The 279323-nt window shown below is 43.7% G+C and overlaps 3 protein-coding genes and 1 long non-coding RNA gene across 17 annotated transcripts; all 4 read right to left on the minus strand.

The window, feature by feature from the left end:
- Positions 1-46717: 46717 nt before the first annotated feature.
- LOC105190545 (uncharacterized) lies at positions 46718-47693 on the minus strand. The gene is made up of 2 exons (XR_003113628.1): positions 47074-47693; positions 46718-46800 (listed from the first exon to the last, which is right to left on the minus strand). It is a non-coding gene; the product is annotated as an uncharacterized LOC105190545 (long non-coding RNA).
- Positions 47694-66805: 19112 nt separating this feature from the next.
- shaker (potassium voltage-gated channel protein Shaker) lies at positions 66806-243329 on the minus strand. 13 transcript variants are annotated; one of them, XM_025303357.1, is made up of 10 exons: positions 243123-243329; positions 239732-239988; positions 235814-236683; positions 93275-93398; positions 89651-89916; positions 88588-89231; positions 80024-80153; positions 67798-67988; positions 67482-67649; positions 66806-67385 (listed from the first exon to the last, which is right to left on the minus strand). In XM_025303357.1, exons 3-9 carry the CDS (start codon positions 235987-235989, stop codon positions 67489-67491), a joined length of 1692 nt encoding a protein of 563 aa, XP_025159142.1. In that variant the 5' UTR covers positions 235990-236683; positions 239732-239988; positions 243123-243329; the 3' UTR covers positions 66806-67385; positions 67482-67488. The 13 variants fall into 13 exon arrangements, with proteins under 13 accessions (XP_025159142.1, XP_025159146.1, XP_025159145.1 ...); XM_025303361.1 differs by lacking the exons at positions 80024-80153; positions 243123-243329 and adding exons at positions 80214-80343; positions 242875-243012; XM_025303360.1 differs by lacking the exon at positions 243123-243329 and having other exon boundaries at positions 235814-236654.
- LOC105190543 (uncharacterized protein DDB_G0285189) lies at positions 171955-175218 on the minus strand. 2 transcript variants are annotated; one of them, XM_025303368.1, is made up of 3 exons: positions 174215-175218; positions 173844-174032; positions 173072-173167 (listed from the first exon to the last, which is right to left on the minus strand). In XM_025303368.1, exons 1-2 carry the CDS (start codon positions 174634-174636, stop codon positions 174020-174022), a joined length of 435 nt encoding a protein of 144 aa, XP_025159153.1. In that variant the 5' UTR covers positions 174637-175218; the 3' UTR covers positions 173072-173167; positions 173844-174019. The 2 variants fall into 2 exon arrangements, with proteins under 2 accessions (XP_025159152.1, XP_025159153.1); XM_025303367.1 differs by lacking the exon at positions 173844-174032 and having other exon boundaries at positions 171955-173167; positions 174215-175215.
- Positions 243330-255858: 12529 nt separating the features above from the next.
- snRNP-U1-70K (small ribonucleoprotein particle U1 subunit 70K) lies at positions 255859-274441 on the minus strand. The gene is given in 9 exon segments (XM_011153320.3): positions 255859-256569; positions 256687-257039; positions 268621-268864; positions 272511-272537; positions 272540-272584; positions 272945-273026; positions 273240-273302; positions 273668-273850; positions 274166-274441. Coding segments are annotated over 9 exon segments (1305 nt in total). The 5' UTR covers positions 274310-274441; the 3' UTR covers positions 255859-256405.
- Between the last annotated feature and the right edge of the window lie 4882 nt (positions 274442-279323).

A 279323-nucleotide genomic window follows, 5' to 3' on the forward strand; every position in this document is an offset into this window, starting at 1 on the left:
TTAGGTGTACAACTTTGCCTCCGCCGTTTTCCTATAAATCTTTTTTTTTTTTAGTCACGGAGGGGAAATCCATCATGGATACCCCCGACACTTGGGAAGTTCGGGGGTTATGTCGGACTCTTACCGATTAAAATCCCTGCGGGATGTCTACCTGTCGGCCCGGTGAGAGGGGAGTTAGGGGAACTATTCCCGTATTGCCTCTCTAACCCCCCGGCCCCAGGACTCTCCGGGAGTCCCGCGCCATCAATGCACCGCGCCCTGTTCCATAAAGGTAATCCAAGGCGAGGTCCCCGGTCGGTTGCGCGACCGGTTGGCCTTCTGGTGTCACCTGAGGAGAGAGGGGACGTCCACCCTCCCTCCTTACTCTTCTCCCTGTTAGTCAGGGTGGAGGGGTTTTAGGGGCGTGGGCTCATCCCCAAATGGGTTGCCACTCCCCTCCTATCCCAACCTATCCGTCGCGCAGAGAAAACCAGGGTTCCAACTCATGTGGAATCCCCGGATCCCCCCTGCGGACGGAGACGGGCCCGAGGCGGCCGAGGAGAAAGACTTGTCCCCCGGTTATCCAGGGGTTCTTCCCCCCTCTCGGCCGACGCCATTTCTGGCCCGCTACCCTCCCCCGGGGGACGACGACCACCACGCCGCCTCCTGCGGCGGGTTCCCGGTCGTCGCTCCCACTCGGCTGCATCCTTCTTGGACAGAACGTCCTTGCAGAAGGAGGCCGCCGCTTCCCATACCTCCTCGCTCCTGCACATGGCCCGGACCAATAGCGGGAGCGACATATCCCCTTCTCAACACCTCACTGCCCCGGCTAGGACACGGCGCTCCCCCCTCCAGGCTGGACATGCAGCCAGAGTATGGTGCGTCGCGTCCAACAGCACGGGGCAGTGGTGGCACCGGGTGGTGAGCTCCTTACCTATCCGGTGCAGATACTTTCCGAAGCAACCGTGCCCCGTCAGCACCTGCACCAGATGGAAGCCGTTTTCCTATAGACGGCTGTAGCGGCAAGTAGTGGTCGAAATAAATAGATTATAGACGTTTTGCAATAAACTTGGGCATCTGTCAACATAACCCCATAGAAACATTAATCGATTTGTGTCTGCATCATAAAGTTATTCTCGATTGAAAATGTCAGCTTACGAGCCAAATTCTCATCATTCGCGGGAGGTTTTAATTTTCTGCTTCAATATGAAAAAGTCTGCGGCTGAAGCTTATCGAATGCTTTCAAATACTTATGGTGAGGCCGCTATTAGTGAAAGAACGTGTCGTGAGTGGTTTCAACGCTTCAAGAACGGTGATTTTCACGTCGAAGACCGGCAGTGGCAGAGAGAAGGTTTTCGAAAATGCAGAATTGGAGGCATTACTTAATGAAGACTCATGTCAAAGTCAAGAAGAATTGGCAGGATCATTGGGAGTGACTCAACAAGCAATTTTAAAACGCCTCAAAGACATGGGAATTATTCAGAAGCAAGGAAATTGGGTGCCGTACGATTTGAAGCCGAGAGATGTTGAACGGCGTTTGTTTGCTTGTGAACAGTTGCTTGAAAGGCAAAGACGGAAGAGATTTCTGCATCGCATTGTGACTGGGGACGAAAAATGGGTTCATTACGATAATCCCAAGCGCAGAAAGTCATGGGCATATCCCGGCCATGCTTCCACGTCGACGGCCAAACCGAAAATTCACGGCTCCCAGCCATGCTTTGTATTTGGTGAGACCAGCTCGACGTAGTGTATTATAAGCTGTTAAAACCAACTGATACAATCACAGGCGACCGTTATCGAACGCAATTAATGCGTTTGAGCCGAGCATTGGAAGACAAATGGAAGCAATACAACGAGAGACACGATAAAATGATTTTGCAGCATGACAATGCTCGACCTCATGTTGCGAAAGTGGTCAAGACATACTTGGAAACGTTGAAATGGGAAGTCCTACCCAACCTGCCGTATTCTCCAGACGTTGCTCCCTCTGACTATCACTTGTTTCGATCAATGGCACACGACCTGGTTGACCAGCACTTCCGGTCTTATGAAGAAGTAAGAAGTAGGATCGATTGGTGGATCGCTTCAAAAGATGATTAGTTTTTTCAACGCGGGATTCGTACGCTGCCCGAAAGATAGGAGAAAGTAATGGCTAGCGATGGACAATACTTTGAGTCATAAATGTATAACCAGTTTTTTACAATAAAGCCTTGAATTTCGGAAAAAAACGGCGGAAACAAAGTTGTACACCTAATAGTATGATTAAGTTTTTAACTTTATGCTTAATAATTTACCGAAAAGGCATTAAAATTTCACATAATACGCTAATATAATATTTTTCACATAATTTTTGGATTTTGCTTTTATCTGAGATTGTGCAACTAGCTTACTATTATGATATATTATAATAGTATATTATAATACTAATAGTATACTATTTCTATGTCCAAATTGCTTTCGCTTAATCCTCATCTATGTTTTGTCTTATCATAGTTGCAATTAATGCGATTATAGTTATGTTGATAATTGAGATTTCATTCATGTTTGTAAACAGATGCACTGATAACAAACAATAAACTCGAATTTCACGAAGCGTACTGTTGTACGTTCCGATTTATAACGTTGCAACATCTCGACAGTTCTCGAAGTTAAAACGTATCGCTACTAACAGTACATTTTCATGACGTCACAGCGTCAGTACTTGCAATATATAAATAAAGGAAAACACCCAATATGTGCAGCAAAGTTTACGCGGTTTTTGCTGGAAGTTACTCAGCAGGAAGGCAGCAGATTTTGGCGCCCAAATACGAGCTGAATGCGGATTAGAGGCGTGCAATTGCTGTTCTGCTCCAGGTTTTATTCAGGGTCTGGAGGGTCTCATTCGTGGGGCCCAAAGGACCCTACAGCGCGGGCAGAGCGGGCTCGTTAGCCTCGGCAGGCAACCGGTCTAGGGGAAGGAAAACCCCGAAATCACACCCGTGTTGCAGGAGCACGTAAAACCCTTGCTATTAATGGTAGAATGTCGACTTGGGAAAAAAACGCCCCGGTACTCGAAGCCGGGGCACGGCGGGAGGGGGCGTACGGTCCCGGCACCCCCCCCCCCCGTCGTCATCATGCGACGGGCCAGGCGGCGCGTGCCAAGCGGGCGCGCCGCCCGAATTGGTTACAGCCCGAAGGGAGGCGCTCTTGGACCGGCTGAGGCCGAGTGTGGGTCGGACGGACCCACCCTCGGTCTTCGCCGGTCCAAAAAGCGCCAAGAAAAGGAGGCGCGAAGCGGATGAATCCGCCTCACCACCGTGGCAGGAGGAGGGGACGCACTTCCCTCCCCTCGGGGGCGTTAGTTCCCACCGAGGGGACGGAGGTGCAACCCCCCGTACGAGTGGGGGTAGGGAGGTATTATCTACCTCACAGAAATGGGATGAGCTCTTCCCAGGGGAGGTGTTTCCCCCACTCGAGGGCGAAGAGCCCTCGGCCTGGGGGGCACCTCTCCGAAACGCGCGGGAGGGGGGAGCTCTGGGGGTAGGACGTTACGCACGCCAACAGTGGGGTATTCCACCCGTGCGGAGACCCGCACTGGAGGCAGCAAGTGGGAGGGATCTGCTCGAGGAGACCTTGCATGGGATCGACTATGTAAGGACTCTCCGGGTAGATCCTTCTATAAGGGCAGCCAAGGGCTACGGGAGACCCGTGGAAGCCCTTAATGAGGGGTTCAGAGAGAGCATCCTTAATATACAGGATGCTCTCTCTGACTATAAAAGGTTGGTAGAGGAGGGCGGCCCCGATGGAAGACTTGGGGCCCTGGAAGTTCAGGTCCGGGGCCTCAAGTCTGAAATCGCCCGCATTGGGCGGCTGCTGGAGAGGCTTTTGCCCACTCCAGCAGCAGCAGCTGCGGGCAGCAGGACCGCCCCCCTCCAGCCACCCGGGGGACAACCGGTTGTCACTGGGGAGGGAAGGGAGGGCGAGTGGACGGTCGTGTCCACTTGCAAGGGGAAAGCGAAAGGGAAGGGGGAACGGGGAAGGTTGAACCCCCAAGTCGGTGGGAGGGGGTGCCACAAAGAAGTTGGCACCCCCTCCTACCAAAGTAGGAAAGGTTGCTGGGAAGGGGGCTCCAAAGAAGGGACCCCCTCCCCCGACAAAAAGACCGCAGTTGAGGAACCCCCCGCGTAACCCTGTAGTAACGGTTACAGCGTTGCCGGGGATTCCTCCATTAACGAAGTAATGGCAAAGGCCAGGCTCCGGGTCGATCTCCAGGAGATCGGCCTGGAGCCTGGTGCGTTTAAAATAAAACGTGCCAGCAACGGGGGGGTGTTGTTGGAGATATCTGGTCAGGACGGACGTGACAAGGCCGATCGCCTGGCCAGAGATCTGCAGGACGCATTGCACGGGGAGGCTGTGGTCTCCAGGCCGACGAGAAAGGCGGAGCTCCGCATCGTCGGCCTGGAGGACTCAGTCACCCCTATACTACTGAGGGCCGCGGTACTGAAAATTCGGGATGCCCTCCAAACGATCTCCAGATCGGGGAGATTAGGAGATTGTCTGGAGGGCTAGGGGTGGCTTGGGTTCGGTGCCCGCTGGCACCGGCCCAAAAGCTGTTGACAGCGGGGGGGATAGTCGTGGGGTGGGCACGGGCAAGCGTGAGAGTACTGGAGGACCGGCTCCTCCAGTGTTACCGATGCCTACGCTACGGGCAATGGCGGTGACCTGCCAGACCGATTACGGTCTGGCAGGTCACTGCTTTAGATGTAGAGGGGCCGGTCACGTGGCAAAGGGGTGCACCGAGGCTGTTCGGTGCCCCCTTTGCCACCATGAGAGGTAAAAGGCGGACCACTGGATGGGGGATATCGCGTGTAAGGCGGTCCCTAGGGCTGCCCCGAGAGGAGGGGCTCCTCCCCGCAGGAAGAGGAGAAGGAAGAAGGCGGCGCGTGGGGGGGGCTGCGGCTGGTACTCGGCCGCAGCCTCCCGGCGGTGCCGCAGCAAAGGATAGAAACGGGGAACCGTTGGCCGGCCCAAGTAAGGCCGGTGAGGCAGGGGTGAGGGTGACGGAGGCTGAAAGTATTCAGCCTCCGCCACCAATTGATCTGGTAGGGCTAGGGGCGGGAGGAGCGACGGCCGCTCCTACTGCGCCGGACCCTCCCTCAGCGGAGGGGGGTCTCCGAGGCGGACGACATGGAGGTCGAGGCCTCTACATCCCTCCTGGCGGAGGTGGGGTGGGAGGAGTGGGGGGCAATGAGCAGGAGTAGCTCTCCTCACCCACTCCCTCACCCCAGGCCCATGGGATCTGCCGGTGCGGTAGTGGCCTCGAAGTGCTAGAAGCTCCCGCACTGGGACTCATGGGTCAGGTAGGAGCGGTCGGGGGTGGGCCGACCCCTTGTGGGAACACTCCTGACCGCGCCAGGAGGGATAGCCTCCCCCAGGGTGAGACCCCCGAATCCGCTTTTGTTGCGGAGGAGGAGGGAGCCCTGGGGGGAAGACACCCCGGGGGTAGTTTCCCCCTCGGTTCTCACTGAGGGGGGGTTGGGGGGTCCCGTTGGGACCCCCACACACCTTTCCCCCCGTGGGCGCCACCTTGACGTGGTGGGGGGGTTTGTGTACCTTGATGATGTACAGAGCTGTGCCGGCGGGGGTTTCGACCCCTGGCAGGTTCTACCATGCCGGAGAGACCTGTACTGAGAGGCCAGATTAAGAGCGTCCTTATTCACTCTCGGAGGGGCAGCTGCCTCCGAGTTTCATACAGGGACCGGAGGACCGTACTTGTACGATCCAAAGGACCCTACGGCGCGGGCAGAATGGGCTCGTGAGCCGGGTGAAGGCAACCGTTCTAGGGGAAGGAAAACCCTGATTGCAAACCCGTACTTGTCAGGACGTACAACCCAACACAATTGCGAGGGGCCAGGGTGCTTAGGCACTCTGGTACAGGGGACTCAGGCAACCCCGGCAGACCCTAGCCTAATACACCGTAACCCTAGGTCATGTCTCTGGGGCCAGGGGTCTTGCCTTAATTGGCCGGACCGCGAGGCGGGTCCTCTATAAAACACCACGTAATCCTACCGTTGAGGCATGCCACGCTTATGGGATGAATGGCAGGTGCGTGACCTGTCGCTAGTGGTTCCTCACCCTGGGCACTTGGCAAACCCAGGGTAATAATGGTAATAATGGTAATAATAATTACCCCGGGTAATACAGGGGCTCTACCCGGGGTCGACGCCCACTTCCCGCCAATTCGTGGGATCAAAAATGGATTCTCGAACAATTAAAACAAAGAACTACGATCTTTCGGGCTCAGAGCCTTCGGGCTCGACAGTCCTAACGGACGGGCGTAGCAGCCCATCCATGGACCGACCACCCATTCCGGGTGATTTTTCAGAAGGGACGGGGGTTTTAGTAGAGGTGGAGGGAATCCGCCAGGCGGACGCCTCCTCCCCTCCCCCTGGGGAGGTTGTGCCAGCGGACTCCAGAGGGCTAGCCCCTGGAGGGTCGCTCATACCCGAGGACCGACCACCGTCCTCTGAGCAGCGCCTCTCTGACCGCGGGGATGGCGCAATGAGCCCGCCGGGTAGGCTGGCGCGGGCAGCCACCCAACGCGGGATATCCAAGTCCCTGGTGTAAAATCACGGCACCGGGGACTAACAGACCAGGTCCCCTCTGCTCAAAGCAGAGGAAAAGGAAACCTTCCCCTACAAACAAGGGGATCAAGGAGGGGACCAATGGGGCAGTGGAAACGTTGGGGCGGATCACCGGTCCGGTGATACGCTCCGACACTATTCTTTCGCAGGGCAGCAGAGTCCATCTACCAGGCCTTGGGAGGACCGCTACGAAACCAGGAGCGGGACCGGGTAGAAGCGGAAACACCGGCGGAGAGAGGAAGAGGATGCGAGAGGCCACTAATTCTAGTGGCTCCTCCTCCTGCGGTATGGAGTCTCCTGCCCTGGAGCCAGCAAGGAAGGGGCCTGGCAAGCCGCCCACTACGGGTGAAAGGATGGGGGCAAAAAAGGAAAAAGAAACAGAGATGGAAAGGAAGAAGGAGGAGGAAAACAAAAAGTTGGAGCAAGACATCAGAATCCTCCTCGACACGGGCATGCTATTTTCGCTAGAGGACAAGCGCCCGGTCGAGGAGGTATTCAGAGATAATACAACGATTAACCTCCTCAGAGAGGCCAGGATGGCGGAACTGGCCTCGGAGGTGGGCCGAGCCTTGGGCGCGGTTCGGCTGGTCTCACGGAGGTCCCGCACTTTGAAAGGGACCTTCGTGGGACTGCTGAACCGCGCGGTGGCCACCTCCGAGACGGTGATGGCTACCCTGCTCGCGCGAACAGCGGAACTGGACAGCCGGGGGGAGGAAGCCTCGGAGACACAAAGGGAGGCGAAGGAGCTCCGAGTCGAGCTCAAAAAACTCAGAGTGGAAAATAGGAGGCTGGGTGAGGAGCTGGAGGCCATAAAGGCCTCCACCTCCTCGGCCCCCGTCCTTCTTCCCTCGTTTCTCCCCAGGGGAAAGGAAACTGTCGTACGCGGAGGCGGCGGGGGGATCGACGTCAACGACTACGTCGGCGGAGGAAGAAGAAGAGAAGGCCAGGAGGGAGGACAGGAGGAGGAAGAAGAAGAAGATAAGGAAGGAAACCAACCCTCCCTCCCCTCCTCCTCCTTCGAAAGGGAAAGAAGTAAAGGTGGGGGTGTTCGTGGACATTCCGTCTTATGACGACAACCCCCCGGAGCACCCCTCCCCCAACGTGGAGGACAGAAAAGGCGAAAAAGGAACTAGACGCTGCCATGACCGTCTCGGCCCATGCTTGCGGCCATGGGAAGGAGCTCCGCCGCATGAGGGCAGAGTTCGACTCCCTAATGGTGGCAAGCGGAAGGGGCCGGGCGGCTATGGCGGTGGCGACACTAATGACGACCACTACGGCTCAGGCGGACACCCAGGCCCCGCGGACACCAGCGGAGTCGAAGGGGACCAAGGAGGGAAGCAAAAAGGAAAAGAGGAAAAGGCAGAAGAAGAGGAGGAAAGAGAGGGCCAGGAAGATGAAGGAGGAGGAAGAGAGAAGGGCCCGGGAGAAGGGAAAGGAAACGCCGGCGAGTTGCTGGAGGCGATCCGGCGGCCAACCGGGCCCCAGCGGGAGCCAGTGGGGACGAATGAGCCTAAGTAGTCCCAAGTGGTGGGGAGGAAAGCGAGGCAGGGGGGAAGAACGGGACCCCCACCTCCTCTGCCGCCCCCCACCAAAACAGAAGGAATCTGGGAGGGGGAAGTCGGCGACGGTGTCGGGCAGGCCAAAGCCGCCTCGCTCAGCGGCCGTCACCGTTATGTGCCCCGACAGGAAGTATGAGGAATTCATGCTAGAGGCCAGGCGCCGGATCAGACCGACGGACCTTGGGATCAATGCGTCCCTGAGGGTCCGCCGGGCCCTGAATGGGGCCATGCTGATAGAGGTGCCTGGCCTCAACGTCGGGGCGTCCGCCGACCGGCTTGCGGAGGAGCTCCGCAAGCTGGCAGCGGAAAAAGGCCCCGGTTACCGCGTCCAGAGACTGGCGAAGTCTTCGCAGCACTGCGGATAGCCGACCTGGACGCAACGACCGGGGCCGAGGAGGTGACGGCCGCTGTGGCCCTCGCTGGGGATGCTCGCCGGAGGAAATTTCCTCCGGCGAGATGAGCGTCTCTCAGCGAGGAGTAGGCACTATGGTGGTGCGGTGTCCGCTGGCGGCGGCCGCTAAGGTCGCCGCCGCGGAGCGGATTCCAGTGGGCTGGACCCGTGGGGTGACGGCGCTGCCCGCTCGCGCAACGTTGTGCTTCCGCTGCTTAGAGCGGTATGTGTTACCGCTACGGTAACCCCGGCCAAAGGGTGCAAGGAGGCGGTGCACTGCCTGGTGTGCGCCGAGGCAGGCAGGCCCTCCGGTCACAAAATCGGAGGACCTGTCTGCAAACCCCCTCCCGGAAGAAAAAGGGGGGAAAGAAGAAGGTAGAGAGGCAGATGGGGAAGGAAGTCACCGGCGGGGGGGAGGCCCGAACCACCACCGCCGGAGGAGGACCGGACCTGATTAAGCCTGGGGAGGGGAGTCGACCAGCCTCCCCCCCCCCCGCCGAAGGGAGAAGTAGCTGCAGAGATTCCAGCCCTTCCCCTGGCAGGGACCTCGGAGGAGGAAGGGGATCTTTCAACGAACCTGATCGATCTGGATTGGGAACCGGAACCGGAACCGTTGCCCCGTAGGAAGAGGAGAGGGAAAAAGGAAGTCGAGAAAGATACGGGCGACCCGGAAATGGAGGAGCAACAAACAAAGGTGAGGAGGGTGGAGTCTATGGGCCCACTCCCATCAAGAGTATATAAAGGGGAGTCGGTGGGAGCGCTGCCCCCGACTCCCCTACAGGTTGACTCCGCCTCGTACCCCCTAGAGGTGGAGGTCACGCAGGAAGGCACCCCCTATATCGCCGCAGAGACACCCGCGTTGGAGGCCATCATGGCTGAAACCCCCTCCGGGGAGACCAAGACGGCAGAGCCATCGGAAGTCTCCCAGGAGGAGGGGGTTGATGTAGGCAGCCCGGAGGAGGCGTGAAAGGCTTAGCCTTCACGCGACTCCGGGCCCTACAGGCCAACCTCGGCCACGGCGCCCGGGCTCAGGATCTCTGCTTGCACAGAATGTCTAAGCTGGGCGCCGGGCTGGGGGTGGTCGTCGAGCCGTACTGGGTGCCGGTATCCAGCGTGAACTGGTTCGGCAGCCCGGACGGCTCGGTGGCCATAGTGGCAAACCCTACAGCGGTGACCCCTCCCTGTATTTTCAGGGAAAACGGGTCCTCGTATGTGGCAGTCGATTGGGGGCCCATCACTGTGATGGGGGTATATCTTCCCCACCACAGGAACAAGGCCGGTCTTGGGGAACTCGCCCCAGTTAAGAGGGTCCTCGACAGGATCGGGGAGTTGGTACACAGGTGCCATCCCCGACCTGTCGTGATTGCCGAGGACTTCAACGCCCACTCGGAAGGGTGGGGGTGTAGTCCCCGACAAAGAGACCCTCGGGACGGGATCGTGATCGGCTGAGCAGCGGGGCTGGGCCTTCTGTTAATGAACAGAGGCTCAACCAGCACCTATGTGCGGCCAGGGGGGCGGTCGGTCATAGATTTGACCTGGGCCACCCCCTCGGCCGCCGGGATGTTCCAGGAATGGAGGGTGGAGGCGGAGGGCGAATCGCTGTCTGATCACAGACACATACCGTGGGCCCTCCGCCTCCCCAAACCCGCACAGGTGCTGGCCCGCTGCCCAGGGGATGGGAACTTTCCCCTCCCCAAAAGATGGGCTCTCAATCGGCTTGATACGGACAGGTTTCGGGCGGCCGTCTTTGCGGCCACCTGGCACCTAGACGTGGGGCCAGGTGAGTGGGACCCCAGCGAACGGGGCTGGGGAAATCGTGGGTATCGTGGCGTCGGCATGCGACGTCGCGATGCACCAATCCCATCCCCGCCGGCACCGGGCCATGTACTGGTGGACAGAAAAGCTGAAAGTTCTCCGAGACTCCTCCGTCCACGCCAGACGGGTATACTACCAGGCCCGGCGACAAGGCGGGGATGCCACAGGGACAAGAGAGGGCTACCTCCGAGCCAGAAAAGCCCTCAAGGTCACCATCGTCGAGGCCAAGCGAGCGGCCTGAGAGCAAATGGTGAGCTCCCTGGACGACGATCCGTGGGGGCGCCCATACAAAAGGGTCATGAGGAAGATCCGCCCATAGACGTCCCCACCAACGGAGTCGTTAAACCGCCGGGCCCTCGAGGGGTTCCCGATGTCCTCTTTCCAAGGGCAGAAGGGGGCCCCCCGAGATCCCGACCCCCCCCGTTGGGGGAGGGTGATTGGGACGAGGGTCTGGCGGTGAGTCCAGAGGAGCTCACCGCGGTCAGAAAAAGGCTCGGGGCTAAGGGGAAAGCCCCTGGCCCCGACGGAATTCCTGGCCGGGCCTGGGCCCTTGCCCTCAGCGAGGGAAACCTGTCCGAAGCCACACGCAGGGTTTTCAACAGATGTCTCAAGGAAGGGGTATTCCCCCCAGAGTGGAGGAGGGCCAAACTGGTCCTCCTCCCCAAGGAGGGCAAAGCACCCGGGAGTGCGTCGGTCTACAGGCCGATATGCCTGCTGGACGAGACGAGCAAGATGCTGGAGCGCATCGTTGCCGACCGCCTCGTCCAGCATCTGTCCTCGAAGGGGCAGGACCTCCACGACCGCCAGTACGGGTTCAGGCCCGGAAGTACTGGATGCCATCCAGTACTTCCGGGACCTGGCCCAGGCGGTCGTGGAGGAGGAGGGCGGGGTGTTGTTGGCAGTCTCGTTAGACATAACGAACGCCTTCAATACCCTGCCCTGGCCGGAGATTGGACGGGCCCTCGAACACCACGGGGTATCCGTCTATCTCCGGCGGATCCTATCGGCCTACTTCGGGGGCAGGGACATCGTCTTCCCGGTGGAGGGCGGGGTCCAAGGCCGGCGCGCTATGGAGCGCGGTGTTCCGCAGGGGTCGGTTCTCGGCCCCCTGCTATGGAACATCGCGTTCGACCGGGTGCTGTGCACTCCGCTTCCCGCTGGCTGCCACGTCGTCTGCTACGCAGACGACACGCTAGTGGTAGCCGGGGGAGAGAGCTGGGGGGAAGCCCGCCTCCGCGCGGAGACGGCACTGGTGTCAGTGGTGAGTACCATCAGAGACCTGGGTCTCAAGGTGGCGCCCCAAAAGACCCAGGCCGTGTGTTTTCACGGCAGGAGTCGGAGGGCGCCGCCGGAGACCCAGGTGCTTGTAGATGGAGTCCACGTCCGCGTCGGGCCGACGATATCTCGGCCTGACGCTGGACAGCCGGTGGAGCTTTGGACCCCACTTTGGGGAACTGGCCCCCAGAGTGCGCAAGGCAGGACTGGCTGTGGCCAGCCTGACGCGCATCCAAGGGGGCCCAAGATGGAGAGCTCGCCGCCTGTACGTCACGGCGGCGCCCTGTACGGGGCGCCCATATGGGCGCCACAGCTAGGGGCCTGCCGCGGAGGCAAGCGCGCACTGCGGCAGGCCCTGCGGCCCGTGCTTATCAGGGCGATTCGGGGGTACCGGACCGTGTCGTACATGGCGGCGACCACCCTGGCCGGCGTCCCCTTGTGGAGCTTCTCGCAGAGGAGCGACACCTTCTTTATTGGAGAGTGAAGGAGCTCCGCAGGGAGGGAACAATGTCGGTCAGGGCCCTGAAGGGTCTGAGGCTCCAGGCCGAGGTCCGGACCCGGGAGAGGTGGGCGGACTTATTGTCCGACCCCCGGGGTCCCGGGCCAGCGACGGCGGTGGCTGTTCGCCCCTGCCTGTCCGAGTTGACAGGCAGGAGGGGACGTGGATTATCCTTCCGTCTGGCGCAGGTGCTGACCGGGCACGGGTGCTTCGGTCGGTACCTGCGCCGGATAAGGAAGGAGCTCACCATTCGGTGCCACCACTGTCCCGCGCCGGAGGACATGGCGCACCATACCCTGGCCACGTGCCCAGCATGGGCCGGGGAGCGCCGTATCCTCTGCGGGGTGGTGGGATGCCGAGAGGGGAACTCTCGCTCCCGCGCATGGTCAAGGCCATATGCAGGAGCGAGGAGGCGTGGACAGCGGCGGTCTCCTTCTGCGAGACAGTAATGTCCCAGAAGGAGACTGCCGAGTGGGGGCGAAGACCGTACCGGAGCTGCGGGGAGCAGTTCCGGGGCGGTCAAAACCCCCAGGGGGACGAGGGACGCGACAGCGGGCCCGGGGCAGCGCCGGCCGAGGAGGGTTCACAGACCCGCGAGGGTCGGGAGGTTCCTCGGCCGCCCCGAGCCCGCCACCGGTCGCAAGGGGGGTAGTAGGGGGTGGCGAACCGCCTTCCCTGCCTTCCCCCCCGAGCGACCGGACAAGTAGGGACAGGGGGGAGCGGTGCCCCGGTTGGGGCTGGGCCCTACAAATCCTCCCCTCCCTGACTAGCAGGGAGGGGGTAAGGAGGAGGGTGTGGATGTCCCCTCCCTCCTTGATAGGAGACACCAGAAGGCCAACCGGCGGGGGGTCAACCCCCGCCGGGGACCACGCCCTGGATTCCCTTCGCGGAACAGGGCACGGTACACAGGTGGCGAGGGGCTCCCGAAAGGGAGCTCTGGGGCCGGGGGGTTGGGGAAGGAATACGGGAGTTGTTCCCCTGACTCCCCTCCTCACGGTCCGACAGGTAGACATCCCACAGGGGTTTTAGTCGGTAAGAGTCCGACATAACCCCCACCTCCCAAGGGGTGGGGATATCCATGATGGATTTCCCCTGCGTGACCAATAAAAAAAAAGGTAGTACGACTCGTACTGTAGGAGGACAATTGTAACGTTACATCTGTCCCCAGGCATTGATGTTACTATTGTCCCCTATTTATCTACTATTTTATGATTCATAGTCAATTTTATACATAAATATTTAGACGGAGGTCAATTGCAATATGTGAATCATCAATATAGATAATCATATTAGGACCATACGTTATACCTTCGCAATAAAGGAAGAACAATATTTCAGATTTTGTGCACGCAATAAAACTTACTTGAGACATGAAAAAGTAACATTTACTCCTGCACACGTGCACGTTCCGCGAAGGCCGGCAGGGAACTAACGAACAAATGTCAATTGGTCTAACGAATTTCGCCTCATAACCATAACCACATATATATTATAGTTTCAGAAATATTCACGATGTTACAACCGTATCCTGTTACTTTTGTCCCCAGTCTCCCCTACGTACGTATAAAGTTATTCCAACAATCTACTTTTATCTGTGCCAGGCTTTTCTATTAATCAAATACGTCCATTTTATATTTTTTCCGCTCGTTTATCTTTCGTAAAACGAGACATTTTTTATATATTGTTGTTATATATTAGGTGTGTGAATTAATTCGGTCCGTTTTTTCTTCCAAAAAAAGACTTTAATATAAAAAAAGATGCAAAAGTACACTAATCAAAGTATATGCCATCGCTTGCTATTATTTTTTCCCGTCTATCTGGCAGTTGTTGCATTCCGTGACGGAAAAACGACTCGTCCTTCGAAGCGATCCATTCATTGAGCCATTTCTCTATTTCTTCATAATTGTTGAAGTGCTGGTCCGAAAGCCCGTGTGCCATCGATCTGAACAAGTAATAATCGGATGGAGCAATGTCTAATGAATACGACGGGTGAGGTAAAATGTCTCAGCCAAATGCTTCCAAGGTGGCCTTCACAATCTTTTCAACATGTGGCCGAGCGTTATCGTCCTGGAAGATCACTTTGTCGTGTCTCTTTGCATATTCCGGCCGCTTATTCTTCAATACGTTGTTTAAACAGATCAATTGTTATTGGTAAAGTTCGGCAGTGATTGTTTGGCTCTGTTTTAATAGTTCATGATATACTACATCCTTCTGGTCCCACCATATACAGAGCATTACTTTCTTGCCATGAATATTCTGCTTTGGTATCGATGTGGATGGTTTTCCTGGGACGCTAATAAATTTCTTTCGTTTGGCATTATCGAAATATATCCACTTTTCGTCTCCAGTCACAATGCGATGCAAAAAACCTTTTCTTTTTTGTCTGGCAAGCAAGATTTCAGACATGGCTTTTCATCTTTCGATGTCTCTTTCTTTCAGTTCGTATGGCACCCATCTTTCTTCTTTGTAAATCTTTCCCATGGCTGCCAAACGCACAGAAATTGTTGATCGATCAACATTCAACAATTGCGCGAGCTCATGTTGCGATTGACGCGGATCTTCATCGATTAGCGCCTGTAATTTCTCGTCCTCGAACTTCTTCGGCTGACCTAGACGAGGTTCGTCATCGACATTGAAATCATCACTTTTAAAACGTCGAAACCATTCTCTGCATGATTTATCGGTGGGAGTACTTTCACCATAAACTTCTACGAGCATTCAATGAGCTTCAGCGGCTGTTTTCTTCAAATGAAAACAGAAAATGACAACTTCTCGGAAATGATGCTTTTTTGGCTCGAATTTCGACATTTTCGAGTCAGAGAAACACGATGTTTTTGTTACAAACCCAAAGATTTATCAACTGAATATTATTGCCAGATATCAAAACTAAAAAGTACTAAAAAGTAAAGCCTTTTGCAGACATTAGAGGTTAGAAAATTATATAGTACAGCAATTGACCGCCAGATGGACCGAATTAATTCACACACCTGATACAATAGTGTTCTAACTTTTGTTAATTTGTCGACTTTTGGAAATTTCAAAATTATCAAATTAACATGTGTGTGTGTACGTGCGCACACAGACGCGCGACGTGCCCTCGTGTATACATTGTGACGTGGCAGCCGTCGGGCGCCCGTCACTATTAGGCGAAATCTCGCTCCCGTCACGGGGGGGGGCGGTAATTAGCGAGCGATCAATGGAAAGTGCTAGCGGACCTCCTCCAAGAAATGGTACTCATGTGGAAAAGAATCCTTAGTGTTAAGAGCGTGCAGGTGAGACGGTCCCGCGTCTCCCCCGATTTTGTGCCCCTGGACCTCCCGAGCCGAACAGCCGGACAGGAGGAACGAGAAGGATGATGAGGACCTCGCTCACGGTCAAGCACGCATTCCGCAGATGATTGCTCTCCATTTCTATCCTGTATTAGAAATTATGTATCGTTCAAAACAGACTACCGGCTGCCGTGATTGTTCTTAGGCAAGTTTAGAGGAGATCGCTGAAGGAGACGGAAGAGACTGCCGGCGGGCCACCTCTGTAAAGTTGGCCCCTCATTCTTCAAATTTGAAAAAAATTATTAGAGTTCTGAATGTTCCTCGCAGAGTTCTAAGTTCGCAATCATTTATAAAAAGAGTTCCGTCATTTAAAGTAGAGAAAATACTATTTTAAAAATCGAAGGGTCAACTTCACGATGCCCCTCATTATGTAAAAAATGCAAATTTTCTTAGAGTTCTAGATAGATTTTTAATAGTTCTATAGTTCTAGATAAGTTTTAAAAATAGTTCTGTTTAAAACAATAAGAAAAATTATATCTAAAATTCTCGAATTAGAAAACGAAAAATGGCAAGAACTCTACCAATTTTGGTTTTAGCGCGTCGAGTGTTAATAAGAATATTTAGGACTCGTGAGGGGCTAACCAGAACTCTGAATAAAACATCGGATTTTCAAAAAAATTGATTGTTTATTAAACACGTAAAATTTTTTTTCGGAAATCCGACGTTTCATTCAGAGTTCTGGTTAACGAGTTCACGAGTTCTGAAGATTATTATTAACACTCGGAGCGCTAAAACCAAAACCAAAGAACTCAAAACTGAAATTTAAAACTGAAAAGACTCGGCGATTTTCGTCTTTTGGGCGTCGGGACCAATTATAATTATTACGTATATTAATTTACTTATAATTATTATATATATATATATCTATAATTTTACTACTTATACTAATATTACTTATATACTAATATTGCTTAAGACGTACTTATACTAAAGCTTACTACATTTTTTTTTAGAACCTTTTTCTTATTTTTTGGGACATATGTTACTTATACTAAATCTTATTAAATTTTGTTTGTTTTCTTTAGAAACTTTTTTTTATTTTCTTGTATGTATGATACACATACGAAAAAGGTTCTAAAAAAAAAGATGTAGTAAGTGTGTGATACACATACAAAAAAATAAAAAAAGTTTCTAAAGAAAACAAAAGAAATTTAATAAGATTTAGTATAAGTATGTCCTAAAAAATAAGAAAAAAGTTCTAAAAAAAAATGTAAGCTTTAGTGTAAGTACGTCTTAAGCAATATTAATATATAAGTAATATTAGTATAAGTAGTAAAATTATAGATATATATATATAATAATTATAAGTAAATTAATATACGTAATAATTACAATTGGTCCTGACGCCCAAAAGACGAAAATCGCCGAGTCTTTTCAGTTTTAAATTTCAGTTTCGAGTTCCTTGGTTTTGGTTTTAGCGCTCCGAGTGTTAATAATAATCTTTAGAACTCGTAAGGGGCTAACCAAAACTGTGAATGGTACGCCGGATTTTCGAAAAAAATTTTCGATCTGAGAGACATGGAGATATTCGACTCGGGGGACGAAAATTGGCGAGAACTCTTTCAATTTTGGTTTTCGCTTACCGAATGTTAATAATAATCTTCAGAACTCGTAAGGGACTAACCAGAACTCTGAATGGTACATCGGATTTCCAAAAAAAGTTTTCGATGCGAGGGACTTGGGAATATTCGACTCGAGAGACGAAAATCGGCAAGAACTCTTTCAATTTTGGTTTTAGCGCTCCGAGTGTTAATAATAATAATGTAGATCGGCTTGGAATTGAGAGAGATCGAGACCCGTTTTTACGTTCCGCTTCTTCTGAAAAGATTGTGTTCCGCTCGAGAGAAAGAGAAGATTTTCGTACCGCTCGCGCTAATAGTTGGTGTTCCGGTGGCTATCATGCAAAAAAAGGCAAAGTACGAAGTGCACCGTTCGTGACCGAGGACCGAGGAGAAAAGTGGGAAAGGAGGAAGGACGACTGTCGACCTCGCGCAAAGGCGACCCGCCCAAACCGTTGAGGACCACGCTGCCGGGAGGTTCCCGACACTGTAAGACCGTTCACCTGCTATCGTTTCGGTGTTCCGTTTACGTGTCGGGTCCCAAAAAGTAATTGTGTGCCGAGCAGTATCGATCTCGCGGACAAGAGCGGCGGAAAGTTGTATCGTCCCGCGGGGTTTCGGAGTGTACCGATTCCCAAAGAGAATAAATTATGATACCGCTAAGAAGGCCACATTCTTTTCTTTCTCCACGCCCTTCCGATTTCCGAGCGAACCCATCCTGTCTACCGACTAAAAACTTCCCACGAGCTACCGGTCTCGTCGGAATCTCGCGTCGCGGTCACACTAGGTGACAATTAGCGTTGGTGAATGGTGCAGTTATCCGCACCTGGCGCCCAACATTCTTTTTTTTTTGTGTGAGAGACCATGACGCGTGGACCGACGGCAATTTGCCGACGGCGTTCAGAAAATAACGTCGCAACATACAGGATGCAGCGCCAAAATCCGGACAAATTAAACATTTTTTTGAAATATAATTTTTATTGTAAAAATGGAGAAATTTATAATTATTTTTTTTACTAAATTGTTTGTTAGGTCATAAAGAACACATTTACTCAATATAACCCCCTTCTGCTTGAATGACCGCCTCCATTCTCGGTCTGAAGCGTTTGCAGGCCCGTTTTAATGAGTCACGGTCCATATCGGCGAATGTCGCTTCAATAGCGGCTCTCAATGATGCGACGTTTGGATGTCTGGACTTATTAGTGATCCTTTCAACCACGCTCCATACATAGAAGTCCAAAGGATTTAAATCTGGGCTATTGGGAAACCAAAATTCTTCGGACCAAAACATGTCGACGTTGTCCGACAACCAATTTTGCACCAAATGACTTGTGTGCGCGGGCGCACCGTCCTGCTGAAAAACATACGGCTATTCAGATGATACAGTTTCCATCCGCGGCTTCACCACATTTATCAGAACATGCAAATAAACTTCTTTTGTGACATTTTCCCCTTTGTTAAAGAAATGATGGCATGACATCACCCTCATTGGACACAACACTTAGCACGTGAACATTCGCCGGAAATTTCGTTCTGGAAACAATGGAGACATCTTTAGGATCATGGACGAGCCAGCGATCATTCCTTCGATTGATTTTCGCATCGATAGTAAAAACATTTTCGTCAGAAAAAAACCTGAGGCGCCCGGCAGCATTGTTTCGTAAAAAACACAAAAGCAGATTACAGCGCTCAACTCGCTTTGTCCTGGCAGCTTCGGAAAGCATCTGTCTCACTTTAATTGTATATGACTTGTAGCGGAGGTCCTCCTCGACGATTCGACGCATAATTTTTTCACTCACACCGACAACCGACGACAATTTTCGAATCGACTGCCCTGGATCCTCAAAAATCAGCTCCTAAGCCCATTAAATGATTTCGGGCGTCCTGACAATGCGCTCCTTCGAGTGAGTTTTCCTTGCCGGTGTTGCAAAACCTTCGTTGAACTTCTCCGACTCGTTATACTTCGTGACAACACTATACACAGTCGATCTTGGGTACCTGAAGAATCGAATGATTTCTGTCGCTGAGCGCCCAGTGCGAACACTTTCGATAATCGCAGCTCTTCGATTATACTCCGCACTTGGTTTCAACATTGCTGTTTCGAGGTTATGAATGTTTAATATATGAGTCAAGCTATTTGGACGCCAATCGCGACCTCTCGAAGTGGTATAGAACGGCGGGAAATTCAAATTAAATTTTGTCCGGATTTTTGTGCCGCACCCTGTACATACATATATATTTTTATTTAAGTGTGCGTAAATACCGCTACATGTTTGTAAGCGTTCACATTCATAATAAATGCTCAAATTGCTGGCCATTAACAGTCTGACAATGTGCTAGTCTAATGTTAAAATTGGAAATAGGGTTTTCGCACACAAAAATGAAAATAGCAAAATCAACGGTGCACCTCACACACACAGATACACACGCACGCGCGCACACATACATACGCACATACAAAAGAGGTATATATCCGATCATGCAACCTCCACGCAGTACATCTTGGGTAATGCTAACTGCAACTTTTAAATTTTGTAACTCGAAAAATACCTAACGAAAAAACATTTAATTATAATGTTTTGGAAAGCCCTTGAGATAAGCTATAAGAATACGTAATGGAAAATAGGGAGTACTATTTAAGAAATTTAAGATGACCTTCACATGACAACGCTATTCAAGGTCATAATAATATTGCACATAGTGCGCCTTATAAAACCCTACTATTTGGTTGGCAAATAAGTTCGTTCGGTTTTTGTTTCAGTGTAAGTTTCATGCGGATTCGCTTTTCTTTTCTCAACGCTATCGTGCAAATCAACTACACATTTGAAAGATTGTTTCACTATTTATGTTGTGCTGTGTTTGGTTTGGCTAATATCAGTATTGTGTGTACTGCGTAGCTGTGAACATGAAAATAAATAACGTGCATTATCGTCACATTTTGCTCTATTATTTTAAAAAAGGCAAACGAGCTGCGGATGTTCATGAAAAGATGCCGTGTGTATGGAGATGATGCCTGAACAGAACGTGTATGCCAAAAGTGGTATGCCAATTTCCGTTCGGGAGATTTCGACGTCAATGATGCGCCCCGCTCCGGTCGCCCGATCGAGATTAATTCAAATGACATTAAGGCTATAATCGAAGTAAATCCATCCCAATCGATACGAGAGATTATTACGATATTGAATATATCCCACACAAGCGTAGAAAAGCATTTACGCCAGCTAGGATACGTTTCTCGGCTTAATGTTTGGGTGCCGCATCAATTAACCGAAGCTAACTTGACTACACGCATATCCATCTGCGATTCGCTACGGAAACGCCAAAAAGACGACCCATTTTTTAAACGAATGGTGACGGGTGACGAAAAATGAGTCATCTACGATAATGTAACGCGTAAAAGATCATGGGGGCACAACAAATAAGGAGCCACCGCAAACAACCTTGAAAGCGGGATTGCATCCGAAGAAAATAATGCTCTCCGTATGGTGGGATTTCAAGGGTGTCATCTATTACGAACTGTTACCGTCAGGCAAAATGATTCAACTGTATACTGTTGGCAATTAACGAAATTGAACCAAACAATCCGCACAAGACGTCCAGAATTAGCAAATTGCAAGGATGTCGTTTTCCACCACGACAACGGCAAACCTCATACGTCATTGTCCATTCGGAACAAATTGCTTCAACTTGGCTAGGATGTTTCGCCTCATCCTCCGTATTCACCGGATCTTGCCCTTTCCGATTATCATTTATTCCGGTCGCTGCAGAACTCAATGAACGGGAAAATCTTCAAGGATGAAAAGGCCGTTAAAAACCACCTGGATTGGTTTTTCGCCGATAAGCCCCAGACGTTTTACGAACGCGGCAAATGAAGTTGGTTAGATGGTTAGAGGTCATCGATAAACATGGCCAATATATAATTGATTGAAATTTATCTTGTGTATCAAAAAATTGTGTTTTATTCTATTCTAAAAAACCGAACGAACTTATTTGCCAACCCAATAACTTTGTATGAAATATTTTTTCTAAAATGCGTATTTTTCGAGACATTAAGGGGTTTTAATACTTTTCGTACATATAAAAATATATATAAAAATATAAGGCATATACGAGGTGTGGCTATAAAATAACGAGACTGATGCTTCCACAGAAGAAGTACGCATGCGCCAAACGCGAACGACCGACAGCTGTGTAGCATGAAGCCTTCTCTTTTGAATGCGGCGCCTCCCGTGTCTGTAAACAAATTAGTTTGGCCGTGGCCTTCGTTTGTATAAGACCTGTTGTTTTATTTTGCCGGAAATATGATAAGTGTAAAAATAGAGCAACGAATCGTCGTGAAATTTAACATGAAACTTAGAAAAAGCCCTGCTGAAACTTATCTTTTATTAAAAGAAGTGTATGGCAATGAATGTTTATCACGTGCGCGAGTTTTTGAATGGTTTAAGCATTTCCAAGATGGCCGAGAAGACTATTTGAAGATTATTTACGCCCGGTCGCCCTTCCACGTCAAAAACTGATGAAAATATTGAAAAAGTCGGTAATCTGATTCGATCTGACCGTCGGTTAACTATTCGTACGATTGCTGAAACTGTAGGAATTGACAAAGAATGGGTAAGGCAAATTTTACACAAAAATTTTAACATGTATAAAGTATGTGCAAAAATAGTGCCTAAAATTCTCACGATTGGACAAAAAGAAGCTCGCGAAAATGTTTGTACTGACACTTTGAATGTCATTGAAAATGACCCGAACTTCTTGGAAAGAGTGATAATGTTGAAGAATCTTGAACGACTCCTAGACGACACTTCAGGATCTCTCTAGCAAATAAAAATTTTGTTTTGGAAAATCTTAAGTTAATCGTTAGCCCACGGCGGCGGAGAGTTAATCGTTGGCCCACGGCGGTGGAGAGTTAAGCGTCGGCCCACAGCGGCGGAGAGTTAATTGGTTGGCCTACAGCGGCGGAGTTTTCAACACAAAAGTAGAATCAAATAACTAATTCGAAAGCCCATGGGTGGGGGTGGAGATACATGGTGAGCTCTCGCGGCTCGTCGTTGAGTTCACTTGTTACTTTGCGTGACTCATCTCCGAGTTCCACGCTCGCGCTTTGAAGGCATTTCCTTTTTATGTTTTTAAAAGAAAAACATCATGATGGCTAGCAGCCGAGAAAGCTAAAAGGTTGTTAATCGATGTTCTTTTTAAAACAAAAAGAGGAGTAGAGCCATTCTTTCCTAGGAGCTCGTCGAGACCAGACGTTTATTTCTTCCTTCTTCTAGGTGTTTTTTCGTCTCCTCCCTGTTTTCTACGTGGACCACATCGACCATCTGAATCCCGCGCGGCTCCTCGCTGGTTTGCCGGATCAACGTGGATCTCGCCGCCTTCCTGATTCCTGCGTTGTTCTCGCCGCCTTCCCGGTTCCTACATGGCTCTCATCGCCTTCCCCAATCCTGCGCGGCTCCTCGCCGTTTTCCCGGACCAACGTGGCTCCTCGCCGCCCTCCTGATTCCTGCACCGGTCATCGCCGTTTTTCCGGATCAACATGGCTCCTCGCCGCCTTTCTGATTCCTGCGAGGCTCCTCGCCGTTTTCCCAGACCAACATGGCTCCTCGCCGCCCTCCTGATTCCTGCGCGGCTCCTTGCCGTTTTCCCGGATCAACGCGACTCTCGTCACCTTCCTGATTCTGCACGGCTTTCGCCACGTTTCTGATTCCTTCCATCCAGCCAATCTCAGAGTCATCCGGCACTGTGTAACTCATGTCAGTTTTCGATCATTTAAGTGTTAAAAATAGAAGGACAATAATTAAAGAGTTCACGCGAAGAAACCGTGCTAGATTCTTATTCAGACATTTTTTGGTCCTTCGAGCCGGATACGTTTGTTCGCGTGTGCAAGTTTTGCGCCAACCTGCGGGAGTGATTTTTTTGTTCTGGAAAGGAAGGCCAAAGAAAGTTGTGAAATTCGCGGGCGCTGATACCGATCGAATCGTCGTGGGTACGTGCTAGTGACTCGTTAGCACGATGTCCGTTCATTAAAGTGTCGGTCGAACAGTGTTCCGGTTCATTCGTGCTAATGAATGGTGGCGCGCCGGGTTACCTATTCACCCGTCTGTTTACGAGTGCGGTTACCAATCGAATAGTTGTGTGAACTTACTAGTAACGCGTGAGCATATCGAACGTTCAACAGTGCCGCCAGTCAGACTCTCGGTGTGTTCGTTCGCATGGCTATTCACCTCGTCCGTTTGGTAGTGCTGCCAATATAGAATCGATATAATCGTAATAGTGAAAACTTATCTTTCGATCACTGATACATGTTCGTTACCATCATGACCAATCTGCGATACCGGATAACGCAACAAGAAAATCAGTTTTCGTTAATTCAACGATCAATTGAAGAAGCATCTGACGATCACTCCCACTCGAACAATCGTCAGTTAGTGAACACTCGATTAGAGGTGTTGGAAACCAATTGGTCCAAATTTCAAGCCGAACATGAAAGCATCTGCAATGGAGATTTTGGTCCGTTCGAAGAAGAGTCATACATTAAAAATAGGACCTACGAACGATGTCTGGAATTTTACATTCAAGCTCGTGCTTCGTGATTGACGCTTCGAGATAATCTGGGCAACTCTAATCCTTCTTCACGTTTATTTCTCTCAATGACCTCAAATCCCGGACCATCCTGTAGTCACCGTAATGCTCTACCCAAACTGACTCTCCCACGATTCTCAGGTGATTTCCATACTTGGAAAACCTCTTTTGACCTATTTTCATCCATTGTCATAAGAAATGCTGATTTAACCGATGCTGAGCGCATGCAATATTTAAAAACTTCGGTCTCCGGAGAAGCAGAACGGTTAATTAGTACTCTCCCGGACCAGACGATAATTTTGCCATCGCTTGGAAATCTCTCGTAACTCGGTACGATAATAAACGATTCTTGCTCAATTTGACAAGCTTTTTAACATTAAACCATTAAAAACAAATTCGGCTCATAATTTAAGCCTTTTTCACAGTTCGGAATCGCTTAATGCACTCAAGGCTTTTGGTTGTCCTGTAGAATCGTGGGATTCCTTTTTGGTATATCATTTGGCTCGACTATTAGACGATAAAACTCGTATCGCTTAAGAATTGCATTTAGGATCTACTACCACTTATCCCACCTTTGCGCAATTCGAGAATTTTTGAACAGTTGCACATTAGCTTTTGAAAGTTTAACGCTGGAAACAGAAAATCAATCTAGAAATAATCGATTCGACCTGAAGCATTCCAGACAAGATTCACGTGCGCGTACTTTAGTAGCCACTGGCAACGGAAGTTTAAACAGTCCAACTTGCAGTCTTTACGGGTCATCACATAAACTTACTACTTGTTCCTGCTATCAAGCCTTTTCAATAGAACGTCAGTTACAAGAAATCAACAAGTTGAAACTTTGTTTGACAATTGTCTGGGATCACATAACGTATATCAGTGTTCCAGCACTCGAAGATGTTTTAGATACGATAAGAAGCACCACACATCCTTGCACCGATCCATGTTTCCTCAACTCCAAGATTTTCCAAGAGCGGACCACAAAAACCCAACATCAGCTCCATCCTTCGTCCAAAGCAGCCAATGACTAGACCCTCAACTCGTTCATCACATTGAACGAGTTGCGTCAACACAGCTTCCCATTCTCCTCGCCACCTGTCAAGCCCAGATTCCTACGTCTAGCGGAGAATACGAATCATTAAGAATTCTTTTAGATCCTGGCTCGGTATTGTCTTTCATAACGAAAAAGGTGGTACAACGATTAAGGATTAATCGAAGTTCTGCTTCAATTCCGCTCTTAGGTATTGGTGGAATAAATTCTGGATGCACCCACGGAAAGATGAAACCAACTCTGCAATTAACTGCCATTGCTCGGTAGATCACGACTTATATGATTTATTGTGTCGATTCTGGACTCAAGAGGAGATATCGATGTCTACAAAATCATCCTTAAGTCCTGAAGAAGCTATCTGTGAAGATCATTTTAAATCCACACACTCTCGGGATTCCGCAGGCAGATATATTGTAAGATTACCTTTGAAAACCTCAGCAGCAAATTTAGGAGACTCCAAACAGCAAGCCTTACAAAGTCTATCACGGCTAAGCCGCCGAATGCAAACAGATCCTACTTATAGAAAAAGATACTCCACTTTCATCCAAGAATATGGATCACTAGGCCATATAAGTTTAGTACCAGATTCGGAAATAAACACTTCTCCCGTATTTTATCTTCCTCACCACGGAGTTCTTCGGGAGCAAAACCGTACCACCAAACTCCGGGTGGTTTTCAATGGTTCTAGTCGTACTAGTTCAGGAGTCTCTTTGAACAACATCCTGTACTCCGGAGTCAAGCTGCAAACTAATATCTCAGATGTTTTGCTATGGTTTCGCCTTCATCGGTATGTATTTTCGACTGACATCAAGAAAATGTACCGGCAAATCAACGTGCATCCAGAAGACCAAGATTTGCAACGCATTTTCTAGGAAGACTCTAATCAGCAAATTAAATCCTATCGGCTTACCACCGTCATCTATGGATTAAGCTGTGCTCCTTTTTTAGCTATCCGGACAATCGAACAGCTAATTTCCGATGAAGGCCATCGGTTTCCATTAGCAGTGCCATCTTTAAGCAAAGGACGCTACGTAGATGATATCTTTGGCGACGCTGATTCTATCCCTGAGGCGAAACTTATTATGCATGAACTTACCCAACTTTGCCACGTTGGAAGCTTTCCGTTGCAGAAATGAAGTAGCAATGCATCAGAACTCTTTCCACCATCTACCAGCACCCCCAAGGAAGAAGGTGTTCCAGTCGAAATCGAAGCTTCTCAAATCAAAGTGTTGGGGTTATGTTGGCATACGAGTAAAGATGTCTTTCAATTCACATCCTATCCAACTACCGATCGATCAATCACCAAGAGGACTATTCTATCTGAAATTGCTCAAATATTTGATCCTCTAGGTTTGATATCCCCAGTCATCGTCCGGGCCAAGATGCTTATCCAAGAACTTTGGTTACTTAAGACCGGCTGGGACGAGATATTACCACCCGACATTCAAAGCCGCTGGACGACATTTAGACAGCAACTAACGGAATTGCAGTCTTTGAATATCCCTCGATGGGCACATGCATCATCCACAGCCAACACAGTAGAACTTCACAGCTTTTCAGACGCCTCTCTTCTAGCTATGGCCGCTGTTGTTTACCTGCATGTCACTGATGGGGCCGGGAAAATCACAGTGCACTTAATCTCTGCCAAGACTCGAGTAACTCCCTTAAAACGCCTGACTATCCCACGGTTGGAGTTGTCTGCAGCTCTGTTATTAGCCCGGCTCATGACACAAGTGAAACAGACCCTAAATGTTCTGGATGTTCCCATTTATCTGTGGACTGACTCATCTGTTGCTCTAACATGGTTATCATGTCATCCTTCAAGATGGAAGAATTTCGTTCGAAATCGAGTATCCGCCATTCAAGAGACCATACCGTCGGCTACTTGGCGTTTTGTTTCAGGAAAGCAAAATCTGGCAGACTGCGCTTCAAGAGGATTGCAAGCAGGCCAATTAAAGGAAAATGTCTTATGGTGGAATGGACCTCCCTGGCTGACGCAATCTTCAGATACTTGGCCATCCCAACCTTCTGTAGCAACATCCGAGGAAATTTTGGAAGAGAGATCACGACCAGTTTTAGTAGCTTCCGTTAGAGGGCCCACGGCATTACGAGATTGGAATTTACAAGATTATTATTCATCTCTAACCCGACTTCTCCGAATTACTGCTTTGTGTCGGCGAGCTATCGACCGTTTTCGCCGTATAATACCTTGTGCTGCGTCACCGCTAACTCCTGCTGAGCTGGAATTGAGCCGCAATTTCTGGATACGCAAATTACAGTTCTTGGTTCGCTCAATCAGGAAATCAACGTCATTAATACGGGGTCAACATTGCCAAAATCTAATCCTTTAACTCGTCCAACTCCGTTCCTTGATCGGCACGGAATTCTCCGAGTCGGTGGGCGGCTACAAAATTCCAATCTAGATAACGAGGCTAAACATCCGGCTATTCTTCCCCGAGCATCCATCTTCACTTCTTTAGTTATTCGTGAAGCTCATCTTCGGACATTCCACGGAGGAACACAACTGACTTTAGCTTACATTCGGCATACATTTTGGATTTTAGGTGGACGAGCGCCCATCAGGTCCCATATTCTGCAATGTGTTCGATGTACTAGATATCGAGGACAGCGAGCTCAGCAATTGATGGGTCAATTGCCATCACCTAGAGTCAACCCTTCCCGTCCTTTCCTTCATTCGGGCATTGATTATGCCGGGCCTTTCTCGTTGAAAACTTGGAAAGGGCGAGCGGCAAAAGTATACAAAAGATACCTAGCCATTTTTATCTGCCTTTCAACCTTTGCCGTTCACTTGAAAATAGTCACAGATTATTCCACTGAAGCGTTTATCGCAGCCTATAAACGTTTCACTGGACGCAGGGGAATTTGCGCGTCCTTATATAGCGACTGCGGTACAAATTTTGTCGGAGCAGATACAGCGTTGGGGCAAAAGTTTAACGCTGCGTCACAAGAACTCAAGGATCTTGCAGCTTTGTTGGCAAACAATGGTACCGCATGTCACTTCAACCCGCCCTCAGCACCTCACCTTGGTGGCAAGTGGAAAGCGGCTGTAAAATCGACAAAATTTCATATTCTACGCACTATGGGAGATGCGGTCCTCACTTATGAAGAGCTTTCCACAATCACGACCCAAATTGAAGCCATTTTGAATTCCAGACCCCTCTCTCCATTAACAGACGATAGTGATGACATCTCCGCTCTTACTCCTGGCCATTTTCTTATCGGCGGACCTCTGAACACCATACCGGAACCTAGTATTGCCGACCAACCGACTAATCGTTTAACTCGTTGGCAATTCCTCTGACAAAAGGTGAAGCATTTTTGGAAAAGATAGTCCTCTGAATGTTTCCAACGGTATCAGTCCATCTCAGAGTGGCATCATCCCTCCAACCAGATTAAAGAAGGCTCGCTTGTGCTTCTAACTGACGAAAGATACCCTCCGGCAAAGTGGCCTCTCGCCCGAGTTCAGCAACTTCATCCCGGAAAAGATGGATTAGTGCGAGTGGTGGCTACACGCACTACCACCTCAATGTTGACTCGACCGATCGCAAAATTATGCATACTTCCATTGTCGAACAACGAAGAGGTGTTCGGTAACTCTATTCCCGAAGGCGGGCGGAATGTTGAAGAATCTTGAACGACTCCTAGACGACACTTCAGGATCTCTCTAGCAAGTAAAAATTTTGTTTTCGAAAATCTTAAGTTAATCGTTAGCCCACGGCAGCGGAGAGTTAATCGTTGGCCCACGGTGGCGGAGAGTTAATCGTTATCCCACGGCGGCGGAGAGTTAATCGTTGGCCTACGGCGGCGGAGAGTTAAGCGTCGGCTCACGGTGGCGGAGAGTTAATTGGTTGGCCTACGGCGGTGGAGTTTTCAACACAAAAGTAGAATCAAATACACAATCTGCCCCAGATACGATGAGACTGGTTCCATCAAAGTTCTTAGCGCAGCGACATCTATGAGTGAATGATGGTAGGTGAATGTTCTACCCTTCAACTACTTAACCTCAAAATTTGAGCGAATTCGGTTGATATTTCACTGTGGTTTGACATTTTATGTAAAGTCACTTTGTGTACGTCGGTCGAAAAACCAACATGGAACATGTTTTAAATTGGGTAAAAGTGGTGCAGAAACATACGAAACGCTAAAAAATGTATACGGGGATGAATGCATGTCCCGTACACTGGTTTTCCGTTGGTTTGGCCGATTCCATGACGGTCGTGAGGACCTTGCAGACGATGACCGAGCACCGCCGCCAAAAACCACTCGCAATGAAGAAAACATCGAGAAAGTCAAAGAAATTCTTCGAAGCGACCGCTGTGTGCTGCGAGACTCATCGAAGAGGAATCTGGGATACCGAAAAGCACAGTCTATCGAATTTTGACCGAAGATTTGGGCAAACGGAAGGTTGCACGATAATGCACCATCGCACAAAGCCATCATGGTACGTGAATTCTTGACCAAAAAAGGCATCATTGTTATCGATCATCCACCGTATTCACCTGATTTGGCTCCGTGCGACTTCTGGCTATTTCCCAAACTGAAATTAGCGATGAAAGGAAATCGTTTCGATACCATCCTGGTCATCCAAAAGACTTCAACCGCCATACTAAAGGCCATTCCAGCCGATGAGTATAAAAAGTGTTTCGAAAAATTTGTTGAACGTTTCTAGCGATATATTGACTCAGAAGGAGACTATTTTGAATAAATAAGAATAAAAAATCAAAATAATAAACGCTTTGTATTTTTTTTAGACAAGTCTCATTGTATCTGGGACAGACTGTGTAACTAATTCGAAAGCCCATGGGGGCGCAGATACATGGTGAGCTCTCGCGGCTCGTCGTTGAGTTCACTTGTTACTTTGCGTGGTTCATCTCTGAATTCCACGCTCGCGCTTTGAAGGCATTTCCTTCTTATGTTTTTAAAAGAAAAACATCATGATGCCTAGCAGCCGAGAAAGCTGAAAGGTTGTTAATCGATGTTCTTTTTAAAACAAAAAGAGGAGTAGAGCCATTCTTTCCTAGGAGCTCGTCGAGACCAGACGTTTATTTCTTCCTTTTTCTAGGTGTTTTTTTCGTCGCCTCCGTTTTCTACATGAACCACATCGACCACCTGAATCCCGCGCGGCTCCTCGCCGGTTTCCCGGATCAACGTGGATCTCGCCGCCTTCCTAATTCCTGCGTTGTTCTCGCAGCCTTCCCGATTTCTATGTGGCTCTCATCGCCCTCCCGAATCCCGCGCAGCTTCTCGCCGTTTTCCCGGACCAACGTGGCTCCTCGCCGCCCTCCTGATTCCTGCGCGGCTCTTCGCTGTTTTCCCAGACCAACGTGGCTCCTCGCCGCCTTCCTGATTCCTGCACGGCTCCTCGCCGTTTTCCCAGACCAACGTGGCTCCTCGCCGCCCTCCTGATTCCTGCGCGACTCCTTGCCGTTTTCCCGAATCAACGCGACTCTCGTCACCTTCCTGATTCTGCGCGGCTATCGCCACGTTTCTGATTCCTCCTATCCAGCCAATCTCAGAGTCATCCGGCACTGTGTAACTCGTGTCAGTGTTCGATCATTTAAGTGTTAAAAAAGATGAGCACAATAATTAAAGAGTTCACGCGAAGAAACCGTGCTAGATTCTTATTCAGACAAATAACATGTGACGAATCTTAGTTTTTCACTTATGATCCTGAAACCAAGAGCCAATCTATGCATTAGAAGGGCCCAATTTCACCAAGAGCTATAAAAGCTCGAATGAGCAAATCAAGATTCAAAGCCATGATAATTGTTTTCTTCGATATTCATGGGATTGTGTACCTTCACTGGGTTTCAGAAGGTCAAACTATTAATCAACATTACTACCTTGAGATTCTTGCTCAACTCCGTGAAAGAATAAGAAAAAAACGACCCAAATTGTGGAAGAACATATCATGGGTTCTCCATCAAGACAACGCGCCGGCTCATTCTGCATTATCTATCAAGACGTTTCTAGCCAAGTAGAACATCCCAGTGTTAGACCATTCGCCTTATTCGCCAGACCTTGCACCATGCGACTTTTATCTGTTTCCCAAGGTCACATCTGCATTAAAAAGAACAAGATTTCAGTCCGTTGAAGCTGTGAAAGAAAAAGCGGCACGCGTCATGAAGGAGCTCACAGAAGAAGACTTCCAGCACTGTTTCGAACAATGGAAAATTCGAATGGAGCGTTGTAGAGATAGAGGAGGGGTGTATATTGAAGGTGATAATAACTAAAAATGTATAAATTCAAAATAAAATGTTTTGCAGCAATAGTCTCGTTATTTTATAGCCACACCTCGTATAAAAAACTAAAGTTTAGATAATATTAAAGTGACAATATTGTCATATTAATTTTTCATCTTTTTTTAACATAATCCGCAGGTACATTAACGTAACTTTTCTCTTCTGACATCATTATTCAACATGGCCGCGGTGAGGAACTAGGGGCTTTAACTAGGGTGGGGGAACCTAAATGGGGGAAATGTAGTTGATTGGTAGAGAGTACATGGAAGGGGGAGGGAAGGGTGGGAATATAATGCTCTATATAATTTGGATAATCGCAACGAGAAGCCAATTTTGAAGCTACTTCTGGTACGAACAGAAATGGAAGCATTCCGGAAACTACTAGAATTTATACGTGGACCGTGCATTGTGGATTTTATAGTGCAACTGCCACTAGAAATTGCTCATTTGATATTGAGCTTTTTAGATAAAGAATCGTTATATTCCGCAGTGCACACGTCTTCTCAATGGTCTAAGATATATCGTAATTATGATAGACGCAACATTCATATGAAAATCATTAGTTGCAGGAAATATGAGCCTTTTCCGTGGAATGGAACTAGCATCTCGGCAGAAACGTTCTGGCTTTCGAAGAAGAAATCATACATATCATACTCAAAGATATCTCGCAAGGTTGGTAAATATTATAATAGACAATATTCAACGACAACATTTAGACATTGTCGATTACGTATATAATTAAGCCTGACATAAATGTAATTAAGTTGTAAACAAAAATTTGTGATACGACATAATTGTAAATAAAATTGTACAAAATTTGACTTTTTATTTTTTGAACCACAGCAACAAGTGTAAGACGAACATAGCTTTACGTCAATGTATTCTTGCATCTACTTTGCATATATTCTTTTAGATTTAAAAACGTATACCAATGAGATATATGTATAATAAGAGCTGACGGAGCCTTCAGTGAGAAACTGTATTAAATGCAGCCAATGTTGAAATGTTAATCAGTAGTCTCATTTTGTGATCAATATATAATCGACATCATTTCCTTTTATTTAATTAATATTTGAAGTATTGATTTATTTTTGGACACTTATCTATATCCCCAACGATCTCTTCTTTTGTTATTCCACCTTCATAACATCAAACCTACGTGTAATGTCACAATGACATTACACTGATATCATAATAATATGTGGACGTCCACTTTATCATCTTTCTTGATCCTTTTTAAGTATTAAAATAATTAAATTAATGTATTACTTTTTAAATAATTTATTACTTTGTAACTATTAGGTGCGCAACTAAGTTCTCGCTGTTTTTTTGATGAAAATGCAACTTTATTGTGAAATAATGGTTACAAATGAATCATTCAAAATATTGCCCATCGCTAGCGACAACTTTTTCCCATCTTTCTGGCAGAGCTCGAATACCGTCACGGTAGAAGTGTTCTTCTTTTGAGGCTATCCACGAATCAAGCCATTTTAAGATGTCTTCATATGAGCGGAACTGCTGATTAGCCAGACCATGTGCCATCGAACGGAACAAGTAATAATCGGACGGCGCAATATCTGGGACGGGGAATATAGCGGGTGGGGTAGGACTTCCCATTTGAGCGTTTCTAAGTAGGTTTTAACGGGTTTGGCAACGTGAGGCCGAGCGTTGTCATGCTGTAGAATCACTTTTTCGTGCCTCTGCTCGTATTGTGGCCGCTTTTCGCGCAGTGCTCGGCTCAATCGCATCAATTGAGTTCGATACCGTTCCCCAGTGATGGTTTCGTTCGGTTTCAACAGCTCATAATAAATAACACCGCCCTGGTCCCACCAAATACACAGCAAAACCTTTGCAGCGTGAATATTCGGCCGAGCCGACGACGTAGAAGCATGACCGGGCAGTCCCCGGGCAATGATTTTGTTCTCTTTGGGTTGCTGTAATGAATCCATTTTTCATCACCCGTAACGATGCGATGAAGAAAACCCTTCCTTTTTTGCTGGAGCAGTTGTTCACAGGCGAAAAAATGACGCTCAACGTCTCTTGGCTTCAAATCATAAGGAACCCAAGTTCCTTGTTTTTGAATCATTCCCAACGCATGCAATCGCTTGGAAATGGCTTGGCGGGTAACTCCTAATGCTGAAGCAAGCTCTTTTTGCGTTTGGCACAGATCCTCAACGAGCAATGCCTCCAATTCAGCGTCTTCGAAGGTTTTTGGCCTTCCTTCACGCGAACGGTCGTCAACATCGAAATCACCGTCTTTGAAGCGACGGAACCAATCACGGCACGTTGTTTCACTTAGAGCAGCATCTCTGTAAACTTTTTGGAGTTCTCGATGCGCTTCAGTCGCCGTTTTCTTCGAATGAAAGAAGAAAAGCAACACTTCCCGCAAATGACGATTATTTGGCACAAAATAAGACATTTTCACACAACCAAAAGTATATGACGCAAAAACAAAATCACTAATGTGTCAAAGCGGTTTGTTTACTATATGTCTAAGCTTGGTTCATGACGTTTTGGTTATGTCATAATCGACCAGCACTTACTACTAGAGCCATCTCTTGAAAAACAGCGGGAACTTAGTTGCGCACCTAATATTAAAAGCAAGTCGTATACATACACACACACCCATCCCGAGGCCTTGTCCTCGCTATCGGGCGCATCCCTTAGGTTGCAGACAGGAGAATGTCCCTTCTTTCTGGAAAGATAGCTGCAATATAAGCGATATAGTACCCCGTCGAATAAGCAGCGGACAATAGACATACAGTGGCATGCAAAAGTTTTGAGCCATACAATTATTATTATATATTCATTTCATAATGAGCACTAAAAACTTTACACATATACGAGGGTTGCCTTTTATATTTCGGGAATGGACGATCCAGATGCTGCCATCTGATAACCGACGTCCCTAACGTAAAGTTCGACTTTTTGTCAGTATACTTACTCAGAACGTTTTGATGTCTATGCGCCATTTGTGTTGTTTACAGTGACATGAAAAATTGATGTCGGTCAAGAAATGGAATTAAGTCATGAACATTTCCGTGCGATTATTTTTTACAACTTTCGACGTGGATTATCTCAACAACAGTGCATCTATGAACTTAATTCGACTTTTGGCGATGAAGCACCATCAAAAACCACTATACATCGATGGTATACGGAATTCAATCGTGGTCGTAGTTCGCTTAGTGATGAATTTCGTGAAGGTCGTCCAAAATCAGTTGTTCCAGAAAACATTGGTGCTGTGCGTGAACTGATATTGCAAGATCGTCATGTGACTTATCGTGAGATTGAGGCATCCTTGGGCATTAGTGGGACCAGCATTCACATTCAATATTGCATGAACATTTGGCTGTCAAAAAAATTTGTTCGCGTTGGATCCCACATAATTTAACAATCGCTCAAAAAATGGCTCGTGTCGACTGATCGAAAGAAATGCTCAAGAAATACGATTGCGGTGTTTCAAAACACGTCTATGATATCGTAACAGGTGATGGATCTATGCGTATGAGCCCGAAAGTAAACAGCAGTCGACTGTATGGGTCTTTCAAGATGAGCCAAATCCAACAAAAGTTGTTCGCGCACGAAGCACTTCGAAGCAAATGGTCGTCTGTTTTTTCGGAAAAACCGGACATGTGGCAACTGTACCATTAGTGCAATGTCGAACGGTCAATTCTAAATGGTACACAACCATTTGTTTGTCAGAAGTCTTCGGAAAAATAAGGGAAACCAACCGAAGGCGCATCATTCTCCATTAGGACAATGCGAGCTCTCATACATCGGCTCAAACAAGAGACTTTTTGAGAACTGAAAAAGTCGAATTGATGGGTCATCCGCCGTACAGCTCTGATTTGGCACCCAATGACTTCTTTTTATTCCCGCAAATCAAAAATAAATTACGAGGTCAACGTTTTTCGACGCCTGAAGAAGCGATTGATGCGTTCAAAATGCATGTTTTGAAAAAATGAGGTACCTCAATCGGAGTGGAAAAAGTGCTTCGAAAATTGGTTCAAGCGCATGCAAAAGTATATTGATCTTCATGGAGAATATTTTGAAAAACAATAAACTCATGTACGATGATTAATTTCCTTTTTTTGTTCTCTATTCCCGAAATATAAAAGGCAACCCTCGTATATTGCGACCGCTCCTATCGATCAGGCAGCGGGCAAAATTCGTGGCGATCGACTTGGTCGCTTTCCGCCGCCTCCCCTATTTCACCAACCCCAAGAAAAAAACAAAAGTTGGACGCCAGGCACGATTCTCGTACCACCAATACGAACGATAGCTGTAGCGACGGCAAGGCGACTCGAGCGCTTACGAGACCGACAGCTCTCTTAATTATAGCCGGAGTCGAGAGTGGGTCTTACTTCGAGTGGAAAAGGAGAGTATACCGCAAACGACAAAAGACTTGGAAAGTTAAAATAAAAAAATATATATCTATTTTGCCCGTTCTACAACGTAATATACACAGGAATCGACCAAAAATCGTGATTTTTTCCAACGGAAATCTCTTTCGCTCGCCCCACGGCAAAATTCCGCTCGCCTGACTTCCGGCGGTGAGGCGAATGTGACAACTTCGTTACCTCGAGCTACCATCCGCTATTTCGGCAACGGCCGACACCCGCTAACGAGAGAGAGAGAGAGAGGTTCCGCTCCCCGTGCTTTGCGGAAAGACCACCGGACGGCTTCGGTAAACAATAACGTTACACTAATTTCCAAATACGAATATCCGACAGCCGCCGACCAGTCCAGCCCGCAACGGTTCACGAATACCCAAAAGGGCGATCACAAAAAGGTACCCGTACAGTTCCGGACGCCTTCGGTAGCCTCCTCCGTCGTCTTCGCGCTCCTCCGCTCGTTCGCTCCGCTCTCTCTCTCTCCTCCCCGCTTCCTCCGCCAGTGATCCAGCCGCGACGCTTCCGCTCGTTTCCGCTATTTCTCTCTCTCTCTCCAACAAATCCGCTTGGGCCCTATCCCCTACGCACTCGCCAGGGCGCCACGCCGTACGGGATACTCGCGGTACACCCACGACACTAAAGGTACGATAGTGCGGAAGTACACGTTCTTTCTTTTTTTCGGTAGCTCGCTTGCTCTCGCTTCACGTCCCCGCAAGAAGTGCTTGCGTTTCCGAGTGCCCCTTCGTTGTTCCTTCCCGGCTTCGTTGTTTGCTTTTTTTTTCTTTCCTTGTCCTCGTCTCTAGATTTAGAAATCATGCGGGGTCCGGGTGTCGTTCTCGAGTTCCTATTGTCTCTCCGAGCATCCGCCGCGTGATCAAGGCTCCTGATTACCATGTGCCGTTTCCTTGTTTGTTTTTATTTGTTGTCGACAACACATAAATAAATCGGTAGCGGTACAATGTTAACGGCTCCATCTTTCGCAAAACCAAAATTATGATCGGGACAACGACATCACCTGAGGGGCCTCTAGGTTTCCCCGGCGGCTCTTCGCGTCCTCCAATCCTTCCTCCCCAGCCCAATCTCCTTCGTCCTTTTCTCCTGCTGGTGGGAGGTTACCCGCGGCGATAGGGGCACACATTTTGTCGGGACGCAGAAGTACTACAAAAGAAAAGAAAGACAATCTCGCACTCCTCGATACGAGATCGCTCGCCAACACGAAATGCATCCACGCCAATATATCCATATAACGAAGCTCGCCTCGCGGCTGCGGTCGAGCGCGACGCTCCCCTGATCCTTTCGGAGTCCCTCAGCCTCTTGTGACGAACGACCTCAAAATCGCCACGTCACAATATAAATAAAATGTATTTATTTATCCTGCAATTATATAAACTTTACAAACTCTTAATAATTTTAAATATTTTATTTTTATACAATATCTTATTACAAACAGTGCAAAAGCATTGCGCCAAAAAATTTTCTTATGTATAAGGAAAATATATTATTGAAAAATAAAACACAGAAAATGTTGTCAACGTATTTTTAAACTTAATACTTTGTTGCCATGCCTTTAGAAGCAATCACTGCAACACAACGGCGAGGCATTGATGCTATTAAATTAGAAATGCGATCTTGAGGTAAATTTTGCCATTAAGTTTGCAAATCTTGCCACATTCAGCTTTATTGGAATGTTTCTTATTTCCTGTATGTAGTTTGAGTTCTTGCCACAAATGCTCAATAGAATTCGAGTCCGGCGATTGCGAGGGCCAGTCAAGAACTCGCATTTTTTTCATGATGAAAAATTCTTTTATTAGTTTTAATGAATGTTTGGGATCGTTATCTTGTTGGAAAATCCAATCATGTGGCATGTTTCGAGTTGCATATGGCAGCATATGCTGTGTCAATATATCTCGATACATTATAGCGTCCATAGTACCCGTGATCTCAACCAATGGACCAACTCCATTATAAGAAAATAATTCCCAAACCATCACGTTACCTTCACCATGTTTTACGGTAGGAATTTGATATCTTGAGTTATATCTTGTGCCTGTTGGACGTCGTATATACTTTCTACCGTCACTTCCGAATAACTGAAACTTTGACTCATCAGAGAAAAGTACTTTTCGTCAATCAACTTCAGTCCAATGTTCAAATTTCCTTGCAAAATCTAATCGAGCTTTCTTATTTTTTGCACTAATTAATGGTTTTTTTACACCAGCGCGTCCTAAAAGTCCTACTTCCTTTAGACGTCGAGATATTGTACTTCGACTAACATCAGCAAAATTTTCTTCTCGTAGTTCTCGAGAAATATCCATGGTAGTTTTTTTAACATCCGCTATCGACTTTCTTTTAATCATTTTATCACGATTTGTAGTTTTGCGAGGTCTACCATTTCGTGGTTTATCAGCTAGAGAGTTCGTCAACTTATATTTAGCAATAATCCTATTTACGGTACTTTTATCAATTAATAAGTAATTAGCAATTTCGCGAGAAACCTTTCCTTGTTGAGAAAGATTAATCACGGCTTCGTGTAACTGAAGGCTTGTATGTTTCGGCATTGCGGTAGACAATAGACTGAATCTTAGTTAAAGCAAATATTTACGGAAAAGTTTCATAAGAAACGTAAACAAACCGGGCTCATAAAGTCACAACAAGAATACGACTCAATACTTTTGAACACATGTAAATATTATATAACTAAATAAATAGAAACTATGTAATTTCAAAATTTTGTAACTGTACTATCATTTGTAAGAATGTTATGTTAATTATTTTATATAATTAATTTTTAGAGCAAATCAATATATTGTCATGTATCTTAAAAAGACACTATAGCTCGAAACTTTTGCACGCCACTGTATACCCATAATCCATAATCACATAAAAAGGAAGGAACTGACGGGACAGGGGCGCGAAACCTCAGAATCGATGTCAGCGTATATGAAAGCGGGCACGCTGATATCTAACGATCGTAGAGCCATGAAGGTGAACCGCTTAGCCCCCATGGTTTATGGAGCTAAAAGTAACGAGGACCAGTTGGCGTTTAAATCGTTAGGAAAAAGGATCTAGGAGCTAATTATTTTTGTTGAAAGCAAAAATAATATCCACGGCAAGATCAGGAGACTATCCTGTCTGATAAATAACGCCTATGATGAGGCGGCCCTGAATATGATCGATAAAGGAATCGCACGACCATCAGCTGCAACGACAAGAAGTCAGGACTATGGCTGCTCAAACATTGCCCTTGCTAAGGAACAAGGAGGATAGTAAAAAGGACAAAGTGGGCGAATCAGGTATGCCTGGTGAGTACTTCGGAAGAAAGTAACCTCTAGGAACCAAGCAAATAAATCCATTATATCAAAAAGGAAGAAGGACTTACCGCCCTCTGAAAGTGCCGGATCTGTAAAGAAGAAAAGGAATGTAAACATAGAGTACACACCGGCAAGGACCAGTAAGAGAGACTATCAGCCACGCCCAGAAATCATGATTTGGCAAGAAGTGCATGGTAAGAAAGAGGCAATGCGGGAGGCGGGCTCTCCCTAATGCATTAATAATAATAAAGAAAGGATAAAACCACGTACATTAACATGCTGAAGAAAGTAAAGACTAACCCTGGGCTCAGTCAAGCGTGGTAAAGATCCGCAGAACAGCTGGGGACTTTCTCCTTGTGCTTGACGGCATGAACGTGAAGCGCACATCACAGTTGTGGTCCATCATCGGAAGATTTCTCGAAGATACGGCGAAAATCAGGTTATGTGTCCACGAGAAGTGGAAATCAAGAACCTAGACGAGGTCCGTGACGCGCTGGTACGACAATTCGCAGGACTATCAGGCCTCACGCTTAATTCGATCAAGCCTATAAAACGATCATATGGTGGAACTCAAACGGCAGTTAGTCTGCCAGCTGAGATCACTAAACTGGCGATTGATACCGGAGGATACGAATCAGGTGGGTGATATGCCGTATTCGAGGTAGAGTGCGCCCCATTAGATGTTATGGATACTGGCACTGTAGGCTACAGGGTGGATAAGAGCATCTCGGACATATTCAACTGCTGCATTCGGTGCGGATCCAAGGGCCATAAGGCTGGTGAGTGTACCGGAGATCCCGACTGCATGCTGTGCCTGGAAACTGAGGAAGCAGCCAGGAACCACATTGCAGATAACAGCAGATACCCGTTATTCATCAGGGCAATCCAAGCGGTAAAACAAGAAAGATGCAGGTCCTTCAGCTAAATTTAAATCACTGCGAGAAAGCACAGAACTTAATGATACAATCAACACGAACTTAATATCGATCTAGCCATCTTGTCTGGACAATACCGTAACCCTGACGAGCGCACATGACTGACGTAATTGGGAGTGCTGCTGCCTGATGCTGCGGGAACGTTCCTATGAAGGAGGCAATGCTTAACCAAGAATCAGGCTTTGTCAGAGTTAAAATGGCAGGAATCAACTTTTACAGTTGTTACATGTCCTAATGAAGACATTGCGGAGTTTGAGCGCTTTTTTAATAAATTAGTCAGCAATGCAAGAGAACATAGCCCGATGGCCATTGCGGATGATTTTAATGCCTGGGCTGTCGAGTGAAGCAGCGCGGGAACTGATGACAGGGGACAAGCACTCCTGAAGACTTTTTCTCTGCTAGATGCCGTACTGATCGACGCCGGTGAGTTGCTCACCTTTATGGGAAATACTGGCTCAATCGTGAACATAACCTTTATGAGCGTTAGTGTAGCAAGAAATGAGGTACATTGATGGGTGTCGGAGCAATATATCTACAGTAACCATTAGGCTATCCTATCCTATGGGGCGTGCCATCGGTCCAGCTGCCCATAACCAGAGCTAAAAGAGAGGTGACTGGCTGGAGGGGCAGATTCATGGGTGCGGAAAGCTACCACTTCGTCATGGATGAATACGTTATTCCAAACATATCATCCGTCACCAACGTCGAAAGGGTTATAGGACAGGTAGCTAAGGCATGTAATGCATCCATGCCCAGGAGGAAGACTATTTATCGGCGTCTCCCCGGTGGAACGAGGAATTCGCACATCTTCGTGACGAGTGCCACAAAAGTAGAAACTCAAAACCGCCATCAAAACCAGCAAAAGAAGGTGTTGGACGAACTTGTGCGAAAAAGTAAACAGAGACTCGTGAGGAAGGCCGTATAGAGCGGTTATGCGAGATTGAAGGCCCCCCATACTCCTTTACCGACCTACCCAATCTGTCTCAATCGAATGGTGTCCACAGCGTAGAACATCCTGAAACCGAATACCTGGAACGAGTATACCAACATCCACAATCGATTAAAAATGAGGTGATAGCACCGGTGACCACTGACGAGCTCCTGAGAGCAAGCGATAGGCTCGGCGCATGTAAGGCCCCGGGCCTTGACGGCATACCTAACGTCGCCCTATAACTGGCGATTAAGACGAGACATCTTCTCAGACCTACATAGGCAGTTTGAAAAGTTCTCGACCTAACAATGAAAGAAAATCTTTTTTGCCGTGAAATATGTTTTATTTTTCAATATAATCTCTTGAAACTTCAATACATTTATTCCAACATTTTTCCAATAATTCAATACCATTATTAAAGTGTGATTCCGGAAGGTCTGCAAAATATCCATCCACGGCTGCAATAGCTTCGTCATTTGATGTAAAACGCTTTCCAGCCAGGAATTTTTTCAGGTTTGGAAACAGATAATAATCAGAGGGAGTCAAATCTGGTGAATACGCCGGATGTTCAAGCAATTCGTACTTTAATTCATTGAATTTTGCCATTGTCAAAATACTTGTGTGAACACGTGCATTGTCTTGATGGAAAACGATTCTTTTCTTCTTTAAAGCAGGTCTTTTCTCACGAATTTTTACATCCAATGGATCCAAAAGGTTACAATAATATTCAGAGTTAATCGTTTTATCTTTCTGAAGATAATCGATCCACAAAACACCTTTGTAATCCCAAAAAACTGTTGCCATAACCTTTCCTGCTGGTAGAACCGTCTTTGCCTTCTTTGGTGCACGTCCACCGGCTTCAATCCAATGTTTCGACTGTTCTTTTCGCTCTGGTGTATAGTGGTGGATCCAAGTTTCATCAACAGTTATGAAACGACGTTTGAAATCCATTTTATTTTGCTTAAAAAGATCCAAACACGCTTGAGAAATGCGCATTCGAATGCGTTTTTGGTTAGCAAATTGTTAGCAAATACGGCACCCATCTTGCACAAAGCTTTTTCATATGTAATTCTTCATGCAAAATATTTCCAATTCGTTCTTTTGAGATGCCTATGGCCTCAGCTATTTCACGCATTTTCACTCGCCGATCATCTAACCATATCATGGACTTGTTGAATGTTTTATGATGTAGCAGTTTTTGGACAACCTTCGCGTGGATCATCTTCGAAGCTTGTACGACCAGATTTAAAAAGAGCTCGTTTTTTCATAGTGGAAAGTGAAGCTGATGTATCCTTTTAACAATTTCGAATGAATTTCTGTTGGTGTTAAACCATCCAAAACAAAGAATTTAATCACTGCACGGTATTCAATTTTTTCCATTTTAAAAAAGACAATGACACATCAATATTAAACTGGTGCTACTACTCGAATGACTTGACAGATCGAAATAAAATTTTACATGGGTTTATATTAGGGATGCCACTTTCCAATACAATTATATTAGGAGTACAAATAAGTTTCCGCCGTTTGACAAAAGATGGCCCTACCAGAAGGTTATGTTGAAATTGTCAGATGTTCCCCTCGGGTTCAGCCGACGGCGATTGCGCGGTATCGCACAGCGCTGTGCGCGAAGGGCGCCAGTACGCGATCTGAATCGCTATAGGAATAGGAGTGTAAAAAGCCGAGCGAGTATGACGACACACAAAATAAGTTTATTCTATTGTACAAAGAAATAGCCGTACACGGCGGCGAACAATCGAGCGATCAAGCAGCGCTCGCGGACGCGACGTTCGCTGACGGCGCACGAAAGATGGAGACAATTGCAAATCGGGCAATGCAAGCCACGCAAAGGAATGCACGTTAAACGCGGCGAGTGCTCGATGTACCAGTGGGTACGCGATCGAGCGTCGGAGAGTGGCGTGCAACCCAGGCGCGAAGAACAGAGCAACTTCCCGAAATCGCAACCGAGTGCAACGACGAAGTAATAGCACCGATCGTGCGAACAGAAAACTTAGTGAAGATCGCGCTCGCTCTATGAAATCGAAAGTAAAAGACCGCTCGGTAGAAAAAACAAATAAGCAGAGAGAGCGATGAAATCTCGGTCTCAATTATATCCTTTTTTCAGCTCGAGCTGGCAGATAAGGATTGGCTAAAATTCGTTGGCCGTAACACGCCGTGATCGTATGCTCGGGGTCTGCCCGACATACACGGCAAATACGCGGCAATAAACATTGTTTCGAGCGTTCCTCGCCAGGGATCCCGTGGCCCAACGTTCGGCGACGAGATCCCCGTTAACCGAGCACGCATAGATCACGCGCAAGCTTCGTGATGTCAACGCTAGCAGAATATTTGAATTCTTCTAGAAAACTTCCGTGCACGCTATGACCCCGAACATCAGATGTAAAATGTAATATCGTAAGTTTGGACATCTGGTAACAACATAACCTTAAAGTATTAGTGACTCCGTATCAGCATCATATAATTTTTTTCGTGCGAAAATGTCAAGTTTTGTGCCAAATAAACGTCATTTGCGGGAACTTTTGATTTACTTCTTTAATTTGAAGAAATCTACAGCTGAGGCACATCGATTGCTTGTAGAAGCATATGGTGAGACTGCTTTAAGTGAGAGAAGTTGTCGTGAATGTAGTTTCAAAAGTTTAAAAACGGTGAGTTTGACGTGGAAGACAAAGAACGTAGTGGAAGGCTGAAAGTGTACGAAGACACGGAATTGGAAGCATTATAGGAGGAAGAACTTGCACTTACATTAGAAGTGACTCAACAAGCAATTTCATATCGTTTAAAATCGTTGGGAATGATTCAAAAACAAGGAAATTGGGTTCCATATGAACTGAAGCCGAGAGACGTTGAACGCCGATTTTGCATGTGTGAAATGCTGCTTGCCAGGCACAAAAGAAAGGGTTTTTTGCATCGTACAGTCACTAGTGATGAAAAATGGATCCACTACGATAACCCAAAGAAGAGAAAATCATGGGGACCACCTGGCCATGCTTCAACATCGACAGCCAAACCGCATATTCATGGAAAAAACTCATGCTGTGTATTTGGTGGGATCAGCTTGGTGTCGTGTATTATGAGTTGCTCAAACCGAGCGGAACCATTACTGGAGCTCTCTACCGAACACAATTAATGAGATTGAGCCGAGCACTCGAGGAAAAACGCGTCCATTACTACTCCAGACACGACAAAATTATTCTCCTACATGACAACGCTCGGCCACATGTTGCAAAATCGGTCAAAACCTACTTGGAAACACTTAATTGGGAAGTCCTACCCCAACCGCTGTATTCACCAGACATTGCCCCTTCCGATTATCACTTGTTCCGGTCGATGGCACATGGCCTGTCTAAACAGCGCTTTACATCATATGAAGATACTAAAAATTGGGTCGATTCGTGGATAGCCTCGAAAGATGAAGAGTTTTTCCGACGTGGTATCCGAATGCTGCCAGAAAGATGGGAAAAAGTAGTGGCTAGTGATGGACAATACTTTGAATAAAACGTAATGTATCGTTCTTTCACAATAAATTCCTAATTTTTGATAGAAAACGGCGGAAACTTATTTGTACTCCTAATAGTTTGACAGTTTCTAATGCCATCTATGTGTCAGGCCGAGAACTTTTCAGATTGCCCTCGTATATGATGCATGTCTCCGGGAGGGCGTGTTCCCCAAGTGCTAAAAGAGACAAAAACTGGTGCTGCTGCATAAAGAAATGAGCTCCGTGAATGACCCCATTTCATACCGACCGATCTGCATGCTGGATGGTACGGATAAGATTCTGGAGCGCATTATCCATAATAAGATTGAGGAACATATGAATGCGAACATTGGTCTATCGCAGAACCAATACGGCTTTAGGAAGCATCTCTCTACCATCGATGCAATGAGCCGAGTCATCGGAATTGTAAGAGGCAATCTCGGAAAGACGGTGGAAAAGTAGATCCAAAAATTATTACGCCATCATTACGTTGGACATACGCAACGCTTTTAACTCGGCCAAGTGGGATCGTATTTGAAGCACCCTCTCTCGTTTGGGCCAAGATGTGGTTATTTTCAATTATTAATAACTTAATAACTATTGCGATTTTTGCAAAATATTACATGACTGACACTAGAGATCAACCTGTCGGATAATTTTAGTTTAATCTAATCGTTACATTTTAACCTAACACGATGCAATATTTATTTACAACACGAACATACTGACGGAAAGACGTTCCACTAAATCAACGCTGTTGAAGATCCAAGATAGCGCAAAAAAGTCATTACTAATAGTCATACTAACTTACAGATCTAAACCAAAATACTGCAAGAACACTTGATAAGTCAGATATAGAATAAAGGCGTCTAAGGTCGTGTCAGTACCCAATCAGAACCACAACGTTAATCCGACATCGATGAAGGTTGAATTAATGTTGATTCAACATTTCATCGACCATTTCAATGTCAAATCAACGTAGAATCAACGTTTTGGTTCTGACTGGGTAGTTAAGTCCTAGCCGAACTTGAAAATCACTCTAGCAGAGTTTGAGGAATAAGATGGGAAGCTGTCCACGAAGCTGTCCGCAAGCCAAGGTCACTTTAAGGCCAAATGATGCTTGAAAATTGGCGATAGGCGCCGTCTGAAAACGATCTTCGTCGTTCCAGAGGTCAAGCTTTTGTCGGACTTGAAAATAACGTGAGCAGAACTCTAAGAACAAGACAAGAACTCTATAGAGCTGCAAACCAAGGTCAAACGACACTCAGAAAATAGCGCTAGACGCCGAACGAAGGTGACCACAGCTGTTCCGGAAACCAAGTCTTTGCAGGAGTTAGAGATTGCCTGAGCGGAATTCAGAGAGCAAGATAGGAGCATCACAAAGCTACTCGATAACCAAGGAGAAAACGGTATATGAGGGAAGGCTATCGAAATCGATCTCAAAGCCGCTACTAGAAACGAACAATAGGAACACATAGAGAAACCAATGAATCTGAAATCATTAGCCTCAACCCAGCAGATGTATCTAGCGCTGCCTTCAATTTTGCAGAATATATAGAACAGTGGTTCGGGTCTGTGGTTCTCCAAAAATGACAGCTTAGCAAAGCTCAGAGTCATATCGGATAGGATAGGATAAGCGTACAACAAATCACGTAGATAAAGTAAAGGAAATGTCACAGTCGGCCATGCGAAGACGAAGAAGTAATTCAGCGCGTTAAGGTCATCACATCACGCATATATGAACACACATACGCACACACATACACATGCACCCACATTTTCTTTAAGATGTAACAGTAAGTTTCTCAATCAATCGCATAGCTTTTCTTCTTCTTTTTATTATTATGACCCAGAGTGGCGCTTTATTGAATAGTCGCGCTAGTTGCGTAGCTCAGATAGTAAGATTACCGACTACAGAAGAATACGATTTTTTGAAACTTTACCGTTATGTCTTGTAGTAAATTTGGTCGCTTGCACTAGTGCAAACTGAACTTTTTAACTAATAAAACGACCCATACGTATATTGTACGGATAATTTTAGTGACTAAAAAGTATTTGAAGATGTATTTAAGATGATTTTTAAATATAAGAACGGACTATAGACAGGCCTTAGCATTAGTACTAGCACTTGTACTAACACTCAGTGTGCACTAGTACAAGCGACCGAATTCACTATTAGAAAACATGTGTAATGGCTTTTATATTTCCAACCAAGTAAATCTTACTGCAAGAAATCGTTGGTGCGGTGGGGACATTCGATTACGCCTTGTCGCGGCAACGAACAACGCCCAACTGCATGCACGGGACATCATGTCAATGGAATCCGCGCGCTCGCTAGGGAGAGAGCCGTTACCCTGTAGCCGGTTGCCTTCATGCATCGATCTACTAAATGGTACTTGCCGCCGCACGAAACATTATGCAAAATGAAATTGTTTTAATGTATTTATTTATTAAATATTTATTTATTTATAATAATTATTTAAAAAAATAAAATAAAATAAATTTCGAAAGCCTTTGATTAGTTTCTTTTAATTTTGGCATTGACTTTTGACTTTATCCCGTATTTTGAGTTTCGACTTAGATTGGGTTTGGCTTTTATTTCGATGTTTCCTCGGATTTTGGTTTTGCTTTTCATTTTGATATATTTTCATTAAATAAGTAATAGCATAAACATGACAACACAATACATGTATATGATATATGACGCAGATCACATCACATCTGGCCACAAGCAATAGAACTGATCGGATCATCCGTGGCACTTGCAACAGCGGCCGAGCTGCACCGTGCGTGACGCGCTCGGTCCTAAAATAAGCTGTATCTTGAAAACTAAAAGTCTGCCCATTTTAATCTTGGAATCATTTTAAAGGGCAAGAATTCTACTTTTTTTAAAGATATTTTCGAAGAAAATCAAAGATGTCTGAATTTGAGAAAAAACAATTTCTTTCTTATCCTTCAAAAATTTTAAATAAATTTTGACTTAAAAACAAAACTGATTTCATAGGATTAAAGGGCGCAAAAATACCTTTAGAAATCACTCCTTGTTTTTGAAAATCGGAATAGTCTACTGGAACTTACCGGCGTTTGAAGTTGGACACAACGGCCCAAATGCTAAAACTTCAAGCCTCTGTTACTAAACAACCTGTTGGTCGTGAGTCAAACAATTTGGCCAAAAATCTTAGTTGTGATAGGACTATAATTTGTGCAAATTTCAGCATAATCGTACAACTTTGAAAATTTGAGTGTATCACTTCATATGGAATGCCCCCTATATATTCTATACTGGTGCATATGAATCAGTAGTTCACACTGAAAGAAAAGAAATTAGAGGCAAAATAAGAATACTCACTTAGCGATAAATCATGCTAGCTCGCCTCATGTCTGTTGCTGCAATTGTCTCCTTGTAGTAAGATAAGGACATAAGAGATTAATTGTCCGTCTTTATCTAATAGCATATTCGAATAGATCTGAATTAATCAACCCGAACTCGATTAAACCCAGATTCTTAGGCCAAACATGTACAGATTAGGTTTGTGATTGGGCTCGTAGAGCCTTATGACATCGAGTCGATTAACCTAAGTCCACTTGAATATATGCTATAACTCATCTCACTCATTGATATAGTTCAGAACAAAACCAAATAATCGTGAAAATTAAACCTGTTACCCATCAAGAAGATTCGTGAATATTGATTATGTAGTTTATATGCGCGTCTTATGCAAGTAGCAACGCTTCACATATGTATATCAGCTAAAACTAGCTCTTATAACTTTTCTTCCACTTCTCTCTGCTTTACGATCAAATTATACAGTTTATAATAATATAGATTTTAATAATTGTAAGGGAAAAATTATAATAAAAATACTATAATCATTATCTCTGCCGAAATACGATTCAAATACAGTTCGTCAGATACAGTCAAAATCTATTCTTCTTTAAGTAGTATAACTCGATGATTAATAAATTCCTTTATTTCCAAATTTTATGAATCCATAATAAATTAAAAAGCTTATATTTTTAAAATTTATATTTGGACTATGAGTCAAAGGATTATATTATTTTAAAATAGAATGATTCAACAGCAGAAAAAAAGAACTTTCACGTTATATATAAAAGTTAAACTATTCGTTCTTGATCAAAAGTAGATAAAATTTGATGAGTTACAATTTTGACAAAAGCGATTACAATGTTCAGAAATATTTTATAAGTTTATGTCTCTCTAATTTCTAGATATATAAAAATCATTTTGTTACTATTATTATTATTACTATTATTACTATTGTTACTATTATTCATCAAGACATATAAAATGTGAAATTCAAATGTACTAGAACAGACGCGCGCGTTGTTTACCTTTTATACTATATTAAAAAGAACACAATATTTGCATAATAAAAAAAATAATTGCGGTTCGAATAAATAAATTTTAAAGTCAATCAGTTCAGTACTCAAAAAGCTGCAAAATCTCATGAAGTTTAACCACGAACTGTCAAAATGCACGACGGTGCATGTGCAATGAAATAAGGCATGACGCGATAACCTATCAACAACGCGGAAAAAAGGCTTCAACATTTTGACACAAATTCGATACATTTGATCATATGCCTTTCTTAAAAGTTCTGAGAAAAGAATAGTAATTGTTCTAAACTTCTAAACTTCATGTTTCTAAACTTCATTTTTCGGTTAAGTTTTTACACAGAAAACTGAAGTGCACTAGAAATTTAACAAGTACATTATAAAAAGAAAACTGTAATCTTTTCTATTTTTTTGCAATTTATATACTAATTGAAATATATAAATATTTTACGAAGATTATATATCAATTTATTGATTTCCTATGTGCAATAAGAAACGAAAGAACTATTTTTGCTCCAATACCGGTCTATCGAAAAAATCAACAAAAATAAATTATGCTGCAAATCGACGATATATAAATTAAAAGGAAATATCCACATTTACAATACAGTATAAAAATTATGCTTCCACATTGCCCTAAGAAAGAAAAAAACTTTATATTAAAAATATCTAAAAACTAGAAATTCTCTCTCTCTCTCTCTCTCTCTCTCTCTCTCTCCCTCTCTCTTTCTCTCTCTAGTAAGCTTTAAGCTATAAAATATTTCTGAAAACATCTCATTATGTCTTTATTTTTTTCAAAAGTTACAGTCCATCGAAAACTGTTTTCCTTGATCAAGGAAATTGAATCTTTGAATTAAATTTTTTAATTGAATTGAAATTAAAGATTCATTTTACACTTGGATTTACTTTACCTTATTTTTATTAGTTCCAAAGGTTTTACTACCACGATGTTTGACAGAGAATTAAGGTCATTGCACAATTCCATTACGGATCAGACGGATATTATTTTACTTTCAAGTACTACGATTCAACGGCAGATCCAGAGAGACTTTTATTTCCAAATGATATAACACACTCAATGACGATTCGGACGGATCTTTATTTTCAAGTAGCACGTCTGAAGGATGGATTAGACGGATCTTTTTATCTTGTGTTGTGTTCTTGATAACGTTCTTGAGATATGAAATCCTTTTCAGCATTCCAAAACTAGGATAGGATCGATATTAGGATCAAAGATGGTTGTTTGAAAGCAGTTTAAAACATGTGATTGCCGTTTGCAGGAAATTTGCTGGAATAGCTTAGATGTCACGAGTGATTAGGAACACGTTGCTACGTGAAAGTGCTTTATTCCTTTCGGAGATCGTTCATCGCAGACAATGGCGTTGGGAATGCCGCTTTCATTTATCGCGCAATATGTGTGCACGCGTGCACGAACTCGCGCGCGCACGTGCACGCGTATGCGTACATATATTTATATACACATATATATCTCTGTGTCTTTATATTTATATATAAATATACATACCTTCTAATATAAGCGACCCTAATTATCGAGTAAAGTACCGTCTGATATTAAAAAATACGCATGTATATATACATATACAATTACAACACACGCCAGGACGGCAGGAATCCTGGTCCAGCGAGACCTTAATAATGCTTTTTTTTTAGAACGAAGGTCGAAATGTACAGTATACATATTTTACATACTTATCGTTTCAGCAATAACAATTTTATTGTATATGTAGATTTGCAAAAATTAAATAAATCATGACAGTGATACATCGCGTATTGGACGGAAGGGCCCAAAACACTGCGCAGAGATGTGAGAGGAAATCATAGATTTAAATTCGGTCAAGGTGCGACTGCTTCTGCGTATAATCTGTTATTTTTACTTTTTCAATTTCTCCCTCATTCTCTCACTCTTCCATTCCCTCTATCTCACCCCGCTCGCTCCTACCTTTCTCCATTCCCTCCCCTTCACCTCTCACTCAATTAGTTTATCTCTCCTCCTTCTCTTACTATCCCCTCTCTCCTCTCCTCTGCTAGTCACCCTGTTGCTTTTTTCTTCTCTTTCAAGCATGCGACACGCACGCACGCACGCACGCACGCTTGCATATACGCACATATGCATACATACACGTAAGCACGCACGCATCCTCTCCCTTTCAGTCACTCTTACTCTATCCGTCGTTCTTATCCGTTGATAAAAGTTGTTTAGCTCGCATAAAAAACGGAGAGTTTTACGTCTTGATTTGTGTGAATATATTCACTGAAGATCGGGGGAGGGCTTTTGTGATAATCGCGTAGATTGGAAACAGAGTCTCAGCTTATAAAATATCTATCCCTTGGAAGCATGCCCAGTAATATCAGATAAACGATATCATATCCAATTTCTCTATTTGATCCTCCTGCATTAACCGTCATGTAGTAATAACACGGCTTATGTAATTTCTCTCCCAACTTCTTGTTTTTTTTCTGGTTTCTCTCGCGTCGTTTATGTCCTGCTCCTTTATATTACAATAATTAACATCGTCACGTACAGCCTTATACACTAACGATATGACTACAGCTCCAAACCAGCAGAGCGTTCATCGATGAAGAAGTGAGAAGAATAATTTACGAATGTTTTTCTCTCTTTCTCCCTCTCTCGCTCTTTCCATTCTTTCCTGTCTCCCCCCCCCCATCCCATTCTCACCTTTATCATTCTTTCTCTCTCTCCCTCCCTCTCACTCTATCTTCCTCGTTCTCTCTCTCTCTCTCTCTCTCTCTCTCTCTCTCTCTCTCTCTCTCTCTCTCTCTCTCTCTCTCTCTCTCACTCTCTCTCTCTCTCTCTCTCTCTCTCTCTCTCTCTCTCTCTCTCTCTCTCTCTCTCTCTCTCTCTCTCTCTCTCTCTCTCTCTCTCTCTCTCTCTCTCTCTCTTTTCCACTTACCCGATTGATAAGACTGATATGCCAATTTATTTATAAAATGTTACAAATTTTTTATGAGCGCTTTCTCGCAGTATGTATACGCGGGCTCGGGATGGCAAAAGTCGAGGTCCTGCCAGTTATAGATATTTCCTGATTGTCGATGTCATATCATCGCTTCTGGACATGACAAAAGTCGTTACCTCTTTCGGCCAATCAGCGAAAGAGTCTGACTAAAGCGTCGTTGCTTACGCTGTAATGGGAAAGTAAAGCTGTGCGCACCTCCTAGAAGGCGATATTATTTCGCTATCACCACCACAGATAACGAAGAAATCGACATTCAAGAAATATCGAAAATACGTTGCCATCCCGATACGATAGCTCGCGATCGTTCCCGAATTTTGCGGATATTAGCAGAAGTGAGGTGCCGCGTGAATTTAATTCTTCTAGTGGCTTTCGCCCTTCTATAGGCCAATCCCGCACGAGTCGCAATCAGATTAAAATTGAACCGCGATCGAGTCGTGATCGGTTTACAATGGGATCGCGGTTGAGTCGCAATCACAACAGGTTCACACTCGAATTACATTCGAACGCTAGGGGCGGTTCGACTTGCGCCATTCACAATAGGTCGGGAACCCCCGAGTAGCTCGAGGATCTCTGCTTGAATTTTCCATCGGAGACCGACTGGAAAACGAACGGCGACGGAGGATTTGTTCGTCGAGTTCTCACAATACATACGCGACACGTTGTTGCGCCGTGACTCGTGCGAAATCGGTTTTACTTTCTTCCCGTTTGCGATCGGGGAATTTTCGGCGCATGCGCCCGATTTGATTTCGTATCAGCGATCGTTCGACGTCGAACTATCTCTAATTAGCGATAATTAATTGGCAGCGAAGAACTCTTCAGTTATGCGAATCGGAGAGTTTCCGATTAACCGTTTGAGCGCGAGAGCATCTTCGAGTGTAATCAAATACAAGACTCTTACCACGCGCATTTAAAATGCTAAAATGCTGCTATCTGAATCTGAAGAATATAAAGATACTCAAGATACTCGGTATGAGTGTAAGATAAAAGCGAAAGTCGTATTTCTGACGCTAAATGTTATCGTGAGAATGTTCAAGATAGCCGCGACGACGGGCATAAACTCTACGAATAATTTCATGGTGCGAGGACATTGCGTGTAGTCCGATATGCACGGTTAAATCCGTAATCCCTCGAAAAAAAAAGAAAAGATGAAACAGGATTGCAAACGTTACATATTTCGTGTACATATCCGAAAAACCGAATCGACGGTATACTTCGGCAATCAAACGGTTAAGTCGCGCATAAGTCGCATTCAATTATCCTCAAAACAAGAAGAATCGAGTATTCTCTTCGTTCATTTACTCTGCGATAGTCATCGCTATAACATTAATACGAATAATTAACTTCGAGGTAAACGAGCTATCAAAAGGAATCGCGAGTCTACGTGACACTCAAGAGAAATTAAAACGAATATTCGGAAACGAGAAACACTTGTGCAACAATAAAACGATCTCTCGTTCTCCGATCTTCTAAAACTTACCCCTTGCGTTTACGCCTTTTCTCTCCCTCCCTCCCCCAATCTTCCTTTGCGGATCGCCGATTTGATTTGACAAGAGAATACCTTGTCGCAATACTAATTATGACTATTTATACCGAATCTCTCCACCCTCCGAGAATATCCCCAAGAACATTGCACGCGTCTTAAGTTGCTCATAGTGAGAAACTAATTAATTAATTAAGTAATTAATTAATTAGACGATATATACGCAGACTCGTTCGCGAAAGCGTTCTCGTAAGTATTTCATCACACGTCTGGCGAGGCAAAGGAGACGTTTGAACTGCCCAGTAGACTTCCAAAATTCTTGTGAGTATATCCGAATTACCCTGTACATTCGCATATGCGCTAATGATTGCTGATGAATGGTTGACCGATCGATTGACTAACACGGGTGGAGTACTTGCGCTTTAACCCTTCACAGTGCTGTGCAGCCCTTATTATATAAGATTACAATCCAACGAGAAAGAATCGAAGAGGAAAGAAATTAGTAACATTGGCATAATGATCCGAGTCTTCAATAAAATATATAAAGTATCTGATAAAACGCGCACATCCGCTCGTGTATAAGTACAACTTGTCAAATTAAACAAAGATGTTTCTTACCATCTACCAAATAAATACGACAATTATTGAGATATTAATTATGGAAAATTAAGGAATAAATACACGTGATACGCTGGGACGAATTTTTAGTGTCAACAAAAATGCTTGCATCTACTATTGCATCTATTGACAATCTGTTGGCAATGGCGGGCGATGCATAATGCCTCATGAACTACATGCCTCCACTATCTATCTCGAATGTGATTTCACCTAAAAACTGCGTGGAGCGTGGGGTGACACATCATATACATTCATTCGTTAATTTCCTTTAATTAATATCCGAATAATTATTGTGTTAAAATTGTTGTTCGCAAAATGGCAAGGGATTTTCTCGGTAAATTTATTGAGTTACATCAGACACCTTATATATGCTCTTAACGGACTTGTGATTTATCTTTGTTTTAAAACAAGTTTCTCGACGAAACTTTTCAAAAAATATCAATTTCTATCTCCAATTGTATCGTGAGATAGAGTGAAATCAGCTGTGAATATTGCATCGAGTAATAAGGCTTTTCTAAAATGACGCAACAGCAGCCTGTGAAGGGTCGAACACTTAAAACGCGGCAGGTTCCAGTATAAACAAGGAATGTATCGCAATACATTTTATATCAACATTTAATAAAGTATCTGAAACATTAACAAACGGATATGAGCACTACGCGGCTGCTCTTAATGTACAGCTAGTGGATAGTCCCAATATTTCGGGTCTCGATCGATAAATCGATCTCCGTCATTCGCCCTCGTGATCCATACACCGCCCTTATCAGCTGCGATGAGAGGAACATAATTATCGACGCCTGCAGACAAAATGCGACGAGGTCTTTCGCACGGCAAAAAGTAACACAGTAACTGATAGATCTCTCAGTTTTCCTGAAAGAGTAGATAAATCTCTACCGCACACAGAACATGTTCTATTCCTTACGATCTGAAGAGGATGCCAAAATGGATAACAAACTCTAACAATGTCGAGAATGTAAAGGCAAAACTTCGTATCAAATAAACACTAACAGAATCTCACGCTATTTTTTATATTTCATGCATATATATAAACCGGTATCTTAAACTTTCTTTTATCGATAAAGGCGCTAATAGCAGCTTATAACCAATCAGAAAATTTGCAAGTCAACATTTGGAGCCGCTTTCATTGTCAAAAAGAAATTCAGAATATCGGGCATAGGTCTTACATGTAAATGTATTGTTTTGTTTTACCATATTTAGCATAAATAACCACGCATGTATAGAAATCTTTCTACAAACTTTTTATATATATCTTTAAGCTTCTAAATCCAATTCTAAAGGTACATCAATGTTTAAAAATGTTTCTTCGAAATTTTCCTAAACGAATAAACACATGTCCAATATGTACAAAAAGTTGCAGAACTTTTATATCAAACAAATATTTATACTAACTGACGACTCAAATGTCGTACAAAATGTCAACCTTAAATTTTTTTTATCATTTTCATTATATATTGATCTATTCTCTAAATCTTTTTTAGAGAATTGAATTTTATCTTTTTACCTAATTTCATCGTGTAAGGACATTTGTAATGTAAAACCAAAACTGTACATGAAGAAAGCTAGTATTTCATCGGTAAATTTTTCAAGTATGGCGTCCTCTTGAGATCCTTCTATATCTATTACAATGTCATTCGTCGCGACAATAGTCGCAAATTTATCGCGTGAACTTACCCGACGTTGCCTTAGAAGCATCAAAGTGGTATAAAGATTGTACATTGATTGACTGTTTTGAAAACGTCGGCAAATTCACGTCATGAGTTTGCAATCATCGTTGCGACAAACACCTTTACTGCGTTGCTTCTTGCTAGCCGACGAGCGTTGCCGCGTTTTGCATACGAGAGCCATATGATATCGTGTGTAGTGTATATCATGTATTTCTGTGTGTATATCTTTGTGTATACGTATGTATATGTATAACAATGCATCCAAGTTTCAATGCGTAACAAATTCGATCCTTCCTCTCTATTTTTTTAATAAAAGAATTTACATCCTTATACTTCTTGCCTCTTTCTTTCGCATTCGTCTTGCCCTTTCGACAGAAACCTTCCTTCTGCTTGTCTACGAATATTCCTTGGTGTCGATATTGTTGGATATACTTGTTACGATATTCCAACACAAGTAACTTCATGATACACGTTAACTCCTTTCCGGAAATGGTAAATTCTCTTCTCTTACTCCCCTTTAATCCTTTCGTTTCTCATTTTTCCTTTTACCTCTTGTTCTCTTCTTTTCCTCTCTCTCTCTCTCTCTCTTTTATCCTCACTGCCGATTTTTAATTGATTCGCTATAGTTGATAATTCGCTAACGTGACAACAATTTTAATTTGCACGAGTGAATATAATTTCGCATCGAGAACTACATTATACGCGCACTTTACGTAGCACTCGAATGAATCGCACTTTACATACTCGAGAGACGCAAAGAAACAAAATAAGCGAAAAAACGCGAACGATATATTCTTCTATCGCTGTATGCTTGAAGTTCCGAGCATGAGGCGTAGTAACAAAAAATTAAGCTTCTTGTTCGCCTACGTGCTGCGTAGTCGCGCGATTATTCCTAAGAAGATTTAATTATTAGTAATAGGGGGAGCAGCCTTTCGCACTCGTTTCACAAATTACACGCACAGATACACTCGAATATGTATGAGCTCAAATTCACCATAACGTCTCCCCCTCTCCACCTTCTTTCTCTCTTTCTCTTTCTCTTTCTTTCAATAATGAACAAATAAAAGTAACTTACATCACTGTAAAAATTAAGATCGATATTGCCCTGAGTGCCCTACTATCCGGCTAACGGAACTTGATCTCCGTCAGTTTTTCCTTTCGATTTTCCCATATGTTAGAAAAAAAAGAGAAAAGAAAATGCACGAGTCGCGACAATGAGAATCTTGCAGATGCGTGAAAAGAAATGACAGTTCCCTCGAATCGGTGGTGTCGCGGTTGTTGGCCAGCTGAGACCTATAATGTCGAGTTTCTTTCATTCTTTTTTCGTTTTTAATATCGAGAATTTACATGTGAATAAGGACGTTATTTCGGTATGAATCTTAATTATCTGCGGGATATCTGTTGTCCAGTGATGCTTCCCCGACAGACACCAAGGAGACATAGCGTGAAAATTATTTATCCAAAAAATCCCGGAGAACCGTTTTATTATGATTATATATCACAGATCGACTTCTCTCTTGTTATATATGTCGTGTAATAAGTTCATTGCCGGGTCTCGTGCATCCTTGCAACCGTGTCTCGTGTCTTCCTTCTCTCTAACCGCTAATCATGCTGTGTCTCGCTGAAATCGGCAGATGAGCGCGCTGAATTTCCGTATCTCTCCAATCCTTCAACGGAACGTAGCAGCACCCCCCGTCGCGCAATATAGAAATAGTGGCTTTACAAAAAATCGCCGCCGGGAAGACGTAGGACATCGGTCGTCCCTCCTGGCGGCATTCGCGGGCTCGTTAGAAAAATTAGCGATTTTCTCCTTTCTTCCTTTTATATTCATCCGTTTTAATCATAATAGTTATTTCATAAGATCATTTGGCGCAGGCGAAAAATAGATTATATATGTTGCGTACTGTCTCTCCTCACTTCCAACTCTTTTATCATTCACTTTCTTTGCTTCTTCTTCTTCCTCTTCTTCTTCTTCTTCTTCTTCTTCTTCTTCTTCTCCTTCTTCTTCTTCTTCTTCTTCTTCTTCTTCTCCTTCTCCTTCTCCTTCTTCTTCTTCTCCTTCTTCTTCTTCTTCTTCTTCTTCCTCTTCTTCTTCTTCTTCTTCTTCTCCTCCTCCTCCTCCTCCTCCTCCTCTTTTTGTATCATATCTGTTTTTTCACATTTCTTTGCTACTTATTATATTTGTCCCAATTTTCTTTTTTTTGTTCTTTCGTTATTCCTCGCATTTCCCTTTTTGACCATATATTTCTTTCATTTTTTTCTTTGACCACTTTCTCATCTCCTATTCGCAAACTTTGTTCCTGTTTAATACTCAATAAGGCGATGGACTTAGCTCTTCTTAGCGCTTATAAACTTAATAAATTTTTGTTTTGTTTGTTTGTTTGTTAAAACGGGCCAAGGAGCTCTTAGCATAACTCGGGGCAACTCGGCAGGATATTTGTGTGAGCTAGTACCGTTATATAAGAGTATAGTATCCTTTCCTCTTCTCCGGTATTTATACGCTGTTTAAATGTATCTTGTGATAAAAATTCTCATTTTTCCTCATTGCCCCCCTCCTTCTTTCTCACACATTCCTCCCTCTCCCACCCCGTCAAAGTCTTTCTCTCGCCCTCTTAGTATTTTTTTTTCTTTTTCTTTTGTTAAAATGCGTACAAACGGAGATGCTGAATTATATAATGTACATTAACGTATCAAGGGAGACGTGACGTTCGTATGACTTATCGGTTATTATTTGTATTTTCATTAGTTTTTATTACTCATATTACTCTTTATTACTATTTTATTATTATTTATATCTTATTATTTATATCTTTACTTAGTAATTATTTTTTTATCGATATCTTTTACGGTCAAATCTTTGCCGCTATTTCCTCTTGTCATACTCGTTTCTCGTTTCTCTTTATATTCGTCCACCATTTACTCGTTTATTCGTCGTTCATTCATTCTTTTGTTTTTCGTAGTTGTGAGCACACTACTTTTCCTACTATCTCGTTTCTCCTGTCCCGCCACTATTCGTTTCATCTTCTTTCACGGCTTTTATGTCTGGGAAAATTTTCAAGGATGATTACGCAAAGTCGGTAAGATAATTAGATGACTCCTTTCTCCTCATTAAATTACATTAGTACAAGCTTCACACAGCCAAAAAATGAAAAGCACTTAAAACAGTGCTCAACACTATATAAACGAGTCCTCGAGATTAATCAATTAATTAATTTAATTAATTCACGAAACAGATTCCGACTGGCTAAAATGGCAGGGATGGCCGCCATCGCGTGCAGCCTTCGCGGTTATAAATTCTTTATATATTTTCTTTTTGGTATCTTTAAATTTAGCCTACTAAATAGTTTATTCGAAAGTCATTCGTGTTCCGTGTACATGTTTGTGTATCAGTATTTGTGGCATTTTGTGTATCTGTATCTGTGTAATGCGTATACATATATTGAATACGCAAACGTGTATATATGTGTGTATATAGTAACATTAGTACTTTCTACTATTCAAAAATTATTTCCCTCTCCTTTACAAATTTGTAAGCGATGTGTTCGTACTATTCTTGCAATTTATCTGCCCCGTATCTTCTCCCGGCCCCCATTAGAATTACATATACATATTTTAGGCATACATATATCATGTATATGATATATAGGGTATTTCGTGAAATATAAGGATCAATAGAAAGTTATTATTTCTAATAAATTCGAGGTCGACTTTTTTTTGAAAAAAGATCAGTATGAAGATCCAATTATGGAGAGAATCGTCGTACGATCAAAATTAAAGAATTTAAACTAACGAGTTTCGGTATATGGACAGAAACACGAAGTATCAAATGCAACGAGCATAATGTAAGCACTGACAGACAAATCGAAAATAGTGGCAACAAGCCGTTGCCTTGAAGCGACAAATTCTTCGACCGCAAAATCGTCAAAGAATGCAACTTTACTACCGATTTCTGCATTGTGCACGATTCACCCTATATATATATATATATATATACATATGCATTCACCCTATATATATATATATATATACATATGCATTTACACGACATAATACTCCACTTGTCCAGTCATAACAATTTAATCATCAGAAACGTCGTCCGAACAATAACAAACGTTTGCTTTAACTCTTACATTGTTATTTCTGTAATTTTAATATATATGTACGTATGTATGTATGTATGTATGTGTGTGTGTGTGTGTGTGTGTGTTTATATATGTATGTGTGTTGTGTGTGTGTATGTGTGTGTGTTTGTGTGTGTGTGTGTGTGTGTGTGTGTGTGTGTGTGTGTGTGTGTGTGTGTGTGTGTGTGTGTGTGTGTGTGTGTGTGTGTGTGTGTGTGTGTGTGTGGGTGGGTGGGTGGGTGTGTGTGTGTATGTGTGTGTGTGTGTGTGTGTGTGTGTGTGTGTGTGTGTGTGTGTGTGTGTGTGTGTGCGCGCGCGCGTGCGTGCGTGCGTGCGTAGGTGTGTGTGTGTGTGTGTGTGTGTGTGTGTGTGTGTGTGTGTGTTTATACGTGTGTGTGTTTATATGTGTTTATACGTGTGTGTGTGCGTTTATACGCGCGCACGCATGTGTGTGTGTGTGTGTGTGTGTGTGTATTCACATGTATGTTTTCAATGTATATATGTATATGTGTGATATTTAAATATATCACTTAAAAACGGTCGTCTCGATCTACGAGCACTTTCATTCATTTATTTCTCACCTCCATCAACTTTTTTTTACTATTTTCTTATTTCTTCCACTTTTTCATCTTTATCTTCTTCTGTTTTTCTACGTCTCAATAGAGCGAACATCGCTCAAGCAATTTACGCACGTCGCCGTACCTCCGTTGTCCTTTTCTTAAATGCAGAAGAATTCATTGGGATCGATTCTGCCTCTCACGCATCAAATTTATCATGACCGCGACCGTACTTTATTTTACGTTAGGCAATTAAGTTTTAGCAGCTTATTGCTATTTTTTTTTACTTTTAATTCGATAGCGCAAGATCAAACAAGGGAGAATCGATCGTGACGAACCAGAGCCGGCTCCTAAAAATCGGTAGTTGCTCGAGAGAGGTATCGAACCTGCTTTTAATTATATCATGTTTTTTATGTTTCTCTGAATCGTAATATCCGCGTAATATCCTACCCAGCCTGATTATCATATATACGTTATTATTAGTTATTATTATTATTATTACTATTATTATTATTATTAGTTATTTCTTTTTTTTAGTAAGTCAAGAAAGGGAACTCGACAGTTTACTCCTGTTCGTGTCTTCAACTTCTCGCGACAATTAATTAATTATTTATTAGCGACAAATCATCTTTTTCTTCTACGGCGACAGCGGAATATAACTCTAGCTTCGTAGCGAGACTAGTTTTCTTTCTCTTGTTTTCTCTTTTTCATTAATTGTTACCTAGTTATTTCGGAATGCATCTTCGACTCGCATAATCTACCACCATCATTATTTTTCTCCCGTTCTTTTTCGCTTGTATACTCTCACAAAAATGCGCTTTTACATTCGTCCATTCTCTCTTTCTCTCTCTAAAATATACACTCTCATCTTCCACACATTCATCCATTCATTCATCCTCCACTCACATCTTACAGCATTTCTTCGTTCTCCCCTTTGCTCTTTAGTTCCCTATTCCGGCGGATTCTCGACGCAGAGGACACTTTGATAATCGACAATCGCTTCATCAATTCTCGCAGGCCTGTGGAAAGGACCATAGGGGAGAAACGTTCCTTTCTCACTTCCCTCGGGAATGCAAGTGACTTAATTTTAGAGAAGGAACATCGGCGACTACTTCTGTCCGGACTTGTTTCAAGTTCTCTACAAGACGTACCAAAGCCACATTCCCACGTTTCAATGCGCAATGTCGAAAAGTTAATGCTTCCGCGACACCTCGTTTAGTTTACTGTCTTTCCTATTTTCGTTACGTTGTTTTCGCATAAAATTAGATACGGCGTAATGGAAGTCCAACGGATTTGCTTTAGCAGGGATTCGCTTTAACACGACGACTTTAGTTTTGGCCGAAAAGAATTTTGCAAATTACCAATCAAATTTAATTTCAACGGTTCTCATTCTTTCTCCCGCAATCCCTTTCCCCACCCTTCTTTTATCTTTATTTTTTTGAGTGAGAAAACATCCAGGATAAATAAACCGATTTTTACTACTCAATCAAATTGATGGGAGACTCAACAAAATATCGGAGAAAAAAACAAACTGAATTTAAATGACCTGCCCATTTTTATGAACTCATCGTCGTAACAAAAGCTCCACCCTTCGCGTTTGTTTTGGGTAGATGACGAAAGTCTGCCGATGGAAACCGAACGGAACAATCACGCATATGGTATTTCACAGCATTTTCTTTCTATTTAACAGCGGACCATTTTCTTTCTTGCTTATGTGTTCATTTTGATCGACTATATACAACCGCTTGATCGATTCTAAAAAGACTTGGAATTTTGATACGATTATTATCGATAACTCCGACGCAACGACAACGATGTCGTAATTCGTCATCTAATGACTACCTTCGTACATTCTAACAGCTACTGGCTGTCTAGTGAAATAGATTCTTGCTACCTAAATACTTCATCATAGCGTGTTCCATCATTTTTGTTCAGTAGTAGTACCAGCGGTAGTAGTAATAGTAGCAATAGTAATTAATAGTAATAGTAAGTAATAGTGAGTAGTAATAGTAAGAGTAGTGATAGTAGTAGTGGTGGTGGTGGTGATGGTGGTGGTGGTGGTGGTGGTGGTGGTGGTGGTAATATAGTAGTAGTAGTAGTAGCAGTAGTAGCAGTAGTAGCAGTAGTAGCAGTAGTAGTAGCAGTAGTAGTAGTAGTAGTAGTAGTAGTAGTAGTAGTAGTAGTAGTAGTAGTAGTAGTAGTAGTAGTAGTAGTAGTAGTGGTAGTAGTGGTAGTAGTGGTGGTGGTGGTGGTGGTGGTGGTGGTGGTGGTGGTGGTGGTGGTGGTGGTGGTGGTGGTGGTGGTGGTGGTGGTAGTAGTAGTAGTAGTGGTAGTAGTGGTAGTAGTGGTGGTGGTGGTGGTGGTGGTGGTGGTGGTGGTGGTGGTGGTGGTGGTGGTGGTGGTGGTGGTGGTGGTGGTGGTAGTAGTAGTAGTAGTAGTAGTAGTAGTAGTAGCAGCAGCAGTAGTAGTAGTAGCGGTAGTTGCAGTAGTGATAGTATTAATAGCAGTAGTAGTAATAAATTATCATTCATAGAATATTCCCGCGTTTTAATATCTCTTTGTCACACATATTCTCTTTCTAGACATTCCTCTGTTGTTCTTTTTTTTTTGTTAGCTAAGCTGATAGTTTGATACGTAATTTTTTATATTTTGCTCCTTTCATTATTTCTATACCTTTTTTCGGATTGAATCGGCGAGGCGAGAAAGATTTGAATATTGCATTAAAAGCATATTACGTAAAACTCTGTAATTATTGTATTGATAATATCTTCTAATTCATCCTCTTCGTTTCTCTCTCTCTCTCTCCCTTATTTTCCCCCCTCCACTTTTAATTCCATCCACTCCTCTTTATTTCTCTTATTCTTTCGCTCTCTCTTTCATTCCTTCTATTTGTCTCGCATTCTATCTCAATCTCACGTTTCTTTCACACCGTTTTTTTCATTTTCACTCTCATTTTCTTTCGTTCTCCATTTTTCATCCATTTTTTGTCTCCTCCTCATGTCACTCTCTTGCTCACACGCAACCTTTTGCATAACCTCAGTCATCACCATTATCGACCCATGACTATTAAAAGACAGAATTAACTATATATTAAATTTGCTTCTAAGATTACCTAGTGAATTAATTGTTGTTGTTTTCTTTCTTTTGTATGAATTGCTTACTCTCTTGCTCACTCACTTTGTCATAGTTTGCCGTGTAATCGATTATAGGTCTGAAACAGCCGATATATAATGAAGTATAAGAACAAGGAGCATGAACTGATATTAGGAACTAGCAAACAATGAACATCAAACGATGAATACAAGGAGTAGACTTCACAAGTAACGCGCGCGTTTCCTTACGTTCATTCTTCGATCGATTATAAATATAAACATTACTCCCATCCTAAATTGCAAAGGACACTCTATTACACTTAACTTCTGGATCGTGTCTATTTTCTAATTAAACGCCTCCTCTAAGTACTTCCCCTATTACTCGCATTACAAATCGCATTGTTGAAATTAGTACTATTTCTGTCGATTTTGTTGTTTGACAGTATCTATTTTTAGATGAATTTTTACCGCTTGCAGCTATTCCTTTATTCTTTACGTTAGCATTGTTAACTAATTTTTTTTCGATTACTTCTTGCTCCTATATTTTGTTTCAACTCTTCATTATGCATCAGCCTTAAACCGCAAGTTTCTTCACATCTTCATTTTATTCTAAATAAGAATTAGCTAGCCTCTTTAGTATCAAATTAAATATAGTGATCTAACCGTTGTTCTCCTTCTTTTTCTCTCTCTTTCTCCCTCTCTCACTATTTTTTTCGCTTTATTTCAACATAGCTTAACTCTGTTGAAACATATAGCGTGCCCTTGGACCATTTACCTCGTTCCGTGGATTACTAGGTCGATTCCGAGTCGATCTTAAAAAATTGTGAAAAAGATGGCATCTCAACGTATTTCCAACGTATTTCCAACGAGGGAAAAAAGATTCGGAATCGTCAAAGAAATCTGCGGATCAAAAGGAACATGGCTACTTTGGGAACACCGTGTATACACCGACCAATGGAAACCAAATTGCGCGATATATAGTGGATAGATATTAAAAAGATTCACCTAGAGCTGCATTCTGTATACGTTTATACAATAACTGTCGGCATGATACGTGTCGTCACGCAGCTATTTTATACCTGCTTATAATTATACCTACGTAACGACACTTAACTAATCGACAATCGTCGACAAATGTGTATCGAATAGTAGCCCAGGGCTACTTTGTTATCTTTTTCTCTCGACTAAGTCAAACAACGATCAGAAATCGCCAACTTCGAGAGGTGGAAAGAGGACTCTTTATATGTTCTTCTTTCTTTGTTTCATATTTCATATTATATTCTTCCCCCTCCTATGTTCTCGAATTTTACATGAGCGAAGGCTTCACGACACGGCTTTAGTTCCCGTCGAATTTCTTCTTTTCCTTTTTTTTTCCTTCGATTCGTATCAGTATATCGAGGATCGATCGGATCGAGTCGATTTGGCTCCGCAGGCATAATATACCTGGGGGAGGGGGGAGGAGGCGATATAAATCGAGAATGGTGAAATGGCAGTCTTAACGATTCTGTGGTGCTTCCGTCGTACGGAAAAAAGGTAAAATTCCAGATGAAGATATTCGGGGAGTCTCTTCGAAGAGATTTTAAATACGAGGATCGATTGATGTGGCAATTCGTTTTTCAGACAGCTTGCGAACGGCCTCCCCGAACTTCAACACAATATGTCTTCCTTTTCTTCTTCCTCTTTATAGTACGAATTATGTTAATCGTGTAACTTAACACGTGAAGCACACGATATAACTTATTTCTTCTTTTTTATCATCATCAACATCAGAACATTATACATCATAGTTGGAAATTGTGTTCGCGGAGCACTTATCCCACGGGAGATTTACCTCAGGAGAAGAAGAGGAAAACTGCAAGTGTGTAAATATTTCCACCTAATGTCATGTAACACGTTTTCCTCGTTATTAAAAGGTTACTCTTGACAACTTCGGGGCGAATCGGAATTTAGTTCTGCGCTAAGAATCTCTCTCTCTCTCTCTCTCTCTCTCTCTCTCTCTCTCTCTCTCTCACACACACACACACACACGCACACGCACACGCACACGTGCGCACGCGCACGCGCGTACGTACACATATGCACACGCACACAAAATGACTCTTTGATCATTGAGCTTCGATAAAAACGAAGAACGCGAATTTTATGAGCTACTTTTAATACACACGCGTACTTTTTCAAACTTGCACACATTGTCGTCAACGTCGTCGTCATTATTCTGCCTTTTTCCTTCTAAATCCTCTTTTCTCTAGTGCAGACAATCACTCACTCGAATTTCGTTTCTCGAAAAGTCATTGTCGCATACATCGAGGATAAAAATGTACGCGCCGAAAGGCTGAAATTGCGATTTAGGCATTAAACGCGCACCATCGGCAGACATCTTCGATTTTTGATTTTACGGACGCTTCTCTCTGATTCTTACTACCGCTCACACTAGTTCGCGTCGGTCTTATTGTTATTATAATATTCAAATTGTCGCATAATCTCTCCTGAATTCGCTGTCGAGACGGACACGCACCCTCGTCGCTTAACACTGTCGCCTAGTTCCTATCTCCTTTTGTATATAAGCGTGAATAGATAACTCTTACATATAGTACGAGATTTTAATTATGACGATAAACTTGTGCAACTTGCAATTTGGACGTCAATAAATAACTTTTCCCCTTAAAAATGACGACTAATTTAAGTAATATATGCTTTGATTTTTAACATCATAATACTAGATTATTCTCCAAGCCACATTCCATCTACTTATCTTAATCGCTGGAATCTTTTTTAAACGGCGGGGGTGCAATCCGATTGGCAGAGTAACTTTCGCAATCACACATGGGTATCATCGAAGTCTTATTTGCGTCATCATTTCCACATATATACATACATAAATATATATATATATATATGTATTGTATGTATGTATGTATGTATGTATGTATGTATGTATATACATACGTATGTACGTATGTGTATATATATTTATGTATACATATGTATATATAGCTGTCATCGAGTTGTTATCGTTAAATCCGTAATTAAACTCTCTCTTGTCAGTTTGAACAAAATGATGGCACCGTTTCGACTTCGATCTTACCGCTTCTTTGTCGTTCATGTAGGTGTATTTTACGTGTGCAGGTGCGCGAATGTAACGAATCGGACAAATGAATCGTATTACTCAATCGTCTCGCTTAATGAAGGTACCATACAATACATAGTAAGTATATACAGAAATCGATTTACTTAATATCCTTCGAAAAAACAAAAGATCAAAGAAAAACGGAATAGTCTTTCCGCCACATGACACAGTCTTCCCCCTTTCTTCCTTACACACACACACACACACACACACACACCCACCCACACACGCGCTCACCCACACACGCGCGCGCTCACCCACACACACATATACATACACACGCACACACACGCACACACACACACACACACACACACACACACACACACACACACACACACATGCACACTCTCCTCCCTTTCTCTCTCTTTCTCTCTCGCCCCTCCTTTCTCTCTCTCCTTTGCGTCTGTAAACATCGATCCTTCGGTCCTTTGGTCTTTGATGCTTCTCTCGCGAACTTTTCCGCTGTTTTTCCTCTTTTTCATCTCTTCCGCAAGAACGTCTTTCAAGCGCATCCTCATACGCACTCGCGATTAATCGTAAAACGTACTTTAACTTACCGTCGCCCTATATATATGGTACTCGATTAATTTTTGTATCGATAATAATTAATATAGTATTTCTGGTACGATCCACGTTGCTTTTCCGCCGGCCGGCTCCCCCCTCCCCGTTTCACTCGTCCAGTTACCGCAAACTAGAAGGGCCCGCAGGGGTGGGGGGACACTCGACGGCGCTTATAAGAAGACGCCGCGATGTTTCTTGAGTATCATTTGTTATCTTTACCTCTTTTTTTTTTTTTGAACACTGGAGTCGGTGGTGTGGGAGGTTGGGGCCGCACGCACGTGCGCACGCACGCGTACACGCGCACGCGAGCGAGGAATATCCCGTCCCCTTCGTTTGCACGTGGGTCCTTACGTGGGGCGCAAGTTCTCCGAGTGACTTGGCGTGGAAAGTGACGACGATAACGTCTCGAGAGAAGACGGGAGCAATCTCGATTTTTTCCCCTTCTCTTGCTCCTCGCTCACACCTCAGGGCTCATCTTTCTCTCTGTTTCTTTTTCCTTTCTTTCCTTCTTGCCTTCCTGTCTTCCGCTTATCACGATGTCCCGAGTGGAAGAAGGGCCGATTAGCTTCCTCGGAGGATCGCGAGCCCCCGTAAATTCGCGACCCGGATCTGTGACGCCCCGCGTAACTGACGGACCTGGCTGGACAAGCTTCTTAGCAGGCGACGACACTGGCGCCAGCCACTACGACTACGACGAAGTGTGAAGGAGGTCTACGTCAGGCACCGCAGGGAGCTGCAGCTGCTCTTCGACAACTGGCCCAGCAACGGCCACCACGCTGCCACCGTCTCCTTCACTGAAAATCGATTCCAGGAAGAAATGAAGACGATGATCGCACGAACGGGAAATAGAAACATGTAGGTAAAATTGCCAGGACGACGGATTTACGTACCTAGTAGTCAGACGTCAGTCTCGATGCTCATGCAGGCTGGATTGATATTGTTATTATGGCGGGGGTTACAATTGGACTTCTTAGTAATCTCTGGATGAGTGAACAGGGCACCCTCTTCCAACTCCATTATGTCCGACGAGGACTCTGACATCGAGACCTTCTTCAGACCTGTGAGACACATGCATGGAGATACGCGTTCCCATCAATAGCTCTTCATGGAGACTTTCGCGATTTACGCATGTAAATTCTACTTTATTCTACTGACAGCCCCTCTCTAACTGCGTCGATCAATCCTCCCTGGAAGAGGAACACATACCTAAAGTGCCAGGAAGATACGGACAGCTAGTCACATGATTGAAATTCTGCGACTGCATCTCTTCCTGGTCAGTCTCACGATGATAGAAGTAGTTGAAATTGGAGACGATAACGGGGACAGGCAGAGCGATCGTCAGGACGCCGGCGATCGCGCACAACGAGCCCACGATCTTCCCCCAGACTCCCACGGGCCTGCAACACAATCGATAGAACGACGCGTTACATCACTAGGTCCTCTGCCGTACATTCGTATGGGAATCGCTCGCAAATTTCAAACTCGGTGCTAGGTGTGGTGTTTCTATTATGTATGAATCTGCCGAGTCTGTGTCGAGAGAGTGTGGCGCTACTTATGCGGTACTGGAGGCTCCTACAGATACATATTACACATTATATATATATATATATATAATGCATACATTATATATAATATATATATATATATATAATATTACACGACACACACGCACACGCACACACACACGCACACACACACGCACACACACACACACACACACACACACGGTCACCGACGTGCGTTGGCGGAATGCTAGGAACGAAATCGCCCCCCTCCCCCCACTGGTGGGCCGCCTCAGTCTCAACACACATCAGGACGATACATTAGGTATACTCAATACTTGCTGGACTCGGTGGTAGTCGATGACTGACGAGATGATAGGATCCGTTTCGTCGGTCACAGACCGATACCCGAGACCAGCTTCCTCCTCGGTGCGCTTCAAGGTAATTTCAATTGACTCCGCATTCGGCCAACGCTACGCGATCAATGCCAATCGTTCCTGACCGTATAAAAGTATAGCGGTGAGAGACGCGTGTCTAGTATAAGCGGGCGCTCTAGGCTAGACTAAGGGACTAACGTAAGGACTCGCTAAAAAAATGGCTTCTTCTGTAACATGTTGCTAATGCCTTGCTCTCAATGGGAAAGCACGCTGTGCTTGGCCTCGTCGAGAACGAGACGCGACCACATGCCGTTCACACAGCAAGTCGGAGGTCACACCGCCGACTCCCCAGATCTATCGATGCGGTCGCACGCCTCGTTACGACGAAGCCTGGAGCGGATTTGATGTGTCGATGATGCGCGGTGTGAACGGGTACTTGACCGAATCGATGCCTGAAGTTTTCGAGAAGAACGAGACAATCGAGTGTCATTCTTCGATTCTGCAAACGTCCGCAAAATGCGTCAGAATAATTACTCGTTGTGTATCCGGGAGAGACCACGTCAAATTACTGCGTCACCACCTCTGGTGGCCCTGATCAAAATAACGCGATGCTTTAGAATTATTCGACGTTTTCCAACGTCGTCGAGACGACAGGAATCGCGGCGAAAATGATTTCCCGAATTAAATTCTGAATATCTAAATCGTCGAGAATATCACGGCGTTGATTATTCGCCGAAGGAAACTGAAAAGCACGCACCTTCCGTGCAAACTTCTCTTGAAGTTGAAGCATGAATTAATTCGGTCAAGTTTTTCCCCGTTCTTGAACCGGCATTTACGATAAGGCACCAATTAGCTTAGCGATTACGTGCGAGTCGCAAGCTCACCGGAAGCTTTCGCCCACTGTACGGATTGATTGAGTCAAACACACTCGAATATCAGTGATACGCTACTCGACTACGTAAGTACGAACGAAAAGCTCGTCTCGTGCGCCTCCTTAATCACCATCCGCTTTTCCTCGCGTCGTCCTCCTTCGCTTTCTCGTTTCAACAATTCTGAAGACTCTTATAGTCGAGCAATTTGAAAATTGCTCCGAGACAATTCAGTTTAGTGGGCGAGAAATAACAGAAACCTCTCGGTTATTACGACGGGAGACTCCACATTTTACACAACCGCAATTGAGGAACGATGTGCACTTTAATTTCTGTCGAGAATCATAGACGGTATCGGAGCAAAAGGGCAAATTCTCGTTGTCGGTTAACCATAAACGCGCGATCGAACGTGAACTTTCCATTGGTATTTAAGTATCGATGTAGCGCGCTCCCGTAGAGATGAACGACGAAAAACTCGCCTACGTCTACGCGGCACTTGTCTCAGTTAAAATGTGAACAATCGTAAGTAATATCAAGACATTACATTAGTCGTAAAGAAAGAGATCATTCCCGCGTGATGTCACTTGCACTATGGGCCTTCGTGATCCATGACCGATGGTGATCATAATAATGACAATAATCATGAGAACAAGTGGGTACGAGCAAGAAAGCAATGTTCACAATAATAATAATAATAATAATAATAATAATAATAATAATAATAATAATAATAATAATGATAATAACAATAATAATAATGATGATAATAATGATAACAATAATAGTAGTAGTAGTAATAGCAACAGTAGTAGTAGTAATAGTAGTAGCACAAGTAGTAATGATAATAATAATAATAATCGTGACAAATCGTAATGCGTTAGTAGTCTAGGCTCGCATGCTGGGCAATCATCAGGCAAAGGCCGCATGCATCTGATACTCCCATCAACCCTATCAAATCACCAATCAAAAAATCTCACAAGTCCGAGACTCGAGAGATCCTTCTCTGAGATGCACACGCAAAGATTTACTGGAATGTCGAGAGCGAGGAAAGAAGGATCGAAAGTGATGCCGAGACGCAATTCACTAAATGAATATGAATGAAGTCAAAGGCGATCCGAGTATTCGGAAATCTCTCTAGGACTAAAGCGCGCGTGAAACGGTCAGTTTGATAGGTCGAAGTTCGCCGAGCTAGAGTTGATCTGGAAAATCCTTTTTTAACGACACGAGCAACGCGAAGACATGAAAAGATGAAGGGATTTTGTTTCCGGATCCTTCATCGGTACGAGTTAACGATATCTCAGGGTGTGATTAGATAAATGCGTCGACAAGAAAGAAGAAGAAAGGAAATGGGAAAGAAGCAAAGTGAATTACAAATGTGCCTGTTCGACGCTTCGCCCGGTAAATCTTATCGGTCGGTTCTCCCCTTGTCCTCACGGCATCTCCCCTAAATATCGTACTGGCTGCTTCTAAAACTTTCCCGTCGCATTGGCAATAAATTGTGTCATGCGTAAACTCGACACCACGGGTCGATGGTGTCGCTTGGTCGCGTCAATCGACGAGGGCGAATTGCGCTCACTCCTGCGCAAAGTTGATCGTCAGCCATCGTTCGCGTCATCGAATTATTTCTAACGAGGTGAACAAAGACGCGACGATAAATCGGTGGCCACACACGCGCCTTGACATTTCTCCACGTCGCCCGGCGAAATAAAATGTCGACAGTTTAGAGTGAAATGCATTTTTGCCGACTATTCTTTATCCTACGTCGTCGCGCGTTAACTCCCTCTTGCATTTTCTCCGAGGGAAGGACTCATCTTTCGTACGTCGCGATTCACTCGAGATTGATCTATTAGTTCCGACAAGTTGAAAAGCTCGTCATTCGTTAGTAATGAGTATTATTCAGCGACGCGGTTAGTCATCGATTCCTTTCCCGCGCGACCGCAATCGGCGACGTGCAAAGGGCAAGTGTCATAGTCTTGCAAACAATATTGACCATCTATAGCGCGAGTTCAACAAACCGCATCGCGTGGGTTATCGGAAGTGGAATAGCCGGACACCTCGCAGCCACGCGCATTTCGCGGCCGTACGTCGATCGATAAGCGCGTCGTGTCGGAGCGAAGTCGCACGTTTCGAATCTCCGGTTGATTTCTCTCTCTCTCTCTCTCTCTCTCTCTCTCTCTCTCTCTCTCTCCCTCTCTCTCTCTCTCTCTCTCTCTCTTTATTCGCCCTTTTGCCGCAGGACGCTTTCTTATTTGAAGATACTTATTGATTTACACAGGAGGAGGAGAAGAAGAGAAGGCAATTACTCGCGAGGCCTCCTCCCAGGCTGCGACACGTCGGAGACGCTCTCCAGAGCATTAATACCCGATCGCCGAGAGATGCCGAAGGAGAAGGCACTCCTCCACTCGAGACAACTATCGATACACAAGAGATAGCGATGCCTGAAAGCGACGGGAAATATTTGGAATACGAACGATTCTCCAAATCTGGAAACGCGTGCATGCGAGTCTGCACGTCGTGCACGTTTCTTTTGCCTTTTTCTTTTTTTTATTTTGTTTTTTACCTAAACGAAGCGAACTCTCCCGAGTCTCATGAAGTGCGCGACTCAAACCAATTTCGCTGTGTGTAACATTAAATGAACAGGTGCCAATGCTTTTGAGCGTCCAAACTCTCGAAAGCCACGCTCTCTCGAGTGCAGCCACGAGTGGAGCAGCAAGGTGCATAATGTGTAGGAAAAACAATGGGTGCCGGCGAATTGTGACTCTTTACGAGCGTCTAAATTGGTGCCGTCGATGGCTCAGGCCTAACTTTACGCTAATTTTACACGTTTGTACGTTCGCACGAAATGCCGCTATTTTGAATAATGGCTCTGGGAAATCCAAGAACAACGTACAGAGTGTTCTGCGAGAGTATTGCGATATTATTATTCAATGAATGAGAAAGAAAGAAAAGAAAACGGAGTCGCGATCGTTCGTCTCGAACGAAAGTCTCGTCAGTCCTCTCCGCCGATTGCAAATTTTGCACGGCCAAGAGGGCCGATTCTGGACTCTAATTGGAGAATCTCGGCTCATCAATACTAGGACCAGCGGTGGTCTCGTGCATACACCCTGTAGACGAGAGAAGACGGAGGTATACGGGGAGATGATGTGGCATGAAGTGGAGCGTGAGATGCAGCGAGTTTGCGTTTATCGAAGTACTATTGAAACGTGTAATTATACGTCACGTAATTGGAGAGTGATGATATAGCAGCCGGTTTACGATTTTCGTTCATGATCTTCGGTATATGAGATCCTCCGATTGCGCGATTGTGGACAGAGAACGGAAACTATATCAAAATAAACTATATCAAAATAAAGATTCATCGCACACGTATTACGTCTCCGTCCGAATTCGACGATGTCGTCAAGTATAGTCGAGCGACTCAAAACTCGCGTATAGAAAGTTCGGTTACATAAACGAACCAAATGCATCTTGGTTGAAGTTAACAGAATTCCTGGAATCAAAAATTCTTCTAAACCATATTTCTCTCTCTGGTTCTAAGAACCAGAAATTCCGTTTCCTTCAACCTCCAATTAAAACAATTTGGTTCGTTCGTTGTTGAATAATTCAATCAAACTTTTTTATCTGCGTGCAATCGAAGCAGAATGGAATCCGTATTATCCGAGATATCTGATGATAACGATTGATGCTGCCCAAGTCGAAAGAAAAATGTGTCCGCAAAATGTGCTTGTTTTTCAGTCCCCGATTTTTAAATTAAATTTTATGCGAAATGATAGCTCATGATAAGACATTAATCACAAAAAAGTTTTACATTGAGCATATGATTGATTTCAGAGATATAGAGGGTCGAAGTGGTCACTACCTACTAAGGAAGTTTGACACTAATAACGTTTTATCGTACGAATTTTTGCGAAATTCAGTATCTATGAGTTCTTTGAGTTGCTTATTACGAATTCGATGTCAGATTTAAAAAATTCAAGATGGCGGATGTAATATAACGGACACAAATAGTGAAACAATTATTTACTTTTATTAGAACTGTTATGTTGTGGCTTTTTCGGCTAGCTGATTGCGAATTTTCTATCAGATTTACATTTACCTTTAGTATAGGCAAGATAAAAAAGTTATCCAGTCAATGAAGGCAAGATAAAAATGTTATCCAGCCAATGAAGACAAGATGAAAAAGTTATCCAGCTAATGAAAGCAAGATAAAAATGTTATCCAGCCAGTGAAGGCAAGATGAAAAAATTATCCAGCCAATGAAAGCAAGATAAAAATGTTATCCAGCCAGTGAAGGCAAGATGAAAAAATTATCCAGCCAATGAAGCTTCTAAATATATAACAAATAAAATTATCACGATATCCTTTATACGTCATGTAACGTATCATTTGAATTTCATATTTTTTATGAAAAAACAATAAAAAAAAACTTTTTCTACTCAAAAATTGTCGTTGAAAAAATTACTTTTAAAAACCTAATAGAAAATTCGCAATCAGCTAACCAAAAAACCACAACATAACAATTCCAATAAAAATAAATGATTGTTTCAGTATGTGTGCCCACCATGTTGCACCTGCCATCTTGAATTTTTAAAATCTGATATCAGATTCATAGTCAGCAACTCAAAGAACTCATAGATACCGAATTTTGCAAAAATTCGTGCGATAAAGCGTTATTAGTGTCATACTTTCTTAGTAGGTAGTGACCACTTTGATCCTCTACATCTTTGAAACCAATTGTATGCTCAACGTAAAACTTTTCTGTAATTAATGTCTCATCATGAATTATCTTTTGGCATAAAATTCGATTCCAAAATCGAGGACCGAAAAACGGGCGAAAAATCGACCCATTTTGCGAAGATTCTTTGGATCCTGCTTTCCATCCCGATATGCCATTTAACGTTAATTTAATACTCCGAAGCTTTCCAAAACGGAATTTTGGCCATACTTTCGATCGGAACATTTATAGACTTTAAGTGACCAATGGAGAATTTTATTTTATATAAAATCTTTCAATTACATAGAAACGGAATTCCTACTCAACGTTTCCAAATGATAGAAAATACACAATTTGTCACTTGTAGGTATTTCTTGGCAAAGCTGTAGATTAAATAGAATCAAAATAAATCAATACAAACTTCCAAGTATTGAAGTAACGTTAAATAAAAAGTTGAGATCGAAAATAAGACCGAGTCAAACTATATTAACCTTTTATTTAACCCACAGCTTTACTAACAGATCCTTTTAAAACTCGCCGCGAAATTCTTGATTAGTGAGGCGGGAGGCGAAAAAACGCGTTCTCGAAATTCTTGCGCGTCATTTTTAAATAAAAAGAAATTTATGTGAAAGAATATCTTTCAAGCTACAGCATACTTGTAAAATGCTCTAAACACTATGTTTCTCCTTGAAAGTCAGTCAACAGTTGTAAAATAACTGTAACATGAGGTAGTTATATGGAGCAATTGCGTATGCATATGACTAGGCCTCATGTTACAGTCATTTTACAACTGTTGACTAACTTTCAAGGGGAAACAGTGTTCGGAGCATTTTACAAATATGCTCTAGTGTGACTTAAAATATTTATTCATATAAATATCTTTTTATTTGGAAATGGCACACAAGAATTTTCAGAGTGCCATTTCTCGCTTTTGTCGATATTCAATAAGATCGTGACGAGAAACCAGGAGTCTTAAAAACCTATAAACGGCAAATTATGCGTTTTCTACTCTTTAGAGACGCTGAATAGGACTTTCTATATAAACAGGAATGAATAGGATTTCTATATAAATTAAATCTCTATTAGTCCTCCAGAATCTATAGATGTCAGATAATTCAAGACAAAAATAGGATTAGAACAAACAAAGATATTGTCCGTAAGTTTTTGTTATAAGTTTTGGAATGTATTGTATTCGTTTGGTTTAATGGGAGAATTGGTTTTCTAATAAAAGATTCTCCTATTGGGCAAAATGGATGCATTCTTAAACTCACATAAAAAATTATGGACAAGCTTCTTGTGTTCACGGCCGTTCATAGTAATAAAGATCCGATAGGTGAAGTATACATCAGGATTAATAAAAATATATGGAAATAATAATAAATATATGGAAATAAAAATATATGGTTGCAACAACTTTATAATCAAAAAACAAATTTACATGATTTTAAGTTTATATGATTTCAATGTTAAATAAATATTACATTAAAAATTGCTTTTGTTATATGCCCATCTATGCAATTTTTACGGCTATATTTCTTATTATAAGCAATTAATAAGTTCAATTAATATATCCTTATATATAGTTGCTTCAGCTAAAAAAATTATTTTTGTATCTCTGTTATGATCCAGAACGAATACTATGATTGAGTGAATAATCTGCTTACACAATGCACTGAGACTTTTCACTCAAACACTTATAGACAACCAACAAAGAACGCCACTGACTGACGTAATCTTTTAATGCTGTAATCTTTTAATGAAATCATACATATGTGTGAAAAAACGTTGCGATTAATAGTTATGGATAAAGCTTATGAGCTTTTTTATAGAGCATTGGGTTTCTATGAATATGACATTTCCAATATAATAAAAATAATTTAAACAATAAACAAAATGCAGTATGCCAACAGATCGGCAACAGATTCTATTATGATATTGTGACAGATCCATAGCCATCTATGTTCACATTAAGCTCGTCTTTTGTCGACAAAGTCTACTGACATAACTTGTCAGTGATAGAAATCGAGTAGAATCTGCATTAAGCTTATTCTGAAATCAGTTTCGAGAACTTTAATTTTAGTTATAAGGTTGGTAGGCTTTAAGCTAACTTAGGTACGTTTCGTAATTGATCAGCTGATCAATTACGAAATGTATCTAATTATCAAAATAATAAGTAAAAAATTTATTCACTTCTTTATCTGATATTACGAAATTAACTAAAACTAAGTTTGTCAACAGAAATAGTACATAGCTGTGAACGTCCAAGCGCATAATCAACTGATCAATTACGGAACCAATTACCAAACCAAGCCTACCAACTAAAACCAAAATTCCTGAAACCGATTTCGGAACAAGTCTATTAATATCCGAACATTTACTAAATTAAATTATTAGATGTTTTTAGCTCATATTCTGAACTCTCTTTCATTACTAAAAATGATTCTATAGATGGCTTATAACCAATCAGGAGGTTTATAGGAGCCGCTTTTATAGTCACTTTTAATGAAAAACGAGAATTCAAAATATAAGTTTTTGGCTAAACGCATTCATTTCCACATATCATGATTTATCTATATACCATGATATTTACAATGACTTTTAATCATCTGAGGAATCAGCAACATTCCAAAGCAGCTGTGATAGCTTGACAATTTGAGGTTCAGTTTGCGTAAAATAACATTTTGTTCGTTTTGATTAAAGATAGACGTTATTTCGTTATCTAGTATTGAGTTATTAAGAAGTAATGTTAGTAACGGTGATCAAATTTGAAAAATAACGATTAATGAACTAAACGGTTATTTCCATAAAATTATATATTACAAGAACAATAAAACATTTAGAATTCCGATCAATTGTTTAGACCGAGTCTACAATAAGTGTAGTAAACTCTAAGGGAGGATTCACACCTGAGCAGAAAAACAAAAAGCAGAAAGGCAGCATCTAATCAGAAGTCCCGCTGATGGTCTCTCTCTTCTATCTTTCTCTCAAGAGAGAGACAGACTATCAGCGCGACTTCTGATTGGATGCTACCTTTCTGTCAAGGTGTGAATCCATCCTAAACTATAAGGCTGAGTCTACAATAGTAAACTTTAAGCCGTAAGAGAACCGACCAACTACAGTCGAATATGAGAATAATAATCAATTGTGATTGATCAATTTCTTACGATTTAAAGCTTATTACATTCATTATAAACCCGTCTTAAGAAATCAACTAATTACAGTCAATTATTTTTCTCATATTCGACTGCAGTTGGTGAATTTTTTAAGGCTTAAAAGCCAGTTTAACTATTTAATTTAATCGACTGATTAAACGTTTTCATTGGAACTGACCAATAAACAACAGTAATTAAATAGATACGATTGGTCAATTTTAAGAAAATAACCAGTTGCGCGCGATTATATTAAAAGAATATCATGCAAATAGCTCTAACAATATTAGAATAAATTGTTAGTAACCATTTAACCGAATAACTGTTTAAATAATGAGTTATTTTAAAATAACAGCAACCGTTATAACTATTTAGTAAAAATAACTGTTTAGTCCAATCCTAGTTCTGATATTATCTGCACATTATCAGTAAAAAAATTATATAATTCAGATAATTAACAATCATAATAAATATGTATGTAGAAACAAATGTGTCTGACTGAAAATGTCTGGTAGTTCTCGATCCAATATATATTTTGGCATTAATAAAGCTGTATATAGCATTTAAATATTAGATGTATAAATTAATTCAGTGTCGTCAGTTTTTTAATAAAATTGAATGTTAATTCATAGAAAAATATTCTCAAAATATTCGCCATTATTTTCGATGACTTTCCTCCACCTTCTGACGAATTCTAAATTCCAAAGAATCTCGAAAAAAAAGATGACAGTTTTGAATCGATAAATTCGTCAATGTGTGTAATTTTATCGATCTGCACTGTTTTGAAGCGCGTATTAATCAGCTGATGTTAGAATGACCGAAACAAGTGATAATCCGATGGGGATAAATCTAACGAATACACATAAGGAAGAATTTCCCAAGCCAATAAACAAATAACATCTTTTGTTCCTTTCACGACATGTAGCCGAGCGTTATCATGTGTCGTCTCCGAAACCTTTAATACAAACTTTTTTACAAGTTTTATGCGTCGCAGCATCTTTTTCCAAAGCTGAACAAATTACGTATATATTCGCGACTTTGGCAGCATTTCTAATCATTTGAAACGTGAAAAAAGTACAATGTCTAATACATTGTTTTTCGGACACCATAGTATATATTACTGTTTTGTGAGGTTATGTCGTTTGCTTTGCCAAAATATAGTATTTCTTGTGCGTTTAAGTTGGCACACTTTCTGCCATCAATCTGTTGTCGTAGCTCTACTTGTAGATCTTTCTTCTGTATTTCTGTTACCGAACTGCTGACGAAATTTAGAACAGTTATGTAGCAGACAGATACTGCCCAAAATCTGCTACTGCAGGTGGCTATCTGGATTAACTTTATTGGTTTAAATTGCTTTTACTGGATACATCTTCAAAATATATATATTATAGGTCAACACTTTTAAATATTCTGAATTCTATAACAGTGAAAATAATTTTTATTTTGTATCATCAATATCTCAATCTACTTTGCCAAAATATATAATTTTGTTGTTTAAGTGTTAATGTTGGCATTTTTAAATCTCAAGACGACAGGGAAATATTTAAATTTAAAACAGGGTCATAGTTGATTAAATGTAAAGGCACCGAATTAATTTGTATACATCTATATTTATTCTTTTCTTTATTTTTGTATTGTCAATATCTCACTCTAGATTCTATAACAGTGAAAATAATTTTTATTTTATATTATCAATATCTAATGCAAATGCAGTTTCAATTCCTGTAGATATATTTTCAATGTACAAATGTAATATTCATATAACGATTATCCTCATTGAGGTTTGAACAACCCAAGTACTTCCAAGGCACTATAATTTCTACAAACTTTATATATATATATATATAGGCAAAAAAATAATATTTTGTTGCAGCAACCATATTTAGCCAAGTGATATCCTTAATGTTTTCTTCGTGCATATCAATATGGTTCACTCGAGTAGAAAAAGAATACGATGAAATATATATATATATTAATTTCGACAATATCAATACAGCGGAGCAGAGAATAATTGACTTTCACGCGTATAGAACGAACTTTGAATGCGTTATCCTTGAATCTCACGCATAAACGGAATAATCGCACGTCGATTATATTAGTCGAAATAAACACCTGACGGCGACTGGGAGAACTTGTAATTTGGCGCCAAGTCTAAATTTTATTCTAATCCACGCGCGAATAATCGAACTCCCGCTACGAATTCTTTCACGTGTAGCCCGGAGAAACATCCGATCACGCCTGAATGTGCCCATCGTCAGCGATTTAAGAAAAATTCGAAGATTTGTTATCAACATGAAGAAACAAAACGTGAAGTAACGAAAGCGTGCTTCGAGCAAGACGTGCTAATCAAAAGGAAAAGGTGAAGATAGGAAAGAGAAAAAGAGAGAGAGAGAGAGAGAGAGAGAGAGAGAGAATGAGAGATAAAGAGAGAACACGATTACGCCAACAATCTCGATAGATCCCGCTTTTATCAACTACGGTCAAATAATAATTATACTACTACTCCTGCTACTATTTTTACAATATACATGTTGCTTCCTCGACATTTCTCTGGCCAATTCGACTCGAGAGGCGTTATCTCGATATTCGGATGTTAATGCAGAAATGCAGTAACAACCGTGCACTCGACTGTCGTTGTCGGCGCAATCCCAAACAAGTATGTGAGTCTCGAGCGGAAAGAAAAAACCAGAAGAAAAGAAAACGAAAGAGGCCGAGGAGCTGCGTGTGTTTGTTAGATCTCTCATCTGACGACGACCTCGAGAGGCGGTCGACGTTTTGCGGGCATTAACTAGAGTCTTAAGTGAAAGTGAGTACATCATACGTCATGTCACCATAGCCCACGGTCGTCATCGTGACAACGGCCCACCAGAACGCGTCCGGAATAGACTTGAAGAACGAATTCTCGGAGCCGGCCTCCGCGAAGTATACCGCCGACGAGAATAGCACCACACCTGCAATGCAAGGAAGAAAACACCGGTTCAGTGGGTTTAACGCCCCCGGTGGCTCTGTACCTCATGTCGCCGTAGCCCACGGTCGTCATCGTGACCACCGCCCACCAGAACGCGTCCGGTATCGATTTGAAGAAGCTGTCCTGCGTGCCGGCCTCCGCGAAGTAGACCGCCGACGAGAACAGCACCACACCTGCAACGCACACAAGAGGAAGGTACGGGTCAAGACGGTCGTACGTCATCGTCCACGCGGCGTATCCACGTCGTCGGTCCCGCGGACGCGGCACCCCGACTACCGCTACTAGGATCGTCTCTCATCGCACCACGGCCAAGTATCGCCCGCCCCCCCGGCCGGCAGGCCGATCGATCGTTTGCTCGCTCGCTCGCTCGCTTGCACCCGGAACATCCACGTGTCGCAGGCACCTTGTCCCAGGATCGATCAGGATCATTACGATGATCGAATGTGACCACCCTGGCTGATCGCGTCCGTCACCAGTTTACGAGCAGCAAGGTCCCAAACTATCGTCATCGTCGTACCCGATGATGCACTGTCGACCCAAAAATCAGCGAAGTCGTCCTAGAACTCGGGATCGGACGATGCAAACTGCTCCCAGAGAGAATCTATGGCTCCTAGCGGCCTTCTAATGATAAAAAAGAGACTTCGTAGCGCTCCTGCGATCCTGTCGTCGCTCTATCGTCATTGGCATACGGTGTATCAATAGCGAAAAGTCTTTCAGCAAGTCTTCTGCCGTCGAGGACTCCAGCCGTCGGCCGTGGAAGGCTCTATCCTTCAGAGAATCGAGGAAGTTAAGCGCGTGGGCGAGCTTGCACAGTAGAATCCTATTTGGACGAGTGATTTAGGTGAGAGTGTATTGGCATTATTTATAAAATGTCATTGCGAGTTCGATCAAGGTTATTTTACTGTGCAATATCTTCCCCTCGATCTGCATGTATCGCCGTCCGACTTCTTACAATTCTTGAACGACGTTATCTCGTGACAGAAGCATACTAACGTGACTGACCAATTATAGAGACATTAATGAAATAATAATAATAAAGATAACCGAAGTGTCGGAAATGCTCCTTTCCTGCGACACAGCGTCAGCGAGAGTTATAATTGGTACGGCGACAACATTCGATCGACCTTGGCGACAGATATGATCAAAGTAAGAAATACACTTGTAAGATATATACACAAAATCACAGCTGTCGTTGCCCCTTAAACTCGCTTTCACAGGCGGCACCTCCAACAAAAACGCAGATAAAGCTATTTACATTCTAATCCTCTGCTTTCCGTCCCATTTGCACCCCTCGTAGCTGAGCCCCTTTCGAAAGCCATTGTGCTGCGAACGATCAGCGAAGAGAAGATTTTGGCTTTCGAAAGTTTCCGACTGCTTGATAGACGAACGACGCCATAAATCTCGTTCGCTCGTTCCTTTTTACAACGATGAGTATTCGAGCGAAGAGAGAGAGAGAGAGAGAGAGAGAGAGAGAGAGAGAGAGACGATTACCAAGCGTCAAAGCTCCTGAAACGACGTTTCGTGTGTCTCCCCGAGGTCGGCGAGAAGGAAAACATCCAGGAAATTACTGATTTAAAAGCGACTTCCTGCGAAAACAACCGCGCCGGTGGTTTATCTTTGATATCAATAAATCGCATGTACGCTGGTCAACCTATTTTCCAGCTTCGAGGGGGATAAAAGGGTTAAACAAGCGTTTCTACGTCGGCTTTTGCTCATTTAGTTTCGTCGCGCGACGTCGAGGCTTTATACGCCGAATACGCCTTTGTCACTTTGCACAAATTTGTCTGACCACTTATCTCTCTCACTCGGTTGAAAGGATTCCCGCATACCAAGATAGAAAAATTGTTAAATTTTGCGCTATCCCGGAATTAGGGTATTTCCAGCACACGAGAGAGAAAGAAAGAAAGAGAGAGATAGAAAAAGAGAAACTAAACCAGATACCCGCAAGAATCCAAAGAAAATATAAATTTTCAGACGATAAAACATTTCCAGCCATTCGCGACTTCGTCGTCCATGATAATTCCAAGGTCCTCGACGAAACAGTTTCAAACTCTCCGACATTTACATACAGTATCTGTTACATAATGCAAAGCGAAGCAGGGAAAGCTCGAAATCTTCGCAGCACCGATTTTTGTTAAACGAGACTTTACTCTCTTCGCCGCGTCGTTCGTCTATACACCTGTCCTCTTTTCCATTCTGTTCATTTCATATGATCCTCCCATCTTTCTTTGAATTTATCATAGACAGTAAAACAACAATCATCAAATTATATCTCATGCCTACATCCAGGGTAGTTTTTTTAAACAATGTGTTTTAAACTGGATATACAGCTTCATTTTAACAGTGAAGGCTCGGAGGCAGAGTCGGAACTTATCTAAATAAATATATCTAAACATATATCTATTAGGTGTATGTAAGAGTCTAGTCTTTAGTCTTTTTCTTTAAAAACCTTTGGCTTTATTTTCGCACACGCACACATTACATACACCAAAAAAATATCTAAAAAGTAAGGAATATTTATTCCGTGAATACCAATAACATATTTTCTTATATTAAAATACATATTTTTGCGCTGAATCAATGTACATTTTTTCAAGTGAAAAAATGTACATTTTCTTAAAACTGTAAATATTCATGAAAGAATTCATGAATATTCATTTCATTTAAATAAAGAAATTTTAATGGAAATGAATATGTTGTTAACATGAACATGTTACTAAAAATTCTTTTTATTTTCTAGATATTTTTTTCTTTCCAGTGTATAAAAATTACATAATTATCGATATATTTTCCGATATTGTCTATGACCTTCTGTCACTTTTCAGTCAATTTTCTAATCTAGTCGCAAAAAAATAATGACGGCGTAAAAGTGAGAAATTTACCGATCCATTTTTTAACTTCGGAGCGTCACATCTCGAAAATGCTGTCCAGCCGAAGTATTTTACACTGATCGAAATAAATCTGAAAATATCAAATCTGCGGGGAAATTTCCCGACCAAAGTTGAAGATTATTTCTTGAGTCGTAAAAGCAACATATGGCTTAGCGTTATTACATAGCAAATCGACCTTCTGGCTTCTTTGTCCAATAAAATAATCTTTCCTCTTCGATCTTTCCAGTCAAAAAATTTAATAAGAGTAGCGCTTCGCATAATCTAATAATAATATCTAATACATCGTTGCATCCAGTTGAAGACTCATAATAGAACATACCCATCATATCTCATCAAATATCACAACATATCTCATTGAAAAACTTTCTTAGAATGGGTGCTTAATTTAGTCATTAATGCCAATGATTAATTAAAATCTATTTATGCATGTTTCGTTTAAGACTGTTATATATAATTCACACTTTTTGCCATCAGTTTTTCATAAAAAAGGTTTTTTCGTCATTTGACAGACAATAAAGTGCATATATTGAGTTGCCGGACTATATGTTATTTTCAGAAAGTTCATGCGACACCTGCTTTCTGAATTTCAGGATTTTTCTCATCTTATTCAATCGCCTGGAAATTGTTGCTCGATCAATTCTAAATTGTTCCACGAATTCGTTTTACAACTACAATACATTTTCGTTCAATAATTTTGACAAATCATCATGCGCTTTTGCAATTTCTACACCTTTCCTAGAATATAGTCGATCATTAGCCTAAAAGAATATCGTTTTTAAAACGTCTAAACCAATATTTGCAAATACACGGTCTGTCTAAAAAATTCTCAAATTTTTTTCTGAACGTACAAGTATATCCATCGGTTAAACTAAACAGACAACAGTAACTATCAGATAATCTTTCTACCTTCTAAACTTTGCAGCCAATTATCGTCAGTCTACATTAAAGGAGAATAATGTGAAGTTTATACGTTTCTCTGTCTGCATGTAAAATGGAAGAAGAAGCTGCGATAAAATTCTATGTAAAACTAGATATATACTAACCGACTGTAAAACGTCAAAGTGCTGAATGGCCGAGTCCTTTTTGTACAAAAGGTCCGGCAAGCCAAATCAAAAGTGAAGACAATGTTCATTATATTCTTCGATTATAAGGGTATTATTCATCGAGAATTGGTCCCATTTGGGACCACAGTCAGCTCGAATATCTATTTGAAAGTCTTACAGCTCTTTAAACGAATGCCGTGAGTGCGATTTGTATACGAGAAGGAATTCTTTCCTACTACATAATAACGCACTGTATCACACAGTCGGCATTGTCACTCAATATTTGGCGAAATTAAACATATCCGTGATTCATCATCCTCCTTATTTGCAAATTTTAGCCCCTGCAGATTTTCTTCCGAAATTCAAGTTGACAATGAGGAGGAAACACTACCCCGACGATATATAATTACTGATTTTCTAAGGAAGGTTTCAGAAGCAAATTTGCAAAACAGCTTTCAATAACGCTACAGAAACATTCTCAACGGTATATTAACACGTCCGAGGACTACGTAGAAAGTTTTCATTAAATTAATCTCTACCATTTCACCTTTGAATTTTTTATAACAATAGTTTATAAGAACGTTTTAAACAGACCATGCATTGTGTGAGACACAATCCTTCACCAAGAACAGCATAAATCGATTCGCATGCTTTTGCGGATTTTTCTCTTTCTTGGAATGTGGCGTTTCATACAAAATGCAGTCTCAAATACGAGTGTATAACTTTCTGTAGTTCATCTTGTTCACGACTGATTCGTGAAGTTGTATTTATTATTATTATTTTATAGCGTTATATGTGGTATATTTCGAAGGCCTAATGGTTATACTTCAAAAGAGCGAGAAAATATCTTAATTTTGAATAGTTCTTCTAAAGAGGTGAAGAAAGACTAAAATTTGCATACACCTAATAGATACAAAATGAATTGTTTGATATTTAAAGGATATTTAAAGGATTATATAATAGCACGATTCGTTTAATCTAAAAAATTATTTACCATCTATCTGATTTCTCGCAGGAGAAAGATTCATATCAAATAAAATATATGCTGTTATTCTACTATCTACTATCTAATGGGATAGTACGGCTATATTATATAAAATCTCAGAAATCTATGTCATAATAATAAATAAATAAAGTACATTTCACCTCCACCACCATCTGCATTTGTGGAATATTTTTAACATTGCTAAGCAAATTCTTATTCCTCGTCATAACTGATGAACTTGTAAATTTAAAAAAAAAAATATTCTTCTTAAGAGCAAAAACATAAATGCTTAAAAATATAAATAGTTGAAAGACGAGAAACAGTAAAATAATAATTTTCCCTTCCAGTATATAAGAAAAACCAATTTTATCTGAAAGTTATAAACTTTTAATTATTCTATATTTGGTCCTCCATCCAATAAAATATTCACATTATATCATAAATTTAACTTTATATAATTATCAAAAGGAGACTATTCTAAAAGATTTGACACATCAATCGGAGAATCATATTATTTTTATATTATTCTATGTTTCTGAAAATATTTTCTTGCGCTAAACATGAAAATCATATATATATACAGAGTGTTCTAAGATATTCCTCACACCTGAAGCATGAAAAAATGTTATGTGGACGTAGGTGCGGAAATGCTTATTTCAGGAGTTACCAGGTGTGTCGGTAATTCCTTTCCGGTTTTTTCGCTAAAGAAAACACGTTATTTACAATGGATAGTTAAAATATATTTATTCAAAGTATTGGCCATTTGATTCTATACATTTTGCCCATCTCTCAGGCAATTTATGAATGCCATTCCAAACGAACTGTTTCTCCTTTGAGCTAAACCATTCATCGAGCCATTTTTTAACTTCTTCGAAATCGGCGAAGTACTGCTCTGCAAGCGCGTGCCCCATCGATGCGAAAAGGTGGTAGTCGAATGGAGCCAGGTCTGGAGAGTACGGCGGGTGCAATAAAACTTCCCATCCAAGTGATTTCAAGTGACTTCTTTGACTAGTTTTGCAGTATGAGGCGGCGCGTTGTCATGCTGCAAAATCACCTTATCATGTCTTTGAGCGTATTGTGGACGTTTTTCGATCAATGCACAGTTCAAATTGATCATTTGTTGTTGGTAGCGATCAGTATTAACTGTTTCTCCAGGTTTCAACAGTTCATAATATACGACACCAACCTGGTCCCACCAGACACAGAGCATGGTCTTGCGACCAAAGCGATTTGGCCTTGCAGTCGATGAGCCGCCTTCGCCAGGTGATAACCATGATTTTTTTCGCTTGGGATTTTCGAAATAAATCCATTTTTCATCACCCGTTACTATTCGATGCAGAAATGACTTCCTTTCATACCTTTGAAACAGCATTTCACTGACGATTTTCCGATTTTCCAATTGCCTGTCATTCAATTCATGTGGCACCCATCTTCCCATCTTTTGGATCTTTCCCATCGCTTGTAATCATTCACAAATTGCTACTCGGCTCACATTCAACTTTTCTGCCAATTGTTTTTGAGTTTGTGTTGGGTCTTCATCCAATAACTCCTGCAATTCCGCATCTTCAAACGTTTTCGGCCTACCAGGACGTTTTTTGTCTTAAAAGTTGAAATCACCACATTTGAATTGTCGAAACCACGTTTCACATGTTCTTATGGTTGGAGCATGCTCACCGTAAGTCTCTACCAGCAAACGATGACTTTCAGCGGCTTTTTTCTTTTGATTAAACAATAAAAGTAATGAGTGCCGCAAATGCACGTTTTCAGGCACAAAACTCGACATTTTCAAAAAATTATTAATCTATAACGCTGTTATTTTGGCGGAACGTAAGTTTTGAGGTTAATGTCAGTAGAATAAAATGACATATGTATCAAATCATAACATTGCATACTTATGGCTAGTGACATCTGTTACAAAAACCGGAAAGTAATTACCGACATACCTGGTATGTTGAAAATACTGTTAGCTGTATTACTTACACAAGGAAAAATTTACACAAGGAAAGATTAATTATTGTAGACGACAATCGTTTAATTAGGCTTATTTACATTTGGTTTTAATGTGACTTTGAGTTAGTTACAATAAACTCGCTATTCGCCTGAATACAAGCAGTGACACGTCGACGCATTGATTCACGGACACGTTCAAAAATGCCCATCTCTGGTAAACTGTGCCTTATTCATAAACACCAATCAGAATAATATTGACCTTTAATGTTATGGTTATTTGTTTACACCTAGACAATAGTCGTGATTTTCTCAATCAAACTTACGGTGATCAATGGATAGTAAGAGGTGGACCTATGTACTTTGTGGCCTCCACGTTCCCCGGATCTCAATCCGATAGACTTTTATTTATGAGGACATTTAAAGGCAATCGTATATGCTACAACAGTGAGTGATATTCAAGATCTTCGTGACCGTATCACTGCAGGTTGCGAGACAATCCGCTGTACGCCAGGCATTTTTGGACATGTCCGTGAATCAACGCGTCGACGTGTCACTGCTTGTATTCAGGCGAATGGCGAACATTTTCAATATTTATTGTAACTAACTCAAGGTCACATTAAAACCAAATGTAAATAAGCCTAATTAAACGATTGTCGTCTATAATAATTAATCCTAAATTTTTCCTTGTGTAAATAATACAGCTAACAGTATTTTCAACATAACTCCTGAAATAAGCATTACCGCACCTACGTCCATATAACATTTTTTCATCCTTCAGGTGTGAGGAATATCTCCTTAAATTTTTAACATATCTTTTTAAAACACCCTGTATATATATATATATATATATATATGATAATTTTTTAATTCCATAAGACGAATAATTAACAATTTAAAACAACATAAAAAATTATCTAAAACTTCATGTATAAAATTCACAAAATTATTCAACGTATTAAATTAAATATTCTCATCTTGTTAAGAAGGAGGGAATACAATTTTAATTTTTGTTATTCACACATAAAAATAATATAATCCTCAAGTGTTATAAAGAGCATATCTTTAGGCATTCGCTTCTTGGATCAAAATGGTTAGAATACGATGGAATTAGCTCATTCCTGTTTATAGTACAGAAAAAATAAAGAAAACTGAAAAAATAAATATAGAAAAATTTATCCTTATCTAGATGATACAAATATATCTCAAATCCGCATCCAAACTTATCGTTTATATAAGATAGAGAAAAATTTGTTTAGCTAAATAAAAAATTTCATTTTCTTAATTATGCCTTTATCTAAAAAAGATATGTTTATTTTCTTATCAATCTACTTATCCAGATAAGCAATATTAATTGTATCTTATCTAGATAAAATAAAAAGTTTTATCTACCCCAACACTGCGCTCTCGGAAGTATCTGAGTACAGAGAGAAGTACCTAAAGGTTTACAAGCGTCATGAACATATATTGTATCTACATTTATAATAAGAATAAGCGACAAATATTTATTACTATCCCTAATCCTTTGATGAAGGACATCACCAAACTCACCGATGAAGAGGAAAAAGATGAGCAGGCCGAGTTCCCTCATGGAGGCCTTGAGGGTCCGCCCAAGGATTTGGAGGCCTTTACTATGCCTGGACAGCTTGAATATCCGGAACACTCTGACCAGCCTGATCACCCTGAGTATCGCCAGGGACATCGCTTGGTTCGTGCTCTTGTCCTGCGGGCTTACCGGCCCCTTGGGTAGGTTCAACGTGTCCTCCTCCTCGGCCACCACCGTGGCGAGGGTGATGAAGTACGGAATGATCGCGATGATGTCAATGATGTTCATTACGTCACGGAAGAAGTTGAATTTGTTTGGGCAGGCGAGGAAGCGCACCGATAACTCGAACGTGAACCAGATGATACAAATAGTCTCTATTAGGAAGAACGGGTCCGTGATGTCCGGCACTTCGTCCTCCTCGATCTTCGTGCCGTTCGTCGTCGTGTTGAAGACCTTGTAGTGCTTGAACTCGGGCAACGTCTCCAGGCAGAAGATCACGATCGACAGGAGGATCACGAACACGGAGATTATGGCGACCACCCGAGCGCCCTGCGAGCTCTCCGGGTACTCGAACAACAGCCAGACCTTCCTCTGGAACTCGTGCGTCGGCAACGGCTTCTCCTCCTCCTTGATGAAGCCCTCGTCCTCCCTGTTTAAGCGGTTAGTCGCTGCTTCGTTAATCCGGCAACGGCTACACTTCTCTTAAGCCTTCTACACACGCATACTCGTCTCTCATAATTGTAATACGGGGTACATGTTTGTTAGGTCGAGAGTTTCCCTGTTTGAGAGGTGCGCTTCTACGAGAGCGGGAGGGATGGGAACAGCGTTGTTGTTGGGTGTCGAAGCAGTTTGCACCCGAAGAAGCAAGAAATCACGGTGAAGAATGTTTGGGCACGAGACCTGTCTAAGTTAATCAAGGAATCCGTACATGGAAGCGTCGAGACTCTGTAATCGGGAAGTTCGTGGAGAGAGCTAATCTCAACGCGCTTACACCGAGTGCTACGATACCGGCTAGACAATAGGCCATGCTAGGTGTCCGCTGAGGACCAGATAGTACCACGTTCGTACCTGAACTTGTTGGTAGCCATCTCGCCCAGCTCGTAAAATTTGATCTCCTCGGAGAAGACATCGAGCGGGACGTTGACCGGGCGGCGTAGGCGGCCGCCGCTCTGATAGTAGTAGAGTATGGCATCGAAGGAGGGTCGATTCCGATCGAAGAAATATTCGTTGCGTAGCGGATCGAAGTATCGGAGCCGCCGTGTCGGATCGCCAAGCAGCGTGTCCGGAAACTGATTTAACGTACGCAGCTGTGTCTCAAACCGTAGCCCGCTCACCTGTCGATCGTAGCAATCGATTATTGGCACGGTGGCGCCGTGCTCTGCTGGGCGGGGCGCGCTGCTCAAGCGGCTAATTGGGGCGGGGGTGGTTGTAGGGGTGCCCGTCACAAAGGAACTAACGTATTATCGGATAAGTATTATCGTAGATTATCACGTCGATCGAGTGGGTCGCCCACCCGCCCAACGTTATTAACTTATGCTGAGTGGTGCAGCAATTTCAAGCTTTTGGCGTTTCGGAAAAAAAGAAAGAAGTCCGCGAGCCTCCCCTACCCGACTCGAGTCCGAGATTAATGGAATCGACAAATTCGCGAGACGATTCGCGGAACGATAAACTCATGGCATAGGGAGGATCCGCGAAACTACATATCCAAGAATGTATAATTGGCAGGATGGCGTGGAATCGACAATCCCACTACCGAGAAACTGCAGAATCCGGAATTTGCGGAAACGCAGATACGAATTAACGGACTCTGTCGAAATTCGCAGAAGCTCGATATCGCGGATTCGGACGAATCGCGGTGCTTCCTGGTGCCAAAGCAAACGACGAAACCAATTTCCTCTTCGTACGCTCGAGCTGTCGCGTCGTCGTTTTACATTTCTTTGCGCGTAAAATCTCCACGTCTGTTCTCACCTCGGTAATAACGACTCGGTTCGCAATGTCGTAAGAGCAGAACACACGGGCTTTTATTCTCGACGAAACGATAAACAGACGAGTGCGAGGGGAGAGAATGAGAGAAATGAGACAAACAGAAAACAAGAGCGGAAGGCATAATACCGGCGACGGATTATTTCCACTCATGCATTCTCTTTTTCTTCTCCCCCCTCCTTCTCTCTCTCTCTCTCTCTCTCTCTCTCTCTCTCTCTCTCTCTCTCTCTCTCTCTTGCTCACTCACTACCAAGTCGTGTATGAAACTGCGCTCGGGAGTCAACGAGTGAGAGAAACGTATTCACGCAACTCATCCATCGTGAAAGCAAGACGCGATACCGTGAATCAACCCTCCCCGTCGCGTTGTGTTCTCTCATTCGCAACGTGCGGCTCGTAGATCCGTTAAAAACGATAAAACACGACGATAAGACGTTCAATTTACAATCGCGTCCCAATGTTCTTAACATTTCGCCTTTAACCGGTCAACACACATATTAAATCTCCGATTGTGTGCGCGTCGCACATCGATTCCACGACACCCACACGTTCCACCCGCCCACGCATCGAGCGGCGTGCTTTGACCCCTTCTGCTTTTTCGAGCTTACCGGCGAAGGGCAGGTGGGAAGAGCGAAAAAAAGAGGCGTAAAACGCATCGATCGAACCGATTGCTGTAATTGGCGCAATGCAGTCGTGTCATCCGCGAGGACAGATAATTCCGTTCACACAATACGACCTTGGCGCTATATCGCCCCCGATTCCAAGACGAACTTGGATGGCCGCCAAAACGCAGCCTGTAGGTCACTTCTCATGTCTTGAGATAATCTCGCCTCGTCCGAAAAGAAAGAGAGAGAGAGAGAGAGAGAGAGAGAACGCGCGTGCGATTACCCATGCCGGACTGGAGTTTGTTTACGCGCGAATGCATCGCGGAGAGTGATCCTGAACGCGCTCGATGAAAGAATCGCCGTTCACGGCCGGAACGGCGAAGCCGCTGTCGGAGCGAGTGAAGATCGAAGAACGATTTTTAAAGGGAGAGTTATATTTCAGGATAATAATATTTCACTCCATCCTCTCCGCCTCCTTCTCTTCTTTGGAGCGCGTGGAATCGAGGATTTACGGCAGCGAGAGGGTTCGAGAGATTAAGGATTCGCGGCGCCAAGGTTCTAAGAAAGACGAAACTTTTTGAAGATCGGGGATCCCACGTTCCAAGAATCTTTGCGACGCCAAGGATCGCGAGCAGCCAAGATTCTTCGTCGAGTCGCGCGCGCTCTTCTCTCGGGAATTTTTTAATCTAAATAATACAAGAGGAGAAAAGAGATATCATTCGCGAAAATCGCGCGTCACCGTTAAAAGCCGCGTTCGAGAGTGTCCTTCCCGGACGGAGTAGACCGTATTCTGAACACATAGCGAACGCGAAATATATCCTCCGATCCTGCATCCTTGGGATGAGCAAGTTTACGCGTGACGTTCATGTAAGATCTGATAAATGAAATTAGACTTAAAATTAAACAGATATAAACAATCCAAATGCCGAAACAATCGAAATGACTGCTTCGTGATTTCTTACAAAATCCGAATTTATATGACGATGTGCGTCTTATACATATTTTCCACGGACGTAGAATAAAACTAAAACAAACAAGAATAAATATTAATATTAATGGCAACTTCACCGATTTCAATGACCTTGACATATTGTATCAAAAACATGGCTCTGACTAATTTGCAAAAAATTTTAGCCGATTGTTTATTAAAAAGCTATTAACAAAAAAAATTTCAAAAATAGAGTCTGTTTTTTCCCGGATGCAGAGTATATTTAAAAAATGTTTAACAGTACATATAAACAGGAGAGGGTTCCGTTCTTCCTTCACCCTGCATCTCTCCGCGAAAGAATCTAACCTAATTTAACCTAACTTAACCCAATTTATATATCTTTGCGTATGGTCTGTTGTACCATATAGCTATATATACTTCGAGATGAGCTAAAGGCACGGTGACTTAATTGATTACTACACCAGAAAAAAAAATATTTTTGCACATGGTTATGCAGTATTTAAAAGGTCCCCGGAAATTATACGTCACTGCTTAATATTTTTCAATGCACACTGTGTCGGAGAAAATAGACTCTATTTATAAAATTTATTTTACTAACACGTTCGCGACATTCGTTGAATCAATAAATCCATTGGTTCACTCTAAAGGACGCACAATTTTTTTTATTTTGCTATAATTCTCTGATCGACAAACCATGTTGCTAGTACATAGATACATTTCTCATGTAACCGTAGTTATGATATACAGAGATACACCGATACATACAGAGACTTTCAGAAGCAGTGCAATGCTTCATAGTGTGTGACTCACCGGTGGGTCACGATGTCGCGAACGTGTTAATTAACTTTCTAATAAACAATGAGCTAAAACTTTGCAAGTCAAAGTCATGTCCTTAACAACACACATCAAGGTCATTGAAATCAGTTAGGTCGCCAGTAATATTAATATTTACCGAAATAGATAAGCGTTTTCACCCTTGCTCAATGTATTTTTCCAAAGACCTGTCATTTCCATCGCTTCAGTAATCGAAAGTAAGATAAAATGCATATTAGCGCATTCGCAATATGTCCAGAATCAAGCCGCAAGGAGCGCCCAGGGATTCATCGGGACTCAGGATTGGTGAAGTAGTTGAGGTATAACGTTGAATTTCGCACTCACGTTGATGACGACCCTCTCGCAAAAGTCATGATCGTGCGGTATGGGCTCGAAGTGCGTGACTCCTGTGTATTGGGTGTGGGGGTTCGTCCCATCCTCGTCCTGGCTGCTGAGTTTCGGCAGCGATCTGCAATAATCAAAGTTGCCACGTCGTTAATAGCTCCCTGACTGCGTGCCGCGGGAGTTTTAGACCGCGTCATTATCCCGGTAGGGTCTCACACGCGATGCAGCCTTGCGAAGATCAGAGGAAGATTCGTAGATCATGTTCTAGATGAAAGAAGAAGAAACAGTAGAAGAAGAAGAAAAAGAAGAAGAAGAAGAAGAAGAGGAAGAAGAAGAAGAAGAAGAAGAAGAAGAAGAAGAAGAAGAAGGAGAAGAAGAAGAGGAAGAAGAAGAAGAAGAAGAAATTCGCGCACACGTGTTCATCTAAATAAAGCGGCGAGTTTACGCAATACGTCAAACTACGGCAGAGAAAGAGAGAACCGTAGCATAGCAGAATCTTATTTATCGAAACTCCTCGTAACTTCGCTACACTTCGAATCTAGGCGTGTCACTTTGGCGGAAGCTCTTCTCACGCATCTTTTGCCGTTTGAGATCATGTGACTTGACAAGTTTAACACTAAAATCACCAAGAAGCGGTCAAAATTACCGGCTTGTGATTTCTAACTAAAATTACCTGAATTTACATATAACGACAAGTTTTACACCTTTAACGGATGCTGAATAAGACTAAAAGAAACAAACGAACGTTCTCGCATAACGTATTTCTCTTCGAAAACCCGATTCATTTTCCGATCGCTTCGGCAAAAGAAAGTTGCATCAACCCTTTAACTGCTACGGTCGAGATAACTCGAGTGTGGAAAAAAATGGCGGTCTTGCTACGATCGAGTTTACTCGATTTAGACTTTCAATGTGTAATAATACCCATTTAATTTAGTTTGTAAAAAGCATTTGAATTGAGCGGGCATATAGTGCCATCTCTTATCATTATAAAATATTTTATAATTGTAAAAATAACTCAGCAAAGAGGGTCATACTGGTCATTTAATATCTCAGCAGTTAAAGGGTTAATTATCGCGTGGCTCCGGTGTTAATGCGTGTTTACATGTTAAATAGTGATTCGAAACGGCGAAAAACGCGTGGAAAAAGAGCTCCGGCCAGTTGCACGATCATGCGTGTAAAAATAACGCAGTTGAATTTTCGGTGTACCAGCGTTATTTTTTTTTTATCTCACCACACACACATACACGCGCGCGCGCGCACACACACCGAGATGCTCATGATGGCAATTCTTCTGCGCTATATTAGATAAGTAGGCTTTCGGTTTACCAGAAAGTGGTCCGGTCTTATTAATAGAACATCGGATAGACGCGCGCGTGGTATATGTGTCTACCAAACTATTTAGACACGCGACATTTCTACTGGCTAAGTCAAAATAGAAACGCACGATGCATATGCAATTCACTACGGTGGTCTCTACTGTGTTAATGCCTACTCGTTACTTAGCACTCTCCTCTAGCGGAGACTAGTGTGTGTCGTGCGATGTGTGTCGATAGTGTGTCGAACAATCGAGCGCGCGCCTCGCTCTCGACGATGGTAACGGATCGGAAATATGCGATTCTCGAGCTGAACGCCGAAGCGACAATCGGGAATTACGTCGGGCAGGCCGTCAGATACGTTAATTAATCTCTCGAGCGAGCGAGCGATGGAAACAGCGAGATTGAGAATTTTCAACGACTCAGCGAGAGTCCTTGGAGATAATTCTTTGCCTCGGCGCGAGAGTAAATATAACAAGTGAATAAATTCAGTTATCCCCCCGACACTTTTATGTACAGGTAACTATATACAAATAAGAATACTCCCTCCTCCTTTTTTGCTTTCTGCCTCCCTCCCTCCCTTCACGTCGACAAAACCGCGAATAATCAGAGAGTTGTATCGCGTATAATCGCATATAATCAGTGCGAATCGACCACGCATAGAGACACTTTGACAGCATATTTAGAGGTAGAGAGAATGAGGAGGTGTGACAGTCAGGACGTAGCCACCCCTGCAAGGGCTCGAAGGTCATCTCGCCCGAATGCCCTCGAGAAGCGGCTTTCATCTCGTAAAAATTCAGCCGGCCGGAACACCCCTTCGCGCGGCGATTTCGCGGCGGTGAATTAATACACGGCAATAATGCGCCAATGCTGCTTCCACCAAAGGCCATGCTGGAGAGTCATCCCCGATGAATCGGGGATGCTGTGCACACCCGCGATGCGCACTCGATAACGTCGAAGGCATGATTTAACAGCCGTGGACGTCGTAATTTTCCTCCTCGAGGGAAGCAAAAAGAACGCGCGCGGCACAGAACGAGTGAAAAAAATGCCGATACTCCGTCGAAGTGAAATATTATCATCGCGCAAAGGATGAGTCCGAAGGGGAGGTCGAGAATCGACCCGCAGCGTCGCGCTGCGCCGCAACGTCGCTGGGCGATCCTTGTCGCAGGATCGTCCGGGTGCTGCGTTCATGTTTTCGTAAAACATACGAGAACGGCGGTGTGACGGAAGTTCGCACAACGAACGGGGTCTCGGGAAAATTCTGCCGAGGCGATCGGCAAGGCGTTTGTTTCTTCTCGCTCCTCGGCGTCCCCAGAATCGATCTCAGACGAACAGTCCGACATACCGATGAAGTAAGAGCGGCAAAGGTCGTCCACAGCCGGCGCGAGACTTTACAAGTCGCCCGATTTAGAAGCGGGGATGCATCCAGTCGATATATCCGGCGGGAGTTACGTCGTTCGACGATTTATTTTGAGACGTCAATGGGAAGCCGATGCGTCGAGGGCAAACATCAATTTCGAAGTCGCTATACCCCGGACCGTGGCGATGGAAATAGCGCGACGTCTCCTGCGGAAATAGCGACTAACGCGAGCCCACACGACGATTGCCGCTGTCGGCACGTGCCGCCGTGAGAAAGAATCGCACGTGCGACAAATAGGCCAGCGACAACGACTGTGCTTGCACGATGTCTCAATAGTATCTCGCGCGCAAGAATAAAACGCGAGTGGAAAAACTCGCGTCGCACGGCGCGAAATACAAACTGGACTAAATGTCTAGCAGCCGGTAGTCTGCCAATTTCTGGCGCTCTTGCGCGGATCTTAGCAAGCAGATTTAAGATACATGGTATAATTTAAGAACCCAATAATAATAATAAATAATAATAATAAATAATAATTAATAGGCAATTAAGAAATCCCCATAACGGTTGATAAGCCCTGCCTTTACGGATTTGTCAGTATTTTAGAATTTTTCAAAGACAAACGAAGAGAGGGGAAAAGAGAATAATTTATTTTTAATATTGCATTGTTTCTGATAAAAGTATCATATATTCATTAGATTACACAGGCACATAAAAAAAAGTTGCTTATTCGCTAGACTACACCACCATACCTATGTGTTTTCGGGATCGCTGAATCCGAATCCGTTGTCCGTTTTACCCCATCACGTCGAATGACGATACTCCATGATTCGAATCAAACGTAAAGGAAAGCCACTCCATAAATCTTTTGAGAGTAAAAGAGTATGATACAATAGGAAAAAATGAATAGAGAATTGTAATATAATATATTTAGAGTTGAAAAGGAATTCTAACCTGTTAAGATTGATTCGACTTCAAAATTCAAATTTAATATCCCCAAAAACATAAGTGGTCTATTGTCTACAGATTTCAATCGCCAGTGTTCACAGTTCAGCTTCAAAAACGTTTCAACAAATTTTAACGATTCTGAAATATTTTTTGAGGTAGGAGATGAAACCTGATGTGATGGGGTGAAACGGACCACGGATTCGGATTCAGCGACCCCGAAAACATATAGGTATGGTGGTGTAGTCTAGCAAACAAGCAACTTTTTTTTGGTATGCCTGTGTTATGTACCACAATGATTTGTAATATAAATTGTAATTTCTATTGTAATCTGTTATTTAGAAAAAACGACAAGGCGCGAGAGAAGGAGAGGCGATAGTAATTAAATTATCGTACGAAATACAATGATTGTCACAACGATTAGATGCGACAATTGTTAACGACGACGCGTTGTTGCACGACGTGCTTTAAACGCGCGACATATAGTATTGCGTGCAATAGTCCGCAGTCCTGAGAATTGAAACAAGACTCAAATTATGACTTGAGGAAATTAATCTTCCAACAGGGCTCAATTAATGTAAGATACACGGAGACAGACACGCTACATCATTTTGGCATTTCAACAAGCGCGGGCTATTACAAATTACTTCACTCACGATGATTAGATAATAGACAGAGCATCAAGTCGCCGTTAAATTAACGTATCCGCGTATGCAAAAGACGCTAGACGCCAAGGAATTCCTTCCCACGAATTTCGGTGTCCTCTCTCGCTCTCTCACGAAGGGATTTCAAGCAGCGAATTTAAATTATCGACACCCGACGATATTTTTGAATTCATTCATCCTCGTCGCATTTCACTTTTTCGCGCAGTGACCGTTCTTACGGAATTTATTAATATTACCGAAGTTTCTCCGCAGTCTCGCCGTTCCGCCATCCCTCGCGCAATTTTAGAATTCTCGTCACTTTTTCAGGCGAATTCGCCGGAGAACAAGTTTACGGAACAAGAAGCGATTACGGAGTAACAAGTTTAAATCACCAATACCTATTAATAATGTAAAGCCGAGTGATGGAAAGCCTGATATTTATTAAAGATGGTTGCCCGTCAAGGGAAAAGCGCGAAAGGTGTCGGCCTCTAATTGGTAACGTGAATCTGGTCTTGTGATTACCTTCGACTGGGAACCAATACCATTTGTATAAAGAGTGCTGTTGGAGAGACAGAGGGTTAAGATGGGCTCATAAGCGACAGGAAGAAGCGAATTTATCATAAGGAAAAAGGAAGAAGCGCGAGAAACGATACCTATATTCTGCAATTATCGTATGCGCTGCGATTGCAGTACGACTGAGAGAAAAGTGATAGAACGCTATAAAGCCGCGATAATCTTACGTTCAACTCTCACCGATATTCATATCTCGCATAAAAAATTGCCAGGATTTTCCCAGATACAGCATATATTCCGATTACAATTCCCCAATTTATTCCAAAATTGATTAATGAAATTCTCATTCCTATTTCAAGCATGGATTCTCTGTTCAGAATTGAAAGGAAAATATTACGACAACTTGCGCTTTTTTCAATCAATAATATACTTTAATGGTATCGAATAGAGAATTTCATTTCTATACCAACTACTGTATTCAATAGCATACAAAAGAATAAAGTTCTAATGTACAATGAACATGAGAAAAAATATCGGAAAAACTTTAGGTTTTCCATTTGGAACATTCTAACTTGAAACTGCATAGATGCCGAGAAATCGGACCAGCTAGATCCAGTTAGAGATTTTTTATATGAGTGATTCTAATCTGTGTAGATTTCGGGAATCAAACAGAGGATCGCAATTACATTCCAAAAAATATACCGAGATCTTCCCAACGTCAGTGGACAAAAATCGTAAGTCTGTTTGTACCGAATTATGAAAAAGTTCGTTTTAAAGAGGCAGACAGAAATATTGTTCAATTGTGTGAGTTATTAAATTATCAAACGAAGGAAACAATTCGCTTGAAGGATTCATGACAATCCGCTTTTTCGAATGTAACTGGATTACTTAATCCGAGTGCGACTATTGCCCTCAAGCGTCGCGCAGTTTCTCTCTCTTGTCAAAAGCGGAATCGGAAGCCCTAAATATTTGCTGAGCTCTCACGTCCCTCATTCCCCCTTATCTGCGACACTTCGCTTACGTGAAGCATCGCTCTGCCTATTTTTACGCCACCATTCGTGTTTCGGCATAATCAGGCTGACCCATATTAAGAGACGAGATCGACGGCGAGGGAAACGAAGAGCTGACTGCGCACGAATCCTCAAGGAGAGACTTGCGTACCGCGAATCTTTGAAAAAAGGTGAACTCCGATTCGAAATACTCTTGTTTTGATATAATCATCTGGGATTCGAAGAAGTAATTTCTCTCCCGGAAATGTAGTTTTTCATCTTGCCAGAATTCTTCAAGTAAAAGTCGAGAATAAACAAAGTCGCGGGGAAGAGGAAGGTATTATTTCTACAAGATTATTACTAGGAACCTTCTTTTTATGTTAAGAACAACGAAAATTGTTACTAATCACATACTAATACATAATACATAAAAAGGTTTATGAAAAATAACCATGAGATTTATTCGCGGTCACACACGGCAAGGTCTGCAAGGTGCGAAGCTCAAAAAGAACCGCTACTCCATTGGAAGTTATTCCACTTGGTCGTATTTTTATCTTTCAAAGCAGAGAAAGATATGTCAGAGGTGCAAAAGGGTACAAAGCAAGAAAACGCGACCGAGAGTGTGTTGAATCTGAATGCTGGCCTCTAGTCACGGCCCTGACGCCGTCATTAATTCAGAGCTTCCTCAAGAAACCTGTGCCACCTCGTCGTGCTACTTTTCGCTCCTTAATGCGTCGTCTACATTTTTTCGCTGCATCGAGTGCTCCAGCGAATAATAGAGAGGCCACTGCGGAACGATGCGGCGGTTCTCAACAATCTTTATGAAGTTACGTAAAACGGAAACGTGCGACAGGAACAAATATCAATGGTGGTGGTGGGTGTCGACAGCACCCGCTTCGCAGGATGCAATTTGAAGATCGCATTTGCCACAATTCTGCAAGTGTAGACTGTAGATTAAATAATGTCATGGCATTAACGAGTACACCTTCCGACGTTGATTTCTTGACGATTAGTAGATATAAGTTATTAAAAATTCTCTTCGACTCGTATCATATTTGAACATTCGTATATCATGGTTGTGCCGGTTATTTGAGAAAACAACGACGATATTTGAAGTACTATTCAAACAAGACAGTATTTGTAGCGCAAAATACATAAAATTATGCATCAAAGCGATAGCGATGTGTGAAATATCACTGCTAAATATTTCCTCGAATAAACAACAGACACGGTACACAAATGCATGTAATTAAAAATTCCTATTCATACTATATTTAATATTATATATATATATATATAATATTCAAAATATCGTTATTGTCTCCTCAAATAATCAACAATCGTGATAATAAAAATTCAAATATAACGAACTTGTGATTGAAAATTTTTAATGATCCTATATCTAATAAGATCTTATATCCTAGATTTCCTATAGATCCTAGAGATCCTATATCCTATTCTAGATCCTATATCCAATAAGATATGTCAAAAGATCAACACCAGTGAATGTACTTTTCGCGATCGTGAAAATGTTCAAAACCACATAGGATCATCGAAAAAAATTTTTCCGTAAGAAAAAAATCCCATCATGTGAACTTGCGAATGAATAAAAAAGCGCTCAGAAAGGTTCTATGATATACAATTGAATAATATATTAACAATAGGCTTATAAGAGCCTTTAAACGTGAGTTGCAAGAGTATATGTAATATATTCATGCAGTAATTAGTCCTAATTAATAAGACAAGTTGGACATGACAAAATTACAAACATTTTGATCCTATTTTTACACCATTCTCAATATATAAAAATAACGATATCCTCTACAACATCTGCACAATGCAGGAGTAAATCAGAATTAAAAATATGTACAAAAGTTATATGCGAGCAGTCCGTGTCCGAAGTAAATTAGAATAAAAACGAATATAAGAATCACTTCACACTCGTGATTCATTCAACGATATCCAAAGCCCGCTTCACTCACCTCCACATTACGAATTGCAAACATTCGATCACAGACCTGACAAGGCGAAGGAGCCAACGCCAAGCGAAGCCGAACATCTCAGTCCACCACACGAGCAAAAGTCAAAACGACCAGAAATAAATGTCAGCCGGCGAATCAATAGTTACGAGCAAACACTCGTAGCTAAACGTATGAAATCATCGTCTCAAATTTGCGAATGAACGGAATGGACTTGCGGATAAAACCCGTCATATTTGGCTAGATTTGTAAATTGGTAGGGAAGGACAGCTGAAAATTTTAATGAGCAAGAAAAGAAGGGCGTCAGGTAGAATACGTCAGTCATCCTTCCAAAGATCATTTTCAATTGCATATATTATACATTTCATACATGTATTTTACATGTATATATTATTGATAAAAGTACATTGACAAAAATGTTATCAACTAATGACTATGATAAATCATTATGGCAGCACTTCTGACGAGCAAAGAAGAAAACTCTTTCGATGTAACGGGGAAGGGCAAACAGCGTCCTTAGCAGAAAAAGAATTTTGGCAAATTTTCATCGGAAAAAAGACAATCCTTCGCAGGGGAAGACACCTAGACTCCATTATCGGATATCGTCGCGACGCAAGACGCAAGGGTGCGAACGCTCTCGAGTATGTACGCACGTGACGCCGGACGCCCACGCAAATGATGCTGTGCCCCTTGCGTGCACAGGCACGAGCCTAAATATGCATGTCAAGAGAGAGAGAAAAGGAGAAAGAGAAACAGAGAGAGAGAGAGAGAGAGAGAGAGAGAGAGAGAGAGAGAGAGAGAAACTTGGTGCGATGTGCGGAAAACACTCATAACGATTCACAAAACTAACTAGATTCGCGGGTGGACGAGGACTCGACTATTGATCGCGCGAATCTCAAAAGCGCGTGTTCCACCGACGCGGGCAAAAACTCGACGGGAGGAGCATCGTTTCCCTGTGTGCGAAAATTAAGATGCGCACCTTTCCCGAAATCTATCGCTCGAGTCGCCCGATCCGCGTTCTTCTTGGCCGCTTTGTGAATTCGTCGAATTTCGCTTACGACTCGAGATGTCGAGGCAAGTCCGTTCACCGCCTCGTGATAAACTGAATTTTCCGCGCTAGTCACATGCAAGAAGACATATCTGTCCGTAAGCGTGACAACCCCAAGATAATGCGACTCACGAGGACTCGTAATAATCGCCACGACCACGGAGCGCAAGCTTAACATTCCGCAGGAATGCTCAACGGAAGAGAGGGGAATGCTTTCCTCTTGTCCTAAAGATAGTCGCAGGTCAGGAATGGAGATATATTTTTAGCGGCGAGTTTAGCGCCTCGATATTTAACCACGCCGCGTCTATTAAAGTAATTGCCCGACCACGTGTGTGTGTGTGTGTGTGTGTGTGTGTGGGTTGCGATTAAAAGACGCGTGCCTCTCCGCGTTCTCTCTCCTTGCCTTCTCTCTCCCCTCTCGCTCGCTTTCTCCCTCACCATGCGCCTCTTCATTCGTTTATTTTTCTCCTCCGCCACATGGTAATCTCTAACCTGCGTTATTATTTGGAACAACAGTTGCTGTTATTTTCACCGTTATTTTTGCAGAAAAAGAAAAAGCTTCAACATCCCCTCTCGTATCAAAAGAGCGACGGACAATCTGGATGATATCCTATGGTACTATGGTACAATGGTACTTAAATTCGAAATAATAATAATCGTTCGCGGATTAAAGCGGAAAAAGAGGGGAAAAAAGGGAGAAAAGATATGCGCACACACATGCACGCGATAACGATTGTCACGATCCGTAAGCATGTGACCATTGCGCTTATTATTAGATCGGCTCGTTGATCATTCGATCGCCTCTCCTTCGTCCTTCTTTTGTCTGGGGAAAAACATCGCGAATAAACGAGGCATGTGACGTGGGACGACCGCGCGAATCGCGCCGCGAACCGTAAACAGGAATAAACGCAACGGTCATCGGAGAAAATGTAGCTCTGTCCCTTCCTTCTTCCCTTCCTCACTCTCTCTCTCTCTCTCTCTTTCTCTCTCTCTCTCTCTCTCTCTGTCTCTCTCTTTCTTTCTCCGCCTTCTCCCTCCTCTTCCTCTTCTCTCACACACAGCCTCTCTCGAGGGCGTAGTTTCTTCGCGAATCACAAGTGTATGAAATCGTAAAATGCATTTTAGAGTTCCGCTGCTAGCGGAAAGCGGGTTAAAGGCGCGACGGAGCCGGTTTAAATTTATGCCCGCTAGCGGTTTCGATAGCCGGCGGTCCTTAAACGCGCGTTCGTAGTAAAACCGTGACGATCAGTTTAGCTCATGACTGGCTCCATCTTCTTCGAGACATCGCAGACAATTTACCGTAAGACAGAGGAAATAACGGGAAAGAAAGATATACACCATGCGCTTCTAACGCCACTTTCGTGCGAGCGAGAGGAAGCTTAACGTCCGTGGTAATACTTGTAATAATAACGACAGTGACATTGTCGCGACAAGCGAAGCGAGGCGGCCAGCCAGATGTCGTAACTTCGCTCCCCATCGAGAGCCCCGGAAGCTGCATGCACGAGATCCATGTCTACCTCTGTTTATAATTGAGAAGCCTCTGAGCTACTTAACGGCAACCTCGTACTTCGAATAATACCGACATATTCGAGCTATCGAGGTCGCGAGCCCTCCGGATGCTCTGAATTGCAGAGTGTGAATTGCGAGAATTCGGAGTCTGAATCGCAAGTTATAAAATCCGCGGTAACGACGCGGCTAGGATCTCTTGACGGAGTCTTAAAGCGGATATACACCGAGTGCCAAAGCCACGTCGTCCGCGCATCGAAGTTAGGGTTAACCTTCCGCACATCGGGAAATAACATTTAAAGTTTCCTCAGTCGCAATTAGATGGAGCGTTTCATTAGATTTGATTGATTGGATTGACCTTCTCGCGGTGAGCACGCTCCTAACGTCAACGCCGCTGCGCACGGTAACCTCGTTTTTACGATCTTCAAAGCATCGGTTCTCGGGCGATAATAACGGTAACACATAACACATTTAATTATAAATCGCCAGCGATTACGCGTAATAGCCGGAGAGATATGGCAGCGGATACTCCCAGGCGAGAGAAGTGTGTAAGCGACGCTCTATTGTGCAAGGGATCAGCCTCGACGGAAGCTCGAACTGACACGAGAGCAAAAAGAGCTGGTGAAAAATCGTAGTGAGTCGAGCATGCCGTGAGATTCCAATGGGTATGTTGTGCGCGCACTATATCTCTCGCAGAGATCCACCCTCTCGTTCGCATGCAAATCAACGACGAGGGAACAGGCACAACTAAGACCGTGAGGATCCCCAGGTTCAAAGATCTCGTGATCTCAGATGAAATAAAAAATCCATAGATTTGAACGCCGTTCAAAGGACGTCCGGACGTCGCAGGAATCGCCCTAAGTGCGTCTATCTGATCGAAATCCAGGTGTGTACGTAAATCCGAAACATCCGTAACATCGAAACATCCAAGGGCCTCGCAGTCCATAAGGGATCAGCAAAAAGCCTACGCCCTATCCGGTCGATTATCGCTGTCAGCGACGATGAGAAAGAAGAAAATGCGCTCATCTACTATTTTTTCCACGACACAATCGGCCGACCCGCCGACACTATCGACACGACAGCCGCAATTTTGCCTTACAGTTTGTCCTTAAGCCCGTTGTGTGAGCCACGGCGATTCTCTCAAAAAGGACCAAAGGGATTTGTCTTTCGCTCAAAGTCCCTTGGGTGATGATGCGAATGTTTGGGTACAAATCCGACAAAGCAAATGAGCTCCGAGTTATATAATTCGCGAGTCATAAGGATCCCGCGAATCATGGAGCTGGTGTGTCGCATTACGAATGCACGTTCCCATCTCTATCACTATCGCTATGCACATTCAAATGACCTGTCATCTATTATCCTCAACGCTTCTATCACATTTTATCCGACTATGTCGACTTTCGCCATTGAATGCGGCCGTCCGACTCGGCCTACCTCGTGTCGCCGTGTTCCTCCGCACCATTCCGGTGGGGGCGTAGGTCCTGCCTCGGTTTGAGGACAGGGGTCAGCCCCCATTTCTCGATGAACTCGATGCGGGAAATCTTGGCGCTTCGCGGCGGTTACGAGAGGGGGCGAGTCCCCCTCCCGAGCCCCATGCCACCGGAGAGCGGTGCACCCCCGCACAACACGCACCCTTCGATGGTTCCTCTCCGCCACCTTCGCCGCCCTTGCCTCTACTCTTTGTTCTCGCTCTCGCACTATCTTTCGTTTCCTTCTCTCACACGCACGTTACTCCGCGGATCGGCCGCCTCTTTGCATCCCCGCGCACGCGGAGAATCTCTTTTTCCTTAAGGACCTTCCTTGGACCTACCGCGCGCGCTACCGACCCCACTGTGCACACCACCGTGATATTAGTATCCAGCACCGGATATCCACCGTGCGCACCAAGATCGCCGATGATCGCTTGTGATCAGTAGTTAGCGGCGGCAGCGCAGAACGCACGACCAAAATGGCTGCTGGTGCTGCTGCTACCGTTGACTCTCTCTCTGCCCTCTCTTCCTGGCTCTTCGGTCCTTCTCTTGTTTCCTTCTACCCCTCGGCAGCCCCCCTCTCTCTCACTCTCTCTCTCTCTCTCTCTCTCTCTCTCTCTCTCTCTCTCTCTCTCTCTCTCTCTGTCTCTCCTCTCCGAAACCACCCCGTTACCTCTGTCTTTCTCTCTTTCTCTCTTTCTCTTTCTTTCTCGCTCTTTCTCTCTCTCTTCTTGTCTCGCTTTCTCTTCTTCTCTCCTGACTCTTCTCCGTCTTGGCCTTATCCACCCTCGCGCCGCGTTATCCGCCCTGCTCCGCGAGAAGATCCCAACGCGGAGAAACGCGCAACGTAACAAACACTGCTAAGAGCTTCCAAGATCAAGTAACAGTGATGTCCTCGCGCATCTCGCCGATCACTCACAGTCACTCACGCCCGACGACAACGGCGATGATAACGACAAGAAGCAAGACGAGAACGAGGACAGATATAGAGACAAGGACGAGGAAGAGGACGACGAGGACGACCAGCCACGCCAAACGGGGTGAAACGCCGGGACAGGTTGTCTCGAGTCGGCCATCGTCAGGAGAGCAAGAGAGAGAGAGAGAGAGAGAGAGAGAGAGAAGGAGCGAGAGAGAGGAAAGCGTCCTCCCTCGCGAGGATGACAACGCCTTTCCAGGACACCTCACTGCACCGACCTCGCGCACGACCGCTCTGTGCTCCGCCGTCGCCCGCGGAGCCGCGACTACGTTCGCGCACGCACCACTCCGCGAAACTGACACTCGTGCTGCGAGCTAGCACCGTCTGACCCGCTGACTCGACCCGCTAGTTCGTTGCTTCGTTCATTCGTTCGTTCGCTCGTTCGGTCGTTCGTTCGTTCGTTCGAGCTCTCGCTCGCTCACTCACTCCCTCGCTCGCTCGCGCGTGTATCCTCGCGCTCTCACGGCCGGCCACGAGGAGCGGGCGGGAGGCCAAAGAGTGTTCTCGACTCCACCTTCGCGCTGCGCCGACGAGAACTCGTCTGAGAGACTCCACCGTGGCGAGCTCCCTCTCTGCTTTTCGCCTTTTCCTCCGTACGGCCCTCTCCTCTCTCTCTCTCTCTCTCTCTCTCTCTCTCTCTCTCTCTCTCTCTCTCTCTCTCTCACTCTGTTCCTCTCACACGGAACCGAAGGGTGGCGGAGGGTGGAGGAGGTCGACAGTGGTGGGAGAGCGACGCATGGAGGAGTATCACGAATCGAAGACAGAAGCGGCTCGCTTCCGTTGTGCCTTCTTCCTCGTCGCACGCTTCGCTCGCTCGAGCGCGGCCGGAAAGCTGCGCGCGTCCCCCTGCGCGCGGGGATGTTCTCTCCTCTTCCTTTTGCTACCCCGCCCGCCGGAGAGGAGAACAGCTACCTCTCTGGTGTTCCTCGTCGCGCGCGCGAGCCGTAGCTACTTTCCGTCTTTATGTGGCCTACCCTCCGTTCCTCCGTCCTGGCGAGAAACCCTACCACCCTACACACAAAGAGGGCTTGCAACACCCCGCGTGCTCGACCACGCCACGCCACGCCACGCCACGCCACGCCACGCCACGCCACGCCGCGCCACGCCACGCCACGCCACGCCACGCCACGCCACGCCATGCCGCGCCGCGCCGCGCCGCGCCATGCAACGCCATGCCATGTCTTGCCATGCCCCGTTATATACGCCACGCCAGCGCTACCGCGTCTTCGCCGTGACTGCCACGTTCGTCCTGATCGCACGCAGCGGTGGCGTACACTCGCACGCGCGCGCCTTCGACCATGCAAGGACACATGCGAGCTTTGATTTTTCTTTCTCCCTTTTCTTCTTTTGCAGCTTATCCCCACCGTCTTCTTCCGTTTCTGTTTCAGTTTATACTTTCGGCTTGAGCTTCTCAAGGTGCGCGTTATCGACTTTCTCCGGCTCGCTGCTGCCGACCACCTCTCATTTTCTCTTAGGCTTCTCTTGGACTCCTGATTGTCCCTTTCTCGTTTCCCCGGCTGCCTCTTGAGGAAATTGCACATCGTAAAATATATGGTGGTGGATGATTTGGCTATCTGTTGTTGAGAAATGATTGCACGAGGGAGCTCACTCGCTATGGTAATTCGTAAATAACGTGCCATTTCTTTTAACGAAGAGGCCATTAAGAATAAATCCGAAAGCCATCTTGGCGCAGCTTGGAAAGCTCGTTCGTGATGAGTTTTCTTGGTTCCTAAATCTTGCACACCGACATAAAGCGAAAGGAGTCGGAAGGTAATAATTGCTCTGGTTATAAAATAATAACAATGCGACGACAAGTTGCTAGCTAATTAGATAAAAAACGAAATCAAACGCACTAAATAAAACGCAAGTGCACGTCCTCTCTGCACATCATCTCCGACTGGAAGACCTTCTTTAATTACATTTTTCAGTACCATTCTCCCTCAAGCCTGCGAAGTGACGAATTTTTAATTCTTTAATGATCTCTCGAACATAACCTCACCACGAGACAACACGAGGTTTCAACTATCAAGCTCGAGGAGATCAATGGCTGTTGCGTAATCACGCCGGGCAACGAGGTGCACCCCATTCCATTCCCGCGTGTTCTCCACGATCTTCCCCGCGCCTCCCCAGCTTTCCACTCGTCTCCCCCCTCTGCGGATAAGGCAGACCGCTCGTCGTCGCGTTCGAGGATGAGAGAGGGTTAACACGCTGCGAAAAAAAGGGGGTGGCTTGCCGTGGGTGAGGGCTGCCATGGCGGAGAAGGAGGACAGAGGAGGGATGATGACAAATCGGGCGAGCGGGATGCTCGTGCCGGTAAACACGACACCGAACGACATCGAACGACGCCCGTCCTCGTCGTCGTCGTCGTCGCCGTCGTGAGTTCTCGTGTCTATCCGACCAACGACCATGCGTACTGATCGCCCGAGAAGACACGAGCGTGCGCCGCGCACAGCCTCCGTCGAGATGTATAGTTTTCTTAGGGATAGCAAAGGGTCGAAGCTTGAAGTCGAGTTTGAGAGCGAGTAACGGGATCGCGGTATCAGTACGTAATAACGATGAGATCCGATTGCTCAGTTAGTTGAGAAGGAAAAGCAGGAAGATAGAGAGAGAGAGAGAGAGAGAGAGAGAGAGAGAGAGAGAGAGAGAGAGAAAGAGATAGGGAGATCTCAGAAAACGATGAAGATAAAGTCAACATGAGAAGACCGTAATTCGACACCTTCGGCATTTGCAACGCCTGTCGTCGACTCTTCGTCGCGGTTTAATAAGTGTTGGACGATTAATGCCAGTTCATCGGCGCTCCCAGCAAACTTGGGCGGCCAAACTTGGCACACCGATGCCGCAACTGCACGGGCAGACCGCGACAAGCCAACAGAATGCAATATCAGTTATTGATGCGCGACTGATATCTCGGTTCGATGCGACTGCCCCAGAAGATTCGCGTCTGCAGATGCAGTCGTGCGATGCCGAAATATGCATATAGATATTAGCCAAGCCGCCTTGAATTAATTCCTTCGATTATACGGAGAAGACTGCGAGTCAAAATCTCGAGAACCGAATCGACGATCCTTTCAATGTGGACCTGCTTCTACATTTATTTCTATCCCAAATACATATTATATATATATATATATACACGTATGTATATAAAGTGTCAAAACCGGCTGTGTAACTATCGCACGAGTCGAGAACTCTTCACTTCGCACTCTTCGGCGCTCCGCCATCTGATAAATACCACAGTCTACCATCGCTTGTAACGGACTGCAACTCAAACTCCGCGACCTGGCGCATCTCTTTCCGTGACTCACACACCAGCCAGCTAGCGAACGACAGAACGACCTACATACATCGAGTGGCGTACCATTTCGCGTAGACGAAAGCTCCGCGAAAGTTTCCCTTGGCATACACATCCCAGAGAGCAGAAGGAAATAACAGTAGCATGTGGCAGCATTGCAACGTAACAGCATTGATATTCGTCTTTCCTCTTTTTCTCTTTCTCTCACTCACTGTTCTCATTGTATTCCCCTCTTCCTTCGATTTTCGCTTCACCTCATCTCTGCTCTTTCCTTCCTCGCCTCTTGCCGACTTCCTCTATTTCTCTTCCTTTTCCAACCTCTTTCTAACCTAATGCTGTATACACCATCCGCGTTAATTCTCCGGAAAAGAACAGGAACGTCGAGAGAGTTTGGATATACGTCACTATATTCAAGCATTTGCGATGACTCCGAATAAACTTGCACAGGATAAGAGAGAGTAAAAAAGGGGGATTTGCAGGTATAAAAGTAGTGCAACCTGCTGACTATGAATATTCCTTTTGCAAAGCAGGAAAAGACGATCCGTCAATATTTTTATGTATTAACAACAAAAATTAATCTTGTTTTTAACACAGGAATTTATTCTTCTCTTCTATTATCCAAAAAACTTTGATTACTAATACTAAAGGTCTCTGTAACCGAGACTCGCCCCGTTTTGTTTCGTTCACGTGCATTCATCCCTTTTCATTGACGTGGAACATAGCTACAGGGACTGTAGAATAACTTGGACAGGCATCAGTAAACGAGCAGAAGAGAACGATCGGCGAAATATATCGGGAATCAAAGTAATTCGAAGCGTAGAGCAGAAAACGAAGCCGCATAGCCGATATTTAATTTTTCTCTTTTGCCTCGCTCATGCTGGGTCTTGCGCGATGATTCTCACTGTTTTTACGCCATTAATTTCATCCTCCTACCATATTCTACCACGGCGATTTTATTCTATACCGTTCATTCCCGCTAAGACTCTTTGATATTCATGCAATCCTACTGACTTTTTCATTCATGTATATACTTGTGTATTTACACCTCTCTGTCTGTCTTCCTCCCGCTCTCAACTATCCCTACTTATTTCGCCCCTCCACGTCTTCCTACGTCACTGTCGTTCTCCACCCTGTTGCCAAACAATAACAACACTAGTTTCCCTATTTTCCTTTTTTCGTTGTATCGGTTGCACTGTTCTGGCTGTGCGAAATTCCTGCATCATTCTTGCAATGTTTCTTTCCCTTCCCCTCTGCCCCCCCTCCCCTACTTTCCCTCTCCTATCCCTATTCCTTTCTCCCACTTCTCTCGCTCTACCATCGTCCCACCCTCCCCTTCTACCCACGCTACTCCTTCCACGCCTTTTATCGTATCCCCTCTCTCCTTTCCCCTCTTTCTCTTCTCCATTTACCCCTCTTTCTCCTCTCTCCTCCTTCTCTCTCCTTCTCCTTTTTTCACACTCACGTTTCCTCTATCGCTCTCTTTTACCACCCGTCTTCCCTTCCGCAGTCCTCTCTCCCCCTTCTCCGTCTCTCTTTCCCTCTCTCTTTCTCTCCCTCACCATCCCCTTTTCTCTCCTCACTTCCTTCCTCGGATTCTCCTCCACCCAGGTCTCTCTCTCTCTCTATCCCTTTTCTCTTCCCCTTCCCTTTTGCATCTTCTCCCCTCTCTTCCGTTTTCTCTCCTTTCCACATTCTCCCCCCTCTTTCTCTTCCTACCCTCCCTCCCCTCTCTCTCTTTTTCGCTATATGACTCTTTCTTTTTCACCCCTCATTTACATCTCACTCCTCAATACTGCTCTCTCTGTCTCGCCGGATCTCTTCTCGTCGCACTATAACCGCACGCAATCAATACATCCCCCTCCGTTGCGCATATCCCTACCGTGAACCTCCACCCCGATCTCCACTCTTGATCCTGACCCGCCAACCCGACAATTCTCTACGTTGCCTTTGCAACGTTTACTCTTTGCCTCTATTTTGCTTGATATTGAAAATATTGAATATACTTTACAAACAGATACTAGTGTGACATCGTAGCAGCTAATCATTGATACAAAATCCCCGGCAAAAAGGCAAAAAACGATAGGTCAGACCAAATAAACGACAATGATCCTTTGATTTTTCGGTCTACATCCTTCTCTTTTTCTCGTCTCCCTCCTCTCGTCATTCTTCACACCCCGCAATTGTCTGCCCCGAACTTGGCGCGAATCCCTCTTCTACCCTCTCCCCCTCCCGATACTCGTTTCTTCCTTTCGTTCTCTTTTCTCACGCGCCTTTCGTCATAGCGCGAGTCAGCTGATCCGCCAACGCGCTCGGCCACCATAAAGCCAAGTCGGTACATCTTCCGAGAGCGCATGTCGGATTATAAGTGCGGCAGTACTACTGGCGAAACCGCGCGATCTCGAGCGACGTAGACCGATCTCGACGGAAGAGTTGCGGGGCAAACACGAGTCCGGTCATCGGAATTATCGGCGGGGCACGATCATAATGCGTGTCATTGATTAACGAGCAATTCCGGTGTTTTGTAACGAGGGCCAGGAGCATTATTATGTCGAGAGAATGGAAATCACGTTTGTGAGAAAAAGCGCAGCGCGCAGCACTTATCGCCGCGAATGAACTTTTCTAAAGAGTTTTCTCGCGTGCGTCGCGGCAATTTGCCGGTCCTGCGCTAAGTGACCTGAAAGATCGTTTCGAAATAGAACGTTTTGCAGGAGCGGAACGAACAAAAGTATCGTGATGTGGCGTACTCGCTTCTTAAAGCCGGTCGGGGCCAGTTGTAACAATTCACGATGTTTCGAAGATACGCACCGTATGTGTGTATGTGTATGTGTACGTTCGGGTCTGGCTGGCCAATTAACCGAACTCATTCGCCACGTTAAGTCTGTCAAATTCGTTATGATCAAAACATCAGAGGCGACGCATTTCAATGCGATTAATTCATGACGTCAATTAATTTAGCGAATCCTTTTGCTTTAACCCTTCGCGTCACAGCAGGACACATGTGTCCCGCTTATATTTTCTTCATTTTTCGATTATATTTCATAGAATTCATCAATTTTAATGATTTTTTTTTTGCTTATCCATTATTTGAATACTTAATTATGATAAATGTTCATTGACTTCACCAATATTGTTTATATTTTCTTTATATAAAAATTATAAACAAATTAAAACGGAGAAAAACGTTTTTTTAGAATAAATTCGTTTCTAAAAAAAAATCCCCCTCATAAACGTACTGTTTCATCTAAATATATTTTTGAGATCACTGATTACTAATCCGCTATCAGATTTGGGTAAAATAAAGTATTTTTTTTGTTATAAACGAAATATTGAAGCTAAATTTCGAAAATTTGTAGAATTGCGCTGAAAAGTTGATATTCTAAGTATTGTTTTTCTACAAAGAAACAGTTTTCTATATTATATTTATCATTTTGGAGTCGCTGATTACGAATCCGTTGATAAATTTTTGTTATAATAGTATTTTTCATGATATAAACAAAATATTGAAGAAAACCCCAAAAATTGTGGAACAGCGTTGTTATTCGATAATCTTCAACGTTTTTCTCTTTACATTCATAGTCTAGAATTCGTTACATATGTGCAGATAGTTCGAAAATTTGTCGAATATTTTGTTATAAATAATTTGTTTATTATTATTCCGACAAATGATGATTTTTCTTTGCAGAGGAAGTGATACATGTTTCTATATAAATTTGGATACACTAAACACGAATTTGTTACTAGAATTGACCTAGGAATTCAATCTTCTCAGTAAATAATTTTCGTACGGATTCGTCAACTAAATATCCTTTCAAGCCGCCATATTGCGTCTTCCATCTTGGGTCGCATTTTTTCGAAATTCTGATGGCAGATTCGAACTCAGCGACCCTAAACACATATAGAATTATGATTTTTGTGAGAATTCGACCACTCACTTAATTGCGTGACTCAAAGGGTTAAGTAGCCGCGCGTCGAGAATGGCTTTTATCGGTCAAAATGACGGCTAATAAAAGTTACAGCACACATAATTGAATGATTTATCGGAATCGGTGTCGCTTCGCGGATATATTTTTCTGTTCTCTTTTTTTTCACTCGGTCGAATGTAGCCACTCGTGAAACTCCCGGGAACAGGCAGAAAAGTTCTTTGTGGAACAGGAAGTTCTTTGTGAGGAACGAACGTCAACGTCAACGTCGAGCAAAAAACGGCGCATCCGTTCGAGAGTAACGAGAGAATATGGAAATTAATTTCCCTTTCTGTTCGCGCCGCGAGTTTACTAAATGGACAGTCGCATAAAGTCAGCCCATTTTCTTCTACTGCGCCCGCTTTCACGCGGGATTCACGAATAACGAAGTCGCAAATGTTCGCGACGCGTTCTTTGAATCTCTCGCCTTTTCGTGCCCGCACATAAATCACTCGTATCGCAGACTCGATCCCGATCGCACGTATCTGAGCGACGCAATAACTTTACGTATTTCACAGTTCTTGTCTTCGAAAAGAAACCGGAAAAAGTAGGGAAAAAGGACCCGCTATGCGGATATCCGCTATGCATGGCTCATCTTATTCCACTTCCTTTAATCCCTGTCCTATAAGACGAGGCAATTTCGCCCGGCAAGTTGGCCCGCGATTCGTCGCAGTGCACTGACGAAACTCGCCTTCGTCGAGAAGTTAAAATACGTCAATAAATATCCGTATATTTGGGCTACCGGAATACAATCCGCAACGCGGCGTGGAGCTAAGCCAATGTCGGGTAAATTCCGCAGCTAGATAGTCTCTTTCTGTCTTTATCACTCTCCCCCCCCCTCTCTCTCTCTCTCTCTCTCTCTCTCTCTCTCTCTCGGATAACTAAACGAGTGTAACTCTATCTTTGGCCAATATTTCCTATCGTGAACAATTAATGTAGATTAACGTAAGCTATCCACATTCACAAAATTCAGTAAAGACCACACAAAGCGTGTTAAAATGTCTCTTGATTATTAGCTGTTGCGAAGCGCTCGCCGATTGGATCTTCGTTCGAGCTTCGACAAGGAGAACGAAACGCCTCAATTATTTTCTCACTTATGGAAGCCAAGTCCTCATTCATACAGTTACAAAGGGCGACACGGTAGCCTAGACAAATAGCCCGGTAAAACACTCGAGTTCCAGGGACGAGGTATTAAACTCACCTAGACGGGGATTCGCTATCAAGGAGCGCTCGCACCAAAGAAGACAATGGGGAAAGGCGTGTATCACTAGGTGTACTCGACGATTGATCTCGGCAAGTGCTTCTCTTGCAACAAGAGTGTCGGAGGATCCGTTGATTCTGAGCAACAGGAGGTTAAACGAACCGAGATAACGCGAGAGCGCGACTATGATTCTATTCTCCGCGTGTCGCAATAATGGCTCCCGATCGAGCAGAATTCCGTAGACAATTTCGCCGCCATGAGGCACAGCGAGCTTCCCTAACCTTTGCCTACCCCCTCTTTCCCTCTCCTCTAGCGCATTACAATTAAAATCGGTTCTCCCGATGTCGTAATGTACTTCACAACATCGAGGGTCGGAAAGCAACGCTCAAACTTTTCTGCAACGAGCCTGCGATTTGCACGGTGAACCACTAGCGGCGAGCGAGTAATGACTCATTAGCGACAATTCGGCGGATCAGGGTCGTATTGGACGTTTCATTGATGCCTGGCAGCATGTTCACATGGTAACCAGAGTCAACCGCTCCTATCGGGGTCGTCAGAGAGGCAAGGAAGCTGACCTAGATAACTATGCCCGCGACCTGGTTTTCCCCATCTCTGCCAAAGCCGGTGAATGGATCCAACATGACGCACACACCCCGCCTCTCATGGTCTCTCGCTCTCCCGTTCTCCCTATTTCTCATATATACACACGCGCGTGTACACTTAGCGCTCCCCCCTCTCTCTCTCTCTCTTTCTCCCCTCTCTCTCTCTCTCTCTCTCTCTCTCTCTCTCTGTCTCTCTCTCTGTCTCTCTCTCTCTCTCTCTCTCTCTCTCTCTCTCTCTCTCTCTCTCTCTCTCTCTCTCTCTCTCTCTCTCTCTCTCTCTCTCTCTCTCTCTCTCTGTCTCTCCCCCGATCCATAACCTTATTTCCTTTACGTAACGACAAGGATCTACGTAAAAGACATCCCCCAATGAGCAACTGCCCTCGCTATTTCCCAGTGCCCATCATTGATTCACGTTCCTGACACGACACGTGTATGCACGCCACACTTAAGCATACCGTGATGTTGTTGTAACAGCGCGACCATTGATGGCCCGTCGGCATCATTCTCGGATCGATCAAGCTTGACTAACTAGAATTTAATTTCCTTGGCGAGATTCGGTCTGAGAAATAAATCTAAACACGAACAATCCCGTAGAGTCAGTGGTCGTGAAAAAAGTTTGCCACACGGCAATTTCCCAAAATTTTCTCAGATTCAGCATAGATTTACAGATAGAGATAATACAAATTACTTCGTAAATTTATCCCGAAATTGCTTATCTGATTGCAATATCAGTTAGGAACCCTATTCCCATTTCAAACATGGGGATTCTGTTTAAAATTGAAACAGAAATGTCATAGAAACATGAGTTTTTTCAGTCGATAACGTCGGTATATTTTTGTAGTATACTGTTAACCAATTCACTGGTAATAATATACAGAGTATATTCACAGGTAATAATATATAATATAATTATATACAGAGTGTCCCATTTTAAATCCCCCAGGCAAATATCTGGAAAAATATGGAAGATACGAAAAAATATTTCAGACAAAAGTTGCATGGTTTTAAGGGGGACATAAAACAACTATATCAGTTTGTTCAGAGATAACGCCATTTTCGAGATATTCACTGATCGTTACTTTTCTTAAATGGAAATCCCAATTTTTTATTATATCATCTTTTTCTATCAATTAATTTGAACAACTTGTGTCTGAAATATTTTTTTATTTGCCTAATATTTTTTTAGATATTTATGGAAAACTTGATAACTTTTTTAATATTTAACTTACGATATCTCGTTAACTTATTGTCGAAAGAAAAAATGGTACTAGACTTTTTTACTCTATTTAGTCTCAAGAATATATTGTTACAATAGCATCCTGATTTTTGTTAACTTGATGATTTTGAAATTTCCAAAAGTCGATAAGTTAACAAAAGTTAGGGCATTATTGTAACAATATATTCTTGAGATCAAATAGAATAAAAAAGTCTAGTACTATTTTTTTCTTCGACAAATAGTTAGCGAGATATTGTAAGTTAAATATTAAATAAAAAGTTACCAAGTTTCCCTTAAATATCTTATGAAATATTAAGTAAATAAAAAAATGTTTTAGACAAAAATTATTCAAATTAATTGGTAGAAAAAGATGATGTAATAAGAAATTGGGGTTTCCATTTAAGAAAAGTAACGATCAGTGAATATCTCGAAAGTGGCATTATCTGTAAACAAACTGATATAGTTGTTTCATGTCCTCCTTGAAACCATACAACTTTTGTCTGAAACATTTTTCCATATCTTCCATATTTTTCAAGATATTTGCCTGGGGGATTTAAAATGAGACACCCTGTATAAACGAAAAAAGAAAAGTATCACAACTAGTAATGGTTCATATATGAGCACGACGAATAGCTCTACCATTTTTCAACAGATTTGCGTCAAATTTTTTTGGACCCATGTTTTTTGGATCCCTGATTATAACTCCGGAATCAAATTTGAGAAATTCATACTGGTGGATCTAATATCTTGAAATACTCAGTTTTGTTAATTTTTTAAGAATATTTACTAAATTTTATTTTGTATGAAATGTTTCTGTATGAAATGTTTCGTATGAAATGTTTTGTAGAAAATTTTTCGGATCGCTGATGACAAATTCGGGGTCGAAGTTTCAAAATTCATAATGGCAGAACCAATATAGCAGCTCCAAATGATTAATTTTATTAATTCATTACGGATATCATATTTGATATGTTCATGTTTTTTGAGTTGTTGATGGTGAATCTAGTTGAAATTACAAAACATAAAATGGCGAAACCAATATGGCGCTTCTAGGGACTAATGGTATTCCATTATGAATAGTTTTACCTCCATTATTAGCGGGTGAAATATGTTGAAGAAAAATGCTTCTTTGCCGAATGGCTCTGATGGAAATCTCGAAATTACAGTTGTTTTCTGCGACTAAAAAACATATCGAGTTTGATGCGTATCTATAAGGAAATATCAAAGTTAGCTATTTAGAGTCGCCATATTGGACCCGCCATTTTGAATTTTGAAATTTCGTCCCTGGAGTCACCAGCGACTCAAAAAATCCATATAGATAAGCTTCCATTTAAAATACAAAATTATTCACTTTCATCAGTTTTGGCAAAACGTTGATTTTGTGTCCACCAATGAACTGATTAAATAGAGAATTTCATTTTATTTTAACTATACTGAACAAAATAAAAAGTCGAAGAAATAAAATTCTAATACTAAATCTAAAATTCTAATTCTCATGATAAAAAATAAAGATCAGGGATGGCATTGAAAAAATTCTTGGTCCTTCCGGTTAGAATCGTTTATTTGAAACATAACACTTCTAATTTGCACCTACATAAATTTCGAAAAGTCAGTATTCCAGTTAGATCCCAGTTAGAAAATGTTCTATACGGATTTGAATATCGCGTTCATCTACTCCACCATTCGAAGTGATCGTAATGTTTCTGAGGTCTCCCCTTAATTATATAATCTAGACTACCAGCTATCCTATCTTCTTTGAAAGGTCACAGTGAAATTTAAAACCGCAGTGAAGCTGACCGCATCGCGTCGCCTTTTATTGCAGCCAAATTCGGCATTCTGTCCGCTAAATAGCGACCACTTGCATGCACACGTACCCGTGCGCCGTCATTTATCGAAAATTGAATCTAAATTCCGCAATTGGTCGGATCAACCGGCCTCATTAAAAATTTCTTACTCGCTCGGCCGAGCAAGCCGAATTTTACTATTTAAAAAATCTCCAGCACAACTCTTGTTATTAAATATCGCCTGTAAATTTTTGCCGCAACGAGATTGAGAAAACTGTCGAATGTCCGAATGAACTCTTCATCGGATCGGATATTCAAAGAACAACGAATCCAATTGATCTGATCATTATCGACGACGAAAAATTCAGAAAGGAAAGCGCCCTTCTCTCAGTACCAATACGTCTTATCGAAAAGTTTCTTACGAAAAATAGCGACATTCCCGAAACGCTCGAGCGGCGGTTGGCGCATTCCCACAATTTATCGCAAGCGCGGCCGTATTTCACTTCCGGTGAATGACGTCATTCGGATATCGGTCAACTAATAACGATGCATATGAAATTATAGAGCGTTCTCACGCTGAAGACCAGCTAATTCTTTTGACCTCGCGAGAACCGGATAACCGGAAGTCGAATAATTGAGCGGCGTGACGTACATTTGAACAAAAAAGGAAAAAAAAAAAAAGATAAAAAGAATAGCAATTTGAGGATATTAATGCGCGATTGGTTGCGCGCAGAAATTGTTTCTAACAAAATGACTTTCTTTCTTTCTTTCTAACTATCTCTCTTCCGAATGGATCGTCGGATATCGCGAAAGCGGTCGTATTTCATTTCCGACGAATGACGTCACTCGAATGTCGGTCAACTAATAACGACGCATGTCGAATTACTGTGCATTCTCACGTTAGAGATCGGCTAATTCTTATGACCTCGAGAGCGAACCGGAAGCCGAATAATTATGCGCAGTGACGTATGTTTGAAGCAAAAAACGACAAGAAAAGACGAAAAAGAGAGAAATTTGAAGATATCGATGTGCGAGTGGTCGTATGCAGAAATTCTTTCGAATAAAGTAACTCTCTTTCCTCCCAGCGCTTTCTCTTTTTCAAATGAATCGTCGGATTCCGGAATACTGCTGAACGACCGTAGACGAATCTTCAGAATGTGATCTAATTATAGCGAGTACTCCGCTCGCGCACGATCTCTCTCCACTCTCATTCTCTCGGAATAACCGGGCCGATCATTCGTTAATAACGCATGTACGAATGTTACATATCATATGCCGCGGTAACGCAAATATTTGCTTTGTGATCTGTAAAACGTGCGCGAACGCGAGAACGCAAATTTAGAATTGTTTCCACGGAGAACTTAAATGAAATTTTAGTCGAAGGGAGTGAGGGAGAATTATATATATACGTATGAATTTATTTATTTATTATATAACGCATATATTATATATATTACATATATAATATTTTTATTTTTTATTACACGATATATATACATATATATATTATATATATTTGTTATTGTTTCTTAAATATATTAGGTCTAGTAATTAATTCTTTCCGATGAAATTTACGTAGCTCAGGGCAAAATTTGAAATTGAAATATTCTTCCGCCTGCCTGCGGTTTTAAAGTGTTGGCATATAATTTTTCGAAATGATATATAGTTTGATGCGCATAAGCTGAAATAACCAGTAATATCCACGATGGCTATCAACAAAGAGCATATTTAATACGCAATGCATTTTGCATTTCATTTAAACAGAAACGCTTCTGAAGCAGCCAAAATGATTTATATATATAATTTATGCTGCTTATGGTGAAAATGCTGTGCTGAAACTAATTTGAATGTTTTCGAAATAGTGATTTTGATTTTCACGCCCGACCACGCCCCGATCAGCCAAAAAAATTTGAAGATAAAGAGTTGCAAAATTTATTGAACGTAAATACAGCACAAACACAACAAGAACTTGCAGAAAGGGTGAGAGTAAACCAGAAAGCTATTTGCGATCGTTAACATCGTACGCGAAAAATACAAAAAGAAGGGAAGTGGATTCCACACGAACTAATTATTGACAACAAAAATCGCCGATTGACCACGGATGCGTTACCTTGCTCATCAGACGATGACAAAAAAAAGATTTTTTGTATAAAATCGTAACTTGTAAAGAAGAATGGATTATGCATGAAAATCTTAAACGTAAAGAATTATGAGTAGATCCTGGTCAACCGACAACAAACGTTTCGGAAAAAAAGTTCTTCTCTGTATATGGTGGGACCAGAAGGTATGCTGTATTATGAGCTCTTGGAACCGGATAAAACCATTAAAATTTTAAGAGATTTACTAACGGCAATTGATACGTGTGAGCGATGTAATTGAGAGAAAAGACAATTTATTGGACAAGGCAGCCATAAAGTCATCCTACTGCATGACAATGTTAAACCGCGTACAGCAGAAGCCAACCAAAAGGGAACCCATCTTACATTTGGGCTAGGAAGTTCTTCCACACGCGGTATATTCTCCAGACTTGGCTCCATTAGATTTTCATTTATTTTGACCGATGCAACACACACTGTTTGATATTTTTCAACAGTCGAAGACGTACGGAAGAACCTCCGCAAAAAGTGTTCGTTTTTCAGTCCTCGATTTTTAAATTAAATTTTATACGAAATAATAGTTCATGATAAGACATTAATCACAAAAAAGTTTTACATTGAGCATACGATTGGTTTCAGAGATATAAAGGGTCAAAGTGATCACTACCTACTAAAGAAGTTTGACACTAATAACGTTTTATCGCACGAATTTATCGCACGAATTTGAAATTCTGTATCTATAGGTTCTTTGAGTTGCTTATTAAAAATTCGATGTCAGATTAAAAAAATTCAAGATGGCGGAAGTAATATAGCGGACACGAATAGTGAAACAATTATTTGCTTTATTAGAACTGTTATGTTGTGGTTTTTTCGGCTAGTTGATTGCGAATTTTTTATCAGATTTACATTTACCTTCAGTGTAGATAAGATGAAAAAGTTATCCAGCCAATGAAGGCAAGATAAGCTTCTAAATATAACAAAGAAAACTATCAGGTTATCCTTTATGCATCATGTAATGTGTCATTTGAATTTGATATTTTTTATGAAAAAACAATAAAAAAACTTTTTCATTCAAAAATTGTCGTTGAAAAAATTACTTTTGTAAACCTAATAGAAAATTCGCAATCAGCTAGCCAAAAAAACCACAACATAACAGTTCCAATAAAAATAAATGATTGTTTCACTATGTGTGCCCGCTATGCTGCACCTGCCATCTTGAATTTTTAAAATCTGATATCAGATTCATAATCAGCAACTCAAAGAACCCATAGATACCGAATTTTGCAAAAATTCGTACGATAAAGCGTTATTAGTGTCATACTTTCTTAGTAGGTAGTGACCACTTTGACCCTCTACATCTTTGAAACCAATCGTATGCTCAACGTAAAACTTTTCTGTAATTAATGTCTCATCATGAATTATCTTTTGGCATAAAATTCGATTCCAAAATCGAGGACCGAAAAACGGGCGAAAAATCGACCCTTTTTGCGAAGGTTCTTTCATCGATGACTTTATAACCTCAAAGCCATCCGGCTTCTATCGTGACGAGATTCGGCAACTGCCCAATAAATGGCGTAAAGTGATCGATAACAACATAGAATATTTCATCGATTAGTCTTGTTCTATTGATTTTTAAATAAAGGTTGAAAATTGTCAAAAATTGAAAAAGATTAATTACTAGAGCTTATATATATATTTGTTATACGATGGCGTTCCTAGAAATTGAGACTCACCATTTCTATAATAATGGATTAAGCTGTCCACGTTAGTCACGCCAGACATATTGGAGTTTTATTCAACAAACGTAAAGAGCCCGCGCGAGATAAACAATGAGATCGAGAACAATGGGATAAGAATCGGAGAGCCGAGTTTAGCACTAAATCCTCGTTATGCGAGCTCTCACCGTCTATAGTTATATTTATACGGTTTTGTTTAACGATATTAAGAGGGTGATGGAGAGATTATCGCTCTTCTCATATTTATATGCAGCTGGGAACAATTAGGGGATCACTAACTCGAATGCCTACATCGCCTGGTGGATACTTAAAGTATCAAATATTCCTCTCGGTACATCTTACTTTAATCATTAATGAATGCACCTACCTGTATAGAGTAAACCTGATGCTTTGGTCACTTTTATATTTTAGAACCATCCGACAAAACTGTTCATTCAGAATAATCCTTTGATTATTTCAACCACACAGTGTGCAAATGATTTATTTTTACATAAGATTATCATATTTTCTTGATATCGAGATTTACATAATTTTGTATATTTCCAAATGTTTCACGGAAGGTGACATGTTGGAGCGATAAACAGTTCGCGGCGCTATTTTTTCCCGCCTTTCCAATTCCAAAGTCATAATCGTTGAAGAATTGTGCGTGTTTTCTCTTCTTTCTCTTCTGCTTTTTCCTTCTCCAGATGCGTTTGAGAATTTCGGCCATGTCGACAACATCGGTCCCGCAATTCGATCAATAGGCAAGAAGTTCTCAATGGCAATAAATAAAAAGGGCCGACAACGACGTAAACAAAGGGGTGCACACTCGCGAACTTTTCCAGGTCGCCTTCGAACGCCGGCCGTTTCGCCGTTTCTCCATGAGATGGCGACAAACACCGGTCACTTCTCGCTACCCTTATCGACTCCACTGCACCAAGTCGCCCCGCGACTGGTCACACGCCGGCATGTGCGCAAATCGTAAAGTTGTTTCGGCAACGAGACTTGTCAGGAGGTCGACCGACGGTCGAGGTCGATTCTCGTGCCGCACTTCGTTACACGATGAAGATCAAGTTCAATCGCAACGTGGCAATGCTGTCATAGATCGCCCTTAAAAGAGTAAGAAAAATTTCCCATGGAACGTCGAGATCACGGGATACATCAAGAGCGGCAGAGTGAGATTTATTTCGGAGACGACCGCAATTCTAACGGATGATAACGCGCTATGTATCATCCTCTCGCACGCTTAATCCAATTTCAGTTGCGAGTACTGTATTGAATAAAGACGAATACCGGTGACGAAATTGACCGTTGATGAAATCGGGCGAACGATGTTCGCGTTTTCCGGCGAATTTGTCGAGCAAACTTCGACCGGATATTACCGGGAAGCTAAAGCATGCCCCGTCACGTAAACACGAATTTCACCAGCGTGCAGACAGACTGGACGTTATTTTTCCGAAACACGTACAAGTGCGAAAGAGCATGCGCACGTGCACGAGAAAGAAAGAATGAGAAAAAGTGAGAGAGAGAGAGAGAGAGAATATTGTAACACCTCAGCTGCAATTAAAAGGATAAACCTGCGTGCACAGGATTTACGAGAATTTCCTCATACGCCACACGTCAGTTGAATAATAATGATCGTCCAAAATGTCTAACAAATTTAACAAACCGTAATATCGAGGTACTATCCGCCGTTTACCAGCTCTGCTCGACCAGTAGGTCCAAGGAAACCAAGGAAAACTGGGAGTGTGCGCGCTCCCATTCCGTCGGAAGCGGCGCAATTCGGGATTCCGCAATGGAGCGGAAGTGGAGCACCGTACTGAGCAGATTCGCGGTGCAGCGCGATAATTTAAACTGCGTCTCGCGAATAATCGGTAGCTAGCTACGAGAACGACGGGAATAATGGTCGCCGGTCCTAAATGAAGACACTCGCATCCTATTTTTACGACGTCCGCGTGCATTCGGGAGGGTTAACGATGCACGCATTCGTACGTGACGTGTAGTCGTCGTTACGGGACCGCGGGAGGTGGTAGCCAGCATGCGGTAACACAAAGAGTCAGAAAAAGAGTGTGAGAAAGAGAGGTGGAAGAGAGAGAGAGAGAGAGAAGGGGGGAGAGAGTCGGAAAACGGAGGTGCACGCAGACGTGGAAAATATGTCGCGAATAATTGTGGCTCGCGACGCGGATCGATGAATACTCCAGTCACACGGGAGAGACCCTGTAAGTCGTGTTTATGCCCAGTGCTCGGCCTCTACCGAGTGTCCCGCGAGGATCGCGCACGGAAAATCTGCGAACAGACGAGATTCGAGAGCTCCTCTTCAGCGTGGAGAAACCTCGGGAACTCGACACGACTCGACTGGCGAGAGGCACAAAAACAGAAGGAGATTCGTCGTGCGGAGGCACAGCTCGCTCGAGAACCGGCTACGGCGAAACGAGACACCCGATATATGTGCTCGCCAGCCGTACCTTGCGATTTACATATGCGAATGTAAGCAAATCCACAGCCGCGGCATGCGCGCAATGTGGAAACAAGCGCGCGCACGTGCGGCCCTTTAATGCATTCCTTTCAATCGCGATGCATCGACCTGCCGTGCACGTGTGCGCCGCTGCGTCGCTTTGTACAGGCGCGATGCAACGGTGTTTCCCGCAGGTGGATCGATTTCTCGTCGAAAGGCGCTCTCGCCACGACGGGGAGATCGCACGCGCCGGTTTATCGGGCGTTCGATAGATCGTCTCTGCTTTAGAGCGATGTATTGTTTCTTGCTCTAGGTAACTCTATATGCAAAACTCTATATGAGAAACACCTCGATAAAAAGAGAAATAAGCAAACTGTCGCTGCGACGAAGATAGAAATGTGCAAGTAAATTGCCGCGCGGTAATTTTTCATACTAATTTGGGAAATAAAGTCTTGACACAACTCCGTTTGCCGAGCACTCGGTGAATCGAAGCGACAAGTAGCGATCCGCTTCGTCCTAGACTAGAAAGGAGGAAGCTGGCCGCTGGCTAGAACGTCGAGTGCAGGATTGCTATGCTGTCGATAAGACGCTCGTTAATTAGCGTTTCCAAATCATTCGCAATCGGCCAATTTGTTCCAAAGGAAATCTGCGATATTTTATGATGATATTTTCGAATCACGAAGACGGACAAAGTAGAGAAAGGCGATGACTGGTCAGACATATCAAATGCCGAGCCTGCACAGTTCAAGAGGAAATTGACAATCTATACTCCTGTATACGTGCACAGGGAAGTTCAATGGAAAAGTTCAACCCGCGTCGCAGCCTCCGGATAATTTTTTCCTAGCAACTTCGCGCTGCCGACGAACAGTCGGAAGCGGCCGAACAATTGCGGTATCGCACCCCACGCGGCTTCTTGCCGCGAACTCCCCGAATGGATGCCAAGGTGGTCGGTAAAAGCGAAACCACTGTTCTCGCTGGCGCTACTATACCCAACAGAGATACCGTCCCGTCGATATATCGCGCGCGCGACTACTCTCCGCTTCTCATTTACCATTATCACGATGTTTCGTGGAGATAAGGCCGACGTTGCGAAGCTCCGCGCAGATATCGGAGCGTCTACGCCCGCTCGCGAATCGTACGGGCCGCTATCTTTTTCCTTCCCTCTTAGCCTCTCCCGCCCTTCTCGCTCTGTCTGTCTCTCCCTCACCATTTCCTGTCGTGCCATCGTGATCGCTACCGCGGACAATGCGCGTGCGGGGGCCGCGCTCAATTAATTATCAACATCATTGACAAATTAATTAACCGATCATACAAATTGTCACGGCCGAAGGCGCGATCGCGTTGGGGTATCGATATTCGGCCAGTTTATCGGTTATCGCAATTCGCGCAAACGAGAAAGGCTATTTAATGCGGGGTCACGGAAGAGCTATATCTCGACCGCAGCGCCATGAGCAAAACAAATTAAACAACGTATTCCGAACGCCGGTTGCTGATTAATGCACCCCCCTTCTCCCCCGCCGTCTCGTCCACCCCCGCCGCCCTCCCCTCGTCGTCGAAACCATCGCCCCTTCTCTCTCCATTCGCAGTCGAAAATAAATAACTACCACGTTAAGATATATGGTAACTGTAACAGCGGCGCAATTTGTATTTCCTGGATGACAAATCTCGTCGCTGCTGCACGTGCATTTGGCAACCTCTGGTCGCCCGCTGTTCTCTTTTTTCTTCTCTTTCTGTCCGCCCCCCCTTCCCCCTCCCTCCGTCCTCGACTCTCTTGCACTTACGACCGACCGATCGTTTCTTCGTGGCTATTTCTTTCCTCCATGGCGTTCCTCGCCGAGAACACGCGCGAGAAGTGTAATCTTGGGAGACGGGAGACGAGCAATTCCAAAAGTTCCCGGACAGCGTGCCAAACACCATTGTTAAGCACCGGCTCTTATTCGCCTTATCGCCTCCCTAGCGGGCCCGGCTGTCCCGACGATATCGTTTGCATCACGGACATGTCGAGAGAAGGATAGGATGATGAAGGGGTTGGAGAGGGAGTCGGTGGGAGGAACTGAAAGAGGAGGGCGATCGGGTGTTTTTCCTGGAATTGATAAGAGAGAAAAAGGAGCTTCCGAGCGCATCGTGCGCGCACGAGCAGTGGAAGCCGTGGAAAGTTTCAAGCCGAGGAGGATCCTCGGGCTTACAAGTGCGCCGACAACTCAAGAGGGCGCGAGGGACAACGCGTGAGGGATAACGCGCCGGTGTTTTTGCGGGGAGAATAAATTTTAATCGCCCTCTTCCGCGGCTCCCGTCACCGTCGTGCGTGAACGAAGGGATGGCGAGTGCCGAAGAGAGCGCGACACCTGTGCAGCGTGCGAACGCTCGCCGCTTCGGGTTAATGTGCAGCGCGCACCGTATCAATAGCTGACGCCGACCGCAAATGGGTACACGCTCGTGTCTCGCGTGCGCCCGAAGGCCGGTCAAGCCGATATCGGAAATCGATTATCTAACCGATGAAACGACCTCCCTCCTGCAACCTCATGTGCGTGAAGATATTAACCTGTTATTCCCTGCCTCTGCCGACCCCTCCTCTCACGAGCCCGTTAAGGATTCGGTCTCTTCGCGTCGGCCGTCTGGCATTACGTCGTCACGGTGTAGTAAGGTGGAAACGTGGATGGATCCCGGGCCGTCAATAATCCTAAATTATCGCGGCGATACCCGTGGGAGGAGGAGGAGGAGGAGGAGGGGGAGGAGAGGGTAGAGGTCGAAGGCTCATCAATATTTGATTGTCGAGTGAAAAGTTACAAGCGTCTCTCACGAGCGAATTTGTATCCTGAGCTGCTTCGGTCGATCAGTGGGGCCGAGTTACATCGGGTCTGTCTGTCTGTAATGCAAGCGGCGGACCGCCGCATCCGCGCTGAAGAGGCTAATTAATTACGGAAATGATATGGCGCGGTATGGAGCTCGAAAGAAAATGCAAACAATAGGGGCGCACGTCAAGTGCTGTCCCACTTATCGGCGAAGAATTATGTCTGTGTAAATAGGGCAGTCGCTGTGCTTCCGCTACATTTGAGTTTACCATCCGCGTTCTGCGTCGATTCAATTATCGTCGGGAGGGAGAGAGACAGTAACATCGCTTGAAACTGCAGCACGATAAATCCCCGTTCTTCGCGAGCGCGAAACAATCAACGGAACCTTCATAGTTCGGCGCTTTGGCGCAGCGTCGCCGTACCACGATTTTCGTTCCAAGTTTCTTCTTCTTATCACCGCGTCCGGAGAGCAGCGGATAATATCGGCTAATACCAGATAATAGTGCTGATTTCGCGCTCATCGCGTCAAGTTGCAAACACGACCTCGCGAGACCGAGAAAGATATTAATCCAAGGAGATATCGCTTCCGCTCGTGCGATGTTTTCCACTGTGCTATCTCCCACTGTATGTGTGTGTGTGTGTGTGTGTGTTGAATTTTAACCGCAACGTGAATGTAATCCACATTGGGCCCCGAGAGTAGACTGCAACTTTTCTTACGCAATTTTCCGAGCTTCCATGGAACGGCGCGGCACAGAAACCGCACGCGTAATTCCATTCGCGAGATATGAGAGTTTCACATATTTATAACGTCGGCTATATTTGTTGCGGTCTTTAAGATAAGCGCGCAAATGACGTCCGCGCATGGCGCAACAACGGCAAAAGTTTTCTTCCCGGCGCGAGATGAATTCTTAAACGCGCGCGCGGCACTCGCCGCTGCTTCTAACGTTGACGTAGCCGTAGAGGCGAGGGTGCGCCAAAGGGGTATCTATATTTACGGCTCACCCGTTCGGGTGTAAATTAACCCTTTCACTCTCCAACCTTTGCTTATTAAAGGAGATTTCTCATTAGCTGAATCCGCGTGATTCCACGAGGTGTTTTACATCTCTCCTTTCTCGCGATCTTTTCCTCTCCTTTTTACGAATATTTCGATGGACCGATTTTATCGTCGAGGCGAACTATGTCTCAGTAACGTAAACAAAAAAAAACCCTATATCGGCGATAAAGAAAGAATACGGTGGAAAATTCAAAATCGATCATTAACTCATTAATGCTGGCTGCGACAGAAATTTCGTGTTGATTTCAATATTATGAATTTTTATGAAAATGCTCGAAAATTTTAATCCAAAGTATATTACTAGGGGTTTTCGAGGTCGCTCTTTCCGAATTCTCTGCGAGAATCATCAAGAAATGAGTGTTTGTATTGATTTGTAACGGTTTTTTTTTCAAAAAATGCGATTTTTTCTCGTCAATTTTTTTCTAAATCATGGATTTCATCTTGATAAAAATGTTGAATATTACCGAAAAGTACTCCAATCGTATTCTCAAGGCTTGTAATTTCAAAAATACGTATCTGGACGTAAAATTTTCTGTACTTTTGAAACCTGAAATAAAAAATATAAGTTTTGCACCAAAAAATCAACGTTGGGCCCCGTTAAGCCCAGAAAATACATCGGACCCAAATTTGGGGCCTACCACGTGAAAGAACTCGATCAACAGGACAACTTTTATTTCGGATAATTTTTCATAAAAATGCATAACGAGTTATTCGACCGAGTTCCCAAGGATCCGGCATTATCTATGGTGATACATATATATGATCGCCATATTGAAATTACTAAATTGCAAAAAATTTCAGAACAACATATATTTTACGTACAAGTCTCGAGGACACGATTAGAATACTTTTCAGTAATATTCAACATTTTTATCAAGATGAAACCCATGATTTAAAAAAAATTGACGAGAAAAAATCGCATTTTTTGAAAGAAAACCGTTACAAATCAATACAAACTCATTTTTTATGATTCTCGCAGCGGATTCGGAAAGAGCGACCTAGAAAACCCCTATTAATGTACTTTGGATTAAAATTTTCGAGCATTTTCATGAAAATTCATAACATTGAAATCAACGCGAAATTTCTGTTCTAGCCGGTATTAATGGGTTAATGTTTGTAATTATTAAAGAAATTGGTAATTATTTACTTTACGGAAGTCAGCGCACTAATCATATCGACCTTGACATATGTTATTGGAGGAATCATTTTACTAAATAACCTATTGTAGGTTTCAAGCGTCGCTCATTGTTTGTTAAAAAGTTATAAAAAAAGAAATTTCATAAATAAATACTCTTATTTGTTCGATACATTAAAAGATATTAAACAGTACATATGAGTGGGGGAGCTCCACTGCTACCCGGAAAAGCCTAACCTAACGCAATCTAACCTAATCCAACTTATATCTTGCATATAGTTAAACGTTGTGGGTTTTTACGGGATTTTTTCAACAACGTTCAACCATATGCAAAGTTATATAAGTTGGATTAGGTTAAGTTAGGTCTTTTTCGGGATGAAGTTTTTCGGGATGAGGAGCTCTGGCCCTTCCACTACACCTTCCCCGAGAAAAATCAAATCTAACCTAGCCTAACCCTAATCTAAACCAGCCTATATAACTTTACATATAATTGAACGTTGTGAGTTTTAAGGGAATCTTTTCAACAATGTTCAGCCATATGCCAAGATGTATGAATTGGATTAAATTAGGTTAGACTAGATTTTTTCCGGAATATTTGTTAATATACATTGCGTTATAAAAAATAGGCTCTATTTATAAAACCTATTCTGTTTATAACTTTTTAATAACCAATCATCGGCGACTAAAACCTTTCAAAAATTACTCCACAAGTCCTCAAGTATCAAGATTATGTGATCATTGGAGCTGACTGCCCTAAACTAAATCATCACACTCCTTCTCATTTCCTCCTCGGGACTTGGAGTATATTGATGTATCTTCACGTCCGCGTAAATTGTTCCCGCGTCACGAAAGACTTGCTTTCCGTTCGATACCTGCCTTCTTCCACGCGAAAATGTCTTATTCCTCTTAAAACTCACATTTGATCACGTTGCCGATGGTCGGAGGCGTATCTGGTGTGTCGATCCTCTGAAATGCCATAGATGCCAGCTACCGCGGCCATACCTTAGTCTCCACCAGCGCCAGCAATCTCGAGGGCCTGATCAGGCTCATAATCTTCCCTGCTAGAGCGCTGCTACGAGCGCCGCGGATTCCCATCCAGCGTCATCGTGCGCCGTGGAGTGCCTCGATTGCGTGGACGCTTCTATTTTCAGGCCGGATTTCTGACCGAGCGCTCGCCCGTTTCGCTCTTGACGCGGCGAACAACACGCGCGCTTCCATAAGCGGACGAGTCCACCTTTCTCCCGATTTCGCTCTACCTAGATCGCCCTAAACTCGGAGAATCGTGCTGATCGAGTCTCAGGACGTGGTCTCGATACTCTGGAAATTATCGGCTCGTGCTAGACAACCGCCGCGACGGAAAACGTCACCCTTTACCCGCCTTTGGCATCCACAAGCAATTTTTCCGAGCAAAAGTCTTGTTATTCCGATCAATTCGAAAATTTAGAGAACCTAACGGGAGAAGAGAGCGAAAGAGAGACAGAAAGAAAGAGGGAAAAAAAGAGAGAGAATGTGAGAGGGGGGAGGGGTTATATGTACGCAGAATAGAATCGGAAATCTTACATTTGTTTGCCCGTCCGTTCGAGCGTGGCGACATGTCGGCGGCATAATCGCGAGGTCAATTTACACGCGTTGAACATACTCGAGGTCATTTTGTCAAAGTTCATCGCTAAACTTTACTTTAATTGCAAGCTTCGGAAGTTTATATCTGAGCTCTGACACGACCTGTCTATAAGCAGCGGAGACGGAGACGGAGAGAAAAGCGAAACATCGCGCTGCCTGCTGCGCGAGGTTATCGCGGTCTCTTTTCATTTTTCCTCTCTTTTTTCCGAATATTATGCGTGTATGTGTCGAGCAAACAGAACAGATGGTTTTGCACGCCGCGTTGTGTGCTATAAGAGAAATAGAATATAAATGAAATATGAGGGGAAGCGCGTTGCGCTTTGCGTTACTCTCTTCATGGAATAATTCGCGGCAGTCATCGTGAATTAAAAATTCAGTCTGGACTCCGATACCGACCGAAATATGCTATCCAATTTTTCCATAGACCCCCTCTTCCCTTCTCCCCTCCCGCCCCCTCTCTCTTTCTCTCTCTCTCTCTCTCTCTCTCTCTCTCTCTCTCTCTCTCTCTCTCTCTCTCTCTCTCTCTCTCTCTCTCTCTGTCTATCCACCCATCTATCTATCTATCTATCTCTCTCTCTCTATCTCGCTGTTCCATTTTTCGCAGAAACCAATTGTGAGCACGCAGTGTCAATATGAAAGCGACAGGAAACCGAACGCAAATGGATTCGCAACTCGGACACACTATTTGGCGCGGTTTTACGATGCCACTTGCTTCTCTCCACGGCGACAACGTGCTGCTAGCTTTCATCGACCGACTTCGGTCACGGAAGCTCGCTGCGCTACACTCGATACGGTATCACGACAAAATTTCACTTCGCTATCTAAATAATTTCCCCCGTTCTGCTCCCTCCCTCCCTCCCTCCCTCCCTCCGCGCCGCACCTGCCGGTTGCGTAAAATATTTTCGAGCGTTGCGGGGAAACACAATTCGCTATTTCGCGCTATTGTCCCTTCGATTCCGCGAAGGCGCAGCGAAACGAGGTGTAGCTGGGCCCCGAGACGGGGCTCATGCGGGTGCACCGCTTGTGCACCGTCGATAAATTCGTCGTCCCGTATATTCGACTGCGTTTCCGACGTGGCAGTGTGTTGATGTCGCGTACGACGAAACATCAAACGACGGACGAAAATTAATCATACGAGCGTTGAAATAACAAACCAATGCCGGCGCCGCGCGGAATAGCGGCGCGCAGCTGGCGCGCGTTAGCCAGCACGGGCGCAGGCAGCCGGACACTTAACGATTAAAACAACTCTGGCCGTAGGTACAACGGCACGTAAGTTATGCCATTGTGCGTCCATACATACGTGGTTCGATCGGCCGTGACACGTTTTCGACGTCGACGCGCGCTCGCTCGCACCCGCGGAAAATGTAAAGTCGCGACGTCGGCGTCGCGCGACTGATTGACGGCGAAATTACAACCGACGACCTCGGTCAGCGCGAAGCAACACACAAGTCTTCCTCCCTCCTTCACTTTCCTTAGTCCGCGAAAGGAGATCACGTGTGCTACCTCGAGGATACACCAATCGCAACAACCGAGGAAGAGGACCACCACCCTCTCGTCCACTTCGCAACTTCCTTCACATGTCACAAATATGGGAGGAGGAAACCAATCGCTCGTCCATCAGCAGATATTACGTTCCAGTCAATCAGTTCACTGATAACCACTCATATGCGAGCGAAAGAAGATGCGCCACAACTAGTAATGACTTATATACAAGCATTGTGAATAGTCAATTTTTCAACGGGTCTGCATCAAACTTGATACACCCATGTCTTTTGGGTCACTGCCTATGAATCCGGAATCAAACTCAAAAATATTCATAACGGCGGATAAAAAGTGGTGGCGCTTAAATATTCAATCTTGTCAATTTTTGAAGAATATTTATTAATATTGATATTCCCATTTGGATTTGCATGAAATTTTGTTTGTAGACAATTTTTCAGATCGCTGGTGACGAAGTTTCAAAATTCGTAATGGCAGATCCAAGTGACCAATTTTGTTAGTCCATTAAGGAGAAGATCATACTCGATATGTTCGTGTTTTTTAAGTTGCTGGTGATAAATCCAGTCGAAATTGCGAAACATAAAATGACAGATTCAATATGACGACTTCTAGTGACTATTCTATTACAGATAGTTTTACCTCCATTATTAGCGAGTGAAATATGTTGAAGGAAAATACTTCTTTGCCGAATAGCTTTAGGTGGGAAGCTCGAATTATGACAGTCATTATCCGCAACCAAAATACATATCGAGTTTGATGCGTATCCGTAAGGAAATATCAAAGTTAGTCACTTGAAACCGCCATTTTGAATTTCGAAATTTCGACCTTGGACCTAGTCAACATCCAACAGCGATCCCAAAGAAACCCTTGCAGATAAGCTTTCGTGTAGAATATGAAGTTATTCGTTTTTACTGGTTTTGGCGCGAAACGTTGGATTCGAGTCTGCCAGTGAACTGGTTAAATCGAATGCTTGTTACTTATCACTTTTTTTTCCGGCTATTTGATGCTCCAATAAGCACAAATAGATAATATCATACGCAGGATATTCAATGTAACGATCCGTACGATTTTTTAAACTCTTTCGACTATTTGGAGAAAAGGTTGCAAGGTGAATGTTCATTTGCTTCATATAGACGCTGCAACGTGCGATGAAAAACTTTAAAAAGAAAATGTTCTTCACAAAGAATCAAAGTCATCCTAAATTCTTTTGTTGGCAGTACGCAATCTTTTTATATAATATTATAGAGGACTTTAAGACGAATTCGATGCACTATAAGAAATCTAACTTTTATTAACGGCAACCTAAAAACAACAGAAAAACTCTAATTTATGAAATGGTGCAAAAATTAATATCTGGTATGATATACAAAGTCGTTATTTCATTGAATCGTACTTTTGCGAAGGAAACTTAACATCACATCGATATCTTCACTTTTTTGATATGCAAGCGCCAATGCAAAATATTATCGATATAGAGAACATATATTTCCAACGAGACGATCCGGTCCAGTCCGTGATGCATGGATATTTTAAAATTACCTTCAGTAAACTTTTGGGAATCGTATTATAAGTACATGTAGACCAATCCGATGACTGGCTCACTGACTTTCACTAGAAATTTATTCCCGATGGAATTTTCTTATGGGCATATCTGCAAGCTCTTGTATATCACAAACACTAATTAATATTGTTCAAGATCTTGGAGAAAAAATAATTACAACTTGTAACTTTGGATTCAAATAATACAATAACTGTTACACACAGTAATCTGTTTAAAGAAAAAGTAGAACTTTGTGTTGCAAAAGGAGACAAACAATTTGAACACTAGCTTCCATAAGTTAAAATTTTTCTCTCGTTTTTATACTCTTAATAATAAAAATGACATTTCTCCTATATATTCATTGAATTCGTCTTAAAGACCTCCATACTGCCGTGTAAAAAAGATTGCACAGTGGCATTTTAAAAATTCAAGATGACCTTGAGTTTTTTATGGAGAAAATCTTTCTTTTCCAATTTTTTTATGGCAAGTAGCCTGTATGAAGCAGATGAACGTTCACCTTATGATCTTTTCTTTAAACCGTCGGAATTAAAAAATGGTGCGGGCCGTTACGCTGGACATCCTGTGTATGGAATTATGAAAAATTGCATATGTGATTAATCAGATCAATCTGAGAAGAAAAGTGCCAAGTCCCAAGTACATTTTACAAAAATCGCAGTTATTAATGATTGAAAATGACCACATCCAGAGGCTTTTTTAATTGATAACTTGAACATTTGCATGTTTATTTGCGAAACAGTAAAGGACTTTTTCGTTCAAATGACGGCTATTGTGGCTAGCGATAGGTTCAAAGTTCAATATACTTACATCTGTCACTAGACCGTCAATAGCCGTCATATAATTGTAGGTTAGGTCATTCTGAACAAAAAAGTCTTTTACCATTTTGCCAATAAGAACGCAAATTTTCAAGTTATCAATTAAAGAAGCGGTCGTTTTCGATCATTAATGACTTAATAACTAATGCAATTTTGCAATACGGTACTTGACTTTTCTTTTCAGTTTGACCTGATTAATCTTCACAATTTTTCTAAAAGATCCCAGACACCCTGTATATATGTTTCATTATAACAAATTTCATATTGCAAATGTCCAATATTCTGGCGCGCGGTATTTACAGCGGGACCGAATGTGGAAATATTACGCGTGTGTTACAGACATAGACATTTATATTTGCAAGGAAAATTGATTTGTATCCCTGAAATTTGTTACGACCATTTGCACTATCAATAAGGTACGTATCGGGGAGCTAAAAGAAGAACGGTTGTTCATCGTGTGGGTGTGATGGCGGGGAGAGAAGATTCATCGAAACTCGGCGATCGTCGATATCGTGCGTTGTAACGGAGGAGAGCGAGCTAACACACGCGCGAATTTCGATACGTTCTACGTGGGAAGACAAATTACGCACGAGTGCGGCAAAGTGAATTAACCGCATCTCGCGATTGGCCGACGGCGCGTTACGCCGCGTCGTGCTAATTCGCGCACGACAATGAATCTGACAATGCGCGTTACAACTGCACGCTCGCACGTGCGAATTAATTTACGAGCAACACAGACGGCCCGGCACTTTTTTCCATCCCGACGCACGGAAATACCACGATTATGCGTCCGTGTGCGTCGTCGTGATTTGCGCGTCAATCGATGAAACGAGCTGTCTCCCTCTCGACCGCGAATCCCTGTCACGGATAGTCAATGAATAAGTTAACGTCGGACGAAAGTTTCACTTCCACCTCCGTCCTCGCAACGATCACACGAGGCGAACGTAAAGAGCGATTCCTCATTGAGAAAATTTCAAATTTATTCCTAAGAAGAAGTGGAAGAAACCAGAAGAGCGGGAGGATAAGGAGATAGAGAGCGAGAGAGAAGGAGGAGGAGAGAATGAGAGAGAGAGAGAGAGAGAGAGAGAGAGAGGAGAAAAAAGAAGAAAGAGGGAAGAGAAAAGAGGGGTGCAAAAGAGAAAGTCCGAGAGAAGAGGAAGGAAAAGAGAAGGAAAAGACAGGAAGACACAGAAGAAGAGGAAGAGAAAAAAGGCAGGAAGAGAGGTAGAGAGAAGGAGGGGAAGGAGACGAGGAGAAGGGGAAGAGAGGGTGAAGAGGAGAGAAGGGAAATGTGATAGAGGGAGAAGAGAGGGGAGAAAAGAAACAGAAAGGAGAAGAGAGAGTGTCCGAGAGGAAAAAAGCAAAAGAGAGAGGGGAGGAAAGAGGGAAGGAAAAGAGGGGGTGATTAAACGAGAGATCACGAGAGATCAAAAACAAAAGCACGAGTTTCCTTCCATTGGCTCAGTCGGAGGCGCCAAATCGCGGACATTGCCGCCGTTACGCGGTGAGTTACACGTCCGTTTACAGTAGATTCGTATCCGATAATAAAAACATGAGGTGAGCGGCCGAATTTAAGAACGCGGCGTGTCGCGTGACCGCGATACGATTTATCGACCGATAAAGCTCGCATGAAATCGCGCTCGCTCCGCTCAGATCGTACTCCAGCAGGCGCCCGCCGTTTTAATTAGCGCGCAAAGCGCGACCGATTAAACCGGCGCGGTACGCGCGGCCGTATCGAGCATCGTAGTCGGCGATAAAACGTGGACGTTTCACGCACGAGAAACGTCGTGCGTGATGTAAGCCGCTTACGAGGGTGGCCGTCCCGAGCGCGCGTATCTTTATCTCGCGACACGGCGCTTTCCTCCCCGTCTCGGCTTTTCTCACGCGGAACGACAGATCCGCGCGCGCGCGCGCGCTGCATAATTGCTGATGGATGCCTGGGCCGGGTTACGTGCAACATTTTTCGCCGTTCTTTCGTCTCTCCCGCTCGCAATGCCGCTCGAGGACACACACGTCTACGATGGCGCACGGTGCGGCAGTCCTGTTCGTGTTCCACCATCGAGAGATCGATAATCCGTCGTGATCAACGAGCGCAAACCTTTGCCGGAGACAATATAATTCACGATCACTGTTACCCTCCCCCTGCCGGCAGCCACGACGCACGTCGGACGGCATTTCCGTGCACGATTCACTCGCGGGAATCTTTTATCATTTGATCTACCTCAAGTATGCGCCAGGGAAGAGCGGCGATCCCGCGGGATTCTTCCTTCTTCCCTTCAAACGCACCCCCGATCACGGTCACTTAACGAGCTTGACATGACGCACGACTCGACACGGCACTCGACTCGAGAACTGCGCTCACAACAGTTTCTCACGGCGCGCATTTTAACCCGTTTTCGCCCGAATCGCTCATCCTCCTCTGCAGCAGAGGTGCGCGGTAACGGGGAGAATTCAAGCTGGCGAATTTCTCCTCGGATAAGCGAGAATCTCTCTATGATTTTCTCTCCGCAGCTCGGCTTTACACGGCTCACGTTAGTAGCTCGGTGTTAATATCGCTTCCGCTTGCTCACTTGAGATCACCGCGCCGGCTAATCCGATGGAGATTTTACTCTACGATACCGTTACCGAGCATGTCAAGAAAGCACTCGAAAAGAGACACGAGAGCGTGAGAGCTTCAACGAGAAGGAGGGAGGAGAAGAGAGAGAGAGAGAGAGAGAGAGAGAGAGAGAGAGAGAGAGAGAGAGAGAGAGAGAGAGAGAGAGAGAGAGAGAGAGAGAGAGACAAACGCGAGGTGAAAACGGGTTAATCACGGCGGCGGAAGAGCCAGTCCAGCCCCCGTCGCGAACGCACCGCAGTCGATGACTATCGCAACGATACTCGCGGAGGGTGGCGAGAGAAGAGAGACACGACCGGCCGGCAGCGTGGCTGTCTTGGTTTGCGGAAGGCGCGTGCTGCGTCCTTCCGAGTCCACCCTGGTGCTTTCCACCACCGCGACACGATCGCCCCCACTAAGCGACCCCCCGCATCCCGAACGTCACTTCTACCCTTTGGAGACGACCCTCGGGGCACCCCTCGCATCGCCGGCTCGATACTCCTTCCGCACTCGTGCACCGAAGACGATCAAGTGCATCCACCGCTTCCCGAGGGAAGCCAGGGACGGAAGAAAGGGCTCGGGCGCAGGGGCTGAAGGACGCTCGTGTGTACACGTCGACCGGAAGCGACGCCACGACGCGAGTCGCGAGTCCGCCAGGTAAATTGTTCGCCGATCCGATAGCCGCGCGCGCGCATAAGTACGCCGCAAATCCTGAAGCACTGGAGGCACCCGAGGTCTTCTCAGCCATAGCCCGCGCTTTCTTCCAGAGTGTCGCGTCGTTCAAAGCCGATCGCGATTGCTTTACATCGCGAGCAACAGCCACGAGGCTGGACGCACTGTCGTCGCCAGTGAAAAACGGGGAAATCGATCGGCGCGTCGCTTGCGAAAAATGATGACACTGTGAAGAAGAGAAGAGACCGGGCAGGATGAATGGGGGGAAATTCGCGGAGTGGTCTGAGAACGCGCTAGTCTCGCGCGGCCGGGATTGTTATTGATACAAGTAAATTTAGTCTCGACTGTATATATTTTTCCATCGTCTATTAATATCGGCCGATATCGATAGCCCGACTATAACTTCACCGAGGTCTGACTCTTACAAACTTAATGCGTGCTATATAGCGAGCGTACTGATCAAACCAGATGCGACGTGTCTATAACGATTTCTTTTTTTCAACTCTAATTCTCTCTCCCTCGCTCTGAACGGCTCCCCATGAGAGCCTGAAACGTCCCAACTCTCGGAAACGAGCGAGCACAAGGACAAGCGCAGTGCAAATAATAATAACATCCTGACGCGTGGTATCGCATAAAGTCAGAAGTGCTGGTAAATTCGCCGTCTGAGCGAAGCATTTACACCGTCGGCAAAGGTCAGCATCGCTTTGCGCGGATCATAGAAAGTCGACGTTCACTCTATTACAGGGGCCGTATAATCTCGAATCTCCCGTCGCTCACCCCATTGAACACTCGCTGTCGGCTAATAATAGTTTAATATAAAATCCAAGGGCAAATAAGTACACCTATACGTGGGCGAGTTACGGTCAAAGGTTAGTCTTCTGCTTCCGAGTGACATGACGAGCAGATTCCGTTCCCTCGTGAAATCACACCCCCTCCCCCTCCTCCCCCCCGATATACATACGCGAGAGAAATATCCCATTGGCAATCCGCCGCTGCTTTCGCTCCTTGCCACTAAATTGCTACCATTTTTACACGAGAGAGAGAGAGAGAGAGAGAAAGAGATAGAGAAGGAGAGAAAAAGAAGACAGAGCACTCGGCAGTATCGACGTTGGCACGCCGCAATATTACGATTTATCGCGACCACCTGCGCCGTAATGAACGCCATCATCTGGCCCGAGCGCGGAATTAGACCGCTAAAAGACGCAATACGCATCGAGTGGTGCCTCTATTGATCAACAATACGACCACTGGCGCAAATTCGGCCGCGGGACCGAGCTGCTAACGTCGCGGCGCAGCGCGTCACGTCGCGTCGCGTCGCGTCGCGTCGCGTCGCGTTGCGTCGCGTCGCGTGGATGTGTGCTAGTTGTTGGGCGGTCGAAGGGTGAACGCGGAAATGCGAATAGCAGGCATCTCCAGCAGCTCGCGCGTAAGTCCATTAGCAATAAGCATCGACGTTAATTAGACTTCCGCGATGAGTCGGTGGCGCGCACGCGCGCTCGCGCATAAACCGGCCGCGTTCGGCGAACGTGTGAGCTTCTACGGCGCTACGTTGGAGATTTATGAGCGACATTGTCCGCAAAATTAAATTAGCGAGGTGTATTAACGACTTAGACTGGATACAGCTGGGTGCAAACTGGGTTAAAATACGGGATAGCGCGAGTCGCGCGTATATAATAGTAACGAAATTTCTATAAATAAATACATATTTCTCTGGCTGGTTGTCTTACTTTCTTCAGTCGCGAAAGGCTGGGCGAAGTGGAGGATGTTTCCTCGCAAGATCGGGCGGGTTTCCTTAAGTTTTGCCACTCGCCGCGAACGAATACGGCACGAGGGAAATACGTCGAATTACGCCCGTCGACGAGAATTTATCGCTTTACCGTGAAAGGAAATGGAACGAATGTACATATATACGTTTGCGCTCCGGAGAAAGCGCGTCGCTAGATCATCTCAGATTTCACACAAGTCAAGTCCGTTCGGATAGACACAGCGTATCGCGGTGCATGTTAACGTAAATTCGATTTCACGCTTAAGTAGTTATATTAGTGCACAGTCAGACGGTATACACTCCCGACGCGGCTTCCTGTACGCTCAAAGGATAAGCGAGTCGATCCCAAGCGCCAGGATGTGGAATAAATGCGCAATGTAAAATCGTTTTCACGGTCAAGTAGAGGCAGCCGCGTTCGGCCGGATCATTAAGAACTCGCCCCATCGGCGAAAAACATAAAAGCAATCGGGATATTTTATCCTTATGTCGCATACACACACACACACACACACGCACATAAATGCGCGCGTGCGTTCTATGCTGCAGGAGGAAAATGCCTAAAAACATAGAAAAATATCCAATAAACGCTTGAGTAACCATCCTGAATGAACATTCCGAGTAAGCATTCCGATTGTCGACGGACACTTGCCTGCGCCGCAGGCATTCGAAAAGTCGCTCGCCGTGCGGGCAGAAATCTCGCGACCAACAAGTAGTAACATAAATTCGATTTCACGAATAGTTAACTCGGTAAGTAGATACATAGATACGCAGACAGGCCGAGCGGATACGTCCGTGTGGAGATAGCCAATATAGATATCTCCGCAAGGCGCAAGACAAAGTAGCTACGTCCGTAAAAGGCCAGGCAAAGTAGATGTATACACACGCGGTCAGACAAAGTAGATATTTCCGCACGAGATCTCGGTTTAAAAAATGACTTCTAGCCAGTCGCGATGGACGAATACACGGAGGAATCACGCTTGTTCACGCGAAATTTATCGCTTTGCTGTCGAAGAGGATGAGCGAAGGGGATGGGCCGCGGAAGTTGCAAAATGACCGGCCGGTCATTTTATCCTTATGTCGCATACACACACACACACATACACACACATATGCGCGTGTGCAATTCCCCTTCGCTCCATGTTGGAGGAGAAAAATACCTAAAAACATATGCCTAAAGAATGTCTAGAAACGTAAGAATAAGAGGAGAATTGTATCTACACAAAAAGTCGAAACGGGCACGCCGCGTCAAAGGAACGTTGTACTCGAGATATCTTCTTTTTTCTTCAGCGCGCATTCGTTATTCTCGGCACGACCGATGCAAGCGTACGCAGCGGCATGTATCTTTTCGGATCAGGATACGTCGCGCCATCCGTCCGGGCGAAGGTCAGGATCTCCTACGTAGGATCGTCGATAATGCAGTTACCATGCAGCGCATACGTCGGATCGTTTATCGATTTCGGCACTCAGTGACCTATTTTCCAATCGAGCTTGAGGAGAACCTCGCTCTCTCGCTACCGCCCCTTATCCTTTATCTCTCTCACTCTCTCCGTCTCTCTCTCTCTCTCTCTCTCTCTCTCTCTCTCTCTCTCTCTCTCTCTCTCTCTCTCTCTCTCTCTCTCTCTCTCTCTCTCTCTCTCTCTCTCTCTCTCTCTCTCTCTCTCTCCGTCTCTCTCTCTCTCTCTCTCTCTCTCTCTCTCTCTCTCTCTCTCTCTCTCTATCTCTTTCTCTCATAAGGACACGAACGCGTCGTTTTCGGCGAGGACGCCCGTTTAGATTCCTCCGAAAGGGGTGACTCAGTGGCGCCTTTTTGGCGTCGCGCACCCCGACGAGTCGACGCGGATAACATCAACACTCGTTCGCAATTGTTACCGCTTTCACTACGCGAAAGTCATTCTGCGAAAACGCAGGGAAGAGAAATGAAGCGCGTGAGAATGAAGAATTATGGTCGGTCCGGCAGAAAACATTTGGAAAACACGAGAAAATCAATTCAACCCATCGACATGAGAATATCTGGGCGAAGTATATACACTGTTCAAAAGAATTATGGCATAGATAATTTATTGCCGAAAATTGGCCAACTTTGACTGGCGATTACTTCGCGAAAATTTATTGTATTATAGACTAATGATTTTTTTTTCAAAATGAAGCTTAAAATCTCTACTTTAAGAATGTATCTCCATTTTTTGCATGCGATGCACCCCTACCCCTATAACCCCTGACACCTGAGGATGTTTGGTATATTGAAAATTGCAAAGTCTGACGGAATGCACGGACGTGGACAATTTTTTTTCAGAGACGCCATTTGCATCGTCATTAAGTTCAAATCTTTCCCTTCAATTTGAAAGAAAAATTGAGTCGCTACAATTTTTTCTCGCAAAGTTGCAGCCCTTCAAAAATATCGTTGCTTTTGGCCTTCAGGTCAAGTGTGCACGCGTGTGTGTGTGTGTGTGTGTGTGTGTGTGTGTCCGTGACAGAAGAGATAAGGACCCCGTGGTTCGTCACTTCCATAGTCAATAATTACTGCACACTTGGCCCGAAGGCCAAAAACAACGATATTTTTGAAGGGCTGTAACTTTGCGAAAAAAAATTGTAGCGACTCCATTTTTCTTTCAAATTGAAGGGGAAGATTTGAACTTGATGGCGATGCAAACGGCGTCTCCGAAAAAAAATTGTCCACATCCGTGCATTCTGTCAAACTTTGCAATTTTCAGTATACCAAACATGTCCTCAGGTGTCAGGGGTTATAGGGGTAGGGGTGTATCGTATGCAAAAAATGGAGATACATTCTTAAAGTAGAGACTTTAAGCTTCATTTTGAAAAAAAAATCATTAGTCTATAATATAATAAATTCTCGCGAAGTAATCGCCAGTCAAAGTAGGCCAATTTTCGGCAATAAATTATCTATGCCATAATTCTTTTGAGTAGTATATATTGTTAACTTCGAAGTATATATCAATTTGAGGCAAAAAGAAAGTTAACTCTTAAAAGTTATCATCAAAGAAAATCACGTTAATACTATCATACACTTACCCGCAAAAAAAAACGGGCCACTAAGTTTTAGTACAGTTTTCGAACATCTTTCAATAGCGATAACTCAGCCAAAAATCAACGTCTTTATTAAGCTGGCACAGCCTTTTCAGCACAATCGCATGGGACTAGCACAGAAATTTAGTGCTCTTTTGTTGCTAATTTGTTGCTCCATTCCCGATTTTGTTGCTCCAGCCGTTACGAAATAAACAGTGGCTGTGCTAGCTTAACATTAAAGTTAGCACAGCCCCTCGAAAAAAAAATAAAAAACGAAAAACGAACACATATTTTTAAACTACGATTTTGTTGCTAATTTATTGCTCTATTCCCGATTTTGTTGCTCCAGCCATTTCGAAAAAAAACAATGGCTATGCTAGCTTAACATTAAAGTTAGCACGGTCCCTCGAAAAAAAAATAAAAAACGAAAAACGAACACATAATTTTAAACTACGTTTTGTTGCTAATTTGTTGCTCTATTCCCGATTTTGTTGATCTAGCCATTTCGAAAAAAAAAGCAGTGCCGGGGGCCTATAGACGTATGCTAGCTACAAAAGTAAACTACCCGGAAAAATTTTATTGCCCACCCAATTTCGGTCTTAATATGTTGTCCGATTTTGTTGCTCTTAAGATATTCCAGTTTCAAATTTGTTGCTCGCGGTATGTGTTTAAACAATACCCAAGAACCCATATGTGTGTGCTGGCTACAAGAATAAACTATTCGAAAAAAATTTGTTGCTCGCCCAATTTCGGTCTCAGTATGTTGTCTGATTTTGTTGCGCTTAAGATATCCCAGATTCAAATTTGTTGCTCGCGGTATATGTTTAAACAACAGCCGAGGACTCATAGGGCTGTGCTGGCTACAAGAGTAAACTACTCGAAAAAAATTTGTTGCTCGCCCAATTTCGGTCTCAGTATGTTGCCTGATTTTGTTGCTCTTAAGATATTCCAGTTTCAAATTTGTTGTTCGCGGTATATGTTTAAATAATAGCCGAGAACCTATAGGTGTGTGCTGGCTACAAGAGTAAACTATTCGAAAAAAATTTGTTGCTCGCCCAATTCCGGTCTTAATATATTGTCCGATTTTGTTGCTCTTAAGATATCCCAGATTCAAATTTGTTGCTCGCGGTATATGTTAAACAATAGCCGAGAACCTATAGATATGTGCTGGGAATTGGAAATTGGGCAAGCAACAAATTTTTATCGAGTAGTTTACTCTTGTAGCCAACACACACCTATAGGTTCTCGACTATTGTTTAAACATATACCGCGAGCAACAAATTTAAAACTGGGATATCTTAAGAGCAACAAAATCAGACAACATATTAAGACCGGAATTGAGCGAGCAACAAATTTTATTCGAGTAGTTTACTCTTGTAGCCAGCACAGCCCTATAAGTCCTCGGCTGTTGTTTAAACATATACCGCGAGCAACAAATTTGAAACTGGAATATCTTAAGAGCAACAAAATCGGACAACATATTAAGACCGGAATTGGGCGAGCAACACATTTTTTTCGAGTAGTTTACTCTTGTAACCAGCACACACCTATAGGTTCTCGGCTATTGTTTAAACATATCCCGCGAGCAACAAATTTGAAACTGGGATTAAGAGCAACAAAATCAAGCAACATACTGAGACCGAAATTGGGCGGGCAACAAATTTTTTTCGATTAGTTTACTCTTGTAGCCAGCACAGCCCGATAAGTCCTCGGCTGTTGTTGAAACATATACCGCGAGCAACAAATTTGAATCTGGGATATCTTAAGAGCAACAAAATCGGACAACATATTAAGACCGGAATTGAGCGAGCAACAAATTTTATTCGAGTAGTTTACTCTTGTAGCCCGCATACACCTATGGGTTCTCGGGTATTGTTTAAAATAAACATATACCACGAGCAACAAATTTTAAACTGGGATATCTTAAGGCAATAAAATCAGGCAACATACTGAGACCGAAATTGGGCAAGTAACAAATTTTTTTCGAGTAGTTTATTCTTGTAGCCAGCACACACCTATGGGTTCTTGAGTATTGTTTAAACACATACCGCGAGCAACAAATTTGAAACTGGAATATCTTAAGAGCTAGCTAATAAGCTAGCATAGCAACTGTTTTCTTCGAAATGGCTGGAGCAACAAAATCGGGAATAGAGCAACAAATTAGCAGCAAAAGAGCACTAAATTTCTGTGCTAATCCCACGCGATTGTGTTGAAAGGGCTGTGCCAACTTAATAGACGTCAAAATCCATCATATTGAGATGAAACAAAGCTCAAATTAAAGCTTGGACATTTCTTGTCAACAACCAAAAACCTAAAAATGAATTATAATAAATGTTTTACAAAATGGCGGATGTTGAAGATAGACTTCGATTAATGGGAAAAAAAATTTGTTTTTTATCTTTTGCACTGCCCAGGAGAATCGATCCTGTGGTGCCAAAATGTATGCGGGTTACAGCTCATTTATTTCCTAACAAATTCATATTTTAGTCATTTTTCTACGATCTTTTTTTGATAAAGTTATGCTGTTTTGAAGAAAATGTTTTGAATGCGGATATGAATCCTATCGAGCATTTATGGGCAGCATGCTGAAACGAAGAATAAGGAAACATAATACTCAAACGTTAGCAGCACTTCGCAACGCTTTGCAAGAAAAATGGAACAATGTAAAAGAAGAAATCAGAAATTTGATTTGACAGTATACTCTCAACAAACAGAAAAATTGTTAAATACGAGAGGAAACAATATTATTAAACTTAAACACACACACGCGCGCGCGCACACGTACACGCACACATACACACACACACACACACACAGAGGATCAGATTCCTGCCATTTCACGCCGTTGATCTTGGGTAATGTTAAAAGCAGGACACACACACGCTTTCGTATGTACACGTACGCACTCACACGAGGTTTAAATCCGATTACCTACCACTACGTGGAACATCTTGATCGAAGTACATGTTAATTTCCTTTTTGAAAAAGTTCTCCACGACATTTTTATTCTAAATCGTAGACTTTACAAGAAAAGTTTGTCCATTTTCTTCAAAACGGCATAACTTTATCAAAAAAGGTCATAGAAAAATGATTAAAATATGGATTTGTTAGGAAATAAATGAGCTTTAAATCGCATAGATTTTTGTATCAGAGAACTGATTCCCCTAAACAGCGCAACAATTAAAAAACACATTTTTTTCGCATTAATTAAAGTCTACCTTCAACATCCGCCATTTTACAACATTTATTATAATTCACTTTTTAAGTTTTTGATTGTTGACAAGAAAGGTCCAAGCTTTAAGTTGAGCATCGTTTCATAACAATACGATGATTTTTGGCTGAGTTATCGCTATTCAAATATGTCATAAAATTGTGCTAAAGTTACTTTTAAAGATCCATTTTTTTGCGGGTGGATATAGGTAAAAATATTTCACCCCGACGGTATATATTTTTTTTATTTTTAAAATCAAAGAAATCAAACAAATGCAGTTAAATGTCTTATTATTATCAAATATTATATAGAAAGTAGAAACATTATTATTTGCGGTGATTACAGATGTTTTTTTAATGAGATTCAAACAAAGTTCGCATGGGATGAAATTTCATCTATGGTAGCCTTTAAAGGTTAAAGTACTTCGGGTCATTCGACTCGCCATCGTCCGGGTCACGTTACGTACGTGTTTTGTTTGTATAGTAACCGACATAATAGCCCTAACGTTTTGCGCAACCAAGTTATTAGGACTTTTTAATGCAATATTGATTTATAATTTATCGATTATTCAAGGTAGAGGGAGCGGCACATTTGTCACAATGATGGCTTCATGTTAATGTCTAGAAGGAGATTCGTATGAATAGAAAATACTAATAACCTTGTGCTGAATGTTAAGGCTATTATGTCAGTCGCTGTACAAACAAAATAAGCCGAACGGTGGCGAACCGAGCCGAATGACCCAAAGTACCTTAACTTTCTCTCTTTTCTCTTACGGTTTGTACAATCCAGTACTAGTAACCTTATATTGCATGTTTGGGCTATCGTGCCCCTCCATGTACTCGGACTCCACAGAGTCCGGAACGCACACATTTTTCCCAAGAAAGTTCCAGAGCTCCAGATTGTTGCAATTAACACATTGGTGCTCGAATATTTAAAGTCCTAAGTATCCCTGTGGACCGAATATTTTTGGCAGACATTGCCGCTGTGATGTTTACAAGAGTATATTTAAAGGAAAAAACAAAGCAAAAGAAACAAAAGAATGTGTTAAACCAAGGTCACTATTGTCGCCAATGTGTTAAAAGACATTGCTTTACGATCACCACTGCTTGATGATAATCGATTACAGCAGAAATCAAAGTAATAATATGCAATATACATAAGTCTGATCCTTTATTACACACACACACTCTTTCTCTCTCTCTCTCTCTCTCTCTCAATCTCCCTCTCCCCTCTCCCTCCCTTCCTCCCTCCCTCTCTCTTTCTCTCCCCCTCTCCCTCTCTCCCATCTCCCTCTCTCCCACTCCCTCTTCCTCTCTCTCTTATCTGATAAATAACAATACAATGAAAATATTCTAATGTTTTGTTTGGATTCTACAGTTGTAACATCGGATGTCATATACATATATAGGGTGTCTGGGATCTTTTGAAAACGAAAAATTGTAAAGATTAATCAGATCAAACAGAGAAAAAAAGTCATATACCATTTTGCAAAAATTGCAATAGTTATTAATGATTGAAAATGATCATATCTAGAAGCTCTTTTAATTGATAACTTGAAAATTTGCCTACTATTTGCAAAATGGTAAAGGACTTTTTTGACGTGAGTATATATTGATGTGAGTATATATTGAACTTTGAATTCTGAATCTCTAACCTATCGCTAGGCACGATAGCTGCCATATAGTTGTAGATTGGGTCATTTTGAACAAATGCTCTACCATTTCGCAAATAAGTATGCAAATTTTCAGGTTATCAATTAAAAGAGTTTCTAAATGTGGTCATTTTCATTCATTAATAACTTAATAACTATTGCACAATGGTATTTTTGCAAAATGGTACATAACTTTTTCTTTCAGTTTGATCTGACTAATCTTCATAATTTTTTATATCTAAAAAATCCCAAACACCCTATATATCGTCATGTCGGTTCTTGTCATAGCCGATTATACCGCATCAGTAATGCCTCTCAATTGTGACAGCTTGGAACAACGCAATTACATTAGGAAGAACGTTTGCGAATCATTCTATAACGGAGTCTAAATCTTACAATATTGATAACTTGCAATAAATAGGCGTAGTAGATCTTTTTAAATACGCCGTTTTCAGTCGGTTGCAAATGTCACGGTTCCAGCGCGAGCTGGATATAAAGCCGAATAAAAATCCTAAGAAGCCGCGACAGAGAGAAACCTCAAGCACAATAACTTTCCCTAAGATCACCGCTAAGATGAGCATAGAGTACCTTGGCATCATATACAAAAACACAAAAACATAAACAATAAACAGATTAACCAATCATCGATCAATTTTTCTCTTTGCGACCCAAGAATAATTGACCGGTCATTTCGCTTACGTCCAACCGTTTACATTTTTTTACATATGCCTAATTAGACCTTCCCGTCGTAAAGAAAATGCTCCGTCCAAATATTCGACTCACGTCGATGTTGTTTGGTCCATGTTTGAACCTTTCATCTATCTGTGCATCATCGTGCACGTGAAACGAATTAATGCGGACATCGTTAATGCCATTGCATGTAGAAGAATTTTAATTGATAACTTGAAAACTTGCCTGCTTATTTGCAAAATGGTAAAAGACTTTTTATTCAGAATGACCTAACCTACAATTATATGACGGTTATTGTGTCTAGCAATAGATATGAGTATATGGTATATTGAATTTTGAACCCTGAATCTCTAACCTATCGCTAGGCACAATAGTTGCCATATAATTGTAGATTGGGTCACTCTGACCAAAAAATCCTCTACCATTTTGCAAATAAGTTGAAAAACCATAATCGTATCGTCGTGAAATCGTAAGGAAACTGACCAATCACAGTCAATTATTCCTCCAGCGCAAGGAGAATCGACTCTGATTGGCCAGTTCTTTCTTATAACCTCACAGTTATGGTTATGGATTTTCAAAGAGCTTCAAAGTATACCATACAGAAGATCCGCTCAAAGAGCGAGAGACATTCGACTAACCAACGAACGACGTCGGGATAATTCACGCGGTCGCGCGCCGCATGAGGGAGGTAATCGAAAGAAAGAAAAGTATGCATACAGCGACACACACAGCGCGAGACTCGATCGCTCGCTGAATTACTTTCGAAAGTTTCCAAAGCGCATGTGCAACACTGCAACTGCATCAGAGAGACCGCATACTCGCTTAAATAAGTTCGAGTTTCATTCCTGCCCTTTGCCCTCCGCTCCCCCCCCCCCGCCACGCTCCTGCTCCTCTCCCCTCACCCTCTCGTCATCGCCTCCTCCTGCTGCCCGCTCCCCGTCCTCGGCGATAATGGTCGATCTTCAAAGTCCTTCGGTTCGTCAAGGACCTCGGGACACCGAGCGAGTGGCGGATCGATCGCCGCGAGCGCGCGATCGACCAAACCGCATTGACCGAGGTTGTTGTCCCCCACCGTGAATATAACGTTTCGAGCACTGCATCCCTCCCTCCCTCCCTCCCTCCCCTCTCTCACTCTCTCTCTCTCTCTCTCTCTCTCTCGTCGGGACCTGGCCGCCTGTTGAAGTTGACTAATGTCTCGATACCGATGCACGCGCACATTCCGGCGTTGGCCCGCTTCGCATAAACATCGTCGTCGCTGCCGCAACAAACGATCGATCGATCGGAAGCGCCGGAGTCGCTCTCGGATAATGCAGTTACCCGGCCGGAACGGTAAATCAAATGCGGCGGATTGAGCGTCGGTTAAAACCAAGTCGCCGCGAGCAGCGATTAAAGGCACGACAGAGACGACGGGGTAATTATTACTCGGCGAGCAACACGCGGCCGCTCGAGCGAGCGCGGATGTTCGTTCCCGCGGATACTCGTTCTCGTACGGTTAATTGATTCGATATTGGGAGCCGTCGCTGTGCGCGCGGTATTATTTCCCGGCCGGAAAACGATACTCCGGCTCGGCGAACGAGCATAATATGAGCGCAAGCCGCGCGTTTGTTTGGGAGAAAGTTTAATTAACGCGCGATGCGAGCGAAGTTATAATAATCCTTAGAGAGCGCGCGCGCGCAGTGGGCGATCCGTCATTACAATAATTAGGATGGCCCACTTCGCGGCAAGCGACACGTGGGTGCTCGGATGCTTGAGCTGCCCCCCTCCCCCTCGGCAGATTGACGCGCTGCCCCGGGAAATGACGTGTAAATTGAATTTCATTGAGTCGCCGGGCGCACAACGCGATGCGGCAATTCGACCTCCCGGCGATCCCGATTCTTCACCGCGCCGCGAAACTCTGCCGCACAAAAACCGCCCCGATCATCTTCGCGCGCGGCTCGATACGCGCGAACTGTTGCACAACGAACGCACAAAGCGCCGGTCACTCTCCGATGAAAAGGAAAAGCTCGATAACGCGAACGAGGAACAAGAGACGGGCGGTTGGGGACGCAATTAGGGGAGCCGCTATTTATAGGACAACAATGTGGAGCTGCAGCCAAGAATTCCGCGTTAATACACTTTCGACGACGCACAGCGCGGAGTAATAACGCCCGCTTTCTCTCTCTCTCTCTCTCTCTCTCTCTCTCTCTTTCTCTCCCTCTCTCTTTCTCTCCGCGAGACTCCCATTCATTTCACGTGACAAATCAAGCGCACGGCCAAAGCAAACGCGACGATTTGCTGCGTGCACGCACACGTGGCAAATAGCTGGCAGTCCAGGATAAACATATCACGTAAACACGTTTAAGTGAAGAGAAACTCGTAAAACGTACATTTCGATGCACCTGGCTGCCATTATCGTCGCAGGATACGGCCAAGTTGTCAAAAGCAAGACGGAAAGGCGAATTTACGATCTCACGATGCCCGACGCGAAAAATTCGACCCTGTATCTGCTTGGAAAACGCTGAAACGGATGTCTGTCCCTGCATGTTGCATGTGTCTCGCAAAAAAGAACGTCAAATATCCTTCGAAGGAACGGAAATTGTGCATATGCTCTTTTTCATCATATAAGAATATAAGGGGGGAAGATTATATTCTTACATCATATAAGAATATAATCTTCATTTCCGAAGATGCACAGTGATTGACCAATCAGCGATTACCCCCAAATTCCTACAGGTTATATCAACCTGTCAGTGGTAATCTAACACGTGATGTAAGAATATAAAAATACACTCTTATACACATACAGCCGTATACGTTGCTCACAGGTTCCGGAATCGTTATGGTGATTTAGGAATCCCTACAAAAGATTCCTTAAATCCACCAGATCATTGAACTTGCACGCTGCTCCACGAAACTGCATGTATCTATCCGAGATATTACAAAAAATAAGTGAAATAATTCATGAAGAATTTGTGAAATTTCATAACGACTTTTTTAATAAACAAGATAAAATGTTTAATAGGTTAAAGAATATCGTTTATGCAAAATGTAATTATTGCTTGCCTAGAGAAGTTATCGCATGCTTAGGGCAGACCAGAACGTATGCATGTGCTTAAGAAGAATTAATAAAGATATTGCTCACAATATAATATATTGAAGAAAAAGCAAAAAAATTATACATATATAAAAAGTTTGTAATCAGGAAAACATATGTGCTAAATAAAACATCATGTTATATAGGATGTCCGAGATCTTTTGGAAACAAAAAATGGTAAAGATTAATCAGATCAAACTAAGGAGAAAAGTTATGTACCATTTTGCAAAAATAGTATCAAGTTATTAATGATTAAAAGTAATCACATCTAGAAGCTCCTTTAATTGATAACTTGAAAATTTGCAAAACACTTATTTGCAAAATGCTAAAGAACTCTTTTGTTCAGAATGATCTAATCTAAAATTATATGGCGGCTATTGTGCCTAACGACAGGTCCAAGATTCAGGGTTCAAAGTTCAATGTACTCATCTGTCGCTGTAGACACAATAGCTATAATATAATAATAACTATCATATAATTGTAGATTAGGTCATTCTGAATAAAAAAAGTCCTTCACCATTTTGCAAATAAGTAGATAAATTTTCAAGTTACCGACTAAAAGAGCCTCTAGATACGATCACTTTCAATCACTAATAACTTAATAACTATTGCGATTTTTGCAAAATGGTGCATGACTTTTCCTTTCAATTTGATCTGATTGACCTTCATCTGATTAATCTTTACAATTTTTCATTTCCAAAAGATCCCGGACACTCTGTATACAATGGATTCATTTTTAATTTCTTTATCATGTTTATACTTACATTTTTATACAATTACTTTCGTATAATTAATTACACGGCATTTTAGAGCGGTATTCATAGTCTAACATTTGTACTACATTTGAATTTCGCACAACTTTTGGGGGCAAAATTTCATCGGCTATTCTGCATTCGGCTAGCATTATGCGCAGTGATACAACTTGCATTCTTATCGTGCTCTTCCTGTTACAGAGACGTGCACGTTTTATTGGTTTCTGGTTTATGCTAACGCGACGTTCATTTTTCGCCCCGATTCGATTAATGGCGACCTATTCAGCGCATCGCGATACAAAGGCGCTCCTTAATTGCGCTTTTGTTTGGCGGCATATTAAGCGTGTATATTGAATATGCATGGCAGATGATCGTCTTGTGTGAGCACAATTTGACGAATTTAACTTGAACCAGTTTAGCCGCAGACGTCATGTTGCCTGATCGGCGAAACAGACGCGCGGCTGAAGAACGATAACCCGAGATAAAATAGAATGTATTTCACAGGCGAACGCCACTTCGTAGATACGAAATCGAAGATTTGAAGTATGCCAATATAACCGCAATCACAAGGCGAGGATATCGGGGTTAAAGAGCGGCAAATACCGAGAATGTAAGAGAGAATAGTCCAAGGATCCGATTCAAGGATATCGCTGTTCAAGGATCCGCAAGTCAAACGTATCGGAATACAGGGATCTGAAATTCAAGGATATCGGAAGTCGCGGCGAGCGAAAGCTGAAATTTTCCTGCATTCCAAGGTACTCCCCAAGGTGTGTGCGAAGGAAACCTCGAACCTCTTTTATTCGTTCACTTGTCCGCAAGAAGGATGCAGATTCTCCGTCCGAGACAAAATTTCACCCTTTGACGTAATCCCGCAGCTTAATTTCGCCGCGCTGTTTAACGGCTAATTCTTTGATCTCCTTTGTTCCACGCGACACGAAGTGGATTAATTCAACATAAAAATCGCGTGACGCTCGATGATAACCGGAAGATTGTTTATCACGTGACTTTTTGCGCCTCGCGTTGCACACACAGTGGCAGCGCGTAGGCAGGGCGGATCCCAAGGGTGTTGTGCCCCGCCCGCCGATACCGCGTCCACTAAAAACATATTTCAAAGCCCGCTTTATCAAAAGCAGGAAGTCGTAACGTAGCGTGAAATTATTTAGAGAGTCGTCCGCGCCGCGGGGGAATGCTCGTCTGCGCTCGTCTTCTTCAAATTTTCGCGCACAGCGCTGCTCTCAAATTCAACCGGGATACACTCCGAGTCTCATCGAGCGAGTTCCTCATTTCTCACTCCGAGCATCCTATTACGAGCAATTAACAGCGAGATCGAAGTCAGCGAGTAACAAGCACTCTCTCCGCCTTCTCATACGACCACATTCAATGCTAAATGCGCGCCAAGAATACGAGCCAAGAAGAGAAGCAATGGATGAGGAAGTACGAAGGCCGCAAGGGGGTAGAAATGGTAATAAGGGACTCAGGCTACTCGCACGGATGCACTATTGTGTCTGTATGTGTGTGTGTGTGTGTGTGTGTGTATGCGCGTATGCCATGTCTGTGTCGGGACACTATGATGGACTCACCCGCCAGCAACCAGGATCATCTGCATGTTGCATGGAGGCGGCCTCTTTGTCGCTTTTTCGCAGAGGGGGCAGTCCGGAGCGGTGAGTCCTCTAGTTTGGCATGCGGTGACAGAATAGAGCTATAGAGTAGGTAACTAGAGAGACAGACAACAGGGGAGAGGAAGGTCGCGACCCTGCTCGAGGCTCAAAGTCACGGGCGGATTCGATACGCTTCGCCAGTGCGCGAGCTTCGCGAGCAGCGGAAATTTCTTCGCCCTCGGGCGACGTCGAAAACATCGGCGCGTCTATCGGAGAAAGAGGGTCCTTCTTCGCCAGACCGATTTGGGGAATCGGAGTATTTCCTCGACCTAGGTCATACGTGCAATTTCGTCAGAGAGCACCCCGCTCTAACGTAACTCGCGGTTAATAATGATATTAATTGGAAACTACTTCGAGCAGAGCCGGGAGAAAAGAACAAGATGACTGACGAAGTAGTGAGAAGTTCAAAAAGTACTTTCTAGGACGATCTAGCGTAATAAAGAACGAAGGAAGAGAGTAGAGGTCGAAGTAATAGTAAGTCAAATAGAGTGAGAGAAGAAACGAAAGAAGTAGAGAGAGAGAGAGAGAGAGAGAGAGAGAGAGAGAGAGACAGAGAGAGACAGAGAGAGAGAGAGAGAGAGAGAGAGAGAGAGAGAGAGAGAGAGAGAGAGAGAGAATATACATATGTGTTGTAAACAGAGAGACCTGGAACTACCATTTGTAATTTTGGCAGCATATCTGCGCGATCGAGAGAGAGAGAGAGAGAGAGAGAGAGAGAGAGAAATTCTTTGAGAAAAAAGTCGAAATTTTTTCATCTTGCCGCACCTATCACGCGCTTCGCGCGCGCGTGTTAACTCTCTTGTGAGCAGTTTTTTCATCGACGAAGCACTTTCTGCGCACAAAACGCCGTCGAAAGAAACGTTGGCGAAGCAACAGTCGGAATTTTTGTGCAAATATAGCGAATAAAGCTGTCCCGTGGTGTTACTTTTGAAACGACGCCCGCTTCGACAGAATTTTAACCTGACTCAATTCGCGATTCGATCGTCCAGATATCTGACGTTCGACGCGAGCCATTTGCAATGGCGTCAGCGACGATTGCGTGTCTCTGTGCTCTTCGCCGCCTAATTTCAACATTGTCCTTCCGAGTTCCGACACGCTGCCAAAATTCTTCGTCGGTACTTCCAAATCTCCCTGCACCGAGGATGGCCCGCAACAGGATTCCAACTATATGGTCTCGGACTTATCTCAGCCCTGAAGTTCTATGAGCTACGAGTCGGATTACGCGGCGGCTACGTTAAGAGTTATTACGTTGCATTGTCGCGCTACTAATTACCTCTATAATCATGTTCTGAGTAAAAATGAAAAAATGCATATATACATACACGTCCATGTGTATGTGTGTGTGTGTGTGTGTGTGTGTGTGTGTGTGTGTGTGTGTGTGTGTGTGTACGGATGTATGTACGTACGCGTGTGTATGTATATAGCAGCCGTGTTATCGCAGACTGATTGCTCTATCGATTATTTCACCTGTAACTAGGAGATACATGGCGAGTAAAGGTAAATCTACCGGTAAGAACGCGCGACAGCTGTAGTCTCATGATACAGACACTCTGATTAGCGCGTATTTTTCCAGCGACAATGAGGGAGCCTCTCCGGCGAGTCGGAGAAGTCACTCAATTATTCCGAAACAATTTACTTTGTCTGACACACAAGCTCACCAGAGAAGCCCTCGGGTCGCAATAGCTCCCAGAGTAGCGTTATCTCTTACGTACTTCTCTCCTGTTACAGGACATCCTGTACACAGTATGTCCCAGAGCCAGCTCATTTCCTTTCAGCCGCAGACCCTCCGATTAATTCAAAGTTGACTTTTCGTCCGCGAGAGAACTCGGGCAGGACACGCAATTACGGCGCGAAAAGTTCGGCGGCGTAAATCAATAACTAAACACCGTCGCATCGCTCGCGCGAATCGCTTCTTCTTCTTCGTCGTCGTCGTCATCGTCGTCACGTCGAGCGGGCGATTCGCGCGAGCCTGGAGCGGAAGGTCTGAAAGGTGCTGGCGCAAATCTCAGCCGAGAGAACGGGTTGAGTCTCTCGGACTCACCGGAGGGGCCGTACGGCTAGCGGGAAGTGCAACAGTCTCGGGATATCCCGTGTATGTATACGTATATAACACTAGTAGAATTAGATAGATAGATTGAGAAGGAGAGAAAAGTACAGCGGCTAACTGGCGATGGCCCAGTAGATCGCCGTGGCGGTCCGCGCTATTGTACCTTCCCGCATGTTGTGTCTAACCACCACCGAAGCCCACGCACACGCACGTCGCCTTTAGAAGCTTTCCGGCGTGTGTTCACTTATTTGCGCTGGAGCGTTCACTGTCATCACCACGCACTGTCACACACCCGTCAGTCACGACGACGGCCGTGCCGCTGCCCGAGCGTTCCATCTCGCCCCGAGTCGCGACCCGGAAGAACCGCGAGATTATGCGCGAGCCTCTCCTCGCCTTTTCCCCACAAAAGACTTCCGTCTGCTGGCCGGCGACGACGATGACGGACGAGTAGGCAGACGGTCAAGTACGAAACAAAGCACGGAGATGCGACCGTCCGTCGTGTATTCACCCCGAATGATTCGCGCTGACGACCGACCTCGCTCGAGGGAGACACGGGGCCGGGAGAAGGCTTATTCAACGTTTAAGCGCCATTTAACAGTTTGATCTCCGACGAGTGAATCGCACGGTTTTTTCCGCTGCTTTAGCGCGAGGACGGAGAGAGAGAGGAGAGAGAGAGAGGAGAGAGAGAGAGAGAGAGAGAGAGAGAGTCCGGGTTGGAGGATGGCGGAGGGAGAGGGGGAAGGGGAGGGGAAGGGGGAGGGCAGAAAACGCTCCGTTTCGGTGATGTCACGCGACCGTGACGTAACGCGTAATGCCGCTTGGAAAATCCGTTCCGGAACGAGCTCAGACGAGTCCACCAACGTCGAGAGCACGAGTCTTCGGGGCTGTTTGATGTTTGCTTAATTGTTTCCAGTTTGACTGTTTTAACGAATGTCGCGTCAGAGTACCATTGAAGGCGACAAGTGCCGAGTCGATTCGTGTGAGTTTTTGTACGCCCGCGAGGAAGACCGTCCGGGAAGACGAAAAGAGACGAGGTCTTTCGGAGACTTGTAGGTCCACGCGATTGCTCGATCAATGATCTCACAAGGCCGTTCAATCTTGCCACCAGACGGGTCCACCTTCGCGACCACGCTTGCCCCGCTTATCCGCTCGGAGCGAACCTCGCGTCGTATCGGAGCGTGTTTGAGAACATGTCGAAGCGGCGGGCCCAACGAAAGAGACCACAATGCAGCGCAAGAAGAGACATTCAACGGAAGTGTGAGCTGCGGCGGAGCGAGTGGACAAATACGCAAGCTTCTTTGTGATTTTCTTGGTGACAGGCGGGTCCATGGCGTTCCATCATCGCTTACTAACCCAGTTTCCGCTTCCCTCGCAACGCGATCTCGATCTTTAAGCACGGGGAGAATCCTTCAAGCCGAAGATTACGAGCAGAGTACTCCCAAGTACAAAGTGAATAAAGCCGTAGGGTCTCTTTTCTTTCGCGATTCCTCGTAACCTCCAAACAAATCAAGCACGGTTCCGTCGATTTCTTCCTCCTCTCTTCGAGTATCAAGAGAAAAGTATCCGAAACCGGGATAATTAAACGACATACACAAAACGTAACTCTCGGATGATCCTGTGAAACGCGCGAGTCTTCGAGTCGCGACTGTCAAGTCAGGAAGCACATGCTCGGGCAGACTCACTGACGGGCTGAATTGGCAAGAGCCCTCAACCGTCAAGAATTAATTACTCTTGATTGCCTAAAGGCCCAAGTGTCGTATTGCATGACGAGCTTGGCGCGTCATCGCTATACACTATCGTACTCGAAGGGAGCGCGACAACGGAGACACAACAACGGAACCTTGCTCATCGTCCCCGCCGTCAGGCGGGTCCATCAGTCCATTCGGATCGCGTTCACGGGCCCGTCTAGGATCATAGATCCGCCAGCAGCTCGTTCGAACCACGGTGGATCAGCAGATTGGTGGACACCCGGCTCGCGTCTAGGGACCGAGGAACCTCGGAGCGGAGAACACGGGAGCGGATACGGGAGCGGAGCGAGGCTCGGCTAAGTCCAGAGCGAGATTTAAGCGCACTCGACACACTACAATAGCGGCGCACGATATGTTGTTCAGGTTCAGGTTCAGGTTACAGCTGGGTCCACTTCGACGACCACGTTGCTGGCGACTGCCTTGCGTAACCTTGTCGATCGCCAGAGCGGTGGATGCGTGCCTCCTGAAAGGGCACTGGGGAGAAGCAAGCGGGTGGAGGGAGGATTCCAATCCGACACGCGGCAAGAGGGGCCGGGGGTTGGACGGATCGCTTGGGGAGGGTGAGCAGACGATCACTGTCACAGGTCACTAGCGGAGTCAACGCGGAGTAGACTGGTCCACGAAGCGAGCACGTTTCGGCAGCGAGCCCGGTGGGTTTCTGAATCGCCGAGTGCTGCGTGTCGGGACGCCAGAAGCGGGCCGGGTAGGGACGGCGGGAAGAACGGGAGGAGGTACGCGACGAACAAGGAGAGACAGAGAGAGAAAGAGAGGGTGGAAAAGGGAGGAAAGATGGGGAAAGAGAGAGAGAGAGAGAGAGAGAGGGAGAGAGAGGGAGAAAAAGAAAGAGAGAGAGAGAGAGAGAGAGAGACACGACGCGACGCGCGTTTAGGCGGCAACTTCGAGAGCTTCGACGGAGACACTGCCGGCCCGAATGCCGTGGTTCAACTCGTGCGTGCTGTCCGCGAACGGTGTGCACGCAGGGTGAGAGGTCGAACGCGATCCCCGACGGGACGGCAGGGCGGTAAAGGTACAGTGGAAGGCGCCGGCCGAGGGATGCCGCCAGGAACCGCCGCGGCGTTCTGCGGAGGCGCCACCGTGGCTGCGAAACTCCCGTCCTTTTCTCTCTCTCTCTCTCTCTCTCTCTCTCTCTCTCTCTCTCTCTCTCTCTCTCTCTCTCTCTCTCTCTCTCGCTTTTGCTCTCGCTCTCGCTCTTTCTCTCTCTCTCTCTCTCTCTCTCTCTCTCTCTCTCTCTCTCTCTCTCTCTCTCTCTCTCTCTCTCTCTCTCTCTCTCTCTCGCTCCTTAACCTGCCCCGCCGCGAGGGGTTGGAGTTGGCCGCGCGCGATGCACTCGTCTGTATGTGTGTCTGTACGTACGCGTATCGCGTACACGCGACGTACGCTGGCCGCGGTTCAACCTTCGTCTTCGTGTAGGTGCGGACGGATACGTGTTTGTACGGAAGAGAGGTAGAAGGGTGGAATCCACCTTCCACGTCCTCCATCCACCCCGCCTCCAGACCGTTCGTGCTGCTGCTCGTGCGTGGGCTTTCGCGGCCATCGAAGTCGATATCCACCCCCGCCCCGACCAGTGGCTCTCGCATTATCCTCGTACGCCTCTTCGGGAGTCGTTTTGGGGATTTCCGGGGGTGTCCCGCGACCACCGCTGGCCGTGCCCCCTTTCGTCATGGCCCACGGTAGTCATCTCGCAATCGTAGTCCACCTGCTCGCTGACTAACGCGGACGAGACAGTCGCCCGCTCACTTTCGGGGACTCCACGCGGCGGTTTCGGCTGAAAGCGAGGAGCTGAACAGTCCCGGCGTATAGAGGATAGATTCAAAATGGTTCCTGCCTACGGCGCGTGTTAGAGACGCCTCGGATCGGGTAGTCGATGGTTTCGCGCGGCACGTCGGCAAAAGTACCGAGAAAAAAATTTATTGGGAGTGCATCGAGTCGTGTTTCTATCTCAAACGGGAGAAAAACAACTTTCTGGGACAAGTGCTTTTCGACCGAACAGCTTTCACTGTTTCGCTAGCGGCACTCGCAGTCATCAACGGCATGGCTATTTTTCAGCGGTAAAATGTAACGTTGCGATATAAGAGTCAACGATATCGCGTTACCCGGACTGACGACGCTGGCCCGTGAAATATGGAACTTTTGTCTTTAAGTTGAATCCCGAGAAAGCACCGTGTAAGTCGGAAATCTGGCTAGAGGGATTACTCAGATAGATCAGGTGCACACTGTGTGTACGTGTATGTGTGTGTGTGTGTGTATATAAAGAAGATCTCTTGGCTCGCCGAATCGCGAAAGTTTCCGAGGGAAGCTTCGCTTCAATCGCGAGGTTTCGAAGCTACCCATACTTTTCGTTTACTCCCTAATTAGATTAACCAAATGAGAATGCTGCTGCAAATTCATCAGCGCCATGATTCGATAAGCAAGATCCGACGAGCTTATTAACTCGATTGTAAACACAGGAAATGGAATAAGGACGACGCAATCTTCGCCGATAACTTCCTCGTCCTCCCGCTGTGCTCCGTACTTTTTAAAACACGTGACTCACTCTCGACCGAACTTACCCCCCGTACAACTCACCCCTTATAACGAAAGATTCCCCGAAAAGATCTCCCGATCTCCAGTCCCGGCTTCAGCATCGAATGAAAGCAAATATCACGTAAAAGCGAAAAGCTGTTTAACCTTCTAGTCCCTCTGCTTGGTAAACATTGAATTTCAACATCTCTAATTGAATAAAATGATTCTGCAACTATGCAGAGAGTAAGAGAGAGAGTAAGAGAAAGAGAGAGAGAGAGAGAGAGAGAGAGAGAGAGAGAGAGAGAGTGAGAAGACTCAACTAGAAATTCAATTAACTTGCAAAATGACATATCATTATGAGGGAATGTAGGGTTTAATAGCTATAACCGCTTGGGCTTCCCTAATTTTAAGCATCAATGCTTGCCGAGGATATCCTGACCCGACCTCGAATAACGCGAAGCAATTCCCAACGCACTTAAGCAAATACTGTACAAGCCTAATCAAGCGGTAGAAATCGCCCGATGTTTCCTCGCGTATACATCTTACGTTCTGCCTAAAATATTCCGGCATCGATATTTTTTGCTTTCCATCAAATATCCCACTCTTCATGGTGATATTTGTCACGTTCTCTATATTAACGACAGGCCGCGTTATATTTGTATTAACGTAAGAATTCGATTTTAGATACAAGGACTCGAAAATCTCGTAGTCCTTTCGAAAAGGAAGCGAAGAATCGCGCAGTCCTTAGCACACAAGGTAGTGTAGTGATAATATCGAAGAACAAATGGAAACGTTACGTTACGCCATCCCGCGGAGAGCTTCCGAGACTAAATATTCGCTTCGCCAGCTTCGATGATTTTAAAGCTCACTACGGCCTTCCGTATCGTCCGAGTAAAACTGCGTTACCAACTCAGCAGGGGCGAATATACAAAAGAAGCTGCCGAGAGAAGCTCAACTCGATCGAGTGGGATACCAATCGGCGTTACTTGTGAACGCTCAATTTGTTTGTCTGCATATTTTATAAATACGAACGGAGGGTGGCTTTTTCCAACGGATATTTCCAACGAGCGAGAGCCCAGGAAAGTTCCGTTTCCCAGGTAGAACAGAAAATCACCATGACATCAAAATAACATCAAAATGACGAGAAAATGACTGAATCATAATGAAAAAATGAGTTTTCCTCATCATTTTGACGTCATTCTGACGTCATCGTGATTTTCTGTTCTGCCTGAGTTGTAATGAAGGAATCGCGACACCAAGGGAGACGCTACAAACTAATGCTATAACTGACGGCTAATCCGAGTAATGTTCGTTAATGCAATCAATGCAAATTTAAGTCGGGTAAATAATGATGTTAGTGACGACTTTGTCGATTTCGATAAACTTGATATATCAAGTCAAGGACATGGCGCTGACCAACTTGCGAAAAGTTTCAATCGCTGCTCATTATTTATTAAAAAGTTATTAACAGAAAAGGTTTTATAAACAGAGCCTATTTTTTCGACACAACCTACATTTAAAAATATTAAACAGTACATGTGATTCGAAGGGACTTCTTCATCAACGCTCAACCATATGCAAAAATATATAAGTTGAATTAGAGTTGGGATTAGGTTAGGTTAGGTTAGGTTAGGTTAGATTAGGTATGGTTAGGTTTGGTACGGTATGGTTAGGTTTGTTTTCGCGAAGGGAGTGCAGGGAAAAGAGTTCCGCCCCTCCCCAGCTCAGATGTTTGACATTTTTTTAATATACACTATGTCGGAAAAATAGGCTCTGTTCATGAAACTTTGTTTGTTAATAACTTTTTAATAGACAATGAGCGATGGCTGAAACCTTTCGCAAAATGGTCAGAGCCATCTCCTTGACAACATACGTCAAGGTGAAGTTGAGAATCGACGAAGTCGGCATTAATGTTGATATTTATCCAGACTTGTGGAACGATATAAAGTTACCACCAACCTCTGATTCAATTCGGCGAGCGGATCCATGCGCAAATGCAGCGTGTGCAGCGCGTGGTACACCATGATGGCGACGCGAGTCGTCTACACAAATGGTCTTATCCGCCGACTGTTCTGCCTTAAATCGTTCTTGGCATCAATTGAGTCATCGCTCCATTCCAACAGCGACAATGGTCAATTCGACAATGAGCGGAATTCCTCCGGTATGAACACGAGGCCGCACGCATCGTCACTCCGTGTCCTCATCCTGCCACGAAGAGGTCTTCGGGCAGGAGAGTCGTTACACCCGGCAATCATCTCTTGGTCGAAAATTCCTTTGCGCGTACGACGAGAATTTCGCGAAACTTGCCGCGGGCCCAGAAATCGAGAAGACACGGAACTTGTAACAAAAGTTATTTAAACGTTACATTACATAACGGAGCCATCTCGCGTCTTAGTCTTCCCGTCGACCCACCGGCGAGCCTCCCCGCGACATCCTCGACATGTCAAGAACGACTGATTGATTGTGACGCGAGACGACGTGCTAACCGCTCCGGTCAACCTGAGGGAAGACCGTCGTGGTCGCGACTACATCAGTAACGTATCGACACGACGGGTAAAAATAGCAGGAACCAGTTCCTCCACGATCAGATTCCGCGTGTTTGGCATGGTGCGACGCGGCAGGACCTTTGTTAAGGGCGAGCCGTCACTCCAGATTCAGCGCGAAGAATAAACAAAACAATAAAACGAAAGAGCGAGAAAGAAAGGGGCGGCGCCGAGCACGGCGTGTTTCCACGTCGATGGCTTCCCCCTTCTCCTCGCGCGGTCGTGAGAAAATCATAATTATTGAGAGATACCCGAGAGAGCCGACCTCGGCTGCACGTTGTCTTAAGCGTCGTCTACAATGGCAGTAAGCGGTAAGAAGTAAACGTGAACAGTAAGAAATGGACCAACCACAGTTGATTATTTTTATCATAATCGATTGGTTTATTTCTTACCGCTTACACTTACTTCTCACTGCTTATTGCCGTTGTAGACGACGCTTGAGACAACAGACGCGCTAGACTCGAGACTCCTTCTAGACTAGCGTCGCACCGAGCGCGATCAGTTCACACTCTCGATGGCTTAATGGGCGATGTGAATAGTGAGCGAGACGCGTTTGTGTACTCGTTGGCGAGCGTTAACAAGCGAGCGACCTCCCTTCAGGAAATACATGATGAAAGAGAAGTCGCAGTCACTCGATGCGATTTTAGGGGAAGAGGAGCACCGAGCAGAGAGTGTCGTCGAGAAGAGAGCAGAAATCGCCCATGTTTCTATCCGCGACGTCCATAAATAGTCCGGCAACAAATTGATTTTGTCAGACTCCGTCTGCGAAGTCCACGGATTTGCATGTTCCTTCGAGTCCGAGCGGGAAAGCGCGCGCGCGCGAGACTTCGCCGAAGTACACAGATTTCGTCTCGCACTCGGGAGGACGCAAATTCTGTCCACGTCGGGGACGCGCGGTTGACGCGCTGACGAATTCCCCATCATTGTTCCACACACCTACCGCACTGGCGCGATCTTCCTCATGGCCGACGTGTGTCATAAACAGCTCAGCTTTCGAGAGAGCCGGGCGAAAGCTCTGGGGACTTGAAAGCCATTACCGTGCGACCCTGCGCACCCGTCTTTCGGTATATCGGTGTAGTTTATAAGGTACAAGCGCTTAAAGGGCTTCCAAATGCTCGAGGACGCCGCGAGAACAGATGCAAATTGTCATGTATAGCAAACATGTCTCTGCACACAAGGGTGCCTCGGAAACGAGCGCGCGTGTTCGGGTAAACTACGTGTAAACGTAGCTGCGGGCGTCGTCAAACATTCACGCGCGGCGGACTGTAACTTTCATTGTATTCAATCAGCTCGTAATTAACGCCTCTCTCGCTGGAATCGTCTCCGGAAAGAAATTAACTCCGGCTCCCTGGCGTCGCTCGCACGTCGCCATTGCCGATCCGCAGGAGCGCCAGTCTCACCATTTGTCCTGTGCAAACGGTAGGGATCGTTACGCCGTCAGCCCCGTTGCCGCCGAGTTTCTCGCTGCGCACTTACGTGCGCGCGTACGTGTATATACACCTGCGACGGGGCTGTATTAATAGCGCCGGTAATCAATTATTTATAGCAACGGTGTCGTAACAGCGTTTTCGATATTTTGTACCGCGACAAGCCCGTTTACCGATTAAGTTGTGGAACGCAGCGCCGACGTCAGCCGGACTATCGAGGATAAATCGTGTAAATCTTGTATTACATAAGCTTCGAGCGAGCGATAATTTCGTCGCGATCCTCCCCCCACCCCTCTCTCTCTCTCTCTCTCTCTCTCTCTCTCTCTCTCTCTCGTAAATCCTCGGGCTCGTAGATTATTACATGATCGATGTGAAAGTGCAATATTACGATCGTCACACGTCGCTTATCGCTCAGACGCAGAGCAATATCCGAATTATACAGGGTGTATAAAAAGTACCGGGACTGTGAAATATCACAAAAACTAAGCATTTTAGAAAAAAAATGTTTCGAATGAAAATTGTAGGGTTTCAAGAGATCTATTTACTGACATTATGAGTTTGATTTTGGGTGACGTCGCTAAGGTCAGGACAAAGTCACCTTGAATTTTTTTAAATAGGACTCCCTATTTTTTATTGCATATTCTTGTAGCCCTTCTTCAGACCTTTTTAAATCACTATAACTTTTTCCATTTTGAGTAAGCCGTTTCGAAGTTATCGAGCTTTTTATGAGATGTCCAGCCAAGCAAGGCAAGGTCAAAGAGGTATCCAGCCAACTAAGGCAAGATGATCATGAAGGAAAACTAGCAATTGAAAGCGCGATTAATGTATCAAATGCTCAAATTGTTCACCATTCATTGTTTGACAATGCGCTAATCGACCATAAAAACCTGAAACAGCATCTTCTTACAAAAACGTTTGAGAATAATATTAATCTCTACAAGAAAAAGTAAAGTCTAACGAATAAGCTAGGAAACAAAAAGTTTTATCCAATAAACAGAAATTTGTATTAATTAAGTAACAAAATCGATAATTCAACGAAAGAAAGAAAAATCATTTATCTTTCCCGTATGAAACAACGCGTATTATGTACAAGTAATGTGTTCTACTTCAAATCAAATTCATTGCAATTGATTTGAAATGGTTCGAAGGTGAATTTTAGTGCTGTTATAAATTTAGTACATTAGTATTACTTTTTAATATTACATGTGTCTGAAATACAAGTCACGAAATTGCTCCAGCCGCTGACTGGACATCTTATGATAAAAAGCTCGATAACTTCGAAACGGCTTACTCAAAGTAGAAAAAATTATAGTGCTTTGAAAAGGTCTGAAGAAGAGTTACAAAAATATATAATAAAAAATAGGAGGTCCTTTTTAAAAAAATTCAAAGTGACTTTGTCCTGACCGTGGCGACGCCACCCAAGATCAAACTCATAATGTCAGTAAATAGATCTTTTGAAACCGCATAATTTATATTTGAAATATTTTTTCCTAACATGCCTAGTTTTTGTAATATTTCTCCGTCCCGATATTTTTTATACACCCTGTATTGTACGATTATCGTCAGCTTCAAAAGCAAATGTATTGGTTTGACAACTAAGTAATTGCAAATCTTTTTAAGAAAATAAAAGACAATGTTTTCATAGAACGAAATAACTTTATGCAGTAATGTGTTGTTCATTTTTATCAATGACCTTTTGCTGTCTTTCCACCATAATTCTACGTTCATAAAACTTCTAGTTTTTATCGGCAAAAAACTGAACCAAATACGATTTGACATCATCATTATTGAAATTTTTGCCATTCAAGAAGGTTTGCAAAGAACAAAATAAATAATAATCTGATGATGCAAGATCAGGACTATATGGTAGATTTGGCAACACATCCCAACCAAGCTCCAATAATTTTTGCCGAGTGGCCAAAGATGTGTATGGCCTTGCATTGTCATGATGGAACACAATACCATTTCGATTTGCCAATTCTGGTCGCTTCTGCATTGCCCAGTTTGGTTAGTTGTTAAATGTATACATATGAATTAATCGTTTGGTTGCGTGGTAAAATTTCAATGTAGACAATTTCTTTGCAAACTGATAACATAACTTTCTTTTGAATGAATATCAGCTTTGGTTGTTTCAGATTGTTTGCACTGGTTCATCTTGCTTGCTCCACGATCTTTTTCGATTAACATTGTTGTAAATAACTCATTTTTCATCGCCAGTTATCAATCGTTTCAAAAACGGATCATTTTCGTTACGTTTCATAAGCAAATCGCAGATGGCAGTGCGTTGTGTTAAGTAAATTTCTTTAAGCTCATGAGGAACCCATAAATCGAGTTTTTTTACGCAGCCAAGTTATTTAAAACGCTTTTCGATGCATGTATGTGATATATCGAGCTTCTCTACAATCTCACGTGTTGTGCTATGACGATCCGCATCGATTATTGCTTTGATTTAATCGTCATCAACTTCACCTGGACGACCGGAGCGTTATACATCTTTGAGTGAAAAATCATAGTAGACATTAAAGACATAAATTTAACGGAAATATGAAATTGAAGGCTGCGAAATGAAGCCAAGGACGAGGATATGCTCATGCAATAAATTTCTTTCATCAGAAAAGAAGGGGAGAGAGAGAGAGAGAGAGAGAGAGAGAGAGAAGGAGATCAAGCCGAGACTCGTGCGCAAGATTTAATTTGTCGACGTCACAGGTAAAAAGAGGATCGCCGCAAAAAAAAGCAGGACAACGAAAAAGAAGGCAGCACGAAGAGGAATCGATCGCGGGACACAATTAAGAGGGACGAGAGATGAAATTCACTGGACGGAGTAATCGCGACGCGACGCGGCGGACGAAACGAAGACCGGAAAGGGCGGCATATATAAACGATAAATGAAACGCCCGATACGCAAGAGACGAGAAAGAGAGAAAGAGAGAAGCAAGGATTAGTCTCTCCACGTTTCCACAGTTTAAGTCGCTGCAACGCCGTCGTGTTGCTGCCGCCGTTGCTGCCGCCGTTGCTGCCGCTGTTGCTGCTTGCTACTACCGCCCACTTGCTAGCTAAACATTTACCCGGATGCGTATGAACAAGTAAAACGCATATATTAATCGGGAATTTCAACATCGCGTGTTATCAGACTCTCGAGCGTCAAATAGTAACTGCAGCAGTATCGGATCGGACTTCATCCATTAATCTCGCAGCGTTATGTAAACTTCGACAGCTCCGTGGACTTTAGCAATCTCATCGAAAAAAAAGAAGAGAGGGAGAGAGAGAGAGAGAGAGAGAAAGAGGGGGGAAGGAGGCGACATCGGGAAAACTTGCACGTCTTGAAAATAACGGGATCAGACACGTGTACATATCGGCGGACTGCTTATCCGCTCTCGCATTCCAGTTTCGCAAAGTACAAATTGCAAATTGCTCGTTCTCCATTGTAATCTTCGTTTCCTTGACAGCGCGCTCGTATCGACACGAGCGATTACGAGGTGGGAAAACGTGTAAATTATCGCCGGCGTCGTTCTGAGCTGGCCGACACGTGCGGCGTATTATTTAGAAAAAAAGAGAAGCGAGAGGCGATTTTATACAACTTTTCAGAGGATAAAAAGATCTCCTTTCTGTTTCCAAGAGTGCCGATGATATGCAAGGCAATGCAACGCAGACGAAGCCCGGGAATGCTTTGTCTAATAATAATCCTTCATTCATATATATCGATCTCAGCGCGGAGTTCTAATTATCTAAGTCTAGCCGCTTAAGAATGCTTGATCGATCGCGCGCAATCGGAGACTACTCCTCTTTACACAAAGAGGACTCTTTCGCTCTCTACACCCACCCCCTGCCCTCTTGTTCTTTCTACCTGTGTACCTACTTTTGCTTCATCAATGCCGTTGAATGAACTAACTAATAAATTGCACGCAATAATGTCTACTACATTCGAGGGCCGCGCATTTCTGCGCGCAGCGAGCTCCGTCAATCTCGACGGGGTTTCTCGCGAGTTAACAAGGTCGGCGAATGAGTCGTCAGTCAGTGGTCGGAGTCGAGATCTTCGTGCTGCCTCGCGTGCCCACGTGTCGATCTTATCACAGTACCGTTAACATCTCGTTAACGTTAACGACAGCAACATAATTATCCTAAGATTACGAAACGCGCAATCTACCCTCTCGTAGAGGGAGCGAAGTGACTTACAATTTTCGCATTAAATGTACATCATCCTGTCACAATTCACGTGCAAATCGCCGGTGGGATGAGCCGGCGGTCATCATGCATGCGCGTTTCTCGCAGTGCACAAAATGGTATGCAAACGCCATCCTCGGGAAGAACAACGCAATTCTCACTCCGCCTTCCAATCAGCAGAATCGAAGGGGCTTATTAATCGAAGGGACAAGATCGAAGAAGAGAGGGGATGCGTGCTCCTCCACATCCAAGTCTAATTCGTAACTTCTCGGGTGTTTAACCCCTTAGCTGTTGGGTGATGGAAATGCTCATACGCCCAAAGTGATCTTGACAATGGAGCTAATTAAATTACAAACAAGATGCTTTCTATGAGTTTGTTGGGTCACTAAATCTAAATTTGAGATCAGAATTCAACATGGCGGTTTCAATACGGCAGACCGAATATCCAAAAACTCCGATTCTCATAAAAGGTTTTATTGGGAGTTTCTCAAGGACGCTATTTTGAATTCATGAATCTTTATTTTGAATTTGAAATCAGCGGCTTCAGAAATCTTGGGATTCTAATTCTTATGCAAATCGAACGATTTTTTGAATTTTCGGTCCACCATATCAGATCTGTTATCTTGAATTTCGCAATTTTGACTTTGAATTTGAATTCAGCGATCTCAGAAACATAAAAATATAGTGTCCTGTTCCGATTGGTCTGTTATAAGTATTTTTTTTCTAAATGCGCGGATATTTTGGTCATCAACAGCTTAGACCACTTTTCTTCCCGCGGATGTTTCCGTCATTAAACTAAGGGGTTAAAATACATTTGCATGTGTGTGATATTGCTCCTTCGCGCCTCAGCCCTTCGATTAATGAATTAACGGTGAACATGCATTATATGTGTTGTTACGGAAAAAATGTATTAAAATTTCAACAATTCAATTCAATCTAAAAGGTCGTGATACTGAAATCCAAGATAATCTACCAAAGTACAATTTTATCGCAATATCGTAATTCTCTCGTCACATCAACATCAATATATAAGTCAGCATGACGGATTATCCTATCACCATTCGGACGATACAGCTTGCCGAAAAAGTCACTCGTTGATCTCGTCGATAATGATATTTGCAGTGCTCCCAATTATGATGAGTGCAACTAATTTTGCCTCGTAAAAATTTATGATAGCAGCCGAGCCTCATTAAATAAAAAAAAATATTAAAAAAAAAGAAACTGAGAAATAAACATTACGAATTTAAACAGAATAAATAAGAGTATTAATTAAGGGAATAAATAATGCAACATATTTTCTTGTTTCGCATAATTTCTTAACTTTTTCTTCTTAACTTTTTTCTTCCATTGGAAAGTTCCATTGGAATTGAAAATTAGAAAAAATGGTACAGAAATATTTAGAAGCCTTATGTACTTTCTCCCATCGTTTTTGGAATAGATCGCTTCTGCAAAAATATGAATCGATCGGAAACGCAGCATAAATTATTGATCACAACTTAATCGATGATAACTACTAAGCGACATATTTTCGGTATATAATCTTGTATTTTGACGCCTCTTTTATCAAAAATAGCTTGCTTATCGAAGTTTTTGCAGCTTATAAACAAACCAAAAGACTCGTAAATCACCTTTTATCGATAAAAAGAGTTCAGAACATGAATATTCTACACTTTAATGAAGAATTTTCAACGAGGCTTGGTCTCATCTTGTCATAAACGATTCCGGTGCAAAAAATAGTTGCACTCATCATAATTAGGAGCACTGCAAATATCATTACCGACGAGATCAACGAGTGACTTTTTCGGCAATCTCTGCATTATCGTCCAAATAGGGCCAGGCAGCCTGTCGTACTGACCTGTATGTTGATGTTAGCACCCTGTACAGTTGGCTGCATTAATATCTGCTCATTTGAAGACAGCAACAGTGTACTCGAATGAAAAGATATTGGCCGCGTTTGGAGAATAAAGCGCTCACTGAACGATTAGTGACTATTGGTCTTTACTGTTAGATCTTTACATGCAGACCAATAACTTTAACGTTTATTACTCAACCGTTGTGCGACTATTGTGTTTTCTGAACGCAGCCATTATTTTGCGAACTGTTTCTAAGGTAACGATTATATATTTTAGGAAAATAATACTGCGGAATATTGCTTTGATATCGAGTATTCGGGTTTCGATGTTGCGACTTTTCGGAAAATTCTTCTAGTTTCGAAATTTCGAGATTGAATTTTTCGTCACAACGCATATCCATCGAATTAATAAATCGTTGGCGTGACAGATATGTATTATTCCGAAAAAAAAATGTACTGAAATTTAAAAAATGACAATTTCCTCAAAAATCATAATGCCGAAATTCAAATATCGAATTGTCATTCTACAGCCGAGTGCATTATCTACTCAGTTAAATGCAGCAAGAGTACGCAAATAGATCAATATTAATACACTTGTAGTGTTTTCACAATAATAGTTTCTCAGTGTAATAATTGTACACGGAAAAAAAGGTTTGGTTGGATGAACGTGATATACAATGAACGAATCAAAGGTATTTTGTTTGAAGAAAACAAAATACCTGGATCTGGTGCAAACGTCAAGTGCAGTTCTACGAATCAGGAATTCTGTTTCTTTCAATCGAAACGTTTGGTTCGCGTTCATTGTTACATCAATTCCACCCATCTTTTTTTTCCGTATAAACAGACGTCCCATTTTAAATCCCTCAAGCAAATCTCTCGAAAAATATGGAAGATACGGAAAAATGTTTCAGACAAAAGTTGTATGGTTTCAAGAGGGACATAAAACAACTATATCAATTTGTTTACAGATGGCGCCATTTTCGAGATATTCACTGATCATTACTTTTCTTAAATGGAAACCCCAATTTCTTATTACACTATCTTTTTCATCAATTAATTTGAATAATTTTTTTATTTATTTAATATCTCATAAGATATTTAAGGAAAACTTGACAACTTTTTATTTAATATTTAACTTACGATATCTCGCTAACTATTTGTCGAAGAATAAAATAGTACTAGACTTTTTACTCTATTTAATCTCAAGAATATATTGTTACAATAGTACCCTAACTTTTGTTAACTTATCGACTTTTGGAAATTTCAAAATTATCAAGTTAACAAAAATCAGGATGCTATTGTAACAATATATTCTTGAGACTAAATAGAGTAAAAAGGTCTAGTACCATTTTTTCTTTCGACGATGAGTTAACGAGATATCGCAAGTTAAATATTAAAAAAGTTACCAAGTTTTCCGTAAATATCTCAAAAAATATTAGGCAAATAAAAAAATATTTCAGACAAAAGTTGTTCAAATTAATTGATAGAAAAAGATGATATAATAAAAAATTGGGATTTCCGTTTAAGAAAAGTAACGATCAGTGAATATCTCGAAAGTGGCGTTATCTGTAAACAAACTGATATAGTTGTTTCATGTCCCCCTTAAAACTATGCAACTTTTGTCTGAAATATTTTCCCGTATCTTCCATATTTTTCGAGATATTTTCCTGGAGGATTTAAATTTAAATGGGACACCCTGTATATCTTTGGAAATTTTTTCTTTCTACAGGACATGTCTCAGTATTTGGATTTCGGTATTGCGGTTTTACGGGAAATCGTCCCCCAATTTCCGCAAATTCCGAAATTTTGATTTTTTCGAGACAATGCATGTCCACCGTCGGTATGTCGAGCACGCTGGCGAGCGAGCCGGAACACAACTCACTAAAGGGAGGCGGGATGCTTACGCGAGACGAGCAATGTAAAAGGAAAGAAATAAAGAGAGATAAAACAATAAAGAGAGGCCGGCGGGAGTTGGTGAGAAGGCGCTCATTCCATTTTCCAGGGGTGCTTCCTCGTACATATCTTCCAAGCAGAAGCCAAAATCTGTCTCGGAGTCGACACACCAAACAAAGCATTCCACGGAGCCGTTCGCCGCGCGCGCTGTGACATCGAGATAACGCGGCAGTGCGTGAAAGCTGGTGGCTCTGATTTTTTTTGTTTCCGCCCAAGTGCAAGCCTCTCCATTCCATTCCACGGCATGGCAGCGCATTCCAAGCTCCGATCAAGACACAGGGAGCGATTTTACACAGGTGATTTGCCGCTGGGTAATTTCGTTCTTGACATTTTATCCGTATACAGGGTACACCCGGCAGGGATCTCCCCTCCTTCGCCTAATCGATCAAGGTACAATGCGGACGAAAGGAGACGATTTATTAATCAGTGATACCTCTACGATCTCGTTAGACGATCTTATATTGTTTCGTACGTACATATATCCTTACATTTTATATACGATCTCTGTTATTTCTTTTTTGTTTTCTTTTTTTTTCCATTTGTTGTATGTACATACATGTGTGTATACATGTATCGCATCACATATCTATATTACACATATCTTGGCTCAGATTTTTTTTATGCATATATGTATACACGATATATTCGCACAAGGTGTCACACGTTGAATCTATTGTCCATATCTCACCGCTCCTTAATTTGACAATGTCATGCTAAATGCCGCAAGATACGCTCCAAGAGGAGAACATTGGATTGATATACATTTGCACATGTCATTGTATATTTATATATATAGTCGGGGATGATATATATATATATATATCTTTTTTTATTATCATGTGACTCATACTTTCGTCGCATTGTAGCGGCGGGGATACAACCAGTAAGCGGTCCAACATCGAACATCGCAAGCTTGTGTGTGTTTTATAATGCCTTGTGCTGGTGGATGTGTCGGGGGATCTCGGGGAGGTCTGTGTCCGGCGCCGAAGGTCACACGATGTGGGACATACAAAGCCTCTGTGAACATTGTGCATTCGGCATCAGTGAAAGCTGCGTGACAAGGGCGATGAAAACGGCGAGAAATGATGGGGCGAGGGTGGGGTGGGGTGGGGTGGGGTGGGGTGGGAGGAGGACAGAATTCAGGCTTTCGTCGTCGGTCATGCTTCGCCGCGATCCATCGTGTCCCTCGTGAATTCTCCGCAGGTAACAGCCGCCTGTCAGGACGTCGGCCGTTACCTGCGTATACTCGTTATACGATTAATTTCATCGAGTGATCGAAAGCAGCAGGAAAAGAAAACGCGTACGCGTGACAATACACACACACACATACACACACACACACACACACACACACAGACACCGATCGATAGGAAATAACGTTGAATCCACGAAAACACGTGAGTCACGGCGAGTCACGCGCGTCATTGTACTTCTCCGGTGACGATCCACTGCGGAGAATATAACGCGGTATTTCCACCGCTCAGCCGGCGGTGAGTATTCGCGACGGATCGCGAAAGAGAATTCAAAACTTAGGTGGAGAAGAGCGACGTCGACTCGACTGTTCCAACCAACGGCGTTGACCAACGGGCAACCGTCCCGTTGGCCCGATCGAGTCGACACTCGCGAAGGGACTAGCCGCGAGTGGAACGCGATCAAACTCGACGTAACCGCCGAGTAATTACATGAATCACACCTCCAAGCTGGAAGCAGACTTTAACCTTGGAGATTCGCCAGAAAGAATTACACGTGCCGCAACTTGCGGTTACAGCGAAGATAAACCGGTCTGAAAGGTCCGGCCGGTTGGTTGTACATGTGGACCAAGAGAACTTTAGCTTAGAAACCAGGCTCCACCCACGACCGGACGAGTGATCAGGACAAGGAACTGTACATAAAGACAATGAAGAAGGTGAGAAGGGATGGTGGATGATGGCGCGATAAATATATCAGCCGATTATCAATGAGAGCTTTCCAACGGATCAAGAGAAAAACAATCGATATATATATATATATGTGTATGTATATATATATATATATATATATATATTGACAGGTGAATGCACTCACCGCTGCTTCGTCTTAACGCGACGATAGCGGTGATATTCCGCCGGGTCGTTGGGGTCGAAGCCCCGGCGATGTTTCGGCGGAGAAGACATGGCGGCCGCTTTCTTAGTTTTGCCGTCACTCGGCTTGGCGGTGCTGTTGTTGTTGTTGTTGATGTTATTGTTGTTGTTGCAGCTGATGACGGCGCAGACGGTGCCGTTGCTGTTGCCGATATGTAGGGAGGTAAGCGGCGGCGGCGAGGGTGGTAGTTGCTGGGCGGACGGGCGGTCGGCACTGCCGGATGCTCGCTCCGGAGCGTGACAGCGGCAGCCTGATGATGCTGGCGGCTCGCCAATAACGAGGACACGTTCCCCGTGATCGACGTGGCTCTGGGGCACCGCGTTCAGCTCGTGCCTGGTAACCCTACCGGCGCCCGGCCCACCCATTCAAACCCGCGATGATCGCCGCCCGCGATGACTCCACCTCTCCGACCTCTGTGACTACCCCTGCCGACGACCTCGCGCACCTTCTTCCGCTCACAAGCTTCGGCAGCTGGCGGTTCGGCCGGCCGACGACGGCTCTTCTCGCTCTTTGGCCTGACTGCGAATTCACCGGGCCGCGGCACCGAGCACTGTGAACGCGCCGAGGGTGACCACGACGAAGGGCCCGTGGACGCGCCGCCGCGTAGCCGGGTGGGAACCCGGCACGCCGGATCGCCCGGACTCATACACGCGCCACTACTGATTGATCTCTGGCTGTCCCTTTCACTCGGACTCGTACACGCCACTCATCCGACTTCCGGGAGGGGTTAAGACGCGCGCCCCCGACAACGAGCGGCAGGAGAGGGAGGAGCTGGGGGCAGGGAGGAGACACGCCAGAAACGCGGGAGACTACGAGGGTGGCAACGCGGCTGCGACTGCGGGGGAGGACAGACGGTGCAACAACGTGTACACCAATAGCAGCAACTTCAGCAACGACGACGACGACGACGACGACGACGACGACGACGACGACGACGACGACGACGACGACGACGACGACTACGACGACAACGACAACGACGACGACGACGACGACGACGACGACGACGACGACGACGACGACGACGACGATGACGACGACGACAACGACGACGACGACGACGACGACGACGACGACGACGACGACGACGACGACGACGATGACGACGACGACGACGACGACGACGACGACGACGACGACGACGACGACGACGACGACGACGACGACGACGACGACGACGACGGTGGCGGCGGCGGCGGCGGCGGCGGCGGCGGCGGCGACGTCGACGACGACCACGTCGAGAGATGCTGCGAGATGACGCGACCCTACTTTCGTCCCGCGATCACGCCGACTCACTTGACGCGACGCGACGCGACGCAACCTTCCGCGACCCCTTCCCGCTGCGTTGATCCGCCCTTACTTCCGCCGCGTGGTGGCAGCACCGCGGCGCGCGATGAGATACGAGGGTGCAACGACGTACGGAAATTGGAAAAGGGTGGTGGCACCGACGACTTCTAGTGCACCGAGCCGAGTTTAAACGTGGATCGGCCAGGTGGAGAACGGACTTGCGAGCGAGAAACGCGCGCCCGCTGGTCACACGACTCGATCGAAACGTGGGGAGATCCCGCTGACACCGACTTCGCGGCCGCGTCCTCTCCTCATCTGGTGCAGGGAAACACACTCGGTCGGTTGATAAACAAGTCTAACTTGGCCCGTACCGGTCAGCGGGATCGTCGGTGACGCGGCTAAGAACGCGCAGGTACGAGGTCAGCGGCGCAGCCGGCGTCGTGGAAAGCCCAGATGACACAGCTTGAATTGAATCCATTCACGCGAACAAGCTGTCATCGGTTCTAACTTGCCACTGTAAACCACCCCCTTCGCGCCCGCGTACCATGTTCCTGATTTTCGAAGAAAGAGATTGGTGGCAGCACCGCAGACCACGAGACGCCAGCGGAGCGACGAGTGCGACGCGACGGGCTGGTCAAGGAGGGTAGTCGCGGGGGTGAAAGGCTCGGAGTAGAACAGGGGCAGTGGGATAACCCCGATTAGTTGGTAGGAGGTGTGCGAGCAGGCTGACACGCCGATCGGAGCGATAATAACTAACCCTACCTAGCCACGCACGCACTGCCCGATTCGAAAACAGTTCTATTTTTCCTTCTCGTTCTTTCATTCATTCTCCCTCCTCCTCTCTCTCTCTCTCTCTCTCTCTCTCTCTCTCACTCATAAACACACACACACACGCGCGCGCGTATACACACATATACACATAATTGTCGTTGAGTTTCCAGAGCGTACTTTCAAATTGAACAGCATTTATGTTTCGTTTTAAACACGAATCTGTGTCGAAGTAACTCTCTTCGAGGGAAGAGATCCAACAACCTTCTACGTTCCACTTGTCTTTCCGTTTCAGAGCAAGAACTATCGCGATTGAAGTTCCGCAGTACCTAAAGTCAAAAGAAGCAACTCGTCCTGAGATCGATATTCTCGAGAGTTTTGTCAGAGCAACAGCTGGACAATAAGCTCGCATTGCTTAAAAGTTTCCATAGAATTGTGACTACGATTGAGAAGAACAATCGCGCGATACGTCGAGAGACAATACGTCAATCGATCGCCCGTCGCGATCGCACGAAGATGCCGACTGAAAACGACTATTAGCCACCATCCGCTTCAACCGTCACCCCCAAAACATCCGAGTCCGAACGCGGGCCGCTGGGTGGCAGCACAACACCAGCTGATTATTGTACGTGGAGAAAAGCAGGGCAATGATGAAACGCTCGAGTCGCGAGATAGATCGAGGATGAGAAAGCATCTAATAATAAAACGGAATAACCGTCTGTAGTTGACGAGCTCGCGGCTCCGCACGAGTAAAACACGTGGCGATGCAGTCCGTTGATCGAGTTGGCGATCGGCCAATCTACTCCACTCGAGTTTGCCTTTAACCGCTGTATTTGGTCACACGGAAGATGAATGTAGCGACCTACACGATTGCGCGCACCCAGACCTTCGCGTTCGCCATTCAATCTTCCCGGTTGGAAGGTCACACAGTGTCTTTCGCCTTTCCCGCTTTTTCCCGCGGCCTCCTCAAGGCCACTCGCAGAAATACAATCGAGCACCCTCGTCGTCGTCGTCGGACTCAAAGATGTACAATAAAACTCGCGGGTTTAATAGCGATATAAGTACGAAATATTTCAACGAGATATTTCTTCGCCGTGATTTGATCTACCGTAAGGAGAGAGAGAGAGAGAGAGAGAGAGAGAGAGAGAGAGAGAGAGAAAAAACGTGATCTCACCAGCACGCTTCCGCCGACAGTTGGAAGATGGCGGTGTTACAAGGCGCCGCAAAGCGCCACAAGCACCTGGTCAATATCAGAAAACGAGGCTCACCTGGCACGCTAACCTCGATTCGAAAGCGGACACGATGGTTCCGTGCAGTCGCGCGCCGTCCTGCACGAAAGGTGTTCAGGGATAAGGTGAAATCGCTATAACTCCCATAAGCGAGCGCGCAATTTTTAACAATGAGCAAAGGAGGAGCAACAAAAAGAGAAAGAGAGGAGAAATCGTCGGCACGGATATGACTCGTGCCCGACGATTCGGTAATAACCGAATAACCTTAATGGACTCGTGAGTCTAAACGCAACTAAACGAAACGAATCTGAAGTTGCGGATCCATTAAACATGCGGTGACATGAAAATTACAGCTGGCTAAAGTTAGCTCTGCAACAAAGTAATAGAATTTCAAGTAGAACGTCACCACTATGTCCCCACTATGTCAACTGAGTAACATCTTGTGTAAACCTAAAGAAACGCCCGGCAACGACCGGCGATACAGATATCGACCTTGTGAAAATGTGTGTCGACAATTTATCAAATGTGGACCCAATTGACCGCATTGAAAGAGAAGGCACGCGATACGTGCGTCCATTTCGATCTTTAAATTCCACCCGTAACTTACGTTTCATCCGACATCTCGGGAGAGACCCATGAGAGAAACGCGAGATATCTTGCTTACATCCCTGAGCGACCTACGCGAACAAAGTTGCTGTATTGAAACGTTAATAAACATGCGAAGCTCTACACATTGCCGCATGAAAGAAAGGCAGAAATAGAGGCGCAAAGTAAGCGTCAGTGGTACAAAGTCATCCGTGTTAAACGTGCTGCGTAAGTAGAGCTCGCCAATCAACCTTCGATCGTTACAGTAGGGGTAGCTTCGAACGGATTACACTGTTCTCGCCAACTTGCGCGCAACTAGGACGACTCGATTTCGTTAACTTTGAGGCTTCGTGTCGTTGAATCCCTCGCGACTTGTTTATGGTTTGCTTCGAGTTAAGAGTCGCCCCTGTTTCCCCCCGCGTCCCTCCTGCACCCTCCGTCCAGGGTACAAGGGACGAGCGGAAAAAATGCTCTCGCCTAAAGTGCCGCGACGAGGAGGCTGACGAGGGCAAGCCCCACAAAGAGTCTTTGATGTGACCCGACCGGGCCGACTCTAACTCGACTAAAACCTCAACAGCGGTGGATCGATCAACGAAGAGCCTCTCGAAAATGTTAGACGCTCTGGAGTACTATTAGCTGCTCAATGAAGCGAGCGAGTTTCCGCGCGGTAAAAGTGAATTCTGCCCGACCAGCTCACGTGCCTCACGCGCGTCACTTGAGGACGATGTTGACCACCGCGAGAAAGTCTTCCAACTGATCGTTGCTGCATTGAATAATCACCCTCGTCACGATGCACGGGCATCTAGTGAGTAGAATTTTTCCCTTGGCATCTTGCTCTCGCGATCCCGCTCTCTCTCTCTCTCCCGCTGAGCCGTGTATGCAATTCGCTCGTGAACTAGGTGAAGATAACCAGAAGAGAACACGAAACAGCCACTCATACCAGAGATCCATCTCACACGTCTTCACAGCCTCTCACTCCTTTAGGTCTCTCTCTCTCTCTCTCTCTCTCTCTCTCTTCCTCTCCCTATCGCTCCCTCGTCTCTCATCTCTCTACCCACCCGTCGTCACGTGACAGAGAAACCTGTCGGAAGATAATACGAATGCACCATCCACGAGCTCCCCGCGAAAGCTTCCGGCCCTTCGTCTAGGTCAAATTTGCGCGCACGTTTGCACGTGTGTATCGATACGGCTTGCGATCGGCTTTGGTATCCTCGGGACAGAGCTCCTGCAGACTCGACCAATCACTGACGCGAATGGTAGCACGGCGTCGGTATGACTGACTTCTCTCTCCTGACCCGTCGTGCATGACCTGCACGACTTATGGTAGGCAACCACCCGAAGGCGTATCCGTGGTTGGTCAGCCGGTCGACCGTTCGCTTCCTTTCTTTCTAACTCGCTGCCGCGGTCTCGCGTGTGTATCCGTGTCGTATCGTGTCGTGTCGTGTCGCGTCGCGTCGTGAACGCTCTCGTCAGCAGCATAAGCAGGGCTCCGCTTCAGAAACTGGAACGCGCCGGTACCGCTGATGAGATAATGCATTCGCCTTCGATTTATGGTAGTATTCGATGTGCCACGTAGTGACGTAGCCGAATCAAACGTGCCTTTTGAAGGACACGTCGCCGGGAAGGATACGCGGCAGGAGGCCTCCTTTCCCCTTTCCCCTCCGCTCGAAGCCGAGGCTTCGATGTTAAACCCTACATCTTCGTATATATATATGATAAAGTGATTAATAATGACGCACTTATCCCTTCGCGTCAGCTTTTGTCCGAACAGATACGTTCATCTCGTGACAGGACATCTCGTGTCCTTCGATCACTCTCGTCAGTCACCGAGAGACAACAAGATGGAGCGAACTTGTCAGGTGGCACAACATCGCTATCGTAGAATTCGCAGATTCCCCCGACTGCCCTGCGCGCGTCCCCGAGACCTTTGCCTAGCGCAATCTAGAAAGGGGGTCATGGTCTCTCGACGGCCTACAACCAGCGATTATTGCCGGGATTATTTCGCTCGCTCGAGAGCTCGCGGAAGCTCCACTGATAATGGCGCGCATTATAGACCATTGGCGACGCGTTACAGAAAGCTTCGGAATCCTCCGCGGGGTTAACCATTTATGGAACGGCGCCCCTCGGTACGCCGCGACGCGCTTCGCGGCCGAGTGTCGGCGACCCTAGATCCATTCTGCCCTAGTATTCCAGTGCGGCCGTCGAATATGCACGACATGCTATGCGTCGACGACGCTGACGCGGCTGGCGGCTGGCGTGATACACCGATATCGACGTCGCGCCTTTACACGGGCCGCGCGTTCCGAGAAGATATGACGAGGAAGAAAAAATTGGAGAAGAAACGGAAGTTCGTCGCGAAGTTCGACGCCAGCGACGACGACGATCCGTCGACAGCCTTGTTGACACCAACTCGCGATCGAGTCGTTTCGATCGGTCAAAACGCCGGATAATCTGGATTTTTAGCGATTCTCATACCGCGCTGTGGGCCAAGTACTGGACAAAAATCTATTTCTGCACCTATTTCCAAATTTGTTTTGCAATATATTCCCGTTTTCTTAAAGTAATACTTTGTGCAAGCATAACGTCTTCCATGATGTTCTTCTTTTCATTTAGTACTATCAACGTAGATCAGAACTCAAATTCTACAATTCTCATAGTATCTTATATAGAATATAGAGGGTGTCCCATTTAAAATCCCCCAGGCAAATATCTTGATGATATCTTGAAAAATATGGGAGATACAGAAAAATATTTTAGACAAAAGTTGCATGGTTTTAAGAGGTACATAAAACAATTGTATCAGTTTGTTTACAGAAAACGCCACTTTCGAGATATTCACTGATCGTTACTTTTCTTAAATGTAAATCCCAATTTTTTATTATATCGTCTTTTTCTGTCAATTAATTTGAACAACTTTTGTCTGAAACATTTTTTTATTTGCCTAATATATTTTTAGATATTTAAGGAAAACTTGGTAACCTTCTCAATATTTAATTTACAATATCTCGCTAACTATTTGTCGGAAGAAAAAATAGTACTGGACTTTGTTACTCTATTTAGTCTCTTAAAAATATATTACAATAGTATCCTGATTTTTGTTAATTTGATGATTTTGAAATTTCCAAAAGTCGGTAAGTTAACAAAAGTTAGGTCACTATTGTAACAATATATTCTTGAGATCAAATAGAGTAAAAAAGTCTATCATGTAGTATCATTTTTTCCCGACAAACAGTGTCAGCGAGATATCGTAAGGTAAATATTGAAAAAGACCGAGTTTTTCTTAAATATCTCAAAAAATATTAAGTAAATAAAAAAATGTTTCAAATAAAAATTATTCAAATTAATTGGTAGAAAAAGATGATGTAATAAAAAATTGGGGTTTCCATTTAAGGAAGGTAATGATCAGTGAATATCTCGAAAATGGCGCCGTCTGTAAACAAATTGATATAATTGTTTTATATCCCCCTTGAAACCACCCCCTTGAAACAACTTTTGTCTGAAACATTTTTCCGTATCTTCCATATTTTTCAAGATTTGCTTGGGGGATTTAAAATGGGACACCCTGTATATATATATGTATATTTGATAATTAAATGTCTTGAGATTAACATTTACAATATTTTCAATATAATTAAGTATTTTTAATATATGAAGTTAAAACTTATGTGACCATGTTTTGAAATAAAACTTTGGTTTCTTAATGTAAAACATAATAAAAAGAACATTTGTCATTTTCCTTGTAATATATTTTGAGTATTCAACATCCTTCAATTTGGCGACAATATGCATTTTGTTAGTTGATACCTCAATTTCAATCAAAATCATGTCTTCGTTGCGTTTACGCAACGTTTAAAAATAACAGCATAATAATTAAAGAAACGGCATGGCATACAGGATGAGCGGCTCGGCAAATAAAATGATTAACGTTTTTCAACATATATAGGATTTCGCTTTATTATTAAGAAAAAAAATCTTGTTTTTCTATTTATCCGACACTTTATAAAAGTCAATTCCTTTGAGACGAGTCTAGGTGTTCAGGATTTCGAGAGCGACGAAGAGAGACGACGCCAACTATTGAGTACGGCCAGAGCTGCCAGATCCTGACGAATTTACAGCAAATTCTTTTTAGTTGTGCAAGATCAAGAACAAGCTATACACATACCCACATACACATGTGCATACACACACATACACACACACACATACACACACATAAAGGGATCAAATCCTCGCCACGTCGTCGATCCTGGTAGCACCGAGAGCGAGTATTCAACGGACATTTTTTAAATCAAATTCGAATTCAGAACAAACGTCAGAAATCCTTTATAAAAACATATTTTCTCATTTACACGAAGTCTTGATTTTCGTCCAGCTCTTGATCGGTTTCGGCCCACTGTGCATCGTGTTGATTTCACGCATACACGGAAATATATGTGTAAATAAAAATATTTAAAAATAAGACGTCCATCAGTCGGCACTCTTTGCCAAATCTTCCGAACTCTTGGGCGCGCGAAGATTTATTGTTTATCAATCATTATTTATTTATTTATAATCCCTTGATATCCCTTGATATAGGATATTTAAGAAAAAGTTCAAGACTTTAAGGGCAGATCCACAAAATGACGGCGGAAAAAAGTATTAATAAACATGAGTCGAAAAATTAATATTGTTGGAGCTATGAACAATTATTTATCATAATGACTTACTCCCTTCCGGTATTCTTCGATGTAATTCTTCGATGTAATTTGTCTGTGTCATTTATCGGTGAAGAGAATAGTAAGCTTTCCTAAAGGAATTCCTAAAAAGAGTCTCATCGTTTTTGCTCGGAATGAAAACAAACACTTATTTTCCCGTTTATACACGCTTCACCCCAAACAATTCTTCGCCACATATTCTTGTGAACAGCGGATAATTGTAGAAAACTGTCACAAGTATTCACAGTACAGTAAGAATGACACCGTATTACTCTAATCAAGAAATGGCAGAAATGCATTTCATGTATGGCCGTGCACGCCAGAAGTGAGCAAGCTACTTGCTTTGATTGATATAAATAATTGCTCATAATTCCGATAATATTAATTTTTCGACTCATGCTGATTAGAACTGTTTTCCTGCATTTTGTGAGTACTGTCTGCCCTTAAAGTCCTGAATTCCTTTCTTTTCCCTGTATTAGACAAAAACCCTAAAAAGTTGGCAGTGAATGCAAAGGTTTCCTTCGGCAACGTTTCACGCTACACAATAGTTGTGCAAATCTATTCAGGTAGTACGCGCGAGCTGCGGAAAAACTGGAGGAGGAGGAGGAGGAGGAGGAGGAGGGGTGGACGCATAACGCAGGTGAGTGAGCGCGCAGTGAAAAACGAGAAAGAGAGGTGGAAGCAGAGCGAGGTAGAACATTTCGATTACCTGCAGGCAATCCGCGACCCGGGTCAATACTGTTCGGTTTCGTTCTCGGCTCCCCTCTTTCTCGAAATGTGGCTTCTGTTAAGTTTCCGTTCGACGTCCTTGCAATTTTTATCGCTCGCTGCGAACGAGCGGCGAATTAAGGAATCGAGAAATTATCTGCGAATTCCCTAGGAGGAATCAAGGCCAGTAAAAGTCCATCCTGCGAAACACGAGCGAAACGCTCTCAACGAGAGCGCGTCTCTCTGATACGAGGAGAGCGAGCCCGAGTAAAATTCTATCCCCGATATCCGCGCGATCAATCCGGCGAACAAAGATGCGCTTGACGAGTCGGCTTAATTACGCTGGCCGGAATGCAATTTCGCGCGTTGTTGGTCGCCGGTGCAAAGGGACGCGCCGAATTATTGAATTGACTCGCCGAAAGCTCGGCGAAAGCGACGCTCAATGGATGTACGCGATGCCCCCCTAAATATACCCTCGCCCGTCTATTTCAATGCTGCGCCTAACGAGCGCGAATGCACCTTCGTCTATGAATAAACCCGCCTCTCTAATTTGACACGATTTATTCTCGCGGCGCTCGAAATGTCGATCCCTCCTTCGGCGCGACGCAGCGCGACGCTGAGAACCGCGCCGGCAAAGTATGCAAATAAATTTCCCGAAAGTGTGTCACGCTCGATATTTCCGAATTGCGGGATATCGACGTGAATTTTAAAGAAGCATCTCCGGCGCGGCCGGAGCTTAAGGCCGCGCGAGTCAATTCCGGGGGAGATCGCCACCTCCGCTCGTTCGGTGTCGTAATCTCACCAAGCTCGATGCGAACGAACGCGCAAACCCCATTTCCAAAGCGATCGGTATATCACGTGTGTACCAGCTCCGATGCGAGAGCGAGAGCGGGACGAGAAAGAACGGGAAAAAGAGAGAAAGAGAGAAGTGGTCAATAAACGAAACATCGAAACGTATATCTCGAAACGTTCCCGAACCAAGTTCCCGACCGCTTGCTTTTATCGACTTTCGCGAGCTTGCGTCAGATGGCACGAGCTTGCCAGAAACGAGTTTATCAGACGTTCGATTTTAGCGTAGCCTAACTTCGGGGGGCGAACGGCTGGCTATTTACGTCCGGTGTTTAGGGCGCGCCTTGAAGTGCGGAAAGGTCAGCCGGCGTTGGACAGCGGCTGAAATTTAATCTGCCCGCGCACGCGGAGGGGGGCGGGAAAAAGGAGGGTGATGGGGGAGCGGTCGGATAATATTCGCCGAAACAATTAATTCACCGCTGGTCCGCGCGCGAGAACGAGCCCAGACGCGAGTGAGCGAGCGAGCGAGCGCGATCCGCTCGCCGCGCTTCTATTAGGCGCATAGGCGGCGCCAAGGGTGGACCTTGGTTGGGCCCGGGCCCACTTAAAAATACGCTGGCTCTCCACTCTAAAATTTTAGAAAATTTTAGCATATGCTGTCCTATTCCTAGTCCAAGCTTGCAGCTTTCTTATACGAAGTTACTTTTATAATTAAAATTCTACAATTCATTTTAAATTCCATCTTCATAGTTCATTAATTTCTCCCAGGGACAAAGCGCAAGGTTAGGAACATTAAAATGAACGATAAAATTATATACTTATAGACCTTTGAAAATTTCAAAATTATGAAATTAACAACAGTTAGGGCACTATTATAGTAATGTATTATTGATAGTAAATAAAGTAAAAAAGTCTAATACTATTTTTTCTTTCGACGAATAGTTAGCGAGATATCGTAAGTCAAATTGTTGAAAAAGTTACCAAGTTTTCCTCAAATATTCCAAAAAGTATTAGGCAAATAAAAAAATGTTTCAGACAAAAGTTGTTAAAATTAATTGGTAGAAAAGGAAGATACAATAAGAAATTGGGCTTTCTATTTTAAAAAATTAAGTTGACTTTCAACTAATCTGGGAAATGCCCTCCAAGTAAAAAACTGATAATGCCATTCTCCTTCCCCTTCGAAATCATGGAACACGTCTTTCAACTTTTTTTAATATCTTTCATAGTTTCCAAGATTTTTGTTACCTGTTACGTTTTACCTGTTACTGTTAAATTTAGCATCCTGTATAATATATAATAAATATGGCCCACCTGTATAAACGCTGGCCTACCTGCGGCCCACTCGCATGAACAGTTCTGGCGCCGTCTATGATTAGGCGAGACGCGATTTTCTATTTTCTCGCGGTCGCGCTCCGGTCGCGTTTTACCCCCGACCGCACTCGCTCTGCACACGACCGAGTGTCCGCTTTCCGTGAGAAATGACTCCGTGATCATAGTTGCAGGATTCACAGCGCGCGTGCGATATCTCCTCGCCGCGTCTCTCGCGACAAAAGAGCAATCGTCTCGCCGCGACGCGCGGTGTGTCCCGTGCGAATGGAACGCGGCGGGCGGCGATATCGCTTCCCGCGCGCGCGGCAGCCGCGTCGATTCACTCGCTTCCGATCGCGCGATTCGATCTAATTTGCGAGCGGTGAACCGCGGCGGAAACGAGTGTCCCGCAACTCAAAACGCCGTGACAGCGGCTGCACGAGGGGGAGACGAGAAGCGCTTTGCAATTAGCGTTCGCGTTGGAGAGAGAGAGAGAGAGAGAGAGAGAGAGAGAGAGAGAGAGAGAGAGAGAGAGGGAGAGAGTGTGTGAGTGTGCGTGCGTATGTGTCATTACCTTCTCGTACGCTCGGGCGATTTCCGTCTCCGGTGCGGGAACAGCTTCATACCAAGGAACGTGCTCCTGATGCCGGCGTGCATCGTGGATCCCGAATCGGCGACACTTCGGACGGCCGCACGAGGGCCCGGACGAGCGTTCCGCGCGCGGCGCGTCTTCACGCGCAGCGAGCCTTCATCGTCAGCTCGAATCACTAGCAGGCCGAGTCGCAGCACCACGTGGAGGCGTGACACACGACGTGAGGTAGTCGCAACGAGGAGGATATCCGTCGCGGCGACGCGAGTCGCGCGCGGGCCGCTCACGCGGAGGAAAATCGCGCGGCCGATCGGCGCGATCGCCGCAGCAGCTCGATCTCCGATCCGGGCTCCGCGTTTCGCTCGGCCACAGCAGCCAGCGAGTTGCCTCGCGGCATGATGCGGATCTCGGCGGACTCAGTAGCGGGGATCGATTTTCTCTCGCACGCATCGATTCGTGTTTACCGCCTGGTGAAGCCCCGCGCGACGCCACCCTCGTACCATTCGGGCACATTAATCACTCGTTATCGCCGGGAGATCATCGCACACCGCGGCCGCGTAGAATTAATCCGCAGTCGCGCGCGGTGCACCGAATTCGGCGGAGATCGGCGAGCTTGTCACGTGCGCGTAGATCGATCCTTCGCCATCGAGCGGCGACACTAAGCGCGTTTATGCTCTCCAGAAAGCGCTCTACGAGCGGAGACACTTTCACAGACGAGGATGCCGACGTTAAAAATACACCTCGCGAGCCTCAGTGCGTTTCCGAATTGACGAGTCGGCGGAGTTTCGGCCGAGCACGAGTCTCTCTCTCTCTCTCTCTCTCTCTCTCTCTCTCTCTCTCTCTCTCTCTCTCTCTCTCTCTCTCTCTGTCTCTCTCTCTCTCTCTCTCTCTCTGTCTCTCACGATGGCTCGTATAATTATCGGTGAGGCAGAAATTACCACGTTATTCTCCTCTGACCGAGAGAGGAATAAGGAAAGAGAAAGAAGGGAATGTTTCTCTCGCGTGGGAATCGCTTTACATCTTCGCCGTGTCGTTTTCAGCAAGCGATATATTTCGACGCAAAGCGCATCAGGAATAATGTTATCTACACCTCCACCTCCAAGACGGACGGTCTGCAATTAACCGCGATTCGTCCGCAAAAATTCGCTCGTCTCTCGTCGTTAATCTCTCGCTCCCGTTCTCTCCTTGCCGTCGCAGAGAACGCTCGCCTACTTCTATCTATATCGTCCGTCCTTAATTTACTTCAGCTGATACTGGACCGAGCCGCTAAATAGGATCCCCCAAATTGCAGGAAGCCCAGCGCGCCGTGTCTCGCGACGAGATTGAATTAATTCGATTTACCCGCGGAGACGATCTCTCAGGATCCCGAGGAGCGAGCAAAGTCGTCGCGACGAATCGTGGGGCGAGAAAGAAAGCGCGGTAGTTAGCAGCGACCGTCGACGAATAGAGCGGGCTATCGTCCCACAGGGAGACGTGGTCGATCTGTCGATTCATCCGACGGACCGATCGATGTCGCAATCGCCGCCGCAAGCGACGACGCGTTCGACGAAAGCCACGACTTTCACTGCTGTCTGATCGATCCTTGCGAATGAGATTGTAAGTGAGATGCCTTGACTTTTAGCGGACGCGGAACTCGCGCCGATCAACTACCTTGATTTTCCCCTCCTTGACCTACAATGTCTGAAGCCAGCCGCTCGCCGAGGGCGCATAAATTTCGAATGTCATAACGTTCAGGCGTCATGAAACACTTTTTATGGAACTGATTCGACCGCTGACTTTTTCATCTGGCCTGTTCGCCCGGCGCTGTGAGATAATCGATCTAGATATCCGATCGATCGAAGATGTCTCGGCGAAACTACAAGTATAATTAATGTCGGGCGCAAGGAGAAATGGGGACCCGATTCACCTGACACTTGCTTGCGCTGCTTGACTCTCGTCGGCCGGACGAGAGAGCTCAGAGGACGCACGGCGAGAGCGTAAAGCTCTTCTCACGTTATGGTGGGCGGAGTGACAGTCGGTGTATTTTGGAAACGAAGGTAATGTGCCTCGCCTGGGAGCGACTAGACAACATCAGGCCGCTCGCCAGAAACTGCAGTGGGTTAAGAAAGTATTCGTGCGACATCATCTTTTCGCTATAAATAACTTCCCACGGCCTCGCGTCGAAAACTTTTATTTGCAGCTTGCGAATGTCTATAAAATATCGCCGTCGGCGGATACGGATCGTCGCTGCGGATATGCATACACGATGCTTCCGCGACGTCGCGCGAAGGTAAAATATCGTCCGACGAATTGCGATGAAACTTTAATGCGGGTAACAGTTCGTTTCAGGGGAATTCGTCAATTAGCTGTTGCTTTGTCGGCCGATTTAAATAAAAGATGGTCTCTCTCTCTCTCTCTCTCTCTCTCTCTCTCTCTCTCTCATATGTTTGAAAGCACGTCACTCGCGAGCAACGATAATATGTACACGTAGCAAGGTCCGAAAGTTTTTTGCTGGCCTCCGGGATTTGTAGAAATGAAAAAGCGAGGTAAAAGGAAAGCACGATTTTTATTTTCTAATGTAATCATCCTTCATTTCGATGCATTTTTTAGAGAGATAAATTAATCTTTTTATACCACGTAAAAAATATTCGGACATTTTATTCCCGGCGTAATTCAACACTGCGGGGATCATTTCCTCATCGTTGGTAACCGCGCAAATTAGACTTTAAATAAAAAAACTTTAAATGTTGAACTGTTTAAATGTTGAAATTTAAATGCAGGCTTCAAATGTTGAAAATAAAAAATAATTACTAGTGGCTAAGTTAGGGACGTAAAGAGGACGATTTCGTATTTTGAAAATTAAGATCTGCGTGAAACAAAAATCTATTTGTGTGTAACTATTTTATCGTTTGAACTGTTTGATGTTCAAGCATTTTATAGATAAAATTTAATAATATCTTTTGTGTTGTGAAAAAGTTAATTAATTTGTCATTCTACAAAATGTAATCAAATAGAAGGTGACTATGTCATAAAATAAAAATGGTTGTATCATGTTTATCACCTTTTTCATATCCGTGGGCCATTAACTTTTGTACGACATTATGCACACACATACAGACATACTCGGGAAAGGATGATGATATGTAATGAAATGATTATATGTAATTATTAGAAGTGTGATTCAGTTTTGAGAGTTTTTTTCTCAAAAACTGATTGACTCAAACAAGATGGTGAACGAGTACCTTAATTAAAATATTTTCCTTCGTTTCCTACAACTTTTTCCCATTTTTCTGACAAGAACATTCCGCGACAATAAAAATATTCTTCTTTAGAGTTGATCCAATTTTCAACAAATTTTCGCACTTGTTCCAAGTTATGAAAGCGTGTATCCTCTAGAACATGTTGCATCGACCGGAACAAATGATAATCGGATGGAGCAATGTCTGGAGAATACACGGGGTGCGATAAGATTCCCCATTCCAGCATTAATAGTGTCTGTGCTTCACTAATAATGCAAGATGAGGTCGAGCATTGTCGTGAAGAAAAATCACTTTGCGTCGTTTACTCGCAATTGGCGATCGTTTTTGGTCCAATGCTCGCTTCGATTTGTATAATTGCTGTCGATAACAATCAGCGGTGACGGTCTCATTCGGATTTAACAGTTCATTGTACACAACACTTTCCTGATTCCGTTAAGGAGCTACATACACCTTGGCCCTTAAAGAAGGTTATTTTTATAATTTTTTTCTCGTAAACGTAAAGTCCTTTTAACTTGTTGTTTTTTTTATTAAAAACAACATCAACATTGTAGATTATTTTCAAACTTTTCATGCTTTATAATCTTACAAAATGGCTACAGTATAAAAGCTAGAATTGTAAGCATCATGCGGAAATGCAAAAAGTCATATATTTTATTAAAGTACATTAAAAAACGCAGGTAACATCGTAGCCGTTTTCAACAATTTCGCTTCTAAACAAAATGGCACATATCTGAATGTTATGGCCTACATTTTTACAATATTAATATTACAATTACAAATGAGCAGAGGCATAAACAAAACAACCCCCACGATGCTACCTACGTTCCAGTATGCTGAATAAACATGTTAAACCTCAAGAATATCGGTTCAGCAGTTTTTGAAAAATCCTTGGTACCAGTTTTCAAAACATGGTTTTGAGAAAAATGCGTCTAAAGTTTTAAGTAAGGTTTAAAGTGAGTGAACGACGAAATTGTTTATTTCAAACGGAATCATCGATTCCTGGCCCATAAAGTAAACTGTCAATATCGAGAAATTTATCAGCAGCTGCTTTATTTAGTTTTTGCTCCAGTCGAGCCGTTTTTGCAGAGACACATGTACGTACGTATAATGCACTAGCTGCCGCAGGAAAACGTACGAACGGCTATATCTCAGTCATTTCCATATATTTTTAACTGAAGCTTTAGGAAATTATTCTAAAAACAGCAGATTCAAAAAATGTAAAAATTAAAAATCGATCTTTTTGACCCCCCCTGAAAGTGTATGTAGCACCTTAACCCTTCGAGGCACGTATTTTTCAAAAAATCCGAATCACATAAAAATTTATATACGGGGGTTTCTGGGGTCGCTGATGACGAATCCGTTATCAAATTTTCGAAATTCAAAATGGCGGATCCAAGATGGCGGACGCAATAATGAAAAATCTCAATAATTTCTGTGATAATGGGTATTGTGGGGTTTTAGGAATCGCTGATTACGAATCCATTATCAGATTTTCAAAATTCAAAATGGCGGCCACAAATATGAAAAATCGCGATAATTCCGGTGACAATGAGTTTTGGACCTCGGACTCGTAATCAACGACCTTGAAAGTTAACCAAAGTACAATTTCAGCTAATCATATAAAAATTTTATGATCCGCCATGTTGGAAAATAAATTTTAGAATTTGGACCTCAGATTCGTAATCAGCGAGCTCAAAAACTAACCAGAGTACAATTTCAGCTAATTTAATAAAAATTCTATGATCCGCCGTGTTGAATCCGCCATCTTGGAAAATTAATTTTGGAATTTGGACCTCAGATTCGTAATCAGCGACCCAAAAACCCCCAAATCTTGATTTTGAGCAAAAATATTCACTCATAGTTCGTGGAAAATGATTTTTTTCTGTAAAAATGTGTATTTTTCACACTTTGTTTATTTATAATAAATGGACAACTTATGCAAAATACTTTTCAACCTTTCATGTATGTTCCCATATCGTATAAGAAGCTGAGAAGAAAAAACACAAAAAACCCGACAAAAATCCCTCAAATATAAAATATTTCATAAAAATGTGAGAATAAATAGATGGTAAGTATACTCACCACTATGCCTCAAAGGGTTAAATACACTGCAATACCTTTTGAATCGCGTGAATATCGCGCCTCGAAGTGGATGTTACTAGTTGGCCCGGATCAACTTATCACTTTTTCCTTTGGGATCATCGAAGTAGATCCATTTTTAATCCCCAGTAAAAATTCAATACAAAAGCTCTCCATTTTTGTCTAGCGATCAACAAAACGCAAGTGTTCAACCGGTTCGCAATGGCACTTTCCAATAATTGATGTGGAACCCATTTTCCTTCTTTGTGAATCTTTCCCATATCACGTAAACGTTTAGTAACTGTTGTACGATCAATATTTAATGCTCTGGCAAGTTTTGAAGTGGATTGTGCTAGATTTTCGTGCAATAATGCTCGCAAATCTGCATTTTCAAGCTCTTTCGATTGTCCCGAGCAATCTTTGTCGTTACCATTGTAATCGCCACTTTTGAATCGTCTAAACCAATAGTTACGTATCTTAATTGATGGAGCAACATCATCATGAGTTTCTATCGGAATTCTACGACCTTCAGCCGTTTTCTTCTGATTAAGAAACAAAAATAATCGCATATCAGAAATGCTTTTTAGGAAGCTGCATTTTGAAGATGTTATTAACACGATTTGTACTGCGTCTATTGTTAGTAAATGATTGTTACTAAATATCATAAATTAACATTAAAGCATCAAGAAACAATAGCTGTGATTGGAATGTCTTCGACAAAACTGACATTAGTGGCATCTCTTGCAAAACCCTCAAAACTAAATCACACGCCTAATATATAAAATCATATATAGTTATATGTGTATAAGTTACATGTATAATTATATATATATATATATATATATAATTCATATATGAAATTTGTTTCTATATAGCCACATATATAACTATATACAGCTACATATATAATTATGTATAATTATACATGTCTACGCTCAAAAAGATATTATTGAACGGGAAAAGGAAAGAAAATAGTTTCATTCAATTAAATATCGACATCACGAGCTACTACAAACATAAACATTTATTTCAGTTTATATTTGTACAACAGTATTTTCTCTCAACGTTTTTTATATGGCTATAGAAAGGAACAAAGGCTGTATTTGAACAACAATCGACTATGAAAAATGATACCAAACAACGAATAAGCGAAGCATATGCCACACAGTAACCCCCGAAATATTATCCCGAGTTAAAAGCAATTTTATCCTCCGAATAAACTGTTTACTCCTTAATAGTCAACGTTTTAAGCACTTGATAAATTGAATTGCATAATGCTATTTGGCGTTTCACTTTTATTTTCAGTTTAGCCCGATTTCACCAAATCATCTAATCCAAGCCTAAAATATTTATGATTTCTAAAAGAGAAAATTTTTAAAAAGTAAAACAAAATGTTGCAGATAAAAGCTGCTTAAATCGTAATGTAAATTACGAAAATAATTAGTTTTAGCATAGGTAACCATTTATATAAGTTCACTTGAAATCTTATATTTTAATTCCGCTCTCTCTTTCAGGAATAAACGAAGATAACTCATGACACGAATTTAAAGGCCTCTATGAAATTCGGTACCAGAACAATTAAAATTGATCGCGTTGCTTCCGAGGTCTCAAGTTGTTAAGCCTTAACGTGGCCCCTCTTCTCCCTTCCCCCTCCCATATACATATACTATATATATATATTTATATATATATATATATACATACATGCATACTATATATACATATTCGCCGAAACAATTAATTCACCGCTCATCCGCGCGCGAGAACGAACCCAAACGCGAGTGAGCGAGCGAGCGATCCACTCGCCGCGCTTCTATTAGGCGCATAGGCGGCGCCAAGGGTGGACCTTGGTTGGGCCCTGGCCCACCTAAAAATACGCTGGCCCACTCTAAAATTTTAGAAAATTTTAGCATATGCTGTCCTATTCCTGGTCCAAGCTTGCAGCTTTCTTATACGAAGTTATTTTTATAATTAAAATTCTACAATTCATTTTAAATTCCATCTTCATAGTTAATTTCTCCCAGGGACAAAGCGCAAGGTTAGAAACATTAAAATGAACGATAAAATTATATACTTATAGACCTTTGAAAATTTCAAAATTATGAAATTAACAACAGTTAGGGCACTATTATAGTAATGTATTATTGATAGTAAATAAAGTAAAAAAGTCTAATACTATTTTTTCTTTCGACGAATAGTTAGCGAGATATCGTAAGTCAAATTGTTGAAAAAGTTACCAAGTTTTCCTCAAATATTCCAAAAAGTATTAGGCAAATAAAAAAATGTTTCAGACAAAAGTTGTTAAAATTAATTGGTAGAAAAAGAAGATACAATAAGAAATTGGGCTTTCTATTTTAAAAAATTAAGTTGACTTTCAACTGATCTGGAAAATGCCCTCCAAATAAAAAACTGACAATGCCATTCTCTTTCCCCTTCGAAATCATGGAACACGTGTTTCAGCTTTTTTTAATATCTTTCATAGTTTTCGAGATTTTTTACCTGTTACGTTTGAAATTTAGCACCCTTTATATATCGAAATATTCAGCGCACGTGTCACTTTGTCCCACCTTTCTCTCGCACGCAACCGATCGAGGGTTAATCGTGCGAATATGCAAGGCTCTCGGGCGCGCGACACGTCCTACGCATTCCTAGCATGCCGAATCCCTAGCTAATTGAAATAGAACGCGAACACATAGAGTTAACTTTCAGACACTTTGATTCGCGGGCGCGCTAAACTTGGCAACTTTTACGTGTATTCTCCCGTGTATTGTCGGGTACAAGTCGGCTGTGCTTCACGCGCGGTACATACAACCTACATTCTTCAAGACGGAAAACAAAGATAAAACTATACAGTCGTGCCCGTGCTCTGCAAGTCGCGACTGTTGCAATCTGTCGAAGAATTTCTTATTAATCGCCCGTGCTTGGCGGCGCGATACCGTTGATAATCGCGATCGATCGCCCGCTTCACGCACTGGCGCAATGCAGGCTATAAAGGGAGCCTAGGACGATACGCACGCGTAAGCGTGAAATCGCAGCCGCAGGATTTCTACCAGAAGCAGGAAACTCAGAATTTCGTTACGTGCCGTGCGCGGGATGATGACGTTGATGCCGGATGCAGTTGGCGCGCGATCGATCGTGCTTCGAGGCGCGAAAGCACCCCGTATCTCTCCGATACGGTCCGAAATTGGTCCGAACGTTTGCCGGCGCATTTATCCGGGGAAAAAAGGAGGAAAGGCGAGCCCTCGGAAAATCCGAGTCGAGTCAAATTTTCTTCTCGTTCTCGAGAATCGCGTCAGCGATCGTCTCTATCAAGTCGCGTTTTCGTCCGGATAAATTCATCGAGTGTAAATTTCATCGTCCGATTAAATAGATCTCGTGCACTTCTCGACCGCGTGTACAAATGTCTGAGAAATAATTCGAGCGATTGTCACACTCGTAAAAATAGAAGGTGGATGCGACTCACCGACGTCTCGATGGGCAAATAAAATTTAATGGCTGCACTTACCTGCAACAAAGAGAACAAGAAAACGCATTAGATACGGTCGATTAATCTAACAAGAGGATTCGTGCGTGTTTCTTATACTTCACACTTGTGTCTTATTGTGCATGCTAGTTCGTTACATTTCCCATGCCAAATACGTAAGATATATCTAATAATCGCTATCTACTTGAAGAGAGAGAGAGAGAGAGAGAGAGAGAGAGAGAGAGAGAGCGAGCGGTACTTTCTCTTCAGCCAGAACCGCGGGCTTCGTACAAATTTGGAAAATCAATCGAAGCCCCTGCCGAAGACGGCCCGCACGCGCGCGACCATGTCTATTCATCGGGTGATCTTTCAGGCGAGAGCGGGTTCAAGTGCGGGCTAAAAAGCATGCCTTTAGTGAGGGGGTGCAGGCGGGCCGCGAAGCGGGGCAGCGCGATATGTCGCAATGCGTCTTGACGTCACCGACGCCGCTGGTGGGATTCGGGGGTTGGCGAGCAGAAGGTGGGGGAGCCCACGAGGGACGTGCAAATGCACGTGCATACCGCCAACGAGTCACTGCGACGAGCCATCTGTCGGCCGTCGCAACTAAGCATACCGAAAGAGCACCCAGCACTGGTAATTCAACCCCCTTGCCGTGGGACACTGTAGACATAATCGAGATCATTGAATCGCTCACAGCCGAGAATCAACATGCGACACTCTCGCGACAGGGCGAAATCTTTGACACTAATTACTTCGTATCGATTGGACATTATTAAGTCGTTTCTCAGATCGGATTAAGGAGCGCCGTCTGTATAAAGTCGTCAATATCGAGAAATCCAGCGGAAACATCCGAGCGAGTTTTTCTAAAAAAAAAACAGAGAGAGAGAGAGAGAGAGAGAGAGAGAGAGAGAGCGAGCGAGCGAGAGAGAGAAGTTTAAACGTTTCTAAATTGAGATTGAGGGTAAATTTCTATCCGGCGTCAGTCCGAAGATGGATATCTCGGCCGAATGAGAAAGAGGAGAATCCGAATAATACCTCCACCTATTCTCCCCTTAATCTGCACTTGAATAATTACGAAGGAGAAGAAATTGAATTTCTCTCCTCTACACACACGCGGGACTCACCGTCACTCCTAATGAATTACTAGGAGTCGGCGGTATGCATCCTACGTACATAGGTCCAGGTCCCTGCGAGCAGGTCCCGGCGGGCTAATTTGACACATACTTCGTTAATCTCGTCGCCGTCTTAATATTCTTGCAAAATCGGCAAGTGCCGCAACGCGAGGATCGAAAGAAGAAGCGGCCAGAATGAATTATTACCGTACCCATATCGGGGCATCCGAGACGTTATCCTGCGGAATTACGGGCGCAAAGTTCGCGAGGATAATGGCGTGCAGCCTCGTGAAAGATCGATGATCCTGCTCGTTTGGAAACTTCCGCGAATGCCAGCGCTTAACGAGAATTCAAAAGGGTTGAGGGTCGCCTTCGCCGTTGCGACCGTAAAGGACGATGCTATTTCGGTCTTGTCCTTCCTGCTCGCCACGAACGACGACGCCGACGACGGCGAGAAGGACGCGATGAGGACGACGGGAACAACTGAGGTTTTCAACTTCGTCCTGCTGTACAAGCCACTAGGATTATCGTACGTCATGCGCGAAAACGTTGCATGATTAATTACCGGCTCGTTGCCATGGCGCATTTCGCGAATACTTTGCGGGGACAGGACTCGCGTTGAATTGACTTCTTGCGGAATGCTCCGGAATGCACGGTCGATCAACCCCATCAATCAACGATACTCGAGAACGAGCTTACAGAACACTCCTTTCCACGACGGTGAAGAAGCGAGAATCGCGCGCGATTAAAGTTGAAATTCCCTCTCTTGGTTTTTCTCTCTCCGTCCGTATGTAAGCCTCTCGCTAATGTGCAACATAAATATCGCGTCGTTACACGTGGATAATACAGTTTGGCGAGAAACAAATAATTTACCAAACACATAGGGAACGAAAGGCCGTTCGTTTCGCGCACGAACGAGTAGATGGCTCCACCCACGCCTCGCTACGAGGGTGCAACACGTGCGACCAGTGGTGGTTCTATCGACAGGCCGGCCGATTACCTACCAGCGAAATTTCAACGCTCTCACGCGCCGAGGAACGCCGAGTTTTCCTATATCGGACTCGCTCGCGCGCAGTTCGCATGGCGAAATCGATAATTTCAATTTCCACAAACTTTATTCCGCTAATCTCATCTCGTACGTACAATGGCTATTTCGTGTGCCGACTCGCGAATAATTATCAAATTTACGTCGTGTCCTCCACGTGCGCGATTTTCACCGAAAACTTCCTATCGATTCAGAGCCGATCGATGTGTCCGCACACATGAAGCGGAGGCTCTCCCTCTCGCTGGAGGAAAGAGCCTGAGGAATGTACAGTCACGTGCTTTAATTCGCGCTGCGAGAAGAAAAGCACCCCCCCCTTCCACCCCCAATCATCCATTTTCCGCCAGCTATCGGAGGCTGGCCGGATCTAGCGTGAAATGTAAACAAACACCTCAACGTGATGATTTATGCGCCCCTCCGCCCTTCCCCCGATTTATTAGTAAAAATTTCTTTAAAATATTCTGGAGACACACATCGGCCTTAGAGACGTTCTGTTGTTTGGACCATTTATTCTCCTCTCACGCGAATTAACGCGCGTTACTGTACTGTTGAAAGCGCTTCCGAGAGAATATTGATGAACGACAGCGATCGACATTGCGATCTTCGCAAGCAGCCGATGCACGAGTAATAGAGTTGTCAGATGTCCTCCTTTGGAGAGGATTGTCCTTCTTTCTAGTCAAAATTTCCATGTCCTGTCATGGACGTTTTTCGTTGTTCCCTGCCGCATCGGAGTTTTTGTACTTGTCGGATGCGCTGCCATAGAGACTCATCATAGTCACTACCCAGTAACATTTTACGTCGCTCCCCTATTGGATTTTCGTCACTTGCTTTTGTCAATAATATACAGGGTGTCCTATAACTCAGTACGATGAATTCGTATTGAGAGACATAGAGCGGATTAAGACAAACATAAAAATCCCATACCATATTCGCAAGAATGATCGAGTTATTAACGACAATGAGCGTGTACCGAGATGGTATTGGAGAAGCCACTTGGCTTACAGTGCGGCTTACAGCCGATGCAGCAACTGTTGCCGGTACGCAGCGAGAGAAAGGATAACGCGATGCTATTTGCGTCTCATATCGCCGCTCCTACGTCTCACCGCAAACCGGCAACAGTTGCTGGATCGACTGGGCCGCACGTTACGGCTGCGACGCTTCTCCAATCATCCATCTTGGCGCACGCTCATTCGTCAGATTTCTGTAATTAATAACTCGATAACTATTGCGAATATCGCAAGACGGTACGGGACTTTCATGTTTGCCTTAATCCGTTCCGTCTCCAACGAATTTGTCATACTGAGTTATGGGACACCCTGTATGTAGAATGTATAATATATGCAGTTGAACATTGACGTCCAGAAGGGTGTCATCCAACAAAAATGTTACTAGGTAGTGACTATGATAAATCACCATCTAGTCAGAATTATAACGTTGATTTGATGTTGAAGCGGTCGATGAAATCAACATTAATTCAACCCTCATCGGCGTCGAATCAACGTTGCGTGATTCTGACTGAGTATGGCAGCACACCCGACGAAACAAAAAAAACTCCGATGCAGTAAGGAAGGACAAAAAACATCCTTGACAAGACATAAAAATTTTGACTGGACAAACGCATATTCCACCCGACGACCTTCTTTCCCTCATCCCTTTCGCTCATCAAAATTCTCGGCCGTCCTTTCCTACCGACTTACAGATCTGGCAACCCTAACGAGCAACAGTCTTTGCATCCTCTTACGCACGCACGCATGTGCGTGTCGGCTCACAGGCGCGAACGAACCTCGCCGGCTGACCTGGCGGCGCAGCCGTCCTCCTATCGACTCATCGCAAAAATCACGAATGAACGTAATCCCTTCGAGTACCGGCCTCGGGTACTTGCCCACGGTGCGCAGGGTGAGCCGGCGTCGTGCAAATAATGCCGCAAATAACGGCGAGATCGAGCGCAGATTCAAGCGTTTTCTCGAGTCGCGCGTCCGCCGCGCCGCGCCGGCTTCGAAGCGCGAGACTCGTTCGCTGAGCGGGTCGCTCGGATTTTCGCGAAGCTTCGTCGCCTCGGCGGGCAACAGGAGGTGCACTCTGGTCCGCGAGCTGTGGCGGACAGTGGCGGAAAAGTGCTGTTTGTTGACCGTCAGTCATTCGTACAACGGGTCGATATCAACTCGTCTGAATCCCCGCGAGACTCGCTCGCGCCGATATCAATATTTGAGGGCACGCTGTGTATCGGTAAGCAGCGAGGAGGACGAGCGGTTGATTCATCGATATTCGATTCGCACGCGAAGTTTTCAGAGAAGATTCCGAGAGACTCCGAGGGCCATCACTGCCTATTAGCGTGGCTCGGCGCGCATCGCATGCGGTGTGCATGGCGAAATCGAATTAACAGGAGTAAACCTCCCTCAGGGACTTCCTGCAGCGACGACGTCGACGACGACAACGACGACGGCGACGATGATGAGGACAATGAGATGATAATACCCGAGGGACGGCGCAACATTGGCTAACAATCGCGTCGCGCGATTTAACCCGCTAACGAATCTTCCCCGCAACTTGCATGGAGAAAGGCAATTGGATTTTTCACAAGCAGCTCCTCCGTTACGAAGCACTTTGAGGAGCCTCGGAAAAGAGTGACTCAAAAAAGACCCTTTTTCAGCCTGTTTTGAAACTCTCGATCTTTTGAATAAATCATATGCCAAATGTTACCTTGCTAGGTGCGCAACTAAGTTTCCGGGTTTCACACATGGATGGCGCTAACGACACATGTAGTCGACATACATGGCTGAAGTTGTGTTCTTTTTTATAGCTTGGACATCTGTTAACAATAACCAGTCGTAATACCAACACATATCGCAACGCAAAAATATTTTTTCTAACAACGAAGATGTCGAGTTTTGTGCCAAATAAACGGCATTTGCGGGAAGTTCGCTTTTCTGCTTTAACTTGAAAAAAAGTGCAGCTAAAGCACGTCGTTTGCTTGAGGAGGCGAACATGCACCATTGAAAACTATCTGTGAAGATTGGTTTAAACGCTTCAGAAGTGGCGATTTCGACACTGAGGACAAGGAGCGCTCCGGAAAACCAAAAACAATTGAGGACGCCGATCTGCAAGCGTTATTGGATGAAGATGATACGCAAACACAAGATCAACTTGCGGAGGCATTAAACATGACTCGCCAAGGTATCTCCAAACGTTTACATGCCATGGGAAAAATTCAAAAGGAAGGATGCCAAAATGGGTGCCGCATGAGTTGACTGAGAGACAGATGGAAAATCGAAGAGCCACTTCCGAAATTTTACTTTTGCGACATGAAAGAGAGAGTTTCCTGCATCGAATTGTTACTGGCGATGAGAAGTGGATATATTTCGAGAATCCCAAACGCAAAAAATCGTGGCTTTCACCTGGCGAAACATCAACGGCACAGCCAAATCGCTTCGGAAAGAAGACAATGCTCTGCGTTTGGTGGGACCAGAAAGGAATCGTGTACTATGAGCTGCTGAAAAGAAGCCGGGCGAAACTATCAATGGGCATCGCTACCGACAACAACTGATCAATTCGAACCATGCATTGCTCGGAAAACGGCCAGAATGGGACACGAGACACGAACGAGTGATATTGCAGCACGACAACGCTCCGTGCCATCGCACTTCCATCGTCCAGGACACCATCAAAACGCTAAAATGGGATCTGCTAGCGCACCCGCCGTATTCGCCAGACCTGGTCCCTTCCGATTATCACTTATTCCGGTCGATGGCGCATAGCTTGGCTGGGCAACACTTGGCCAATTTCGAAGAAGTGCAAAATTGGTTAGATGAATGGTTTCGGTCCAAAGACGAGTCGCTTTATCGTCGTGGTATTCATGTATTGCCAGAGAGTTGGCAAAAATGTGTAGCTAGCGAGGGACGATGCTTTGAATAAACCATTTTTTGCATTTCTCTTGAAATTTTCCACTTTTCATTGATCAAAAAAACCCGGAAACTTAGTTGCGCATCTAGTATAATGAGGTATGAACCCTCGCAAACTTTTATCTTGAGGTGACAATTGGTTTCTGAGATAGAGACAGTCAAAGTTCATCAGCGATAAAGCTTATGATTTTCAAAGCACAGTGTTCTTGACACTTTTAGAATTGAAGATAACGTATCCTAAAATTTTTTGGGTCGCTAATTACGAATCTAAAGTCAAATTTCTTCGAAAAAAGATTCAAGATAGCTGATCCAATATGGCGGATCATATCTAAAAAATATATTCAATTATTATGATGTTTGGTTTAATGGCCCAAAATAAGAAACCATTTTTTCATCAATTGTCTGCCATATTAGATCAGCTATTTTGAATTTCTAAAATCTAACTTAACAATAGCCATCGGTGCCTGAAAAAACCCAGGATAAATATTATTAAACTATTAAACTAAACTCCATACTTAAATGTATTTTTTGTGATAAGATCCGCCATTTTGAATTTCTCTTTAACTTGAAGTTCGACTTGTAGAAAACAATCTCAAGATAGATAATACTGTGCCATTAAAATGGATTTCACAATATAGATATCATTTTTTGTGGTAAGGTCCGCCATATTGGATCAGCCACCTTGAATTTCTTTTTTGAAGAAACTTGACTTTAGATCCATAATTAGCGACCCAAATAGTCTTAAGATATATTATCTTGAATTTTCAAAGTGTCAAGAATACTGTGCTTTGAACAACATAAGCTTTATCGCTAATGAACTTTGACCTTCTCTATCTCAGAAATCAATTATCACCGCAAGATAAAAATTTGCAAAGATTAATACCTCATTATAAGGTGACGTTTGACGATACGATTTACTTAAAAAATCGGGGATCCCAAAACGGGCTAATTTCTGGGTCACTCTTTTAAACAAATTGTTCCGGATAATCGTCCTGCGTTCAGCGTAACGCGCGGCAGCGTTCTTTATCGCGAGCGATGTAATTTGAAAGTGGGGGAGGGAAAGAAAGAGAGAGAGAGAGAGACCGATCGTCGTTATTTCAGAAGAAAAAGAGAAAATGCTAAAACATCGCGCTTTTTCAACTCACAAAAAGCGCGATACGAGCGTAATGATAGGAGGATACGTCTCGCACGATCGAAGGCATCGTCACGTCACGTCGTCTATCATGCAAATCATCAGGACAGGTTGATGGCGGGCGTGCCGCGTCGATCGGTCGAGCCCGATCCACGCCGAAGATTCGCACACGCGATCGCATATCGATCAGCCAGCGAGGAGCGAGTTCGCGCGAGCTTGCTGACAACGCTGTGCGGTGAATTCCGCGGGATTCGCTTCGATCTACTCCGCGCGTGTACCGTTCCGAGATGCCGATCGCGTTTCCCGAAAGAAAGCGGCAACAACAACAAGCACCGCGTGTCAAAAACGGACGCGAGATAATATGGAGCGGCATAATATGGCGACGGCAGCGCCATCTCTCGCGCCGCCTCGCTCATCTCGCAGGCCGTAATAAGCTGATAGCCACTCGCGTCGCGATTCTCGCAATCTCCGTAATTGCAGTCGACTCGTCGAAAGTGAATTTTAAGTGGCGATGTCTGACGCGGAAGGACACGCTCCCGCGCCGTCACGCCGGCTCCGTCCCGATTCGCCGCGATCCATTAGACGCGATAGGTAATTGCCGACAGGGACACACGATACGCCCCACCACCGCGGCGGTGAATGGGAGGGATAAAGAAGCGGGTTAATTAACAGCAGCAGAGCCGCTATAATTGAGCGATCTTATCGCTCACTCGCTCAGTCGAATCCTCCTCTCTGCCGCCATGCCTCCGCGCTGCGTTTTTCTACTTAATTAACTCCCCTGTCGCTCCCCAGACTCCCCTCCCTTCTACCCTCTCCGCTGCCGCCGTAGCCCATCGCGTAGATACGTTCACGGCAGATTTCGCGGTACGGTTCCGTTCTGTCTTGAACGACGACAGCATCTATTCCGCGATTTGTACGACGCGCGTACGACACGGGTACAATGCGACAACCGAGTCTCTGCCGCGCAGTCGCCGACATTGGCCAGCCAGACGAGAGAGAGAGAGAGAGAGAGAGAGAGAGAGAGAGAGAGAGAGGGACGCGCCGTGGCCAACAATGAAAAAATCGAGGAACGATCATATGTATTGAAACGACGCCAATTCTCCTTCTCTCCCTCCCCCTCTCTCTTTCTCTCACCGCAAGACGACGTGAGAACTCTGCCAAATTCGGTCACTCCATAAAACGAACAGCAGCGAAGGTGCAAGACGCGAGCGGCCCGTCTGTCTCTGTCTTTACCTACTTGTGCGCCGCCGACTGATTCTTCGCAAGTTTCCGCGACTTGTTCGAAAGAAGTCGTTCATCGGGTGACAGAACTTTTTCTCGGCGAATCGTGTGCGCCACATGCGGCGATCTCTCGTATCGCTCCTCTGTGTTCTGCTTTCATCGAGTGTCGCGAAAACGCGATGGAAAACGCGGTGGTAGCAAAGTGACAAGCATTTCTCTTACGTGTGCATTAAAGATGACGCTATTTGATAACATTTGTAACTTGGGGAAATCGATGTCAGTTATATTAGTCATGAATATGCAACCATTCCTGTGAAATTATATTTGCCGTCCTTAGGGGAGGGGAGAAGAATAACGCGTTTGATGTGGGTCCTTTATCTTTAACCCTTATAATTCGAGAAGCCATTATAATGGCGCCAGTAGCGGGATTCCGTAACTCGTTACGTGCTAATAACGATAGTTTTCGGTTCATTATATAACGTTGCGCACCTTCTCCGCTACATATATATTATACTTGCGCAACGACATTGTCGTTATCGTAATACGACTGCGCATAACGAGTTACAGAATCCCGCTACAGAGCTCTCATACTTTTCAGCAATTTAGCAGTTCAGCCTTTGACATATACGAAAAAGGTCGAGTTCAAAGGCTGAAAGTCGCCCAAAACAGAGGCCGAACTGTAAGGGTTAATATTTGTATAACCACTCTATATTGACCGCTCTAATACATTACAATTTTAAAACTCGATGCTCCACTTTGAGATTGTGTCCTCCTTTTCTTTTCCGAACGCAGTAAGTCTAAGCTCTTATACTAACCAATTATGTGTGTATGTGTGTGTACAAAGTGTAACATCAACATACAGGTCAATAAAACGGATTGCTTGCCCCCATTCGGACGATAATGCAGACGTTGCCGAAAAAGTCACTCATTGATTTTGTCGATAATGATATTTACAGTGCTCCTAATTATGATGATGATCCAACTAATTTTGTACCGGAATCGTTTATAAACAGGAGCCAAGCCTTATTGAAAATTCCTCATTAAAGTGTAGAATTTCTCATATTCTGATCCCTTTTCATCGATAAAAGGTGGTTTACGAATCTTTTGATTCGCTTATAAGCTGCAAAATCTTTGAAAAAACGCTATTTTTTATAAAAGAGACGTCCAGATACAGGATTTTGTACCGAAAATATGTCACTTATAGTTATCATCGATTAAGTTTTGATCAATAATTTATGTTACGTTTCCGATCGATTCATATTTTTGCAGAAGCGATCTATTCCAAAAACGATGGGAGAAAGTACATAAGGCTTCTAAATATTTTTGTACCATTTTCTCTAATTTTCAATTCCAATGGAACTTTCCAACGCAAGAAAAAGGTTAAGAAATTATGCGAAACAAGAAAATATGTTGCATTATTTATTCTCTTAATTATTACTCTTATTTATTCTAAATTGAAGTTTAAATTCATAATGCTCATTTCTCAGTTTCATTTTCTTAAACATTTTCTTTTATTTAATGAAACTCGGCTGCTATCATAAATGATTATGATGCAAAATTAGTTGCACTCATCATAATTGGGAGCACTGCAAATATCATTATCGACGAGATTAATGAGTGACTTTTTCGGCAATCTCTGCATTATCGTCCGAATGGGGTAGGTAACTCGTCATCCTGATCTATATGTGATGTTACACCCTGTACGTGTGTGGATAGGACGGCAAATTCATTCGCAGTTCCATTTACTTTGGTTCGATTTCGACTTTATGGCACTTTATAGCAGTTTATTAATTAAAAAGTTCCTGCGATTTTTTAATTACCTTCTATGCTTTTGTCATTTCATTTATCTTATTATTTTTATACTTGTGTGAGTAATATAAATATACTAATATACATCCGAGCTATTTATTATTTTTATGTTTATATTTACTTATTTATTTACGTACTCTTTGTTTCTCAATATCTAATGTCTAATGTAGTTTTATCCGCGGTTGTTTTAGTTTATCATGTACTAAAAATTGAAACCCGTTAATAAATATTATTATCGTTATTCTTGTTGTTGTTGCTTTATTATTCGAAGTTTCAATCTAATTCAATGCTCGAAATTAAAGAACCTGTAGTTCTGAATAATTTAATTTCAAGGGTACTGCAATTCTTCGAACACTATTCAAAAATTCGAAAAATAGCTTTTAATAAAACTTATTTCGGAAAGTGAAACAAGATTCCATGCAATTACCATCGTTTAAAAATCCGAACGTTCAAATACCCATTTCGCACTTTGAAATTTCGCGTTAATCAAATGTAATATCTCGAAAGCGAAGAAATTAAAATCTTCCCGGAGAACCAAAGAGAACTTCAAATATATTCTTATATTATATAACATAAATATAATTATATAAACATAATTTTTATAATCTTAGCGCGCAAGCCGATGGATATTCGGAATTGAGGTGATGTTATTAATTTCGCGTGTGCGTTTTACGCGTCGAAAACAGAATGGCATATCCAACGCTGCTAATTCGAAATCCTATCGAGAGCAAATAATCCATATTGTTCGGCCCGGTGCGGCCTACACGTGTATCCCGCGGACTTCCGAACGTGCCGCACACGCTGATCGGCCCAGCTTGGGATTATAGTGACGGTTCAATTTTCGTTGGACACTTTCCAGAACGCGGGGGGACCCGCCGAGCAGCTTGGACAAAAACGCCAGCCCGCCCGCGTATTAACTGACATTTTCAGTCGCTGCCGCGGTTATTCGGCGGAAGGAGTTAACGAGCGCCCGAATAATAAAACGCACAAACCCGGTGACAATCGTCGTTTTACGATAAACAGTGCGGACCGTAAAACATACTTGCGCTTCCGTCTGACTTCAATCTCGTTCGCTCCCTCGTTAAACATCCAATTGCTTTATTCGACAATACAAGAGGGCGCGCAAACGAACGCAAACGCCGATGAAAAGGACGCAGCGTACGGCTGGATAAATGTATTCAATTTGCAATGCGAAAATATCCTAGAACTTCCCTCCTTCCTCCACCACTCCTCCCTCTTTCTCCTCCCCCTCTCTCTCTCTCTCTCTCCCTTTCTTTCTCCTTCTCTCTCTCTCTCTCTCTCTCTCTCTCTCTCTCTCTCTCTCTCTCTCTCTCTCTCTCTCTCTCTCTCTCTCTCTCTCTCTCTCTCTCTCTCTCTCTCTGTCTCCTCCCGTCCTCTGCCCTTCCTCTCATTCCGGATAATCCTCGCGATAATAGCGCGTTAATATTACAATAATATCCGCTCTCCTCCCAACGGGCTTTTAATCTGAAATTAATTTCCGAGACGCTTAAACGTGAAAATTAACAGGATAGTCTCCCCTTGAAAATTTGACGGAAAGAAAGATCCCGCGCACGGATTGATCAAAAGGTCCGTGACATTATTTCCGGTACCGCCTTGCGTTAGGAGCGTTAATTAATTCTTCAGAATTACGATCGATACGCTCACTTCGCGCAGCCTTTTTCTTCTTTCCATCCCTTTCTCCCTTTTTGCGCGTTCTCTGTCTCTCTTCCTCTTTGTCTCTCTTCCTCTCTGTCTCTCTTCCTCTCTCTCTCTCTCTCCGCCTACAGTTTTTCCCGGGCGGCGACCTTAATTGCCCGGAAAATTTCGCAATAACAACGCGCGACAAGTTAAAATACCAAAGAATTTATTACGATCACGGCGAGGAGAAGGAAATTAATGCACGCTGGCGCGCATTTCAGTTTCTAACTTTAATTATAGATGATAGATGGAGGGCCATGGCAACGACGTTACTTCGAGGCCGTCTTTCTTTTATCTTCAGACACATACACGTCCCCTTTAGGCAGTCCCCTAGGACTCCTTTAGGTTTTACAATAAATCGTCCTACAATAAATACAATAGGTGTCGTAAGTCGTAAACCCTGTAAGAAATGGACAATCACAGCTGATTATTACAAGAATAATCGGCTATAATTGACCAATTCTTACGGCTTACGACGCTTATTGTAAAACTGACTTTAATCTTCGTACTTCTCGTCGCGAGGAAGCCTAAATGCGCACGCACACGCACACCCGTTTCGTATTCCGAGCACGAATCGTCCTCTGTCGTATCGCGCGCGGTGTACTTGCGACTTCCTTCCTACAAAAACGAGTCCGTTCCGTGCAGCCGGCTACGTGCCTAACCAGATATACATATATATACATGTACAGAGTGTAATATCAACATACAAGTCAGTACGACGGGTTGCCTGCCCCCATTAGAATGATAATGCAGAGAAAAAGCTACTCATTGATCTTGTCGATAATGATATTTGCAGTGCTCCCAGTTATGATTAGTGCAACAAATTTTGCATCGGAATTGTTTGTGATAGAAGCCAAGCCATTGAAAATTCCTCATTGGAATGTAGAATGCTCGTATTCTAAACTTCTTTTATCGAAAAAAAGTCTTATGAATCTTCTGATTTGCTTATGGACTGCCAAAACTTCGGAAAGCAAATGCTATTTTTTATAAAAAAAGATATCAAAATACAAATATAAGATTATGTATCGAAAATATATCATCTAATAATTACCATCAATTAAGTTATCATCAATAATTTATGCTGCGTTTCCGATCAATTCATATTTTTGCAGAAACGATTTATTCCAAAACGATAGAAGACAGTATATAAGACTTCTCTAAATATTTCTGTACTATCTTACCTAATCTCTAATTTCTATTGAACTCTCCAATGCAAGGACAAAATTAAAAAATAATGCAAGAACAAAATTAAAAAATTATGCAAGACGAGAAAATATTATTAGTCATATTATTTATCCCCTTAACTATTATTCTTATTTACTTTGTTTAAATCCGCAATGTTTATCTCTCAATTTCACTTTTCTAAACATTTTTTTTCTTTTAATTTAATGAAGCTGCTATCATAAACGATTACGGTGCAAAATTAGTTGCACTCGTCATAAGTGAGAGTACTACAAATATCATTATCGACATGATCAACGAGCGACCTTTTTCGGCAACCTCTGCATTATCATCGGAATGAGAGTAGGCAATCCATCGTATTGACCTATATGTTGGTGTTACACCCTGTACATGTATATGTACAGAGTGTTTAAAAAAAAGGTTCAGAAATTTGGGAGCAGATAATACTTACAAAATAGAGAAAAAAGATTCGAATAAATATGGGTCGAGAAATTAATATTGTCAGATTGTTATGAACAATTATTTTATTTTAGCAAAAGCAAGTGACTTATTCGCTTCTGGTGTACGGCCATACGTGTGAAATGCATTTCTGACATTTCTTGGTTAAGCCAATATGCTGTCGTTCTTACCGTACTGTGGAAACTTTGTAATAGCTCTCTACATTGTTCATTGTCGAGGATATATGACCAACAATCGCTTGATGAAGTGTGTATATAAATGGGAAAAAACTAGAATTGTTTACGCTCCGAGCAAAAGCGGAGAGACTTTCTTTAGGGATTCCTTTGAAGCATCGTACTTTCTTCACCGATAAATGGCAGACAAATCGCATCAGAGAATACAAAAAAGTACCTGGAACGAATAAGTCATTTACTTTAATTCAAATAAATAATTGTTCATAACTACAACAATATTAATTTTTCGACCTATTGGTACTTTTCTCCTCGATTTTACAAGTACTATCTGCCCTTAAAGTCCTGCATCTTCTTTTTTAACACCCTGTATACACAACGCGCGTGCGCGCAAGCGAATGTCTTACGCAGCGATTAATCGTTAGCGCGCTAACGCTCATTTTTCTCGGGGCGCGTAAACGCCTGAGGAAGCTCGGTAATAACGTTACACGCGAACGCAGCAACACGTGGCACATTATAACGCTCGCGTCTCTACGCTCTTCAGAGTCAACCGGCGAGCGATTTGGCAAGCTGCTTCCCGAGCTGCTTGCTCAGAGGGGGTGGAGCCGAAGAATAGACGAAGGGGGGGAGGTGGTAATTGGATTAACCTCGTCCAGCCCAGTTAGCAACCCCTTAAAACCCGAGACCGGGGAACTTAAGTGACCGCATTCGGAAATGTCGACGGAGATCTCCGTCTCGAGGCCCGCCGGCAAGTTCTAATCGAAAAGCTCGGTTCTTCGTGCGACGCGACGTGCCGCGGCGGAAACTACTCTTTGGCCAAGCCTTCCGGAGTGCTTTCAGAGGTACAGAGAGAGGACAACGTGCCCTCGGCCGTTTTAAAGAACGTTGCTTGATATTCCAACGGAATTATACGGGGCCGCGCGCGGATTACCGCGCCTTCGTGTTCGCTTTGATCGATTATCTATAAAGAAAAATTTCTAAAATTGAGTCTAAGAGGTTGATCCGCATCGGTTAAAGTCATCGCAACTTCCTTACCGAAAGCTGCGCTCCCCGAGAGAGAGAGAGAGAGAGAGAGAGAGATCGCACTCTATTTTATTTATACAGGATGTTGAAAATAAGTTTCAGCACTTTAAGAACAAATATTACTTACAAAATGGAAGAGTCCTGATAAGCATGAATCAGAAAATTAATATTGTCAGAATTACGAACAATTGCTTATTTTAATTAAAGCAAATGACCTACTCGCTTCTGGTGCTAGCAAAGTTTACGGAAGATTTTCCACATATCCTCCTCTTATTTCTTTACACGCTTCACGCAGTGAACTTTGTTGAAGAGAATTCTTTAAACATCCCACAACGCCTAACCATATGCAAATATATATAAATTGGATCAGGTTAGAGTTAAGGTTAAGTTAGGGTTAGGTTTAGGGTCAGAGTTAAATTAAGTTAGGTTAGGTTTTTCGGGGAGTGTAGGGGGAGGAACAAAGGCCTCTTGATCATATGTACTGTTTAACATCATTTAATGTACATACATTGTGTCGAAACAATAGGCTCCATTTATGAGACTTCTTTTGTTAATAACTTTTTAAGTGCAAGCAATGTACGACAGCTCTTGAATATTACTCAGGAACGTGAATTCTATAATACATGTAAACATCAAGATCATTGGAGGTGAGTGACGCTAAACAGCATATTTACTAGGTATATCACTTGTTTCAATTAAAATAAATAATTGTTCATAACTATCCGACAATATTAATTTTTCGACCTATCCTTATTAGGACTTTTTTCCTCCGTTTTGCGAGTACTATCTGCCCCTCAAGTTCTGAACTCTTCTTTCTTAAATTGTACCCTGTATATCGTGATCATATCGGCTCGTAACGAAATTATCGATCGGCCGCGACGAACGGTTTCCCTCGGAGAGGATATCGCCTCCGTCGCTCTATCTTTGCTTCTTCTCCTTCCTTTTTGCTACTATTACCGGAAGAACAGCTTTGATTACGCCGGGTGACTCTCAGGCTGCTGAAACCGAGGCGGATTATGCTATACGATCCGTGACGATGCGTCAATATTAGTTCACCGCGACACCGCTTTGTGCACAGCCTACTTCCCGCGGGAAAGAATATAAAGGGCTATTGAGTATCCGCACACATACACGCGCATACTGGGCTGTATCGCGCACAGCGGTGCTCCGTGAATATGTGTTACGGCGCGCGCGCGCGCGTATTTGTGTCCGTGTATGCCGCTTGTTGTTCCACGAGTAGTTGCATTAAAACGTCACGCGACGCACCGCTCGGCACGGATTAAGCTGCTTTAATACGTTCGACGTGGCAGCGGCATGCCTAGGCGGTGCACACGGGGCGCGCGTTCGCGAAAGCAGAAACGGCTTCGCCGTTGCGAGTGCAAAAGGAAAATGAGCCGGATCCTACGTCACGTGCGCGACGCTACTGCAGCGAATTTTCTAAAACGCCGCACTTGGCGGACTCGAGAGAGTCGCTGGAGAGTCGCGCACGGCCCCTTCGTTCGGAGAGCCGCGTCGGAGGTTCCCGCGTCCCGAGATGAAATTTCCCCTCGGCTGTGTATGGAGGGCGTAAACAGCAAATATTCCCTAGATTTCACGGCGAATCGTAAGTCGACAATTCTCGCCTCTCACGACGCCTTCGAGAAAGAGGCGGTTATCGATTCTCGAGGCGTATCTGTCTGCAATCGTCCTCCTCCTCGCCGCCGCGAGGGAGAGGCACTCGCATCGTCTCTGTGTGTGTCGTCGTCGCTTTCGAGCGAGTCGGAATTTCACGTGGGAACGTTGCTTGCGCGTAACAGAGAATCTTGGATTAAGCTGATGCTCCGTCAGTTTCGTTCTCAAAGGGGACGTTTCTCTTGAGCGAGAGCTCTCAACGCGGCGGCGATTTGGTTCATTTTCAGAAGTACGGGACGTATCATCCCCGTGTCGCTTCTCTCGGCTCCGCAAACCGCACGAGCCCGGGATGAAAAAGCGGGGGCGAAATTAGGAACACACCTTCCCCTGAAATAGCGCTATCGTATTTCTTCGAGCACGTACGTGCCCGGCACTCGAAATACTTAAAATGCTACTTTGAGAATATCACGTTGAATAATTCAGGGACGAGCGACACGGCTCTCGGGGCGTCTATATTTTGACTTTCGGAGGACTATTTGTCCCGGTCGCACTGACAACGGTGGAAATTCTTGTCTTACATCACAGCGGGCGAGCGCGCGCGCGCGCGTAGACTCGCCCATTTTACCGCCGCCGCCGCCGGCAGAAATATTGTCGTGTAAAAAGGAAAAACGCGCATGCACCGTGATCTCATAAGAGCGAAAAAAATTTCAAAGCCGCTCGAATCCCTAATAAAACCCTCCGGCGTGTCCCTCGTCGTCTCTTTGGATATTGGATTATTTAGCAGCGATGTCTCACTCGGTTGGCATGAAACAACTGCATAGAGTGACCCAGAAAACTTTCGTTTCGAAAACGAAGGCTGGCTCTATTTATAGAAGACCGTTTCGAGAAAGAAATTAATATGTATTTATCGCGCTGTGCATCGCGCCGCCGTAATTTTTATGGATCCGCCGCGAAGCGAGGGAAGGACACTGCGTGAAATTTGACTTTCATCGGGTTAGACCGAGCTCGCTCGCAAGCGCGAGAACCCGATATGGACCTCTGGAACGTAAAAATCCTCACCAAGTTTCGAGTCGCAGCGACGAGCGCGACGACACGGAAGGAACAGTCGGTGAAATTCCTACGGACATTCCTGACCTGCTGAGTAAGTCTTGTAAAACTTAATACTTAAAACACGTGCACGTTCACGACGTATTTCTCGGACAGGACAGGGAACGGAGACAAAGACGGATAATTATAGGAACAGCGGAAAAGTGGCCGGAATGCTTGAAACTCCTGCAGGCAGCAGTGTCCGTCGCGATCTCTCACAAAGGACACGATCGCGGGAACTATTTTAATCATAGGCACGTAATCGCTTTTGTATAGGACGCCCCTCGTATAGGACGCGCGCGTGAGTGAGAGAGAGAGAGAGAGAGAGAGAGAGAGAGAGAGAGAGAGTGAGAGAGGTATAGGGTGTAACATCAGCATATAGGTCAGGATGACGGGTTGCCTGCCTATTCGGACGATAATGCAGGGATTGCCGAAAAAGTCATTTGTTAATAATGATATTTGCAGTGCTCCCAGTTACAATGAGTGCGACTAACTTTGCATCGCGATCGTTATGACATATTTATTAACCGTTTATGACAGGAGTCGAGCTTCATTAAATTAAGAAAGATATTTAAAAAAGTGAAAGTGAAAAATAAACATTAAGGATTTAAGCGAAGTAAATAAAAGTAATAAATAGTTAAGGAGATAAATAATGCAACATATTTTCTTGTTTCACTATAATTTCCTAATTCCTTTCTTGCATTGAAAAGTTCGATAGGAACTGGAGATTGGAAAGAACGGTATAGAAATATTTAGAAATCTTATGTACCATGTTCCATCCATGTTTCTACAAAAGATCGTTCCTGATTGGACGACAACTATCGAGCCCTATTTTCGATAAAAGAGGCGTCCAGATACAAAACTATGATGCACCAAAAATATGTCGCTTGATAATTGTCGATTAAGTCGATTAAGTTGCAATCAATGTTTATACCGCATTTCTGGCCGATTCATAACTTTGCTGACGCGATTGCAAAGTTATTAGATGTACGAACAAATGATCCAAACTTTTCAGCTAAATTCAAGGTTTATTTCAAAAGAAAATAAAACAAATTTGCCAATCAAAATATTCGCCGTTGTTTTCTATAACTTTAAGTCATCTTTCAGGCAGCTGATGAATTCCATGTTCCATTGGAAAAATATTGTGTCTTTGGACACGATAAAGCCATTTTCGAATCCTATCCACTGACTTGAAGTGCGTATCGAACAAGGCATGTTGCATCGACCGGAACAAGCGGTAATCAATAGGAGCGATGGAGTCTGGTGAATACGCTGCAAGACGTCCCAGCAAAGACTCATTATGATGTCTTTTGTCGTAAAAACAACGTGTAGTCTAGCGTTGCGTCATGCGGCGGATCCCATTTTCCTTCTTTCTGAATCTTCCCCATCTCGTGTAGGCGTTTGGGAATAGTTTGTTGCGTTACTCCTAACTGCTCTGCAAGCTCTTTTTGCGTTTGTGCTGAATTTTCAGCAAGTAGTTGCTCCAAATCATTGTTGCCGCACTTCTGAGGGCCTCCAGGACGTTCTTCGTCATTCAGACTGAAATCGCCTTTAACCGCTTTTAAACCGTCTAAACCAAAATACACACACATCGTACGACATACAACACGCCGAGAAAGCAGCAAATCGATTCGCATGCTCTTGCAGCTTTTTTTCCTTGTTGAAATTCGTCAAGAATGCAGTGTCGGATACGCACTTTATCTGCCATTCTTCACTGTACTGAACTGAATAATTTTTGAGGTTGTGTCGAGCCTCCCGCCATATTAAATGTAATTTTTAACTGCTATATGTCAACATTACATAACCGTAAAAGAGCGGGAAAATTTGATTATTTTAAACTTAATTTCTTAGCTGTTTGAAAAAGTTTGGATTACTTATTTGTACACTTAATAGTTGCACTCGTCATAACTGGGAACACTGCAAATATCATTATCAACAAAGTCAACGAGTGACTTTTTTCGAGCAACTTTTGCATTATCGGCCGAATAGGGGCAGGCAACCCGTCATACTGACCTATATGTCGATGTTACACCCTGATGTACACGAGCGCGATTTTATTCACGTTGAGCGAAGAGCGACAGCGGAATATGGCAGACACACAACAGTGTTCTATCCTGCTGGGTAGGATGTATCGCATCGTATCTTGCAGTACATGTAGACACGGTCGATACTTATAGGCACCGCGAAATATCCTACGTGGATAAATCTATGTTGCGGGCAGCCGGCCGAGCAGAAAAACAGTCGGGCGAATATCGATGACGTTGTCGTAACTCGAGTGGAAAAAGGAACGCGAGAAAGGGAGAATGAGATGATGCGGCGGCGGCGGCGGGGGGGGGGGGGGCAGGGAAGGAAGAAAATACAATTTATTACCCTGAGACAGGTTCCGTCGAGGCAGGCGCGCGCGCACACATTGTGCGAAAACGGATCGCCGGTGCGATGTACAGTAAACATCTTATCACTCGCATGCATGGCTTCATATTGCTCAAAATACCAAGTTCATCGGAAACCCGTTAAAGTTTTCTACAGAGACGCAAAGCGACTCGTATTACTCGGCAGTATCACGCTACTCTCTCTCTCTCTCCCTCCCTCCCTCTCTCTCTGCGCAGAGTTACACCTTCGTCGAATAGCGACAGGGAGCGCGCGCGAGGAATGAAGAATGTCCGAGTCAAAAGTCTCAATTATTGGTGGAATGTAAAAATTTGCGGGCCGAGGAATCCCCGCAGAATTTTCAATTATCCCGAGACTCGATGGAATTAAAAGCCGAGGCGGAGGCGCCACCGGAGCGGTCTTGTCAACTATCGCGCGCGCGCGCGAATCCTCCCGCGAGATTCTCACGCACGGTCGTGCGACTATCACGACTATCATCGTCGTATTTACGTCGACTGATTCCGGCCGACTGAATTCGACGGCGTGGTGCACGCGGCCGAACGTAATCCGATGACGCGCTCGGTAAAATCTAATCGAAGTAACGCTCGCTTTTCGGCCACATCACTATTGCTACAATTTACGGACGGACATACACGTACGTGTATGCACACACGCACGCACGACGCACACACACAGTGACGAGCGGCGTTGCAACCGCCGCCGCCTATGCAGTCTATTAAACATAGATAGGAGTACCGCATTGCCGTGAATCGGCGCGAGGTAGTGTTGGAGGTTTGCTGTGCGCCATGCCCGGTCTCTCCCAGCACCAGCAGGGGTTCTCCAAGAATCAACCCCCGACCCGTTTCCCCGATTTCCCGATTGTTATACGCCGAGTGGCTCCGCCGGCTGCGCCAAACTTTAATTAAGGAAGAGACGACTAATTGGCATCCGACGGCTCGCCGGTTACCTTTGCATCCGAGCTTGATCGTTCCGCCGGCAGTTCCTCGCGCTCTCTCCGCGACCCGGACCCGGCGCAAATAAATGTAAAATTATAATATAATCGGCTCGCAACACACCGGCCGTCGATTTTATGCCGCGAAAGTGCAGAGTAGCTGTGGCTACACCACACCGTCGCAAAACGCTGTGTTGAAATCGACCCGCGACTTCCGGCTGCAATCTTATTCAAATGCTGCCACGAACGAGTCGGGCTTGGACGATCGTAATCGGAGATTGATACTGCCTGTAATATCGCGTTTGGACGCGAGCGAACGCACGCGATAACGACGCGATGCTCTGCGCCTGTTGTTTACGCGAATAATACCGCTCGAGAGCTTTTCGCCAAGCGCGTCCACAGTGCGTCGGACGTCAATTCAATTCGTCGCCGTCGGGATTACAGCGCGATGTCTCGGTGCTTGCGTGCGTAACACAGTAAGGCCGCTATTCATAGTCGGATTTTATAATGAAGACCGTCTTAAGTTCATCCTCAGGTGCTATACAAATTATTTCATTGGGGTGAATCTGAAGGTGAACTTAAGACGGTCTTAAATATAAAACTTGACTATGAATACCGGCCCAAGACAAAGATACCAACGTCGGACCAACGTACACCAACACACACTCGTGGACAGAAAGACTGCTCGTAATTTTTTGCGTGACTTTCGGAACACATCCGTCTAGTCCAATGAGAGAATTTTCCCGTTGGGCAATACGTTCTGAAACTCGCACGACGAATTACAAACAACCTTTCGCTCCACGACTGTACCAAAGCCTGGACATTTTTATCCTTCTCCCTTAAAATTCAGATATTTAAACGTTCCACACACACACACACACACACACATACACACATGTATATTGTATTGGACGTTTGAAACAGTACCATCACTTAAACACATATCCAACTCTGAATCTTTTCGTTACTTTCCGTTTTGAAATACAAATATTCGAGTTAAAAAATTATGTCGCATGTATGAGTATTATATGTACGTAGATATAACATTACCATATATTATACGTATACTGAGAAAAATATCCGATTGTTAATTTTGTTATCCGATCAAATATCCGATTAAATACACCGGATATTTCTGGTATTTTTCTCCGTGTATAAAAATTATATAAACAAAAGTTGAAATATTCTCAGATTTCTTGAACAGTTCAGAATATTTAAACTTGTACATATATATATATAAAAATTTAAAAGAATATATACAAATAATTAAATATATATAAAAAAATATATATATAAGTTTTGACACGCGTATTTCAGAATGAAAATAATAAAAACATTAATGTCTTATATTATTATATGTGATATGTATATATTATATATAATATTATATATAATATATAATGTATAAAGACGAAAGTAACAAAAAAGACGCTCAGAGTTAAGCACGCATCCTGGCAATGATACCGTCAGTCAGTCGATACTCCGCGAAAACTAAGCACGCGTTTATTTCTTGAGAATCACTGAGCAGCACGAGCAGCGGCTGTGCAGCAGACACTGCACAGACTTTACATATACAGACACACACTACACCGGACACCGTATAGACGCGTGCGCGCTCGCGCGCTACATAGTGATAATAACGAAGCTGTGGCCGCGAGTCGGTGTCAGGTCGCAACCTCGCTCTTGCCCTCGGCCTCGTTCGTTATTCTTAACGTCATCACGGCCGCAGTCGAATCTATGCGTGTCTACCATCCACTCCCGTGCTCGCCCTCACCTTCGCACCCTCGCTTGGCGCGCGCGCGTCGGAGCGCGTACTATTCTCCCCGCTGCATTTCGCCCGCACCCCGCCGTCCATTCACCGCAACTTAACGGCCGACTTAACTTAGCAGTCCAATTCTCTCGGACAGGTCGGCTTCGCTTCCGGACAGGTAGGCCACGCGAGCGCACGATTTCGAGCGAGAAGGAGAAGCGCAGCGGATGCGGCGGAACGCGTCACGCCGACCTCGTTTTAATTCTGTCGCCTCCAATCGCGAGCTTACTTTTTCCGCATTAGCGATGCGCGAAAACGCGACTCGCTGAGAGAGGGAGAGAGAGAGAGAGAGAGAGAGATCGGCGGCGAGGACGTCGGTCTCGCGTGTCCCGATCGGCGAGCGATCGATGCAGGGAAGGCAGGGAGGAATGAGACGCGCGCGAAGAACCGCTCGCGCACGTCGTCGTCATTGTTATTTCCCCGCCTCCTCCCCGCCTCTCTCTCTCTCTCTTTCACGCTCAACGGAATGTTACACCCCAGGCACGCGCGATTTGCAATTCCTCGCATACGTACATGCGTGTGCGTCGCGACTATTTATAGAAATTCTTACACGCACGCGCTATCATGCTCACGCCGGGAAACGCGAGGACGTCTCATTTAAATACACCGTACAGCCGCGCGCGCGGTACATTGAGATCTATCGTTATTAAATCCGACGCGCGCGGGAATCCAACGACGCACGAACCGCCGGAGATATACGTATTAACGGCGGTCCGCGACGAAATTCTCTCGTCGCGTTTCACCGACGCGTTCCGGCGCGATCTCCGTCTTGGAATCGCCTCGCGTCCAATCTCGCGCACACATGCGCGCGTTTAGCGTTTAGCTTTTAGCGTTGAAACGCGCAAAGGGAACGGCCGCGAAGACGCTGGAAGAGAGCAGCAAAGCCCGGTGCCAGGAAGCGAATAACGGGCCGCAATCTCGCGCTGCTCTTGCATAGTCCCGAGCGGGTCGCAACAGGTGCTTAGACAAAAGATACGGTCTAACCGGTGCGGTCGGATTCAGAAAAGCTTCGTCGTGCCCGGTCGACCCTTTCACATCGATGACGGACGTAATGAGAATCCGGCGGCCGCTTCTTACCGGCGCCAGAAGCAATACGCGCTCTCTCTCTTACAATCTGCGTCTCGCGCTCGCCCCCGCCCCCGCCCCCGTCCCGTCCTCTCGCTCGTGCCGTCGTCGTCGTCAGCATGAATTATTTCGGCCGCGCCGAAAATTGCAGCGAACTCACGTCGCCCCCGGAATAAGAACGGGTAGAAGTCAACCGCGGCACACCGCGTGACAAGCTCTCGCAAACACGTAGATGGCTTGAGAAATACGGTTGTTGACACTGTGTTGCGATTTCGAGCGGTCGCTTGAGAAATGCGCCCTTCTGAATTACAGTAAATACGCCGAGACGAGAAAGAGAGAGAGAGAGAGAGAGAGAGAGAGAGAGAGAGAGAAATTTTTACAGTGACAGCGACGGACGTTTGCGAGGGGGCGAGAAGCGTGACGAGTGAAGCAAACACGCGTCGATCGCGAAGGATTATGGCGCTTTTCAAGTACGATTAATAGCTCGCGGCGGTTTAATGCGCGATATCAGCCGTAATGGTCGTCGTCGACAATCGCGTAAATAAAAAGCAATGTGTTTAAGGTATCAGCGAATATGCATCTTATCCCGCGAGCCAATCTGAGCAGACTCGGCCCCGCGCGGGGAAAGTAATCGCGTTTGCCGAAGTGATTACGTTTACACAAGTGATAAGGCTCGCCGTGTGGTAAACGGCGCCTCTGGTTATAAAATGTCGTAATAACAAAGCTTTTTCGAATATCAAGATTATGCAAAGTAACGCTCCGTCGAAATAATACCGCGCGCTTTCTACGCTCGCTCGCTACCTCACCCCCCACCCTCCCCCCGCCCGCCGCCGCGTTATTCCGCATCCCCGAACATGCGGGTTAATATGCGATACCTATCGATAAAGCAGAAATTCGAAGAAGAAAAGAGCGCGATCAGCGTCTTATTCGAATAAGATGCAACATAAACACACAGAGTATTTAAAAAGAAGGGTTCACAGTTTTGAAGGCAGATAGTACTTACAAAATGAATGAAAAAATCCTAATAAACTGAGTCGAAAAATTAATATTGTCGGAGTTACGAGCAATCATTTATTAGAAGTGTGATTTAGTTTCGAAAGTTTTTCTTTCTCAAAAACTAATTTACTTAAACGAGATAATGAATGAACACCTCAATCAAAATATTTTCCTCCGTTTCCTACAACTGTCTCCCACCTTTCTGACAAGGGATGGATTCCGCGGCGATAAACAGATTCTTCTTTGGAGTTGATCCAATTTTCAACAAATTTTCGCACTTGTTCCAAGTTATGAAAGTGTTGATCCTCTAGAGCATGTTGCATTGCACCGGAACAAGCGACAATCGGATGGAACAATGTCTGGAAAATACGCGGGGTGCGATAAGACTTCCCATTCCAGCCTTAATGGCGTCTGCTTCACTGATAATGCAACGAGGTCGAGCATTGTCGCGAAGAAGGATCACTTTGCGTCGTTTACTCGCAATTGGTGATTGTTTTTGGTCCAATGCTCGCTTCAATTTATATAATTGCTATCGATAACGATCAGCGGTGACAGTTTCATTCGGATTTAACAGTCCATAGTACACAACACCTTCCTAATCCCACCAAATACACAGCAATACCTTTCGAACCGTGAAAATCGCGCCTCGAAATGGATGTTGCTGGTTGGCCTGGATCAACCCATAATTCTTTTTCCTTTGGGATTATCGAAATAGATCCATTTTCCATCCCCAGTAACAGTTCGATACAGAAAACTCTTCATTTTTTATTTGGCGATTAACGAAATGCAAATGTTCAACCGGTTCGCAATGGCACTTTCCGATAATTGATGTGGAACACATTTTCCTTCTTTGTGAATTTTTTTCATATCACGTAAACGTAGTAACTGTTGTACGATCAATATTTAATGCTCCAGCAAGTTCTGAAGTGGATTGCGCTGGATTTTCATCCGATAATGCTTGCACATCTGCATTTTCAAGTTCTTTTAGTTATCTCGAGAGCAATCTTTTTTCGTTAACATTGAAATCACCACTTTTGAATCGTCTAAACCAATATTCACGTGTCTTGATTGATGGAGCAACATCACCGTAAGTTTCTATCAGGATCCTATGACCTTCAACCGCTTTCTTCTGACCAAAGAACAAAAGCAACGCATGTCGAAAATCACCTGAAGGGTGATTCACACGATGCCGCTTTTACTCGCTTTGAGCAAGCTTCTCAAGTCGCCAGCGAATTCGCTGGTGAAAACTTCTTCTAGACGCTCGATTTTTATTCGCTGGCGTCTAAAATTTGGAAGCCGCAGCTATTAGTCGCTATGGCAAAGTTGAACATGTCCAACTTTTACCGCTCGCGTCGAGCGAATAGCCGGGCGATTTTAGCAGCAGCGTCAAAAGAAGATCCGTGTAAAGACGGTAGCGAATAAATCAGCGGGCAGCTAGCGAATATTCAGCACACTGCGCGTGCGCGAGACCTGCGTACGGCCGGCGGACGGTCGTGAGTTCACGTTCTCAGTGTCTCAGATAATATCGTCTTAATATTGTTGCTGCTTATTATCAAAATATAATGGCGGCAAAATTAGCCAGACTGAGGAATAATGATATTATAATATTTCTCGAAGTTTTGGAAAATTATCCAATAACTTGGAATATTAAATTAAAAGAATATTCCAACAAGCCCATGCGAGATGGGCAAATAGCCATGATGCAAGCACGACAACAGCTTGAACTATGTCATTCCTTGACGCCATGATCCTTTTAACTGACCGTTTCCACAAAATTCTCCTTAAAATGCTAGCGACTAAACGCTGTTTATCAGCATCGCGTAAATGCTCCAACGTTAGCGACTTTGTCAGCCAGAAATTCGCTCTGGGAAAGCGAGAAGCTGGCGACAAAAAAGCCAGCATCAAGCGTCAAAAGTAGCATCGTGTAAATCATCCTTTGGGAAATACCTTTTTCCATTTTTAAGATGATATTACCACGATTTTTATTGCGTCTATTGTTAGCCCATTGTTAATGACTAAATATCATGGATTGATATTAAACCATTAAAAAACAATAGCTGGACTGCGTTTCCGTATGCCGGAGTTTCGTCTGAACGAAGCGTGACGTCACACACCGAGGTTGTTTCATGAAATGGAACGATTCATGGACATTTTTGTACTTGCGCATTCATGACATATGTAAGTTGCGTTCCGAAATCCACTGCCAGTACTGAAAATATATAGTATACGTGACATAAACTATGTATCTTCAGTACTGGCAGTGGATTTCGGAACGCAACCATATTCCTTCGTGCTTTACGACATTATATTTGCAATATTATTTAATTTATGTAAAAAACATGGTATACACACACTTGTAAGTGAACCGAATGGAAATATCATCACGGATGTATCAGGAAATATCTTGGTATCAAAAAAACCTGGCAAGCACTTTTATTTGTTATAACATATATTTTTGGGTATAAATTATAGGTATTATACAAAAAATTTCACAATAAAATCACAATAAAATTAGCTGCCTTTAAGTCCCACCAATAGGTCCTACCTATAGTAAATAACATTAAACTTAGATATAAAATTACAAATATAATATATTCTTTAAGTTTGTATTAAAGCAAAACTAATAGAACATAACAAGAACCTACAATGCACTTCTACACACATTTAATCATCGCATTTTATTACACTACGCCGTTCTGCGCATGTCAGATGTTTTTCATCGGAATCTCGAGCAGGACGAAAAGTTGTCGCCCGGGCGTTTGGGAATTATAAAACTGAACGCGGTAATGACGTCACACCTTGGTAAACGGAACGGTTTTGGAGAAAAAGTTGTCATTTGGACGTTAATACGGAACGCGCCCCTCCCTGTGATTGGAACCTGTCCTCGACAATACTGACATTAGTGCCATCTTTTGCAAAACCCTCAAAACCATATCGCACTCTAATATTTTTATCAAAGCAAGTGACTTCCTCGCTTCTAGCGCGCGGCCATACATGAAATGCATTTCTGCTATTTCTTGGTTAGAGTAACATGATGTCATTCTTATCATACTGTGATAACTTTGTGATAGCTCTCTGCATTTGTTTATTGTTCACGAGGATATGCAAGAGATTAACAATTGCTTGGTGGAAACGTTTGCATAAATGAGAAAAAAATTAGTGTTTGTTTACATTCTGAGCAAGAGCGAAGACGTTTTTAGGGATTTCTTGAAAGCAGGATATTTCTCTTTCTCTCTCTCTCTTTCTCTCTCTCTCTCTCTCTCTCTCTCTCTCTCTCTCTCCCCCTCTCTCTTCACCGATAAATGATAATGAGATATTACATCGAAAATACAAAAGTACCAGAAGCGAGTAAGCAATTGTTTTGGTGAAACTCCTGTTTAAGGGACCCACCTCCGATGACCTTGTCTGTTAGATATATTATCAAGGAGACCCTCCTGAATCACAATCAAAAGGTTTTAGCCGTCGCTCATTGTTTATTAAAAAATAATTAACAAAAGATATTTCATAAATAGAATGTAATTTTCCGACACTGTATACATACTTAAGGAATAAGCATATGCTATACATGTCCTATATATGAATATATTCATCGTACTATTGACCTACAACTTCATCTGTTCTTTTTAGTCGTAAAAAAGTTTTATTGGTAATTATGCAGAAATAGGGACCACCTCCCAATGTCAATAATTTTCACATATGTTATCAAGGTTCTGTAATGTTGTTCTGTAATGAGTAATGTTCTGAAAGTTTTAACCCGCGCTCACTGTTTATAACAAAGTTACAAACAAATGAAGTTTCATAAATTTTTCCATACAGTTCATCCAAACACAGTGTATGTATAGAAATGTAGGAAATAGTACGTGTAAGCGGGAGAGGGGCTTCGCACCTCCCCCCCTCCTCCCCGAATAAATCCTAACCTAACTTAACTTATTGCATCTTTATATATTTTTGGACATTGTTGAACAAGTTCTCTTAAGATCTATCACCTAACCCAATTTAACCTATTATATCTGCATACAATTTGGTGTTGTGGGTTTTAAGGAAATCTTTTCGTATAAAGATGCAATAAGTTAGGTTAGGATAGGTTAGGATTCGGGGAGGGGGTGCGAGGGAGGGGCGAAGCCCCTCTCCCGCTTATATGTACTGTTTCCTACATTTCTATATATACACTTTCGAAAAATTACGTTACATTCGTACAACTCTTTTTGTTAATAACTTTTTAATAAACAATGAGCGACGCCTTTTGATAAAGCCTTTTGATTGTGACTCAGGAGGGTCTCCTTGATAATATATCTAACAGACAAGGTCATCGGAGATGGGTCCCCTAAACAGGAGTTTTACCGAATATTTTTGCTCCATTTTCTGAATATACTATCTGCCCTCAAAATCCTTTTTTAACACCCTGTATGCACACATTCCGCGAACAAAGGGAAAATAAGAAAGATTCCCCGAAATATCCTTTCTGTGTTATCTCTGTCGCGTGTCTCGCAATTATTTAATACATTGTTTCGTGCACGTGGGTCGCGTTCAGACAACAGCGTATTTATTAGTTTACTCGTGTCGCGCGGTGGCATATTGATCGCTACAATAGAACGATTAATAGCAACGAAACGCGCGCACACACGTGCCGCTCGCTCATTCCGTGCTATTCTTAATCGCGTATCAATTGAGTGTCCCACTTGTGCTTTTATTCTCGTCACGCATCCTCCGTCCGAAAGCGCACCTTAAGCGGATGCCTTTGGCGTCATCTTTGGCGACTGCTGTTTCTCGCTAATGTGAAAGAAAAAGGAAGAAGAAGAAGAAGAAGAAGGGGAAGCACCGCACGCGCACCCCGGCCGAGTTTCCAGCCCCGAAATTTCTGCGAGTTTCTCCCGAGCCACCCAGTGTGCACGGAGCGGTTCACCTAAACGCGAGCGCTTCGGGGAATTCGCGCGAAAAATGCGAAGAGCCGGAGAAGGAAGACAAATTCCCCCATAAGGGATTTTCGCAGGAGCGGGACGTATCTCGAGGCGTCGCGCGGCGCGTCGCAGGAGCGATATATTCCTTCGGATGAAATCGAGCGAGATTTATTTATCGCGAAAGAATTTCGGATAGGAGATCCCGAGGCTGCGTCGCCCGAGAGATCTCTCCCGGCTAGACGGTAGACGTGAATCTCGCGGGATTATTTAATACGACAAAAGAGAGAGAGAGAGAGAGAGAGAGCCGCGCGCTGCCTCGCAAATTCGATTAGGCGCGTCGGCGGCCGCGCATAACAATTCAGGAGGTGCGCGCTTCCTTACACGGAGACGATCGCGGCGGGTGTCCGCCTGTCAACCCGCGCTACAGAGTCTACAGAGTCGCTCGCTGCAGCGAATCTCGGCATTCAAATTCGATGAATTATAACGCGAGAGTCGCCCGCGTCGGTACCCGCGAGATGTTTGATAAGCGCACAAATCGATCGAAGCGCGCTCGGAGACAAAGTCCCGAGCGATCCGACGGAGATACCATCGGCGACGGCGGCGGCGGAATTGTCTTTATAGCCAGCCAGACAGCCAGCGACATAATATTTCAGCATCGCCTCTCCCGCCCCGCGCCCGCCGCCCGATTCGCTCGCTTTCCCATTAATTTCGCGAATATCATTATCGTCGATCGCGCAGCGGAATGAATGGCCGTCGAAACGAGGCGAAGTTTGCAACAACGAGCGAGCGAGCGAGAACGCGAAGCCGGTTTGCCGGGGGAAAATAATAGACAACGGTAGAGCGTGCTCCAACTGCGAGGGTGGCGAACATGTAGATTTTCAGCAAGTTCTAATGAGAGACAAATGTAGCGCCGCGCGCGCGGTGAATACACACACACTCCAATTTTCGCCGGTCGATGAGTAAACGCAATTTTCCGGCTCCTCTCAATTTCCGGCCGCGAATCGCCGCGGATTCATCGGCCGCCGGACGTTTTAAGCCGACTGTTTTGCATCGGTTTCCGTTGCTCGTGTTGCTCGTCGCCACGGTAATCGCAAACTCATAAACGTGAATTGCCTGCTGTCTCTGATTTGGAAGCCTCAGTAGTATAAGTAGTATAAGTAGTATAAGAAACTGACACTGATTGGCAGTTCCAAGCAAGCCGACAAGCCTACACTATGAATTTATGGTCATCGCCGTGACGAGCATCAAGATCGATGACGCGGCTATTGCAAAAGAGCCTTAACCCTTAACCCTAGTTCACTGGTGGACTCGAAATCAACGTTTTGTGCCAAAACCGGTGAGAACGGACGATTTCCTATTTTACATGGAAGTTTGTCTGTAAAGATTTCTTTGGGACCGCTGGTGACGAATCCAAGGTCGAAATTCAACATGGCGACATCTCAAGTGACTAACTTTGATATTCCATTACGAATACATATCAAGCTCAGTATGTTTTTTGATCGCAGATAACGACTGTCAAGTCCATAAATCCCAGATTTTTACCAGACAGCAGTTCGACAAACAAGTAATTTTCTTCAACATGTTTCACTCGCTAATAATGAAGGCAAGAGTATCCATAACGGAATATTGTTAGTCACCAGAAGCCGTCATATTAGATCTGTCGTTTTGGACTTTGCAATTTCGATTTGATTCATCGTCAGCAATCCAAAAAACACGAACATATTGAATATGATCTTCTTCACAGTGGAATAACAAAATAAGTCACTCGTGGCCGCCATATTAGATCTGCCATTTTGAATTTTGAAATTTCGACTCCGGGCTCGTCAGCAGCAACCCGAAAATTGCTCTATAAAGAAGATTTTATACAAAATCAAAATGGGGATATCAATCTTGATAAATATTCTGCAAAAACTAACAAAATTGAATACTTAAGCGCCGTCTTATTGGACTCGCCATTATTCTCAAGTAGGATCTTCTGAGGATTCCAGAGGGCAATTTTTGGTACATTGTTGAAACTATAACATTACAATTTATCGTTGACAATGCTCGAATTACTAAAGTACACATTGAACAACCTGAAAAAATATAATTTGAGTCAACTACAACATCAAACAATTATATAACTCCCAAAAGATGATGGGGTCTTGTAAGGATCTCGGTAAACAATATTGATTGAAGACCCTTGTTATATTAAGAATTAAGGTGAGTGTTTCAATTAGTAACCTTTCATCGTGAAGATATAAATTAGTAGATTAATAATATTCGTATTAAGCTAGATACACAAAGCTGGCCTTGCTGGAAAGCTTAAATATTTTGGGGATTTTAATTGTGTGTAAATCTCTTTCTAAAATTTATGTTACTCTAATTTTTTAATTTTCTCAAAAATAACTCAGGTGCCGCGCGTGTGTGTGTGTGTGCGCGTGTGTGTGCTAGTGACATGGCAGTTTAATTTAATTTTCAAGAATTAAAGAATAACTGCACAGATGTGACGAACAGATACTTGATATTGATCATCGACTTCTAAAATGTCAGCAAATAATAACTATTTTCGGATTGTCGCCGTCAGCGGTAAACTTATAATCATGATGTCTCGGTATTTATTACGGCTTTTAATCCGAAACTTGTTACATCCGATAATGTGTGAAATTTAAAATAAATACACGTTCCATCTATTGTAAAATTTCCCGAGATCATTCCCGAGGGTGTCTTCTTTAGGCATTTTGGACACATTTAGAATGATACTGAAATATATCTTGTACGTTATTTAAAATATTTATAATTATATTACTCATAAATAGTGTTTATTTATTAAAATTTATAAATTATTGATAAATATGGATCTATATTAGCTGCTCTATCGAGGGAACCGGATGCAGTTAACAGTTAAATTCCGTTACGAAAATCCTTTGAAAGCAGAAGAGCCTTTAGGCGAGTATCTGTCATCGCCGTCGATATCACGCCAACTCGCCGCGATCGGCCGCGTAATCGCCTCACGCTGGCTTTATACACTCTCGCAGTCTCTCAGCCGTGAGCGGGCGATTTCGTCTGTCGGATCCCCGCGTCCAAGGACTTGGAGAATACGCGTAAATCCGTGAAAACGACCGATTACGAGGCGCTTTTGCGATACGATGCTCGCGGCACAGCCGCGGCACGCCGATTACGCTGCCTCACGATAACGGGGATGTTAAAAGAGAAAAAAGAAAAGGAGAGGAAAAGGCGCGCGAGCATCCTCCTTTTACGATTCCCTCTGCTTCCTTCAAAAAGAAGGACGCGTGCCGGAGTCCAGCCGCCTGCACGCTACAATAGTCAAAGGCGCAGCGGAAACGCGGCGCTTATATACGCGTCTCTCGTTCTCGCGCGTCATTCGACCGAGGCGCTATCGCATAATTAAAGCGGGATCAATTTCAACGCGCCCAAATTAAACGGCCGAGAGGGAAGTCACCCTCAAAACGACCCTTCTCGTCTGCGCAAAAGAGTGACCCGAAAATTAGCCCGTTTTCGTCCTCCCGTTGATTTTTTAAGTAAATCGTACGCCAAACGTTACCTTGTAACGCGGTGTGGATCCTCGCAAATTTTTATCTTGAAGTGACAATTGGTGTCTGAGATAGAGAGGGTCAAAGTTCATCAGCGATAAAGCTTGTGTTCTTCAAAGCACAGTGTTTTTGACGGTTTGAAAATTCAAGATAATGTATCCTAAGATTTCTTGGGTCGCTAATTACGAATCTAAAATCAAATTTCTTCAAAAAAGAAATTCAAGGTGGCTGATCCAATATGGCGGACCTTACCACAAAAAATCATATCTATATTGTGAAATCCATTTTAATGGCACAGTATTATCTATCTTGAGATTGTTTTCTACAAGTCGAACTTCAAGTTAAAGAGAAATTCAAAATGGTCTAATATGGCGGACCTTATCACAAAAAATATATGTAAGTATGGAGTTTAGTTTAATGGTTTAAGAATATTTATCCTAGGTTTTTTCAGGCGCTGATGGCTATTGTCAAATTAGATTTTAGAAATTCAAAATAGCTGATCCAATATGGCAGACAGTTGATGAAAAAATGTTTTCTTATCTTGAGCCATTACCAGGTCTGTAAATATGAAACCGGAATTTGCCCATAGATGGCCCTAGCTGTCAATGTAGTTACCGTCAAACCGCGTCATTGGCGCCATTTCCATTTGTTGACATCTGACAAAAATTTTCAACTCACAACAATACAAGTTTCATACAACAGCATAGTTTGTAATAGCGTTGAACATGTCGAATTTTGTGCCTGGAAGCTACGATTTGCGGATAGCATTGATTTTCTGTTACCATTTGAAGAAAACCGCTGCACAATCGCATCGAATGCTTGTCGAAGCTTACGGTGAGCATCAGGTAGCTCAGTGCTCTTGGTAAATCACAGTGCTTTGAGTGGTTCAAAAAATTCAAACGTGGTGATTTTGACGTGAGAAACGAAAAACGTGGAAGACCACTGAAAAAGTTTGAAGACAGCGAATTGCAAGCACTGTTGGATGAGAACGACGCTCAAACGCAACAACAACTCGCGGATCAATTAAATGTGACACGAGAAGCCGTCTCCATACGTTTGAAAGCCACGTTTGAAAGATCCAGAAGATGGGAAAATGGGAGTTCCACATGAACCGAATGAAAGACAGCAGGAAAACCGAAAAACCACTTGCGAAATGCTGCTCGCCAGGTACAAAAGAAAGTCATTTCTCCATCGAATTGTGACTGGCGATGAAAAGTGGATATATTTTGAGAATCCTAAGCGTAAAAGATCATAGGTAACTCCAGGCGAACCATCGACATCGACTGCAAGGCCAAATCGCTATGGACGGAAGACAATGCTCTGTGTTTGATGGGATCAAAAGGGTGCGATCTATTATGAGCTGCTAAGACCTGGCGAAACCGTTAATACTGGACGCTACCGACAACAAATGATCGATTTGAATCAAGCTTTGCGTGAAAAACGACCAGAATATCAAAAAAGGCAACACAAAGTGATTTTGCTTCATGTTAATGCACCGTCACACACAGCAAAACTGGTCAAGGAAACGATTGAGGCGTTCAGTTGGGAAATACTTTCGCATGCGGCTTGCTCACCAGACTTGCCTCCGTCCGATTACTACTTATCTGCATCGATGGGACACGCACTTGCTGAGCAGCGCTTCACTTCTCACGAAAATGTACGAAAATGGCTCGATGACTGGTTTGCCTCAAAAGAGCAACAGTTTTTTTGGCGTGGCATCCACAAATTGTCAGACAGGTGGGAAAAATGTATAGCTAGCGATGGGCAATACTTCGAATAAAATATTTTTTATCATTTTCATACAATAAACGTGTATTTTCGATACAAAAATTCCGGTTTCATATTTACATACCTGCTAAACCAAACATCATAATAATTGAATATGTTTTTTAAATATGATCCGCCATATTGGATCAGCCATCTTGAATCTCTTTTTTGGAGAAATTTGACTTTAGATTCACAATTAGCGGCCCAAAAAACCTTAGGATACGTTATCTTGAGTTTTCAAAGTGAACACTGTGCTTTGAAGAACAAAAGCTTTATCGCTGATGAACTTTGACTCTCTCTATCTCAGAAACTAATTGTCCACCTCAAGCTAAAAATTTGCGAAGATTCATATCACTCATTATAAGGTAACATTTGGCATATGATTTATTTAAAAAATAGGCTCCAAAATGGGCTAAAAAAGGGCTTTTTTGGGTCACTCTTTATTTACGCGCTGTGCAGCCGGGATAAATCATCGTATACATATAGCCGCTCTCCCTTCGCGCGATCCACACTCGCTGAATCTATACTTTTCGAAACATTTCGCCTTTTTCCGCCGCACTACGCAAGAGACTGGTAAATATATTTACACCGTCGCGTTCGAACGAATGGACGACAGTCTTCGCACGAGCGAGCGAAAATGTTTACACAGTATTCCGTGCCGGTTCCTGTTCATGTTATCCCGGATCATGTTATTCTCGTTTTTGCAGCAGTCGAGTCGAGTTGCGCCTAAAACGCGGCGGGTATGTGTTCCTGAGAATCTCCGAGGCAAAAGAGCATTCCTCAATGTCTCTCCGCCGTCGCTGAAATTCCACACGGCGAAATAAAATCGCTCAGAGGAATCGCTCACCTGCCCGAAGGACCTAACATTCGTCAGCATTGAGAGCGACTTTCTAAAGAAATCGACCCTCGTTTCTTTGCCGTTCACTCGGCCGGAAATTAAATAACACGATAACCCTGCCATCGTATTTTTCGCGATATAATCTAAAGAGAGACAGAGGGGGAGGGGGAGAGAGAGAGAGAGAGAGGAAGAGAGATTTAAGATAGCATAAAAATGTAAATTTGGACATCCACAAGCCGGGGAATCCACATCGGGATTGTGTTGACCGAAAATTTTGCGAAATCGTACAAAGATCTATCGAGACGAAAATTGTCAGCCAATTTCAATTGACAATCAATTCAATTGATGAATATCGAAATCACACGTCTAATGCACGTTGTTTTTATTATTTTTTTTTTTATTATTGCCGTAATGTGTTGAAATAGAGTCTGCGAAACATCTAACATACCTTCTGCTCAAAAAGTACCCGGAATTGCTTATTTAAATGGCGCGCGTTTGTAATATTTCAAAGTCCTTTTGTGGTTAGATCGGTACCACTGTACTTAATTAACTCCCATACAGCATTAGAACGTGATCTGTCAATTAGTTTGTTCGTGATAGTTACATATTTATTTATGTCGACTTCAGGTACCAGTTTACGATGACGAATATTGTGGAATAGAAAGTTTGCCTTAAGTTTGCCTTAAGTTTTCAACGAAATTTCTTGCATCGATGTGTTAGGTTAGGTTGTTGACAATTCTATAGAAAACATATAGCGGTAACTGTATCTCAAAAACATAGGTTTACGAGTGGTGTAAATTGTTCAAGGAGGGTCGTACAACCGTCGAAGACTTGCCTCGTTCTGGTCGCCCATCCATGCCAAATACCGACGGAAGCGTTAAAAGAATAAAGAAATTAGTACTTGAAAATCGCCGTGTGAGAGTGAAAGGGAGATTGTAAGCCGAACTTAATCAAACGGCTGTGCCCATACCATACCAGACCGAAGACAACTCATGGATTTTGCGTCACGATAATGCACCACCGCACACATTGCTTCTCGTATATAACTATTTGGCCAAACATCGACTAACTACCTTGGCCAAATTTCGACTAATATCATTCCGCAAGCACTGTACTCGCCAGATATAGCCCTGTGACTTTCTTCTCTTGCCAAAACTCAAATTCTTCCGCTTCGTGGTTTTGAGATGACTGAGACAGTAAAAGAGAATTCGCTGAAGCAACTCAAGGCCGTACCAGAATCGACCTGTGAAAAGTTGAAGATTGGTCGATTCCGCTGCGTTCGATGCGCAATCAGAATTTTTGCCGAACCCCAGTCAGAACCATAACGTTGATTCGACGTCGATTTGACGTTAAAATGGTCGATGAAACGTTGAATTCAATATTAATTCAACCTTCATCGACGTCGAATCAACGTTGTGGTTCTGACTGGGACGTGTTATCACCGAGAAGAAGACGTGACGAAAGATGCCTTCAAGTAGCGGCCTACACGTCCACTTCGGTCAATTCGAACAATTTGAAGTTTACGCGAATTCAAGAGACAAAATTGGCCGCGCGTTGACTAACAAGTCTGCTTGAGGAGAGTGACGACGAAGAATGTGAGATAACGGACGCGAGAGAACCGGCAAGGCTCGCAAATCGTGAGGATAGAAGAGATACATGAACGTGTGAGACGCGACAACGGCCGCCTTGCACAACAACTGCCCTTGTCAACGTCACACCTGCTCGTTCCGCTTCGTCGACGTCGCCCGGCGAAAGCCGACAATGGAACAATAGTTGCGCTCCAGCTCGGTGCGACGTAGTAAAACTCGCGGAATTGTGAAAGACGCGGGACGGAGATTAAAGCGAGGATTAAAATGTTCGCTACTCGAAAGCAGCGAGCGACCAAGTAGAGGTCCGCGCGGACCGGTATGATAGCGCGCTGTGACAAATCGCCCTTCTCGATTGAACACGTGGGAGCACTCGTCGGGCGAATTTGTACGGCGATCAAGTACCTCCCGGACGAGGATGACGGCAAACCAGCGTGAAGGAGGATATCTACGATTGCGCCCGCGCGAGCGCCGGGCCGATGCTCCTTTCTTTCACGGCGACGAGCGAGACCGTGTTTGCTCTCGTCGGCCCTTCAACGAGCAAATCGAACCCATCGAGTTTCAATCGTCCCACGCTTGCTTTGTCACTCGGACGAGTGTCACCGATAACTTACAGCCGCGCAAGCCCATCCTACGTTTTCCGCGCCGTCGCGCGTAATTTCAATGCTTTTTGCAACAGGACACGACACCTCGTAACATTATCCGCGCTTAAGCGCTGAAACCCAGCCAAAGTCCCTAGCCGCGGTGATTTTCCCGTTGAAATCTGGCGAGTCCCTTTACGCGCGTACCTACGAGCTTTTTCAGACGAGCGCTCCATCACCGACGAGAGAAAGTTCAAAAAGCAAGTGACGAATGGATACAACGTACACACAAGAGTCCATTGACGCAGTCACCCTTCCCGGCCCTCATTCCCTAAGCATAGAGACATCAAACATTTCCAATCAGGCGCATCATGTCTGAATATTCGTGCATCATGGTTACGGATTTACATGGACTGACTCTACAGAAAAGGCTACGAAGATTACATCGGGAAAGAGGCTGGTCTGTGCCACGGGCGCGTTCGATCCTTGTCCAGCTTCATTCTTACTGGAGAAAGCTAGACGAAGACGGAGCATGCCCGCGGACAATGGAAAGCGAATATAGCTGTCCTCTGTACGTCTTGCCCTCAAATCTCTCGCATAAGAAAGCGCAGCCTACGTGTATAAGTCTGCAATTATGACTGTTGATTAACCTGCTCGACCTAACCTAACCTAACCTAACCTAACGTTACGTTATGTTTCCTTTATTACGATAGCTTTAAGGCATCCGAGAGAGATTGTCCGTAAGCATTGCTTTTTCTTCTTCTTCTTCTTCTTCTTCTTCTTCTTCTTGCTAGAAATAGCTAACGGACACTCGGAGTAATCGGCATTGTGTACATTTTTCGCGCACGCCGTACTGCTTAAATGTAAAACTATCAAACTGACAGATGGTAACAGATTGGCCGTTTTGAAGTGTCGTTTCCAATTCGCCGAATAATCAATAGTCTTGCCGCACGAATATTCAAACATGATACGCCAGATTGGAGATTGCCGATGTCACTACGCCCGGAGAGTAAAAGCGCATTAATGGAGTCTTGAGTGTAACAGGCATTCAATCTTTGTCTGACTTTATTCTATACCGAAGAGAGCTAGATAGCATGCTTATAGACAATGAATGGAAGGAAAATACAGCTGTCCTTTATTTACCTTGTCTCAAAATCTCGCTCATAAAAGAGTATAATTTGTATACGGGATATTTCAAAAGCTTATGGCTTAAGGAACGTATAAAGGGGTTAGAATGTAACAACTTTCGATTAAAAATTTAAGTTCTCCGAAGAAATGCTGAATCAGTACAGGCTGTACTGTAATATTTGAATGTACGGAACTCGAATAATATACGTATCAATAAAATAATCGTAACTTACTACTCTTCCATATTAGCTTTATTTTGTTTGGGTGAGGTTTTGTTGAGGATTACATCAGCTTGCAAACTATTCACGCTGTTGAATGCTGAGTTAGTACAAGTCTCTGAATGTAGGAAACTCTCATAATAGATTGCTAACATAATCGTACTTTGCGCGAAGGCGCAACATGGATTGTTTATAAGTTATGACGGTGATTTTCGGCCGCCCTCGGTAAGCCTCTGGACTCGCGAATAATAAGCACACGCAAAAGGTACAAAAGCAGCAGAATGTTGTTCGACGATGCATCGAATGTTAAGATCGCCAATTCGAACAGCTTTTGTAAATTCAATTTGTAAGCTAATGTAATCCTTAACAGAACCTTAACAGAAACAAAATAAAGCTAATGAGAAAGTGGCAAGTTACAATTATTTCATTGGTATATTATCCGAGTTCCATATATTTAAAGTCCCGCGTTCAAGATTACTTCGGAAAAAAAATAAATTCCTAATCGAACGTTGTCTCGTTTTTTAACTCCTCCCCCTTACAATCTTTAACGCATGAGTATACTATCTTGAACCCTTGAAATCCTGAGCCCTTTTTACATCCCTGTATACAAGCCCTGTGTACATCTATAATCACACATAACAGTTGGTTAACTTGTTTAATCTTGTTTATTTACGTTGTTAAGTTTTCTTTTATTACGATAACTTTTGGACATCCGGGAGATTGTCTACAGACGTTATTTCCTGTTGGAAAGAAGACATTCGGAATAATCAACACTACGTACATCTTCCGCGCCACAGAGATTAAACGTAAAACTCGTAAACTGACAAATGCCGGTGGCCGGTCGGCTGTTTTGAAATATCGCCGTCGATTCGGCGATTAATCAATAATCATGCCACGCGAAAATTGGCGGTTGTAAATTTTCGACGTCACCATACCCAAAAAGAAAGACTGCGTGAATGAAATTTCGCGTGCAATAAGCAAAGAAGAAAATCGTGTGTGTACAACAAACCTGCATTCTTGTGAAAGAGGAGAATCGCAAAGTGTTAGATAAAATAAGCGAAAAAGGAAGATAAATATTAATATCAGTAGCAACCTCATCGATTTCAATGACCTTGACATATATCGTCAAGGACATGACTCTGACTAACTTGCAAAAAGTTTAAACCGTCGCTCATCGTCTATTAAAAAGTTATCAACAACAGAAATTTCACAAATAGATTCTGTTTTTTGCGACACAGTGTACGTTAAAAAGTATTAAACAATACATATCGGTGTTTCCAATAACGCCTGCCATATGCAAAAATGTATTGTAAAATTGGGTCAGATTAAGTTAAGCTAGGTTTTCTTTGGGGCGGGAGTGCAAGGGAAGGGCCGGAGTCCCTCACCCGCTCATACGTACTGTTTTAATATATACAGTGTCCGAAAAGTAGCTTCCACTTTGCGAAACTTCTTTTGTCAATAACTTTAGAGCGAACAATGTGCGACCGCTGGCACCTTTGACAAATTAGTGGCAAGGCCATGACCTCGACAACATATATCAAGGTCGTTGAAATCAGTGTGAGACCGCTATTGATTCAGTAAATATTAATATTTACTGAACAGGATCGAAAAGAGTACTCACTGATTGAGCGTCCGATCGTTGCTGCCGGTGGTCGCTGAACCCTGCACCCCAGAAGCGGCGGCGGCGGCGGCGGTGGACCCCGAGTCGTGATGTCGGCGTTCCTTGTGGACGATGCCCATAAGCTTCATCCACGGGTTGTTGGCCGCATGGGTGCCCATGCCGCCGCTCTGCCACATTGCGCTCGCCAGCCTCGCTCCTTACGCAGGAGCCCGGCTCGGGCTCCGACTTGTCTTCGAACCTGGCCGCGAGCGGCCCACCACCAGCAGGACTAACGTCGTCGTCGTCCTCCTCCTCCTCCTCCTCCTCCTCCTCCTCCTTCTCCTTCGCTTCGTCCTGTCCCGTCGGAGCGGCCTCCTCCAGCTGCTCGCTCTTCGCGCTTCGTCCGTTCCGCGCGGCGAGCTCAAGGGCACGTCCTCGGTCCTCTTCGCGACTCGTCTCAAGGACGCAACGGGTGGGCCCGAGCGGAACGCGCGGCTCGCTGCCACGATCCTTCGGGACTCTGCCGAGCTGAGCCACAGAGGGGACCTCTACGTCCTCGCGGGGGCCCGCACGGCGCAGCTGCAGCTGCGCTGGCCCTGGGTAGGTGCGAGGTGCCCTGCGCGGCCCCGTAGGCTCCCTAGCCCGGCCCCCGAGCACCTCCACCATCTAATCCTTCGTTTCGTCACAAGGCTTTGCCGGCCCCGTACCCCCCGCCCGTGCACCGCCACCCTTCGTTGTAGCTGCACCTGCGTTCTCCTGCGACGGCCGAACTCTCGCTGCGACGCGCGAGACGTCGCCGTCGCCGTCGTCGTCGTATTCGGGCAGCTGCTCGATCCGCCGGCAGACGCGGTTCTTCTTCCTCCTTCCTAGCGAATGTCGGACTATCGCTGGCTGGACGAAGGAGACGAAGCGGGCGAGTTTAATGTCGACGGCGGTGGGGGCGAGAAGTTTGCGCGGGCGGGAATTAAATTCTTCCGCGAGTTCCTCAGCGCGCGCGTATAGAGATATGGATGGGATTGCTTCTCTTTTGCCTCGGATCCTTATTGGATCCTGCTCGATCGCTCATGTTTTATTGAATAACGTGTCGCGCTGTTCGGCTGTTACGTGTCGGGACGAAACGACGTAGCCCGAGATAGGTCCGTTCGAATATTTTTATGTCACCTGGCTATTTGCTTCCCCCGCGCCGATTGACAGACGCCGATAATTATTTATTAGAGCAATCGACGACGAGCCGGCGGACGCGGATACGTAAACACATCCGCTTCCTCGTCGGAGACCGAATTCTTAATTAAAATTAAGATTCGACCGGGGCTGCAACGAGCCGTTTTCCAGAGTCGCTCGTTCTTTAAAAATTTACACGAAAGCGTCGTGAAAATAGCGAGCCAATCTCGGGGAAGGGTCTTTTCAAATCGAAAGAAAAATCTAATTATCTTCCCTTTCTCACGGGAGACATCGCGCGTTGTTCTAATGCAAAGGAGGATCGCGAAGGGCAGCTCGCCGGCATTACCTTATAAACAAGGGCACTCGCGATCGCACGTATTTCCCAAACGATATTCCCTCGTAGCGCGAGCTAAAGGCATATCCAATTAGCGAGCAGATTTACAGCATCTCATCCCTTTTATGCTATCTCGATAATTATGGCAGATAGAAAAATTTTTAAACAAAAATTGTATGGCATAAGAAAACGTACAATTTTTGTTTCAACCTTTTTTACCCTACCTGCAATAGTTATCGAGATAGCATAGAGCATAGAGGGGATGAAACTTTGAAGGGCAGTTTCACCCCTTAAACCTGAACCACTGCCGATAAAAAAAAATATGGGTCTCTTATTTTTGGCTACTCTACAAATGTGCCAAGTTTCGTCAAAATCGGACACACACACTTCGCGGATGTTCCTTGTCAATTTCGTGGAATTTTCGCACTCTCCGCACTATCGTCGGCAATTAATTCGCCCGACAGATGTCACGCAAGATGCGTAAAAAAAAAGCCGTAAAAAGTCGAGTCTAAATGCTTAAATAATTAAAATTTACTGTGCAACGCGTAAACGAGCTCGCAGGAAACAATTCGACTCGGCGAGCAGGGGCTAACCAGTCGACCGCTCGCGAGAACGGCACGGAGGGAAGCAGAGTGCGAAAAATAAATATTTATCCAGCGACGCGAGATACTTAGTTCCTGTAACGACGCGCTATTAATAAAGGCGCTATCGCGGGGGAACGAGGCTAAGCCGGAAAAAAACGGTTGCAGCGGAGGGAAAAATGGAATTACTTCCACCCTCTCGAGGGGCGTCACGCGCCGGCCGCCCGATGCAAAGAAGATGCATGGGAACGATTTCCGAGATTATTTCGCGGACGTGCTTGTAATCATAATTACAGGCCGGATATCCGAGATGTAATTACAGCGACACGATATACCGTCGGAGTCATATCGGCGTTTCGATCAATGGAGGACGACTCGAGTCGATTTCATCGGCGCGGGCCGATAGCGAACGGATCGCGCAAAGCGGCAGCGAGCAGTCTCGAGAAATTTCCATGCACGTGCGATGCCCCCGGAAGGAGCAAAATGAAGAAACGGTAAGAAGGGACAGGACGCATCCGCGACAATAATTGCGAGAAATGTAAAAGCGAGGCAAAGTCTGCCGCGCGAATTGGCAAAGGGATATTGACTAGCCTCTAATCAAGAGCGCCGTGAGTTCAAATACACAATGCGCGCGCGCGCGACTTCTAATGCACAACGGCGGCTCGGTGTTTTTCATCGGCCGCGAGGAGTTAAAGAGGCGTGCGCTTCAAAGGGCCGAATGCGCTTCAAAGAGGCAAAAAGATTAAAAAAATATAAAATGCCCATAGCGCTTGCATGTCGGCCGGCGCGCGTGTGCCAGCTGCATAAGAACCGCAAACAGTCCACTATCGATCCTCTTAAAAATATCTGCAAATTGGCGTGGTAATGGCCGAGGCCTATGTCTCTGTCTCCCTCTCTTTTTTCTCTTCCTCCCTCTCCCCCCCCCCCCCGCCACCGGAGACAGACAAGTCGCAGCGCTCTGGATGCGTTAACATTATCGAACACATTTTCGTCGCCAGCTCGCCAACACGACGCGGCTGTGGCAAGACTTTCGCGTCTGGGATGGTGAGAGACTCCACGGAACTATCGCGCGCACACGACGCACACACATACACGCACTTGTGCACGCAGGAGGAAAGAGGGGAGAGCTCCAGGGGGGAAGCGCTAGGCGTGAGGCGACTGCGATAAATTAAGCATCGAGATACAACGCAGAAGTAACGCGTCCCGGTGCGATTCAAAGGGTAAAAGTTTACCGCGACCTTTCCCGGTGCTTCGTTCGAGAAGGTTCCTCGTGTAAAAATAACGGCCAAAATAAATCTCTGTCGGTGGGCGAGGGAAGGGTGGCAGGGAGGGAGGGGGGGGGGGATTCGTACTTTGCGAACTCGCGGTCGTCGGTTCGGCTCGCGAAGCGCGCGTGATTTGACTTTCATCGCGCGCATATATATATATATATATATATACAGCCGCAACGATACCCCCGCGTCCGACAACCGCAGGATCTGCCGCGTCTCAGGAGCAGCGACGTGCGCGCGCGAGTCCGTCTTCCGTCGCGGGCTTTCGCGCGTTTCCCGTTGCGAGAGTAGTCGCGCGCAACGCTGTCGGCCAACGGCTGCCGTCATGCCGCATGGAGCAGCGCACTGCGTGCACTCTCCTCCGCAGAGCGCGCGCCAGAGAGAGAGAGAGAGAGAGAGAGAGAGAGAGAGAGGAGCGATCTGAAAAATGAAGATAAAGCCGACGCGCGCGCTGCGCAATCCTCCGGCCGTCCTGCGCAAATTCCAGGATACCGCCGCGACATGTTCGCCCTCCTCCTCCTCCTCCTCCTCCTGCTCCCGCCCTTCCTTCTCCTGCTGTTCCTCCTCCGTCCTTCGCCGCCCCCTTTCTCACCTCACTGCCGGATCAATGCACCCCTGCAGGTGCAGCCGACGACGGCGTTCGCGGCTGCCGAGGAGCACAGCCGCACACTGCACTTTCGCTCGCTTCCACAGCGAGCGCGCGGAAGGCGGAAGGGCCGCGAAGGGCCCGATCTTCACGGTGGGCCCCTCTCGCGCGAAGTTGGACCTGCGAGCGGAATCGCGGCTCGCCGCTCGTGTTCCTCAGCCGGCTAGGCGACGACGGCCCCGCAGTCGTCGCGTCGCATCTCGCTGCACAGCCGCGAAAAAGCACGTCACACGGAACTTTCACGCGCGCGCGCGATTTTTCTCATTCTCGCCCCCATTGACGGAGCACCGCGCGCTGCCACCCTCCGGACCCGTCCCTCCCGCCCGCGCTTCCCGATTTCCCGGCGGCGCGACCTCCTGTCGTTTATACTGGCGTCAAGCCAGTTGACGTAGATGCGGCGCGAGAGGCCGGCACGTATGCACGACGTAAGACGCGACGCGACGCGACGCGACGTTAATCCGATGGAACGACTTACTACTTAGCCGAGGCCGAGACGCGGGCGATAATTTAGGACGGGCCACGCGGCGATCGGTCAATTAGACGGAAGCGAGAGGCCGCGCGCGCGCGCGACAGGAAGCGAGGCCTCGTCGTCACACACACACACACACACACACATTCGTCGGAGCGTCGTCGCCGAACGTGGGAGCGTACAGAGCGAGCTGAACCGAGTACACTCGCTCTCTTCCTGCCGAGTGAACATCCTTCGAACGAGACAGACGAGACTCGCCCGTTCGCGCGCGAACATTCGCAGGTTATAAGATACAGCTGTGTCTCGATTGCCCCGCGGACTCGCCTACGGCGAGGAGAGGTCGAGAGAGGAGCGAGCCGTCGAATTCTCGGGCTCCGTGCTGCTGAGACTTCCAACGACGACGATGCGACTTTCCCGACTGCTCGTCGTCCACGTGAACGATTCGAAAATTCCCCGCACCGGGGGGACTGTTTAACCGCGCTCCGTGATCCCTACGGAGCCCTCGGAGCTCGGAAACGCTCGTTGCGCAAAAGCGAGCGCGCTTAAATTCAACGGACGAAAATCACGTAGACGAAAATCGAGCGAGCGGACGAGCACTCCGGCGACAGAGCCGCGCCGTGAGACCGAGAACCGGTCAATCGGTTCACACCCGGTGCGCGGTCGGCTCGACGACGGAAGTCCTGCGCTTCCTCTCCGCTCGCGATCACCTGCCCGTCCGAACTGGTTGAACGCTCTCTCTCTCTCTCTCTCTCTCTCTCTCTCTCGCAGGGAAAAGCGAGAGACCACGCGCGCACTCCTCGCTCGTGCACGAGCATCGAACCTGGACGTACCCATCGCCGACACCACGGCACGGTGGCAGCCAATGAGATCGCGCGATCTCAGCCGCATTGGCGGTGCGTGAGAGAGCTCGCGGACAGGGGAAGAGCACACGCGGCACCCCCGCTTTTTGGCGGCGCGGCCGCGTTATCCCATGAGATCCTACGGTGAATTTGATCCGTCGCGATCGATCGATCCGCGAAGACGTGAACGAGAAGCGGGCGAGAGAGAGAGAGAGAGAGAGAGAGAGAGAGAGAGAGAGAGAGCGCGGTCGAGACTCAGGTCATGATCGGTCGGAAGCCGTTGAGCGCGCCGCCGCGAAGCTGCGGAATTAGCTGCACGATCGCGATTGGGAGCCTCGTAAAACCGGACGGCCCTCATGAATCCCCAATGAGTCCCGGAGCGTGTACGGAGCGGATCCGTAACATCTTCCTGAGGCTCGAGAGAACGAGCCCGATTAGAAGCGAGCCGACGAGCCGGAAGTTCACGCCAGCGATGAGCCCGGCTGATTGCGGGCGGCTGATTCGAACGCCGCGCTGCTGGCTCCTTTAATCCGACGTTATTTACCGCCGCCGCCGCGTTAATCTACGGCGCGCGTTTTACGGCGCGCTTTACCGAATCGTGACCGAGGTCCGATAATCGATGAGATAACCGAGTGAGCACTCGGTGAGCGCTGAGTCGAACGGCACTGTCATTCGATCGCGGAAGGCCGGAAGTGCCGAAGCGCCAGGAGACGCCAGGAGAAGCGCCACGTGATCGAATCTGATTATCCGACCCGATTATCGGGACAAGTGCTGTCGGATTTTCGAACAACGACGTAGCGCCTTCTCGTGTGTGTAATAATAAACTTTCGTCACACTGATGTGCACACACGCACGAGATATACACGCACGCATACACACACACACACACACGCACACACATACACACACACACACACACGCACACGCACACAGCCGGCTAAGCGAGATCGGACAGACGGATCTCGCGTCGGAGGTCGTCAGAATCAGTCACGCGTACGCGGGCAGCCGCAGTCGAAGTCCTCGTGAACTTTCGACCTCGAAGACTCTCTACCCTCCTCTTGCTGACTTTCGACTCAGCGCGAGAATCTTCTCTCCGCGTCGGACATCCGTGAAATTTCCGCGCGTGGCCCCGAGCACATTTCCGAACCGCTCGCTCGATTTTCATATCCTGCCGAAAACTCCTGCCCGGAAGGAGGCCTTCGCTAAGGCGTCTCGTTCATTCCGACGAGTCAGCGACACGTCGACACGCTCGAGAGGAAGGATATTCAACGGCGATCGTATCGAAACGATACCTCGAAGAGGAACTTCTAGCGGACCCAACGTGAATCGGAACCCAAGGTTGGGAAAAGCATATTGAAGAGCAACGAGACGAGGATTTTCCTCGACGTGGCCAAGACACTTGACACAACAATCGACAGAGCACGCACTCTTCGGCGATCACGCACGATCCTGAGGAAACTCAGTGGCGCACGCACGGCTTGCTATCGGCGAACAAAGTATCTCCTAGCGTAGCGAGGAAAGGAAGGAAGAGTCATTCATGATGTGAGCACTGTGCAGACTCCGCGGCCGATTGGTGGAGCGTTGAAGTCTTCCGGCCGGTTTCGCCCGGCGCGCGACCGCCACGAAACATCCGCATTCCCGGTGCGTGCTCCGCGAGTAGGACGTTTCGCTCGCCGGCGAACGAGTACACAGCGGAAGTGCCGTCCAGGTAGCGAGACAGCACGGCGATGCAGAAGAAGCCGTCGTGTGTGTGTGTGTGTGTATGTGTGATTTCAGCCTACCGCAAGCTACTTCATCAAGCTCGGGTCTCGACTAACGCTCCCTTTGAAAAAGACTGACCCACCGACGATGACGACGACGGCGACGACGAGAAATGATGAAGAAGACCAGAACGATGAAGACCACAACGATGAAGACGACGACGACGATGACGACGACGACGACGACGACGACGGTCGTGCACGCGTGCCGGCGCGTTTGATCACAAAATTTCGGCGCAAGTACGTGGCGAGGTGGTTTACGTGCGTACACAAGCAGTCCCGCGGCGCGACAAGCCTTGGGGGCACGGGGCGACGGGGGACGGGGGAGGGGGCTTTTCGGTGACAAGCGGCGGGGTGTCGCGGTGCTTGTGGGTATGGTTCGTGGGAAAAGGCAGCCCGACTCTCGAGAGAAACGGCGGGCGGCCACGAGACTCCCGCGCGGAGCCCAACGTTTCGCCTCACTGCTGGGCTCACTGCAGGCTCTGACGCACCAGCAGAGCCTGCCACCCCCTGTGCGCGCCCCCGACCACCCCCTCCGCCGGCCCAGCGCGCGCCAGCCACCCACCTCCCGCCCTCCACCCTCCGGCTACCTGCCGGTCTGTCGGCTCGCCTCCACTCGCCGCCCTTCGCCCCGCCGGCTTCGCGCGAGGCCGCACCATTCCTCCCTTCCCGGTGAGAGAGAGAGAGAGAACCCCTTTCCTAACTCGCGACGCAACCCAACCCGCGCCAGTGGCCGCCGACCGCCGTGCACCCTTCCGCCGTGCCCTCGCGACCCTGCCGCGTGCGGTAGGATTGAAAGGTGTACCGATAAGTGCGCGCGCGGGTCTGTGTACGTGACCCGACTATGCGGCGCGCACGGACTGAAGAAAGGAGACCACCACCACCACCCCCCCCCCTCGGAAGAGGGAAGACTCGAGTGAATTACTCTCCGGCCGGGAGACAGGGGAAGAAGTTGGAAGAAATTATTTATCACTTGCTTTCTGCAGGATCAAGCTTGTCAAACTTCAAACCGCGTTAGTCGACGACAGTCCCGACGCAGCTGCCGCGGGAACACTGCTCCAAGTCTTTTCTCGGATTTTCTAGACCGTTCTCTCTCTCTCTCTCTCCCCCCCCCCCCTCTCTCTCTCTCTCTCTCTGTCGACACGGGATCTTGTCGCGAATGTATATGAATATGTTTACGCGACACCCGGAGTCTCCTTTCCCCTCTAGTCGTATTCGGTTAAAACAGCGCATACGCTATTTCAGCACCTCTCGACCCCTCTCCCCCCCCTCTCTCTCTCTCTCTCTCTCCCACGCTCCTTTCTCAACTCGATATTTTCTTTCCAACGTTTTAATACATGTGGAGTCGAAATTGTAGTTTTACGGTAACCCGGCAAATTTCAGTCTTGGGGGTTCAATAGATTTAGGGACAAAGTCGTCTTTTTGAGACTTCGACGTTATTTGATATTAATTATCTCAATATTGAACTTTTATTCTCAATTTTAACAAGGAATGACTTTATTATGTAATTTATTCAATTGCAAAATATAAGATAAATCAATATTGAACCTAATCTGAATGGAAAGTGAGGAATGAATATTTAATTAATTACTTTTTCATGATTTCTGTTTATCTTTTATTTTGTTTTATGTTGGAATTGGTTAAGATTAAAAGGCTCAAAATGGATGAGAAGAAAGGAGTTACAAGGGGAAACACACATTACGTACGTACCCGGGAATACCAAGTTTTAAATTTTAAGTAGTTTTAAATTTCGATACAGTATACAATAATAAGACTAACAGAAGTGAAAGAAAAACATTAGCGACTTTAAAACAAAACTTGCAGCCCAAAATCATTATTAGAAGCATAAATCAGTACTTATGAGACACATTATATATTAAATTATATAACTTCAGTCTTCTCTCTATATTTTATAGAGATAAAGAGAGTCAAGTTATCTAACAACTTGATTTTCTTTGTTCTTTCTGCGGCGTTCCAGTATCTCCCTCTCCCTCTCTCTCTCTCTCTCTCTCTCTCTCTCTCTCTCTCTCTCTCTCTCTCTCTCTTTCTCTGCCCCTTCCCCTCTCCCTCTCTCTTTGTTTAATCTTTGTTCTTGACATTGGCAAAACAAGGTGAAAATGTAACAACAACTTGCCGAACTCTTTCCAAAGTAAACAACCATTATTTCGAAAGTGTAAGAAATATCCTTTATGAGAACAATATTGATCTCGATTACTTATTTCGAATAGTGTATGCACATAAACTGCACTGTGAATATTAATTATCTTTGAGAATGAACGGAAAGAAACGCACTGTTTAGCAATTATTTAGGAGAAACGACGGCCATCTTGCCTAAATTTACCTTACAATTTGTAAATTTGACTCACCGTCTACCGCCGTCGTTATCGCCGCTGCCATCGTCATCGTCATCGCCGTCATCGTCGTCGTTGTCAGCATCCCGTTGTCATGCGGCTCTTCGCCCCGGACACTGATTCGCTCGCTGCTGAGACGAGTCGGTCGGAAAAATAAGGTTAACCGCGATCGCGCGCGCTAATTAACCCGACACGAATATCTCCCGTCACTTTGTACGGCGCCCCCGACGTTTACACGTATACGCACGGTGCTCCTCGAGCGAGTAAATAAACGCGACGCGCAGGGATCGTTCGTTGTTTTATCTCTTGTTCTTCGCTGAAAAGTACTGTGTAAAGTGTCATAAAGCGTGCATAAAAACAACATATATGCTGGAATAAAGCATGGCCGCCGGCGGCTTTACGCCGCCGTCTTGCGTTTCGTTATCCCGGGATCAGCATATCAGCCGCGCGAAAGCCAAGATTACTCCCGAATTACGCTTTAATTACTCCGGGAACTCACTCGACATCGCCAATGCTCGATTTCACCACTCGAGCGTGACTCGAGCGAGCGAATAATGCAGAGCGATCGTAATGAATGACTTACCGAGTTACCGAGCAGCGCAGCGCGCCGACGCTGTGCACGCCTCGCAACGCCCTGCTCGATTGAACCGAAAAACGACATTAATCGCGATCACAGGCGCGATTTAGCACTCGGCTCGATCGCACGAGCGAATTCGACACGCGAAGAAATCGCCGAACGGGCGGTCGCCTTAAGCCCGTGTCACACTACGGATTGAAGATCAAGGATTGCGGATTGAACATTAGATTTCGACAAATCGACGAACTTCGGTTTTGATTTACTTTATTCCGATTGGTCAAATTTCAATCTTCAATCCGCAATCCTTGATCTTCAATCCGTAGTGTGACGCAGGCTTTACGCGATCCGAACGCGAACGATCCGCAGCGCGCAGAGAAGTCAAAGTGACTGCACCAGTCAAACGAAAGTATGGCCGCGCGGGGACGCTTACGCTCCCGCGGATATTTGTGGGCCGCTGTGACTGGAAAGCCGAGTTCCAGGGATCAACCCTCGATTTTTACAAACAGCTTGTGCCGAGTAAGCCTGTTGTTGCCACGACCGCTCAGCCGCTGTGTTGACTTCAGTGTGTGCACAGATCGTCGTATGACTCTCGCGTACCGCGTGAAGTTGCCGCGGAACACGTTTCAACCTGAACTGTGCTTTCGGACAATATTCTGAATGCATCGCACGATTATACAGGGTGTTTGAGAAAAGAGTTTAGGGCTTTAAGGGCAGGTAGTACTCACAAAACGGAGAGAAAAGATCCTGATAAACGTGGGTCGGAAAATTAATATTCTCGGAATTAGGAACAACTACTTACGTCAATTAAAGCAAGTGACCTACTCACTTTTGGTGCTTACAAAGTTTACAGAAAATTTTCTACATGTTCTATTTCTTTTTCTATTTCTATTAGGTCTACTATCAGGTGTGTGAATTAATTCGGTCCATCTGGCGGTCAATTGCTGTACTATGTAATTTTCTAATCTCTAATGTCTGCAAAAGGCTTTATTTTTTGTAGTTTTGATATCTGGCAATAATATTCAGTTGATAAACGTTTGGGTTTGTAATAATAACATCGTGTTTATTTGATTCGAAAATGTCGAAAATTCCAGCCAAAAAAGCATCATTTCCGGGAAGTTCTCATTTTCTGTTTTCATTTGGAGAAAACAGTCGCTGACTGGCTCATCGAATGCTCGTAAAAGCTTACGGTGAAAGTGCTTCCACTGATAAATCATGCAGAGAATGGTTTCGACGTTTCAAAAGTGATGATTTCAGTGTCGATGACAAACCTCGTCCAGGTCAGCCGAAGAAGTTCGAGGACGAGAAATTGCTGGCGCTAATCGATGAAGATCCGTATCAATCGCAACATGAGCTCGCGCAATTGTTGAATGTTGATCGATCAATAATTTCTGTGCGTTTGACAACCATGGGAAAGATTTACAAAGAAGGAAGATGGGTGCTACACGAACTGAAAGAAAGAGACATCGAGAGGCGAAATGCCATGTCTGAAATCTTGCTTGCCAAGCAAAAAAGAAAAGGTTTTTTACATCATATTGTGACTGGAGATGAAAAGTGGATATATTTCGATAATGCCAAACGGAGGAAATTTATTAGCGACCCAGGAAAACCATCCACATCGATACCAAAGCGGAATATTCACGACAAGAAAGTAATGTTCTGTATATGGTGGGACCAGAAGGGTGTAGTGTATCATGAACTATTAAAACAGAGCCAAACCATCACTGCCGAACTTTACCAACAACAATTGACCCGTTTAAACAACGCATTGAAGAATAAGCGGCCGGAATATGCAAAGAGACACGACAAAGTGATCTACCAGCACGATAACGCTCGGCCACATGTTGGAAAGATTTTGAAGGCCACCTTGGAAGCACTTGGCTGGGACGTTTTACTTCCGTAATCACCCGCCGTATTCACCAGACATTGCTCCATCCAATTATCATTTGTTCAGATCGATGGCACACGGGCTTTCGGACCAGCATTTCAACAATTATGAAGAAATAGAGAAATGGCTCAATGAATGGGTCGCTTCGAAGGAGTCGTTTTTCCGTCACGGAATGCAACAACTGCCAGACAGATGGGAGAAAAATAATAGCAAGCGATGGCAAATACTTTGATTAGTGTACTTCTTCACTTTCATGTTTTTTTATACTAAAGTATTTTTTTGGAAGAAAAAAACGGACCGAATTAATTCACACACCTAATAGTTAATTCTTTCCGATTTTCGACAATCTTCAATCTTTATTTAAAAATCAACAGAACAAGATTAATCAATGAAATATTCTCCACTGTTATCGGTGATCTTACGCCGTTTATTGGGCAATTATCCGAATCTTATCACGATAGAAACTTGGCGGCTATAAAGTCACTGATGAAATCTTGTATGTACGTCGTCAACTGTCGAAGAATGTATATCAGATAGTGCGTGTTGCATCGACCGAAACAAATGAAAATCTGATAAAGCCAAGTCTGGATACGTCGCGTGTGGGAGAACTTCCCAGCCGAAGTGTAAGATGGTTTCCTTTGTGGCTTCTACTGTATGCGGTTTAGCATTGTCGCGCAGCAGGATAATTTTACGACTGCTTGTTCAATAAATGGCTTTTTTCTCTCAATTGCATCGCTTAAACGTATCAATTGCTGTTGGTAAATCTCTACTTAATGGTTTTACTCGGTTCCAAGAGCTCATAGTATAGCACACCCTTCTGGTCCCACTATATATAGAAAACTTTTTTCCGAAACGTTTGGGTTTTGCTGTCAATGTTATCGATGGACCAGGGTTTACCCATGATATTTTGTGTTTGGGATTTTCATATATAATCTATTTTTCGTCACTAGTTACGTTTTGTGCAAAAAGTCCTTTCATTGTTATCTGGCGAGCAAGGTAATACGTGTGGTCGATCGGCGATTTATGTTGCCAATAGTTAGTTTTTGGAATTCACTTCTCTCCTTTTCTGTATCTTTCGCTTACGATGTTAACGATCAGAAATAGCTATATGGTTAGGCTATATGGTTTACTCCCAGCTTTTCTGCAAGTTCTTGTTATGTTTGTGCCGTATTTACGTTCAATAGATTTTGCAACTCTTTGTTTTCAAATTTTTTTGGCTAACTGGGGCGTGGTTGGTGGTGAAAATCAAAATCATCATTTTGAAAACATTCAAAATAGTTTCGGCACAGTATTTTCACCATAAGCAGCACAAATCATTTTGGCTGTTTCAGAAGCGTTTTTGTTTAAATCACATGCAAAAGGCATTGCGTATCAAATATGCTCTTTGTTGATAGCCATCGTGGATACTGATTATTTGAGGTTATATATATATCAAACGCCAAACCATATGTCATTTCGAAAAGTTAAATATCAACGCTTTAAAACCGCGAAAAGGCGGGAAAATATTTCTATTCCAAATTTTGCTCTGAGCTATGTATGTAAATTTCATCGGGAAGAATTAACTATTAGACCTTCTAGACTATTAATATATACGTTTCACATCCTCATACCATAGAATTGCGAGCTCTTTCAAGCATTCTCGGCTTTGTTCTAACTATTTGACAAGCATTTTGTATTCTTCGATGTGTGATTTGTCTAATATTTAAATAGGTCCTTCAATGAAATATAAATTAGACAGGGTGGACCATTCTCACAGCCCCTTTGCTCTCCTGATTTGAATCTTGGACTTGGACCTTTTTATGGGAATTTCTTAAGAGTATGGTGTATTCTTCACCGGTAAATGACATATAATAAATAAATTACATCAGAGAATATAAAATGTCTGTCAAATATTTAAAACGAAGCCGGGAATTTTTGAAAGAGTTCGCAATTCTACCCAGTCAGAACCGTAACGTTGATTCGACGTTAATTTAACGTCAAAATGGTCGATAAACCGTTGAATCAACGTTAATTCAATCCTCATCGACGTTGAATTAACGTTGTCGTTCTGAGTGGATACGATATGTAAGTGCATGTATAAAGCATGTATAGAAATAGGAGGGGGATATGTGAAAAATCTTCTGTAAACTTTGTAAGCACCGGAAGCGATGCTTGTCACTTGCTTTAATTAATGTCTTTGTATCCTGAATTAATTTACCTAAGACTTTATTCAATTTTTGCGTAATTAAGTAGCTTTTGGCATGTTATAAACATAAAGAATAGGAAAACAAATTTCATAACAATTTAATGATTAAAATTCAAGGTGCTGCTTATATAAGTACCGATAGGGGAATGTACAAGTTGCGTGAAAAGTTCGCGGAGCGAAACTGAAATAAAGAATACCAAATTCTAAAAATGATTTTATTCTTCAATATAGTCTCCATTAACTTCAATACACTTGTCCCAGTGGCTCTCCAATAATTTTATTCCATCGCGGCAGTGTGTTTCTGGAAGGTTTGCGAAATATGCCTCTACGGCTGCTATAGCTTCTTCATTCGACAAAAAATGCTTTCCACGGAGGAATTGTTTCAGGTTTCGGAACAGATAGAAGTCGCTGGGTGCCAAATCTGGCGAATACGGTGGATGATCAAGCAATTTGTACTTCAATTCATTGAATTTAAACATTGACAAAACACTTGTGTGAGCAGATGCGTTGTCTTGGTGAAAAATGATTTGTTTGTGCTGCAAACCATGTCTTTGCTCACGAATTTTTGCATCCAATTGATCCAAAAGATTACAATAATATTCAGAGTTAATTGTTTTACCTTTTTCCAGATAGTCAATTAACAAAATCCCTTTAGCATTTCAAAAAACTGATGCCAAAACCTTTTTTGCCGATCTTTCATGCTTCGTTTGCTTCGGAGCTGAACATCCAGCTTCAGTCCACTGTAAACGTTCCTGTTTCAATTTAGGATCATGGTGATAGATCCAAGTCTCATCCATAGTTATAAAACGACGCACAAAATCGGTTTTATTCTTCTTAAAACGATCCGAATGACGCTGAGAAATTTGCTTTCGAGCGAGTTTTTGTTGAATTGTTAACGTATGCGACACCACTTTTCCAAACACCTTTTTCATTTGTAATTCTTTATGCAAAATATGCCGTACCCGTTCATCTGAAATGCCTATGGTATGAGCAATTGCACGCGTAGTCACACTTGGATCTTCAGAAACGATAACATGTATTTGCTCAATGATTTCTGGTGTTGATGCGCTTTTTGGACGTCCACTACGTGGATCATCTTCAATGCTTGTACGACCACGTTGAAACTCAAGTGCCCATTTACAAACCATTGTTTTTGAAGGAGCAGATTCCCCTAACATATTTACCATCTCGGAATGAATTTCCATTGCCTTTAAACCTTTTTTAACAAAGAACTCAATTACTGCACACTGTTTCAAATTTTCCATGGCAAACAAATACACTGACACGTCAACTTCAATTGGCTTATAAACACAGAAAGAATTGACAGATGGAAGTGAAACCTAACCTAGGTTCATGTGAAGAGTGATTCTATATAACCGACTATAATTTATAATTCTACCATTTACTTATAGATGCCGCTCCGCGAACTTTTCACGCAACCTGTAGGATGAGACATTGGATGCATTCAGTACTACAACCGCTCACTGAGCGCTCAATGAGCTTTTACATTTGTTTGGTATATTCCTTTAGATTTAAAAATATACACCAATCAGATGCAAGAGCTCACTTAGCGCCCAGTGAGCGGTTGTAGTACTGAATGCACCCAATGTTCAACAACATATGAGTGTTTATATAGAGCGGTATTTTTAAGTACCGCCGGAATATAAAGGGTTAAAACAAATAATTTTTCACAACTCCGACAATATTAATTTTTCAATCCATGTTTATTGAGACTTTTTCCCACATTTCATAAATACTATCTGCCCTTAAATCTGTCCCGAGTCTTTTTTTTAATACCCTATATTTATCGCATCAGGTAAACCCTTTGCGTCGAAATGACGCATTTCGCATCTGCCGAATCTGCGCATCGCTGTCAAATACTTAACCTGATCTTTTTACTTTGCAATGACAAAACCTTCAGGAAAATTTAGCAAGATTGTGTAAAATATGTTCCAATTTATAACTCTATTTAATCTTATTTAATTTTTCAATAATAATTCTAATAATTTCTTGTATAGTTTTTCAATAAAATAATCTTATCTCACATAAATCTTATCTAATTATTTTTGTGAATTTTGTGAAGAAATTTAAATACTGTAAATAAATTGATATTGATTGACAATAAAAGCATATATCTCATCTCAATATAGTAAATGCACCATTTCACCGTCAACTGAATGCTAACTCATATAATACGAAACATTTTAGTCTCGTTGTAAACATACCCAACATTTCTAGAAACTGCCCCATAATGTCCCAAGTACATTCAGAATGAGTTCAGTTTATCCTACACGCGAATGCAAAGGGTTGAATAACATTTAAAGTTGCTATATAAATTTAAAATAAACAGATCTCGGAAAAGTATTTAGACAGATTTCCGGAAAAATGTAGTTTGCAAAAATACATTTTCCGAGGAATATATCAGTCAATAAGGAATATTTAGTAATTTGGATGCTATTAATATAGTTAGTCGGGGACAACTAAATATCGACAATAAAATCTAAACTGTCCAATTGAAATCTTAACATTTGGCACCTTTAGTGACAACGGGGAATAAGTATGTGAGAAATTTACGCGTGAAAAAAAGATTTCACGAGAACAACGACGATGACAACAATGGCGACGGCATCGTTACCTAATTAATCACGGGAATCGTTATCAGCGATACGATCATCATTAAGATCGTCTTCGTTCGACAACACGATCGAGCTGCATTTATCGCGAGTCAGCAACCTTCGAAGCGACCTTCGAAAGACAGCCGGCAGCTCAACGAGAAAGCATCATCATTGAACGGCCAATGAGTCGATTTAATTCCCACATCCTTTTTCCCACTTACGCGTCGTCCTCTCTGCTGGCGAAAAGGATTTTGCATTAATTGCATAGGTGGGGAATACGCATATCAGGAAGTGCCGCGGTAAGATGTACCTTACGTAGAGGACTTATAAATATCCCCGTGTACACGCTCAATATCGATTTTTAATATACATTTACCTTATAAATATTAATTTCAAAGAAGATGGAGGCGCGCGTACACTCGATAAACATTATTCTACGTACGTAACGTCTACCCACGACTATCCATGCGTTATCCGACTATCTTGCTATCTATCCATCCGCTCGTTCGACTAACCTGTCAGCGCGATGCATTATATCAACTTACACGGTCTCCAGGAATATCGCTTCCGCCGCCAGAATACTAAACACCAGCCTGTTTCGCTTACCCACTTCCTTGGGGATCATCGGGACTGCGATATCCACTGAAACGTCAACGTACCAATAACCAGCCTCGTCGCATCGTACGAACCTCCGAGACAAAATTTAGGTTGCTTTGTCGTGTGTCATGAAAGTAATCATAGAATAGGCGATTTCCGGCTCGGAGTACGTTGAAGGGGACACACGCGTGTCGAGTATCGTACCTCTTTAATCTCTACTTCAATCTCTACAATCGATCGGTATTTTGTTGAACCTACTCCAGCACTGTGTTCGATGTCTAACGCTGCACGGACACATACGAGGTCTGTCCGGAAAGTGTCCGACCTCGTGCTCTAACTTTGAACCTACCCAAGTCAGAACCATAACGTTGATTCAACGTTGATTTGACATTGGAATAATCGATAAACCGTTGAATCAACGTTAATTCGACCTTCATCGACGTCGAATCAACATTATGATTCTGACCGGGTAAGAGTGCTATTGTCAAAAACAGGTATTTAGGGTGAACTTTCATGAGTACACCCACCATCAAACGGCACGACGCAACAGCTGTTCAGTCAGCAACGGTCACAGACTTCTATATCATACCAGACCGATAACTGGTCTCTTTAACATGTCCCCTAAAATTATGTATTAAAATTTCGCGCGTGCGCATTGTAAGGTCCCGAAAAGAATGCAACTACACCGTACAAGCATTTTTATTCCAGAGAATGTTAATATTTATCTAATATTTAATATTTCCTCTTGCAATGTGTCACGTTCAACGATACACTCAATATTCGCATTCAATGTTCACTCAATATATAGAGTACTAACGGGATCTTGCAATGCGCATATTTTATATTTTACACAAGGGTCATTTTTATGAAAACCAATGGAAGTTCTCAGTCTAGCTTATATAAAGAAATCTGTGGCAACGGTACATGTTGTGTCGAACCTCGCGCGCATCGCATTTCATAATGACCGAATGCATCGAACAAGGATCCGCATTAAATTTTGCCAAAAACTTGGCCATTCTTGTTCAGAAATCATCGCTATGATTCATAAAGTGTATGCTAATGAATCTATAAGTGATACTCAAGAAGAGCAACGACCCAAGAATGAGCGTCAGAGCAATATCAAGGCAATACTCAGTGTTTTTTCGGAACCAGGAAGGTGTTGCTCATCATGATTACGCTCCAGGTCAGACGAGGTACAAACAGTATTACCTAAAAGTTCTGAAGCGATTACATGACGCAATAAGAAGGAAATGGATTTGTGGAAAAGTGGCGACTGGGTGCTTCATCACGACAACACAGCTGCCCATTCGTCGCAACTTATCCAGCAATTTCTGGCGAAACACGGAATTGTTCAACTTCGTCAGTCCTCTACAGTCCTGATCTGACTCCCTGCAACTTCTGGCTGTTCCCCAAATTGAAAAATCTTCTAAAAGGAAGAAGATTTGATGGCATAGAGGAAGTAGAAAGGAATGCGACGAAGCAATCATTAACTATTTCGAAAGCTGGATATAAAGAGTGCTTCCGACAGTGGGAGGATCGCTGGAAGAAGGAAAGTACTTGGAAGGGGAGGGGGGAGACATCGTTGCCATTGCCCAGAATTAACTCTTTCTCCTGCTACAGCGCAAGGTCGGATACTTTCCGAACAGACTTCATACAATGTTTCATCGTCAAGACGTAACAATTTTTGCGTCTACGACGAGAGCGCTTTGGTCTCCGTTGAGCTGAAAATCCGCGTAACAGTGATGTCGAGCATTTCTTGATTGAAATTTTAATCGACTGAGACGATTAAAATTAACGTCGTGATTGCACACGTTAATTGTTTCAATCGATCACTTTAAATCGAATAAATTATTTATAATTACATATATACCAATTGCTTTATTTTAATTATTGACTCGCCGATTATTTTAATTAACTAACATATTAACGCATCGATGTCCACAACACTACTGCGTGATACAGAAATCCTATAAGGATCAACAAGAGAAAATCCTTCGCCCGCAAAGTCAACGTGCGCGAGCAATTTGCCTTTTTGAAAAGTAACGCGAACGAGAAATTAGAGCGTAATTTCAGCAGGTGCACAGAGATACAGGGAGGGAAGGAGGGGAGGGAAGAGATTGCAATTTCCGGAAGGCGATCACTAATGTACGTATCGGGCAGTTAGCGGGTACATCGCACAAACACGATAAGGAGTTTGCAACGGGAATTAGTTGGAAGTACGGCTTTACATGACGTTCCAATTAACAATGAAAGGCCGCAGTTCGCAATTAATAGAAGCGTCATGCGGGGCCATTTAAATTTAATACGCCAACAATCGAAGATTCCGAGTACGTAAGACAATTTTCGGAATGTAAAAAATGGTCGAAAATAAGCAAGGCGAAGAATCAGCTTTGCCGCCGGCCGAGTGAAACTTCCAATTTGGGAGGAGAATAATTAAATTGAAACGAGCGAAATTAATTCTCTACGTGCGATACAATACAACTGACGATTCCAGAGATCAGAGATATCCGCTTGCGAAAATACCAGGGAGGAATATTAGGAGATTTTTACCTCTCCGCTGCTATTTCACTCGTGCATTAAACCGCATTAATCGACTGGACTTCCGTTTTGCTCACTGCAAAAGTTGGCGTTCGCGTGGTGTTCTTGCGATATCAAACAATCAAGCTTTCGCGAATCGATCGACAGAATTGCAGAGCAATGTATCAGATCAAGATCGAGCCTCGTTTCGTGAAATGAAATTATCCGTCGGAGGCAATTTCTAGGTCTTACGACAGTTACGAAAAAGAACAATTGAGTACATAACGAATTAATCGTTTATTTTATCCGAATATATATAAATATACATGTAGCAGCCGTGGAAATAAACCGCTTTTGCATATTTAAATACATATATGTAATTGTATACATGTATGTATATAGTTATATACAGTTACATATAGTCCAAATAATGAATAAGTCGGAATCATTACGTCGAATTAACATTACGCTGCAACATTTCATTGAGACTGCTACCTTTTCAATTCGTTAATGGAAAAAAATATTACCTTTCGAGTCGAACGCACTCTGCATCGCGCATCGAGAGGGAGACAAAAGAGGAAAGACAGACATAGACGTCTTGTAGACTTAGACGAATCAGCATAAGCTTCGACTGCATCGAAGGCGAACACGCAACTCCGCACGCGCCGGTTTGATCGGTGTCATTAACTTTTCTAGGCAGCTCTCTGCGCCTTAAAAAGCTGATGCTATATCAGAGCAGAAGAACAACACGATGAGATAATGCGACTTATCGCACGCAGAAAAGAAAAAATCGGGACACGACGAAAAACATGTACTGCCGAGAGATCAATAATCTTGTACGGAATCGTAATTGTTGTACGGAGGCGGGTCAGGTCGACCCTCCGGAATCCGGTATTTCTCCTCCACCTCTTGATCGTTATCGTCCTCATACTTGACGGCGGTGAAGTACGAACCCGACGTCGGGAACGTATTGCTGTAGTCCGGATAATCTGAAAGATAACAAATTCCACGTAAACGTTCGTCTTTGTACCAGTTGAAAAAGAAGGAAAACAACAAAAGTGAATGTTTCCTCGCAAGAAACCTGTCCTATCTCTAATTGAACTCACCGTCCATAGGCTCCTCCTTGATTCGGATCTCCTTCGTGTCCTCATCTTGACGATCACCGCGATCCTTTCTATCCCTGCGATCGCGATCTCGGTCGCGCTTGTCTCGTTTACGGTCCCTCTCACGGTCACGATCGTTGCTTCTCGATCGTCGTCTCTTACGGTCCCTATCGCGATCGCGATCCCGATCGCGATCCCTTCGATCACGCGGTCGTTCTTCCCGCTGAATCTCCTCGATATCAGGATCTGGCAGTCGGTCGCGACTCCGTCTACGTTTACGGTCGCGCGATCTACTTCTGCTCCTTCGCTTACGATCGCGCGATCTCCGACGCTCTCTATCCAAACGATCACGATCCCTAGAACGATTAAACGACACATAAGATCAGATCAGTCTTCATAATTTTTTCTGTAGGGTATCACATTGTCGACGTTCAGAAAACAGAACGCGATAAATTTTTAGAAAATAGATGTCATCGATATATCTAAAAGATCATTAATAATCAGTGTTATATACTTAGATAACTTTTAAATTAATTAGATAGAAAGATCAAATAAAATATATGTAAATTCTCAGCACTCTTGTTCATAAATAAATCTCAATCCAATCTTAGTCTCAATGCCGTTTACGAACATATAAAAACAAATATTTCTTGCAATATTTGCAATAGTTATCGAGTCATGAATTATAAAGATCTGAGGAAGGAGCGTGCGCCAAGATGAATAATTGGAGAAGCATTGCTGCCACTCGTCCCTAATGATGGTGTTACGGATACGACAAACCCGCCCAAAACTAAATAACCGACGTCGGAAAGGACTGAACTTCTAGTCTCGTAAGTTAGACGCTAGACGGCGCATCTATAGGGATATGCGCGCGCATGATCGTGAGAACAATAGACGAGTAAAAAGATCGGAGTTGTTGTCCATGCTCGGCCGAGTCGACATGTGTTTTTGTGTTTCACATCGTAATCCTTCTATCTAGGAAATTATCTCGATTGACGAGAATTGTTACGTTGTGGCGATCGTTGTTCAACAACGTTTACTCGTTTCCTTTATATCATTACGATTCCTGATCAAAATGTTTTTCCAACACAAAAAGAATAGGATGGGAGTTATACAGAGTTTCTCATGCGACTGGAAGGAGGTAGTAAGTCTCTCTCTCTCTCTCTTTCTTTCTCTCTCTCTCTCTCTCTCTCTTAGTCTCTGGCTCGCCTGTAACCCCCTTACTTCGGGGTGAGGTGATAAGGACGAGGACGTATACAGCGCCTCTCTTTCTCAGACTGTAGATCGCCTGGAACCCCTCAGTTCGGGACGACGTATTTAAGACGCATCACTGCGTATCTCTTCCTCTCCATACTTACAACGAACAAACGCAGCCATTGGACCGCTTCTTAGGAATACTATTAGTTATCCTCTTTGCATCTTCGCTGACACGGCAACGGCATTATATTTCTTGGCGCATTCATCTACTCAGCAATGGACTTTCTATTTACTTTTAGCCATGATGGCTAGCCTTAGATGATTCCCAACATTATAGTTGGAATCTGCCATCAGATAAACTTTTGCCTATTCTTAGCTATCGGAACTTCTATTATTATTATTGCATTCTTCGCAGGTTATACACTATTTAATAAACAGACAAGGATAATAAAGACTCTTAGTTCGTCTTTGGCTCTGGCACGTTTAACCAGATATACATAAACTTCATACACATACTATACAGATGAGCTAAACAGCTTTTTTTGCTAAACAGTTATAATAGTTGCTGTTATTTTAAAACAACCGGTTATTTAAACCAGTTATTTGGTTAAACGGTACTAGTAACTTATTATTATATTGAGTTAAATAAGCATAAACGATATTATGTAATTTATATATATATATTTCTTTATTAAAAATTTATAAACAAAGTAATATAATAATGCCAAAGTAGCAAGATAACGTGTTACTAATATCAATAAAACGTCTTGAAACATCATCTTGCTACCAGAGATAGTCTTTTTTAATTAAGTTTTATAATTGAAACGTTAAAGAAAAACGAGACTAATAGAAACTTTTAGAAAGCACAAAAATAGCATAGGCTATTTCATTTTTGTTTCTCAAAAAATAAAAAAATAGTATTATTAATGCTTTACTTAATAGCCTGCAGAATAATAGTAGTGAATATAAATATATATACATTTTTTTTTTTATTCAGGCATCCATTTCATATTACTGTTTAAAAAAAAGTAAAATTTTTGTTTTATTTTCGCTCAAACGATTTCTTCTTTCATTAATTATTAATCCAGCTGGAGAACAAACGTTCACATAGAACTGATGTTCCTAGTGTACACAATTTTTCTGTCACAAACTTTGAAAGACGGGGAAATAAAGCTGAATGATCTTTCCACCAAGATAAAGTACCTGCTTTGAGGTGTAAGATGTCTTCATCTATGTAACGTTATATCTCTACTATATATTCGTGACATTAGAGTTTCTTTAGGTTTTGTAATAGCTACAAGGGTCTTATCAAAAGCAGACGAAACAGAAATGTCTATGTTTTCATTATTTCCTTCTTCAACGTATTGAAATTAATTGCATTTGAGTTATTTTCAACTTCCACTATTAAGTAAAGCACTAGTTCTTTTGCGTTTACAGCATAATTTGGTTGCAAAAAGGTTTAAATGTTTAAAGCGTTTATGTCACGTATGCTACAGATTTTCAGTACTGATGCGTGTATTGCAACGTAACATTAATTAATTAAGCAGTAATTTCGTATTTTAAACATTATTGCTTTTGTAAAATTGTAATTTTATGAAAATAACTGTTTAGTTCGTTAACTGTTATTTTAAAAATTTAATAACCGTTACTAAAATTATTACTCAATAACAGGTAACGAAGTAACATCATTACTCGTCATTACTCGTCCCACAGCATAGCCAAGTCGATCTAGTAACTGTTGCGGGGCGCAGCGAGAGGAAAAATAACCCACCGCTATTCGTGAGCTCGCCATTTCTACGTCTCGCCGCACGCCGCCAACAGTTGCTGGATCGACTGGGCCACACTATAGCCCGATTGGCTTCTCCAATTATCCATCTCGGCAAGCGCTCATTCGTTAGATTTCTGTCATTAATAACTCAATAACTATCCCGAATATCGCAAAACAGTATGGGACTTTTATGTTTGTCTTGATCTGCTTTATGTCTCCACCAATTTCTCATACTGAGTTATAGGACACTCTGCATATATGTGTATGTATATGTTACCAACAATGTATGAGAAGCAAACATTGTATAGAATACTTAGAAAATCTATAGAATATGTAATATTTTTGGGCAAAGCATGAAATGTCTGTATTATTTTAATATGCCGTATACTTTCCCTAGGCATTATACAGAACGACAAATAAGTATTATTTAGGTAAAGTATGAAAATAGTCATGAAAAGGTCTTTATTGAAAAGACAAATAAAATATAAAAATGAAAAAAGAAATACAAAATAAAATATAGAACTTTCTTATTGGAAAAAAAAAAGAAAAAGAACAAACCAATATTGAACTATTTGTTGCAATAAGGAAAGTTAGAATGGCATGTTGAATTGTACTTGTCTTTCATAAATGTCTTTCATACAGTACCGGCCAAAAATATATTACTTTTAAGATGTTTGAGCATAACTTGGTTTAAAGTGTATGTATTAGATCATAACATATTTTGATAACAGGTGCAGCTTATCGCGAACGAAGTATTTTTAATCAAATAATATAAACAACAACTCGTGAAAAAATAACTTTATTTCAAATGTCCGAAGTACATTAAAATGAATAGTAAACTTTGAATAGCCATAACCATGTTCAATGTCAACAGAGGAGTACCAGATTCATAATTTAAATGAAATAACTCTAATATTTCGTAGCAAAACCTTTTGCATCGTTTACAGCTTGACGTCTGGGCATGGAATCAATGAGTGCATCGATTGTAGCTTGAAGGATCTTTTTCCATTCTTCTTCAAGTTGGGAGAACTTCTGGGCTGCATTCATAGCTCGCTTTCTTGCCAAACGTCTCTCCAGCTCTTCCCTGCATTTTAGTTGCTCGATGTTTCGGATCATTGTCTTGTTGGAAGATGAAACCGCGATCAAGGAAACGTTTTGTATATGGAAGCATTACATTCTAGAGAATGTTTATGTACACTATCTGATCCATAATGTCCTCGATTTTATGAAGGGGACCCATTCCTTTTCCGCGGAAAAAGTACCCTATATTATAACCGAACTGCCTCCATGCTTCATTGTAGGAAGTTGGTATTTGGGGTCAAAGCGTTTGCCTTCAGGGCGACGAATCCACTTTATTCCGTCACTACCAAACAGCATAAACTTACTTTCGTCGCTCCAGAGAACCGTTGCCGTGATGTCCTGTTAAGATATGCTTTGGACCACTCGCGCCTTCCGATTTTTCACTCAGAAATGAATAGCTTCTTCACAGATCGTCGACCATGTAATCCTGCGTCTTGCAGGCGACGGTGTATGGTACGTACAAATAGATTAGACTGGAGTCAATATTTCTTTAGCAATATCCGACGCCATGAGATGTGAGACGCTACGAGATGTACGCAAAATATTGCGATCGACGAGAGAAATAGTACAACGCGATCAGCCACGTGTTTTTTTATTAACAGAATCTTCCTAAATTTTTAAACGCTTAAGCAACTTGATCACCGCTGATTTGAAAATGCCAAAGTGCTGGACGAATTCTTTAAGCGCACGCCCTTATTTGCGACTTTCTACGATAGCTTTGTCGTTCATCCACATTTCGAACACCACAAGTCTTCGCCATTTTCTAAGATACTAAACTAATGTTTACAACCGTGTTAAAATAGCGACAGAATACATAAACATAACGAGTACACAAAGATTGTCAACGGACGATTTTGGAACAATCAATAAATATCTTTGAATATCATAATATATGTTGCAAAATTTTCTCATAAGAAATATTACACATAAAGACACGTAAATGACACCAGCTATCTGCTGTAAAAATTTGAATCTAGTTTCTTTACTGTGGAGGAAGTTATACTCAAAAATCCTAAAGGTGATATATTTTTAGCCGATACTGTATTTTAGCACTTGTTCTAGCACATACACCTCACAAAACCTTGACTGCTTCCTGCAGACTGAGCAAATAACAGCTGATCGAAGAAATATTTCGTGGTCAGAAACGTCTTCAACTCTGAGTAGTCTTTTGGATATAAGTCTTTTGGATATAAAATGAATTATAATCTGGGATAGAGTTGGTTCAAAATTTCTTGAGTAGTTTCAAGTCGGTGAAAACCGTCTTCCATTACACTCATTACAACTGCCAACAGATTGCACGAGTCACCCTGTCTTTTGTTGACATCAAGAATAGGAACTTTCACAGTGACCTCCAAAGATGCAGGAGGAAATTTTTTGTCAGAGTCCATTTTTATTTTTTGGCCTATATTTCCAGTTTGTTTTACATCCATTTTTGTTTTCGACAGCATTCTTAATGTTAATATTGAAGCAGAGTGCACAAAATATTAATCTCATAACCTTCCCTTTCCTTATTTCCATCGTCTTTCTGGCATGCCTACAGATGGCACGAACGTTTCGACGACAGTTTCTGCATGTATGGACATCATTGGATTCCTTTAACATTTTCTTTATGTCCGCGAGCCTTCCACCGCAAGGTCCGTAAATAGAGGAACGGAACAAAGTTAAGTCCTTTCATCCACTACACACGGTTTGACTCGAAAATGGCGGTGACTGTAGCTCAGCTGATTAACCACATACCGTCATGTCAAAAATGATTTCCGTTCTTTGCAATTTTTTGTACTACAGCCGACATTATAATTGTTTTTCTTCGGAAAATTCTCACTGGTAATTTGGATTTTGTTTAAACCATGTTTTGATTACTTCTGATTACATCTTAAACTATGTTTTGATTATTCTGTTCACACACACAACTAAACCATAATACTATACGTACATAGTATTGGGTTGGCCAATAAGTCCGTGCGGTTTTTACTTATAAATGATCGATGATTATTTTTATAGAAAGTAATAACTTTAATCAATTATGTATTGGTCGTTGTTATCTACTATCTTTTACCATCTTTCGGACAGCTTCATAATTCCTCGTTCAAAGAACTTCCTGACTTTCTGGGCAAAAAACTATTCCAAATGTCATTTGACAGCTTCCTCACAAACGAAGTACTTTCCATTCAAAGCATTTTGAAGGGAGCGAAACAGGTAATCTGAAGGTGCAATGTCTGGAGAATACGGAGGATGTGGTAAAACATCCTAGCCTAGCGCCAATAATTCTTGCCGAGTTTGTAGAGATGTGTGCGGCCTAACGTTATCATGGTGAAAGACGACGCCTCTACGATTCACCAATTCTGGACGTTTCTCGTGGATCGCTGCATTCAATTTATCCATCTGATTACAGTACACATCTGAATTGATCGTTCTGTTCTTCGGAAGTAGCTCGTACAACACCCTTCCAATCCTAACATCCTTCCAAATTGAAAGCATGATCTTGCTCGGCTGAAGCCCTGCCTTCGAAGTGATTTGTAGCGGTTCGCCGCGCTACCCCCACGATCTTTTGCGTTTGATGTTATTGTAGACGATCCATTTTTCGTCGCTAGTTACCACACGCTTCAGAAATAGATCGTTTTTCTCACCTTTTCCAAGTGAATCGCTGGTGGAAATGCGTTGGATTAAATGAGCTTCGCTCAATTCGTGCGGAACCCAAACATCGAGACGGCTAACATAACCAAGTTGATGCAGATGATTTTCCACATTCGATTTCAATATTTGGAGAACATCTGCAATCTCCCGCGTCGTGTAGTGTAGATTGGTATCGATTACCGCCTTCAATTTGTCGCTGTCAATCTCATTTAGTCGGCCTAAGTTTGGTTTGTCTTTGACGGAAAAATCTCCGCAACGAAATCTCGCAAATCACTTTTGGCACACGCGTTCTTTTACGGCACCTTTGTCTCCGCGATGACCTCCGTATTTGAAGTAAATTTCTTTCCAGCGAGCCATTTCTTCATGTTTAGGAACAAGTAAAAGTCACTGGGGGCTAAATCTGGTGAGTATGGTGCATGTTGCAGCAATTCGAAGCGCAATTCATGGAGCTTTCCAACTCGAAGATGCTCGCAATCGAAGATGTGTGAGCGGGTGCGTTGTCATGATGGAAAAGCACTTTTTTCTTTGCCAAATGAGGACGTTTGGACTTAATAGTATCGTTCAGTTGCTCCAGCAATGCTGCATAATACTCTCCGTTGATAGTTTTGCTTTTTTGTACATAGTCTATAAGCACCATACCCTTCGAATCCCCAAAAACAGTCGCCATCACCTTTCCTGCCGATGAAACTGTTTTTGCCTTCTTTGGAGCACTTCCACCCGCTTCCACCCATTGTTTGGACTGTTGTTTCATCTCTGGCATGTAGTGATGAATCTATGTTCCATCAACAGTGATGAATCGTCGCAGAAATTCGGTTGAATTGCGTTTAAACATGTCCAAGCACTCCTGAGAAATATTCATGTGAATACGTTTTTGATCGACCGTTAGCAAACGCGGCACCCATCGCGCTGAAAGCTTTCTCATGTGCAAATGTTCGTGTAAGATGTTGCTAACACGATCTGTTGAAATCTTTGCAATGTCAGCAAGCTCACGCACTTTCACTCGTCGATCATTTAACCCGGCATTATGGATTTTTGCGATGATTTCCTCAGTCGTAGCGGTTTTTGGACGACCTGAACGTTCAGCGTCATAAATGGGCGAACGACCATGTTTGAATTCAGCAGCCTATTTCTTCACTGTTGAAAACGATGGTGAAGAGTCTCCTAAAGTGGAATCCACCTCGTCTTTTATTTGGCGTTGGCGTTAAATCTTTCAAAACGTAAAAGTACTTTATCACTGCGCGATACTCGACTTTATCCATTTTTCGAGAAACACTAAATCTTACTTGCTTTCCTCGATCACAACAAGCAAACGACTGAAGGCATTTGTCTGTAACGTTACAGTAGACCCTCCTGGAGGATCAAACTTGAGAAAAATCATAGCCAGTTGATATTCTTGGCGCTATCTCTGTGTTAGACCGAGAACTTTTCGAACTACCCTCGTATATTGTACAAATCTTTTTACAGGTTTGCGCCGCGTTTTTGTTTTTTTTTTAATAAAAAAACATAATTCATAATTTGCCGAAAATGCTCGTTCTAGTTATCCATTTTCAGATGACGCAAAATACACAAGATACACAAGCAATATTTACGTATATTTTGTAAATGCACGTTGAAATGTCATCTGTCAATGACTATACGCTTTCAAGACTTTCGATTGAAGATAAAGCTTAGCAGAGCGCCTTAAAGCCATCTATCGAAAAAAACCGCACGGACTTATTGGCCAACCCAATATCACGTACACCAACACAGATTCTCTGGCTCCAAAATGGCGGCTATGAGAGGACTTAACTTTGTTCCATTCCTCTATTTACGGATTTTGTTCCGCTCTACAGGCTCCACCGGGAGTGCCCACTTTATATTAGGTGAATTGATGAATCAATTAAAATATTTTCTATAGTTTTGTATTATTTTTTCCATCTTTCTAGTAAGAGATGAATTCCATAGATAGAACGATTCAGGTTTTGAAGCAATCCATTCATTCATCCACTTTCAGACTTCTTCGTAATTTCGAAAACGAGCGTCTTAAAGGCCATACTGTATTGAACAAAATAAGTGGTAATCAAACGAGGCCACAGGTCTAGAGAATACGCGGCATGCGGAAGACCCTCGCATTCGAACTGTCAGCGTTTCCTTGACGACTACTGCAACATGTGGCCGGGCATTGTCGTGCAACAGAATCAATTTTCTTTTGCTGTGTGCGACTTATAGTCGTTTTTGATCCAACGCTAGCTTTAAACTGTATAATTGTTGTCGGTACCGATCCGCCGTAACAATTTTATTCGGTTTTAAGAGCTCATAATACACAACACTTTTTTGATCCCACCAAATACACAACAATATTTTATGACCATGAATATTTCGTTTTGGCGCCGATATGAATGGTTGATCTGGGTCTATTCATTTTCTTTTTGCGTTTAGGATTATCATAATGTCCATTTTTCATCACCAGTGACAATCCAGTATAAAAAACTCTTGTTTTTTTGCCTGATAATCAGAGCAGTGGTGATGAATATATGGTTCAGCATATTCGCATCGGTCAGTTCATGCGGCATTTTCCTTCTTTTTGAATTTTTCCCATTACATGTAAAAGTTAGAAACTGTCAAAACTACAACATTTAATGCCTCAACCAATTCTTTGAGTGTTTGAAATTGATTTTGGTCTAATAATGCTTGCAGTTCGACGTCTGCAAACTTTTTTAGCTGACCTGGACGTTCTTTGTCTTTCAAAATCACTACTTTCGAATCGTCAAAACCAATTTACATGTTTCTGATGGAGAGTCACCAAAAGTTTCCACTAATATTCGATGTGCTTCAGCTGCAGTTCTCTTTATATCAAAGTAGTGGAGAACATATCGAAAAAACTTATTGCGTCCCATTTTGAATTGATTTAAACAATACCACTGCTTGCAAAAGTAAACTTTGGTGGACTACATTCTATTGAAAAACGTCTAATCTTTAATATAGCATAAATTCCAGCTGTCATAGTTCGCTACATTTGCATCTGGAGCTATTTAAATGCGAACAGCGGAAATGAACCAAAACACTTAATAGATAAAGTGAAACATGTTTAATTTTATAGAGTAATTTAGGTTTAGTTAATTAAAAATATATTCTAAATAGAAACAATGTTTCTTCTAATTATATTGCATTACTATAAATCGTACATTTATTAACATTAATAAAAACAATCTATAATAATTAATACAGTCCTAAAACTATATATAATTCCATATGATATATTTTAAAACAAAAGATATTTTAAAACAAGAAGATAACACATAAGCTTACATCACAATCTTCGTACTGATATCTGGTTTCTCGTCTTTTACCATTTTTACCACATAAATCGAAACAATTATTATAGACATTAATCGGTGCAAAATACCGAGCGCCGACTAAAATCGGCGCTAGTATCGACAGCTCAGCTTATGTAGATGCCGACTATAATCGGCACTCATACGTACAAGTTCTCACATGGATGCCGACTAAAGTCGGCGCTAAGAAGATTAAACAAACACAACAAGTAGCAGAAGTGGAAGCCTCTTCGGTAATCTTCATGTCTTCACCACTACTTTGGTTTCTTCCATCGTGGGCTACAATTTCATCCGTGTTTTGTGCAATAGGCTTTCTCTCTTGCATAAAATAATCTGTTTCTTCTTGTTATATTATTTGAACAATTTCTATTATTTTTTCCAGTTATTCCTCAGTCTGTGTCTTATAAAATATCTCGGGGTCTGTATAACTTATAAAATATCTTTGACTGCAAAGCTAAATAGGGTCTCACGTCTTCTCTGTGAAGGTTTAGCTTTGCAGCCAAAAAGAACTTCATATGATATTCTCTTAATCCCAGAATGAAAGGCCCTGTTCTTCATAAGTTGGACGAAACGTAGTCCCTCACTCCACCAGTCAGTTTTTCATCTTGCATCCAAGTACAGCATGTTTTCAATGTCTTGATTAGCTCTTTCGACACTACCCTAGCTTTATAAATAGCGAAGCTTGCCACGGACGATCTTCAAAGTCGGCCAGTACTCCTTTAGGCTACTCACCACAATATTAGAAAATTTCCTACTGTTGTCAGACTGTAGAATCGATGGTGTTCCAAGCAACGTAAATATGTCCGCAAGATTGTATGCTATTTCTTCCGCTGTCTTTGATGTCAGAGTCTTGAGAATCACAAACTTAGATGATCTCGATACACCATTATAAATTTGTATTCCCTGCCAGGATGAGACTGAAAATTTATCGAATGAGATCGACCTGATAATGGGAATTGAAATCGCAAAAAACCATAGGCTTCACCACAACACCTTTTTTAACACCTTTTTGTTTTTTCTGACACAGCTCACAAAGGCGAATATACAGTTCAATATCATGACGAGTAACGTTCTTATACTTGAAAGTTCTCTCACGCACAGACACACAGTTCTTTCACGAACATTCTCTCACGTCCTCCATGGCCAATGGCCAAATGAGCCTCACGAAGTACGTTAAGTAACTCAGAGTCCATGACGTATAACGCAGACGCCTCCTCTAACAGGATAAATCAACTTACTTTTGTTTTCTACCACCATCATAGCGATTCAGCAACCAATAGTCCCGTCGTTTTTTCTTAGTAGTTTTCTTAGATTTTCTCACATCGTTCACCAACTTTTGGTAAGTGGTTTCGATTAGAAGAACACTGTTTTTAGCAGCATTGGCTCGCATTTTAGATAGTTCTTCTAGATAGAATCGTCGTCAGCATGCCGTAACTCTTGCCCGGACACTACTTTCTGCTCTGCCATTCTCATATATAGCACAATATGGACTAACGTTTGCTGATTGAAACTCGCATATTTCGTCAATACCAAACAAAAACTGAAGTGCAAATGGCGGAAGTACTCAATACTCTCCGGTTGAGGCGAGCGTCGAAAGTTACTCGCCACATGACAATAAAAACACACATTTTACACTTTGCCGGTTTACCTTCTAGCATTACATAGGAAATGTATAAAATATTAAACGTTTCATACTTTGACATCCCACTCTATAGATGTCCTAGACATTCTATACAATGGCTAATTTCACACACTGACGATAACATCTATATAGAAATAAGTTGGTGCCAGAACTTTATCTAGATGATCATCTATATGTGATTTCATCTAGATAAGTAGTAAACACACTACCAATAATTTTTACTGAGCAATTGCACAAGCGTTTATCTTTTCCAAACGCGATTGGTTATTCCTGTCTCATGATGAAAGCCATCGTGTCCTTACCTGTCTCTGTCAAGCCCACGTCCTGAAGTCTCTCTCTCGCGCTCCAAACGATACCTTTCTCGTTCTCTCTCGTTATCCTCCCGGCCCGAATGTTTGATGTTGACATCAGGGCCTCCTCTGCGAGTGCCGCCCAAGCCGCCGCCGAGTCTTCGTGGTAGCCAGCCTTTTACCGTTCTCGCGCGCTCGACATCGACCAATACTCTGCGACCATCTATTTTCTTACCATCCGCATGCTTATAAGCAGCTAAAAGGTACCGAGTCAGAAATTACTGTTCGCCAGCGGTTCCACGCGCCTAGATAATTTATGTGCCTACAGCGAGACCGTTTAAGTCCCGACGAAGGGGACGAGAGTTCCGAGGACCCAACGCGAAATTACTGAAACTGCGAGTCTTGGAGCCAAACGTCTTCGAGATCGCGAGTCGTGCGGGTTCCATGATCGGGCGTCGCGGGATCTAAGAATATTTGCAGACGAGCCCTCGAAAAGCAAGGATTCCAAGATCCACGACTCTCCCGATCGACTAGCCCTCAAATTCGCGAATTTTCGAAGTTAGATCTCCCATCCCATGACTCGCAGACTTTTCAACAGGCAGTTTCTCGGATTCTCAGATCCTACAAATCCAATAATTCTCGGACCTACGGAACCTTGAAAAAAAAAAAGTGGAAACTGGAATTTACAGATCCTAGACTCGTGGACCATCCGAATGTGCAAATTCTCTACTCCACCACGAAGACCGCGGTTTCGAGAATCTGTGAATTTGGAAGTTGGCGAAAATCGCGCTTCCGGAGACCCAACGGTTCTAGAATCTTAAACGTGTGTGTGTGTGTGTGTGTGTGTGTGTGCGTGCGCTTGAATTTGCCGATCAAACACACATGTCGCTGAAAATCCAAAGGATCCTCGGTTCCGCAGACCCTTTGTTACAGAAATTTCCAAGATGTCCGTTTCACCGGGTAATGGTAGAAAGACATAAGAAGAAGAAAAAGAACGGTGCGAACTGCGAACAGCAGTCGTTCGGAAGAACGACGTGCTTTAGAATCGACCAAGATCTGCAAGTCGTAAATTGGGCAGTGCCAGTGCGCACACTCTCTCGCTGAATATCCTGAGGGAAGTTGTTAGTTAATGTTGAGGAAGTATCTATATCTCGACCACCGATGCTGCTCTCGCAGCGTAACCAACCAGACCACCAATGATTGTCGTACGAATTGCAGCCGATCGCGTGCATCACTTCCACTTTGCTAGCGCGTATTATTTTACACGAAAAAATGCAGAAAACAATATAAGATGTTACATTATTACGTAAGTCGTGCAAATCAAACGGCCTTCATTTGTGAAACAGCGGGACGCAATCGCGCGACTCGCGAAACAGATATTTTGCTAAAAGATAAAATAAAAAAGAAAAGAAAGAAAAAAGAAAACTGAATATTCGAAACTCAAAATTGACCTACAAAACGAGAAAGTATCTGAATAGAAATCTCAATAGAAATGTGTGTAAACCTGGACTTTTAAACAAAAATCGTACATTCTTCTTCTCCTTTTAACAATTGTAATTATACAAAAAGAGAAGAGAGAACCTAAAACTCTTTCCTTTGATAAATAATATTTCTGTTTTTTAACAAGTATCGCGCTTCTGATATTTTCCGATAAATAATTCTCGCGTGTAACATTTCTAAAATACAAGGCCCGGTCTATTAAGGTCCAATGTTACGATAAAGTCCCGTCTCTATTATTCTCTGTCACAAATTTTCCGATGTAAAACAAAGGCGCGCCATGCAAGCTGTAGTCGCAACCGCACACGGCGATCGAAGGATAAGGAGGAGTGCTTTCCGAATTTCTCACGGGGGGCAGCTTAAATCTACTTGCTGTTTAAGATCCAAAAAAGTATAGCAAATACAAAAAATACCTACCGCGGCTACTTACGTACGGAAGTTAACACAAAGCTTAGAGGTACGGTCTAATCGTGAAATGAACTCGTGTAAGAGACTCGCGAGGAGATTACTCATTGCGAAGATGCCCAGGCTTCATACGTTCGTTCGTTCGTTCGTTCGTTCGTTCGATCTCCGAAGAGGTTTACATTGCGTTTTACCTGGTGCGCTTTCTTTTCGTTCTACTTACGACCAAACCGTGCGCATTTTCGTACATACTTATGGTACGTGTTACAATGATCTAATAGTAGATTACATTTATCGTAATGTTAAGGGCGAAGTGCCACGAAATAGTCTATACGCTTCGCTATCTCTCGACTTCACGTCTCTCTGACTCTAGAGGAGAAGGGAGCTCATTTGTTTGTCGATTTTCGGGGCCGCAAATGCGCGATCGTAGGATCCGAAAACCCTCGAGCAAAGTCGGGCTCCGATCTGAGGGAGATCGCTCGGTCCTTGGATTCTACATCTCTCCGATATCGTGGAATCTAAGGATTTTAGAATGCGCAAGGACTCGCGGACTACCCGGCTAGATCCGTCGACCCGATCAATTGTAGGAGCCAGAGATCTTACAATCCACAAGTGCAGCATGCGTGTTATTTCAATCACACTTTCGCAGGAAGCGATATTGCGAGGAAACGCGAGGAAAACGACCGAACTCTCCGGTACTAAGTGTAATTAGTATTCTATATCGAAATTGATCTATATCGAAATTGATATACCTGTTCAAGGACTTGTGTGCACGGTTGCTCTTAATCGCTTCCTTGAAATGCAAGTGTCCACCGAGTAGCTAATATCTCATCGCATATTTCATAGATACACTCTGTACATCCGTCGTTTGTCCATGCAAATTTTGTGCTTAAATCTACTGGCGAACTATTCTCACGCATTCAAAATCACGCATTCAACCTCAAAAAAATAATGTGCATGTATATATATATATATATATGTATATATTTAGTCCTTGCCGCATATCGATTGTGGCACACCCTTTCTGCGTTAATTCAGTCCCTACGTTCTCTGACGAAACTTCCGTGCTTCCCGTGACTAGAAATTAACACTCTCAAAAATCACTACCGCAAGTGAAAAAGAAAAAAAGAAAAAAAAGGAAGAAAAGATCCTAGATGCATCCGACGATAAAAAGTGTTAAAACGAAACACATGAGCTAGTTGTATCTTTCGTGTAAAATGTGCAGGATACATACCATAGGATGGAACCTCATCCCATTTTAGAGTATCAATATCATAATTGGAAGAAATAATGCCATTCTATGACATAGGAAGAAAGCAAATGCCTGTTCACATATAAGACATTTATCCTTCTACCTTTAAGCCACAGAATTATGGCGGCTGTTCTAGTTGCGAATACTGTCCTACTGTTTATACATATCTCTCTCTCTCTATATATATATGTGTGTGTGTGTGTGTGTGTGTGTGTGTGTGTGTGTGTGTGTGTGTGTGTGTGTGTGTGTGTGTGCGTGTGTGTGTATGTGTGTGTAAAACGATAAATGTGTATGCAAAATGCACTCTACGTTTTCGCTATATTTCCCACCGTACGAATGAGTGCCTAATACGCGGACAAGGTATGTGTCCCTGAACCTTCATCCTAGAATCCCACCAATCAATTTCAATGTAGAATGCTAACTTTCGCGCAATTCTTCGGATCCGTAGATACTAACGTCTGCGGATCCTAACAGCCGTACATCTTACGAACCGTTCGGTGCCGCTGATCCCATAGAATCCACGGACCAGTTTTAGCAGAGCGTGCTCTAAGAGAGAAACTTGGTCGGACGTATACGTCGAAACGGGTCGGAAGGCCCCGTAAAGAGCGTGGCGGGTGTTATCACGGTCGCCCGTTAACCATTCGACCGAAACCGCGCGTGTCGCTCGACAAAATTCTGACACGATAAATAGGGTAAGCAAGTAGACGCTAGCAAACGTTGTTGTATGTTGGATCTTACCACACATACAAACCTATCATATCAGGCAGGTTCAGGGATTTTGCATGGAATAGTGAACGGCACTAGTTGCCGGCAGCGGCCACCACGCTGTACCAAGAACAAGATAAAAACTGCATTAATCAAAGACAGCCAATAAACGTTCACGTCGTTTGTTTGTTTTTGTTCATACGTTCGTTCATTCGTTTCACTTTTTACCGTATTTATGCATTTATACAACGGTATTCCTGCATGGGTGTGCGTATGGCGGGGACCCCCCCTAAATGTCTGGTTTAAGTACCGATAAAAACGGGTAGCCTAACTATAGCCCTGTCCCCACTAAATCTAGCTGAAAGTGACGCTAAATAAGGGTAAATTTCCAGACTATACGGGGCTCGTTGAACTTCGCGACAAGGATGCACTTCTTATTTTTCTCTTTTTCTCTTTACCTCTCCCAGCATTGTTACTTACAGTGCATATCTCGTTCGTGCTCATATTCAATGAAAGCATATCCCCGTGGCTTGCCATTAACTGTGTTATGTATTACCACAATCTATAAGAGAGAACCAGGAACTTCATTATTCTTCTTAAAAATTATTTATTATAATTTTATTAAATAAAATTTATTAGATTTATAATAAATTATTTAATAAATTTATTAAATTCATAAATAATAAATTATTTATTAATTAAATAAATTATTAATAATATTATTAAATTACTGTACTGAGGAGTCATGTCTACTTTTGTATTAAAAAATAATTACCTTTTTTACCGGTCCATATACTTCAAATTCTCTTCTGAGTTTCGATTCTGAAGTATCATAATTCTATAGGGAAAATATATACATTTTAATATATATAATTATATATTTACTTGATAATTATATATTTATTTGATATATGCTATGTAACATATCACTACCATAAGTTATTCAGAAAACTACTCCCACAGATCAGTCTGTTCTTTTTCTACTTTTTCTTTTGTAACAGTGTAAAAATTAAAATTTAGAGTTCGTTATATGTGGATATAGAAGAAAAAAGTGTTGAATATATGTAACATTAGTTTCTCATAAGAAATCGATGCATCACAATTATGCATAACAACAGTAACGAATATGATAATATATTGACATGTGTGTATATAGACAACATACTTTTTGTATATAAATATAAATACTACTATAGAACTTACAATACGAGCTACAAAGAGAGTCTTGAAAGGATCTGCTGTTACGTTAGAAATACCAGCTGGATCCCATACTGCAATTTCTTGTTCAAGTTTATAAGCAACCTGCTCCGCACGTTCTCTTCTTCTGCGTTCAAGACGTTCCTCTCGAGTCTCTACGCGGACTGGTGGTGGTGTCTCTTTAGGATCCTATGAAAATATGCACTTTTTCTTATTGAAAGATAAAAACAAGCGACAGAACTTGTCTGCAGTGATAAGCTATTCGAAGGACTTGAGAATAAATAAAACTATACCGCTCTTCTAGACTTGTTCAAGTAACAAGTAAAGTAACACTCATTACTTTCACATTCTATGCATCATTCTTCATAACCATTCTTCATAGTAGCAAGAAGCAAAGATCACAATTAAAATGAAGAGAACTTTTTCTCTAAACAATCTGATCGATATGAAAAATGTAAATATGACGCAAATATATAAGCTAAGTTTCAAACGATCACGCCTCACCTCAAAGTACTTGAGAAACGTCCCGACTCCAATATAGCCGCCGACCTTCTTCTCATGTGGGAGTTTGTTGGCCGGTGGCAGATACGGGATTGGATCCCGCGGTGCAAATAATGCTAACAAGTTCGGTGGTAGGAATTGAGTCATTTCTGCAAGAAGCAGAAGAAATTACTCCAATACGGAGTGAGAATAAAATGCACTGTCCGTTGAACGAATAAAACAAGCAAGATCAATGCGACACCATCTTATGTGTCAAAAAGATGGCGTCCAAGCTCAGTCAAGCTTCACCACCCTAAAGGCCGTACCTCACTACAGGTTGGTTGCGGTTGGAGTTAACAGTAATGAATTAGCTGATCATACTACATGTTAAACAGTCAACCTACACGTGATCTTTTCTCGCAACCTTATTAAATGATTTTACAACAAGCAAGTCAAAAATAGATTTGGGCATATTGTTGGTCTGTTCTTTCTAGCTGCACTAGTGCAATAAGTTAGAATGAGACAATTATATTTTTCTCACTTTAACTTATTTCACCAGTAGTGCAGCTAAAAAGAACAGACCTATGAACTCTCTTTCATTACTAAAAATGACTCTAAAAGGCTTACAACCAATCAGAATTCACACCTTGGCAGAAAAGTACAAAGCAGAACGATTGGTGCATTTCCATCCATCTTCGGAAATGTATCAATCACAATGCAATATTTTCATCCAACAAGCAATCCAGCACGAAAACAAACACCGTGTGCCGCTGGCTTTATATTAAATTTGTCGTACGACAATCTTTTCGAATACGTTGATTGGTTAACAAATAGAATATTTCTATTTAGGATTGCTTCGCGTATGCCAATCAATGTATCCGAAAAGCTTGTCGTACGATACATATAATATTAGGCAGACGCTGATAGTCTGTCTCTCCTTCCTCTCTTTCTCTCTCTCTCTCTCTCTCTCTCTCTCTCTCTCTCTCTCTCTCTCCCTCTCAAGAAAGAGAGACAGACTGCCAATGCGAATTCTGATTGGTTCCTACTTTTCTGCTTTCTATTTTTAAAGTGCATTCACACCTATGCAGAAAAGCAGAAAGCAAAAAGGCAGCAGCCAAGAGAGTGATGGAGAAAAAAACTCTCATAAGAGAGAGACAGACTATCAGCGCCATTTGTGATTGGCTGCTGCCTTTCTGTTTTCTACTTTTCTGCTCAGGTATGAATGCGACCTTATCTCCAAGAGAGGATTTACATATAGGGCCAAAGCACAGACTTCTGCATAACACATAATACACACGCATAAGAGTATCAACCAATCAGAGTCCTGAGGAGGGAAATGAAGAACTCTGATTGGTTGATTCTCTTATGCGTTGTGTATTATGCGTTATGCAGAAGTCTGTGCTCTGGCCTTTAGGCTGCGATTTCATGGACCGATATTTTCCGCGTAATGTGATTGGTTACGCGATACGCGTAACCAATCAGAGACGTTCTGCGTTTTCTATTACTCCTGTGTCAAGAAAATTGCGTATTACGCGAGTTTATTGCTCGTAAAGCGAATAGGCGTATAGCCGACATGGAAGCATCTGTAAGTTATTCTTTAGATATTATTATTCGTCAGTCTTTACAACAAAATCATTTGTACAATAGTTTCATTTTCTGTATTTTATTTTATCTTAGTTATTCTATATGTCTTTCTTTTTTCTTATTTTGTTTCATGTATTTTACAGGTTATGTTTATTATGCATCTTTGTTCAGTTCTAATTTCTAGTGTAAAATATAATATACAATTAAATAAAATTTTAAATACTTTTTATAAAAGTAAAATAATGTTTGTCATTATTTAACAGCAGTTATTACTCTTTGTAGCAAATTAAATGTGGATATTGCGGTTGACTATTGGCACATGCGGGTTAAAATATTTTAGAACACGAATGCTTCAAGCAATATGATGAAAACACACATGCAACAAATATTGACAAAAATAATGTAGCTACTATAGGTATAAGTATTCCAACTGAACATCATTTTGTCATTTTGTATATTATATGAAATGCAATATTATAAGTATATGACTTTACGTGACATTCAAATCTCATCATTCATATGGACGAAAAATTTGCGTAGTACATACTTGCGTAACCAATGAATTGTAACATTTAGAATTTCTGTTGGAATGTTCTAAGAGAATAGCAAGATATCATTGGTTGTATGCGATACGCTGCTGCCGTTTTACGTTCCACGTGCACTAAAGACATTCAATTCAGCGTAACAGAAAGCGCGGAACGCCTCTGATTGGTTACGCGATACGCGTTACGCGGAAAATATCAGTTCATGGGATCGCAGCCTTAGGCGAAAAAGTAGAAGGTAGAAAGGCAGTAGCCAATCAGAAGTCGCGCTGATAGTCTATTCCTCTCTTGAGAGAGAGATGGAAGAGAGAGACAGACTATCAGCGCGACTTCTGATTGGATGTTGCCTTTCTGCTTTTTGTTTTTCCGCCTAGGTGTGAATCCTCCCTAAGTGTAAATGCTCCCTCAGAAATAATATCCAATAGGAGAGTTTAATTTCTAGGGTTTTTAACTCACGATATTTTTACATATATTCAGGACAGAGCTCGGCAAAGTTTACAACTTTCGGCCGATTCTCGGGAGCTATGCCTCCTATCTCCCCTTACCGCGCGGCGGATCTTGCAACTGACGGTCGTGGCTCGCGACTTCAGGACCGTTGAGATCATAAGGCGCATCTATGTAGTGCCTACTAAGGGCCAGAGCACAGACTTCTGCATAACGCATAATACACAACGCATAAGAGAATCAACCAATCAGAGTTCTTCATTTCTGTCCTGAGGAGGGAAATGAAGAAAACTAATTGGTTTATTCTCTTATGCTTCATGTATTATGCGTTATGTAAAAGCCTGTGCTTTTGCCCTAAAGATGCATTCGGGGAGCGCGTCGATCAGCGCTAACGGGTCATTCAATCCTTGTACATATAATGAGCGATAAAGATAGAATAACGTGTTAGCGTTGACAGCACGCTCCTTTAACGCATCTCAAAGACTGAAAAATAAATGTATCGATACAACTATACGTGTAATATTTTGTACAAACTTGTACAAATATATACTCGTATAAGTATATATACAGGGTGTCCCAAAAGTAACGGACTACCGTAATAATCTGGTAACGCACTAGAAACGTACTAATCAAAACCTAGCATTTCTAGTATGTAACTGAATTTTACTAAATCCAACGTGAAAACAAATATCATATGCCACTGGCTTTAATTTTACACATTTATAAAGTTTTGATATGCAGCAAAAGATTACCTCATAAAGACATCACTTAGCAATATCTTATCTCTGTAGAGCATATTTTCTAATCTTTGATCATTGTGAAAGCATTGTGATTCTCCCGTCACTGAAGAGAGGTCGCTGGTGTCCGATTTCAATTTGTATCATCTATGTAGTCCATGTTCAATGTTTGTGATCGAAGTATAGATGCTTCTCCTTCGCTGCGAATTTTCCTTTGGAAATGTTGCGCTAGGTAATAATTACGAATTATTAATTGCTCCATAAATCTAAAATCTGTAGAATCGTCTGAGATTTCTATGGTTAATTGTACTGCATCTCGTATTATTCAGTAGAATGTACATAAACGTATAAAGTATTGTTTCGTTCCGCTTACAGACTTTCACAAGTTTCGACTACTGCTGCCGCGGGACGGTAATTTTGCGAAGCAGCCACGCAGATACGTCTTCATCGATCACTCTCGAAAGATAAGTGATTAAGCTTCAATTATTCGTTATGAGATATTACATACTATTTTAGTGAGATCTTCAATACGAATCGTCGAGTAATTTGTAATTTGTGCAAATGCCAGAACATACAAGTATCGACGCGACTTAATCGCAAGTAAGCCGACAGGTTACAAATAATAACTTGGAGAATGACAAGAGAATATTCTGCCCGCGGGAGAATATTGCTTCAACGACGTATGTAATAAGAGTTACCACTCGGTTAATTTCAAGCTGATAATACTGGGCATTGCCATTACAACCATACAATGTAAGGCCGTTACATCCTTGTTTCGCCGCGCGAGGAAACATGTAGGATGTTACGCAATCTCAATGCCGCGCTGAAAAATCACGCAATAATATAGACGAAGACGGTGCCGTTTCCTTTGAATTTCTGCAACGCCGTTGATTATCGCGACTTAACTATACGTTACGTAATGACAATCGTCGCACGTAATTACAGTCGCTTTCGACAGCGACGCACTTCCGCTACCTGTTACCCACGACTCGCCTACCTTTCGTTAACTGGAATCATCCGGCCCATCGAGCGACATTTAACGTGAAAAAGAGAACGGTATTTCGTTACACCGTTAATCCGCGATTCAGCATGGTACAACCTCCAAATACGAAAACATATATATAGTATATGCGTAAGATGAATGAGAACGTTTCCATTCCACGGTCTCGAGTATTTCGACATATATGTGTTTGGCGAAAAATAGAAATCTTATCTGAGAGATAAGATTACTTGGCCAAAAATATCAAATGTATTCTCCATACAGAAAAGAAAAAAAGAAAATATATATATATATACATCTATATTTGCATAATGTAATGATAATAATAATATATAAATAAAAAGAATATAAACATATATTTATATTTGTGTTTTATATTTATGTTTATATCTTATTATTTATATTTTTTATATTTATATATAGGGAGTCCCATTTCAAATAAGCCAGGCAAAAATCTCGAGACATATGAAAGATACTAATAAAAGATGACGCCACTTTCGAGATATTCACTGATCATTACTTTTCTTAAATGAAAATCCCAATTTCTTATTATATCATTTTTTTTCTATCAATTAATTTTAACAACTTTCGTTTGAAATATTTTTTATTTGCCCAATATTTCTTTAGATATTTAAGGAAAACTTAGTACTTTCCAACATTCGACTTACAACGTGGATTACGTCGTGTTGTATAAACGATTTTATGATTTGATAAAGCAATGATGAAATTTAGGATAAAAAAATATCTTTAATTTTCCTATTTTCATTTTCTCTCACTCTGTGTTATAATTTTCTAATAACGCTTCTACATGTGCATATATGCATATAATTCGAAACTATAAACGTTTTTTTTTTCTTATTTTCATCCAACGCACT

This window comes from Harpegnathos saltator, unplaced genomic scaffold (assembly GCF_003227715.2).
Source record: "Harpegnathos saltator strain DR-91 unplaced genomic scaffold, Hsal_v8.6 scaffold54, whole genome shotgun sequence".
NCBI lineage: Eukaryota > Metazoa > Arthropoda > Insecta > Hymenoptera > Formicidae > Harpegnathos > Harpegnathos saltator.

What these genes read in the sequence shown, in the direction of transcription:
- LOC105190543 (XM_025303367.1), bottom strand. Translation starts at nt 174,636, where the DNA reads ATGGGTGGGCCGGGCGCCGGTAGGGTTACCAGGCACGAGCTGAACGCG. An exon ending in CGCGTTAAGACGAAGCAGCG is followed by an intron (nt 173,168 to 174,214) that starts GTGAGTGCATTC and finishes CAATGTTCACAG; the next exon opens with AGGCTTTGTATGTCCCACAT.
- shaker (XM_025303357.1), bottom strand. Translation starts at nt 235,989, where the DNA reads ATGTGGCAGAGCGGCGGCATGGGCACCCATGCGGCCAACAACCCGTGG. An exon ending in CATCTTTTTCCTCTTCATCG is followed by an intron (nt 80,154 to 88,587) that starts GTGAGTTTGGTG and finishes CTTGCATTGCAG; the next exon opens with GTGTGGTGCTATTCTCGTCG. An exon ending in GTGGGCTATGGTGACATGAC is followed by an intron (nt 67,989 to 80,023) that starts GTATGATGTACT and finishes ATTGTGTTGCAG; the next exon opens with GCCCGTGGGAGTCTGGGGGA.